Source organism: Equus caballus, chromosome 22 (assembly GCF_041296265.1).
Source record: "Equus caballus isolate H_3958 breed thoroughbred chromosome 22, TB-T2T, whole genome shotgun sequence".
Taxonomy (NCBI): Eukaryota; Metazoa; Chordata; class Mammalia; order Perissodactyla; family Equidae; genus Equus; species Equus caballus.
The window spans coordinates 1,823,215-2,111,572 of NC_091705.1; the positions used below are offsets into that span (position 1 = coordinate 1,823,215).

General features: G+C 46.3%; 1 protein-coding gene and 2 long non-coding RNA genes across 16 annotated transcripts; 1 reads left to right on the forward strand and 2 right to left on the reverse strand.

Moving 5' to 3' along the window:
- Positions 1-6,807: 6,807 nt before the first annotated feature.
- On the reverse strand, positions 6,808-31,659 carry LOC111769940 (uncharacterized). The gene is made up of 4 exons (XR_002802767.2): positions 27,801-31,659; positions 25,070-25,354; positions 23,247-23,369; positions 6,808-8,127 (listed from the first exon to the last, which is right to left on the reverse strand). It is a non-coding gene; the product is annotated as an uncharacterized lncRNA (long non-coding RNA).
- A 72-nt stretch (positions 31,660-31,731) lies between these two features.
- LOC138920235 (uncharacterized) lies at positions 31,732-38,258 on the forward strand. 2 transcript variants are annotated; one of them, XR_011431074.1, is made up of 6 exons: positions 31,732-32,167; positions 32,311-32,363; positions 34,059-34,164; positions 34,282-34,377; positions 34,568-35,572; positions 36,663-38,258. It is a non-coding gene; the product is annotated as an uncharacterized lncRNA (long non-coding RNA). The 2 variants fall into 2 exon arrangements; XR_011431075.1 differs by having other exon boundaries at positions 31,743-32,167; positions 34,279-34,377.
- On the reverse strand, positions 33,624-237,525 carry SYNDIG1 (synapse differentiation inducing 1). 13 transcript variants are annotated; one of them, XM_070247867.1, is made up of 5 exons: positions 237,303-237,475; positions 162,069-162,628; positions 125,369-125,506; positions 104,989-105,099; positions 50,102-51,280 (listed from the first exon to the last, which is right to left on the reverse strand). In XM_070247867.1, exons 2-5 carry the CDS (start codon positions 162,546-162,548, stop codon positions 51,122-51,124), a joined length of 888 nt encoding a protein of 295 aa, XP_070103968.1. In that variant the 5' UTR covers positions 162,549-162,628; positions 237,303-237,475; the 3' UTR covers positions 50,102-51,121. The 13 variants fall into 13 exon arrangements, with proteins under 13 accessions (XP_070103973.1, XP_070103975.1, XP_070103976.1 ...); XM_070247864.1 differs by lacking the exon at positions 50,102-51,280 and adding an exon at positions 103,020-103,329; XM_070247865.1 differs by lacking the exons at positions 50,102-51,280; positions 237,303-237,475 and adding exons at positions 103,020-103,329; positions 237,149-237,232.
- Between the last annotated feature and the right edge of the window lie 50,833 nt (positions 237,526-288,358).

The window sequence follows — 288,358 nt, forward strand, 5'->3', positions numbered from 1 at the left end:
AGGCACTGCCTCTTACTCAAAAACTGCCCTGTCCTTACCACCCACAATCTTCTAGAAAGGTTGAAAGAATCAATGGCATCCTCAAATTGAAGTTAGCAAAACTTTCAGAAGTCTGTGAGCCCCCTTGACCATAGGTAATCCCACCAGCCCTTGGGGCCATACGGTCCACCCCCTCAGGGACAAATCTGTTATCCCTTATGGATTGATAACTGGCAGTCCCATGCCCTTGGGAAGTTTCCCTCTGCAGATATGGCGACGTACTGCCAGACCCTCACCCTGCACCCAGTCCTAACCCTGTGGGTGAGGCCACCTTCCCACGACACCTTCCTAGACAGCCTCTGCCTGCTCTTCACCCAGGAGGTTTTATCTACTGAAAGAGATGTCAGGGAGGAACTGTTCTCTAACCACATTGGAAGAAACCTTCTCAGGTACCCTCGACGATAAATACAGCAGCGAAACTCCAGGGAGTCCCTCCTTGGCTGAATCCAAGCTTCGCAACTGAAGAAGCAAGTGATCAATTATATCTCAATAAAACTGGAACTAAAGGAAGCAATTGAAAATTCCACACAGCTGGAAGACTATTCCAATAGGAGACCTCAAACGAGGTTCTGAGAGATCATGCAGAAGCGGTTGATTTTTGGAAGCAGGCAGCTCACCTATGACCTTTGGAATCAGCTGATGATCTCAGATAGTGGACAGCTTCTGTCCATTGGTCTGTCAGACCAAAACCTCTAATTCCTGGTTTGTTTTTTATCTTCTTGCTTATAATCATTCTCATTTTCTATAGTTTCCTGGTTGTCATCCAGGATACCCTAATGACCCTATTTCTCCTTTCTTCCCTCCTTGTTATAATTGTTAGTCAGGACATACTTATTCATTATAATACCATTCTTAGGTTATCCCAAACAGTAGCAACAACCTCCATCTCACCTACTGCTGGATATGCCATCCACCACCAGAATCCACGATAAAAACCTTTGGCAATTCTAACCACATTAAATGACTATATAGGGAATTATAGCCAATGGCATTTCTTGCACCTATCTGGACAAGTGACCTTAACCAAAGAAACCTGTGACTTTTCTAGCATCCCTCTCTCCCAGAAAAAGAAATAGTTATTACAATGGATTGATCAGACCCTGGGTGATCCTAACTTTGAATTCGACAACTTTCACAGGGTGATGCACAAATACTTCCCACCTAGAAGAGAAATCCAGATGTGCAACCAGCTGTCATGAACAGTGTGCCCTCCTGGGTACTAAAGGGTGAATGGTACTGCTGCCTTTGTGGCCAGGATGTCTGGGCCTGTCTGCCTCAGACTAACACCTCAGATACCTTAGGAACGGGATTCTGAGCCTTGTCTGTACACAGAGACTTTCATTCTATAAATCACCAAGCCTGGAAATTCCAACTCACATGTGAGCTGTAAGATGGGGCCACCTTGATAATTCAGGCACTCTACTCATTGCTTATGCAAAAAATCAGAGCAGGGCTCCCTACAGTGGGAATTATAGAAATAGGAAAGTCCATATCACTAACTGGCAGAAGATACAGATGATACCACCTCTGCCCTAGGTGGAATACAGGTCAGTCTCAACTTGTTGGACTGTGGGACTCAACTCACACAGTGGTAGCCATCACAATCACATTGTTCTTGATTTCTGGTTGGCTGGTTCTGATGGTGATTGCTATTGCTAATGCTTCTTGCCGTACTTGAAGCAATGATACAGGCATGGTAGAACACACTTTGCACTGCTTTAAGGAAGAGGCTACTTGTCTCTGTAAGGTTGAACCTCATGGCTTATGGGATTTGTTCCACTGGCCTGAGTTGGTAACTGGGGCTCCTGGGGTACTGACCACCTTTCTCTCTTCCGTAAATTTGGTGCTTTCACATCTGCCCAATGTGCATATGCTGGACATGCCTTGTTCTGGACAACCCGATGCTGTGCCTGAGTCACCTTGCCTTGGCCCCCTGGCCCCCTCAAGGGCCCCCCACCTCTGGAGGCATTCTCCTGGGGGTGTACTTTTAAATATAAGCCAACCAACCCAGAGTCTGCACTCCCCTTTCTAATAATCAATAAAGGTCATTTCTCCTCCCCTGTGCTTCCCACGGAAACCACAATAAAGGCTTGGTTGGGCCCACGGTTCCTCTCGCTCTTGCCCTCTGGCTCCACAACCTCACCCTGTGTGATTCCTTGCGTGGGCTCTCGTGGTGTGACACGGACTCCTTCGCCTGGGAGCTATGAGTATAATGAACTATCTTTTCAACTATTCTTTCAGTTGTCTCCTGATCTGTTGGCCTTACCATACCTGACTAGTAATAGAATATATCGAAACACCTGGTTCTCAAGCATCTTAGAGGGACCACTAATTGTTCTATTTTTTGTTATAGTAGTCGCAAAGCTTATCGATTGCGTCATGTCTTGAGTATTCACTGCTTCTGCACAGTCACCCTCTCATGGGATGATGGCCGTGATGACACAGCAACCAGAAGGTCACAAAAGTCTGGAAATTTGACTACCTATGGCGACAACTCAGCACCCCTGAGCCGTGCAGCTCTGGATCTCAAGACTTCCCTGAACTGGCCAACCACCTGCCAGCGAGAGATGACCCGAAGGGGTCAAATGGACAATGGTCAGACCGTTAGTGACAACAGAGTGCGGACTCACGTTCTTAGCCTCCATCCCAGGAAGCCAGGCCAGAGCCTCTGCCATCAGCCGCCCAGGAAGTCAGAACGTGGTGCATGACTGCCAGCGTCCCTGCCTCTCGTCTCTGCTTTCAATGCAGGACTAGCAGAGAAGGCTGAAAAGGCCACACAAGATGCTCCACTTCTAGGTGGCCAGCTCTCCTAAATGCCAAAACTTCCAATCCATCCATATCTGAAATTGCCCGCTTTTTCTTTTTTTACGTTTTTTTTTTTTCCCCATAAAGCTTCCCTTCTCTCCTGTCTGCCTTTGAGTCTCTGCCAAATGCAAGTGGTCAAACTCCTAGCTGTGGAGAGGAGAGATTTTATCCAAAATGATTATTTCCAGGGGAGGACGGTGTGGGACTCCTGCCGCTGTGATAGGGGGACTATGCTAACTATGGGGTCTGCCAGCGTCTGAAAGGTCAGGTGAAAAAGGTTTTCCTTTAATGGGGAGGAGTCAACAAGGCTAGAAAGAACCCAGCTGGGGAGAGTGGGGTGAAGGGGCAGAGGTGGCATGATGTGACCAGATGGCAGAAGGTTTTACCTGAAGTCCGTCCACCTCGTCTCAGGAGGGCCCAGCGAGGAGGGGCTGTGTGCCGGCTCGCGTCACGGGCGGGCCAGTGCTCCTGGCCTTGGGAAGAGGAGACGCTTCACCTAAGTTTGGTTAACCAGAATTTTGCTCTGATTGCTTCGTAGGTACCAAACAGTTCATCGAATCATTGGTGAGGCAAAGCCGGGAATCCGGATGGTCTGTGTAGGGCCTTGTTGTAGGTAACCAGGGGGCACGCGTGAGTCTTCTCCAAGTCGTACGGGGAGGATGGTCCTTTGTAGTAAGCCCTTTCCCGATCATAAAGGATGGGGGAGAATTTCTTAACCTTTGCTCTTTTCCAGGAGCACAGGGCTCAGGCAGAGTTCAGTGTCGTCAGCGCTATCCAGCCAGCTCCGCGTAAAGAGCCTCTGTCGCTTGCTTCCATGGTTAGACGAGCTCAGGACCCAGGACAGGCCTCGTCTGCTGGCCTTCCCTCGCTTCCACGTGTGTTGTGTGTTCCCTGCCTCTCAGTTCTTCCTCTTTCTTGCTTTACGCCCTCATTTTCCTGGAGGTTACGCTGCGGTAACTTAGGCCATCTAGGAAGCTAGTGTTCTGAGCCTTTGCGTGTCACCTATGTTTTCAGTCTTCTTTGATAACGTTTTAGTCATTTCTGTGAGGCGGAATTCTAGATTAGATATAATTTTCCCTGTGGTTTCCCAAGTCCTTGCTTTTTGCTCTCTGGCCTTCTGGAGGGGCTGCTGACATTCTAATGACATTTAAATGGCTGATCTTCTGTGCGGACTGGGGTTTCTTTTCTTCTTTGAAACTTTTAAGATCTCTTTTTATACTTAAGTTATGAAATATAATGACCTTTCATGCAGCTCATTTTAAATACTTGAAAGTTATTATTTATTCATCTAATTATTAGTCTCTGAATTCACGTTGGTGGCTTTCCTCAGACAGCTGGTGACTCTTGGCTCTCCTTTCTCCTTCCTGAGGCGAAGCTCTGAAGAACAGTGCGGCTTGCGTGTGGCCTCCTGAGGCGGGCGAGCGGGGCTGTCTCCTGGGGCCCCAGCCTCTATGTCTGCAGATTGCTTTCTTCAGCCAGTTTCTCCACATTTCTCCTGTAGCGCTGAGATTATATATATTTGATTCTCTTTATATCACTTACTGGACCTTGGGGAAGGAGCAGAGATAAACTATGTATTCAGATCATCATTTTTAATTGGATGACTAATCAGCAATTTTAAAACCGATTTTAAAAACCGTCCTGGGGCCGACCCCGTGGCTGAGTGGTTAAGTTTGCGAACTCTGCCGCGGAGGCCCAGGGTTTCGCAGGTTTGGATCCTGGGTGCGGACATGGCACTGCTCATCAGGCCACGTTGAGGTGGCATCGCACATGTCACAACTAGAAGGACCCACAACTAAAAATACACAACTATGTACTGGGGGCTTTGGGAGAAAAAGGAAAAACAAAATCTTTAAAAAAATAAAACCCTTCCCATATTAGTGTGAGAAAATCTTGAGATGATCCTTGCAGACAGACTCTTGTCTTCAGATTCCTTTAGGCACCTCTGTTTTCTGCCTTGGGGCCCTCCAAGACAAAGGCTGTGTCGGAGCCTGACCCGCATGCTTTAAACTCCACATTCCCTGGGCCTGAGGTGGAGACAGGACTCTGCGTTTAAGGGCGCCCAGTATGTGGAGGCAGGGGGAGCACTCCTTCCCACCCCTGGATGCAGGGAGCAGGGCAAGCACTGCCTTCTTTGAGATGAGCCTCAGATCTGAGCAATGGCCTGAGAGGTGGGTTTCATTTATTTATTTTTTTGCTGAGGAAGATTAGCCCTGAGCTAACATCTGTGCCAGTCTTCCTCCACTTTCTATGCGGGTTGCCACCACAGCATGGCTGCCAAGTGGGGTAGGTCCATGTAGGTCATGGCTTCATCTGAAGCTGGGCCCCCACAGCCTCGCATGATTGAGGTCAGTATCCCTGGTGACCAGACTGGTCCGGGATGGTTAGCTGTCTGTGTGGCCATCCTAGTGCACATTTTCAGTCTTTTCCCAGCATCAGCATGCTACGGACAGCCTGCTGGTATCCCCTCAGCGCCCTCTGGAAGTGACCTCTGTGCTGTTGTTCTGGAAGCCAACAGCTCCTGGGCCTGTCTGCCTGAAGATGCTCTCTCACCCTGGTGTGCGCAGGCAGGCCCAGAACCAACGGGAGTGAAGGCCCTGGTGCCTTGGGGTGCAAGTTCCGATGTCAGCCTCCCAGTCTCTCGCGGCTCCCAGCGGCGGAGCCCCACTGGCCGCGGCTGCAATCACGCAGCGGTGTGAGAGTGCCCCCTGGCTCCCCTTCCTTGCTTTCCAGAGGCTCCACGGGGTTGCCTCCCGAAGAACTTGTCTCAGGCACTGCTTTTGGGGAAACCCAAGCTGAGACCCCCTTAACCCCTTCTGGCCTCAGTTTCCTCACCTTCCCTCGGGAAGATGGGATGCGATCGGGTGCGCACCACTCAGCCCTGCCTGGCATGGGGAAGGCTCACCAAATGTCCTCATGGATCGGCACAACCACTGTGCTTTGTCACTGCTCTGCCATCACCTGTGTTACAAACTGAATAGCACGGACATGATCCTGCCTGCTCCATGCCTCTGGTCTCTACCCACGCCGCCATCTCCCCCTGAGGATTTTCCCCGTCTTCTCCACTCTAATTTTGTTTATATCACAATCCTCAGCTTGAAAACTCCCTCCCTCGTGGAGTCTGCCCTGGACCCTCTGTGGAGCCACCCAGCTTCCCCTTGCCTGTCTGCTGGCAACAGTGCCTGACATTTCTTTTGGAGTCGCCCCTCCCCTGCGCTCAGCCCTCGGCCAGGGTGACAGATCCTGGAACTTTTGCTGGAACTGCTGGGAAAGAGGCTTTCTCTTTGACTTGCTTTCTACTTCCTAGCTGAATTATCTTGGGCAATTGCTGAACTTCTCTGTGCCTTAGTTTTCTCACCTGTTAAATGAGTGATAATTATAGTATCTACCCTTCCAGGCTATTGAATAATTAAGCAAGTCAATACATATGAAACTCTTAAATTGCTGCCTAACACATAGTGAGTGCTCAATAAATGTTAGCTGCATTAGCATCATTGCCATTGTTGTTATTACTGGAGTAGCTAAGCTGGCAAGAGGTTAAACTTGGCCATTTTACCATACATGGGGAAGGCCTCGCTGAGAAAGATGCCATTACATGAGGAATCATAACTCTTTCCCCCTAAAAAAAGAAAAGACAAAAAGGACTCCCTGATGACACTGGGTTCCTGGATGCAGCCATGTCTGATATCCACTTCTGGAGTTTTCAATGCTATGTGTCAATAATGCCTTTTTTTTCTTTCTTTTTGTTTAAACTGACTTCAATTGGGGTTGCCTTGCTTGCAGTCAAAAGAGTTCTAACATCTTCAAGCAGGGGCAACCTCACCTTCATTTCAGTTCCCACATTGTGTATCATTTATCACCTCAAGAGCCATATTTTCTAAGTCTGAAATCCTGATTAAGGTCTTGACAGAGTTTCTTTTCCTGACCTGAAAATTTCATTACAAAAATAGTCTTAGCAAGTTATAGATTTTAAAAAAATCATACTTAGTAGTTTATTAAAGGGTCTTTATCAAAAAGCGCCACATGCCCTCTGAATCTGGAGCAGCTCAGCCCTCATCACCCCTCGCTTCCTGCCACAGGGACCTGCCAACAGGCCTTCTTTCGCCTTCCTGGCTGTGGGCATAAAGTCAGGCCTGCACCTGACCCGTTTCCCAGTCCCCACAGGGGCTAGCGTGTAGCCATGGGGATACCGATGAGGTAGGTCTTCAGTAAGTGCGGACAGACAAGCGTAAATTTCCTTATCTGCCTTTCCAGACCCTACAAACACAGCAATCTTAATCGAATGAGTGCAGCTCGTGCTTCCCCAGCTGGCGGGAGCAGAGCATACAGCTTGAGCATCTGATTCAGAGCCAAAAATGTTAACCTCTAATTAACTTATATCCTCCTGACACCTATAATGTTAGGATTATGCTAACACACGAGGTTATTAATCATATCTAATTATTCAATTAAGGAATAGCAAACACCCGTGCAGACGGGAGTCTGTGAGCGATTTGCTAGAAAAGTTCAGCTTAGGCTTGGAGCCTGCTGCTGGTGGTAAGAGGGTTTCCAGGGCACTGACCTGTGGGCAGCTTTCCGGGAGGAGGGGGATGTCACCTGGTCTCCCCAGGGGGACCTGCGGCCTGGAGACCAGAGGTTCTGTTTGTGGGCTCAGAGCTTGTCTTGCCAGCTAGGGCACGTCTCCCTTTCTTCCCAAGGGCTGAGGCGACTTCGGCCCCAAGCCCAGACCTCTGCCCACGGCCGTGTGGGGCTTCTTAGCAAGTGCAACCTGTTTGACACATATCAACTCAGCGCAGAGTTCTTGAATGTTGGCTGGGTCCTGTGTAGGTGTTGGGACAGTCACTGCCCGGAGGGAAACGTGGACTCAACGTTAATTTGGAAACAAGCCAGAGATGTGATTTTCCCCTGGGCACCTAAGCCCTGGGGCACAGAAAATTCCCAGGGGTCCTGGGCAACATAGGGTAGGTTTCCAGACCCTCACGCCTGCCTCCCAGGTCAGATCAGGAGACATGCAGGTTCCCTGTCTCATTTCCCATTAACGGTGCCTACATGCCGCTCATCCTCCCTGTGCCGGCTGCAGGACGCTGGAGGACTGCAGGTGGATGTGGGGACCTCACGCCCTGGAGGGCTTCTCCCTGCCTTAAACCTTCGCTGTTGGGGCGAAGTTTCGGATGATCGGAATCCAGAAATGTCATAGAGTGGAGCCAAGGGGTCGGTGAACTCCTCCTTTCATGACGGTGCCTCAGACTCCAGCCAGAGACGGCAGCGCTCCCGGTGGGAGTCCTGTGGGAGCAAAGCAGAGAACGTCACTAAGAAACACGGAAGTCAGTTTTTCCCACGAATTTGATGGTAACAGATTTCTCGCTGATCTTGGGTGATCTTGTCATCTGGTGTGTCATTTGGCCAGAAAGAAAAAGGTATTTCTGAACAGCCAGAGCAGTATTTCTTATAGCTTAATAAAGATTATGGTTTAAATGTAATCTGAATTTTGGGAGGGATCAACATTTTTTTCAAGACATACAAGCTAAAATTTGCTGTTTAAAATTTCGTGTGCCTTATTCCAAAGGAAGTTAAAATCCATTTTATCAAATCATGAAGTGAAATATTTATTCAAATTATAGTCAATCTTCATCTTTGTCAAAGCAAATATTTATGACTTTCTTATTTTCATTAACAAAAAATAAAATTATATGCAACCACCATACCCTTAGTTTTTTAGCACTTTTACCATCTTTTTTCTTAAATATAAATAGAAACTTTGATCATTATGTCTCACAAAGTCGATGAGGCTATTTATGATTTTAATAGATGATTCTTAATTATTGTCATGGCTTTTATCATATATTTTATTATATAAATACTAATTTTTCCTACATAAGATATTGCCTTATAGCAAATTCAATGAGAAACAGCATTTAGACTTATCTTGTTTTTACAGTCTCTTATAATATATGACTTAATTTTATTCGTTTTTCAACATTCTTTGTTTTTTAATACACTTTTAAAATATACATTATAATTTTTAAAAATATGGATTAGTTTTTTATTGTGGTAAAATATACGTAACATAAAATTTACTACCTTTTAAACACTTTTGAGAAAATAGTTCCGTGACATTAAGCACATTCACATTGTCGTGGGCTCTCAGCACCATCCATCTCCAAAACTGTTGCATATTATAAAACTGAACCTCTATATCTATTAAACAGTAACGCCCCATTCCTCCCAGCTCCTGGCCACTATCATTCTACTTTCTGTCTCTATGAATTCCACTGCTCTAAGTACCTTATCTAAGAGGAATCATACAGTATTTGTCTTTTTATGACTATCTATTTCACTTACTATAACGTCCCTGAGTTTCATCCATGTTGTAACATATTGCAGAGTTTCCTTCCTTTTGATGGCTGAATAATACTCCGTTGTGTGCATAGACCACATTTTGCTTATCAATTCCTCTGTCAGTGGACACTTGCTTTGCTTCTGTGGTTTTAGCTATTGTGAATGACGCTGCTGGAAGCATGGGTGTACAGCTATTTCCTAAAGACTCTGCTTCAGTTCTTCTGGGCATATATCCAGAAGTGGAATTGCTGGATCATATGGTAATTCTACTTTTAAATTTTTGAGGAAACTCTATACTGTTTTCTACAGTGGCTGTCCATTTTGCATTCCGACCAAAACTGGAACTGTTGGTTCCAGTTTCTCCACATCCTCACCAACACTTACTGTTTTCTGTTTTTTGATAGCAGCCATCCTAGGACGCCTGAGGTGGTATCTCATCGCAGTTTTGATTTTACCTGATTTCCTGATGATTAGTGATGTTGAGCATCTTTTCATGTGCTTATTGGGCTTTGTATATCTCTTTTGGAGAAATGTCTGTTCAGGTCCTTTGCCCATTTTTGAATTGGGTTTCTTTGTTGTTGCTGAGTTTTAGGAGTTCTCCGTATATTTTGGGCATTAATCTCTTATTAGATATTATCATTTTAATCTTGACTATTTTTAGTAATTTTTCTTATAAGATGCATTTCACAATTTATTTCTCAGAGATTTTATACTGTTTCTTGAAACATTTATTCACACGTTTGTTTGCGTTAAGAAATGGCGTATGCATCCACCTGGTGGGAAGTCCCATCTGGCAATTGGCTTGAGCCCACTGCCACTGTAATGCCTGGCTTTCTAAGCATACCATCGGTGGCATCTCCATCATTTGGGATGGCTAAGCCTCAGCCTCAGGCTCTTAACAAAACTGTACCTAAAACATACGATAAAATACGATCCAACTTTTTCTCTTTCAAGCGCCTCTGAATGAGCGTGGGACTGGCCAATCTGATGGTCCTCTGTGAGTTGTGAACGGGCCTTTGGGTAGATTCCCAGAGACTGAGCAATGACGATTTCAACGACTGGGTAACAAATCCCCTTCTAAGGTGAGTGGTTTCCAATTCCTTGCTTTCAAAAAAATCAGAGAGAGATCTAATCGCTATAATTCAGAAAGAGTCCTAAGAACTGAATGATGTTGGTGTAACAAAATCCTTGCTTACTCTCAGATGTGAATAAAATTTCTCAGTGTTTAGAAGCATAAAACAAAAACACGAAAAACAAAAGGTAGGAACAAACTTGGTGTGCAATCTGTCCTGCTCAAGTCTAGAGACAAGTGATGTCCATTCATGGTGAGGCCCCAGCTGAAAAGACATCTTATAGGACCCCCAGTAAGTGGATTTGTATTGATGTGAAACACAGAGAGAGGGACTCAAATGCCCTCTGGACGGCTGGACCAGTCATGCTGCCCCTTCTGTACCCTTCCTGATCAAGGGGACAGATATGGGGATGGCTCCTCAGGAAGCAGAGCAACAACTCCAAGATCATCTCCTTAAGTGAAGCACTCCCCAATACAGCTCACTTTTTATATATAATAATTTACCAGAATTTCTACTCTATTATCTTGAATCGATCAATTATGTATCAATAGTAATTTTAATGATCACTCAACCCAGAAAAAAATTTGAAACACCTAGAGCCTTTTGGTCATATGAAGCAAGACAACCTCAGTTTGTAAGCTTGTGTCTGCTGAAGACTTTTTATGGGGATGAGAATAAAGGATGTTCAACGTAGAATTCTATGACATTGGGATAAACTTCAGTGATGGGAGTGGCATGGAACTGTGTTCAAAGAGAGGAAAGAAGTGGTCAGATTTCTGACTGTTAAAGTGCTCTTGTTATTTTGTTGTTGTTCGTGTATTTTTTTTAATGGATAATGGTGGATTTTAAACTGCTGTGGTATTTACCTTCTATTGCATAAAATCTAAAGAGATCTAAGGGTTTTATTTTAAAATGCCAGTATTTATAATACAGAAGAAATTATATATTTGTGTGAAAAAGTTAAATGTAACCTTAAAAATATGTGAGGAGATTTTCATACTTTGGTTAAAGTTCTGTTAAGGAGTTCGTGCAATGGCGGAAGAACTTCTGAGACAGAGAGGCTAGTCAGGCGCCGCTGTCTGGGGGAAACTGCAGTAAAGTCTGTCTATCTAGATACGGTGGCACGTCTGCCTGCGGAGAAGGGAGAAGCAGTGAGCCCAGAGGTGGGAATGTGTTTAGTCACAAAGGCCTTGGGAGAGAAGCCAAGGATTCTGGAGTTTCAGGGGTATATTTAAGTGTCAGGCTAGTGATGGTGAAGGCCATTTTAGAAAGTTTATTTGGTGCTGTGACAACACATTATTTGGCACATGGAGAGGGCAGAGGGACGGGAAGAAAGGATGTGAGAAGTTAGGATCTGAGAAACAAGAAAGGCAGAAATTAGGCAGGGGAAGGAAGGTGGGAGGATATATATTCGGCAAGTAGAATTGACAGATGTTTGTGACTCACAGGAGTGGGGTGAAGATGAAGGAAGGTGGTGGAATCCAGTCTCAGGTTTCTGACTGATTCTCTGGGCACAAATGTTGCGGGGGGATATTAGAAGCAACCTGAGGTCACTAGATGATATCTCAAACTATTTTGGGCTTAAAGAAAAATGAAGTCTCATCACTATTACCATTATTTTACCCAATGTGGAAAAGATGCACTTTTTAGTCTCTCAACTCTACTCTGTTATGGAACCACTAGGAGAAGTCTGGACTCAGGCTTCCCCTGGACAGGGTGCACTGTGTCATTTGCATGTTGGCTGTCAAAAGAATAGTAAAAGTCTGTCTTATTTCACAGACGAGGAAGCTGAGACCTAGTGAGAATGTGAGGAACAAGGTTACATGACAATTGTTTGGAAGTTTTCTGTAAGATGATTTGTCAAGGAGTGAAATGGGTAATAGCTCATGCTCTATGGGCGTAAGGTAAAATAAGTGCTCTACTCTTGTTATCTCCAATGGAGAAGGCATATTTGTGAATGGATCAACTTTCCAATTAAAAGGCGAAGAATGGAATAATGGATAAGAAACATGATCTAACGATATGATGACTAAAACAGACACACTTGAGATTCAAAGACACAAATAAATTGAAAGTAAAGGTATGGAAAAAGGTATTCCATGCAAACAATAACCTAAAGAGAGCTGGAGTGGCTGTACTAATACCAGACAAAACAGACTCTAAGACAACAATTGTTACTAGAGACAAATAAGGACATTTTATAATGATAAAATAGAAAATCTATCGAAAGATATATCAATTATAATTATAACAACAGAGTTCCAAAATACACAAAGCAAAACTGACAGAACTAAAGAGAAAAATAGACAATTCAAAATAGTAGTTGGAGACTTCAATATCCAGTGTCAGTAACAGATAGAACAGCTAGATAGAAGGTCAGCAAAGAGTAGAAAACTTCCAACACCATACAACAATGATGCCTAACATCCACCTGCAGAACGTTCCACCCAATGACAGCAGATACACATGGACAAGTATCCAGTATAGACCATATATTAGGCAACAAAACAAGTCTTAATAAATTTAAAAGGATTGGAATTGTACAAAGTATGTTCTTACCACAAAAGAACAAAATTAGGAATCAATACTGGAAGGAAATTTGAAAAATTCACAAATATGTGGAAACTAAACAACACACTCCTAAATGACCAATAGGTCAAAAAGAAATCACAAGAAATTGGAAAATACTTTGAGATAAATGAAAACGAAAACACAACATATAAGAATTTATGGGTTACAGACAAAGCAGTGCTCAGAGGGAAATACAGAGTTGTAAATACCTACGTTAAAAAACAAGAAATATCTGAAATCAATAACCTAACCATCTACCTTAAGAAGAAAAACAAGAGCACCACGATCAAAGCAGCATCGGGAAGTAAACAATAAAGATAGAGTGGAAGTAAATGAAATAGAAGAACAACAGAGAAGATGTACAAAACCAAACACCGGTTCTTTGAAAAGATGAACGAAATTGACAAACCTGTAGCTAGATGATCAAGAAAGAACGAGAGATCACCAAATTACCAAATCAGGATTGACAAAAGGGACATTAATATGGATCATATAGAAATAAACATGATGATAAGGGAATACTATGAACAATTTTGCACCAACATATTAGATAAGCTGTATGAAACGGACAAATTCCTAGAAAGACACAAACTACCAAAACTGACTCAAGAAGAAATAGTAAATTGGAATAGATATGTAACAAGTAAAGAGATTGAATTAGTAATAAAAAAGCTTCAGAGAAGAACCCAGAACTAGATGGCTTCACTATTGAATTCTACCAAAACTTTAAAGCAGAATTAACACCAATTCTTCAAACACTCTTCCAAAAAAATAGAAGAGGAGGAAAGACTTCCTAACTCATTCCATGAGGCCAATATTACCCTGATACCAAAACCGAATTCATCACAAGAAATGAGAAGTACATATCAATATCTTTAATGAATATGGATACAAAATCTCTCAACAAAATAATAGCAAATCAAATCTAGCAGCTTATAAAAAGGATCATTCACTATATGAGATTTATCCCAGGAATGCCTGATTGGTTTAACATATGAAAAATCAATCAATGTAATGCTCCATATTAATAGAATAAAGGATGAAAACAACAAGATCATCTCAGTAGACACAGACAAACACTTGACAAAATCCAAAACCCTTTCATGATGAAAAACACTAAACAAACTAGGAATGGAAGGGAACTTCCTCACCCTGATAAAAGGCAATTTGAAAACCCACAGCTAACATCATACTTAATGGCAAAAGACTGAAAGCTTTCCCCTAAGATCAGAGACAGACAAAGGCGTCTTCTCTCACCACTTCTATTCAAGCTTGTCCTGGAGGTTCTACCCAGACCAGTTGGGTCAGATAAAGCAAAAAAAGTCAAGCAGATTGCAAAGGAAGAAATAAAACTATTTATATTTGCAGATGACATGATCTTATATATAGAATATCCTAAAGAATGTACAAATAAGCTATTAGAGTTAATGAGTGACTTCAGCAAAGTTGCAGGATACAAGATCAATATAAAAATCAGTTGTATTTGTATACATTAACAATAAACAATCTGAAAATTAAATTAAGAAAACAATTCCATTTACAGTAGCATAAAAAAGAATAAAATATTTATGAATAAATTTAACCGAAGAAATATAAGACTCATATGCTGAAAACTACAAAACATTGTTGAAAGAAATTAAAGAACACCTAAGTAAATGAAAAGACATCCCTACTCATGGATTGGAAGCATTTGTTAAGATGGCAGTACATTCCAGTTTGATTTAAAGATTTAACGCTCCCCCTATTCAAATTTTGATTCTTTTTCATAAATGGACAAACTTGTCTAAAACATTTATGGAAATGGGACAATGGGACCCAAAATAGCCTAACCATCTTGAAAAAGAACAACAAAGTTAGAAGACTCACACTTTCTTATTTCAAAACTTACTACAAACCTACAGGAATGAAGACAATGTGGTCCTAGTATAAGGATAAAATATAGATCAATAGAATAGAATTGAGAGTCCAGAAATAAACCTATGCCTCTATGGCCGATTATTTTCAACAAAGGTGCCAAGACCATTGAAGGGTGAAAGAATAATCTTTTCAACAAATGGTGCTGGAACAATTGGATTTAGGCAAAAGATAAAGTTGGACCCCACTTCAAAAAATATAGAAAAACTAACTCAAAATGGATCAAAGATCTTAAAGTAAAAACTAAATCTATAAAATTGGTGGAAGAGAACATAGATGTAAATCTTTGTGACGTTGGATTAGTCAACAGCATCTTAGATACACCACAAAAAGCACAAGAAACCAAAGAAAAATATAGATAAACTGGACTTCATCAAAATTCAGAACTTATGTGCATCAAAGGATACAATCGAGAATGTGAAAAGACAACCCACAAATGGGAGAAAATACTTGCAAATCACACATCCGATAAGGATCCAGTATTCAGAATATGAAAAGAACTCTCACAGCTCTACAGTAAAAAGAACACAATTTAAAAAATGAGCAAAGGAATAGCCATTTCTCTAAAGAAGATATACGAAAGGCCAAGAAACAAATGAAAAGATTCTCACTGTCATTAATCATCAAGGAAATGCGAATCAAAACCACAATAAGATATCACTTCAGAGCCACTAGGATGGCTAAATTAGAAAGATGGACAATAACAAACGTTGCTAAAGATGTGTAGAAATCTGAACCCTTATACATTGCTGGTGGGAATGTAAAATGGCACAAGTGCTGTGAAAAACAGCTTGGAAGTTCCTCAAATAATTATACACAGAGTTACTTAAGACCCAGTGATTCCATTTGCAGGTATATATCCCAGAAAATTGAAACCATATATTCACACATACACACACAAACCTTGTGAACAGCATCATTTACAGTATCAAAAAGATGGAAACAACCCAAAAGACGATCAACTGGTAATGGATAAACAAAATGTAGTATATCCATACAATGAAAATTATGCAGCTATGAAAAGGAATGAAGTACTAATATATGCTACAGCATGCATGAGTCTTGAAAACATTAAGCTAAGTGAAAGCCACTATTATATTCCCATGCCATTATATAAAACCCATTATACCCATGGCATTTCTATAAAATGTCCACAAGCAGGCAAATTCCTAGAGATGGAAAGTAGATTAGTGGTTTCCAGTGACTAGGGGTAGGGGAGAATGAGAAGTGACTGCTAACGGGTGTAGGGTTTCTTCTCGGGATGATGGAAATATTCTGGAATTGGATAGTGGTGACAGTTGCATAATCTTGTGAATATACTAAAATCGCCTGGATAAGAGTAAATTTTATGTTGTATGAAATTTTTTATGAAGTATATCTCCCCCAAAAATCTCTACATGTTGTGATGATGCCAAATTACTTATCCCGAGTTGCTTTTCCCAGTAAGGGGTTTGGCTCATCTAGGCTTCAGAAAGATGTGTAATAGACAAATCTACAAGTACTTTTTTCTTTGAATATATGTCATTTTCTTCTCCAAGAGCTCTAAGCCCAGTGCTGGGAAGTCATCCTAAGCCTCCTTGAGTAAAAAACCTTGTGAAGGGCCTGAGAGAATGTTCTTTACTCTGAACAAGAAGGCTGTGGCCACCTCTATTTCTCCTTTAAGCAGAACCCAGTATGATATTTGGCACAGAGTGTGTGCTTAATCGCAGGTAACTTACCAGATGTCTTCACAGCATTCATTCATTTATTCATTTGCTCCATTCCTCCCTCAATCGTACATTTCATGTCTTTAACGTGCATTATGTGCCAACCACTGCCATTTTAATTCAATCCAGCAAAAATTTATTAAAGCACCAGTTGTGTTCCAGATGTCATGTGGGGAGGTCAGGGAGGCACAATGAAAGCTGAAATGAGACCCATGTTCTCCAGTGGCTCATTGTTCAAGGAGGGGAGACAGTTACAGACCCAAGGTATCTTATGCCAAGGCTAAGGTGAGTAAAGACCTTGGTGGACATATAAACCAAGTACAACAGGACTGGGGAAAGTCTAGCTCTGGTGCATTGAGCCAATATGAAGAAGAAGGGATTGCAGAAGAATCTGTGGGCCTCTGCCATTGGAGTACACAAACCAACAGTCACCATGGATTACTGAGGATTCAGACCCCTGAGTTCAATGCTCTATTGACTATGACCCCCTTGTAGGGCCTTTGTCTGCTCTGTGTGGAGGTGAAGTTTCACATTCAGTCTTGAGCACATCAGCAGGGGTGGGAATGGTGGCCTTTTCTAACCTGGGGTAAAAACGGAACACATACAAGATTACTTCTCCCCACAACATCCTACGAGGAAGATACCATTACTCACCCTCACTCTACAAGTGAGGGTGGGGAGACTCAGGGTGCCTTCCAGACCTTCACAGGGCCACGAGCCACAGGTGGGAGTCCCGGTGCAGCAAGCAGCACTGAGTAGTGCTGGTGCCAAAAAGAGGAAGGGACACAAACTGCAGCTCATTGATGTCACTTTCCCTAGCACCTGGCCTCATCTTTCTCCCAAATGCGTAAAATACCACTACTGAGCGCCCTCCTAGTCAGCAATGGGGGACCCTCTTGGGTGATGTCTGGAGTGTTCATTCGAAGACTGAAGCATGATATCCACATCTTAAGTAATCATCGATAGTGTTGAACTTTGAAAATTATCAATTATACCCGACCTGCTTGCAGACAGGATTTCAAGTGGCATATAAAGAGACTTCAGGTAAACATCTACGTCATGAAAGAAATCTAAAGAAGCATATGGGAGAGTGAACATAAAAACTAGAGTTACTAAAATTGACCCTTATATTTTGTTTTGAGCTTCCTAAGAGCCAAGGCAGCAAAAAGGAAACATATTGAGTTACAGAAGTACGTCAGTCTTTTTTTGCACTAAATTTCAAAGTATTTAATTAAAATAGACCTTGAACAACTATGGTGGATAACAGTTTCAATACCAGTTTTCTGGATTCTAGCTGAAAATAGCAATGTAAAGTTATTTATACTCTGTTACATACCAACCAAAAGTAGCCAAAAGGAATGAAAAATGGAAAAGAAAGCTCCACATTCAACTAAACTAGAAAAGAAAAAGCCACTACCTCAAACCACACACTGTGAAGAATGGCTGGAAAATAAAGCATAATTTGGAACAAACAGAAAGAAAAAAGTACAAAGTCATGATGACCCCGCAGGTGTCCCATACAGAGTTCTCTGAAAAGAGCACAGCCATGAATGCTGTGATCCAATGATCCAATTAGCACCTGCCATTGCAATATCCGGGGCATGGAAGGACCACGGAGCAGCCCCCAAGCCCTTTCACACTGTGTGGAAGCAGATAAGGGGGCGGGGCACAGGAAAAGTCACACAGAAAAGCTGTTTTTGCAGGAGGCAGATGGAGGGTAAAGTGGGAGCATACACAGCCATTAATTCATCGGATTAGCTAAAGTGACCACAAAACGAAACAACATGCCTACAGTGGATGTTTCACCACCCAGTTCGTGTCCTGTCCTTCCCCTCCCCTGATACCCATCTTTCCTTTTGTGAATAATACTCAGAAAGGAATCGGGACTAATGCAGAGATACTACCCTGAAAGGAAGAAAGAACTTAATAAACAAGGCTGATGAAGGGTACACATCCAGACACTGGAGCTATAAAGTAGGAAAGAATTTTAGACCAACACTTCAGAAGTATATTGGGCTCTAAACTGTCTCCTGTGGGCTGTAAGTGCAGCCTTCTACTCTCTGCTCTGTGGTGCTGGACTCTGCAGCCACGTTTCTGATCTGTCTGCTGCTCCATGTTGGGCTCTGCCAAGAAGAGGGGTTTGAGGGAAGCTTCAAGGCTGTAGGAGGGACAAGGGACCTACTCCTTCCCTCCTGAGCACTTCTTGTCCCTGTCTGCATCACCCCAGCAACCCTTCTTCACTCTGGCAGTGGCAATTTCTTCCTATAGCAGCAGCCAAATCCTATTTACGGCTTTGTCACTTTCACAGAACCAGTGATGTCCTGCCATTCGGAGGCAGAAGCAGCACTCAGCTCCTGCTGTACCAGGACCGGTCAGGCATTGCCTCTTCTCACACCCGTGGTCTCAGCTCCTTGGGCCTTTTCCTCTGAGGTCAGAGACACCAGCACCAGACAAGCAGTGCCCCCTTCTTGGAGGTCTTGGCTCCAGTCCCTCCTCTCAGTTCCTGATGTACTACACTGGCCAAGCAGTCCCATCCCCACATATCTGGGTCATGGGCCCTTGGGACCCCTCCTCAGAGCTGGGAGACACCACATGAACCAAGCAGCAACGCCTACTCAGAAGTCCAGTTTCCAGCTTTAGGATGTCCCTTTGCCCAAGCTGCATACTCTAATATTCCTACCTTCTCATTTCTCAGGCCGAGGAGTGGTGGTGGCTTCCAGCAGCTGTTCTATTCATGTTACCTCAATGTTTCCCTTTTCCCATTTCAGCTCACTGTACTTGGTTGACAATAGTTTATATTAAATTCTTCCTGTTAAGATCCCTGATGTAGTTTATTTTTCCTTACTGGACAGAGGCACAATAAGTTGTAAGGAAAAATGGCACAAAGAAAGTATACTAGAGATAAGAGAAGAGGTAAGACACGAGAAGGAGATAATATTGGTCCGAGTGAGTTAAAGAAAGAAATGAAAGTAAAAACATGAAACTATGATAAAGATAAACGTCCAATCAGCAGCACAGGGTGAAAAAAGGACAAGATTAAAATTATAGGCAGCAGTATGGATAACACACTTGGAAAAGAACAGAGAGAAAGGATTAGAGAAAAAAATATTAATTAAAGAGGTCCAACCATATATACATATAAATGGTGGTCAAGAACAAGAAAATTTAAGAAGTGGAAGAGAAAAAATATTTTAAAATATAATAAAAGAAAATACTCCCAGAACAAAGCAACCTGAGTGAACAGAATGAGAAGGAATGCCACAATTTAGGAAAAGACACAGACACAGAATGAAGTATCTTGGTGAAGATCCAAGAATTTGATGATAAAGAAACACTCCGACAAGGTCTCACATAGAAAGGGGACAGCAGTTTGGTCCTAGGCTCCCTACAGCCACAGTGAATGCAAGTTGACAATGGAACAAAATCTTTGCATTTATCAGAGGAAAAAACCTTCCAAGAATTAAATTTCTGGAAAGTTATTCTGATATAAAAGCAAACAAAGATATTTTTCAAACCTGCCAGAACTTGAGAAACAGCATCCATACATCGATCCTTCCTGAAAAGGTGACTTCCAACTAAAAGTAGAAGCTTCATAAAAATAATTAAGCTTATAATAAGACAAAACAACCCGAATCAAATACGAAATAATAGCATCTACAAAAGACAATAGGAATGGACTCATAGGGGATCCAGATATTGAAGTTATAAGATGCGGACTTCAAAATACATTTGCTTCCTATGTTAAGAAAATAAGAGAACAGACTGAGACTTTTAGCCAAAAATCAGAAGCTATAAAAAGAATCAAACTTAAATTTTATTACTAGAAAATAAAATAACTAAAATAAGAACTCAGTGAATGAGTTTAATGACAGATTAGATACGGTTAAAGAGAGAGTTAGTAAATTGAAAGATAAATTTGAAGGAAAGACCTAGATTGATGCAAGAAAAGCACTAAAAAAGGGAAAAGGTTTTAGGAGATTAAGACATATGGAAGAGATTTAACATACATGTAATTGGAGCCTGGAAAGGAGAACAAAAAATAGGGCAGAAATAATATTTGAAGAGAGAATTGCTGAAAAATTCACAGAACTGTTTAGAGATATCAACCCACAGATCTAAGAAATTTAAACTCTAAGTAAGATATATACAAAGAAAAGCACATCTAGGCACAACATAGTAAAACTACTGAAAAACAAAAACTAGGACAAAATCTTTGAGTTATCCAGAGAAAAAAGATACTCTTCAATCTGACTTCTCAACAGACTCAGTGGAAGTCAGCACACAGTGCAACAATACAACGCAAGGTGCTGAAGGAAAATATCTTCACTATGGAATTCTAAGCCCAGTGAAAATATCATTTAAAAATGAATGTGAAGTAAAGATACATTCAGAAACACACACACACAAATGAGAGCATAAATAAAGTACAGATCTACAATAAAATAAATACTAAAGGGAAAAGGAAAATAATCCCTGGTGAAGATTTATAAATCTGATGGGGCATGAGCACAAAAATAGGTAAATATATGGAAATTTAAATAGATATTGATTGTATAAGAATGTCTTGTGGAGTTTAAAATATACAGTGAACTAATATGCATGGCAAATATAATTATAAGTCAGGGTAAATAGAATTAAAACGTCCAAGTTCCTAGCATTTTCAGGGAGGAAGTAGAAGTACTATAAATATGAGACTTTGATAATGACGTATGCTCTAATCTTTATGGTAATCACTAAACAATCCAAGTAAAAGAATGTGCAGTTACCAACCTAATAAAAATAGGATAGTGGAATAGTAAACATAATCCTAAAAAGGCAAGAAATGAACATATAACAGATAAAAAAATACAGAAACTAGAAATGTGTTCATTAAATCCAAATATATAATTATTTCATTAAATATAAATGGAAAAATTCTCTAACTAAAAGACAAGGAATGTTAGGTTGCACAAGGAAAATAAAGGACATGTTGCTTATAATGGACCCACTTTAAAGAGAAAGAAAATTTGAAAGCAAAAGGATAGAAAGAATATAAATGCAATCCTAACCAGAAGAAATCTTATATAGTTATATTAATATCAGACAATGTATACTTTAAGGCACAAAACATTTAAAAAGAGAAACATCTAATAATAATCATAGACGATAATAATAAAGGAATATATAATTATTCTAAATGGGTATGTAGTTGACAATATAACATCAAAATATAGGGCAAAATTGGTAGAAATAAAAGGAAAAATATGCAAACCCACAATTTAATGGGAGACTAACATGTTTCTCTCAATTATTGATAAAATAAGTAGACAAAGGCAGTAGGGAAATAGAAGTTTTGAACAACAAGGTCAAGAAACTTAACCTGATTGGTATGTCTAGACATTGAATTATTTGAAGTGCACAGAGAGCAGTAAAATGCTTTGTTGCTGAGACACATGCATGTCTCCTAAATGTCAAAGGACCGAGATCATTCAGAGTATGTTCTATGACAACAGCTGAATTAAGAAAACTAGAAACTAGAAAATCCCCATATAGATAGAATTTAATCAACCTCTAAAATAATCCATAGGAACAGAAGAAATCACAACACAAATTAGGAAATAATTTGCAATTTAAAATTTATAATGTATTACAACTTGTGGAGTAAAGTTAAAACTGTGATTAGAGGGAAATTTATAGTCTTAAGTGGATATATTAGGAAAGAAGAAAGGCTGACATTTATTGCATAAGTATCCATCTCAAGAAATTATAAAAATAGCAAATTAAATCCAAAATAAATGAAAGGGTCAAATAATTACGATAGCAACAATTAATGAAACAGAAAACACAGAAAATAGAAATAATCAACAAAATGAAAGGTTGCTTCCATGAGAGATTAATAAAACTGCTACACCCCTATGAGGCTGATGAAAAAGAAGAGTGTGAGTAATCAATATCAGGTACTGCAAAGCATGAAACGACAGGGTTTAGAAACTTTATATGCTGAAAACAGAGAAGACCATTATTTTCAACTATTTGTGCAGCATTTATTTATTTATTTATTTTAAAGATTTTATTTTTCCCTTTTTCTCACGAAAGCCCTGTGGTATATAGTTGTGCATTTTTAGTTGTGGGTCCTTCTAGTTGTGGCATGTGGGACGCCACCTCAGCATGGCCTGATCAGCAGTGCCATGTCTGTGCCCAGGATCTGAACTGGCGAAACCCTGGGCTCCCAAAGCGGAGCACGTGAACTTAACCACTCAGCCACGGAGCTGGCCCCTTGTGCAGCATTTATAAAAATTGTGTGTTAAATTATTAGGAAAAGCACTGTAAAATCAAACGCTTCTGCTTTTTCTCCTTTTTAAAAATCAAATACCATTCTCTGGCTAGATGACTATCTAGAAGATAGTAAAAATGATGTCATGTAGCTGAAGCTATGCTCAGGTAAAATTTTTTAGCCTTCAAGAGTGGAAAATAAATAAATAAAATAAGCATTCAATTTGAGCAAAGAGAAAAAATAACAGAGTTAACCTTAAAAAAGACAAGAAATTAAATACCATGAAAGCAGAAATTGGTCAATTTAAAAACAGAAAATGAGAAGTAGAAATCTCAAGAGCTGATTTGCAGATACACTTATGTGTGCACGCTCAACAAACTCCTATGTGCACATATGCTATGCATGGACACAATAAATTCAGCAGCTTGTAAAAAGGACAATTCAAAAAGAGAAGTTGGATGAAATCACAGATACAGAAGAAAATTTCAAATTCGAATTTGAAGGAATATTTTGCTTAATATTATGTAAATAAATTGCAAAACTCACATGGACTGGATGATTCATTCCAGAAGACCTGGGAAACCTCAACAGATCAACGGCCATGTCTAAAGCTGAGAAATTTTCAGACTTTCCTCAGGAAGCATCAACTTCGAGAGAGGCAACCATTACCTGCAAGAGGCAGTTGTTTGTGTTAATATGGAAAGACTTCCAAGGTGCTCTGCCAGGCTGAAGGAACGAGGGCGCACAGGTGCGCATCCACATTTAGGGTGTGCTGCCACGGTTGTAAAATCGTGCACACAAGGGTATGGCTGTTGTATGTGCCCCCGATTGTTTCCTGGGCACCTGAGAACTTGGACTCTGGAATACTGAGGTTTGACACTCAGGAATGTAGGGTGGGAAGAAGCTAATTTTTCATTGCACATTCTTTTTGATCGCTTTGATCATTTTTTGCCATGCTGTTGTCATTTTTTAATGAAAAAAGTGAAGACAAAAAGGGTTTTTTGGAAAATGCCAAAGAGATCTCCCCATGCCTGTTTCTAGTAAACAGCTCTAGAAACAAGCCGCAGGAGAGCTTTGAAATGTGAGCTGATGATGTGGAGTGTCGCTGACCTGTGCTGTAGCTGCTGGTCTCCTGTAATGACCTCTGAGTGTCTACTGGGCAAGTCCCCTGTTGGTTATAATAATCACCCTAGCTTTGAGGCCCCAATTCCCTTTTTGCCAGTGGCAATGCTAACCCATTCTTTCACTACAAAATAATAAAATTCGGTTGGGAGAACGGTCTCCGAAATGAGAGCAGTGATTAATACCCACAGCTGTCAGTGTTTAGCAGAAATTTATCATATTAACAAAGAATTATATTCATCCAGCATTAAAAAATATGACTGAAAGAATTAATTTTCAATGTGATAACTTAAGCAAGCAAATCTTGCATGACAATGAGAGTTTCTGAACTTCTAATGAGCTGTTTAAAATATTCGAGTGAAGCTGAATTCACAAACCAGTTCTCTGATAATAATTGCTAAGATCCAGGACTCCCCTAAATGAACAGTTTGGTGAGATAATTTCCAAGAGAATTGATTTGAGATAAGGACTGATGAAAAAGACTAATGAATAAGGGAATCAGAGGTCAGAAACAATGACAGACTGTTGTATCTGTGGCCCCACGAACCAAGCTGGTGACCTGCCCTTGTGTGGCCCGCTCCCTGTTCACTCTGTGCTTGGCCATATGACGTTTTAGGATGGACTCTTAGCAAGCGTGATGCAAGCAGAGGCTTGACATGCTTTCACATTGGGGTTTGTCTTCCCAGAATGCTTCCTCGTGGAAGCCAGCTGCCATGTAAGAGGTCCAACTGGCCTGAGGCCACCATGCTGTCAGGAAGCCCAAGCTAGCAAGGGGTGAGGCCACATGAAAAGAGAGCTTTGTCTGATCACCTCCTAGCTATTCTAGCTCTCTGAGTTGAAACACGAGATATAGGTTGCATGCCACAACCTAGCATACACAACCAGAACTGAAGAACTGCCCAGCTGAGACCCCGTTCAAATTCATTTTTGTTGTTGAAGCTGCTAAGTTTTGAAGAATTTTGTTGTACGGCAATAAATGCCTGAAACATAGGGCTATGGGACCTGAGACACACCTTGAAGAAAAGGTAGCAGGCACCAGAAATAAACACATGAAGAGGGATAGTACTTCCATCACTAACAGGGTCGGAGCATCGGCTACCTACTTCACAAGGATTCTGTGGGTGACAATGTAGTACCGATCCTTGACTCAGGTGTGGTCCCCACACCAGCAGCATCAACATGCCCTGGGGACTTGTTAATTTCTAAAACTCTCAGGCCCTGCCCAGACCTGCCGCAGCGGAACCCACCTCTTCACAAGATGTCCAGGGGTTTCCTGGGCTCCAGTGTGAGAGGTGCTGGTCAGGATAAAAGAGTAGAGGTCTGGGCCCGTATTCTGGGTTCGTAAGACCCTGGGGATGCGTTGCTCTGAGCAGCGAGTAGGTGGAGGACCCCTGCACACACACGTGTTTGAGACGTCTGTCTCCCTGGGAGTGGTTCACAACTGAAGGTGTCACCACTACCCACACAGCAAGCAGTCAGCCATCTGTGTTCCAGACTTCCCATCGCAAGTCACCAGGCCACTGCGGCCGTCCCTGGAAAAAATCAGTAAACGGGCTCTTTGTTAACTGTCAAAGCAGAAGCACTGTGTTGACCAGGACAGGGAAGTGGAGGGGACAGTGAACTTCCCTGGTGGGGGGGGCCTTAAAGAGGGAAGTGAAGGACAATGACCAAGGGTCCCCCAGGTCTCCGAGTCCCTGGACTCCAGGTGCCTGAAAGGCTGGTCCAGCGGCTCTCAATGTGAATGTGCATAAAACTCATCACCATCAACATCACGATCAAAACTCAGAGGCCCAGGCCTCCCCTGGAGATTCTGCGCCTGAGAATCTGCATGTTAACAAGGCACCATTGTGAACATAGTCAATGGAGGTGATTCCAGGACCACCCTTTCTAATTTAATTTGAGAAATAAAGAAATTTGACAGTACCAAGCAGTGGTGTGCTAGTAAACCAGAAATCTGAAAGGAGAAAACCCACAAATCCCCTGACTTGTAGCGTCTCCTGACTTCTGTGGTGTAAACACTCTGACTATCTCAGACTTCAAGCCACCAGTAGGACAGCAACCGGCTCCCAACCTGCTGCCTCTGTCCCAGCGGAATCTCTCGAGCTTGTGTGAGCCAAATAAATTGCATGTGAGAAGCAGTGTTTCTTGCTGCAACACTAATGCTGTTGGTAATGCTGATGCTACAGCTAAGAGTATGATGCGCACTTACTGTGCCCTGGGCCCCTACATCACCCCACCCCCACCTACCAACAGCCTCCAGGGGGCAAACCTCAGAGCCAGGGTCTCTGTCTGGAGCTCCACCGCCACCTGGTGGCGGGGCCGAGTGTCCTGGTGCTGGGCCGGGGAGCAGATACTGTTCCTGGCTCTTAGTTAATATCAGCCCTGATGTTGGTTCCCGTACAGTGAACCCAGCACATGTGGGTTAAAACCAAAAGCACACATTCTCAGGTTCCTGGTGCTTTAGTTACACTCGTATGTAAATGTTTGTTTCTTTAACCTCTGACCCCCTGAGCTGTAGAGCCAAACAGAAGTTACACATTGTTAAGGCTCAGATGGCCTCACGCCAGGCTCCCACTAAAGTCATGCTAATCCCAGGACCTTGAAGTCCTTTTACAGAGAAACTAATGTCCAGGGAATATCAGGAAACCGAAGCTTCCCAGGCCCGACTCCTCGGCTTCCTGACGTCAGAGTCTCCCTCCCACCGTGGAGACACACAGCCAAGGACACTCATCTGAGCAGTCCTTTGCCTCCTCCACTGGAAGCAGCCCCAGACACAGGCCAAGGGGAAAACACTGACCAAGAAGGCCACGGTCCCCCTCCCCTACCTAAAACCCTAAATAAAAACCCTTCCTTTTAGCTTTTCAGGGAGTTTGGGATTTCAGCGTTAGCTGCCATTTCTCCTTGCTCAGCAATGTGAAATAATAAAATTCCTACTTCCACTAAGCCCCATGTCAGAGATTGGCTTGCTGCGCAATGGGTGAGCGAACTCACTTCACATTCGATATCAATGCTTCTTGGGGTGTGGTCCCCTTGTAGCCACCCAGGGTGGCCAGGCAGTCCCAGCTAGACATGTGAGACAGTTGCTGTGTTATGGGATGGAAGCCGGTGATGATTGCTTGAAGCCATGCAGGAAGCCATGAACCCTTCCAAGACAGCAGATCACACAGCCTCCCTGGAGAAATCCTGGAGGACCTACGCCCCATGGCCAGCACAGAAATGCAGCCCCTTGGTCTGGCCTCAGACCTTCCCCGCCTCACTGTCTTTCCCTTTCACTCCTGCTCCCTGCGGGTTGTATTTCCCAGGGGGATGTTGGCAGGGATGCATCTGTCCCAGGCTCTGCCTTATCAGGGGCTGAAATTGAGACCAATCCCAGTTCAAACTCAGGATGGCGTTACCGGGGGCAGGAGCCTGTGCCCTCCAGCTGTCCTCCTCTCCCTGCAGACTTCAGAGAGTTCTGCGTCCCTGCCCTGGCTGGGTGCCCTGGGCCTGGAGCGTTTGAGCATCTCGTCTGGGGTCAGCCTCAGGCAGGACTGAGCTTCCAGAGCCAGTACAAGAACAGTCCTGCCTGCTCCCAACGGTCCCAGAGGTGAGAAACTGACTGAAGCAGGGAAGTTTCACCTTCTACAAGACTTTCTAATATCTTTTCTAAATACAGCTTTCCAAATACATGTTTGTTTGTTTATATATTATATATAATCATATATTATTTACAATATTATATTATATTTACTATATGACGTAATACATAATATATAATCCCAGCTTCCCAAATGTATATATAAATGATAATACATATAATGTGATATTAGATTAATATATTTTATGCTATGTATATTATTATTTATACATACATTTGGGAAGTGGGGATTTGGAAAAGATATTAAAAAGCTTTTAGAAAGAGAGACTTCCCTGCTTAGGAATAAAGTTCCTCATCATAAGAAGAAAGATCTCTGCAATTTTCCCTGGAGAGAGTCGCACCAGCGCTTTGGTGTGTCCTCCGCTGCAGCTGTTCTCCTCCAGTAACTCAAGCAGGCTGCATCGCAGAAAGTGGCAGGATGTCTGCGGCATCAGCTGTCCTGAACTGCTGGTCCCCACCGCTCTCCGGAGGGGCCGCGCCCGCACACCTGGCGGTGTCCGACAGCAGGACGGTGTGCTGAGATCCGCTCAGAGCGCTGATTCAGTCTCTGTTGGGGGACCTCTGGAGTCCCGTTTCTCACTCTCACCTACGACGCTGCTTCCGAGCAAACACATCCCAAATTCAGCTCTCAGGCGCAGGCTGGCTCCTGGGGTCTCCCAGCCAGGCTGGCATTTCTGTTCCCTCGAGGGCAAACCCCTCCCTGAGGAGATTTGAGGGGACAGCGCCTTGTGCAAGATTGCTCTCATTATTTGCTACAAGCCAGGAACATGCTGTCTGCATTTCTTGCTTAGTTTTGCACATTTGCTGTCTTGCTCTTATTGACTAATGAGGACTCTAAGGTGACCCAGAGAAAAAGGCCCCGTAGCATTTGGATTAAAGATGTGAAATAGCAAGGACCAACAGAGGCACCTGGGAGGAACGGGCTGCCGCCTCTTCCACTGCTCTAATCCACTGCAATCGTGATGCTCCCCACCCAGAGCTTCCCCGGAGGCTGCGAGCCCAAGCAAAGCTGTCCTTGGAGACACACACAGCCCAGACCTCAGCAGCTTTAAACAACCATACTGGTCGACCTCATGGGTCTTGGGGCAGGAACGTGGACGAGCACAGTGCGACAGCTTGTCTCTGCTCCTGGATGTCTGGGCCTCCAGCTGGAGGGCTCGGCCAGCTGGGCTCGGCGGGTGCCCAGAGCTCGATGTGCTCTCTCCACGGCCACACTTGGCACACAGCCTCCAGCATGGCAGCATGGTGGCCCAGGGCTCCAAGAGGCACATGCGCCAGGAAAGAGAAGAAGCTTAGCCTGGAAGTCAGCATCACATCGTGAGGAGAGCGCAGGGGACAGACAGACCTCAGTGCAGCCACCTTTAGACATTCGTCGTCCAGGCAGTGGTCTTACAGAGGTGACCTCAGTGCTACCACAAGCTCGATGTGCAGGGACATATGTTGCTGGGCCAGAGAGTGGGCTGGGAGTGAACAGATTAGAGCTGGGGACAGTCTCAGGGAGGACAGTTCCCCAAGTAGCAGGCTAGCGCACCACACAGGGTGTCCTGGAGGGTCCTTGGGCCACCCAGGCCCTGTTGATACCCAGGGACGCAGTGGGACTGCTGTGGGTTCCAGGCAGGCAATGAAGTGGATTTTGGCAACAGAGGCACCATGTTGCTGGAGATTCATCAGTTCATTCAGATCAAGAGCCCAGCCAGCCTCAAGGGGACAAAGAAATGAGGGAGGGGCTGGCCACACCAGTTTCCTAGCCAAGGGTCCAGGTGTCAGGTTTGATTGCGCAGCTGGATCCAGGCAAGAGGGAAGCTTTCCCTCCACCCCATCCCTTAACCAAGGGGACTGCCCTACCCAGGGGCCTTACAGCAGCGAATCTGAGTCCAGGTCTGCTTCACGGGACGATGGGCCTGCTGGTCTTTCTGCCTGGTAAGGACGGGTAGGGGCCTAGAAGCTCTGCTGGGTGTGGCCTGGGAGGGCCTTGACCTGTGCCCTCTTCCAGTGTTTCCCCGGAGCTGGTCACCTCTCGGCCTCTCGGAAACAGAATGGAAGGCGGAGCAATGCCATCAGGAAATGGACGGGCACGTGGCTGGGGTAGTTTCATCCCAGGACAACCGGTGCGGTGCATGGCTTGGCGGCTCCGTGACCCCAGGGTGTGGAGGGAGCTTCTGTGGCTTAGACCCCGAGCAAATGAGCACTTGTGCGGAGAGTGAGCGGTAGCCTGGGGCCCGAGGAAGGGCTGCGGCGGCACTGTCACCTGGTCTGGGCGCCCTCACCTCCCGGTGCCGCTACTTAGGGGGTGCTGTCCTCTGCACCCACTGCCCACACAAAGAACTGCCCCCTGGGCCCACGGCGTGAACTGGGGTTAGGGCTGACCCATGGCAGACGCAGAGGTATTGGAGCTCCCACCCGCGAGTCCCCAGGCTCCTCCGGGGCCCCTGCTCGCCCCAGCTCACTGCAGGGGGCTGTGATGGCTTTGTTGGCTTGGCTTTTGTTCCGACTACTAGGATGTCACATGTCCTCATGTGACTAGAAGAGACTCTGCGTCTTCACACAATTTTGGCTCAAACAAAATAAGTACTCTTGTTCATGATGCAAAGTAGGGAAGGTGGCACCAGTATGAGCCCATGGACGACAGTTTTGAGAGTGAAGCGGACAATGGTGTGGGTAAAGGATGCCATGGCTCCTGAGGGGACGTGGGGGTGAAGGGAGGGAGGGTGGGAAGAGCATGCTGCTGCAAGACTGTCTGAGGACTCCCCGGGCCCAGCAGCCTTGCCCAGTGCTGAGCCCACGAGGCTGGAAAGAGGTGAGTGTAAGCCATGTCTCTGCCTGGACGAGGGGAGGTTTGGACTTGAGTAATTCAAATCTTCCTTCGTCATCCTCAGATGGAGCTCCTGAGGAAGGTTGTCACAGCCACAGGGCTCTGGTGAGCTAGGAGCCCTTTCTATTTTCACGTCAGTCCCTCAACACCCACCGTGAGCTCGGGCAGCTCATGCTCTGAGCACCAGGCACCCACGGAAGTTACCCGGCACCTTTCCCTCCACGACCTCCCGGGAATGCCCGTGGTGCTCCCTGGCTAGGATTCTGTGGCACGGGCCGCACAGTGCCTTTGTAGTTGGTTTCCGTGTCTCAGGTGTGCCCATGGTGGCATCACAGCACCACCTCCAGAGGACGGGGGACACAAGCTCTTCCTCCACTGGGCAGAAGAGAAAACAGAGGTCCACAGAGGCCCAGTGACTCACACAGGCTCAGTTGTGACTTGTCCAGGCCTGGCGAGGATGTGACGATACTGGGCAGGTCTACAGCATCAGCTGCTGAGCTGGGACATACGTTGTCCCACCCAGGGTCCCAGCAACATGTGAAATGAGTGCAGATATCATCCCCACTTTTCAGGAGAGGAGGGAGGCTCAGAGATGGTGAGTAACTTGCCTCAGGTCACACAGCAAGCGAGTGGCTGAGCCGGCATTGCAGGGCTGCCAGTGCTCGTGCTTGGGAGCAGAGGTGGTACCAGGGTTTGCTGCATCTCCCGCCTCTGTCCTGGTATTAAGAAGTGGTCATAGCAGGGACACTTAGCCACCTCCAGCCTCCCACCCATCCCCGCAGTGTGTCGCTGCAGGCCGTGGCCCTGGAGCGGGAAGGCAGGGAAACATGGGGATTACACTGTACTCCATGCGCAGGTGCAGCCAGGTTCCAGCACAACGTGGAGCATGTTGCAGCCAGTTAAACACCCCAGTCACCACTGTCCTGGTTCAGAAGCAAATCCTGTCCAGGCAGCTGCAGCATCTCCTTCTAAAGGCTGTGGAGTCCTTCTGGCCTGTCCCAGCCCACGGGGACTGCACGGGATCCAGGCCAGGTGTGTGACGAGCCTGTGCCAGGTGCAGATGTGGCGAGGGCATGCGGGAGCGGTGAGCTCCTGATGCTGTCAGGAGTGGCACTGACAGCTGGGCCCACCCGTAATTAATGACGCTTGCCCTGCTGCTCCCGGCCCCCCAGTCAGAGCGAGACGCGACCTCTGCGCCCCGCAGCTTTCTCAGGCTAAGTAGGGCCACTAGACCCAATCGTATTAGATGATTACAGGTTACCTGGGGGCAGACGTTTACTCTGGGAAGTCAGGCCTTCAGAGCATGAAACTGTCGCTTCACCTCCAGCGTCTGTGCTCCGGGCCGACCCTGCGAGTTCTCAGGAAGGGCCATGAGCTGAGCCAAGAGCGGGGGGCGGGGCTGCTTCTCTTGCCCGGGCATGAGCTTGTCCTGCCTCTGAGCAGGTCCCAGGAACACAGCCCTTTCTTCGCTGCTGAGTCCTCTTGTTTTGCTCACACAGACAGAGCTCCCCGTGGACGCTCTCATGGTGAGAAGTCCTGCAGGTGACCTGGGCTGGGGTGTGCAGCTGCCAGAGCAAAGTGACCCCCAGACGCCCGAAGTCTCAAATACAGAGGCTTTTTGCTTGTTGACGAGTCCAGACTGTGGCTTCCTGGGTGGCAGGTAAGTCTCTTCCAGGGACCTGGCCTCCGTGTCCTCCATCCCCTAGGGCCTCATGGTCCACACCTGGAGCCAGACTGCAGAAGGACGGAGCGTGGAGAAGGCACAGCCGCTGCTGGAAGCCTGGACTAGACGCTGGCTAGTCTCTCCCGCCCACGTGCTGTTGGCCACACTTCCCCGCAAGGGAGGCGGCGTGCAGTCTGCTGGGTGCTCAGGAGGGAGAGAGGCTACATGGACAGGTGAGTGGCGAGTGGGCCTCAGGAGCACCTCACAGCACTGGGTGAGAGACGAAGAGAGGGAGGGCGGAAGGGCAGGCCAGAGGCGAGGCGACAGGCTGCTCTCAGCTCTGGGACTGTCATCTCCTTTCTTCACGACCCACCAGGGAGGGACTCCTGATGCCACTTTGTCCACGGGGGAGCAGGAGCCACCCAGCTGGTGAGCAGCAGAGCAGCACTTGAATGCAGACCCGGGTATAAATTGTCCTCTTTCCAGAACATGGCAGCCTCTGGCGGCCGGGAGCCTGTCCACATAGGGGGACAGGACAGTCCACGTGTTCAGCCTCCAGCCCTTGTAAGACCAAAAGTCCGTTCAGACGCTGAGCTGGCTCTCACTCTCGCTCTCGCTCATGGGGAATGATCCTTCCGCCTGCCTCTCAGCGTGTCCTCCCTCCGCCACGGACTCCTGCTCCTGAAGCACTGCCCCATCTCGCCATCGCTCGCATTACACAGCCCACGGCCCTTCACCTTCTTGGGGTCCAACTCTGAGTCCTGGGTTGGCACTCCAGGCCTTCTAACCTCTGCCTCCCCCGAAGTCCCATTTTGTTCCTGGGCTTATTGATGCTTCTCTCTTCCTGGCAAGTCCTTACCCACCCGCTCTTCCACCAGCAGCCATTTCTGACTCCTTCTTCTCCCCTTCTCCGTGAAGCCTGCCTCATACTCCCCCAAGGAGGGTCTCCTGGTCCCCTCTAAGCCCTGAGCACTCATCTGCCCCTTCTCGTGGGCCTTGTCACTTCCCTTGGCTGAGTGGATCAGGCCCACCTTCTCCCATGACGGATTTGACTGTGTGTGCCCCAGCCCTGCCACATAGCCCACACTGCATGTTCAGCAAATGCAAGGACCACAGCATCCAATGTGCAGAATCCAATTAGTGAGTTCCATTGAAGCAGAGCTGCAGGACAGTGGGAGAGGAGGAGTGAGTGGCTCAGGCTGAACTTGAAGGGCGGCTGGTGCCCAGCGATGCGCTGTTTCCAGCCTCTGGCCTCTGACCACTCCAAACTCGCCCCACCATCCTGTCTGGGTGCCCGTGGAGACCTGCTGTGGTTGGTAGGCCTGTGTTTGCCTTGGGGACTGCTCAGAGCCCTTTGGGAATGCTCCCCACTCCCACAAAACTCCCCCCTGCATCTCTCTTAGGGCAATTACCTCTTTTTTCCTGGATAGCCATCCATGTTTGTTTCACCATATATGTGTTATATAATCATGCCACACACAGACACACTCACACATACACACACTCATACTCACTCACTCACATTCATACTCACTCACTCACATTCACACTCATGCACACAGGACTGTCCATTCATCCTCTTTTCCTCTCGGGTGGAATCCACCTAGCACAGTGCCTGGGACATGCAGCTGCTCAACAATGTTTGTTGAATGAATCAATACCAGAGTGAATGAATGCGCTTGCCAAGAATCCATGTGTTTTTAAGTCTATTTTAATGTCCAACTGAGACTCTGCAATCACAGAATATTTAACCTGTCATTTGCTATTTGTGCTATAAATTTTCTTCTGCTTGGCTCCAGGGAAAATATGGTTTTGGCCATTGAGTTGGCATCTGGATTAAATTCTGTGACAGCCAGCAGAGCACACATCTGAGAGCATTCACTATCAGTTCTGTGGCATGTAGTGAGCCCAGCACTGGTTCAGGCTGGATCAAACTGGTCGTGCAGGGACTTTTTATGGAAACCAAAAAGAGTAGAAACAAAAGGGAAAAGGTAAGAAATGCAGTGAGGCGAGAGACAGGAAGGCCTCGAGCGAGTCTGGTGGGCCGGGTGCCGCCGAGGATGGGCAGAGGGGGACGGAAGACACTGCTGGGGACAATGTGGATTTACAGCCGTCTCTCCACAGGGAGCCGGCTGGGGACCAAAAAGAAAATTATCTTCCAAAATGCTTCGTTCCTCTAAATCAACAGCAGTGGCGGCCTGGGCTGTGAGCGGCTGGCCAGCGTCGGCAGGTGGGAGTGGGCGGGCTTCCGAGGCGCACCTGGGATGGGGCTGTCGCGTCTCTCAGGACCCCGTCTTTGGGTGGAGTGGAGCCCCACGGCCGTGGGACTTGGTGGTCTTCTCAGCAGGCAGTTTCCAAACCCGGCTGCTCACTGGAATCGTCTCGGGACTTTAGAATGCGGCTTCCTGGGCCCCGGCCCCAGCCATGCTGATTCGTGGTCCAGGTAGGACCTGGCAGCTGCAGGTCTGGCCTCCCGGCCCCAACGCCCGGGGCCACAGGCTCCCCCTCAGGCCCGTGGGGGCAGTGTAAAGTCCCGGGGTGGGGCAGGAATCCCAGCCACCCCTGTGTCCACTCACTGCTCCCAGGGCCCTGACAGGGTCTGGCTGCAGCTACTGTTGGACCTTCTTTTCCAGGGCAGGTGGCGGTCTGGCTCCTGCTCCTGCAGGATCAGCACTCAGGGAAGGCTTCTCCTCCCCATCTCCCCGCCGGGCCCCTCCCCTTGCTCAGGGTGACACGGCCTTGCTGGTGGCTCGCCATTCACCTGGTGCTACTCATCACCCTCTGCGTCCTGACTGACCTCGGGCCACCCTCGACGCCCCTGGATACTAAGTCAGTTCTGGCCGGTTGTTTCTCGTGCTGAAGGAGACGCTGTGGGGATGGGAGCGCTTCCTCTGCGTCCTGAGTCCCTTTCCTCCAGCCGGCTCCGTGGGCAGGTGTCAGGCGGCCTGCCCTTCAGTCAGAGTCCTCAGGACCGGAACCCAAGTGACTTGGGGAAGCAGGTCACCTGGACCCACCTTGCTAGCAGTTGTCCACACGAAGGAGGGGCCACCAAGGTCCTGGGTGGAGACGGACGATGACGTTGCCGCCATGGTCAGCAGGTTCTTGTCCTAGCTCGTGTCCCCGCAGGGGAGCGGAGGCTGGGCTCTGACAGGATTTGTGGGCTCCTGGGCCCCAGTGAGCCCAGCCTCACAGAGACGCCCCCTCACCTGACTCCCACCACACCCACTGCCACTTGCCATTAAAGGCAGACCTGACAAGGACTCACAGGTGGTCCCAGGGAGCACAGTGAGGGGGCGGGGAGGTGGGGCCAGGTGAGCCCTGAAGCCAGTGGGAAGGTGTGGGGAACCCCACTCCCGGGTGTTCACCTGAATGAAACGGAAGCTTGTGGTCCCACACGAACCTGTGCCCGGCAGCTCTGTTCATCATGCCCAAAATGAGACAGCCAGACGTCCTCCGCTGGTGAGTGGATGGACAGACTGCACTGCCTCCGCCCCACAGCGCGCTGCCCAGCAGGAACCAGGGAGGACCAGTGATGAGCGACAGCCTTGGTGACCTCCCAGCCAGACTTGAGGGCGACACGGTCTGTGACTCCGTCCCTGTAGCCCTCGGCAAAGGCAAAGGGACAGCGTGGAGGGCAGGTAGGGGGTTGCCATGGGGGCCGGGCGGTGGGGTCCACCACAAAGGGCACGTGGGGACTCTGGGCAGGTGACAAACTGCCGTTTCTTGACTGTGATGGTGGTCATGTGCCAGTGTGTGTTTGTCAAAATTCACAAAAAACAGTGCAGTGCAGACTCACAGTAAATCAGCAAAGACGGGATTTATGCCCCTTGTGTACATGAGGACGTTGAGCTGGGACGTTTGTTAGAGGCAGAAGCGGGACGGGAGCCCCGGCGACTTGAACAGGGTCTCTGCGCCCCCGAGGCTAGGTTTGTGGTCCTGGGACTTCGTGTGTATGAGGCCACAGTGGCAACTCAGCGGCAGCACACCCACTGCCCCTAAGGAGAGCTGGCAAGCCTGGAAGAGGTCAGATCTCAGTGGGCCGAGGGACAGAAGTGGAACCAAGACGGCCTTGGCTCATCCAGAAGCATTTCACACTGGAGAGTGAGGGCCGGAAGGCTGGGGCCTCAGGCTGCCCTCCCCCGGCAGAGCACACATGGACACCGGGGCCAGAGTTACATTTGGGAGGTGGTCCAGGCAGCAGGGTAGGGGCAGGGAAGTGAGATGGGACAGGGAAGAAGGCAGCCGGAGGGTGTATTAAAGACTAGGTGACAGCTGTGGAGGACGCATCAGCCCACTGGGGCCCCTGGGAGACTGAATAACACCTCAGCATTGTCCCCCAGCCGAGGGAAGCTGGGTGTTTATCCACCAATTTGTCTCCATGGTCTTTGGCTGAGGCAGCCCCGGGTCATGAACTCCCTGGCCCTGTAGCCGGCCTGCCCATCGCCCTTCACAGAGGCAAAGAGGAGACCCTCAGGCAGAGTCGAGGGCAGGATGTCAGCATTGGAGGAAACATGTCTGAGAGAATGTGGGCGGGTGCCATCAAGGTCCATTACAGTTGGCGTCAGCAAAATCAGCCTGCTTCTGGAGAAGTCGTTATCAGGAGATGAAAATTGCTTCACGTATTGTTTAGTTTTCTTGTTTCATCTCATCAACATCCACACAAAAGAGAGAGCAGAAGACGCCATTTCTTGTCCCCCCCATCATCCTCATGATCAAACTTGTTCTCAGGCACAGAGTGGTCGGGCCCTTTGATGAAGCCCACACAGCAGGTGAATGCCCTTCAGGACCCAGACTCGAGGACTTCCGTCTGGCCGCGGGCCCGTGTCCTTGGTGCACAAGGTCAAGCGCAGGACTTCCGTCTGGGACAGACGTTGTGGAGACGTCCGCTCACTGCTGCCTCAGTTGTGGCGAGCATACTTCTGTTCTCAAGGATTAAAGGAAAAAGTTGTTATACCAATGTCACACAGCAAAGCACCTACAAGGAGACTTTTCTTTTGAATTTTTAAGCAAACTATTTTCCAAGCGAAGCTGGTACCTCCAGTTCCCTTTTAGGATGATGCCGACAGGTCAGCTCTCACTGTGCTGGGCTTCCTTCCCCGAACCCGTCCTTTGAACCCGTTTCTTAAGTTTGTGCTTGAATTCTCAAAGACAAAGCCCATTCCTTGCAGCCCTAGAATGCAGACTAAGTTCACTTCATTTGTCATCAGGGGCTTGGAAGGATCAGGGATCAAGCTCAGAGAAAACAGAGCTGAAGGAAGGATCCTAAGGTGACCCCAGAACATAGGGTGCTCCCAAGCCACCCCCAAGATCCTGACTGTGGGATGCTGGCCCAGGCGGCCCACTGTCATCACAGGGATGATGGAAGGGATCACTGAGACACTCAGCCCCTGTGACTGACGGTCCAGTGACACTTCATTCGATCTTGTCATTACCCAGACCCGTGACCTTCCTTCCGCAACTCCCAGCTCTGACTCACTTTACGATGGGCCTCTCACTTCAATTTGGACAGATCCAGCACATTACTCGCCGGGAGGGGACGGGCTATGCATAACATCGCAAATGCAATTTAATTAAATCCACAAACATTTAAGGAAGGCCTTCCTTCCACATCATTCTAGACCTCACGGCAGAGTTCCATCGTAAAAACATTTAATTGACCTGCCCCTGATGAAAACAAAGAAACTGAGAGCTCTGGAGGCTGGTGAGAGGGAGGGACACTATTTAATCAGATGCCTTAATCGATGAGCTTTCACCCAGAGGCAACAAATACAATCAAGCCTGAAAAGAATCAGTGCATTTTAAGCAGACTCATGGGAGAAAGGCTAGGTGATTTTCAGGTTCTCCTGCCACTGACTAGGCACTGGAGGTGCTGCTGAGGGGGTGGGCAGAGTGTGCGAGGTGATGGCTCCTGCAGTATTCTCAAGGAAAAACCAAAGAAGCGACTGATGGCCCAATAAAAAGACTGGCTGAGGGACAGTTAGAAGACCTGACGAACGGTCTCCAGAGGGGGAAGAGTAAAGATCAAAAGAGAAGCCGGAGGGCTGGAATCTTTGCGTACCTGCTGCTCTGCCGCCAGCAGCAGACATGGTGATGACTGCCTTGTCGATCAGGCCCCTTTGTGCACCGGTCTGAGCTGGGCCTTGCTGTGCCTGCAGTGCTGGAGTGCGTCACTGTACCAGCTGGGAACCTCAACTCACGCACATGGGGATTTGATATCAATGAAAAGAATGTAATCCCTTTACATTGCGTTCTTATTTTATAACATTGTTACATTTTACATTACAAAACTTCAAGGGCAATTTTGATTACACAAGGTTAACATTTTATGCTCTTTTAGAAATTATTTCAAGATGCATCTCTGGAGTATCTCTTGCGATCGTGTAACACTTGAATGTAATCATCTTCGGTATCAATTAACATCATCAGAGCTGGTGTTCGTCACCACCCTGGTGTGACAACCTGAATTCAGCCCTCGTCCTGGCCATCCTAAATTCTTACGAATTTCTTCTCACAAGACTTTCACATCCTTTGCTGATGGATACAGAAAGAGGGACACGGGCAGCGAGTTCTGTCTGTGAGTTTGTTAGGAAGGGAGGGGAAGGGAAGGGGAGGACGCCAGCCTGGGGCCTAGACCGTGAGCGTCGCAGAGAACCAAACTTGAGCTGGACTCAGGCTCATCTGCGTGACATTCCCATCACTGATGACACAGATCTAAGCATGGGAGCTGCCAGGGTCTAAGCCTCTCACTATTTCAGGACTTTTGTGTCAATGGCTGAGTTGGCTTCAGGGCATCTCAATGTCACCCCCTTGGATTGACCTTCTCTAGTCATCCCTGCTTGGTCATCCCTCCATGCCCATTTTCTCACGTGTCTGTTTTTCTTCATGACTTCCCCACGTTCTGTGGTTACTTTATCGGCTATTGGTGTTCCGATCATTGTCTGTCTGCCGCAAAGCCTGGGCCTTTCTCTTAGGGATCGCCACAACCTCTGAGTTGAGAGTAGCACTGAGCACTGTGAAGGTTTGCAATAAAAATGTGTTGCATGAGTGTGTGCATAGTTGGTCACGCACAGCAATCAGGTGGGAATGAGATGCAGTGGGAGGCCAGTGTTAAATGCTCGGGAGCTCAGGTGGGGCAGGGGTTCCTGTGCGCTGGGGCAGCGCTCAAACAAATCTTTCTGGGGAAGGAAGGCTTTGGCCTCCAAAGATGGGAGAGTATGCCCCATGGCATCAGATGGGCCAAGAAGTCTTTCTAGCTGTGTCAGTGGGCAGGATTCCTTGACCACCATCAAACACCTCCCGGCTGAGGCCCACCTCGGGGTGGGGAAGCTGTTGGCAGGATTCTGGTTTGACCTTTGACATTCCAGAGAGTGGTGCCCAGGGTGCTGCTCAGGCTGGTGCAAACCTTACTTAGCCTTATCAAACGTGAGCTGGAGTGCAAGATCGGTACTGGAAGTTTGTGTCTGGAAGACCCTAAATGGATGCTAAAGAATTGGTTGCTAAGAAAGCATCGACTTGTGGGTCTGTTTTGGGCAGAGACCTTGGGTTGTTGGATGAAGGTGCAAAAATTGCTGTTAGGCTGCTGAGGAGGCGTGAGAACTGGAGCCCAGGGCTGTCCCCCTGCTCACAGCTTCTCTGCTGTTTCATACTCCCCACGGTCTGTCTCCAGGAGCTGCGGCACGTCTGTGGGTGGCGATTTGGCCCGCTTCACTTTCCAAGGAATCAAATTTGCTTTTCTAACTTTTAAACTGAAAAAATGTAGTTATTTTTCTCTTTGGCACACAATTTAGAAGTGACGAGAGTTTTCCCATCATAACCCAGCTCTGCTCCCAGGACAACTGAGCTGAGTTTTAGTCCAGAAGGGATCTCTTTCCCCCGTGATAAGCAAGTGAAATCCAGAAAGTTTAATTGCCCAGAGAGACAAAGAATGACAAGCAGCATAAACTGTCACGGCTCTACGCAAATCGTGGCTCTGCAAACATTTGCACTAAACATGAACTACACGCTTTGCACAGCAGTTGCGCTAATAGGAGCCTTCTGCACATGAGCACAAGCCTGTTCTCTTTTGTAGAGAGAGAGAGAAGTTTGCACTGTGCTGTGAGTTCCGAATAGATCTGCTAAGCCTGTCAAACTCATCTCCGTCAACGTGAGTCCCTGTGGGCTGAACACTGCAGCTGCCAGCCAGCAGCGTGCACCTTTGCTTGCAGCCCTAACAGGTTCCTTCCAGAGCAGGAGCCACATGGGTTGGGCAGTGAGGAAAGGAATAGATGGATAATGTAGGAAAAGATGAGGGTCTGGGAGCCAGTAGCCCAAGGATAGGCAGGGCACCAGCAGCCGTGGGGCCCTCCCTCCTGGAGCTGGTCACTGCAGGGGCCTGAGCCTGCTCCGTGCGAGGAGAGGGGGCTGTGTCTGTGGGGACAGAGTGAGGCGTGTGTGGCGCTTCACAGCCGCGGTGAGGATTGTTGGCGCCACGGGGGGAGGGAGGCACATGGTTAGTCTCTAGCTGCTCACGAACTCTGGGCATATCTCTTTACATCTTTGAGTTTCAACTTCCTAAAATCTGTGACCTCATTTCCCAGACCTCAACAGCGGGGATTGTTATGGCCTGGGTTCTCAAGGAAGCACTTCTCAGGTGGAGGGTGAAAAGGTTTATTGGGGAGTAACAGATGTGACCTAGAAATGGAGGAATCTGGACAGGGCAGGAGGAGCCGTCAGAACATGGGTTACATTGGCAGCCGTCGGGCACAAGTTCCTGAGCAAAGACTGCCGGTGGGGGAGACCTGCGCTTGTGCTGGGTGGAAATGGCCAGGCCCTTTGTCACTGCCCAGCTCAGCCATTGGCTATAGCTGTCCTGGGAAGAGTGTGGCCATAGCTTCATGCCGCGGGCTGTCAGCTGGCCACACCCTTCACAGCCAGGCAGCCGGGGTCTGGGAAGGGCCTCTGGGTGTTGGACACAGGGCCACGCAACAGCAGCCACAGGGATCTTGGCTCCTACCCTCAGGCAGATTCGGGGGGACTTCTTCATCTTTAAACTTCGTCTGCTGAGGATTTCTAGGAATTCCTCAGGGGCACCTCCGTGTGCTTAGGAGCATGATTCAGCCCACACCTGCACCAGCCTTTTCACCTCTCCTCTCTGCCCCATGTGGGGTTCGCCCCGTGTCCACACATCTCCCATCTGTGTCCTGGCAGGCCCCACCACTCCAGCCTGACCCAAAGTGTACCAGTCCCCAAGGGACTCCCCACTGAGGCAAGAAGAGCCCAGGGCCGAGCTCTCTGAGTTTTGCTGGGAGCCCCTCTGTCTGTCAGGCCCTGCTGTAGCTAGCCACGGCCTCAGGAGCCTTGGAGCTGTGTCATGCGTCAAGCCTGGCTCCTTCTCCATCTCTGATGCTGGTGTGTCCTCTGCCTGTAGGACTGGGGAGCCTGGCTCAGCAGATACAGCTTCATCAGGATGTCACGCAGGTGCCAGCAGGGTTCCCAGAATGGGAGAGTGGGATCTGGGATCCTGGACCACCCACTGCCCACATGTGGGCTGCTTGAGCCCTTTGTCCATCAAACACAGTTTTGGTTTGGAGCCCACGGGCACAGGCGGGCAGATGGACAGATGTGGCTGGGGCCAAGGGCAGGGGTGGCAGGGAGGGGTGGTGAGGGGATCAGGGTGACTATGGGCAGTGTATGTGGACAAGAGGCTGGCAGTCACAGGGATGGAAGACGCAAGAGCTTGGGTGCTGCTATGGGCTGAGTTCTGTCCCCCAAAGTCATATGTCAAAGCCCTAAACCCCGGTAACTCGGAATGTGACTGCATTTGGAGACGGGACTTTAAGGAGGTGATTTAGTCAGAATGAGGCCACTAGGGTGGACCCTGATCCAATCTGACTGGTGTCCTTATTAGAAGAGGAGATGAGGACACAGCCACACACAGGGAAGGCCACGTGAGGACACAGGGAGAAAGTGTTCACCTGCAGTCCAGGAGCAAGGCCTTGGAAGCAACAGCCCTGCTGCAGCCCTGATCTTGGACTTCTGGCCTCCAGAACTGTGAGGAATAAATGTCCACTGCCCCAGCTGCCCAGTCTGCCATACTTCTCCCTGTGGTCCCACGGGCTGGGACTCCTCCTGGGAACATGTTCACTCTCCCAGACACAGGGTGTCAGCCTGGCACGTATGTTTCCAGTGGTGTCTTGTTCCTCTGTGTGTCCTTGCCTTCCGTGTGTCCTGACGTCCACCCCTGGCATGGGCAGGACCCCTGAGAGGTGCCTAAGGCTTCTTCTGTAACTGATGCACAAGCGGCGATGCCAGCGGGGAGAGAGCAGGACATCGCCTGAGAGCCACACAGATCTGAACTCTGGCTCTGGCCTGTTGTGGACCAGCTCCGTCACCCAGGCAAGGTCCTGGTCCTCAGTTTCCCCAACTGTAAGATGAGAATGACAAAACTGGGCCCACCTTGAAGGCTTGGGCTGAGACGTCAGACGGAGGGGGCATGCAGTGGTGTCTACCACACCACAGACAAGCGCTGGCCCTGATGATACAGCCCTCCTCCAATCCCAGGGCCACCCACCATCACCCCAGAGATGTGCGGACACGGGTTTGATTTTCCCAGGCTCAAAATAAAATCTGATCAAACCCACCCACGGAAGGGGAAGGAAGGAGGAATCTCAGTTGAGGGCAGTGGAGGGTGCAGGCAAGGCCTCCTGGGTCCCAGGACTGCACAGCTGACACTTGACACAGTCTGAAAGCTAGAAAGGTCACCGCTCTATTTCCTCTGAGCACTAGCAGCAAATGAACTGAATAAGCCATGAGGTGCGTGTTGAGGCGGGTAAGACCGTGAGCCCTGGATTCAGACGGAACTGAAGCACAGCTCAGATTTTGTTGCTGTGTGACCTGGAGCAAGTTCCTTCCCTCCCTAAGTCTTGGTCTTCCTGCTGGGGCACGAGGATCACAGTGGTATGTCCCAGCTAGCCCCCGGACAGGTGGAGATGACATACCCAGAGCTGGGTGACTGGCAGATGCCCCGCCTTCCCTAACCCCTGCGATCCTCGTTGCCACAGAGACCTCATCCTTAATCTTAGATGATGCATCACTGTGACTCAAAAGGGAGGACACTCAACTGATTCTTCCACCACCAGCTTATTACTGTGAAGGTGGCCTTGTTGGCCCTTTGGAAACCGGGCCTCACCCTGCCTCGCCTGGCTCGGGCAGGCGCTCGTGGTGACTGTCTCATGAGCGGGTGAGAATACTGTCGTGGCTTGCCCAACACCTTTGGGAGGGGAGACCATCATCCGGGTTCGGTTAGACGTGGAGAGTGTCTCCATCTTTTCCCTGAAGCTGGCTGGGCGAGAGCAGGCGGGAAGTTCACCTCCTGCACTGACACACTGCACCGCAGGCTGCATTTGTGAGCAACGTCAGCAGAAAGCTGAGGAACCGAACAAGCCACCAGGAGTGCAAGAGGAGAAGGCGAGTCTTCTTTAAGGTTTCCGCTCCAGCCTGAACAGATGCCCCCCACACACCCAGCTCTTGGACTCGCATGGTCTATGGCCCTGGCATCCCCGTCTCTGTCTGGGCACCTCTGAGGGCCCCGGTACCCTTATTCTTGGCTTCTACTCCTTCGCTGTCTCCGTGCGTTTTCCCAGGTCCGATCTCTCCCTGCCTTTGTCTGCCGAGGGCCCATCGCAGCCCTGTACACAGTAGGTGCTCAGCAAACGCTTGTTGAACTGCCCTGAGGAGGAACAGACTGCCCCCCAGCATCACACCTCTGGTTCTGTTCCAAAGTGATGTCAAAGGACTCGAAGTGGGTTGACCCTGTGGGTAACTGAAGTAAAGCCCGCAGCTCCTCAGGGCCCCTGCTGAGGCTCCGCGGATCACGGTTTTCAAACTCAGTCCCCTCCTCCACACCAGGAGGCGGCGTGGATGAAGTGGCACCCTTGCTGTGACGGCTCTGGCGTGTGGATCTGATTTCCCCCCAACGAGCAGCTGGGGAAGGAAGACCTGAGTCCCTTTCTCCATGAACTGGCTGTGCCGACTTGAGGAAGTTGCCCGTGTGGAGCCCTGGCCCTGTCACCCATGAACAGGCCCAGTGCCCCTTCCGAACCAGAGGACATCTGCAGGACTCAGTGACTGAGTGGATGTGAAAGCTTTCCTTATCAAGGCCCACGTCTTACCAAACGTGAGAGGTGTATCATCACTCTCACTGTTTTCCTGGAACTGCCCCTTGTGCTGGTGGAGGGGGGCAGGGCGTGGCCCTGAGCTGCCGCGGGGCTTGACTCAATGGGCTTCCTCCTGGCGCTCCCTCCCTCTCGCTCCCTCCCCCTTCCCTTTCTCTCTCGGTTAAACTATGGTAAGGGTTTCCAAGGAGCTGTGGTCGGCCTATGAGTGGATCTTAAGCCTCCTTGTTGTTTGGCGAGCCACCTGGCGATGCCTAATTCAGAGTCAGTTCCCAGAGCCCGCGCCGTGGGCGACCACGATGCAGAATGCAGCACAGCTTCTCAGGCTGCTGGCAATGGGGGCTGGCTGAGTCTCTGTTATGAGCCCGTCCTGTGCATTGTATGATGTTGAGCAGCGAGCGTCCCTGGCCTCTACCCACTGGATGGGCAGTTGTGGCAGTCAAAAATACCTCCAGATATTGACAGATGTCCCTGGATTGAGGGGAGAGGAACTGTCACCGACTTGTTCATTCATTTGCTGTCAGACCTCGATTATCTCTGTGCCTGTGGTGGGTCGTCCAGGGCTCTGTCTTCACTCTCTCCAGGCGTTATGCCTTCAGCCTCACCCACTGCTATCCCCACTTCCCTGTGAGCTGGGCTTTGACAGCCCAGGGGTGGGGGGCGGGCGAAGTTCCCTCTCCTGTCCAAGAGGTGCACCTGCTCTGGGGCAGCAGCACAGGCTTTCCAATGCTGGAGGAAGGCCGGCTCTCCCAGCTTCCCTGCTGCCACCCATCTTCCCTTGGCTTTATCAGATGCCCCCGCCAGGTGCCCTCCTTGCCCAGGCTTCAGCGAGACTTGAGCAGAGCCCCCCAGTCTCCCAGTCATGTTGGGAGGGCACTGGCCTCAGTGCCACTTTGCTGAGCCCAAGGCCCAGTTTGGATGCTTCCTTGTCTGTGGACTTGGGGAAAGCAGCCTCCCTGAGCTCGAGTCCTCATCTGCAACTGAGGCTGTGACAGGCCTGGGACAGGACTGCTGCAACTGTGAAGCTGGATCTGTTTGCAATGTACCCTTCAAATTTAAGGTATGTGTTATTTCAGAAAGACCTAATTGTTTGAGGGTTCACAAAATGCCAGATGGAGAATTGGTTTGGGATGTTCGAACAGCTGGATTTCTCCTTGGGAATGATACTGAGGGAAGCGTTGTCTGTGAGGGTCTCCGCATTTCTCCATTATGGACTAAGATGAGGAGTGACGGATGCTGAAGTGGCTTGATTTCTGTTTCTAAATTAGACACTGTCTCCGGCAGTGACCGTCTCTCCATTTATACAAGTCTTCTCGAGAGCTTAACTGAAGACCAGCCTCGTGGTGCTGAGAGGGACACTGTCCAGCTCTTTATCAGCCTTCACCTAATTCAGCCCCTTAGCAACAGCTGATCTTAGCAGACTCTTTCTACTTATCAGGAATACTTCCTAAACCATGTCAAATGGAAAATACATATTTTTTAAAATGTGCTGGGACCATGTCCAGGGAATGAAGGCATGAGGTGAGTTGGAAGAATGCTAACTAATTCCCCTTCTTGTCCCATCTACAAATCCTGCTTGGTTTAATAAAATGGCTTGAATCCAAATATGCGTTCTCTGGTCTAGACAGACAACAGACCCAAGTCAGGGTTTATTTTCAGCTGAGTCATGAGCTGGACTCAGGTGACATGACGTGTCACAGTCAAAGGCCTGAGGGAACGGGGAGCCTTAGCACAGAGCTGCATGTGGCGCTGGCACCATGCTGGCACGTTCTCTGATGGATCTGTGGATATTTGATCTAGCTAGCCATCTATTTATCTAAGTTATCATTATTATCATCCATCTATCACCTATCTATCTATCTATCTATCTATTTATCTATCTTCTATGTATCATCTTCCTACCTATCATCTTCAATTGGCCCCAAATGACCTGATTTCAGTAAAAAACCCAGCACAGTCCCTTGGAGGCCTCAGGGGTACAGTGAATCACTTCCGGTCACTTAACTGGCCCCTCACAGAGCGCCTTGAATTCCATCATCATTTGCTGGTCAGTTGAACGCATGGTCAGATGCAGAATTCAGACAGATGAACTTGACTGTCTGGGCAAGTGTAGTCTTGAGCTCACTGTGGGCTAGAGTAAAGGGCTCTAGGGTGAGAGAGGAGACTGACGGTGGTGTCCCGATAAAGGGACAGTCATCTTGCTGTCCAGAGCCTGGATCTGCCACAGTGGTGCCTGCATGACAGGGAATGGTGCAGCAACAATAAGGAACTATAGTCCAAAGGTCCGAGCAGCTATGACACTGTCGTTGAACTCGGTGGAGGCTGAAAATCTGAGACAACGTTTCAGACCACATGTTGCTCCTCAGCATTGTCTGGGTTTGGAAAGCCCAGCCCAGTGCTTCTCTCTGGAGGCACCCACATTCTGCTCTGTCACCCCAATTACCTCTCCTGATCATGCCATGTTGTCTTTTCCACCTGGGGGATCTGGGCAAATTTTTAAAGCCCCCAAGGTCTTCCCCTGCCCTGGGGCTCACTCAAGATGTGCTCTCTGCTACAGAGGCCTGCAGGGAGCTTCACTCCCAGTGGTCCCCGTGCCCTGCTGAGCGGGGTAGCTGTGATTGCTCTGATCACGGTCCCTGGAGCCTGTTCTGAGGCTACAGCACGCCACGCTGCATCCCTCATTCCTGCAGCTCAGAATCCTGCTGTGCCTTAAACGCTGGTTGGCACCTCCCGCCCCTTCCCTCTTCACCCATGAGGAGCCCTGACACCTTCCTGTGGGGCCCAGTGAAACAACAAATTCATTACTCGATCTACAAGCTTGTCTGGCAGGGAGCCAGCAGTCTGCAAGCCTGAAGCACCTGTGGGTCTGATGTCCACCATTGCTTTGCTAAGATGAGCAGAATTTTCAAATGAGAACCTCAGGGGAGTGAGGCCCCCCACCCCTTGGGCACTCCGCTCATCCTGAACACCAGGAGGGGTTGTTGGGAGGTCATCGGAGTGGGGACATCACAGACACATTCTCATACTACTTCTGGCTCCATCTGACACTCCCAGTGTCATCAACTGCAGAGAACAGATGCAAGCCTGACTTCTAGACAGGAGACGGGACAGTTGCATTTTCCAAGAGGTCAGTCTTAGCTCAGGGTTTAAATTTATACTTAATGGTTTATTGGCAATTTGGGTCAACAGATGCCCACTCTCATGGCAACAAATGCAGGTGGACTTTGACGGGAAACACAAAACTGTCCTCTTAGGGCTGGCGTTTAAGCCTGTCCACTGGGGGCCTTTAAGAGACCCTAAAAACCTCAGGGGCAAGGTCCTGAGACTCAGGCCAGAGGCCCTGAAAAGGCAGCTCTGGCTGTGGCTGCAGCCACAGGGACCATTGGGCATTTGTATGTGGGGAGCGGTAGCGGTTGCTGGCAAGCAGGAAGGCTGCTCCCCCTGACGTGTTTTAAAGCCAGAGGCTGCTCCGAATGAGAGACGGCCTCTAGCGTCTTGAGAGGCGGGATGACTGGCTGAGTGTGAGGAATGTCCTGCCCCGAGTTTTGGAGAAGCTGATCCTGTTGCCAGTGGAGCAGTGTTACTGGTTAGCTGTGTGGTCCAACTGTGGCATCTCGGGCAGCCACGGACTGCATAGTGACCGATGGATGAGGCCTCCCCCTCCAGGTTCCCCTCAGGACCCACTGTGGCTCCCTGGGGGGAATTGGAATATCCGGGCAAGCGGGGACACCTGGTGAGGTGGAGACACCTGGTGAGGCAGACATGCTTGGTGAAGGGGGACACCTGATGAAACCAGGGATGCCCAGTGACACAGGGACAGAGAGAAGCCTTGAGGCAGCTGGAGATAGGTAGGCCACAGGCATCTCTGAGGATTTGGGGGAAGAGCGTTGTGTAGAGGAACGAGATGTGCCCTAATCACCTTTGCCACCATGACATTGTCCATGAAGTTGCCTCCTGCCTTTCATCTTCTCTCCACATCGCTCCCACGGCCCGTCGGCAAACACCTTTGGAAAAACAGAAACAAAAGTACCCCCCGAGTCCCTGAGAGTCTCGACCCATGAACAGTGTGATCGGGGCCCAGATGCAACTTTTGTCACTGTAAAGCCACAGCTGAGAAGCACAGTTTAAGAGTAAGCCGGTGGGGCTTAGGGTCTGACGGGCTGCGTTACAGCTTGACTTGGCCATTTCCCAGGAGCACGACTTTGGGGGAAATTACTTACATGCTCTGGGCCTCTGTCAATAAAACGGTTGTAGTATAGAGTTTTTACAAGATTGAAATGAGCTGGTGCAGAACGGACGGCTGTGCCCATGGTGAAGGCGAGGAAATGCTTCGTTGCCCAGTAGGGGCACCAGCCAGGGGCTTCCAGTCTCGCTCTCAGCCATCACTCACGTGGTGCTGGGCAAGTTACCTTCTCTGAACCTCAGTTCTATCACCCACCTGCCGGGGCTCTCAGGACTATATGAGACAACATGGGCCCAGTGCCTAGTGCAAGCTGTGCAAGATGGTGCCTTATCTGCGGCGGCTGCAATGGCAACTAGGATAATGTAGATCTGGAGAGTGTGCGGCAGCCCTGCACTTAGAAGATTGCTGTGCTGAGCAGCGACCGAGAGTGACCTCCCCTGCCACCAAGGCCAAGCCGGTTGTTGGCCTGGGCCACGCTGTGTCTACCTATCAAGTGAGCTGCAGGGCCCCATGTGCTTCATTCACTTGTCCTCTGGCAGGTGGGGCCCCGACCCTCGCACACACACGACTGTCCAATCACACGATGTTGCCTCTGGTCTTGGTGCTGGTCCTTGGGAAAGACCTGGCAGAGCCTGAGAAAGCACAGGGAGGGCTGAGCTGTTTTAAACTGAGGCTTTCCATCTGGAGAGACAGGGACTGAGAGAAGATGGGAGGTGTGCTAGCAGGAGACAGGGTGTCCGGGCACGGAGGGGCTGGTGTGGAGCAACCAAGATGGTGCCAGTGGAGACGGTGGGGCAGGACAGACAGGATTGATCCCACTTCTTAACCAAATCCAAAGATATGCAACTGTGGATACCTCTTGAACTTAAAACAGACCATTTTAGGACAAATACAAAAGGGCCATTTTACACAATGTTTCATGATGAATAAACCCTGAGAGATTGGGGTGGAAACATGAGAGGATACAAACAAGCCATGGGATGGACCATCCAGGACACTGGGAGTAACGGCGGCACCCCATCTCCTGTACACCCAGCCGTGCCAAGCGCTGGACCCTGTGCCCACGCATTTCCCAGCAGGTCTAGGAAGTGGGCATCATCTATCATCCTCTCCTAGAGATGAGGTTCAGAGAAGGGCACCCATCTGCCCAGGATCACACAGCTAGAAAGCAGTGCGACTGGATTCAAATGCGTGCTCTCTACCACCGAGTGACTCTGATTCCCACAGGGCTGTTCGGGCTTCTATCTATTCTTCTTACAGGACATTTTTGGAGCATCCAATAGAGACAAATGCTAGACGGATCTTGGATTTTACCCAGGAAGACAGTATTAATAATTTCCACAATATTCAGTGTTTAAGTTCAAGGAGGAGAGTGCCGGTTATGGGAGATCACCCCTGTGTCCTTGTGCCAGGGCAGTGGTTCTGCACTTTTGCTGCACATTGGAATCAGCAGGCTGCATCCTTGATCAGTCAAATCGGGATTTCTGGGGCTGGGACTCAGGCAGCAGGAATTTTTTAAGTGCTGTGGGTGGGACCACTGTCCTAGAGAGTTGGCCTCTGTGTCTGCTGAGGGTGTTAGGATAATAATGCTTATGAACAGTGCTCAGGCGTTCAGGTAGAAGCTTAAGCAGCCAGGAACACTGTGATTCTCATGTTAGAGACCCCACGACTGTCTCAGCAGCTGAGTCCTGGGGGGCTCTGCAGTTATTTAAACACAGGAAAACTATAAATGAAACCCAAGAATTGATATTAACCAGAAAGGAAAGGCTTAAGCAAAAAAGCTAAAAGATAATTTTTGTTAAATAATGAACACTCATAAAACAGCAGTGAAATGGTATTAAAATGTCTGTGATTACTTATTTCTCAGCATTCATCTGATAACTTAAGCAGCATGAAGCAATAGTTGCACTTAAAAAAAATGACAAGAAAATAGCTATTCATTTAGTCGACAGAGAAGGTTCATCTCCTTTTTAAGATCGCTAGTATCATTGGGGCGCCCCCGGGTGAGTGTCCACACAGGCCTCTTTATGCGGAGCTGGCGGGCAGAGCTGCTGTGCTCAGAGTTCCTGGAAGTGGAAGGAGTCTGGGAGGGCACTGTGCCCTGCTCCCCACTGGACCAACGAGGTCCGAGGCTGCATACTGCTGCGTGGTGGCTGCGAGTTTGGGCACTTTCCGAAGGAGGACCCATGTTCCTAGGCTGGGGACAGTGTGGAGAGAATGAAACACTAGCTGGGGACAGGTCCCATGCTCTTCTGGCTTTGCATTCTCAGGGCTGGACCCATCTGAAGACAGGCTGGGGGTCCTGCCAGAAGCTGTTTCGTCTCTCCTCCTGCTCAGCCCCATTTTCTTCCTGCAGGGAAGGCACGGGGACTGGGTTATGCCAGAGGAGTCAAGCAGGGCCACAGACAGAAGAGAGATGTGTCTCCTGCCCTCTGCCTATTGCACCGTATTCCATAAAGAATGAACACATTTTGTACTGTTTGTATATTGCTAATACTATGGCGTTCCAGGCACTGGCAGGCTGCAGAGAGGGCGGTGCTGTCATCTGTCCGCCAGAATCCACCCAGAGACGGCCTCGCGGGTCAGGATCTCGGAGCTTCCATTCAGAAGGGTTAGCAGTACCCACCTGCCACGTGCTCTACACAGTGCTGTGAAAAGGAAACTAAAGGGCAAAAACGAAAGAAATCCACAGGTACAAAATTCCAGGGCTTTATGGAGTCACTTGGCAATAATGTATACTGTATAGCATCACACAGTTGTGTCTCCCTGTGTGTCCATCCCTTGCCAACTCTGCTTTCTCTGATCCACACACAACGGGCCCCAGGTTCTTCCCCTATGTGCCTGGCGGAAGCTCATAGGTGGTTGTTCTTGGAGAGGTAGGCGATGAGGGCAACAGCCACACCCACGTAGATGCCAGTTCCGATTGTGATGGAGAGCACAGCCAGGAAGAGGGCCCTCCTGGAGCTGGTGCTGGCCTGGTGGAAGTCCCCCTTGGCCACGGCTTTGTTGGTCTGCAGAGTTGGAGAGGAAGGAGGGAGAGGAGAAAGGAAGTCAAGACGAGCATGTCGGAACAAATGAAGTGGGTGTGGGACTCCTCTCTGGCTCCCTTCTAACCTTGGGTTTAACCGACTCCGGAGAGAGAAGCCTTACCCAGGGGTGCTCCCAGTGATGGCAGCAGTTCTCTGACTGGCAAGGAAGGAATGGGAGGCCTTATTGCTGCTCCTCCACACGGCAAGGCAAAGCTTAAACAAAAGGGAAAAAAAAGCCCCAGGGAATACCCATGGCCAGCAGTAACCCAGCTGCATACCACCAATGTGGTCCTGGGTTTTGGGCACCGGTATGGGAGGGATAGGATAGATATTACACCTCTGGTGCCTTCCTTTCTACCCAAGAATGACATTTTATTTCATTTGAATAACACGATTTTCTTTTTCCTTTTTTGTGAGGAAGATTGGCCCTGAGCTAACATCTGTTTCCAATATATTTTTTTTTTTTTGCTTGAGGAAGATTGTTGCTGGGCTAATATCTGTGCCAGTCTTCCTCTATTTCACATTGGATGCCACCACAGCATGGCTTGATGTGTGCCAGGTCCGCACCTGGGATCTGAACCTGTGAACTCTGGGCTGCTGAACTTAACCACTATGTCACCAGGCTGGCCCCCACAATTTTCTAAAGTATGTTTGCACTTCCCTCATTTAGTCTTTACAACATAGCAGGGGTGTGGGGAAGGGAATTGTAGTTTGCATTGCCTGTGAGGAGACTGTGCCATAAGATCATTAAGTCAACTGCAGGATACTTGAGACTTTACCCTTGAGCTGGTGGCCGTGGAATCATGCATTCCTTGACCATCTCCCTCCCTTGCCATAGCTGGGAGATTCATCCACCAATAAAATAGTTTTATGTTAAGACCAATACCTCCACTTCTGGTCACTTAACTACGTAATGAGGTGTTGGTTTGATAAGATTCACATTTCATGAGGTCGATAGGAAAATGGGGCTTTTGCATGTTCTATCTGATTTGGTATTTTGTGGCAGACCCCATAGACCCATCCCCAGCCCCTTCCTTAGCTGTCCTACTCCACAAGCAAGAGTAGAAACTCAACACCAGGAGTCTGGGGACCCTTACGTGACTCAGCTGTAACCATCACGGAGGAACCACTTGAGTAAAACGGCTCATCTGGCAAATGAGGGTGGAGGCTACCACGGCATGGAGGCCCCCGGAGTGTCATGTGACACCGAGGAGGGCTATCCTCCAGCCAGCGGGGGATTCTTCATGGTCAGGGCAAAGGCAGAGGCCACTGCCCTGTAGTATGTCCTAACTCAGTCTCATGATCCACCTCTGGAAACCAGATCCTCGCCGGATCCTGCCTCCATGGTCATCAGTGCTATTCGCGCATTTTGTAGGAAGGTATGGCAGCTGGCATATTGTTTACTCAGATTAAAAAACACCAATGCCTTCGCAATGGACCACAAGGGTCAGGCTCAGAGACAACTCGTGAAATGAACTGCCATCCTCTGCAGTCCTGACCTTGACCTGATGAACTCTGGAACTCTGTGTTGGGTTGAGATCTGCCGTGTGGCCCCCCTCTCTTTTCCCTAACTTCCGGCTCTTGAAGGCCAGTTTTTATGTCTTCCTCCCCCATTTTTTTGGCTTGGAAGTGAGCTTGGGCGCTCACTGTGTACAATTTTTGATGAAGCAGAGCTAAGGGAATGCAAAATAGGAAGCCTCCTAGGACAACAGTAATTAATGAAGTCTTAATTAGCTGTGTTTCATTTTATGTAGCAGCACTCCCAAACACTCCCATGTCCTACGACACAATTCACGGTAATGGTCCTTCCTCGGCCAGGGAGCTATCCTCCGTTAGGATGGGGCCTTGCTACTCTCTCTGCCAATATCACCACCCTCCTCCAGTCTGCCCTGGGCTCTGCTGCAGGAGAGGATGCAGGGATACAGAGAGGCAGGCAGGCGCTCACACTCCCTCACGTGATCCCAGCCCCCTGCAGGGGCTCCTGTGTCCAGACTGACCTCTCTCCCCAGAGCTCATGCATCTCAGTCACGACGTCTGGACATAGCCTTCCCCGCTCAGCTTTAAGCTCCAGAGGCAAGCCCACATCCCCTTTGTCCACGGGGTCTCCGGGAGCCTGGGCCCATGCCGGTGCCCTGGGGGGATGGTAGGAACTCACCAAACATTTGAGGAAGGACCAGGTGAGTGGCCTCTGCGAGATGAGCTCCTTTCAAATGCTCCCAGTGGCATTGGCCCCGGGAGCACACGCCTGGCTTTTCTGGTGGCCTTTGTGAAGGAGGCATGGCACTGGGCGGCCTTGACCTAAGCTGTGGCCAAACTCCACACCCTCCCCTCCTGCGGGTTCTGAGCAGACCCAGCACCAGTGCTCTCATCCCCCGGAGCCCCATGTGTCTCCCTGGGAATCACGCTTGCTCATCTGCTCTCATTATTCATAATTCAAGCTGGGGGACCTTGGCGTGTGTTTTGTTTGGTTCTAGGATGACTGTTCCAACAAGACGCCCAGGAAGTGTGTTGTGTTCGAGACATTATCAGTTGAGATGTGTCAGAAACAGCAAACAGATACAGCCGCGTTCACAGGCAGGCAGCTTGTCTGCAACGCTGCTCAGAGTCCGCATCTCGTAGAAGCCACCATGAAGCAGCGATGCCATTTACATTCCACAGACTGGACACCCCAAAGGTGACCCCTGACTTCCACTCTTTGTTACAGAAAATGGATCACTGTGGCTACAAAACAGCGGGCTCATTCCTTTGAGAGGAAATGTTTCCACCCTGACAACTTCTGGACTAAAGCTCCACGCTCTTTGATGTGTTTTCTTGCTATGCCTGAGGGCAGAGGTTCTTGCCCTGGGTCCGTGGGTCTATGAACCCCTGATGCTGAAGGCAAGCCTGTGTGTGCACGTGCGTTTTTATGAGAAGAGGGTCAGCCATGTTCACTGGATTCTCAAAGCAGCCATGTTCCCGGCTGCCCCACCTGCTGCCTTGGGGGAGGGAAGGAGGAGAGGAGGAACAAGGGGACAGAGCCAACCCAGCACCTCCTGGTAGGGGCAGGGGGACATTGCAGGTGCTTCCTGGCTGGGGTGAGCAGATGCTGTCTGCTTGCCCTCATGGCAAATCTAGTCTCATCTACGCTTGGTCTGTGCATGCAGCTCGTGGGGTGTAAGTGAGCACTCAGTAGCTATGCCGAGGAGCCCGAGCCAGGGCGGCCTGTGGTCTGATCCCCACCGCCTGCGTCACGCCAGATGCTGTGTAGCAGAAGTTCTCAGACCTAGTGCACATTTGAGCTTTGAAGACTCCTGAGGCCCAAGCCACAGCCCGGGCTGGGACAGTCGAAGTTCTGGGCTGCAACTCGGGCTTCCTGGCCCATCAAGCTCCCAGGTGACTCCAGTGTGCAGGCAGGGTTGACACCAGGGTTGCCAACTGTCTTGGTTTGCCCAGGACCCAGGGGATTCTTGGGACTCAGGACTATCAGTGCTAAAATTCGGACAGTTCAGGCAAATCAGGTGTAGACCTGTGACTTGCCAGGGAGGAAGCCCTAGCACTGGTCTCATGGAGAGGGTCTGTGACTCGGGTCTTCCCGACAGCCAGGATCACCCTTCACGTCAGCAGGCCTGAGGAGAGGGGAAGAAGCTGGGAGAGCTGGAGGTCAGGGAGGTGGACGCAGCTTCCTGGGGGGTGTGTCCACCAATGTGCGTGCTGTGTTTCCTGATGGCCTGCCCCATGGGTGTGCAAAGCACTGCTCTGACCCCTGCAGGTGGATGTGCACTTCACACAGGAAGTCACAGACAGCAGGAAGGGGAGCCTCCCAGACCCTGGGCTCGCATGGTTTTGCTTTTAGCCTGTGGGGTGTAATTTCCATTTCCCTCGTGACTGCTGAATGGCCCCCAGGAGTTTATAATGTGCTGGCACTTTACCTCCTGGTGGCCTCCTTTCCAGCAGAGCATCGGCTAACTCCTGCTGGTATGTGGTCAGGTTCCCTGCAGGTGGGGCCAGCCTTGAGCTTAGTCTGGCCTCCTGGGAAAATGTCTCCAGCTCTGGGCGGTGAGCCAGCCACAGGAAACGGAAGCCCTAATCCCACTCTTGCACTTTGTTCTGAGACATGCAAATCACCTGTTTACAGCGTCCTGGGCTTGTGGAGAGGCCCCTGCCTCCTGCCTTGCCCACACCTCTCCCACTGGCTCTAAATGCGGCCCTAGCCGGTCCTTCTGCAGGCAGACCTCTCACAGCGCCCCTGCAGGGCCTGCCACGGTTCCCTTCTGACCCAGAGTCCTGCACCTGTCCTGCCTTGGCTCCTCCCACAGCCTGTGTCAGGCCACCAAACCCTTCCCTCTGAGGGGTCAAAGGTGTGCCGAGCCCCGGCTTCACTGGGGACTGTGTGAGATGACTTCAGATCAAACGCGCCACTGGCTTCAGAAGGTGAAGAGGGAGTCTGAGGCTCAGTGTACCCTCTGTGCAGGGGGCCCCACGAGTGGCTGTGAGGCGAATGAGGCCCATGGGAAGCCTCAGCACGACCTGGCACAAGGCAGGTGTGGCCAGTGGGCCCCGGACCGCCTGCTGCCCGGTGCCTCCGGACCCACGCCCGCCCTCGTCTGCCAGCCTGGGCAGCCCCGTGGGACCCGGGGGAGGGGGCCGGCGCCCACCTGTGAGCGCGCGCCCAGCCGTGGCGGGGCAGCTCTGATGCTCCCTCGTGCCCCCTCCAGCTGGGTAAGTAACCCCTCCTCAGAGGAGCCAGGGGGCTGAGCCGGCCGGCCCAAGTGGCTCCCGCACATTGTACACACTTGCCTGGGCTGTGGACGGCTGCCGCCTGGACCAGCCCCAAGGACGACCCTCTGCAGCTCAGCTGCAGACTCCTGGTCACCAGTGAGAGGCTGGCTGGCGTCCGGGGCACCCAACCCAGGCAGCCTGCTCGCTCCTGGTGGGTGTGTTCATCATCCGTTGCTGAGAAACCAGCATCCCCAACTTTGTGGCTTAAAACAAGAGTAAGCACTTCTATCCCTCCCAGTTTCCAAGGGTCAGGAATCTGGGAGCTGCTCAGTGGGGTGGCTCTGACTTGACCTCAGAGGAGCTTGGGCTGCAGTCATCTCCACATCCTCACCGCATCGTAGCTGAGGGCAGCCCTGGCCAGGGGGCGGGGTAGGTGTGGGATGGGTCCCACCTGCTCACAGCACCCACTGCTGGAAGCTCCCAGCTCCTTCCTCATGGCCCTGATGGCCTCCGCTCGGCCCAGAGAGTCCCCTGGGAGACAGGTGGCCTGTTTGTGCGGGATCCCCTTCAGGAAAGCGCAGCTGTGGCTCAGGCCGGTGCCCACGGGGCCTGCTCCTACTTGCACAGTGAATGTAGATCCTATGAAAACATAGATGCTCGCCCGGGACGGCGCAGTCCAGGCTCCTCCTGCTGGAGCAGAATTAAATCAGAGGCCTCCCTTAGGGAAGTGACAAGTTTGGGTTGCAGGGACTAGGCTAAGAGGCTGTGCGGCTCCTGCTCTGGATGCAGGTTGCCCACAGGCAACTTTCTCTCAGTGCTGCCTCTGTCATCCTTTAAGGCAGAACCGTGAGGACCACTGTGCTGGATGAAAGGGAGGGTGACAGTGTGTGGCACGAGCCAGCCCCTTTGACCCAGCCAGCAAACAGCCGCTCCCATTCTTGCCACTGAGGCTTAAGGGCCAGTCGCCTGCTCCCCCTCGGCTGGAAACCTTCTCCCTTGCGGCTGATTTCTCCTTCCCTGCCTTTTGCCTTCAGGTCATAAGTGAAGTTTTGTACTTTCTTTTTTGGATTATTTTACTCAGAAAACAGAGTGCAGGTGGCTGGCTGGCTAGGGCCTGAGCAGCAGCCAGCTGCACCTTCTGTGTGCCAGTGGGGGCTCAGTGGGACCTGGAGATCCCTGATTTCCACCCTGGAGGAGGCTGCCTGGAGGAAGTCGCAGGGGAGGGAGAGAAGCTTCAAACACCTGGGCGGTAAGCAGCCAGGGGACTGAAGGGCAGAAGCCGCTGCGGCTCCAGAAGGTACACTGGGCACAGGGCTCGGACACAGCCCCAGCTGGGACCTGTCCTTGAGACCCCAACCACGGAGCGCCTGAGCTCCCGCGCAGCCCAGTGAAACATCAAATGTGCACACTGGTTCTTCAGTTAAATAACTACTCTCACTTACCTGCTGTAAAGATACACAGCAGACCTAACGTTTACAATGGAAGAGCAAAAGCATAACATCCTACTGAGGCTCGTGAAAACACCTGCCTTCCTCTCCCTTGAGCCAAGTGCTCCTTACACTGAGGAAATAAAATCCTATAAACAGAGAATGTGCAACCAGCACAAACGTGCTTTGGATAAAATCACCACCACCAGAAGTGTGATCCACAGGACAAAAGCATGCGGTCAGTTACCATGTCACTGCCGGTCATGTCTCTTGAGGCTGGGACAGCTACTCCGTCATGCCACCATGCCAGGGGAACATGCAATCAAAAGGCAGAAAGCTTCTGATACATATTTCAAGCTTATTTTGCTCAGCTTTCAGGAAGAGGAATGATCAGTTTGCAGAGGAATGAAGTCAAGTTTACGTTCTTCAGGTGTGATATTTTAATGCTTTCACTGCATTTACCCTCCAACAATTCTCTCTGTTGGTGGTGACAGAACCCACCGACTGGTACCGTTTAGGGGGACGATTTCATCTGCAGGGACTTGCTCCTTCCCGTGGTCTCTGACCAGATTCTAGGCTTTCTTCTGGTGCTCCCCAGAGCGTCCAGGGCCTGCCTGCGGGGGTCGACCCACTTTCCACTGTGTCACCCTTCTGGCTGCCTGCCCACGGCCCCAGGTTTATCTAGGAGATGCACCTGGCCCTCGCTGGCATGCTGAAGCCCATGTCCTTATTGTTCACTTGTTTCCTTCCTTCCTTCTTTTGCTCACTCACAACAGCCAGAAGTTCCACGCTAGGCCCCATCACAAGAGACACGGCACAGGAGGATGATGACACGGCTGCGCAACAGTGTTTGTCAATTTTCAATACGAAAGAGCAGAAACGTATTATACATCTGAAGCCCTGTGCCCCATGGAGGGGCCCAAGGGCCTAGTGTTTGGAGGGCTGCAAGGCACGTGGGGCCACTCCAGCAGGGGTGGTAGGTGTTTACCTCTCACTTTAGGCCCAGTGAGAGCAGCTTCGATGGGACACTGGGGGTCTGTATGTGTGTCCTCTGCACAGAGGGCAGAAGGCAGATGACCAGTTCCTGCCTGGAGAATCTAAAAGGTGGAGGGGGGCTGGCCAGCAGCTCCAGGGGCAGAGCCAAGAGGAGTACTGCTCTGCAGGGCAGGCCAGGCACCCCCATGGGTCAGGGAAAGGAGACATGGATGTTTCCCGGGACCACACTTGGGCTGCCTGGGGACAGTCTTAGGTCCTGCCCAATGAAGCCCAGCTGAAGGGCAAGCAGACCTCCACAGAAAATGCTGATGGAAGACGCGGGGCAAACTGTAGTGGATGATGCAGAACAAGTCGGGGGTCTGCAGAGAACCCATCAACACGCCCCGATGAGAAAGAGAGCTGCACACACTCCCCAGGCCCAGAGAGCATGTGGCCTTGTGCGACAATCTCAGTTCAGCAAGACTTTTCTGTCTCCTGCGTGTCCGTGCTCACCACGCCTCACTCCCAAGTGGCAGACACCAAGGTTGGCAAACTGAGGGGAGGGGAGCAGGAGAGAGGAGACCACCCCGCCTCTGCAGGCAGCAGGCTACGTCCTCAAGGAGCGGTGCTGCAGACTAGCCCCACAATGGCTCAGATGGAAGACGCAGTACCGTGTTGTGGGGACCCGGGAGAACCAAATTCCCGCCCAGTCCTGGTGGGAATATGAGTTCCTGTCACTGCCTGGGGACTCTCAGTACTTCTTACAGCTGAACGGGAAGATACGTGAACACCAGCTCCATTCCTCGTAAATACTCAACAGAAAAGATTCCTGTGTTCAGCAAAGGACATCTACAAGAACGTTTACAGCAATATTAAACATCAAAACCCCAAAATGAAGCCTACCCAAATGTCCAACAACAATAAAAAGTATAAATAATAATGGTACCCAATAATGGTAATGAAATAAATCTCAGAAATATGATGTTGAACAAGAGAACCTGGACACAAGATTCTATTTACATAAAGCGCAAAACAGACCAAAGTCATCTATGCTGTTGGCAGAGGAGTCGGGTCAGAAAATACCTTTAGGAAGGGTCAGTCACTGGAGGAAAGTATAATTGAGAAAAATCTACTCTTACACCCGAAGATAATTCTAGAAATGATTCTACCAAAAATTAACTGCACAGATAAGAACTATCCATAAAGGACAGAGAAACTCATTTTATGAAACTAGTAAAGTCTTGATATCAACATCAGAGAAGGAAAGTAGGAGAAAAGGAAATGAGATGCTAATTTCACCTGTAAACATAGATGCGAATGAGCTTCCTCAAGCAAAGGTGCCCTGCTTTCCTGCCACACTGCTCTCTGCCTTTGTATCAGCAGCAGCCTTTTCATCCTCAGGCATCCCCATTTTAACCCCTAATCTTCCAGGGAGACTGACATGCCCCCTACTGCTGGAAAGGCCGTTGGGGGCCCTTGAGGGCTCCATCCCAGGGCTGACTACCCTCTGCGCACCTGGACCTGCCTCTCTCCCTCCACGTGGGCGCATCACCCAGCAGGGGCTGCGTGGCTCAGCGCCGGGACATTCTCTAAAGGAATCATGGCAGAGCAGAGTGCAATGGCCGTCAGCCTTTTCTCCCACATTGCCGAGCGCAACATGCTTTGGTCAGAAACATTTCCACTGTGTGCAGGAACCCCTTGAAGGCATCTCCTTGGCTGATAGCTACTGGTCTTACACAGAGTCTGCAAGCTGATAAGGACAATATAAATCAGGCGTGTCCAAAAAGGACGAGTTTATACCCTTGGCTCCTTGCTCTGGAAGGTGCAGCCTTTGTGCCTCTGCTCAACGCCCGGCAGGGCTTGGTGATCCAAGTCTGGGCGTGATGCAATGCTCTGAATGACAGAGGGACAGCGATTTGCTGCTCCTCAGGGAATCCAGGAGACGAGGGGAGAAAGGAGCCAGGAAAATGGCCAGAAGCTGGAAGAGGGACTGTCTGGGGGGTGCTGTGCAGCAGAGCTTTCTGCAATGATGGAGGCGTTTTATGTCTGTGCTGTCTGTCCAGCATGGTGGCCTAATGGCTGCTGAGCACTTGGAATGTGGCTAGTGTCACTGTGGAACTGAATTTTAATATTATCTAATTTTAATTAATTTAAATGTAAATAGCCAAACACGGCTGGGGGCCACTATCTTGGCAGCACAGATCCAGGAGAAAACATGGCAGAAGATCCTACAGGGAGGAGGAGTGAGGGAGAACCCCCCCTGTGGTGGGGTGAACCAAAACAAGGCAAAGTGCCTAACAGGCAAGTTCCAGGTGTCTGCCAGGCGGCCCACTGCAGGGCGTTCCCTGGGCCCCTAACTTGCAGGGATTCATCTGTGAATTTATTTCACCTCCCAACCTCCCCACCCCACCAGTTTGGCTTAATGTCAGGTGGAGATGGGAACACAGCTGCCACATGAAGGAAACCGGGGTGCCTCCGGGAGAAGGGAAAGCCCCTGAAGTCTTCAGATAACTCGGGGGGGCCTTTCACTTCCATGGCGCGTAGCACGAGCACACCTACCTGGACCTTGGGCCCACAGGCCGCCCTCACGTTTGGAATCTCCCATGGGGAGATGCACTGGCCCTAATTCTCAGTGATGCTGTGGCTCGGGCCTCTATGCTGAGCCCCATGCCCCGCTAGGTGACTACCGGCCCCTTCTTGAGACTACCGGGAGACGTTCCGAAGGACACACACTCTGGTCGTCTCAGACGGCCATGAAACTTGGCCAGCCTTTCTCTTAGCTCTGGATTGAGTTTTCTGCAGCTTTTGCCAAAATCTTTATTTCCTCTGGTTGGAAAATACCCACTTTTGTTTGAGGTTCTGGAACAATGATGATTTTCTCTGCGAGATAGCCCTGCTGCTCTGTTTTTCTTACAATCGCTGATTTTTGGGGTTAGAGCCAGTGAGGGCAGACATTTCCACATTCCACACACCCACAGACACACGCACTGCTCCACTCTTGTGTAGGAGCCGGGTCCAGGCCAGCTGCGGGGCCGCAGCAGAAAATGCCAGTGCTGGACGCCAGCCTCCAAGATTGTGACTGGCTCCTGAAGACACTTGCTGCCTCCAGAACCATCCCTCCGGAAATGTAAAGCCCTTTGGGTACTTTATGGCTCATTTTTCCTCCAGTACCAATACCTGTCTGGCTGGATTACATTTCTTTGCATTATTGCAAAAGTTATTTCCATTTATTACTGTCTGTCGTTCGCTATGCACTGACAAGGTACTCAGAGCTGTCCTTGAAAAAGAGGCAGACGCAGCGTAGCATTCGGAGCGGGACGGCAGGCGGCGGGGCACAAGGGGGAAGCTCTTGGAGGCAGGTGGTCTCACAGCCACACATGCACACGCACCGTCGCTGCCTCACACGCAGTTAGTTCCAGGTGCACTTTTATGACCCCTCCCCCTCCTTTAAGCAACTCTTCTATTCTAAGCCGTTTAAAAAAAATAAATCTTCTGTTAGTTAGGTCTGAAGGGCGGAAAGGAGGCCAATTATGAAACAAACGTACCAACTCTGGGTCAAACCTGACTCAAACTCCGGGTCACTGCCACATGGCCATGTGGGTGCTGGCCCAAGGCTGGCCCCTTGCAGAGGCCCTCCCACCTGTCCTGGGTCTGGATCGCTGCCCTCAGGGCAGGGCACTTCCTCCGCAGAGGCCTGAGCGTGGCTCGCATCAAGGGCGCATCTTCTGGGGGCCTCTTTCATGGTGAACACAACTGTAACAACACAAATGTTAAGGGAAGGCAAGGCCAATGTGCCGGGCCCGCGAGGGACACGAGCGCTACTGTTCTCTCTCCATTCTCCACGGGAGGAGCCCCCACACCCTCGAGGCCAGTCAGCTGGTGAGAGGCTTTCCCAGGGGGTCTTCCTCCCTGCTGCCTGGCCTCGAGCGTTTCACGCCCTTTAGGGCCCCTGGCCGCAGCCAGAGAGAGGCCTGCCTTGGTTTCCCCACACACTCGGGTTGTTTGCCGTGAGAGGAAGGCTGGGAGCCCGGGACGCCTCTGGCGAGGGCATACGGAACCACAGAGGAATCCAAAGAAAGATGGGAGCCCCTGGGGAAGGGTGAAGAGGTGTCTTCCACTCAGCCTGCTCCTGCTGCCCTCCGACGCCACCCCTACTCCTACCCCTACCCAGGCCAGTGGCTCAGGCTCCAGCAATGCCCACCCCCAGCCAGCAGTTGGAACGCCCAGAGCCTGCCCCCAGCCAGTAGTCCCTACACCCCTAGCCCACCCCCTGCTCTTTCCCGGGTGCCGCCCCACACCCGCTCCTCTTCTCTTCTAGGTGTCACGGGCGCTCAAAATGCAGGCTTTTACAGAATAATAATGATCATAAGATCTTAAGAAATTCTAGTATTAAATTGGAATTAGAGACAAAATCAGAAGGATTGAAAATTGCCGGCTTCTCCAATTCCAATGTGAGGAGCTGTAAACGGCCATACATTTGTGTATTGGCTTTCCTTGTATCTTTCCTTCTTTTTAAAAATTTGCTTATATGTACGCACATATGTGTGTGTGTATATATGTGTGTGTGTATATATATAAACCAAGTATAACATTCATAGAGAAAATGCACAATTCATAAATTCATAACTGCACAGCTTGGTGAATTTTCACATGCACACACCAAGTAACCAGCATTAGGAGCAAGAACAGAACTGTCTCACCACCTGGAAAGCTTCTCTGCCCCCTTGCTGTCACCCTCCCCCAGCAAGGACCACTGTCCTGATTGGCAGCAGCCTGGATCAGCTTTGCTGGCTTTGGAACTTCCCATAACAGGCCCTATGGCACAGACACTCGTGGGTCTGGCCTCCTTCGCTCTCCCTGAGAGGCACCCCTGTGGCCTGTAGTTATGGATCACTTAGTCCCCAGCGTCCTCCTGTGTGAACATACTGTGATTCATTTGTCCATTCTCCTGTGCAAAAGCACTTGGGAAGTTTCCACTTTGGGGCTATTAGGAATCGGGCTGCCGTGAACACCCTATTTTTTTCTTTTTTATGAGCATATATAATTATTTCTGTTGGGTGTACAGCTAGGAGTAGAATTGTTGATAATAGGGAATGCACATGTTCAGTTTGTAAAATAGTTTTTATAATATGAACACAGCATTTTATAAAATACATGGTTTAAAAGGTTTATAAAATAAAACATCAGCAGTGATGTCACCAGGACTTCTCTACCTCTGAGGCCTTTCCCAGAGATGCGTTTTGATTTTTTTACTGGATCTATCTGGTATTTACTAATTTCTTAAAAGGTCATAATTTTTTGGTTTCTTAATCAGCTTGTCAGTTATTTATCACTGGCCAACTACTGTGGTAGATGAAAAGTTGCTTTTTCACACATCCTCTGTCCCTGTCCACCCTGCCCCCGCCCGCAATGTCATCTCTTCCCTTCCCCCATCCTCCTAATGTGGTCATCACAGCATTTCATGAACTCATTGTCTGACGATGTACATTCTCTCCCCTGCTAAGCCAAGTGCACTGGTCTTGTTCCTTTTCTCCTGGCCTCAATTACTATAGCTTCTCATCTGCTGCATGGACTTACTTTTTCTTTACCACACTCACCAATAGCCTTTCAATACCATTTTTCACCATAGGACAAAACATATCAGCTAACCTATCAATTCCTTCCTATTTTCCTGGAGCCCACACTCCTGGGGTCCTCTGTCCTCTCCTCCGATTGATTGCTCCTTGATGCCACCCTTTTGACCTCATCTTGGGAATTCTTTCAGCTTCTCTTCTGTGTTGCAGTTTTTGTTTCTTGGATCTCAGGTCTTTTCTCAGGAAGACTTATTCCAGCAGCACCTGCTCCTCAACCCCCTGGGAACTACAGTGCCTGGGTGGTCTGCTTTCGAGACCTTGTGCGTCTGTAAATGACCATATTCTACCCCAACACTTGACTGATAGTTTGGCTAGGTGTAGAATTCCGTATTGGAAATCATTTTTCCTTGGATTTCTGAAGACATTGCCCCATCCTCCTCCTACTTCCAATTCTGTGAATATGTCTAGCATCATCCTTATACCTTGTTCACTGCTGTAACCTGTTTCTTCTTTCTAGAAGCTTTTAGGGAATCTTTTTTTTTTTATTTATTTGTTTATTTTCGGATGTACATCACAATATATTTCAAATTCTGTGTAGATTACATCATGTTCACCACCTGAAAACTGATTATAGTGCATCCCCTCACATGTGAGCCTAATCACCCCTTTTGCCCTCCCCCCTCCCCCCTTGCCCCATGGTAACCACCAATCCAATCTCCAATGCTATGTGTTGTTTTTTTTTTTGTCGTTTTTATCTTCTACTTACAAGTGAGATCACATGGTATTTGACTTTCTCCCTCTGACTTATTTCACTCAGCATAACACCCTCAAGGTCCATCCATGTTGTCACAAATGGCCGGATTTCGTCATTTCTTATGGCTGAGTAGTATTCCATCGTGTGTAAATACCACATCTTCCTTATCCATTCGTAGGGAACCTTCTTTATCCCCGGTGTTCTGAAACATCAAATTTGTCTTGAGGCTCAGTCTCTGAATTAATCCTTCAATTGTCTCCTCCGTTTTGTGTACTACTCTCCACCTCTTGCCCTTCGTTACACTTTACGGGAGATTTCTTCAACTGTCTTCAAGCCTTCCATGGCATTTTATTTGGTTATTATATTATTTCATTTCCAAGAGTTCTTTTTCTTTCCTCACTGATGCTTTTTCACAACTTTCTGTTTTTGTTTCAGAAAATTAATTTAATTCCTTGTCTCTTTGGAAATATTGCATAGATTTTTTTGAAATATATTTTTCTTCTTCCTGCATTGTCTCCTCTCCAAGTCCCTCCTCCAGCCCTCACTCACATGTGCAGGTCTTACTTCTTTAGATAGGAGGCCTTCTCAAGGGTCAGGCAATCACTGGCTGCGATTTAACATTTAAGAGCACCAAAAGGCCAATTAGATGCTATGCATGCATATAGGGAGCTGATTGACTAATGAAATTTCCTACAGTGTTGATCAGTCAGCAAGATGGCTTTTTTATGCTTCTGCAAAACAGCATCTGTCAGTGTTTTCTTTGGGAACTATTATAGGTCGAACTGTGTCCACATCCCCTAATTCATATGTTGATGTCCTAACCCCTACTTAGTACCTCAGAATGTGACTGTATTTAGAGATAGTGTCTTTAAAGAAGTAAATAAGTTTAAACAGGGTCCTTAGGCTAGGACCTAATCCAGTGTGACTGGTGTCGTTATAAGATGACACAGACACACACAGAGGGAAGACCATGTGAGGACACAGGAGAAGGTGGTCATCTACAAGCCAAGGGGCGAGGCCTCAAGAGAAACTGGCCCTGCTGGCACTGACCTTGGCCTTCTGGCCTCCAGAGCTGTGAGGGATAAATGTCTGTCTTTCGAGACCCCAGTCTTGCATCATTGCAGCCCTAGCAGACTAACACAGGACATTCAGTTTCTCCTAGGACAAAACGTCTAACCTCCTGCTTGGTGGGTAAGGCGCTCTAGGCACTGGGTGGTGGAAGGGGAGCGGGGTCTCACTGTTCACTATCTTGTGGTTTTTAAGCTGGTGTCTCACTCCTACCCATTTTTGAACCTCGTGTTGTCAAGGCTGGAGAATCCTGATGAATTTCATTGAAGAACGCACATTTGGTCTCCCCTGGGACGAGGAAATGCCTGTGCTAAGCTGTGGAGGGAGAGACAGGACTGCGCACTTCAACTACTGCTTATAACAGCTCCACAAAAAGTCTCACTGTTGTCAGGTTTATGCCTTCTTCACATCGTGCCTGGTACCTGGAACTTCCAATTCCTGCGTATTCCTGGTAACTATAGAGTGAGCTGACTGCATTCACTCTCTTGTGAATCCAGTTCCCAGATTCCTGTTGGCGTTTTCATTGAAGGCACTGAGATCCGGCTTCCTCCACATTTCACAATTGCCACAGCTCCGTCTACGGTGTGAGCTCCTCCACTGGGCTGTTTCCCCTTGTCTCCTCCTTGTTCTGACCCTGCCCATCACCATGGTAACCTACCGTTCCAAAGGGACATCAGAAGAGGTTTCTGATTAACTCTGATCCTGAGGCCTGGTCCAGCCCTCAGCTGGTTCCTGGTTGGCTGGAACTCCATCTTCCAAAATGGTCTGGCACTTTTGTTTCCTGTTGCTCCATGTCCAGTCTCTTTTCCTTCATGGTTTTACAATTTTTGTTTTTTTTTAGGAAGATTAGCCCTGAGCTAACATCTGCCGCCAATCCTCCTCTTTTTGCTGAGGAAGACTGGCCCTGAGCTAACATCTGCCACCAATCCTCCTCTTTTTGCTGAGGAAGACTGGCCCTGAGCTAACATCTGCCACCAATCCTCCTCTTTTTGCTGAGGAAGACTGGCCCTGAGCTAACATCCATGCCCATCTTCCTCTTCTTTATATGTGGGATGCCTGCCACAGCATGGCCTGACAAGTGGTGCCATGTCCGCACCTGGGATCCGAACCGGCAAATCCCGGGCCACCGAAGCAGAATGAGTGCACTTAATCGCTGTACCACCGGGCCGGCCCCTATTCCTTTGTTCTTAATGTCGTTTCCTGTTAGGCTGGATTTTCCAGAAGCTGACCCTGAGACAAGGGCAAACGGGCAAGCTGTTTATTTGGAGGTGATCCCAGGAAGTGCCAGTGGGAGAGTATAGAAGTGAGACAGAGAAGCACAGACGTCAGTGCAGACAGTTAACGAGCGGGCGGCTGCTGTGGGAAACGGGCTCGCTCCTGCCACAGACACCCTGAGGAGGGTTCAGAGAGGCACGGATTTGGGATTCCCAAAGAAACTGCTGAACTTACTGGAATTAGAGCCAACCGGGAACTGGCAGAGGACTGGACCAGGTCCCAGGACCAGATTCAGTCAGAAACCTCTTCTGATGCCTCTTTCGACTGGCAGGTTACTGTGGAGATGGGAGGGGTCAGAACGAGGAGCAGACACGGGGAAACAGCCCAGTGAAGGAGCTCACACAAGTTTTGTGAACATTTCTCAGTAATGCCGCCTAGGACACGAGGTGGACCCTGGTAACTGAAAACTAAATGTAAGAGAGTTCCCAGCAGGAGAATTTAACTTTGAGCAGAGGCTAGGGATCAGGTCTCTTTGATCTCACCACTCACTTACCTGAGGGGAGGAGCCCCAAGTCCTTCATTCTTTCCGCTTCCCAGAATCTGCCTGTTCCCCCATCTCTCACCTGCTTCCTGGCTGCAGCCTGAGGACTGGGTTACTCTGTCCATGCTTCATTCTTCACTGAGGACTTCTCTGTAGGGGGTGGTGACTCTTCTAATTATTTATTGCTGTGTATAAACTACCCCCAAACTTAGCGATTTGGACAACAAACATTTTATTACATCTCGTGATTTTTGTGGCTCAGGAATTCAGATCAGACCAGTTGGGTGATTCTTCTAGTCTACATGGCATTACCTGGGATCACTTGGTGGAGGGTCCGATGAGGCTTCAGTCACACCTGGCATCTTGGTGGACGGCTCATGACAGGCCTCTTCAGCATGGCGGTCACCAGGTAGTTGGTGTTCTTTCGTGGCAGCTCAGGGCTCTGGGTGAATATTCCAAGACACCCAGGAGGAAGCTACAAGTTTCCTATTACCAGCTACAGAAGACCCAGAATATCCCTTTTGCTGTGCTCTGCTGGTAACAAGTGAGTCACTGGGGTCAGCCCCTATTCAAGGGGAGGGGAAGTGGCTGGGAGGCACATCAAAGGATGTGTGGCCACCTATAACCTACTGAAATGACAACCGCTCTCCCCCAGCGACTCTCTGACTCTCCCCTTTCACCTGGCTGCCCCAGAAGTACAGGCTTTGCCTATGAAGAAGTGTCCCTATTTCCCTATTTATTGGACTTGCAATTTGCGCTGCAGAGTAAATTTCCTTTGCTTTAAATGCATGTCAGGATAACTCCACCACATGCCTTTTCTGATTTTGTCATGAGCTTTGTTCATGGGTGCTCCTTTTGCATCCTTTGCCACTCCTGTAGCAGGGTTGCCTGCTTGCAACCTTAAGAAATTTAGATGGGCTCTTTGTGGGGCAAGTTTACACTGATTAACTCATAGTCTCTTGCTCCATCAGGCTCTCTTTTATCCCAAGAGATTTATCTGTGACATTTTTGTGGCTTTTACCTACAACTAGTGCAGCCTGTGGCCATGGTCCCAAGATGATATTTGGGGCATGGCCCTGGTGGGTGTCGATGCTTACAGTTGGCCTCTCTGCAGGGAAGCAAGACAGGTAAATTCAAGAGCATTGGCCTTTGGAGTAAACATATGTGAACAAATACAAAGAAGCTGAAGCGATTAGGAAACATTAATAAAAAATAAAAACATGAATAAAAGGACAAGAAATGGAGCATCACTGCATGGTGCAACGGCAAGTCAGGCAGCCCACTGGCCTTGGTGGCTGGAGGAGATTTAAGGGGACAAGATGTACTGCAGCTTTAGGGAACACATATTTGTTTTCATATGAAATAGGCAACTTAAATATATACCACAAAACAACTGCAGTTGACAACAGCACCCCAGAAGGACTCTAATCCCAGCTGGGTAGGTTGGCATTTTGAATTCTGAGATTCAGTGCTTACTGTGAATAGCAGGACTCTTTCCTCACCTGGAGAATTTGTACAACATACAGGGGTGAATCTTGTATATTTCAAATACAAGGGAAAAGGATGGAAATGATGCTTCCCCAAGATATTTGTTTCATTTGGCTCCGTGGCACTGTCCATGGACCTAACAGAGCCAGTGATGATGCCATGTCGCATCGGATGACACCCAAATGCAGGAGACTATATTGGAGACACACAATTAGACACTGCCTTTTGTGGACTGAGGATGGACAGTCAAGTATGGCCAGAGGACACAGCACAAATTGGATACACTGTTTATTTCTAGTGCAGCTGGCAAACTTGCATCTTTCTGTTTATGAATGTGTTATCTCCTGGAAGGAAGGGCAGCATTCTGCTTGTACGCATGCTACTTTCTGGCTGGTTCACTGTTCATAAGATCACTTTCACAACAACCTTGGGGACTGGTAAGGATGACATGTCATAGATGAGAAATGGGGGCTGAGAAAGATGCACGGGCACAGCCAGTAAAGGTTCCGGAGTGGAACTTGCTTCTCTCAATCACACCCAGCGCCCCTTCTCTTCTGCATGCTACCGTCTTCTGGTTTAGTGGCAACTCTGACCATGAGGCCCCACTGACATGACAGAGGTGCATTTGGTGGCCCTTCCACGCCCACAAGATCCCCAACTACTGTCTATCTGTTGTCACAGAACACGTCAAAGGTGACTGTATACCACAGGGAGGGATGATGACCTATTTTTGAATTGTGGTCATGTTTGCATTATCTATTCTAATTGTTTCCTGTTTCAAAGAAAGTCTTCTGCCTTTGCTATTGTCATGGTGTTTATCCATGAAAGGCAGTGTGTCCTGCATTCCAGCAAGATGGCAAACTGCTGACGTGGGCGATCCCTCTTGGGAAGAGCCAGAGTCATGCAGCCCAAGGGTAATTCACTTTAGGAGCCAGGTCTGGGGCTGTGGCCGGCTTCTAGTGCCTCTGAGGGGAGAGAGGACATGGCGTTTGGCCAGGGGAGGACCTGTGCACAAAATCCATAGCCTCAAAGAGTGTCCTGCCTATGAAAGGGGCTAGAGGCTTCTCCCCTGGGCTTGAGAAACCAGCGGCTAAGCTTTGTGTCTATTCTGGACCTGAGCACACAGTCGAAACCTCAGGGCCAGGCTGATCATAGGTGTGGGCCCTGAATTTACATGTACGCACAGTGGGAAAAGTCTCCTGCTAGGAAATTGAAATATAAATGGATTCAGGGCTTAAGCCACAGGAAATACGAAGATGCTCTTTATGGAAAATGACAGTTTCACAAGCTAGAGCTCATGGGTTTAGAGCACAAAAATAACGCAATTAATCCTAGCTCTGGATGTAACTGCAATAGAAAATTATAAACTGCATGACGGGGACAAACAGACACGAGAGGGTGGTCGACAGATAGATCACTCAAAACAGAACTATTACTTCCAGAATTAAATTATTTCTAAATAATTCATTTTTAATCTCTTTAAGATCATTGTAGAACTTTACAATAATCTCAAAGAGATTTAGATAATTGAAATAATTAAAGTGATTAAGAAAGAACAGAAATCCACAGTGAAAGAACTAGAGACCATATTACAAAAATTTAAAAATCCAAACTTGGAAAATCCACAGCTAGAACTTTTAGAACGGAAAAGTATAGACTACCTGTCATTAAAAAAAAAGAATTATGGGTCAGAGAGCAGACTGACTAGATGCAGCTGGAGAGAGAATCTGAGTGCTGGAAGGTGGATCCATGGAATCAAGTGGGTAAGCACAGGAAGCTACAGAGACAGAGAGACACTCAGCACGCAGAAAGCAAGGTCGAACACGCAGCCACTGGGAATTCCAGAGGAGAGAATGAGGAGAGAATGGGGTACTGGCAATAGTCAAAGTGGTGATGGCTAGGAATTGTTCAAGCTGAAAACAGAGATGTGTTTTCAGATGGAAGTAGTTCACTGAGTTCTGGGCAGAATAACTAAAACTGAATACACATGAAGACACATCGTGGTGGAACTGCAGAGCAGGGACTGGGAAAATCAACAAAAGGCTTAGGTCTAGCCCTCCACGTCCCCATTTTACTGTTCACCCTTGGCCATCTCATTAATATCCATAGCTTCCATTACCACTGATACATAACTCCCCACTAGACGCACATATACAACTTGGTATCTTTACCTCCATTTATCAAAGGTAACTTCAACTCAGTGCCCAACCTTGTCATCATCCTGCTGCCACTGCTCCCCTCAACCACCAGTGTCACCAGGCCCAGTCTTTCTCATTACCCACTTACCTAGTCATCATCTCTCAGGATTCTAAGTTTTGGCTAAAAGCCCTGAATCTACATTTCCCTTTGTTTCCTGCTATCCACTTTGTGTAAGCCACAGTCTTCTATTCCCTGTCCTTTACTCTGGCAAGTTGGGAAGAGGAATGGAGAACATCTTAAAAATACACATCTCAGGCTTTCCCACCCACATTCCCTTCCCTCTTCTTAAAACAGCCCCTCAGAAGCTTCCCATCCTTAAAGGGTCCTAAGTCCTGCAGGGTCTGGTCCTTTCTGCCTCTCTGTCCTGTTCTCTCCTGTCCAGCCTCACTGGTCACTTTTCCCTGTGCTCCACCCTCAGCCTGCAGGACCCCTGCCCCAATCCGCAAGAGGACATCACCTGATGGTGCTCAAGTCCCGAGTCCCCAGGGAAAGCTTCCCTGACCCTGGTTGGTCACGCTCCTCTGCACCATGCTTTCACGGAACCGTGACCCTTCAATTCAGGCACTTATGGCATCAATGTTCAGCTCCCCACTAGACTATATGCCTCGAGGGGACAGAGGCTGCCGTCTTGCCCACCTTTTTATCTTTAGCACTTAACACAGCACCTTGCATTCGGATGACACGAAACAACATTCATTTAACAAAGGAAGGATTTTCACAGGTTCTTATTTTGCAGTTATAGCCAAAACACGAGTGAATCGGTGCCTTTTCCAACAGGAATCCAAACACCATACTGACTTGTGAACACAGCGACGATGTGTCCCACAGACACCGGCCTCCACCAGCTGTTAGCATCATAATGTTTTCTGTTGGAATGGAGTCTGGCTCTGGTGGCGTGGCCTCTCTGTTGCTGCCCTCAGCTTGCACACTTCTCTCTAACATTCTGCTCTCGCTCTTTTGATGGCTTGTCTCGCAAAGAGCTGGATCTGAACTTTCTAAAATTGTTATGCATCTGCTGCCAACGAGTAGCCTGTGCAGGTCCTTGTTTGGGGCTCACTCCTGGACGTTTGGCCTCTTCCTGGGGGAACTCGTGGCCTTCTGGGTGGCTGCAGAGTCTGCTGGCTGGGGGTGTACACCCCCTATTCTACTTCCTTCCTTGGAAACAGTCGTTTCCCATGGTTTATATCCCGAATGAAAAAGAGCATTTCCCTTTAGAAACTGGGTTCCAGCTGGATCTGCTGTCACAGCTGGGATTATGTTCTGAAATGTGTCCAGGCGTCTGCCGCTCGCAGAGTCCTCAAGAGCAGCCATTTGACGAGCGTCCTGGTATTTCAACTCGAACTAAAAAGTGCCTCTTCTTTCCCACAAATGGCTGCTGGGCCACAGCCCCTGTGCCACCCTTTGAGGCACACACCATGACCCTTCCCAAGGGCAGCGTTTGCCTCGAAGAGGATGTTTCTAGAATATTGCTTTTCCTTCCCTATCTAGAGAAAGCCTGACACTGAGGCCTGATTGGCTGCCATATATTTGCACAACGGAGATTCCCCTTTATTCTGATGCAGGGGTTGCCCCATTGCCACTCAGATGAATGGATTTCAAACTACGGAGACGGCACTACCGTTCACTCTGCCTGCGCGTGCACAAACTCCTCCACTTTGGCCCCTGGGCCTCTGATTGGGAGCAGAGTGCAAAATCACAAGTAGGCCTATGTCGACTTCTTTATTACACCTTCTAACAAAATGCCAACTGTCAGGTGCAAGCTAATGAGAAGCTGCTTGTTTGGAATGAATTCAAAAGCAAAGGCAGGAAATGTCCTTTTACTGAATTCAAAAGAATAAGAGAAATTAAAAGGTCCCCCACTCCCTACAGCAGTGATGTGAAACCCCCCGTGCACACAGGCAGGGCTGCTGTCGTGTTCTGGAGTGTGCACATGGTTCCTGGTCTGTCCGTGGGCCCTCCCAGCATTGGAGGGGCCGTATAGCTTCCTCAGAATTGCATTTGGACATGCCTTGGGGCTTCAAAATGAGATGCCGGACTTGACAGGGCAGATGTGTATTCTGACATCAAATTTGCCTGGAGAAGATCTCAGATGTGGACGTGTGAGATTCCTGGAGGCCAAGGTGGATGGAAGCAGCCTTGTGAGTGACAAGGTTACCTTCTAGGACTGATCCCCAGGTAAGCCATGAGCTTGGCTTCTATCCAGGGGGCCTCGATTCCTGCAAGCCACTGTCGGAGGAAAAAGCCTGTTCCCTGCAGCTGGTCAGTACCAGGAGCTCACTACAGCCTACCGGGTCGGGGAGGGCAGAACCAGGCTCTGAATAATATTTCGGTTCCCAGGACTGTTGAGATGGTATCACATGAAGACTTGCCGAGCACTTTGAGCCCTATGAATATAAGACAAATTCAGTGGTAGCCATACGTACTGGTGGGATGAGGTCTCCCTCGCCCAGCCGCCGTATCTCTCAGTCCGAGTGCAGGCCTGCATCTTGTGGGTCGAACGAGCAGCAAGACCATCTACCAGTCCAGCGAGGGGATCCGCTAGAGCCTGCTCAAGGCCGAGAGCTCACCTCTCTCCCTCTCACTTTCTTCCCTCCTCTCTCATCTCCCCCTCCATCTCTCTGGAGCCCTGTGCTGGTATTCCTTGCTGAGCTGTTTCAGTGGCAGCCACGGCCGCAGGAACAGACAGCTCTGATTTAGCCATGCACACCTTAACTGGCAGCTTGGGAAAGCTGGCTAATGGTTGGAAAGCCAGCCCTTTGGTCTGCTCATGTTGTGTTTTGGGTAAATGGGCTGACATCCTATTCAGATACTCTACATCCAACAGGCTGCAGATGCTTTCAAGTGAAATACTAATCACAACTGTAATGAACAAGCGTGTCAGAGGCAGGGGGCTTCCTCATTCTAACGGGAGGCTCCGTCCACCAACCAGGAGAAAGCAGCCGACACAGCATTATCTGTCTGGCTACAGTCGGACCCCAGGCAACACAATCCTACCTTTAATTTCTCTAATGTTTCCTTCTCAAAGTGCCTCCCAAGCATTTTCTGGAGGCAGCCTGGCCAAGTGTAAGAGCATTTCTCTAGAGTCAGACTAACAGGCTTTACATCCACTGCTCTAACAGTACTGTGACTTTCAGCAAATTTCTTTCCCTCTCTGGCTTCACTTTCCTCACCTGGAAGTGAAGATGATGAAAGCCACCACGTGATGAGGCCTTTGAGTGTTCAGAGTTAACACATGCGCGTCTTTAGACCAGGCCCTGGGCAGAACAGTGAGGGTTCTTCTGACCCACTGCTCCGTGCCTAAGTACCTGAGAGGCCTCAGACAATAACCACGGATGTTCATGGATTCTGGGGGCAGGAATCCAGGCGGGGCTCAGTTGGAGGATTCTTTGCTCCTCAGTGGTACTAAGCTGGAGGACAGGCTGGTCTGGAAGCCCAGTTTGGCTTCTCTCAGATATCTGGTGCCTGGGCTGGGATGACTCGGAGACTAAGACCATGGACTGGAGCAGCTACAAGTGACCTCTCTGTGTGGTCTGGGCTTCCTCACAGTATGGAGGTCTCAGGAAGAGGGACTTCTTACCCAGTAGCTCAGGATGCCAAGAATGAGTATCCTAGTGAACAAGGCAGAAGTGGCATGGTGACCCAGCCTTGGAAGTCACACAACACCCTTTCTGCTGCATTCTACTGGTGACAAGCAAGGCACTAAGTGCAGCCCAGAGTCAAGAGAAGGAGAATTAAATTCTACCCCTCCATAGAGGAAGGGCAAGGCCACAAGGTAGAAGAGCATGTGTGACCAGAAATATTTTTGTGGCCATTTTTGGAAAGTGCAATTTACCACAGTGAGGAAAATATTTTAGCTGTCATTTAAATTTACCTCTGTCTTATCATCTTTGTGAGCACAGAGGGTTGGCGACTAACAATGGCCTTGCTGAATGGATGAGCACATGGAGGTTCAGAGAGCAGATTAATTTTCCCATCATCATGCCCCTAAATCAAAGTATGATCAAAATCTAAGTATCCTGAATCTTGAACCATCCATTGATTTCCCTTCTAAGTTGCCTGGGAATAATGCGTGGGTGTCTGTGTGCAGATAGACTACGTGATTCTCCTTTCTTCTTTGGGATAGAAAGTCTACTTTTTGCATTTTAAAATATACGAAGCTGCAAGAGATGATCACCACTGAGACTCAATCTTCTCCTCTCGATGACTTGTCTGTTTTCCTATTGGGCAACTTGGGGAGGAGTTGTGAAACAAGGGGGAGAAGCTCAGCATCATGTGACTGGTTGACAACCACACTTCCTGAGGCTCTTTCCACAAAGTTGTATTGCTTCTTGTTGAAAGTCAGGATATATGTGAAGCTATCCTATAAGATATTGTCATGGTGGATACATGGCACTAGACATTTGTCAAAACACATGGAACTTTATAGCACAAAGAGTGAATCTTAACATATACTAATAAAAAAATCTATTAGGAGGTCAAGGAATGCCAGAACGGAATGCAGATTGTGACAAAAGAATCTAACTGACTTACAAAGTTATGAAACCGCCTCACTGAGGGGTGGAGGGAAAGGTGTCGGCCTAGGGACCTTCAGGGAGGAGGGGGACCGCAAGACTGAGGGGAAATGAACTGCACATAAGCACTGTGCTCTCATTGATAAAGCTGCTTCCCACGTGAATCTAGGTCAACAATCTGAAACTACTATAAATTTCTACTGGGATTAAGCAAATAAACGGACGGTGGATGGTTGGAGCCAGGTTTCTCACTGTTGGCTCGGGAGGTGACAGAGAAGCGAGAAAGCTTAAATGATCTGTGTGATAATGGTTTACAGTTGGAGACTACTCAGTATGAACTCAGGTTTAGCTTAATACAGATACAGAGGGATACATGTAAACATAATTATACACAGAGAAATATTTACATATATATAAATATGTAGAAATATATGCATTTCTACATATAGAACTAATAACATGCGTGAGTACACACATATATATTTCCTACTTCCTAGCTCTGTGGCTGAGAAAGCCCAGAATTAATGACACCCCAGTAGCAACAAGCACACTCAGTGCCCAGATCTGGGTTAGTAACACCTTTTCCAATAAAAGGGATCAAGGCTCTGTGGGGAAATGACTGATTCTAGGACTTGGCAGAAATATACAAGATGAGCCTGGAGCAGTATCTTGTAGTGCAAAAAAGAAAAACTGCTCCCCAAACCAAATGACGGGGCCACGTCAGGGGGCACAGGACGCAGCCTGGAAGAGCTCCTGATGCCCAAAGTGACAAATAAATAATTTATTTGTAAGTCAAATAAAATAAATATCCAAGGATCCATACTGATATAAATAAATGATTGGATAATGAATTCACTAGAGAGAAAAGACAAATCTCCCATATAGATGAATTCCAAATAATTTATGTAGGTGCTCCACCCTCAGGGAAGTAAAGTGCAAGTCCCACTCCTTAAGTGTGGCTGTGCAGTGACTTCCTATGACAGAGGACGGTATGGAAAGGGTGGAAGAAGTGTGACTGCAGTGGAGAAGCCTGACAAACACCACCCCAGCAAGGCGATCAAGGTCAACTTCCATTGTGCTAAGTCATGTTGATAGGAGGTACCCTTAGCAAGAGCACTTTATCTCTGTGGTCCTCCTCCCCCAAATCCATAATCCTAGTCTAATCATGAGAAAAACATTAGACCAGTCCCCACAGAGGGGCATCCTACAATATATTTGACCAGTGCCCCTCAAAACTGTCAAAGTCATCAAAATAAATAAACTCTAGGAAATTATCACAGACGAAAAGAGTCTAAGGGGACAGGAGGACTAAATGTAACGTGATATCTTGGATGAGATGCTACGGCAGAAAAAGAACATTAGGTAAATACTAAGGCAATCTGAATAAAGTATGGATTTTAGTTTATGGCAACGTATTAACACTGGCTCATTAACTGTGACAAACGTACCACATCTAAGGTGTTAACCAAAGGGGAAACTTGGTAAGGGGTATAGGGTGTCTGCCTGGGCTGCCTTTGTGAATCTAAAACTACTCGAGAATAAAAGCTTTATTTAAAAAAGTTAGGGTGTGGCATGGGACAGAGTGAGACAAGAGCTGCGACTTTACTGATGTGGGTCCACATGCCAGCGCTCGGTCCTTGAGTGCCTGGAGGGGACGAGGGCACAGATTTGGGAAAGGCACACCTGGCTCAAATCCAGAGCTGACGTGAACTAGTTCAGCCTTTGAACTAGTTCCTCACCCTTCGAACTCTTTACTATCTTTTCTGAGTATCTGATTTTATTTTCCTCCCTAAAACAGAGTTATATATCTATCTAGTTGGCTGCTGTGACAAACATCAGCAACAGTAACACACTGAGTTACTGCTTTATGTCAGACACCTTGCTCACACTGTACTTGCCTCATCTCATTTCCCCCTTTGCTAAACACCATGAAGTATGTACCATCATTCATACTGTTTTCCCCAACAATAGATGACGAAAATTTTCAAAATACAGAAAAGTTAAAAGAACTTATAGTAAACATCTATATATCCACCACCTCGATTTACCACTAGCATTTTGCTATATTTGTTATTAGGTATCTGTTCTTCTGTCAAACTCTCTATCCATCCATCAATCCATCTTTGCTTTTAAAAAGCATTTCAGTGTAAGCTGCAGACACTCGCTGCTAAACATGTGTGCATGTGAATCCATTAATGTGAATTAAGGAATGAGAAATGAGGAATTAAGGTTTAGGGAGGGGAACTTATCCAAGATTACACAGCTGGTGAGTGACAGAACTTCTGATTCCTGGACCATAACAGGTGCTTACGAGTGGAAACTACTGCCATCATTCTTATTCTCTAGGCAAAAGTCTCGTTTTGTTTCTGGAAACAAATGGGGAGAAGATTAAAGATTTTTAGAGCCAGCAGAGGAAAATTAGATCTTTCTTTTTAAATACCCCTTGGGGACAAAGACAAATTCTTAGGAACAACAATGAATGCTTGAACACCTCAGAGCGATCAGCCATGTGTGGGTCAGGCTGGCTGGCCTCTACCCCTGCATGTGGGCACTCCGCCGAGTGTGCGGTACCTTCCTGACACGTGGGAAGCGGCTGTTTTGTGCCAGTGGAAACCTATCAAGGTGCTAGTTTGGTGCCCCTACAGCATTTGGGGGTGCACCCCATGTTATCTGCAGGAGAGCCTGCAGAACCGAGTTTGCTCTCCTGCACACAAGCTTTCCCACGTCTGCTCTATCATGGATGACGCGCTAGTGCTTTCGTCCTCCTTCCATCCCTTTCACAGAAAGCCAATTACATAATAAACAAAACACCCCTTGTTGTAGAGTCTTCCCACAACAGGGCCACTAGATAACCATGAATTATATTGCTTTAGTGATCTAAGAACGTGGTGTCTTAAGAAGCAATAGTAAAGGCTGCCAAAGGTTTAAGTAAAAAACGCGAGAAATGCAGCGTTATTTATAAGACTGGAAAGTTGGGGGAAATCTAACTGCTTACAAATGCAAATAACTAAACGATCGTATTATATCCATACGGTAAGACATTAGGTGACAAGTATGCTTAGGAGGTATTGTGCATTACAGGAAAAATGCTCACGATAACGGCTAGAAAAAGGCAGATTTTAAAACCTAATCTTACCGATATAGAGAACAATGCATAGAAAAAAGCACGGAAGGAGCAGACTAAACTCTATGCAACTGCTTCTGCAATTTCCCCTGTTTTTGCATAGTTCAGTGCACTGGACAAAACTGCAAGGCGGTAAACAGAAAAAACCCGTTGATCCCGCAGGGGCCGTTTTTCCCTGGACGACATCAGCCCGACGACTCAATCTCTCTCTCGCAGTGTGTGCAGCCTGAGCGCAGCGCCGGTCGCCGGGGTGAGGAAGCACCGGAGCAGGGCCACCAAACCGTCCCGCACCCCACAGACGCTCCACGCCGCGCAGGGCCTGCGTGAGCGCTCCCTGGGGGCCCACAGCCCGCCCTGGCTCTGAGCCGCAGGCTGCCGGCCGTCAGCGCCACCCGCCCGAGCCTGGAGCGGGGCTGCGCCGGCCTGCTCTGCCTCCGCTGCGGATGCGTCCACCCGACAGCCCTCTCCTGACCTGCCTACCTGCCCCGCCCGCGCGCCTCCGGGACGCGCCTTCCTGCTGCTCTGCGCGTCTCCTCCGTCACTGCAGACCGCGCCTTGCGGGGGCTGTCATCACGTGCGCCCGCAGGCAGTCTGGGCGGGGCTCAGACCTCCTTCACCTTTACTACCCCCCCTCACCTCGAGGCCTGTAAGCCTGGCCTTTGACCTTCGACATTTCTGGGTTGGCCGTGGGCACACTGCATAAAGAACACAGTGTGCGCACGCGGTGGCCTTGGAAAAGGCAAGGAGCACATCTCGGCGCTGGGAGGGGAGCTCCGGTCCCACACTGAACCTGCCATGTCTCCCTGCAACCGCCTTCCTTTGTTCTGTTGGTTGGTTGGTTGGTTTTGGGTAGTAATCACATCCACAGATATTCATCCAGTGGCACATTTAAAAAAATATACCAGTTCTATTTTTACCTTCCACCATATTGCTGTTCTTAGTATGTTTGTCGCCCGTTGTTGTCCCTTCTGTTAAAACATCCAGTTTCACACCCACAGCAGAAAGATGAGGGCTGCTGCATTGGGCTCCTGTACTCTTGGAGTGATCTCCTCGCTTGTGAGGCAGGAGCTGTTCTGTAGCTTCCAGAACTTTCCTCACCCCGTTGGGTATCTATTTGTTCCCTTTCAGATCCTGCTTTTCCCAAGGTGGATAGGGAGGGTGTGTCTCTCAAATACAGTGTCGTCATGGTAATACAAGACTTTTGACAAACCCTTGGCAATTGGCACCCATTTCTGTGTCATGTGAGGTGAAGTGAGGCCAGGTTTTGCCTTCCAAGGCTCAGAAAGTCCCTGCCCTGGGAGCCCCACTCCTCCTGGTGAGCAGCCGTGAGCTGGGTGCCAGCGCAGGCCTCCACGAGTTCAGTGCCCAGCTCTTTGTCCAAGCCTTTCACTGGGTGGGCCGTGACCACTGTCCACCAACTTCACCAGCCCTTCCCGTCCACCACGCAGCAGGGCATAGCGCCCAGATTCCCCCTTTCCAAGGGAGCTGCTTGCTTGTCCCAGCTGCATCTGGGTTCTGTCACTGTCTGTCCCTCTCAGCCTGCACAGTCCCTGAGGTGCTCAGCTTTGGCCAAGGTGGTGGTGCTGGGTGTGCTGGGTGGTGCTGGTGGCGTGTCTTCTGCAAGCCAGGGGTGAGCAGTCCTGCTTTGCTTCGGGGACCTGCTCCCTTCCCCTTTTATGACCATGTGAGGTTAGGGAATGCGATGTCTGGAGGGAGCACTCTCTCTGACACACTGGATGACCAGGTGTTAGTCCCAGCTTGACCATTAACCAGCTGTGGCCTCAAAACAGTTAACCCTACAAGGTCTTGGCGGTTTCCAAGATATTTCCACGATGGTCCTGGGTTGTATCCAGGGAGGCCTGAGTACAGAGTGCCTGCAGGGAGTTGAGAGGTTTTCTGGGGGTGGGGAGAGCCTCACAGGGAGCCGAGGTGGTCTCCACCCAGCCAGTGTGGCTGGAGTTCCTGTGCCCACTCCTCCTGGTGAGCCCTGCCCCTCTCGGGCCAGGTCTCTGGACCGTGCCTGCTGTGGGAGCATCTGGTCTGCTTTTTGCTTTTCTGTTTTGTTTCTGGAAATCTGCCTTCTCTTTTCTTTGATTTTATGTTTAGGACTTTAAAGACTTGATATGTCATGAAGGGCTACCAGCATTCCAGAAAGCTCTCCCCCACGGCAGGAGGCGAGGGGAGCCCATACTTTGCTGGATTTTTCTAGGTAAGCAAGAGGTTTCATGAAGAGGATCTGACAGCCAGTGGAACCTGTGAGGACACACCTTTCTGAATTGGGGTATTATCTTTGCAGGCTCACTTTCCCCATCTCTCCAGCATCATTGCTTTTCACAGGGGAGAGTAGTCAGAGTGAAGGGAAGCGGTCAGGGGAGGGACCTGAGGAAAATGCTGCTCTGGGTAGAAGCAATTTTAAGTTACCATATGGCTGGTACCATATGAGACAGACACATGGAGTGCGTTTTGGGGCTTGCTCTTCATTCACTGGTCTGTCACCTCCACGGTGGGTGGTGGATCCAGCGGGTGCCCTGCGCAGACCTCTCTTCAAGGCCCCTCTGCTGCGTGTGGTGGATCCAGCGAGTGCCCTGCGCAGACCCCTCTTCAAGGCCGTGCCCTCCCCCAGCCACAGGGATGCTGAGCTGCCTGTGGCTTGCAGTGCACCCCTCCCAGGGCGCTGCCTCAGCCTTGCCCAGGGCTCCCCTCCAGGGGAAGGTCTGACCAGCAACTGGTGACGCAGAGAGGGACATTCTCAACTGAGGCCTCAGTGGCAACTTAAGATGTCCTGCATTCCAGGGCACGGTCCAGGGTTAGTTGTATGATCAAGATGGGTTTCCCCTATAAGGCTAGAGCGAAATTGCTTTCAAAGTGTGTAGGATGAAAAGGAGTCAGTCTTTTCTCCCACTGCTGAAAGTCTCCTATTTGCAGTGTGGCCTCATATACTGGTGGACGTGAGTATAAACTTTCACCAAAAACAACATTTGATTGAACTGTTGTTCATGGTTCCCCACAAAACTCGGCCAGCGTGAAGGCACAGTGACGGGAGGACAGCTAAGGAAATTATAATGATCTCCGTGTGGATTAGTTCATGGATGTTAAAAACAGCAATTTCAGGAGCATTGGGAAGTATTGTCAGTGAAAATATCGAGATGCAGAACCTGTGTCTAATTGTATCCAAGGTAAACTAAAATAATGATGGAACCCCCACACAGGGAGGTGTGCTTGGTGCACGAGGGCAGAGGTGCGTGTGTATTTATAAATGGCTGAAGATGGAGGAACCCTGAAGGTGATTCAGATGGCTAACATAGGTGCCTGGTGAGGGCACTAACGTAGGGTAAGCAGGACCCAAGCACAACTCAGAGAAGAGAAAAAGACTGCACTAAAAATAAGAAGCATGTGTGAATAATTGCATTTGTGTAGTCATATAAAATTACATATGTTGTATGAATGTGTAAAGAAATAAAATAAAGTTTATGAAAAGGTATTCCTTTGGCTTCCTCTTCAAGATGTTTCCAATTTAAAAACTCAAGTCTTTGACAGGAAAAAGGAGAACTCGGGTAAAGACCTGTGCAGCATCCAAGGTATCCAGAAGATACCTTGTTATCTCTGGGATAATGGGGAATGTCCACTGGTGGCTCCAACTGGCCTTTATCACATCCATCGCTTCCATTCTTCAGCGTCCCAGGGCGGGTATTATAAGAGACTATTATGGAATGAAGAGGCCACTCAGAAAAGCAGGAAATTATAAAATCTGTGAATGATAAAGTAAAGCTGCCCTATAGGAGGCTCTGGGAAGCATATGCAGGACGTGGATGTAGAAATAAACTCTCATGGGGTTTCATGTCAGGATGATGGGGCTCTTCCCTATACAGCTTTCTCCTTTTCTACCCTCATCTCATGGCAGGAAGAAAGTGCACCTGAGTCCATGTGCGTTCACAAATCACAGATGTGAAGCCAGCACCTGGCCCCAAAGTCCAACAATAAACCAGTGGCAGTCCTGACTGCTTTTCTCCATGAGCCCTGGAAGGCTTCCTGCAGGCAGGAAGGGGCAGTCCATGAGAGGAACTGGAGGCCACAGATGCAGCCAGGCTGCTCTTGGGGCTGCTCTGTGGGAGCTGCTCACTCAGATGGGGTCTGCGAAGACACAGCGCAGCCTTCTGCTTTCTGCTAAGTTGCCGTGAGACACTGAACAATCAGGCCCCACCAGCTCTAAGGAACCAGACATCGAGCTCTGTAAGTGTCCTTCCAACAACCACAGAGATGCCAGGACTCTCTATGGCCAACGCACCAATGACAAACCATTCCGCCAGGAGAAAATTTTTGTGACAAAGCGATTGAACAACAGTCTAATAGGTATAACGTAAAAAGAGTGCCTACAAATTAATAAAATGTAAAAAGCCCAATAAAAATAGGTAAAGGTATGAACGAGCAATTTATAGAGGAAAAGTAAAAAAATCTAACATACGCAGAGATGTTTAACATCATAGTAATGGATGAAATGCAAATTGCAAAGCAATAAGATCTCTATTTTTATCTATCAGATGAATGCAAATTGAACACTGACCCAGGTGGGGAAGAGAGGCACTCACATTTCGTTAGTGGGAATGAAAATTGGTACAGACTTCTGGAGGACAATTTAGAGTATCTACTAAATTTACAGGTGTATAATCTTTGATTCAGTGGAGTTTCACTTGTGGATGTGCTTGCAAAAGGAGAAACTGAAACAATTTATATGTCCACTTTTAGGGAAATGATTAATTAGTGCACATTCATATATCAGAACACTACAAAATTGTTAAACATATTGATGCTGATCACTATGTACTGACACCAAAATTATTTATATTATGTGAAAAAGTTGCAATGCATGTTGATCGTCTTTTATCTATAAATCAACGCTGCCTGCATGCCTGCACAGATTTATAAATGCATGCTAAGCGGTGGGCTCCTTAGAGAGAGGCTTTGAAGAAGAGGCATGGAGATGGAGATTCAGTTTTTATCCTTTCTTTCTCCATTCTCCTTCTCCTCCTCCTTCCTATGGGAGTGTGTTACTTACGTAAGTTAAAAAGACAATGAAAGAGTGAACAGAGATGTGTGTCTAAGTGGTCCACTCATAATTAAAGGAGTACGAGGCAGAGTGTGCGGGATGTTGGTGGGGATGCTGGTGAACTAAAAGTGGTGAGATCTAAAAAGGACCAGGTGACCATGCGATGATGCGAGTCCTCACCGACACAGGACGGGCATCTGGTGCAGGGCATCGTGCACTCTGGCTCCTGCCCCTCACTCATCCTGAACCACATCCTCCCATGGGCACGGGGTTCATAAGAAAGACCCTGGTTCATCAGCAAAAGACTGACTTAGTTAAGTGTACTTGAGCAAGCATCAGCATCCCCTGCAGGGCTTGTTAACACACAGCACTCTGGGCCCCACCCCTGGAGTTTCTGTCTCCGTAGGCCTGGGGTGGGGCCTGGGAATCTGCGTTTCTAAGAAGTTCCCTCATGTTGCTGCTGATGCCGATGGTTCTGGGAAACCCGCATGAGGACAACCCTTGTAGTTACTAAAAGGGAATGTCATACTGAATTTTGTAATTTCATCTAGCATGATAAAATAGAATTAAAGGCGGGCCAACTTAAAAGGGCTCAACAGTTATCTGGAAACACCATTTCTGTGGAAGTTCATTTATTTCTGTGCTTCCCTCTGGGCCCCTCCCGCGCTGGGTGCTGGGGATTCTGCCAGGCACTGATTAACTCGTGGGGCACACATGGTCCTCACTCCATCTGGTGTTCACACTGCCCAGTTCAGAGCCCAGCTCTGCCCCTTTGGGGCCTCCTTTTCCTTATCTGCAAAATGCAAAAAACAGAGGAACTTTGTCCTCCTTAAAGCCTCGTAGACAACCCAAGCGTTGATTTTTACTTTTGTTATAACACACTGTTTTATTTAGACTTTTAGGCAATCTGTCCAACCAGAAAGGAAAAAATAATACCACTTTTTTTCCCATATAACTAATAAAATTGCCAGTCAGAACTCATCTCTCCATCCCTCAACCCAGTATTTACTGAATTCCAGCCACGTACCAGCCACGTGAGACAATGGCAGGACACTTGAACAGGTGGGAGCCCGTCCCATCTCAGACAACTACAGGCAAAGCAGAGAGCCACACCCTATGTGGGGGGCCGTGGTAAGGGTCCCCAGCAGCAGATGGTAGGGATACCTGCTGCAGATAGGGTAGGGGGAGGTTGGAAGGCTTCCTGCAGGAGGTGCTGTCTGAGCCAAGTCCCAGCATTCTCAGAAGGACCAGCCAGATGACAGCGAGAGAAGGCATTCCAGAAGAGGGGCGTAGCACGGACGGCTGGAGGCCAGGGAAGGGCTGGTTGAGACACTGTAGGGTTGGGTGCAAGGGGAATGCCGAGGGGTGATGTCGGGGAGGAAGGCAGGCACTGGCGAGGTAGGGGGGCTGCAAGTTGGGTGGCAGAGCTTGGGGTGGGCAGTCACTGGTGGACCCATAGACAGTGGAGGGCTGCGATCACCCATTTGCGTTTAGGACTGTAACATCTGCCCAAATCGGCAGGTCTGGAGGTGAACTCTGACCAGGGGAGACAATTTCCCGGCCCACCTGCATCCTCATGGAACATTTTAACAGCAGTTAGCTCACTACAGGCTGCCAAACCATATCCTGTTCACATTAAACACAATCCACCCATCGCTTCTGATTTTCCTGGGGGCACAAGGACCAGAAGAGAACACGAAGCAGCCCTGGAAATGATTACTCTGTGGAAAGATTACTCTGTGCTGTGGAAGTTGATGGCAACTTTATTGGCCAAAAAGAAAATAAGAAACTTCATGGAATCCATGGCAGTATCCTCCAGGGTCTTCCAAAATACCAGTTTTTTCAAGTCCTGTTTCAGCTGCTCACAAATTTATTCCAGAAGAGAGGAAACAGTTCGTGAGCCCTGTCTCTAGAAGGCTGCGTGGGTCTTCCACCCACGGCCCCTCTCAGCCCGAGGAGACATTTTTCTCCTAAAGGAACAACTGTTTACTGCCCTCTTTCGCCAAAACACTCATGAGAAATCTGAATGAAAAGGCAGCTTCCTGATCCTTCAGAACCAGTCTCGCCTTGCATCCATCGCTCAGCCAGCAACACTCACTCCACCTCGTCACCTGGACTCCCCACAAAGGAGAGGAGGAGGTGCCAGCGTCCCTGGGAAGGTTTTGATAAAATCTCTGATAGTGAAGTGGTGCAGTTAGGAGTCTTCTGCATATTTTCACTGGGGCTGTAATGCTGTAATTAAATTAGGTGCTAAGCGCAAGCAGCAGAAATTCCACATGGCTGGAAAGGTTTGAAATGAGCTCATTTCCAGACTCCTCACCACCCACATGGCCCACAGCCAGCAGCCCCTCCAACAGCACATTTGGAAAATGAAGAACTATTCTGATATGGTCTGAGGGCAGAGGCTAAGACCACAGGCACACGTTAGGTGGACAGTGGTGACCGGTTGCCCACAATTTTCCAGAGTCCTGGTTGGCATAACTACCAGAAATCTAAGCTCTTATCAAGATGTTGGGTTCTTGGTTTCATAACCATCAACACTGCAAGTCCACTAGTAAAAAAAATGGCTGGTGGGTCGGAGAGTAGAAACAGCCAAAGAGGTTTATTTTATTATGCCTCTTTAAAGGGTCACTGAAAATAGGACTGACTTCACAGGCTACGGTTTTGCAAATTATTCACCAGGAATGGTAACAGAGGCAAGGGGAATCACCAGGCCTCTGTCTGCAATTTTTACAACTTGTCTGTTTCCAGGTGAGACCCCTTAATGTCCAGCCGCCTCAGCAGATCTTACAGGGCGAAGTTACACTCTGAAGTCCTTTCCAATATACTCCTAATAAACTAATAACGTTCCTCTCGTCTGCAAGGTAAAAATAGCCCCTTTCTTTGAAGATAAAAGTTTTGGGAAATTCATTCAGGAATGAGGAACATTGAATTCCAGGCTGACAGTCGTGGGGACACTACGGCCTCTTCCTCGATTTCCAAAGCTTTTCTTGTGTTTCACAGGCAGAGGCTCACCAGTGGGACTTGCAGGGGCAGTATTTAATTGTCAGCATCACCCTAGATAACAGTAACGCCCTGTGGAGGATACAGTGATCTGTGAATGCCTCCCTTAAAACCTCCCTTATTCCTATCAGTAGCCAAACTAGATAATCTTCCGCACCTTATTCATTGCTTGGCCTCCTGTTGCCTTATCTTTATAGAGTGTCCTTCTTTATCCCTCTTTATGACTTTTTCATTAAATTCTATTTGTCTAGTATTAATGTCCCTGCAGCTGGTTGCTTCAGAACCACCTACCTTCTTAGATAGGAAATTCCATTACTCAGAGATTCTTCTAGAAAAGCAGTGGAGGAGATAGAACTCACAGCATGGGTGGCCGAAAGAGGGGACGATCAAGGTGCCAACGGGAGAAGGTGAGATTAATTAGTGAAGGACCAGGTGCACGGGCTCCAGCAGCCACCGTCTCAGGAGCATGGGCGCTGTTGCTGCCACACACAGGGCCCCGCCGTCTGTGAAATGGAGAGGTGCTGGCTGCTACAGCCAAGTTGGCCTGTCTGGTGAGCCATTTTTTGTTTAGAGGATCCTTTAGATCAACTCTCTGGCTGTTTCTCAGCCCTCCTGGGTTATTTCCAATTTGGGCCTATGATGAATGAACACGCTATGAACAATTTTGTATGGGTCTTTCTGTGGGCACGTGGGTTCATTTCTCTTGGGCAAGTATCTAGGCATCTAGGGAGATGGATGTTTAAATTGATAAGAAAATGTAAGAGCATTTTCCACAGTGGGTGTAGCATTTTACACTCCCTCCAGCAGCGGGTGAGGGTCCCAGTGCCCCATGTTCTCACAGTGGGTGTGCAGTGGCATCTCAGGTGGTTTTCATTTGCACCCCCTGATGATAAATGAGTATGATCACCTTCTCTTGTGCTTCCTGGTCCCTCATGCATCTTCCTTTGTGAATGGACTATAAAGCTCTTTCTCTTTTTTTTATTGGGTTGTTGCCATTCTTTATATAGCCTCCATATCACTGTTTTTATATACGTATCATTACCACCAGTAGCATCTCCCATTTTGTACATGAGTAAAACGAGGCATGAAGAGGTGAAGCATTCAAGCAGCTCGTCCATGTAGTGCTGGGCTTGGGATCCAGCTTCTGACTCTGGGCGATTGTGCACAGCCCGAAGTGTGGACATCCTGACTGCACAGCAGAGTACCTGGTGCAGAGTGGGCAGGGGGACACGGCAACTCGCCTGCGTCCCTGGGCTATTCCACTGTCTACCTTGGCTGCTGACATTATTCCAGCTCCCGGAAGCTGCCTGTACTCCTCACCCTCATCTACCTCCCCAGAAATGGTGCTTCAAAGTGATTTTGGAAAACCTGCATTGTATTCATTTCTCTTTGCTGGCATTATGCTGGGCTTTGCAAATCATCTTCAGTTTTGATGCCTCAGTGCTTTGTAAATACACAGAAGGACCCTGGATAGTGTATGTTCCTATGGCACAGCATGGCAAAGACAGTGGCGAGCTTCCGTTCTGTGTCATATTCATATGATGTGGACTCTACAAAGCTCTGAACACCGGAAGAACAAGGGTGCATGTCAGTGCCTTTTCCCTGTGGTCTTCATTTTTCCTCCTCCCTGTTTCTTCCTCCTTCCCTCCCTCGCTCCCTCCTTTCCTCTTCTTCCTGTCTCTGTTTCTGTCTCTTTCTCTTTGGTATATTGTTATTTTAAAATCGCCATCACTCTTTGGAAGGCCTGACGACGGCAAAGACATCATTTTTGACTCTGTTGCTTAAGAACTTCTGCGTAAGACCTGTCTCCATCCCAGGACACTGCCCAGGAGGTCTTGCCAAGGGAAGTAGCAAGTGCCATCCACGGAATTCCAGAGGAAAACTTACTGTGCTCTGGGGAGGTCTCTGTGGCTTTTTCGGGGAGCACATGTATACACACGTGTATGTGACAAAGCATGTCCTCTCCCCAACTGCCTTCAGAGCAGCCCACGGGTAGCAGCTTGGAACTGCTCCTTCTTGCCCACCTGTTCTGTGCGCAGCGTGCTGCCACCACAGCTCAAACACTGCTGTCCCTCTGTTGGGATGAGGCCCTCTCCGTGATGTTCAGTACGGACAGATCCAGAGCAGGGTGGTGGGCACAGCTCTCCGCCCCACCCTGGGTCCTGCTAAGTCTCTCAGTTCCATAGGTGTTTTCTGAGGCTGGCAGAGGTTTCCTTATCAACTTGATAGGAGCTCTACTTCTAAAGAGAAGATTCCGGTCTCCCTCCTGTGCGTGTGCTTGTTCCATTTCAGGCAGGAAGTCAGTCTGTACATACTATGTCAGTCCGGCTCGTGCCCATGGACCTGTCCCCACAGACCTGTCCCCATATCTCTCTGGGAATGAGCAGTGGAAGTAGAGCAGAGGCTGCATCAGAGCCTCCCTGGTCATGTGGCCCTGGGCAGTCCCTAATGTCACCTGCTGGGCTCTCCATCCATCCGACGGGGTGTGAGCCCCACTGGGGGCCCCTCCAGCTAGCTGTGTGAGCGCTCCATGCCTCGGGGAACACCCTGACGTGCAGAGCAGCACCAGCTTTCTCACGATGACCACTGCACCCTCGAGACAATCATCCCCTGCCTTTCAGGGTCCAGAGCTCACAGTCTATCCTGGGACTTTGAAGAGTGTACAGTCATGGGCTCAACCTCCCTCACACACAGGCTCTAGGTGCATGAAGCCTGGAAAGCTGGGGCTGGTTTTCAGTTTCGGCTCCAGGATGATCCATGAAAGGCTGGGGATTCAGCTTCAGATAAATGTGACAGAGCCACAGAGAGGTGCGTCAGGCAGAAGGAAAGAGGATGAGGCAGGGGGTGCGCCCTTCATGAGGACGGTGAGCCTGGCTGTGGTCATCTTCCCCTTTCTGACGGTTTCCGCTGCCTGCTGCACTCACACCTGTGTTCTCGTTTGGTTTAGAGTAGAAAACATAAAAGCTCTGGAATCTCAAGCTCTGGAACATCAGCACTTAGAGAAAGTATTATGCATTTATAAGGCCTTTCCTTACATCTACAGAATGGAAATTCTACTCAGGGTCCACACTGCTCCATGCCTCTCCTTCCTCCACTAATAATAACCTTTCTTCGCTTGGAAATCTTTTCATTCCCTCTGCTATAAAGCAAAGGGCCTGGAGCGAGGCCATCCCAGCGGATGGTCCCACACTAACACACAGTCATCAGGGAGGAAGATGCAGAGCAGCACAGAGCTCCATAATGGAAGACGCCTCACCCTACACTTCCAAGTTCATGGGAGCTCCCCTGAATTCGCTTCAGAAGAGGTTCACTGAATGACAGTGGCTCTGGCAGTCTCAGAAAGCTTTCCACGTGCCTCTGGCAGCCAGTGCTAATTCCTCTCCTTTTTCCTCCCAAAGAATTTTTACATAAGGAAGCAGGAGCTGAGCAGTTAGGGACAGCTAGACTGGGAGTGCGAATACGGCGAGATGTGCTGACAACATGCCAGCTTCCTCTGTCCTCTGGTCAGTTTCCCCGTTCCCAGCTGGGGACAGCTCCACTCTCATCTAAGTGTCGAAAGGACAAATGATCAAAAATGATTTCGCATCCACGTTGTACACCAGCAACATGAATAAAAGATCTCAAGGTCCTGCCACAGCCCAGAGCACTGACTCCTCCAGTTTTCATCACCACCTTTGCTCTCCAGGCCCCAGAGGGCTCTGTGCCAAGTCTGTGAGCACTTTATTCTGCAACGCCATGCTTACACACGTGTGCAGGAGGAGGCCCTACTCACAGGGCAGATCCCCAGGTCCTGAAGAGGTGCCCCTGCTTTAGGGGCCCTTCACCCCAAGCTCAGTGCGGTGGTGAGACTGTCCAGTCAAACACAGGCTCACGAAGGGTGTTTTTGCAGTTTGGTAGCAAAGCATTTTGTTGTGGATAATTGATGGTCTGCCATTTCTAACACTGGGGATAAAAACCAGAGTCAGCTCCAGTCACTGGAATTGGAGAGACTTTGTGCTTTTAGTAATAAACAATCCACTAGAAGAAAGGCTTCTTAAGAGTAGGGAAACACCATTTTGCTCAAAGGACATCAGGATGTGGACACTAGGCAGAAGCATGATCAATTTGGCAGTGCAGCAGAATCACTCAGGGAGTTCTAACATCTGCGTCCTGAGGCCCCAGCCCAGCCCCCACTCCAACAGCCTGAAGACCATGAGGAGTGGGACTCAGGCATCGATAGCTTTCAAAGCTTCCCAGGTGATTCCAATGTGCAGCCAAGACTGAGAACCATCATTTTCATAGATATTAGGCAACTCAGGTTATCTACTGCTCCTTGAGTGAATTTTGGCAGTTTGTTTTCAAGGAATTGGTTCATTTTACCTAAGTTATTGAATATATGGGTATAGAGTTGGTCACTCTATGTGAATTCTCTTATTCTCCTTTTAACATCCAGGACATCAGTCGATGACTCTCTTTCATTCCTGATACAGGTAATTTGTGCTGTCTCTTATTTTTTTCTGGGTTAGCCTGGCTAGAGGTTTATTAACTTTATTGATCCTTTCAAATTTTATTGATTTTTCTTTTCAAATCTTTGAAAAGAACTGACTTTTGATTTTGTTGATTTTCTCTACTGTTTTCCTATTTTCAGTGTTGATTTCTTCTCTAATTTTAATTATTTCCTTCATTCCATTTGTTTTAATTTATTCTTGGTCCTCTAGTTTCTTAAGGTGGGAGTGTAGCTTATGGATTTTAGATCTTTCTTCTTTTCTAATATGTGCATTTAATGCTATAAATTTCCCTGTAAGTGCTACTTTAAATACATCCCGCAAATTTTGATGTTTTACTTTCATTTTCATTTAGTTCAGAATATTTTTTAAATTCCCTTGAGACTTCTTCTTTGACCCATGGGTTATTGAGAAGCGTATTTTTTTTAAGTTCCAAATATTTGGAAAACCCCTAGCTATCTTTCAGTTGTTGGTTTCTATTTTAATTCCTGTGTGGTCTAGAAAGTACTTTGCATGTTTTTCTAATTTTGAAAAAACTTTAAGGATTGTTTTGTGGCCCAGAATATGGTCTATCTTGGTGAAGGCCCACGAGCATTTCAGAAGAATGTGCATTCTACTGTTGTTGGCTTGAGTGTTCTTTTAACATCAGTTAGGTCAGTTGACTAAGTATGTTGCCCAGGTCGTTTATATCTTTCCTGATTTTCTGTCTGCCTGATCTATGAAGTTCTGACAGAGGGGTGTTGAAGTCTTCAGCTATATTTGCGTCTATTTCTCCTTTCAGTTCCATCAGTTTTTTCCTTATATTTCTTCTTTCTTTTTCTATTCTTTTGCTGAGGAAGATTCACCTGAGCTAACATCTGTTGCCAATTTTCCTCTATTTTTTTGTATGTGATCCACGTTCACAGCATGGCAACTGACAAACAAATGGTGTATTTCTGCATCCAGGATTGAATCTGGGTTGCCAAAGTGGAGTGTGCTGAACTTAACCACTAGGCCACCGGGGCTGGCCCATTTTCCTCATATCTTGACTTTCTGTGGTTGGGTGCACACACGTTAGGATTGTTATTTCTTCGTAGAGAACTGACCCCTTTATTATTATGCAATGCACCTCTTCATCCCTGATAATCTTCCTTATTCTGAAGTTGGCTTTGATGAGTGGTGCTAGGTCTGCACCCAGGATCCAAACTGATGAAACCCTGGGCCACTGAAGTGGAGCAGGTGAACTTAACCACTACAGCACAGGGCTGTCCCCTGAAAAAAGTCTTTGTTGGTAGACTTGACACAGCTGAGGAAAGAATCAGTGAACTTAAAGATAGGTCAAAAGAAGTTACCCAAAGTGAAACACAAAGAGAAAAAAGAATGAAAAAAAAAGCAGAAGAGAATATCCAAGAACTGTGGACCATTGGACCATAAGTAATGGCATAACTTGTGTAACTGGAATACCAGAAAGAAAAAGAAATATTTGAAGAAATAATGGCCAAGAGTTTTCTAATATTAGCGACAGACACTGAAATCACTATTCTGAGAAGGAAAGAGATCACTGAGCAGAATTAAACAAAAAACAAAAACAAACAAACAACAACAAGGAAAACCTAGATATGTCATATTTAAACTGTAGAAAATTGAAAACAAAGAGAAAATCTTGAATATCCCCAAAGGGGGAAAAACACCTTACCTACAGAGAAACAATGATAAAAATTGCAGCAGACTTCTCATCAGAATTGATACAACTAAGAATGCAGCTGAACACAGTCTTTAAAGTATTGAAAAAAAATAAACCAACAAAAACCTGCCAACCCCGAATTGTATATCCAGAAGTTATAACTTCAGAAGACAAGGATAAATAAAAACTGCCTCAAATGAACAACTGAGGGAATTTATTACCAGCAGACCTGAGTCTATAAAACCATTAAAGAAGTTATTAAGGCAACAGGAAAATAATACAGGTCAGAAAACTGGATCTACATTAACAAAGAAGAGCAGTAAAGAAGGAATAAATAAAAGTGAAATGTAATCTGAGGTGGCGTCCCACATAGCAGAGCCACAAGATTGCAACTAGAATATAAAACTATGTATTGGGGGGGCTTTGGGGAGAAGAAGAAAAGAAGATTGGCAATAGATGTTAGCTCAGGTGCCAATCTTTAAGAAAAAAAAATTCCTCATTTCTGTTGCTGTTTTTTACTACCATTTCTTTCTACTGTTTTTCTCTCTCTGCTGACATCACCCATCTGTTCATGCATGTTTTCTACCTTTTCCATTAGAGCCTTTAACATATTGGTCAGTCTTAAATTCTCTGTCTAATTCCAACATGTGAGTCATAATCAAGTTTGGTTCTGATGACTGTTTTGCCTCTTCAGGCTTTTCTTGACTTTTGGCATGCCCTGCAATGTTTTGTTGAGAGACATCTTGTATGGGGCACTAGATATTGAGGTAAACAGGCCTTTAGTGTGAGAATTTATGTTAATTGGGCCAGGAGTGGAGCACACTTGATGTTTGTTATAGCTTTAGGTACCAAAAGCTTTAAAGTCCTCTAATGTCCTTATTTTCATCTTCTCTCTTGGCTTTGGGGCTTCCCTATGTACTGCTCCTCAAACCGAGGATATGTCTTTCATCTTTCCCAGCTCAAATCTGTGGTTGTTATACTGTAGGCTTATTCACATGGCAGTAGGGTGTGGGGGAGGGGGGCGTTCTGTGATCTTCTGATTAAGTCTCATCCTTTGGAGTGCACAGCGGGCCTGGGGTGCACTCCACAAAGAACTATGAACTTCACAGTCTTTCTGTCCTTCCTCTACAGTAGAGCTTTTCCCCCTAACAAAAGCATACCAGAGACCATCTTGCATCAGATATGAATACAGAGGAAGTAATGCGATATCAGCAGACACGTCAACAAAGGGGCTTAGGACCAAATGGCAAAAGACTTATTTCAAATTATGAATAAGCAGGATGCTGACATAGAAATACATCATTTCAGCAAATCTGAGATGATGCGTTTTGCAAATGTACACTTAAAAAGAGACTGTGCCAAATTGGTGTTAACCATGTGCTAAGCCAAGCTCAAACCTTTGAAGTGCAATGCACTTACGTGCAATAAATTATTTACATAAGCGGCAAAAGTAAATATGATAAGCTTTCCCAGCACTTTGCTTTTAGAATAACAAATGAGATGCATATTTAAGATTAAAACATGCTTTAAGGTGGCTCTCTCTTGTTGAGAGTTTCTGTTCCTCTTCTGCATGGACTCATAGTGTAAGGCTGTAGATATTTGAGGGGATAAGTTAACTTAGCTTATTTTTAAAATATTTAATGCTATCATTTAGCCTTAACCAACATAATGCTGTTTGCCTCACTGACTGAAAATGCACAAGATTCTCAGCTCTTCTATCTTCATTAGGCAACGTAATTATCATCAGTTTTATGCATGCAAATGTTCATTGGATAAGTATAATAGCTGTTGAGTAAAAATGCCATTTACTTTTTACTGTAATAATGCCATGACCTCATAAACTAGAAGGCATTTTAGGTCTTAGAGGTTTTGTTAATTTGATATATTCTTTCTGAGTATAATATTTAGAAAAAAAAGCTTTGTCATTATTCATTTTCCTATGAACCTAGTACTATAAATATGTTGTGTGTAAAATTTTCTTTCATCCCTAGAAATACAGCTGTGACAGATGATATTTTCCCCCAAATGGCTGCTACAATGTTTCCCATCCCTCATCCTCTTCTAGAGCCTTGACCTCCACGCCCCCTCCTATGAGTCTGGAAGGCCTTGGTCCCGAGAGTCTGGCATAAGTGATGCTCCGTGGCTTTGGAGGCTGGATCATAACAAGGTCTCATGATCTGCCTTGGTACCTTGGGATGCTTGCTCTGGGAACCCAGCCACCATACCATGAGGAAGCTCAGATTAGCACCCACGGAGAGACCACATGGAAAGGCCATGTAACGGGTACTCCTGTGGATGGTCCACTTAAAGTCCCAGCCAACAGCCAGCATCAAGACATGGATGTGAAGTCACTACAGATGCTTCCAGCCTCAGCTGTCAATCACTCCAGTCTTGAGTCTTCCCAGACATTTACGAGCAGAGACAAACTGTCCCCCTGCTGCCTCCTGGATTCCCAACCCACAGAAACCATGAGCATAATGACAAGGCCGTTTTATGCCACGAGCTATAGAGTGGTTTGTTTTGCAGAAATAACCGGATCAGCATCCTAAATAAAACAAGGTTTACCAGAAACTGGGAGCAGGTGTCGCATGTAAAACATTTCCATTGCAAAACCAAGAAGAATGTCCAAGATTGTGGGAGTTTGCAGGAAATTATAGGAGGCTGCCTGAGGAGGAGGGATTCACCCTCCTGCAGAAGCCCTGGGCACTGCTCTGCAGAGGGCAGGCTGCAGACCACGCATTAGCCGGTGCACTTTGAGTCCACGTTTAAACGTCAGGGCTTGAGCTTCCTCACACGCAGATCCCGACAAAGCACCTCGGCTTGTGCAGGGTCTAAGCCCGGAAACCTTAGTTTCACCCCTTCTCCTCTCCCTCCACGCTGCTCTCGACTGGAAAACACCAAACTCTGAGAGTTTAGACCAGAAAGTTAAGCTGGCTCATATGCATGGGTCTGGGATAAGGCACGTTCCTGTCACTGTCTAGGAGATGAGCTCCCTTTTATGCCCGGAGCTTTGCAGCCTGATGAGCCCATGCAAAGTTTGTAGCCAGTAAAGGCTCTACTATTATATAGTGACAACACTACATTTATCAGACTTATAAACATTAAAAATGCCTACAATGTGTAGGTAAGTTATGTGTGTGTGTCCACACACGTGCAAACACATGTCCTGTTTATGCCACATAAATAACGACTCCCATGAGAATCATCTACGAACAGGAACACATGGAGGGCAGATGGAGAAGGGAATTTGAGAGGTGTCTTGGGCCCACACACCTTCTCTCTGCTCTTCGTTTGTCGGTGTGGCTGCCCCTTTTGGAAGCCTCAATATTCATGCCACTCTCTTTTCCTTTGTAAGAAACAAGTATAATCCCCAGAAGAAAAGTGCCTTTCTGGCTGGGGAATTAGCAGCAACAGAATTCTCTGAACCTTGCTCTTCCCTACTTCCCACCTGTTCCAGACAATGCCTTTTGGTGAGTCCCACCTTTGTCAGGTATAAACAGGCTGACCTCTGCCTTGTTTCCCTTATCACCTCCAAAATGCAGACGAATGAAGGGAGACTTGATGAATGCCATGTGAGTGACTTGCTGCCTCCAGTTCCCTTGACAACAGAAACGTTAAAAGAACAGACTTGTCTTTCTCTGCCTGACTAATTTCACTTAACATCATACCCTCAGGTCCATCCATGTTGTTGCATACGGGACGATGTTGTCTTTTTTATGGTTGAGTAGTATTCCATCGTGTGCGTGCGTGAGTGTGTGTGTGTGTGTGTGTGTGTACACACACATCTTATTTATCCATTCACTCATTTGTGGAAGATAAAAAACACATGGATAAAGAGAACAGATTAGTAGTCATCAGAGGGGAAGGGGGTTGAGGGGTGGGCAAAAGGGGTAAAGGGGCGCATATGTATAGCGGTGGACAAAAATTAGACCACTGGTGGTAAGCACGATGAAGTCTATTCAGAAATTGATAAATAATAATCTACACTTGAGATTACACAATATTATAAAGCATTATGATCTCAATAAAATTACTGGGGGGAAAAAAAAGCAAACAGCCAAAGTACAAGAATGAAAGTATTGTAGAAGTACGTTAGCAGCTAAGTAACAAGATATATTTTTATTTCTGTATCGTGTGATGTTTATGGCATTTACCAACTTTTACAGTGTAATTTGCTATTATTTTCTTTTTCATGCCCAGTAAACATTAACTTTCATAGCAAAAAAAAAGAACAGACTTGTCTACGGAAGTGACAGTTGAGCACAGAGTGGCCCAGAGGTGCCTGCTCTTCAGAGGAGGTGCAGGACAGGCTGCTGCCCCACAGGCCTTGCACGGACACGCTGCCCTGCCCAGGCCAGGCCTTCCCCACCCACCCTGATCAAGGATCCCCGGGACCCAGTAATGGTCAGGTTCAGCTGAGGGTTCCAATAAGTCAGACGTCTAGGCCTAGCACAGACTTTCACACTTTTCCAGCATTCAGAGTGATATGGTGTACACTTTAAATATATACAATTTTACTTGTCAATTTCACGTCAATAAAGCTGGAGGAAAAAAATAAAAAGATAAGGGGTGGGCCCCGTGGCCCAGTGGTTAAGTTCACACATTCCGCTTTGGCGGCTCGGGGTTCACCGGTTCAGATCCCGGGTGTGGACCTATGCACCGCTTGGCAAGCCATGCTGTGGCGGGTGTCCCACATGTAGGGTGGCGGAAGATGGGCATGGATGTTAGCTCAGGGTCAATCTTCCTCAGCAAAAAGAGGAGGAGGATTGGAGTTAGATGTTAGCTCAGGGCTAATCTTCCTCAAAAATAAATAAATAAATACATAAAAAGATAAACCTAAGACCACAACCTCCTCCAGACCCTTTGGCAGTCCTAAATTACAGGAGGCTTCAAACAAAAGCCCCCCATCAGAGTGTGAACTGCCTTCCCAGCTACCCCCCAAGGTCTGAGTCTTCTCATGTAAGAGTCTGAGGTTTTGCAGAGGCCATAGGGCATCTGTTTCCCTCCACATCATTTTATGATTTTCTTTGTTGTTGTTGCTTCAGTTGAGGAAACACTGATCCTGGAAGATGCCCTGGTCACTTGGCTATAGGGCACTGATACCTGAAATGCAAAGAAAAAAAAAAGCAAAGGTGTGGGGGAAGGAGTGAGAGAGAAAAAATGAGACTTCCAGAAGGAAGAAAAGGTCACTGTGGCTATTTCCAGTGTGTAAAATATTCCATTAACCATATTATGTGGAAGACATTAGCATTATGCACAGCGGGAAGGAACATTTTAATACAGAACATCTTCTTTCCAGCTTCAAAGGATGAGACTAAAACAGCAAGGCCGTGAAGCTGCCCCTGGGCTGATGTCGTCTTCTCCTTGGGGCTTTGCAGGTTGGCAGAGTAACAGGCTAGTAGGAGCATCATTTGCTGGGTCAGAAATGACCCCGGCAAGAGGAGGGACAGGCCGAGCTCTCAGTGCCAGGGCGGCCTGGCGCTCTGACGGCAGAGGTGCTGCAGGACCGCCCCTCTGCGGCTCCTCTGGGCCCTTCCTCGGTGCCACTCAGCCAGCAGAGGACACAGAGAGCTGCGGGTTAGCCGCGTGGCCAGGAGGGCAAGGTGAACCAAATGGCTCTCCTGGAAGGCCAGGGGCCTCGACTTCCTGGGGTTCCCTTGAGGTCAGTGGTTGTCCCTGGGCCTGTGAGCCTTTCAGGGGAAGGAATCAGTTATTACAGAACCAGTCCTACCAACTCCAGGCACTGTTTCTAAGCTCGTTCAATACTGAGTCTTGCAGACGCCTGTGCTGCCCTCCTTCCAAAGAAGGCAGACACGGCAGCGATGGAGCCACACGGGCTCCGTTAGTGCATTCACTACAGTTGTCTTTGTTTGTTCTCTCAGCTACCTGTGACTGGAGGTAAAAGGAGGTGCCACTCAAAAAGGCGGGGTGCCGGTGGGAGGGGCAGCCTGGCCTTCATCTGGTCGTGGGACTGTGTCTTCGGCCTTTAGGCATAGATTCTTCAGGGCTCCAGGAAGGTGAACACTGTTGAGGAAGGTCCCACCTTCCCCGAGTCTAACTAAGCTGAGTGAGGAGGCGGGACGGTGGAGGCAGTGGGGACAGGAGGCAGTGGAAAGGAGGGAGGCGGGCGTCTGATGCCAACAGCAGTTTGGTGAGTGAGGCTGGGAGACGAGGGGGAGGAAGGACTGAGATGGGCCAGGAGGAGCCCGAGGTTCTGGTGGGCACAGCTCAGGACGAGAGGCCCGTTCCCAAGACAGCGCAGGGAGGATGCGGGCCAGGCTCCCTCGGCTCCTGCCACTCGCTGCTGGTTGGCTGTACTTTAGGAGGATATTCTCTAAACCCCAAGCAAGTGGTCTGAGCAGGAGCTAGATATTGGGAAACTGATGTCTGGAGCTGTGAAAGTGAATGAGGCTGCCCAATGGTGAGGGGAACAAAGGCCCGGTGGGATCTGAGCAGATGTAGGAGGATGGGGAGAGGCCTGACAGGGGCAGGGAAACCTGAGAGGGAAGATGGAAGGAGGGCAACTACCTCCAGAAATGCCTTCTCAGCCAAGACCCTTAGGGAACAGGGCTCCACTTCGGGGCACATAATTTAAATTCCCACAAGTGCAGGGCCCACATCTGTTCTCTGCCGTGTCCCCAACACCTGGCATCGTGTCTGGTATGCAGTCGGTGCTCAGTTAAGAGTTCTGAAGTGCACGACTTACAGAGAAAAAGCAAACAGAGAAGCCATAGGATGGTCTTCTCTCCTCAAAGCCCATGGGTATTGCTATGGGAGTTTGAAGGCTGTGAGGCCCGAGCCTCCCAGCTGCCCTGTGACCATCCTGTAAGTTGCTATTTTCAGCTTCACTTTGCAGTGAGGCCTCGTCACTCCTTCTCCCCAGAGATGTCACTGGGCCCCACAAGTCGCCTTCAATATTTTCTCCTTCTGCTGAACCCTGACAGCTGTGGTCATCGGGACTGCAAAGGACCGAGAGTCAGAGGGCAGGCCCCTCGCTGCAGGGAAGGGAGGCAAGAGTGGTGAGTAGGGTGGCCTGTGACCTTACACTGTGAACTGAGCCCCATCCGAAATGGGAAACTTCTGGTTCCTCTTTTTGCAAGTCTCCAGGGCAGAGCTGGGAGGATGCAGGTAGAAGAGGAGAGGTCCAGGAAAGGCCTTACTGAAAACAAAGAGATGGTAGGACTGTGTGGGAAAGAGGCTCCAGCCAGGTGGACGAGCATGTTGGAACACCCACCAGGGTCCTTACATTTTTGGTGCCACGGACCCCTTTAGGACCTGGTGAAACCAACGGACACTTTCTCAGAATAGAGGTTTTAAATTCATAAAATAAAATACAAAGGGTTATAACAGGAACCAAATATATTGAAATAGAGCTGAGAAAATACTAAAAAGTCATAATTGTAACTATATTAGCACTTGTATCACTTTATTAAGGCACTAGATAATAACTAGTATGGGTAGACCTCAGAGATATTGTGGGTTCACTTTCAGACCACCGCAATAAAATGAACACCACAATAAAGCACATCACAAGAATTTTTTGGTTTCCCAGTGCATATAAAACTTATGTTTACCCTATACTGTAGTCTATTAAGCGTGCAATAGCATTATGTCTAAAAACCCAGCATTAACACATCTTAATTAAAAAATACTTCGTTGCTAAATAAAGCTAACCATCACGTGAGCCTTCAGCGAGTCGTAATCTGGCGGAGGGTCTCGCCTCAATGTTGATGGCTGCTGACTGATCAGAGTGGCGGAGGCTGAAGTTAGAGTGACTGTGGTAATTTCTTAAAATAAGACAACAGTGAAGTTTGCCACATGGATTGACTCTTCCTTTCATGAATGATTTCTCTGTAGCATGTGATGCTGTTTGGTAGCATTTCACCCCCAGAAGAACTTCTTCAAAATTGCAGTCAATATTCTTAAACTCTGCTGCTGCTTTATCAACTGTTTATGTCGTATTCTAAATCCTTTGTTGTCATTTCAACAATCTTCACAGCGTTTCCGCCAGGAGTAGACTCCATCTCAACAAACCACTTTCTTTGCTCATCCATAAGTAGCAGCTCCCCATCTGTTCAAGTTTGATCATGAGGTCGCCGCAACTCAGTGACATCTTCAGGCTCCACTTCCAGTTCTGGTTCTCTTGCTGTTTCCACCACATCTGCACTTACTTCCCCTATTAATGTCTTCAGTCCCTCAAAGTCTTCCATGAGGGTCGGAATCAACTTCTCCCAAACTCCTGTTAATGCTAATATTTTGACCTCTTCCCATGAATCACAAATGTTCTTAATGGTGAATCCTTTCCAGAAGGCTTTCAATTTACTTTAACCAGATCCATCAGAGGCATCATTATCTATGGCAGCTATAACCTTACAAAATGTATTTTTTAAATAACACAGCTTGAAAGTCAAAATTACTGCTTGATCCTTGGGCTGCAGAATGGATGTTGTGTTAGCAGGCATGAAAACAACATTAATCTCATTGAGCATCTCCATCAGAGCTCTTGGGGGACCAGGTGCATTATCAATGAGCAGTAATATTTGGAAAGAAATATTTTTTCTGAGTAGTAGGTCTCAACAGTGGGCTTAAAATACTCAGGAAGGGGCTGGCCCAGTGGTGCAGCGGTTAAGCACACACGTTCTGCTTCAGTGGCCCGGCGTTTGCTGGTTCGGATCCTGGGTGTGGACACGGCACTGCTTGACAAGCCATGCTGTGGTAGGCATCCCACATATAAAGTAGAGGAAGATGGGCACGAATGTTAGCTCAGGGCCAGCCTTCCTCAGCAAAACAAAAAGAGAAGGATTGGCGGCAGTTAGCCCAGGGCTAATCTTCCTCAAAAAAACCCCCAAAACCCTCAGGAAACCATGTTGTAAACAGATGTGGTCTCATCTAGGCTTTGTTGTTCCATATACAGAGCATAGGAACAGTAGATTTCACATAATTCTTAAGGGCCCTAGGATTTCCAGAATGGTAAGTGAGCACTGGCTTCAACAGAAAGTCACCAGCTGCATTAGCCCCTAACAGGTCTGTTTGTCCTTTAAAGCCAGGCACTGACTTCTCCTCTCTAGCTATGAAAGTCCTAAATGGCCTCTCTTCCAAGATAAGGCTGTCTCATCTGCACGGAGAATCTGTTGTTCAGGCTGGCCCCTGCATTAATGATCTCAGCCGGATCTTCTGGAGAACTTGCCGCAGCTTCTACATTAGCACTTGCTGCCTCACCTGCACTTTTGTTATGGAGACGGCTCCTTTCCTCAAACCTCATGAACCGACCTCTGCTGGCTTCAGACTTTTCTTCTGCAGCTGCCTCACCCCTCTCAGCCTTCACAGAATTGAAGAGAGTCAGGGCCTGGCTCTGGATCGGGCCTTGGCATAAGAGCGTGTTGTGACTGGTTTGATCTCCTCTCCAGACCACTGAAACTTCCTCCATATCAGCAATAGGGCTGTTTCACTTTCTTATCATTGGTGTGTTCCCTGGAGTAGCACTTTTAATTTGCTTCAAGAACTTCTCCTTTGCCTTCACAACTTGGCTGACTGTTGGGCACAAAAGGCCTAGCTTTCAGCTTATCCCAGCTTTCGACACGACTTCCTCACTCAGCTTAATCATTTCTAGCTTTTGATTTAAAATGAGAGATGTGCAACTCTTCTTTTCACTTCAAGACTTAGAGGTCATCATAGGTTATTAATTGGCCTAATTTCGATATTGTTGTATCTCAGAGAACAGGGAGACTCAAGGAGAAGGAGAGAGATGGGGAACGGCTAGTAGGTGGAGCAGTCGGAACACACACCGCATTTGTCGACTGAGTTTGCTGTTTTATGTGGGCGTGGTTTGTGGCATCCCACAACAATGACAAGAGTAACATCAAAGATCACTGATCACAGATCACCATAACAAATATAATAATAATGAAAAAGTTTGAGCAATTGTGAGAATTACCAAAATGTGACACAGAGACACAAAGTGAGCAAACGCTGTTGGAAAAATGGGTCAATGCCAGATTGCCACAAACTTTCAATTCATAAAAAACACAATATCTGGGAGCCAGTCCTGATGGCCTAGTGGTTAAAGTTCAGCACTTTCACCACTTTGGCGGCCCGGGTTCACTTCCCAGTGGAGGAACCACACCACCCGTCTGTCAGTTGCCATGCTGTGGCGGCAGCTCACATAGAAGAACTTACAACTAGGATATGTAACCATGCACTGGGGTTTTGAGGAGAAAAAAAAAAGAAGACTGGCAACAGATGTTAGCTCAGGGTGAATCTTTCCCTGCAAAAGAACAAACAAACAAATAAAACACAAAATATCTGCAAAGAGCAATAAGGCGAAGTGTAATGAAATGAGGTATGTCTGCACTTGGGTTTGTGTTTTCAAAGTAGTGATGAACATAAGCAATATTCTGAGATATCTTCAACAACTGTCACCTGAAGTGAAGACATCTGTGGTTTCTGCTGGTGATGAAGTCACAACAATGTGGTTTGTTGCCTACCTTCATAACTGGAGGAAATGCCAAATTTTGGTTAGAGGTTGGTGAAAATCATGATGCAACTCATTTCCCATCCTAGTTCATGGATGTTCCAAATGACCTCCCTCGACCTCTTAGGGCTCCAGGGAAGAGAGAGGAAGCGAAGAGAAGAGCCGGAGGGAAGAGACAGGAAGCGAAGAGAAGAGCCGGAGGGAAGAGACAATCCCATGTGCTCTGAGCTGAAAGAAGGACCTTGGGGTCTCTGGGGAGCAGCATGTTGAGTGGAAGAGGTGAAAGACGAAAGGCCCCACTGACCTTTTGTTGGGTGCCTATTTCAAGGACAGCAGTGTGGGAGCAAACTGAGGACCTGTGTCCTCTCTGCAAAGGTGCCTGTGAGGAGACGCTGCCTGGAGAGGAAGTGGGGGGGTGGTTCTGGACAGGTGAAGCCTGCTTAGCCCCCAGTCCATGAGGAGGATGGAGCCGGCACAGCGGGGGCTCCTGGTGCTCCCAGACCCCCCACAAGCACCACTGTCTCCACAGAGATGTCAAATAATTCAGAAGTGGCCTCACACATCAGGGTAGGAACCTGATTTGGGAAGGAAAATATTGGCTGCAGAGAGGAACCTAGAGAAGGCGGAACCTGGGTTCAGAAAACCTGGGGTGAATCGCCAGCTAGGGAATTTCAGGTGGTGTGTGTTGCCTTTGGCTCTCAGAACCCAAATCTTGCCACCTGGGAGTAATGCCCCCTCAGGCTTATTTCAGATGGGTTTTAGGGTATCAGGAGCTTTAAAGGACCATCACACAGGAGGAGCGGGCTATTAGGATGGACAGAAAGCTGTGTGGACCAATTAAATGGATGTTAAAATACTAGCAAGGAAGCTGCCTTATCTAGTTAAGATACTGATGTCTTTAAGAATTTGATAAACATCTACAAATTGTTAATTTTGACTATTAGCTTTCATTTATTAAAGTAGGCCACTGAAAGAACTCCTTTGAAATATAAAGTAGTTAACTACTAGGTCACAGAAGTCCTTGAATGCAATAACATTGCATTAAAAATACTTGACCATTCATATTTTTCAAGACTTTTCCCCACACACGGTCCAAACTCTAAGGTATTGTTATGTTTTGTTCATTTCTTTCTCCAACATGCCCGTGTTGAAAGGGAGGGCTCAGGCCTTTGGGTTATATTAGTTTATGCATAATAAGCATTCTAAATATATTCTGAGCATTTAAATAGGTGAAGCAGGACTTCTCCTTGACAACAATTTGTCAATTAGTACTTTAATCCTATTTATGTCTTATTTATACCCTGACAACCTCCAAGAAGGCTCTGAGCAGAGGGCTAGCTTCTTTCCCACATAGAAGTGGCTCTTTCTCATCGCATTTTCCTTGACCTAATCTCTAAGGTCTAATTGCATATATTGCCCTGATCACTGCAGAATCTTAAATTAGGGATTTACCTTCATTCCCCTCAGGTTGTCTTTTTCCACCAGTGAGAGCAGGAGGTTTTGGGAGAAGTGCTCTTGTACGCCAGGCTCCTTTCCTCTTGGATGTTGCCCTCCTGTGTTAATCTTTTCACCAACCAACCAATCAAACAAACAAGGGTGAATTTATTACACTCCTTTCCCAGGCCACATATCACGCGAATACTACACACTCGCACAATGCGTGCTAAGGTTGTAAGTGATGCACAATCCCCTGGATCACCAGTGCCTTCTTTATGAACTTTCACCAGCACCCAGGAGGCAGCATGCCCTCGCCATCCAAGCCCATTCTCTCCTGTCTTCAGATGCTAAGAATTCAGACTCCAAATCTTATTTACATTCTGGTCATTGGGGGAGGTCATGATTCAGACTGGAAACATCCCCTGAAGTCCCTTCATTGTAACTGGAGAAGAGCTGACTATCCAGGGCTTACAGGGGCATGACAGGCAGTGGGACTCAGCCGTCCAGAGGGGCTTTGGAAAGAGGTTACCAAGACTGTGTGGTAACAGGAGGGTGGGTGTGAAGGGAGAGCCACTGGGCAGAGGCTCTGAGGTGAGGTGGGGGTGGGGCAGGGAGTTTGGGAGCTGCAACCGGTGGACGCACAAGGTGCAGGTGTGGCAAGACACCATGGGAGGCTGCAGGCAGGTCTTCGCCTTGGCAGGTTAAAGCATTTATGGGCTATCCTGGTGGCCCTGGTATCCCTATGGGCAGGTCTGTGTCACAGGAAACCAACCATGGGCCAGCAAGAAGATAGCACTGGGCGTGGGGGATGCAACTCTGTTCAAGGAGGCAGATGAGGACGAGGACAGGCAGTCCAGGTCAGGATGGTGCCATTCCTCTGACTTTGCAGAGTGTGTCCACCTGCGCTCATACAGGGTACACAGCAGCTCTGTGGTGCCAGATGCCATCATTAGCCTTACCTCATCTTGTCTTATCTTGGAGGATCAGGAAGGGTAACTTGCTCAGAGTCACACATCTGGGAGTGAATGTCACCAAGATGGTCTCCAAAATCCCACCCCCAACACTCAGACCCCTTATCTGAATGACATGGAGATACAGGACGTTCTGGTTTGTTTTGGAGGGAGGCAGTTTAGCCAAGGGTTAAAGTGTCTGCTCCGAGGCAGGTCTCCAGCCCGGGTCTGCATCCTGCACTCTTGCCCTAGGGCTGGGGCCTTGGACCAGTTACCTGATCTCTCTGAGACGCAGTTTCCTTATTTCATCTTAGAACCGTGGAGGGACATGTACGATAAAGCTCACAAAATGTCCTGCATGGGTCCTGGCACATGTAAGTGCTCAGGTGATGATGGCGACCATCACTGCCACTGTTAATAGGGTGGACTGGGGGAGGTGTCCTGTCCCTAGGGTGGATTGGGGGAGGTGACCCGTCCCCAGGGTGGTCTGGGGGAGGTGTCCTGTCCCTAGGGTGGATTGGGGGAGGTGACCCGTCCCCAGGGTGGACTGGGGGAGGCATCCTGTCCCTAGGGTAGACAGCAGGTGACACGTCCTGTCCCTGAGTGGCTGACAGCGATGTGCCTAGATCAGGGACTCCCCGCAACCCTGAGTTCTTGACTCTTATACCCATCTGTTCATAGACCACCACGAACTGAAACCCTTAATTCATTCTTTTTGATGGTGGCAAACGATTATTATAATTCTACGCTGGGAGGTGAGGGGAAATAATTCTGAGTTCAGATATATAGAAACATCTAAGAGTGACTCTGCTTTAAGCCTTTTCCCCTAGCTTTTGAATTCTGTAAGTTACTGGGAAATAAAAGTCATCATTTTGCAGGTTAATGAAAGGTTGTGTCAAGATCGCTTTTAAGTCTGCTGCCAAAGCCAATCTTTAGTTTTATGGCTCATGACGTTCCACGCCATGCATGATGCACACACACTTCTTTCCTCTCCCACTTTAAGACAAGGACATTGGAGGTTTATGTCAGAGGGCCAGTCACAATATTCCTAATTAGACGGGGCTGGGGACAGTGTTTGGGGCATGCCTGATTTCTGTCCTGGCACCAAAGGGTTAAGCCCTCTGTCCTAAATCAAAGACACCACCTCCCCAAACCCTTCAAGCAGAGTCAGACTGTTCCTATCTAATGAAAAAGCAGAACCACTGGGGAAGAGATCACTCTGGTGAAATATGTCAAGTCACTTTGAGGCCTGCCTGCTCCTGAAGTGGTGACGAGGAGTAAGAGAGAATTTCAGAAAGAATTGGCCTTCCTCATGAAAGGCTCTTATGACAAGAATGGAGGCAAGCATAATTTGTCTGCATTTAACCAATCATATGCTTACAGAATTTGATAGATAAATTAATGCAATATTCCACGGGGTAATATTTTCTTGCTATTGCCATTAAACGGTCATGTACCTGTCAGTACAGTTATGCAATGGACTCGGATAAAGCAAGAGCACCCTCACGAAGATGTGCCATTACAGGACAGCAGTGGGGCCTCATGGGCCCCTGTATTTTGTTTTAGAACTCCTGAATCACAGGTTCACCCCCTCCTGGGGATCACGTCTGACACTGACAGGAAGATGGGCCTGGCCCGATTCCCTGTGAGTCTTGAGCCAAGAGATAGTTCCCACCCGTGTCTCAGATGGGTGCCACGGAACAGAAAGAGAACCAGAAAGGACCAGAGCATCTCCTTTGAGCAGCTGCACTGCGTGAGCATCTGGGTCACAGAGGAAGGGCATGGATTTCTGTGGACCACGTGGAAGCCTGCAGGGTGGGAGGGCCAAGAAAGGATTCCTGGGGAGGCGGCATGGGGGCCAGGGCAGTGGGTGTGGGAGTGTGGGCCATGTCCTGGCCCCAGCGAACAGGTCGTAGGGCCGTGGGAAGATGGGCTGTTGGAAGCAGAGACCTGAACCCAGTCGTGAGGGCCCTGGGCCTCCAGGAAGAGGGGCTCTTGTCTCTTCTGCAGAGCAGTGGGAGCTACTGAGGCCTGCATGCTGGAGCCCAGCATGGCCTATCTGCCTCAGGAATATTAACTGGGAGAACAAGGAGAAGCTGGAAACAGGGTCAAGAGCTGGAACATGTTCAATGGCTCAGAAAGGAGGTCATGAGGACCTAGGGCAGGGCAGAGGGACTGAGAGAGGAACAACGATGACAAGAGCTTGGTAGAGAGAGGACCTGAGGACTCACAGTCCAGAGAATGTGGTGGGCAGAGGGGAGGGAGGCCCGGGCATCTGCACAGTGGTTTGGAGGCTTGGATGTGGACAAATGCTGGTTCCATTAACAGAAAGAAAGAAAACCCTCTCAGGCAGCACGCAGGATCTCCTGAGCATCTCCAGGTTCATGCGTGGGAGAGATTCCAGACAATCCTCCAGGAACTGTGCCTGAGAGAGCCCACCTAGGACAGGAAACGTCCCTCTGACTAGAGAGCTGAGATGCCAGCTCGTCCCACTTGCTGTAATTGCAGCAAGGCAGCAGGGCCCGCAGGCAAGAGACAAGCCTTTCCTAGAAGGCAAAGCTGCCCAGAGCGGCTCCCCTTTATCCCTGCGCACATCGCCTCCTCCCTGGGAAGCAACAAGCACAACTTTGGCAAAGAACACCCACGTGCACCTGAGCAGACACATGGTGCCCAGCTGCAGGGGGCTGCCAGGCGGCTGCACTGGGGCTCCAGCTTCCTTCAGGCTCGAGCAAGGTAGCTGAACTTTGGGCAACTCCCTTTCTCATGATTCAACATTCACGCATAATAAATCGGGCCACACTGTGAGTGTGCCTTGCTGGATACCTCACCAATTACCCGAAAACCAGCTTCAGGGTCAGAGCAATCAGGTGCTGCACAAACCTGAGCTTCTTTTGTGGGCGGCGTGCGCGACTCAGCCACCCTGCTACGGAATCAGAGATGCGGCTGTGACCCGAGATCTGGCTGATTGGCATGGGGCTCCCTTGTGTGCAATGCTAGATACATACACATGCTCCCAAGTGTCCTTGACAGGTGATCCTCAACCATTTCATGGACACAGATAACTCTGGAAGGAAGATGTGTCACTTACAAAATCTGTTTTGGTTTTCAAACTCTGCATGTCATTTCCAAAGTAACACAAGGTACTTTATACGCCTATTAGGACCAGGCAAAATTATTCAACATCATCTCAGGAATGCAGAAAATAATTTTGAAACTGAGTTCTGGGGATAGGGTCTCAAGATGCCCTCTCTCTCCGCCTACTTAGCACGTCTCCACTGTGTTTATAAGAATTCCTGGGGTGATTCCAACGTACTGCCAGTCTGTTCTCGGTGCTTTCTGTGCCTGTAAACTGTATCAGGACAGCCCGGAGGCTCCTATGGCTCTCTGGGTGCCCAAGAAGAGTCTACCAGAGACTCCATCCGGTGATGGTGGGCAGTGTGGGCCTGGGATGAAGACAGGTGGCCTTGGAGGGTAGCAATGTAGCAAGAGGCTGAGGGTGCTGGGAGAATGGGGATAGTGGGGAAGCCTTGGGGTTCAGGCTTGCTTTGAAAATCCCCAGTCAGTTTGGATGGAGTGGGCAGTGCCAGGGGGCTCCTGAGGGGTGATACTGTCTACGTGGAGGTTGTGCCTTGCAGGGGAGGCTGATATGAATGCTAAGTGGTCCCAAACCATGGAGCTTTCTGGAGAACCACAGCTGTGCCTTGATGGGAGAAGAGAAGGGTCCAGGCCATGGCCAAAAGAGGGGATTGGCCCCGGGAGCAGCTGACTCATCCTCATAAATTCACCACTTGCATTTTACTATACCCCAGTGCAGGGCCAGTTCCATAAAACCCCTCTCTCTGCCTACAGATCTTGCTGTTTCCAATTCCTCTAAGCAATCTGCAGTCACGTTCACTCAAGAACTCGTTGCTTCATCATTTATCTTTGAATTATTTTTGAGGCAACCAGCCCCACAGCTCTCACCTACACACTCACAAGCTGAGTATGTGGGCTCACCAGGCCCCTTGTCCTTGAGTGCGCTTGCACACTGCTGCAGCGTAAAGCTCAGGTGGACGCAGAAGCAGACCAACGTAAACACATGCTGCGGTGTGCTTCAAAGATTCCTCACTATTTTACACATAATCCAGACAGGTTAAGAACAGAGTGCCCTATCCAAAAGGAGAGAAGAAAAATTAAAGTGAGGAGTACCCCACACCTGCCCTGGCGGTCACAGTAGACACACTGTGCTCAGGGTAACTTTTTCAGCTCTAAATTTGGCATCTGCTAAGCTCTATGCCTAGGATTCATAGAACTCTTGAAGTGCCAGAAAATGCTAATGCTCATCAAGGAAGCAAGAAAAGAGGGGCACGGCCAAGAGAAGCTACTTCCAGGGTCATAAGCCAAGGCTCCTGTCCTCTTGATGGGTCATTTTTATGGTGGATGTGCAGATGGTAATTTTATAAGCACCTTTAAGAAGCCCACTTGCAGCTGGCCTGATGGGCGAGGTAGCTCAGTGAGGGGGTCTCTGTTAGCGACAGAGACTGAATTCCATCAACGTCAAAATCAAAATGTCAGAGATGTATCAAAAATGGCTCTACATTTCCACGAAAATCTGTCACGTGCTCATCACTCAATGACTCATTATGACCCTTCTTTTTTTTTTAAGGAGTTCAAAAGAACAATTTATTTTGGTAAAGGACCTTAGCATTTATAGACATTTTAACATTTATCCTATCTTTTGACCTGCTCAATGGGTCATTGAGATTTGTGGAGTAGTCTTTTATTTTTTTTATTGTGGTCATAATAGCTTATAATGTAGTGAAATTTCAGCTGTACATTATTATTTGTCATATACCATATAATTGCAACCCTTCCCCCTGTGCCCACCCCGACCCCTGCCACTGGTGACCACTAACCTGTTCTTTTTGTTTTGTTTTTTTCCTATTTTTTTTTTTATTGAGTTATTGATAGGTTACAATCTTGTGAAATTTCAATTGTACATTAACGTTTGTCAGTCATGTTGTAGGTGCACCACTTCACCCTTTGTGCCCACCCCCCACCCCACCTTTCCCCTGGCATCCACTAAACTGTTCTTGGTCCATAGTTTTAAATTCCTCATATGAGTGGAGTCATACACAGATTATCTTTCTCTTGCTGGCTTATTTCACTTAACATAATTCTCTCAAGGTCCATCCATGTTATTGCAAAAGGAATGATTTTGTTCTGTTTTGCAGCTGAGTAGTATTCCATTCTGACCTGTTCTTTTTGTCCGTAAATCACAACCTTTCTTGAACTTGACTGTTCCGCTTGCACAAATATACATGCGAGTTGAAGCACATGAAATTGCTGTCCTCCATGCAAGGTGGCACTTCATGTGATGACGGGCAAGATGAACCAGGAGCCCTGCCTGTCCCCAGTTCAGGAAGCAGGGGTGTCCCACTGGCAACAATATCACAGTCACATCCCTGACACACATGGAGCCCTGAGACTATACTCAAGGCCATCTGAGGCCGGTAGGGACTGTTTATTGGCTGCGGCCAGAGACACTTGTAGTGACCCTTTGGTGGCTCTGTCATCAATCAGGGCATGCCTGGCTGAGTGTGTGTCCCAGGATCTGGCCAGGCTGGACTCAGCATTCATAGCCATGGCTACTGCACAAAAGCAAAAGCTCCTGGCACTGCACCTTCTGTTTTGTTCTCAGGATGTCAGAGGACCCATGCAGAGGGCCAGACTCTTAAAAGAGTTGGAAAAGAAACGTGAGCAATTCTGCTTTTAGAGGCACGTTGTATCCTCAAAGCTTCAGATACATCGTCTAAAAACAAGAAGATCATGCATTTGGAAGTGGAATTTGAGGTGAGCCATAAGGCAGATGGAGGAATGTACAATTTAATACATTGTACTTTTAACCTTAGATTCTGAACATGCAGGCATTGCATGCGCTCTGCCCTTGGACAGTCAGCATGAGGGTTTCTCTGCTACAGACAGTCACAAAATCAAGATGCTAATTTCTGAGACAATGCATCACCTATAACAGAAAAAAGTCCATCCAACATGCCCCAGGGAGCAAAACAGACACGATGTACCCACTCATCTGCACACCACAAAAAGTTAGAAATCAGCAATGAACTCCAGCACAGATTCCAGGGGAAAAATAGATCAGAAATCTGATTTGTCTTGGCTGTACCAGATCATTAATATTTATATGGAAGTGTTTAAACCCAGAAGTTGAAAAACAGCTCTCAGAACCTACAATCAGCATATTAGACATACATATGGAGACAGAGACAGCAGAGGGGCAGGAGAGAGAGAGGAAGGGATGAGGCAGAGAGAGAAGGAGATAACTTGCTGGTCATTGAGCTGCCATTGCACATTTTCTCAATGCAAGTTAATGTATATCCATCTGATATATCAGGCCCATCCCTCTAGCAATGTTTTTTAATCTATTTGTCTGCAAATCCAACACTATTCCTGTGCCTGGCTGGGCTCTTGCAGCCCCACCACTTCCCTCACCATAATTCACATATCAGTCACCTTGGGAGGCTGAGGTGGGCCTGTCCCTGGTCCTTCCCAGCCATTCTGTCCCTTGGTAGCATTTTCCTTCCCATGTGGTCCCATACTCCTGCTTCTTCACACCTCCTGGGGCTGGGCCATGCTTTGCCATGTCTTTCTCCCCGACTCCAGCACAGACTGTATGGTGTTAGTAGTTACCCTGCTTAACCAGCTAACCCCTATCTGCCTATTACCTTCGATGATCTGTGACTCTCAAGGAAAAAGCTGGATCTTGTGCTAATTCTGAATCTGTTAGTGCCTACAGATGCATTCAGTGGGTGGAATTCAATTTACTATAAATTAGGGGACATATGAGAATAATGAACTTGAGGACAAAAGAGGGACATGGGGAAGTACATAAAACATCAACTCCAAGACTCGGTGATGATCACGAACAAGACCATTCAGTGAGTGGAATACGCAGGGTCCAGTTGCATGTAATGCACCTGTTCTGAGCACACAGCTTCGAAAAAAAAGAATAATGAACATTTCCAAATTCTATTTTTGTGACAAGCTTTAGATATGAGAACAAGAAAATGCTGGATTGTTTCCATGAGACAAATGGTTAGAAAGATGGACAAGTGACAGCTTCTGTAAACATCTACAGCATTTTGCTTCAAATGTTTGAAAAAGTCCCCATTCAATTATCATGCCAGTCAAAGGTTTGCTGTGACTATGCTTCTGGCTGTTGGGAGGCTGGAGGGACACGAACTGTCCCGTGTCTTCCTCCATCTATCTCTGGTGACCCCAAGGGTGTACAGCAGATATCCACAGAGACCCCATGGTGCCTGACAAATGTCTCTGTTCATTTCCTTGTGAAAAGATTTTCCGGTCTAAGGACGAGTCTATTTTAGAACATATTGTTTCCATCCTCTGCTTTCTGACTATTCTTTATGGTGGTCTACTTCCAACCTATACTCTCGGACTTACAATGCTCTGTTAATAGACAGACTCTAGTTTGCACTCAAGGCTCTCTGGCCCCACCCTGCCTTCCCAGTCCTACATTAACCTACTTCCTTCTGCAGCATCCAGTTTACGTCAGCGTGATTAACTCTGTCTCTGAGGCAATGCCCCACTCAGGTCACCTCTGTGTGTTTCCTCTATTGTTTCCACTTAGGATGCAGAAACAATCCAGAAGGGCCAGAGAATTAACACTCCTTTGGAGAAGCCCTCAACCTATGACTGACAGCACCCTCTCCTTGGGGGAGCAGCTTGGAAGAGTGAGATGGGCACTGTCTGCCAGGGGTCCCAGTGGGGTTAGTGTCAGTTGCCCACAGCCCTGAATAGGGCCCGTGCCCAGAGTATTTGGCAGCTTGATTGGATCTCAGTCATGGCCAACTCCTCCCAACTCTGTCTGGACACCCATTGATAAGCACATGGTTCATCTGTACGAAACGGCCAAGCAGAAAATGGGTGTGCAGACACATGCACGAGACACAAATACCCCCAGGACTTCGTGAGTACCTACAAAGTGCCAGACCCCGTGTTTTCTGATTTACATGGGGGTGAGTTTCAGTGACGGGCTTTGTCCCATTTTCTCACATGCCTTATCAACCTCAGTGGCACTGCATAGTCACACACACAGAGCAAAGAGCCAGTTCAAGTTTTTGTCAGCACCAGAAAGAATGGGAATTCAAGCAACAGATAATCTAAATTCCTCAACTAAGCCTCCAATTTTCTAATGAAAGAAATATTCCTGTTGTGAGAAGAATGCATTCTCTGTATAAACAATTAAGGAAAGAGAGAAATGCAGAGTTCTGCTTCTGATAATGTCACTAGTAACCGTTCTGCAGAAAACAGCTAAAAATCTTTGAGGAAATGTTAAAAAATATTTTAAAAAGCATGAAAGAAATAAGTGCATGAGGAACTACTAGGCTGAGACCAGGAAGAGGACAAGAATCTGCAGGGAGACAGAAACATGGCAACCCCTGTGCCTGGTGAGACCTGCTGACCCATAAGAGGTGCCTGAAGGGTGAGTTTCCGTTTCCTTTGGGGGTTCAGAGCCCACCAAAGAGGGCAATCTTGGCACACTGGCCCCTGCCAGAGGATGGAGCACCAAAGAGTTAAAGCATAGGAGAAAGAGCGAAGCAGAAATAGACCGGCATTCTCATGAATTACAGCCTTGCTTTGCATCAACTCAAAGCACGAGCTTGCACTGAGGAGACGCTGAGTTCTTTGTGCCCATGTCCTTGCAAAAGCAAAGAAATAGTCTGTCTGTAGGAAGGCGGCGTCACCCTAATCCTCAAAATATTTCTGTGAATACTTTTTTCAAAAACAATGACCAACATGCATCAAAAATATCTAAGAAAATAGACCATGAGTGAGAACAAGGAGAAAAAAACCCACAGCCTCACAGGGGCCCCAGATGTTGTAATCATCAGGCATATAAACAACCACCAAGTACCTCTGCTTACTATTCAAGGAAACCAAAGTTTGAAAATCTTGGTAGGTAATTGGAAACTAGAAAAACAGTTCTAGCAATATGGAGAAAGAAGAAACACAGAAATTCTAGAATTGATAAAAAGAAAATATATTATAACTCAGTGAATGGGTTTATCAGAAGTTTCAACACACTGAAGAGGGAACTGTCAATTAGAATTCCATACTTAGTAAAAACATCAGCAAGGAGAAGGCAATAAAAAGACATTTCCAATGATACAAAACAGAAAGAACGTACCACCAGCAAATCCACACCACAGGAAAATCTGAAGGATGTTCTTTAGACAAAAGGGAAATTATTCAAGCTGGAATGTCAAAGATTCAGGGAGAAATAAGGAACAAAGTAAGTAGAATATGTGGGTATATGTAAATAAATACTGACAAGATCAAACAATAACAACATTGTCTTTTGGGAGCTATGTCTGTCTGTCTGTCTGTCTATCTATCCATCCTTCTATTTATATCCAAAAAAGGAAACAGAGAAGGTCCAAATTCATACTTTGAAAAGATTAATAAAATTGATAATTTAGATGAAATTGACAAAATTCTAGAAAAATACAACTTGCCAAAATGCAACCTCATTAGACATTAATATTAAATAAATGAAATCAGTAATTAAAAACCTTCCTACTAAGAAAGATTCAGGCCAAAATAGCTCTAACAGTGAGTGCTACCAAAGATTCAACAAATGAATAATTTTAGTTTTATAAAAACTTTCAGAGAACACTAAAAAGGGCAAAATTTCACAACTAGCATAATATTGCTACCAAAATTTAATGAAGAAATTACCAGAAAGGACAATATAGACCAATCTCTCTCATGAACACAGATGCAAACATCCAAGCAAAACAGAAGCACACAACTTCAACAACATATAAAAATTTGACCAATTAAGGTTTACTTTATGAATGTGAGGTTGGTTTAACATTTTCAAATCAGTCAGTGCAATTTACCAGATTGTAGATTGTATGAGTGAAAACACTCATAATTTTTTCAGTTATATAAAAAGCTTTCGATAAATTCAACATCTGTTCATGACTAAAAAACAAGATATCTGAAAAGTCTTACTTAACAGTGAAAGTGGGAAATTTTCCCTTAGGGATCCGAGACAAGATAAGGATGTCACTGATATTCACACTGCTTTCCAAAGCGTGGTCAGGAAAGATAAAGAAATGCAGGCTCAGAGATGCAACCTTAGGGGGTAAGTTTGCACTTATACTGCCTCCTCTGCTCCAGGCCTCAGCTCCGCCACCATTCCAGGCAGGCCTGTCACTCCACCTGTGGGGTGGTGGCAGCTGGACAAACACTGCCCCTACAGCTCCCCCTCTGCCGTTTTGGTCAAGCCTGTCCACTGCGGTGAGCAGCCAGCTGGCCCCGCGGAAGTAGTGGCCCGCGTGGTGAGGCACCACCCGTGTGCCTTTCCCTCCCTCCATGCCCCATCTCCACTTTCCCTTGCTTTCACTGGCTGGGATTGTACCTCCAAATAAAGCATTAGTGCCCCACCTCGCTGCAGGTTCCGTGTCCCAGGGAGCCGGGGCGAGTCCAGAGGCTGGCAGGCCTTTCTGCTCCATGCTCGCCAGCTGTGGCGCTGTGGTGTGAAGAATCTCTCAGGGCCCCACAGGAGAGGCAGTGGCCTGCGATCCAGCTCACTCCAGCTCTCACGGGCCAAGGGCTCCCTCAGTCACTTGCAGGAACAGCACCCCTGCCCCAGCCTCCGCACCTCCCGGAGAGCAATGCCCTAGTCGGCCTCCAGAAGGGACTCTGCACTCTGTAACAACTGGAGCTCTCTGAGACTCAGACAGAGATGGGACGAGGCAGTCCCTGGGGAGGCAAACTCCGGCCCAAAATACTAGAACAGGAACAAGGAGAAGCACACACAGCTCTTCCTGTAACTCAAAGCCAGGGGATCTTCTGCACACACCTGCTTCCCTCCCTAGCTGCTCTTTTGCTTGCAGACACGGCACAGTGGACTCCCATCGTCTGTTGCCTGGGGAATGCTGCTGGCCGGCCCCTCCAATACATTCTGGGAGAAGACCGTGAGAAGGCCTTGGGTGATGGGCTGGGGGAAGGAAGGAAGGAGAAGGAAATTCAGGGGCACCTCTTCCCTGACCCCCACGGAGGGACGATCCCATGGCCGTCAGCACACCCCAGATGCTGCATGGCTCCCTCTGCGGCGCCCTAAAGCTCGCTGCACCCCGGTAACAAGGGCTGGTGTTCCTTTGCCTCCTACACAGGCCACAACACTTGTGGGCAGTGAGTGACACCCCGTGGTCGGCACAGAGACTAACCATGTAAACAGGAAGATGGCCATTGAATCCATCTGGAGGGGCTGGCAGGTAGGGCGAGGACTCAGCAGTCACATGTCCAGGCCATGGCTGCTGAAGCAGTCTGAAGGAAGGGGTGCGGGGGCGCATAGAGCGAAGGCCCAGAAGCCACAGGCAGGTAAGACGCATGCGTGGGGAGTGGCGAGAAGCAGAGGCCATGAAGATTGGGATTGGGAGGCTCCATGCTCAACCGCCTCTCAAGGAAGCTCTTGGTAAAATAAATACACCGACAAACAAACATAAAACGTCAAGTTATTCCAGCTGCAGGAAGTCATTAGTCTAGGCAACCAGCAGAAGTCCCCAACAGTCTCCTGCTCCCTATTTTCAAATCATCTTCCAACCTCACATTTTTCCAAGGGCAAATCAGCTTGTTCTTTTGATATTACGCAATTGGAAGATGGGGCAAGTCATCAAGTCCCGCTGGCCCTCCTGGTTCGTTCTTTTATAACACCAAGAACATGGCGGCTCAAGAACACCACTACGAAAACGAAACCCAGCTGGTAGTCTGTGGGGGAACCACGCCCTCGCTCTCTTGGAGAGGCCCCAGATCTGGACAGTGTTTATAGAAAAGTTTGGGTTTGTTCTGGGAAATTGGCTGAAATCACTGACAAGAATCCAACCAACTGGCCATAAGCAATTAGCATTAACATCCAGGGTAAAGATTCAGGAGGGAAAGACTTAATTTCCTTTGGAACAGCAATGGTTCTCCCAGGGCTTATCTGAGTGACAGGTTTTCACAGGCCAAATCCCATAATCGTTTCCCTTCACCTTCGCAGAATCCGCACTTATTTAGAGGGGAGGAGGGACAGCCTGCAATGTACTTGACATATTTCTACTCTGCTGGAGAAAGTCAAATTCAGGAGAAATAAGAAACACCTTTAGTATACATCTTACTCAGGATGGCCTAGTTCTTTCCATGATTTAATATTATCCAGTCCTAATGGAGTCAGGTGGGCGAAGGATAGACCCAGCCCTGGGAGCTGTAATCAGGGCTGTTATTTCACTGAGAAAACAGTAGGAAAGGACCCGACAACACACTTCTTCCCTGTGTGGGGATTCATAAGGTCTAAACCAAGATCCATGGTTTCTTCTTCCCATTTTTCCGGGTGCAATCAGTCACCAAGCACATTATACTGAGCCCCAACCCAGAGGTGGACATTGATGCTGGGTAGGAGGAGAAGACCCAGGCTCTGCCCCTGAAAGTGTGACCTGGGATCGGCTGTTTGACTTCTCTGGGCCTATTTCTTCGCCTGAAAATGTGGACAGGAGCACCCTCCTCAGAGGCTGCAGGATATGAGTGAGGGGAAGTATGTGGGAACCCAGCACAGTGCCGAGCACAGTGCACGTGCAGTGCAGGGAGCTTACCACTGGCCCGCACTGCCCTCACATGCTCCTTCCCTTCTCATGGCACTCAGATGCCATGGCCCGTCGTCACAGTCTTCACTGCTCCTTTCTCTCTGTCCCCGAGTTCCCGCATCTCTTGCTTTGTGGTCTTCCCCAGGCAGGTCGGCATGCCTGCTCCACCTATGCCACAGCTGAGCGTCCACTGAAGAATGGGGCCGGAGGAGCCCTGGAGCCCTGCAGACCTCACGCTGCCAAGGCACACTCACCTCCACCAGGTGCCACAAGCCTGCTCCCTGGGCCCTGGCACTACCTGGTCGCTCCTTCCTCCTCCTCAAACTTCAACACCTGCGCCCTCAGCCAAGCTTCCTGTGCAGCTCAGGAATCGGGTGGGAACTCTCAGGTGGGGGCTCTCCAGCGCCCACCCACCTCCCGCTGCTCCTCATGAGCTCCTAAGGAGGGTCGCCCCTTTGGCTCCTTGCTTTGCCCACCGCTTAAAAAAAATAGACTCTTGACATCACCTCTCCTATTAGTTACCGCCCATTTCTCTTTCTGTTTTCAACAAAATTCTTCCAAAAAAAAAAAACAACTCGCTGCACCATATCCAATTTCCCTCTTCCCATAATCCTTTTTTCAACTTTTTAAGTGAAGTATAACATACTTACAGAAAGTGCACAAATCACTCAGTGACACTCAGCAGTGACTAAGTGGTCACTCATTGAGATGTACATTTATGGCTATGCTGGCAAGTGTACAGCCAGCACCCACATCAAGACACAGCATCTTCGCAGCACTGCCAGGCCCTCTTGTGCCCCCTGCATGGTGCCCACTGCTCCAGTTCCTGCAGCACAGCTGGGTGTGTCACCGAGATCCCTCACTCCTGTTCTCTCTCAAGCCCACACCCATGGGCTGTCACTTCCAGCACCCTCAGAACTCCTCTTGTCAAGGCCGCCACCAGCCTCCTCATTGCTGAAAGGTTGACGCCCAGATTTCATCTTACACTCTTGTCCTCAGCCCAGACCTCTCCCTGGAGCCCAGACTTGCACACCCAGCTGTCTGCTTGGTGCCTCCACTTGGGTACCACTAGGCAGTGCGAACATGCCAGAGCCAATGCCCGGCTCCACCTGCTCCTTTGCCATGTGGTACCTCCCCAGCCAGTGGAAACTCCATCTTCCAGTGGGTCCTTCCTGACTCTTCTCCTCTCCTATCAGCAGTTGAAATCTGTTGGCCATTCTTCCCAAAGCCATCCCCATCCCCCTACTTCTCACTAACTTCCCAACTGTGACTGCAGTCCCGACCCCCACTGCCTGCCTGGATTCCACCAGCCTCCGGCATGGTGGCCCTGCTTCTACCCCTGTCCTCCGCACACCCTCCTGATCAGGGGTAGACTCATGGTGTCTCTTCTCTGCTCAAACACTCCCACGGCTTCTCACCCCAAAGAAAAAGCCCAAGTCATTGTCACAGCCTAAGAGGGCCTGTGGGGTCTGCCACACCTGCCTGTCTTGTTACCTCTCTCCCTCATTTCCTACTTCCACACCCAAAGGGCTCCTGCTTCAGCCATACTGGCCTCCACACTGTTCCTCATACACACCAGTCAGGCTCCCACCTCAGGCCCTTTGCGCTGGCTGTCCCGTTACCTGAAAAGCTCCTTCTCAAGAGATTCTCCTGGGTTGGCCTGTAGTTTCACGACATGAAATGGTATCCTCTTGGAAAGCCCTACCATGTCCACCCTATTTAAAATGGTATGCCCCATACCTATTTCTAGCTTTATTTTTCTCTTGTAATTTATCATTATTGGGCACATATACGTTTACTTCTGTTTGTTTCTGGCCTCTCATTGTTAGGTCACTAGGATGAAAGCTCTGTGAAGGTGGGGTCCTGTCTGCTTTGTTCACTGCTGTACCTCTGCCCCCAGAGCAGGTCCTGACACAGTGCAGGAGCTCAGGAAACCCTGCATGAATGAACAGAATTCAAGGACACTGCTATTGGCTTGGCTGGATCTTCCTTCTTTTACGTTTTAGTACCATAAAAAGATTCCCTTTTCTTTCCCCTAATTCGTCCAATTCCTTTTGCTAGTGCTATTCATAAAATTCATAATCTGATCCTTAATACCCTTTCCTCATTTAATTATTGCTATAATGTTGCAGTTAGTAAAGGAAAGAAACATTTATGAAATGAAACGAAATGAAATTGAGACACAATAAATGCGCAGGGCAGAAGGTGCCTGCAGCAGACACAGCCCCGTCGCCTCGGCCCGCCCCGCAGTCCTGCCTGGAGGGGTTTCTCTTCCTCAGCGGGAGGCACAGTAGATTGAGAAGCAAGTACTGTGATTCTATTTTTGTTTGTAAACAGATAAAAGTCAAAGTTACATTGCGGAAAATTTGATTTTAAGGGTTAAAAATATCAATACTTGCCTCATGTACCTATACTTGCTACCTCTCTGATTTCTGCAAGTTTTTTAATCCCTTGTAACTTCAGTTTTTTTCATCCATAAAATAGGAGTAAGAATTGTCCACCTTTCAGACACATTGCAAAAATTAAGCGAGATAAAGTGTGTGTATTAACTAGCTCACAGCAGTCGCCCAGTAAATTATGGATTCATTTCTATCCTCAACATCATTAGAAACCTCAGTTCCTAGACGGATGCATCACACAACACTTTCCTCTCTATAAACTGGTTTACAAAACATGCTTGCACTGGGAGCTGGCTCAAACGATTAATGCTGTTGGAGGAAAATGTAGCTGTGGACAAAAGCTACACTCACCCTCCCCCTGCCTCCACGTTGAATCCCTCATCAGGGTTCAAGCCCAAGCAGGTGCCTCCCCCGGAGATGGCTCTGAGCCAGGTAGTCCTGGTAGTCCCAGCCCACTGACAGCCCGCTCTGGCCTCGGGGCAACCATCTGAGTTCACGGAACCCTGACTTCATGGCCCACAAAGTGATGTGATGGCAGTGCCATGTCACAGACTTCCTACGAGATCATGTATGGGCAACCGCACTACTCAAACTTGAGCGACGTCAGACGCAGTGGGAGGGCTTGTTCAAATGCAGGTGCCTAGGCCCTACTCCCAAAGGCTCCAACTGGGCAGGTCTGGATGGGGCCGGACAACGTGCATTTCTAACAGTGTCGGGGATCGACACTGCTGGTCAGGACCATGCTCTGAAAAGCCAGGTGCTCAGTATGGAACACAGGACCTGGCCCCTGATAGATGCTCACATGTTACCACCTCACCGGTACTGTTATCACTACTCTTACTACTACTTAATTCACACCTTTTTTGAATTATAAAACCTGTTGGAGAAAAGATTCTGTCTCCTTCCAGGCTTTCCTTCCCCGGGGACCGCACCTGTGTGCTGACAATGCCATTCCCAGCAGATCACGCTGGGCACCTGCCGCTTTCCAGGACCCTCATGGGGATTCTCCCTCTTTCTTCATCCCCCTAAGCCTCATCAGCTATGGGCCATGGTTGATTTCATGGTCTCATGGATCAGGAAACCTAGGCATCTGAAATTGCCTGCTGGCCTGGACCCAGCCAGAAGAGGACAGGACAAAAAATACCCTGGGTTGTAAGTCCAGGGGTCCTATGACGCTCACCGCTGCCCGAGGTAATCCCACCACAGAGACTTGTTTGGTTTTGTCCTCCCAGAATGCCCTCACATGTTCCCCTGACTTCACTGAGCGGGTGTTTTGACAATGTGCAGACATCGTCTAATTGGCAGTGACTACACTGAGACATGATCGGTGGTAAAAGAAGAAACCCCGAAGTCATACTCAGATGTCAAAGATTTCCTTGTGAGCAGCATCTGGGACTTTGGGGATTGTGGCTTAATTACTATGCTGTTTGCTGACTCTGAGGTCACCGGCCCAGCCCCCAGCACTCAGGGCAGCAGGAGGGATGGGCGGCCACCTGACAACAGCCCTGCAGAGATGGGCTCTGGGCTCCCCTCTCTCCAGTGCTGGGGGTAGAGCTCCCGGTGGCCGCGCCCAGGAAAGCACTGATTCAGTTTAGTGTAACGATTCTCAGAGCATCTGTTCTGGGGCGTGCTGCGCATCCTCCCCTCAGCAGCTGCCTGCTCCCCTCAGTTCCTGCTACAGGTTTAGCGTCTGATGTCGGGCTGAAGAGGCACAAACAGAAGCAGCCTCACGGCTGGGCTGAGGCCTGTGTGCCAAGGGCTGTATCTCCCGGGTGTGCAGCAAAGCCCAGAAGGGCCACAGCAGTGGACTGTGAAGGCAGGAGCTGGGTGGCCGTGGTCTCAGCCTGGGTGTTCCCAGGGAGAAGGATTTGGAGGCAAGCCCCGTGAAGGACACTCACCTCCAGAGATTTCTTTATGAAAATGTGGCATCTCTTCCCTGCTGGGGCTTCACTGAAGGGGACTCCATGCTCACAGCACCACGAAAAGAGGAGCTGAGAGCCCCAGAGTGAAGGCAACCCCTACACTCCTCAAGATGTTTGCTCTTTACCTCCAGGAAACGCGACCGGGGGTCCCCGAAGGGCAGCTCACACAGGCTGGTGAACAGACCATTAGGGTACTCTCCACCACGGGGGCCAAGGCCAAGTGGCTCTCAAGGTGTGGAGAACAGAAGTACTTTCTGAGAAAGGGCATCTAAACGCCAGTCTCTGCTTTGTGGGCTTGCTTTTTATTATAATTAAAATTTTATTATAAATACAATGAATTATGTTAATTATTATAATTACAATCTTTCAGACAAAGATGCCGTGCACAGCTTGCTCTGCTCCAGACGGGAAGCCTCGGCTAGGGTGTGTGGAGCAGCCAAGCAAGGGGCAGCCTTTCCTTCCTGGCCACGTGGGCAGCCTTTCCACATACCCCTCCTCGTTGATCCAGAGCGTGCTCTGCCCGGCACCCTGCCTGCACGGCATATTGATGTCCACCTGCATCTCTTTGAACAGTTAACACCTGTACCAGAGGATCTAATATAGAAATATCACTCATTCTCAAATTTGGCAATCAAAATCCAGCTCTGACATTGATGGGACTCCCTGCGGGAGGAAAGGCTGCTCTTAGCAGGCTGGGCCAGGAGGTGGGAACTCTGCCCGCCTTCACCCCTCAGGCGCTGTGGCAGGCCGGGGATGCCATGGAGCGGGTGAGGTCGCTCGGTCAGCTCCTGGGAAAAGCCTGAATTACCCATGATATGCAAGAAGCTGGTTCCCATCGCTCCATCCACTTGACCGCCCTCCTGGTGAAGCCACCTGGCCCGTCTGCAGCGCTCTAGCCCGGGCTCAGGGTGCAGCTGCCACAGGAACGGGCAGATGCTCGGCCTCTGGGGTCCTCCTCAGAGCATGCTCTATACCCAGAGGGTGTCTGTCCAGTCCCGCTGTGTGTCCCAATTCTCAGTGTGCAACGCCCACGCCCTCCCCTTGGGGTCTGGGAACACACGGCCCTTGCCTCAGCCCCTAGCTGCCCAGGCCCCTGCCAGGCCCAGGCCTCTTGTCCGCCAGCCGGTGCTGGTGCCCTCGGAGAAGGGGGTGTTTGGCATTTGTGGGACAAACTCACAAAAGAGAAGCTCAGAAAGATCCTCCAGGCCAAAGGTGGACATGGAAAGGTGCTCAGCCTGACCCAGCAGTGCAGGACTTTCTCCACTCCCTCCCCATCCACTATCCTCCAGCATGGGACCCCAGAGCAGTGCTGAGCAGGGGCCCACCTTGATGCTGCCTGGAAGGGCCTCGGGTGACCCTCAGGTGTTCCTGCTGAGAAGCACCTGCCCCCAGGAGCACCACCGCCAGTGGGTCCACCGCTATCCCCGGCTCCTCCCTGGTGCCAGGAAAGGGGAAGCAGGGGAAAAAGAAAAGTGCATAAAGGGACTGTCCTCTCCTCTCACAGTCAGATGAGAAGGAATCAATGCAGAAACCAGCAAGAAGCAGTGAGAGGCCTCTTCTGGGCTCGGCTGGGGATCGGTTTTCAAGCCAAGAGAAATCTATGTTTTACACACAAGACTGCCAGAGCCAGCTGTTTGCAGCCTCAGTCCCAGAACCCTAGAAGCTGGAGAGGGAAACCCCTGAGCACTGAGGGCTGGTCACTGTGCCCTGAGGTCACCCATAAGCCCAGGGCCCCAGGCTCACCCTGGGTGGGATGATGGTGGGGGGCTGAAACCTCATCTGTAATTGGCAAGTATAAATGTCTTCCTTTGATTAATAAATATGCGAATATAGATTATTTCTGAATGAATACTCTTCATTTGCTAGAAAAAATCTTTCAAAACTTGGGTTCCACAAAGGAACAAGGAGGATGCTTTGCAGGGAAACAGAGCTGGGAAGCGATGCCTTTAGAAGCCTCCCACTGGCCGAGGAGGCCACCATACCTGCCAGGTTGCGCCATTTCCTCTAGCAGGACATTAATTTGGGATGAGGACACACAGGCTGCTGTGGAACTGGAATCTATTTTATACGAATGAGCCTCTCACAGAGAAAACAACCCCCTTTGCCTCCTTTCACAGTATAAGTGCGATGTCAGTGTCCTCGCCCTGGGCACAGTGCCCCAGCACCGCGTCAGTCCTGCTAGTGCCATCCAAGCGTCTCCTTGGAGCCAGGCTTCCCTGTATTTGCTTTCTACCAGGGGCGCCAGCTTCCTTCATGCAACCCCCTTCCTGAAGGTTGCCTGCCTTGCCCTGGGAGCCATGGGGCAATCCCACCTCTGCGAGGACAGAGCAGCCACGAGGCTGAGCGAGGCGCCTGGCCTCCCTGGGGCCTGCTCCCCAACCAGAACCTCTGGTGCATGAGCTGAACGGGCTTCGCGGGCTCTCCTCCTCTCAGCCTGGGTGTGCTATGGGTGTGTGACCTACTGAGAGAGGCCTTACCTCGTGGGACAAGTAGAAGGCCGCGATGCCCAGAGGCCAGAAGCAGCAGAGCATGGAGAAGACGCTGAGGCCCAGGTGGTCCCTTGGGGGCATCATAAGGAAGTTGTCTTCACTCTCCGTGTCACTCGAATAGTCACTCTGCAAGAGAGAAACGGGCAGGGACGGGACAAGAGAAGACAGGATTAATAGAGGACTCCCTGGATGATGCCCCCAGACATGGGTGTCATCCTGGCACAAAGCAAGCCCTCCCAGAAGGTCGCTGTTGTTGTTGCCCGCAAGTCAGCTTCTCCCCAAAAAGACAGCCCCAGCCTAGGGAACTCTCAAAGAGAACAGACAGAGAAAAATCCCCACTACAGGGCTCCTGGGCCGTTCCATAGAAGACAAAACCCTACAGAAGCCAGTTATTCCACAGATCTCTGGGACCGAGTGACAGACAAAGGGGGTGAGGGTGTAACTTTTCGAGGCCGAAACTGGGCACTCTCAGAAGGCACTCGTCTGGTACATGGACGCCACTCTTTTGTTTAAGATTGGCACCTGCGCTAACATCTGTTGCCAATCTTCCTCTATTTTGCTTGAGGAAGATCAGCCCTGAGCATCTGTGCTGCGCTTTATATGTGGGTCACCACCACAGCATGGCTGACAGGTGGTGTAGGTCCATGCCCAGGATCCAAACCCACAAACCCAGGCTGCTGAAGCAGAGTGCATGAACTTAACCACCATGCTGTGGGGCCGGCCCCCCAGTAATGGATTTTTAAAAAACAGCTTGGACGATTCCAACACTGACGAAGCAATGGGAAGCCCTGACCAAACCCCTCGCAGATGCCCACCAGGATGCTCAGGGCTGCGGTCCCCCAGCGCTTCGACCTTCATGCGCTTTTGTCCTCATTGGTTCCTCCAATGCTGGGCCCCCACTGCGAATCTTCTCTCCTCATCAGCACATGGCACACTCATGCTGACTCATCCAAAGCCAGGGCCACTCTATCTAGGTGCTTATTTTATACAAGACCAAGTCATACTTTACTCCAGATTATGTTTCTTAAAAAGGAAACTAAGTATTTCTTCCTGGAAAATGGTCATCAGCTTCCTACCTCCCCCTGCCAGCCACGGAGGGTGTCAAGCACGTGGCCTCCTGATGCAGGCTAGAGACATTCGGGAACACCGCTGTGCACGGGTGCCACCTCCTCATGCGGCCTCAGAGGGAGGCAGCGACCTGAGCACCAGACAAACGCTCAGGTGGGACACCCAGGTGAGAGGATCAGCTGCCTGGATGCCTTCGCCGCCAGGAACCCCCGCAGCACCTCGCATGCCCCCCAACATTCCTACCCACAGACAGATACCGAAGAAGCCCATGGGTGACAACAACGTCTCTTCTTACTTTGGTTAATTAAACACACATAAAACTGGCCAAACTGGCTGTCGGAGCCTCCAGTCAGTGTGCAGACAGCTGGGGTGCTGCAGCGACACAGCGATGGAGGCCTCCTGTCTGGACACTGTTCTCGTCCAGGCAACTGAGAGCAGACACGCGCTTTCTGAAGGGGCCCCTCCAGTCAAAGGAGGGCCCTTTTCCGAGGGCCCAGGAGGGGAGTGTGAGCCACGCTGTCCCCATGCACCTGTCCACTGCACACACACATCCCTGCAGGCCAGGGGCTCTGAGGTGCCACCTCTCAGAGAGGGCAGCTCCTTCCTGCCAGGTGGGTGCCATCTGTTCTCTGCCCAGGTGAGTCCTGGCCACTGGGGCAGCATCTCCCCCATGAGTCTGGGCTGGCACAGCATCCCCTCCATAGAGCTGTGTCTGTGAAATTTGAATTCTTTTTCCTCTGCAGCAACACCTCCCATATAGTCTCTCAACCAATAAAGGGAAATAAAAGTTACCGTCCTCGTGTCTGTCAGAGAAGGGAAGTAAGCAGCCCTGGGGATGCACGACTCGTGGGTGAGACTGGTGGACTGAGGGCTGCCCAGGTGGACAGACGCAGTGAAATCTTTGATCTGAACGAAGGATGTGCAATGTTGCCGTTTGGAGCCCAAATGCCTTGCCGGCTGTGCCCCTCCACAGACAGGCAGCCCTGTCCACTCCACGGTCTCCAGACCCTCAATCCAGAAACAAGCAACTGGTGGTGCCAGGGCTAGCTGGAACAGTCAGGCTGCACTTGAAAGGCCATCTGCGCCAGGTGCCAGCAAGATCTGGGAAGGACGGGACTTCAGTGACAACCCGAGGGCAGGCCGTGAGCAGAGAGCCCTGAGAGAAGGGAGGACCAGGACTGAAAGGACATCCACTTCTAGCCCTCAGCTCAGACCTGAGCCAACGAGCTTCACGCCGATGGGTCCTGATGCTGCGGGTGGACGTTCTTGCACATGAGCACCAACTCTGTCTACGGATAGTTATTTTTTTTGTTTCTTGGGTTTTAGTTTACCAAGAGTTTGATATACTTGAGCTGGTTGGATTCTCACAGTGGCTCTGGAAATAGGTGTTGTTACTAATTTTATTGTCATTTCTATTTTACAAAGGACACAGCTGGGCTCTGACGGTTAAAATCTTGCTGAATCACAGTGCTGCCCTGTCAATGGCCGCTTACCCTGGAGCCCTGCACTAGGCGCTGTGTTTGGACACCGGGGGTCTGGCTACAAACAAACCCCATTTTGCCTCAGTTGCTTCTTGTCCAGAGATGAGGGGTCTCCTCTCCCCATCCCAGGGGTTCTGATGGCTTTGCTTCTTGACTGGTCTGTTTTGTGGTGGCCTCAGGGAGGCAAGAGGTAGTAGTGGTCAGCTGAGAGTTTTCCCAACCAAACAGCCAGTGCTGTGCCAGGTGCTGCCGCAGCCCACACAGGCATGCTGGCAGCATCGACTTCCATCTTTGGGAACTGCTTAGAATTACACCATTGTCCCCATTAAACAAAGAATTAGATTTCAGGGCACTGCCCCAAAATCTTCACAGATTTTTATTTAGAAGCATAAGGGAACTTCACTGTAAATTGCAAAGCTGTGGCTACATGGCACCAAAATAATTAGTTAATTTTGATTAAAACAGATTTTAATAATTCAGATAAAGCACAGGGCAGACAAAACAGCCCAGCTCTTTTTATACAACTTCTTCCATCAGCAGGTGCTCTCTGGGTATATGTGGCTGTGGGCACCGTGCCACCTACAGGGAGGGGAGGCAAGGAGGCCGGCCTGGGCGAGGCCACGTAGATCCCAATAACCAAGTAAAGAAAACACAGGACCACTAACACCCAGAAATGCATCCCTCCCAGCAGCTGTCTTCCAGGAATCCTCCCCGTGGGCTGTTGCATTGGAATGTCTGCAGCGCAGAGGGAAAGCATTCCAAAGCAGCTGACAGTCATGCAGAGGGCCTGAGTGCTCTTATGCTAAACCTTTTGTGGAAGCGAACGCTGCAAGAGGGCAGAGAGGCAGAGCTGCTGCATCCCTCTGCAGGGGTCCTGCTGGCCCACCTGCTCCCCGCAATCCACCCCTTCTCTGTCCAGGTTTCATTACCTCCACTTAGGTGGCTCTAAGTGGGGTTTCCTACCTTGGGGTATTTTCATAAAATAATCATGACTCCAGGCATAATGCAGGCTTGACATCCAGAGTCTTGCACGTCACGACATCTCATGTCCACTCAGCACCCTGGGCAAGGGCTGTGACGGTGCTGTTTTAGGGGTGCAAGGCTGGGCTCAGCTGTGTCACCTGGTCTCATTCAAGGCCTCACACGTCCCCCCACTGGCTGTCCCTGGGCCTCACGCTGCCCTCCTTATTGCCCCAGCCTTCTCTCCTTGCTAATTCTAGAGAGTGTCTTGTGTGGCCCCACGGGAGACAGCAGAGGCCCAGAGACTCTGCTGACACGGGAGCAGCCCCTCAGCAGCTCAGGATCCACGCTTTCCTCCAGAGGCTCATCTCTCAGGAGCACAGTCTGAGAGACACATGGACAAGCATGTAGGAGCGTTCCTTCTGGAGTATCCCTGAGACTGTTTAAAAGCAGCAAAATTACAAAAGAATTCCACGTACAATTCTATACTGTCATGGAAAATGATGGCAGGGATGTTTATTTATTGCCCTGGAAAGATGTTTATAATAACTGAGGTGAAAAACCAGGGTAGAAAATGGGATAAATCGTATTTCCTCCAGAATGTCAGGAATTAGATACTTCTGGATGTTGGGCATATTGGTGATGTTTTTCTTTCTTTTTGCATTTCTGGGTTTTTAGTTTTTTCCTCCAATAAGCAAAGTTTATTTGGCATGAAAATTATAAAGGTGCAGACGTGCTGTTGGGTGCGGGGGCTTCCACCATTCCTCCGTCCTCACATAGAACCCGTGGAATATGGTTTCCCTGAGACTCTGCAGGGATGTGGACATCCAAGACGACACATGTCATCTACTGCCACATGAATAGGCACAAAGAATAAATACACGTCGTGTCTTCAAACAGAGAATTGGGCAAAGCTTTCTAAGGCTCGACATAAAATAACAGTACATGAATCAGGTGAAACTGATATGGGCTTAGCCAGCAATCAATGTATGTTGATAATTATATTATTTTTTCACTCTCATATGTTTTTGGTTTCACAGTGTGGCTATAATTGAGTTGTACACCGGACTTTGGATTTTGTGAAAAAATTAAGATTCCCATCTGGAGGCCACTTGCTCAGTAAAAGACTTGTGAGCAGGGGGAGCAGTGTGTGCAAAGGCCCTGGGTCAGGAGGGAGCACTGTACACACACAAGGCTGTGGAGAGTGAAAGAGAAAGCAGAGAGGTGCCCACAGACAGACCGTGCAGTGTGCTGCCAATTGTCACTGCTTGAGAAAACCAGGGCTTACTCCACATCAACCAGGCGACCAGGAAATACACAGGGATAGAGTCTTTTATGACTAACCCAGGGGAGCTAGTGTCACAACTGAAAACCAGCCCTAGAATGTCAAGTTATCATTAACTGTTGATCCAGTTTCTAAATGTGTATCACTGCTCAAAATCTGCTTTATCTGCACCTGTGATTTTCTGCACGTATATTATTGCATAAGGTGATGATTGTCCCTTTTAGGTCTTCTTGCTTCCAGTTTATGTAACATTTGTGTGAGGAAATCAATGCATAATCCACCAAGTTCCTACTGTTTTCAGAGAGTTAAAGAAGTTTTAGCAACATGGATTTGGATTGGTTTGAGGGAATTCCTCAACGTTGTGGCCTGGTTGCTCTGCTTGCTGCACCCTAGTCCAAGTGGAAATGATGCTCAACTTCACTTAAATTTAGAGAAAGGAAAATGAAAACTACACTAAGATACCATTTCTCACCTATCAAGTTGCCCACAATTAAAAAGCACAACTAAGCAGACTATTAGGCTGTGGGGAAACAGGTTGATAGGAATGCAAATTGGTGCAACTGTAGGAAGCAAATTTGTTCATTTATAACACAATCAAGTACAAGTTTACTTTTTGGTCCAGTAATCTCACCTCTAGGAAGTAATCCTGAAGATTCACCTCTAAGAATATATAAAATATATGGGCACAAGGTTATTCATTAGAGCATATATGTAATTGAAAAATCACCTAAATGCTCACTCAAAGGAGATTGGTTAGATTAACTGTGATACATCCACACAGTGGAATATGATGCAGTTTATAAAAGAATAAAGGAGGTGACGTCAGCATCATGGCAGAGTGAGCTCTTCCCTCAGACTCTCCCCACTAAGATACAATGAAAAGGACATTCATACACCAACAGAGGATGTTTACACAACACAAAACATGTCTGACAGACCCACGCAGACAAAACATGTCTGAAGATGGAGGTGCTGGAGCCACCAGAGGATGTAGAAGGAGGTAGGGGGATCTCTTCTGCCTCCCACAATGGCAGCGACCCTGGGCTCCAGACTGCACAGCTCTGAAAGGAGAAGGGGGAGGGGCAGCCGTCTGCAGGAACGCCTTTGCTCTCCAAGTTCCCTCATAGCCCTGGGAAAGCCCTATACAGAGGTGACTAAGCTGTTGTGGGGGTGTCTTCAACAAGCCAGCACATCAGGAGAGTAGATAGCGAGGGCAGAGCAAGAACACCCCAGGGATCACGCAGCTGAAAGAAAGCCCCCTCCTCCTGCCCAGCACTCCAGCTTAGTGGGTCGGCCAGAGTGCCTGCACAGATAGTAAAGCATTCGCTGTGAGTGAGTGAGCTGTGAATCATGGTGGGCTCAGAATATACAGCTATTGACACCCACCAAGTGGCGGCAGGTGGAAGCTGTGAGTAGATACTATCACTATGTGGAGGCACAAATCAACACTGTCAAACAGTACAAAAAAATATATTAAATCTCAGACCAGAGGGAAAAATAACAAGAACCCAGAAATCAATCCTGAAGGCACAGAAACTTATAATCCAAATGACAGAGAATTCAAAATAGCTATCATAAAAAAATTCAATGAATTATAAGAAAATACAGATAGACAGTTCAATGAAATCAGGAACTTCTGCACAAAAGAGATTGAAACAATAAAGAAGAACCAATCAGAAAAGTTAGAGATGAAAAACACAATGGATGAGTTAAAGAAAAATCTGGACTGCCTGAATAATAGAGCTGATATTATGGAGGAGCAAATCAGGTCTGGAGGACAGAAATATAGAAATGTTTCAGATGGAGGAGGAGAGAGAACTAAGACCAAAAAGAAATGAAGAAATTCTGTGATAAATATCCAACTCAATTATGAAATACAACACAAGGATTACAGGCATTCCAGAAGAAGAAAAGGAGAATGGAGCAGAAAGCTTGTTCAAAGAAATGATAGCTGAGAACTCCCCAAACCTGGGGAAGGGGCTGGAAATACAAGTAAACAAAGCCAAAGGATCTCCTAACTATATCAATGTAAAAAGGCCTTCTCCAAGGCATTTAGTAGTAAAACTGGCAAAAGTCAATGACAAAGAGAAAACATCAAGGGCAGCAAGGCAGAAGAAAATAACCTACAAAGGAACCCCTATCAGGCTTTCAGTGGATTTCTTAGCAGAAATCTTACAGGCCAGGAGACAGTGGAATGATACATTCAAAATTCTGAAAGACAAAAACTTTCAGCCAAGAATACTCTATGCAGCAAAAATATCATTCAGATATGATGGAGAAATAAAAATTTCACAGATAAACAAAAGCTGAAGGAGTTCATCACCACAAGACCCCCCACCCCACCGCCGAAATGCTCAAAAAGGCCCTCATACCTGAAAAATAAGAAGGAGGTTACAAAGCCTTGAGCAAGGAGACAAATAGGTAGACAAAATCAAATTGTAGTTCTCTATCAGAACAGGTTAGCAAACAATTATAACATTAAAGATAAAGGGAAGGAAAACACCAAAAATAAATATAACCTTGTGATTTTAACCATAAACTCACAACACAAGATAGAATAGGTTGTGACAATAATAACTTAGAAGGGTAAGAGGAAAGGGATGGAATCGCCTTAGTCTAAGGAAATAAGAGGCTATCAGAAAATGGAATATCTCATCTATGAGATTTTTAAATACAAACTCATGGTCACCACTAAGCAGATAATCAGAACAGAGACACAAATGATAAATAAAGAGAAAACTAAGAAAATCACCATAGAAAACTACCTAACTGAATTGGTAGTCCAAAATACATGGGACAAGAAACAAAGGAAATGCAGAAGAACTGGAAAACAAGCAACAAAATGGCAGCATTAAGCCCTCATATATCAATATTCACTCTAAATGTAAATGGGTTGAATTCTCCAATCAAAAGACACAGAGTGGCTGATGGATTAAAAAATAAGACCCAACAATATGCTGCCTCCAGGAAACACATCTCAGCTCCAAAGACAAACACAGGCTCAGAATGAAGGGATGGAAGATGATACTACAAGCTAAAGGCAAATAAAAGAAAGCAGATGCTGCCAAACTTATGTCAGACAAAGTAGACTTCAAGATAAAACAGACAATGAGAGACAAAGAGGGGCAATATATAATGATAAAAGGGACACTCCACCAAGAAGATATCACACTTCTAAATATCTTAAATAAATATAACACTTACAAATAGCACCCAACACAGGAGCACCAAAGTACCTAAAGCAACTATTAGCAAACTTAAAAGGAGATATTAACAACAATACAATAATAGTAGGGGACCTCAACACCCCACTTACATCAATGTATAGATCATCCAGACAGAAAGTCAACAAGGAAATAGTGGATTTAAATGAAAAACTACACCAGATGGACTTTATAGATATATATAGAACACTCTGTATATATCTATAAAAACAGCAGAATACACATTCTTCTCAAGTGCCCATGGAACATTCTCAAAGATAGACCATATGTTGGGAAACAAGGCAAGCCTCAATAAATTTAAGAAGATTGAAATCATATCAAGAATCTTTTCTGACCATAATGCTATGAAATTAGAAATCAACTACAGGCAAAAAGCTGGGAAAGTGACAAATATGTGGAGACTAAACAACACGCTACTGAACAACCAAAGGATCATTGGAGAAATTAAAGGAGAAACCAAAAAACATCTGGAGACAAATGAAAATGAAAATGCACTATACCATTCTATTTGGGATGCAGCAAAAGTGGTCCTAAGAGGGAAATTGACCAATAGGTACAAGAAAAGATGCTCAACATCACTAATCATCAGGGAAATACAAATCAAAACCACACTAAGATACTGCCTTACACCTGTTAGAATGGGTATTATCATCAAGACAAAAAATAGCAAATGTTGGCGAGGATGTGGAGAAAATGGGACCCTCATACACTGCTGGTGGGAATGCAAACTGGTTTAGCCACTATGGAAAACAGTGTTGGGATTTCTCAAAAAATTAAAAATAGAAATACCATATGATCCAGCTATCCCACTACTGGGTATCTACCCAAACAACATGAAATCAACAATTCAGAGAGACTTATGCACCCCTATGTTCATTGCAGCATTATTCACAATAACCAAGACCTGGAAGCAACCCAAGTGCCCATCGACTGATGACTGGATAAAGATGATGTGCTGTATATATAGAATGGAATACTACTCAGCTATAAACAGACAAAAAAATCGTCCCTTTAGCAACAATATGGATGGACCTTGCGGGTATTATGTAAAGTGAAATAAGCCAGACAGGGAAAGACAAACACGGTATGATTTCACTCATATGTGGAAGATAAGTAAATACATGGACAAAGAGAACAGATTAGTGGTTACCGGGGGAAGGGGACTGGGGGGTGGGCACAAGGGGGAAGGCGCGCATTTATATGGCCACCGACAATAATGTGCAACTGAAATTTCACAATGTTATAAACTACTATGACCTCAGTTAAAAAAAGAATTAAGGATATCAATGTGAACTAATTGGGTCGGAATTGAGAGCATCAGTTTTTTGAGCGTATTGAGGGTATCTACAGATAGATAAAAGTATACATGCTCTATGTATACACGCACATTGTTATATAGATATGTTTCTGCACATATATGCTTATATATATTTCCCAGCACAGTCTGTTGAGTGGGCCTAGAAACAATGACACTCCCCCATCTCAGCAGCAATGAGCAGACCTAGCTCCCAGATGTTGGTTTCTAAATACCATTCTCCAACAAAAGGAGACAGGGCTCTTTGGAGAAATGGCAGATTTCAGGGCTAGGGCTGCCAACCTACAAGAAACATCTGGAACAGATTGTTGTACTAGGAATGATAATAAGCAATGATTAAAGGACGATGAACTACATCAAAAGGGTTCAGAAGCCAACCCTTCATCCCGCCCCCCGTCAAATCTGTAACGAAGGCAGCATCACAATAAATATACAATAAATACTGTAAAGACGGGATAGTAACTCACTGAATAAAATAAGAATCAATGGTCCAGCCTGAAATAAAGTAATAACTGGATAAAACAATAAACATAGGGGAAGGGAAAACTCTTCTTCACAGCTGAATGCCAACTAATAAAGATAGAAGGAGCAAAGGAGCTAGAAATTTGTCAAAGAATGCTAAAACCAGTAGGTGAGTGCCTAATGGAACACAGGATGCTCCCAGAGTCTCTTAGTACCTCCCTGCAAGATACTTAACTGCAAAGAAACACCGTCACTTGGCCAGTGAGAAACTTGGCAGGCACGGTCTCCCACAAATGAACAGTTACCACCACCAGTAATGGGGCACACTGACACCATGGGCCTCCTGACACACCGCACCAGGAAGGGCACGGCATCACTTTGGGGTGCTCCTGCTAAAAACGCAGTCATCCGATTGACAGGAATCATCAGATAAAACTGAGTGGAGGGTTGCTAGTAAAAAACTGACTTGTACTCCACAAAAACATCAAGGTCATGAAAGACAAAGACAGAGAGAATGTTCCAGATTATAGAAGACTAAAGAGGCATGGGGAAAAAACGCAATATAGGATCCTGAATTGGACCGGGGACTCAATTTATTTTCACTTTTGCTATAAAGGAAAATATTGAAAGAAATGGAAAAGTTTGAATAAGCTCTTTAGATGACGGTATTGTAACAGTTTTAATTTCCTGACTTTTATAATTGAATTTGTTTTTAGAAAATACACAAGGTTCCTTTAGGAGTAAAGGAACATCATGTCTCTAACTTACGTGCAAATCAGAAAAACATATGTATGTTGATAGAATGATAAAGCAAGTACGATAAACTATTAAGGATGGGGCCGGCCCGGTGGCACAGTGGTCAAGTTTGCATGCTCCGCTTAGCGGTCTGGGGTTCGCTGGTTCGGATCCTGGGTAGGGACATGGCACCACTCATCAAGCCATGCTGTGGCAGGTGTCCCACATATAAACTGGAGGAAGATGGGCACGGATGTTAGCTCAGGGCCAGTCTTTCTCAGCAAAAAGAGGAGGATTGGCAGCAGATGTTAGCTCAGGACTAATCTTCCTCAAAAAAAAAAAAAACTGAAGGAAACTGGATGACAGATATACAGAAATTCTTTGTACTGTTTTTGCAAATTTTTGTAACAAATTATTTCAAAAATAAAACATCAAAAAAACTCTCACACGTGCCATTTTAGAAGGAAAAAAATTATACTTTATTGATTTTTTTTTCCTTTGGGGATTAAGCATTCGCATATTTTTTCAATTGTGCTTTAATGGAAACACTGTGAGCATTACGGGAAAAAAATATTGAATTCACTTTTTTCATGACACATGAATAATTCATTTTACGTTGCAATTTCGTATTTCACCAAGTTTGTCCTTTTCATGTTTCCACAGAGAAGCTACTTAGTGGTATTTTGGTATCACACACCTGCCCACAGGAGCACAGGACGTCGAATACCCCAAAGAGATGTGCCTGAGCCAAACAAACCAAAAGTGGCTTCCAGAATAAAGCATGGGCACCATGCACAGTCAGAGGCACCTTCTCAAAGGACAGGGCCACCATGTGCCCACTGCCAGGGCCCCACATAGCAAAGAGCTCCTGGAGGAACCTGGCAAAGGACATTAGTGCCCAGAGTGACGCTACCCACAGGATGTCCACCCTCAGGGGCTCAGAGCAGAACAATGGGTAAAACTTCAGACTGATGAAGGTGAGGAGGGGCGGGCTGGAAGTCTGGCAGAATGTGAACCCTCCCAGGAACAAAGGCAAACTTGGGGGGTCGTGATATCCATCCATCCACAACTATCCATCTACGCAACAAATAGTCTCTGAGTCCCTAGGATGTGCCAGGAATTATTCTGGAAGCCGAGTGAGGAGTGCAGGTAGCCACCACAGTGAGACCTTCCTTTAAGAGACCAGTGTCCATCTCTATTCCCCTATCCTGCCCAACCCTGTCCTCCATCCCAGGGGACCAGAAACCTCTTTGGCTTGAGTGAGAGCCATGTCTATAAAGATATCCAGGGTGGGTAGAATGCGCATCTCCCACCTGACTTGTTCCAAGTCTCCTCTGTCCTCTCAAAGTTTCAGGCACTGGCCAAAGCCACCAGCTCCTCTGCAGTGAGACTCTTCCATCTCGACAAGCAAAGTCAACTGCCTGAAACGTGGGAGTTAGGAGAATCTTGTGTTCAGCTGATTCCACAAAGCACCTGCCCAGTCTCTCTTAGCCCCGCACTGCTGGCCCATGGACGACAGCCTCACACATCTGGAACCACCCGTGGCCCAGGGGTGTCCCCTAGTTTATAAGACTTAGCGTATTTTCCAAACCAAAGGTTGCCTCTGTACAAAATACAATTACAGCAAGCCTTAGGTTACATATCGAGGTCTGGGCTGGGGTGGTCTAGGTAATTGAGTATCAGCCATTTTTTAAAAATCACTAATTTCCCAATTTTCTTTACTGTTCTGAAACATTCTGCTGTATTGAAAGGAAAGCATGTATGTAAGTTGTATTTTTCGTTAGTTTGAAGACGATCGAGATAATCCTACAATTCATTAAAGAAGACCTTATCCAATATGCATATGTGTACAGATGTGCATATGTATAAACTACCGCAGTGTGCGTAGCCGCTACAACGACCAGGACCCAGGAAGGTTCCACCACCTCCAGAAACGCCCTCCCGCTTCTGCCTCTTTAGTCACTCACCTGCCCGACCTCAACCCCTGGCAAACACTGAGCTGCTGTCTGGTTTACACCAGTGTCTTTTCGAGGTTACAGGAATGGAATCAGATAGTTTGTGACCTTAGAAATGGCGTTTACCACTCAGCACAAGACCCTCGAGCTTCCTGGTGTATCACCAGTTCATCACTTTTTATTCCTGAGTAATACGCAGTGATAAGGAAGTACCACCATGTGTCCATCCCTTCATCCACCGCAGGGCATTCGTTTCCGGGTTTTGGTTATTACAAATAAATGCTGTGACATACACATACAGGTTTCTGTGTAAACGTGAGCTGTCATTTCTTTAGCGTGTGCACCCAGGAGTGGGAATGTTGGGTCATATGGTGTTTGTTTAACTTTACAAGAAAATGACGAACTTCCAGAGTGGCTGTGCTGTTTTGCACAACCACTAGCAATGAAGGAGACTTCTGGCTGCTCTGCATCCTCACCAGCCCTTGGCGGGCCCAGTTTTTCAGATTTCAGCTATTCGAAGAGCTGAGCCTGGTATCTGACCAGGGTTTCAGTCTGGATTCCCCTGATGGCTGATGATATTAATCATCCTTTTGTGTGCTTATTTCCCGTTTGTAGATCCTATCTGGTGAAGCGTCTGTCCAAATCTTGTTCTTTTTAAAGTTAGATTGTTTGACTTCTTACTTTTGAGTTTAGAGAGTTTTTTTTTTTTTTTAACATATTCTGGAGACAAATTCTTTGACAGACATGTGATTTGCAAATATTTTTTCCCAGTCTGCAGCTTGTCTTTTCATTATCTTAACAGAGTCTTTCGCAGAGTAAAAGTTTTTAATTTTGATGAAGTCAAATTTACGTATCCTTTCTTTTGTGGATTGTGCTTCTGATGTCACATCTAAAAACTCTTCACTTCACTCTAGATTACAGAGATTTTCTATGTTTTCTTTTAAACGTTTTATAGTGATATACTTTACATTTAAATGTAAATGTGACGGCCCATTTCTTTTTCAAAGCAATGTTGCTAAACATTTGTTCAGTAAATTAACTCAACTACAAAAATGCATTTGCCTGTCAATATAAACTCTAGAATGGGAAACACAACACTGAAACTGGTGGATGATAGTTTTCAAACAGTAGGTTAAAAACAGATTAGTGAAGGAATGGTGCAGCGACAACATCATTCTTATTCCTTGCACCAATGTGCATTCAAATAGATAAAGCACACATAACAGTTAAAAGAATTACACAGCAAATGCTCATGTATCCATCATTTAGATTCTACTATTAGCATCTTTACTGTACTGACTTTATCATATATTTACCAATTTGTTCATCCTTCTATCCATCTGTCACTTCATTTTTTTTTGTTTTGATGTATTTCAAAGTAAACTCCTCCTAAACACTTCAGCATGCATGTCATCAACTGAGGTTCAATATTTGTTTGCACTTTTTTTCTGGAGTAAAATTACGAAAATTGATTTTTAATAGAAGACTGGGGTTTCTGGTTCTGATTTAGATAATTTGCATCAACATGACCTTAAGATACAGGTCAGTCAATATAGTAGAATAGAAAAAGCACAGGATTTGGAGTTAAAGTTTGGTCTGTCCCTTCCTAGCTGTGTGACCTTGGGCAACACACCAATGTGCTGGGGTTTGGCTGTCCTTGGGGGCTCACTTAGGGGCTTCAAGATTCCTGATGCCCAGAGCACCAGAGATTTTATAAGTATTTTATATGTGATTATAAGTTTCATACGTGATTCTAATATGCAGCCAAGATGGACAACCACTGTCTGGAAGCTCAAATTCATGATCTGTAAGACAGCGATGCCAATATCTTCCTGACTGAACTGGAAAAAGCACTAGCTAGGGAAGCACACAGGACACGAGTCACTCTTCCTGTCACACGTGACCTGATCGTCAAAGAGCTTCTTCTTGCCTTTTCTACCCCATACAGAAATTCTCCTTATGGGTCCAATCATATTTAAGGGTAAGGAGAGCGGATAACTCAGTTTACAGAAATTCCAGCACCTCTTAAGTAATAATAATTTATCTAACTTATATTTCTGATTCCAACAGGTACCCATTTCACTCTCAACAGGTTGGCTCTTGCAGGACACGTATACTTTCTGTCTCCTGACATGGGTGAGACATTTCCCCCTGTAGGTTCTCCGATGAGCTAGTAGACATTGATTCTCACCATGCGCCCTGGCCCCAGTTTCCTGGGTCTTTAGAATAAATATTAGACTTACACTATCTCAGAGATCTCCAGTTTATCAAGTAGTGGATTTCGTGACCCCTGAAGGAGAAGTGTGAGGTCCAGGACCACCATCTGTTCAAGTGAACGAATTGAAGCTGCAGCGAATCTTCCGAAAGAGGACTGGGAGAAAATGGCACCTGCTTCTCCCTCACCCAGCACGGAGACCAGCCCTGACCCATACACCAAATCCTATGACTGCCTTCACCTTCTGATAGCATGTTTTGAGTGTTTATGGAAATACAGGAATTCCTTGTCACATTTTGAAAATCTCTGCTGCTTCTAGATCCATGGAGATGACCATGACAACACGCGCCTCTCTTTTGTCTGTCAGCTGGCTCTTTCAAAACTCTCCTCAAAGTCCCTATCGTCTTTATCTTTGGTCTTGATTTGCCAAATACTGACGTCCTGCCAGCCAGGGGTGATTCCAGGCGTCATGAGAAGGGAATCAAAATGGGCAGATCAGCAGTTGGCCTGGAAAGAGACAGCCCCTCAAGGGCCCCTAACCCTAGGAGTCTGATATTCTCACACCTCTCCCCAAGCCCAGGCTAACAACTGACAGATGGGGATGTTACAAGGGGACTGTTCCACCTGGAATGATGTGGCCCAATCTGCTCACAAAGGAAAGAGAGCTGTGTGAGTCCCTTTTAGGACTTACACAATGTAAGTTTATTTCCTCTAGGTCCGAGGAAGCAGAGAAAAGCTTGAGCCCCCAGCAGGCACAGCACAAGGATCTCACTTACTTTCTTCCATAAACCTGGACCAGTGGCTGCATTTTTAGAAGCACATCGATATGGTATGGAGGATCCAATCCCCATTACACCACACATCTGAGCCCCGAGGCTGAGCGTGGAGCAGGGGGAGGGGCCCCACGCCCACTGTGGGAAGAGCTGCAGCAGGAGGTGGGAGAGAGGCAGTGAGGGGGGCAGATCGGCCCAGATGGGCACAAAGCCGTGGCAGAGCTGACAGGCCACAAAGAAGAGAGGGCTTCTAAGGTTGTGATCTGCAGTGGGAAGCATCTGGAAAGGAGACGCGGGGGACGCCAGTCTGCTCCACACACATCAGATCACTTCTGGACTGTCCACTTCTCAGCTCATTTCAGAGGGATCCAGAGTGACAAGATGGCGAGAAGAGTAGAATACTCTTGTACCAGGAAGAGTGGAGACATCGGGAGTGTCCTGCCCAGGGCCTGGCACCCTGGGGTGGAGAAGGGGCGGAGTGTGAGAGTTGTCTTAGGGTGTGAAGGCCCATCCTTACAAGGCTGGCATGGATCTTCAGCTTCCAAAAGGGGTATAAAGGACAGCCCTGTCTCCAGACAGGGACGATGTTTCCAGTGAAGGTTGGTCTTACACCATCTCTGTCCCGGAAGTGGATTAGAAAAAGCCATCTGGACCCTGCAGGGAACGCCCCTGCCCCTGCTGCTCAGAGGGTGGTCAAGGGCAGCAGCATCAGCATTGGCTGGAAGCTGTGAGAAATGCAGACTCTTTTGAGCCAGCCCTGATGGCCTAGTGGTTAAAGTTCAGTGCACTCCGCTTTGGCGGCCCAGTTTCAGTTCTCGGGTGCGGAACCACACCACTGCTCTGTCAGTAGCCATGCTGTGGCAACAGCTCACCTAGAAGGACTAGAAGGAATTACAACGAGACTATACAACCATGCACTGGGGCTTTGGGGAGGACAAAAAAGAAGATTGGGAGGCCTCTCTGCCCAGTGTATCAGGAGTGTCCCCTAATCAGGAGTGTCCCCTAGCTGGGACACTCCCCAGCTTTCTGCCTGAGCTACTTATGTTTTTGCCAAATGTCCACTTCACCAAACAGAAAGCAACGATGATGACAAACTAACTGCTACTCCCCTTGTTCTCCACTCTTAGTTCAGACTCCACCCTTCCTCCAGATTCCTCAGGCTCCATGAGCTTCTTCATCTTGTTCTAAGATGGACAGTCTTCTCCTGGTGACAGTGGCCTTCTGGGGCTTGTCCACACTGTAAGCGCTGACTTCATTCCTGCCACGCGATGCAATGCAGGTTCTCCTCAGAGGGACTGTCACAGCTGTCACTAGGCACTTTCCTCCCACTCAACCCACCTGGGGCAGCCCCAACCAGGTGGTGAACAGCCAGGCCAGTGTGTGCTATGACACACTGGTTCAGGAAGTCAAAATAAACAGTGTTTTGAAAACCAAAAGGCTCGGGGTCAAATGAATCAGGAATCACTGAGTTAAAGTCAAATTCCTTATTTGGAGTTTGTTTTTGTGGTTTGTGAAAAACACAATCTGCTCTTGTGTTTCAACAAGGTGCCAAATGTTGTTTGGGAGCAATTTAACACGTGCCATGCCCAGCAGTCCCCCAGACAGGAAGATGCTCAGGTGCTACTGCAGAGCCCCTGGGGAGCGGACTGTGTGCCAGCAGGCCCAAGTTCCATTGCTGCTTCTTGCATTTGACACAGGTGACTTTTTAAAGCACTTTATTAAACAAAGTCAAGGTCACATAAGATTCTTACTGAGAAGACTTTCAAGGAGCTTGGGTGCTCATACAGTTTGGCTTCGTTTCTACTAAAAAAAATATGAAATGGCCCTTGGAGTTCTCCTCCCTCTGACTGACTCATTTATTCATTAATAAATTAATGAATACAAATATTAATCATGTGCCGACTTAAGGAGCTCTGGGCTAAGCACTGGAGATAACATGCAAGAGTTGATGCCTTTGCTCCTCACCCGACAGGCTGTAAAGCACTCACCTACAGCGCCTGTGGGAGAAGCGGTCCTCAGGCCATAGGGCCATAACTCACACTCCAGGTCTCTCAGGGCCAGTTTGGGGCTCCCCTCTGTGGCACTCTGCCTGAAACTCTCTCCTTCCTCAACTCCTCTCCTTATCTTGCTTCTTCTGCTGGCTGACTAGTCTTCCCTGGGAGCATTTTTTCAGTAAATCACTTGCTCATGAATCCTCACATTGCTGTCTCCTTCTGGGAAACTCAACCTAAAAGGACTGTGTCAAACAAAACAGAAAATAAATGAAAACAAACCAAACTCATAAACAATGATATTGATTGTAATGTGGATGCTGACAAGAAGCCAGCCAAGGGAAGGGCAAGGGAAAGAGCATTCCAGGTTTTCAGGCATCGGGAATGGCTGCAGAGGCCCATATGGTGGTTAGGAGGCTCCTGAGACTGGGGCTGGGGGCAGAGGCACGGAAGCAGTGGAGGGCCCTGCCCATGGCACTCCCTGAACTCACGCACAGGGAGTCTGCATTTTATTCACTCTGGGTGATCTGCTACCAGCCATCATTTTAAAGAGATATAAGTGAAAGTACTAGAAGAGAAGACTCAATTGATTACTCTATCCACAGGTTTGAGTTTTCCTAATTTTCTTGAAGAAACGTTCGAGTAAGATCCCATATGATCTACCATATTGGAACTCATCCAGATTTCACCCAGCTTAGGCCAACAGAGCACTGGTTAGTTTGCTGGAAAGATGCCTGTCTTCTGGGCTTTGACCTCAAGCTATGGATGGCCCCCTCCACCAGCAAGCCTCCCGGAAACACGACTGTTATTTCTGCTAAATCATTCCTAAATCTACGTTTCACAGTTTAGACCTCTAGGGGAACGTCTTAAGTAGGGTTAGGAGAGTCCAACAATGTGTCCTGCTTCTAAACATACTTCTTTCAACTCTGAGGAATGTTCCCCGACTCCACATATTCTATTTGTTTTATGATAACACAGACTTCCACCCTATCCTCTGGTACTTCTCACCTTTCCAAACACGAGATCTCTAATTATTTGTCCTCTAAGATATGGCAGCACTGTAGCTTGGCTTACTTTCTGCTTACAGATACGTCTGAGGCACAGTGCGAAAACTTGCTGAAGCCTCAGATGAACCGTACAAAGGGGATATTTTTCACTCAACACACTGCACAACGGCGTGTACTTCTTGTTTTGTAGATTCATTATTTAAACTGGGCAGAGGCTGTTTTTCCCAACACGGTCTAGCATTTCTCTGGTGACAAGCTCATGGTACACAATGCAATTTTCATTATCTAGGAGGAAAACATCTTTTCTTCTGGGACCTTCAGCGGCTCCAACTTCCAGGACAGCCAAGGTAGCACTATTCTGCTTCTCTCCACTTGTGAGTGAGAACGCAACCCTCATTCAAGACGAGTGTGCTGAGAGTGACCCTGCACTCTTTCCACAGTGAAGGGCTCGTTCTCAGCTCCTTCCATTCCTGTCTCCTCCAAATGGATAACAGCACAGGCCATGTTCACCACTGCATCAGGTTCCACTAAAGGTGGATGTGCTTGTTTTTCACCCTAAGGACAGAGCCTCTCTCGCCCTTCTAATGATTTGAATAAGCACAGCCCCTCGAACGGACAAGCCGCCTCTTTTACGGAAAATCTAACTCGACACTCCCAGAGCACTGAGGCTCAGCATATCTACACCTTCACTCACGTACGACGGGTTCCTTCCACACGCAAGAGTTGATCGTGCACCCCAGGCTATGTTTCAGTTGTGTGACTTTTTTCTTCTGTTTTTAAGAAACACCGTGAAATGGTTTGTTAGAGAAAAAAATGAAAGATATTGGTTAAAATAAATGTTGGGCTCATCCTGGATTTTAATGATGTGTTCTGTCATTGTTTCCAGTAGGCTGATTCACAGATACCTGAACTGTACTGTGACATGAGGACCATGCTTCTCATCACCCCTGTAAAACAGCACGTCTTCATCACCAATACTTTCAATTCAAAGGATGCGCCTCTTTAACAAATGTTAAGTTTAATGCTTACATTACTTTCTTTTTCTTAGAATATTATGACATGTTAAGTAGGAGACGACGTTTTTATCAACACTGGTCAAGGTTAAATGGTATTCCCAAAATCTCAAGGCTAATCCTGAGGAGGGCTGTTCCGTACACACATCCGAGAGCGCGAAGTGCTGGAGTCAGCAGCAGGCCCGCGAGGGGCCACGTTTTCACAAACCACTAAGCGAATCTACAACACAGGGGCTCCAAAAGATCCTCTCTGTACTGGAGTTCGTTCAAATGAGTATTTATTGAAATAAGTGGACCTTAGCTAAGCTTGGGGAAACGTTATTAAACTACAATTTGGTTTAGAATCAAAATTTTACTGGTACTTGATGAAAACTGAGTATGGAAGAGATTCATCAAGGTTACAGGCCTTCTCTTCATTGTTTTTCAAACTACATTTACTTATGTTAGAAAGCGTTTAGCTCACAGCTACATGGAAACATACAAAAGCTGATTTCATTACATTAATTACAGTCTTATAGTGACAAAAGATCCTAATTCTCTGACAATGATTCTCTTTATTAAGGCAGCTCCAGATAGAAAAGGTGGCTCCTCACCCACAATTTCGACTAGTGGCTGGGAAGCGACAATCAAGAGATCTGATCAGTACAAATTTGACAAACTAAAAAGGCTTTTATTTCTTTAGCATACAAGTTTGGTTTGATGCCCCCATCCTTTTACTTTTCAAAAAGTATTTCAGAAGGATATGAAGAGTGATCCGCTTGTGTTATTATGACAGAGGATTTATTATCTCGGAGATTATCTCCCTATCAAATGGCTATAATTACACACACCAATGCCTTTTGTTGACATATATAAGATGAGAACATGTTAGATGAGAATATAAAGATATTGATTTTTTTTTTTAAGAAACATGCCTTGAGTTCCACATTTAAATGAGAGCTACCCTTGATATGGAAAATTAAAATGATAAATGGCATACTACCATTCCAATCACATATATTTCACAAAATACTTGTGAATTTTTCCTTGGAAATTTTAAGTATTTAGAATGCCTTTAATAGCGGCAAATATTTATTTTGTGAAAGTAAATTTAATTTCTAGATGAGCCAAAGTTATTCCCGCGGTGCCTCTTCACAGAGTAAGGTGGTTGCAACGCCAGACAATACGCGATTGTAAGGAGATAAAGCAGATCCCCTTGAGTGACTGATCCACACACAGATGCAAAGAGACTGGAGCATCCACACATATTTCTTTTATTTACAGACTATCCCAAGGGAGGAAAATGAATAATTTAATTTTATAATGCTAAAAGCAAATATATGTCATATTATTTAAAGATAATTAATTTGCTTAAAATTCTTAACCTAACCACAAGCCATCTGTGGGCATTTGAACATGTTCTTTGTCTGTATCTAGTGCATGCTGGAAAACGTACGTCTAACACTTCAGATAATATCCTGGCCAGACTTCTGTTACGGCAGACTCAGGAGGTAGGCAAATCCTGACCCCAAGAATAAACTGGGCAAAACTGTCGCAACAGCCTTAGCAAGGTTCTCAATATATTGAGAGGTGTGTACTCGCCAACCACTGCTGATTCTGAGCAAGGATGGTGTTGGGGGTCTGTGGCCTTCTTACCCTGGGCTGCCCTTAGCCCACCACCAGCTTGGGCCATGAACTAGTTCTGCTGGGGTGGGACGAGCCATGAAAATCAGTAGCTTCATTGCTGAAAGGGGCTGAACTGATTGTCAGCAGAGGGTGGAAAATCCACTCCCAGCTACAAATGGGAGAAGTTTGCAGCCCTCCCAACCTACGGCTATAGTCCTGGTTGGGTGGAGTGGCAGACTAGGGGACAATCCAGAACTAAACAGGGAGCTCATGGAAATGAGAGAACCACAGAGGGGCATAGTAAGCTCTCCTCATGGCCCTGGCTGACATGGTGGCTATGCAAATGCATATTCAACACAAAAATGGCAGTAAGAAGAAAAAGAGAACAACAACAAAATGAAGAAACACGTAGAAAACAAAAACCAAAGTGACAGAAATAAATTCAACCATATAAAATATTACACTTAAGGTGGATGGACCAAATATGCCATCAAAAGATAGAGATTGTAAGACAGTTAAATAAGCAGGATCCAGCTATCTGCTATGCTATCTTTTTTTTTTTTTTTTTGGTGAGGAAAACTGGCCCTGAGCTAAAATCTGTGCCAATCTTCCTTTGTTTTGTATGTGGGTTGCTGTCACAGCATGGCTGATGAATAGTGTAGGTCCGTGCCTGGGATCCGAACCTGTGAACCTGGATCGCCGAAGTGGAGTGAGTCGAACTTAACCACTACACCACTGGGCTAGCCCCATCTGCTTTCTATAACAGACACACTTTAAATTCCAAGAGAACAACAAATTCTAAGCAAAAAGATGGAAAAATATCTATCTGCAAACAGTAATGATAAGAAAGCTGGAGTGGCTATTAACAGCCTTAATAGGCCACACAAAACAAACTTGAACACAGGAAATATTCTTAGACACACAGAGGCACATTATATAATAATAAAATGCTCATATATCAGCAAGATATACTAATTATAAATGTGCATGCACCTCCCAATGGAGTCCCAAAATACGTGAAGCAAAAACTGACAAACTGATGGAACAACAAGGCAGGCAAAGAGCAAGGACAGAAGACATGAACAGCACATCAACGAACTTGACTTGACAGACACTTAGAGACCACGTCACACGGTGACAAAACACATATCTTTCACAAGCGTGCACGGCACATTTCCCGGAACCCAGTATCCACTAGGCCACACATCAAATCTCAACAGATTTAAAAGAGAAATTATACAAACTATGTTTTTTGACCACATGAAATTAAATTAGGAGTAAATGATAGGAAAAATGTGAGCGATCTCTGAATATTTGGAAATTAAACATTTTTATAAATAACCCATTAGTGAAATAAGAAATCACAATAGATATTAGAAAATATTTTGAACTAAATAAAATATGAAAGAAAAACATATCAAAATCTGTAAGATGCAGTTAAGACAGTGTTTGAGAGAAAGTTTTAGCTTTAAACACATATATTATGACAGGAAAAGATATTTCAAATCACTAACTAAGCTCCCATCTAAAGAAACTAGATAAAGAAGAGTAAATTTAACCCAAAGGAAACAGAGGGAAGGATATCGTAAATATCTGAGTGAAAATCAGCAAAATGGCAAGAGAAAAATCAATGGACCCAGAAGTCAGTTATTTGAAAAGATAACAAAATTTATAAACCTGTGGCTAGACTGACCAAGGAAGAAATAGAAAACCCCAAATTACCAAAATTAGGCATGAAAGAGGAGACATTATCAACTGTATAGAAGTAAGAAGATTTAAGTGGAGTAACGTGAACTTTATGCAAAAAAATTAGATAATTTAGATAAAATGGACAAATTCCTAAAACAACACAAATTACTAAAACTGAGTCAAGAAGACAGGAAAGTCTGAAGATTTTCTTTAAAACAATACACTTAAAACAATAAATAAATCAGATTGGATCAGTAATCAAAATCTTCCACAAAGAAGAGCTCAGGCCCAGATGGCTTCACTGGGACAGTATTACCCTAATACCAAAGCACAAGAAAAGAAAACTACAAACCAACACCCCTCATGGATATAGACATAAACGTTTTTAACAAATTGTTAGCAAATGAAATCCAACAATATTTAAAGAGGAGTAAAGGGGGATTCATTCCTAAATGTAATAATAGTTTAATATCTGGAAATCAGTTACTGTAATGGATCATATTAACAGAATAAAAGACAAAACCTAACCCACACATGATAATCTAAACAGACACAGAAAAAGCATTTGACAAAATTAAACATTCATTTTTTATTTAAAAAAAACAAACTGTAACAAAGTCCTGATACAAGGGAACTTCCTACAGCTGGTCAAGGGCATCACAGCGCTACGTTCACCATGAAGTCAAATGCTTCCCTGAGACCAGGGGCAAGGCAAGAACATCCGCTCTCCCCATGCCACTTCAACATGTGCCCGAGGCTCTAGACTGTGCAACGAGGCCAACACACCGAAGCAAACCAAAACTCTCCTCCCAGAATCAGCCCCTGAAATGTCCCAAGGTATACCAGAATAACTTTTCAATCACTATTATTTTCTGAATCAGTTCCGTTTCCTCTGGGTCAACTGTTCTATTTTTGTTGTTGCTCCATCTCATTCACGCTTCTGGGTTTTCTTAGATGTTCGCTGAGTCCTCCCCCTTTGCTCATACTTGTGACTGAGCCATATGTAAGGGCTACACTGCAGCTGTGAAATCCTGTCTCTCCCAACAAGGTTAAGTTTTCAACCAGAGGGCAGACTCAAAGGTCTTGGAGAGCCCTAGCCAAGGGGTCACAGAAGTGAGGAGGTGGGCTGTCACTGCCCTGGCTCTGTCTCCTCGGGCTTTATCTGTGAAACAGCAGCCCACTGTAACACACTCCTTTTCCCCTAACCCTGGAAGAACAGCATCGCCATTAGGAGACAAGAGGCTGAAGTCAGCATGGTTCAGACCCCAGAGCTGCCAGCAAAGCCAACTGTGTGCCCTTGGACCTCTCCCAAGCTCCAGTGTCCTCATGTGCAGAGTGAGGCAGTGCTAGCACCTGTCGCTCAGTGTTGCTGCCAGGAGCAGAGGGCAGAGTGCGCGCCAGCGGCCTGGCACAGAGAGATGCTCCATAAATACCCATTTTCCTTCCCCTTCTTCCTTCACTGAAGAAAAGGCTCCAGCCTCTCAGGCACTGTTTCTAAGTGATGACATTCCACACACTCTAGGATTCTGAAGGCTCTGCATTGTCACAAATACAGGGCGCTAACTGCCCTTTCAACGTTCGAGAAGCCTCTTCAACAGCAGGAGGCTCCCGGGCCTCTCCAGCTGCGAACCTCACCTTCTTTACTTCATAGCTTTACACTCACATTTCCTATTTCCTCGAACTGCTTCATTCCTCGTGCCTGAAATCTCACTGAGTTTATCTGTGGGGAAAGGAGAAGTGCTTCCTGTCCTTGGTGTTCCTGTAAGCCGCAGTGTCAGCTGTGGCCTGGGAACTGGATGACACAGGGAGGAGGCACTGGGGCTGTGGGGTCCAATTATCACACACCCAGAGTGTCCCAAGGGCACCGCGGAGGGAGCCTATCTGGTCCCACTGAGTGCAGCCCCTTGTGCCTCCCCACTCCCTGAGGCCCCCGAGATCTCCCAGTCTGACAGTCACAACCAGCACTTTACCATGGCCAGCAGCTCATTCTTCTAGAGTAGAGCAGGGCAAATCATAATTTATGAGGACTTCCGTAAAGATTCTTGAAATTAACTACAGAAGCCATTCAAGTTAATACCACAACCTCAAAGGCAAACCAAAAACTCCACATGCTCTTACAAAAACATGTGCCAGGTGAGCAAAGCTCCCTGGATCAAGGCTGTCTCCCCTATAAATGCCAGGGATGAACCTCTCCAGGTGCAGTGATAAGGGGACAGGTAAGAGGCAGGCTGTCCAGTAAACAAGAACTCCAGCAAGGAGGGTCCCTGCTCTTAACCAGGGCAATGGCTTTCTGAAAACTGTGATTTTCAGAAAACAGTGCTGATTTGCTATAGACCAAGAGAAGATAGAGAATTCCTGAGGAAGTTAAAATCACTTTTGTTTTTCTGCATGAAGTAGAAGTGTCTTCTGGGAAGAGCTGCCGATCAATATATACTGTGTTTTTTGTTTCAGTGACAATATAATCATGACTGTAGTCACTGTTCAATTAGATGATCTTAAAAAACAATATGCCATTAATTAATCTAGACCAAGATGGTGGAGTGAGAGGTCTTCTTTGTCTCTCCCCTGTCGAATCTACAACTAATTGGACATTCACCGATTAACAAAGGATATCCAGATAGCATCTCAAGACGCCTAAAAGTCTCATGCTACTACACATCGGAATGCGGACAGACTTCCCCCCGGGAGGAGGTGGAAATAGGTGAAAACTCTCCGACCCCCGGACAGCCTAGTTCCTGCACTCACTAGTGGAGCGATGGTGGAAACAGGTGACAACACTGCTACCCAAGCCCCCCACGATCACACCTAAGCCCAGGGGGAAATCCCCAGGGCCCCGCACCCACTGGCAGGGAAGGCCTCCACTCACCATTAGCAGGGAGGCCCTTCCCAGAAGCCAGAACAAACAGAAGCTCCTGGCGGACACAGCACGGCACGAGACCGCAAGCTGCCACTGAGCTCATGGTCTCCGGCGCATGACTCAGTACAGGGGCACCCTGACTTCCTTTAGACGTGCTTGGGGACAGATTTGGACCTCCAGCGCCTGGCTCTGTGGCACGGGGGAAGGCTTCAGGGTCTCGCAGCTCCCTGGCAGGGAAAGCCTCTGCTCGCCATTAGCAGGGAGGCTACGCCCAGAATCCAGGAAAAAGGGAGGTTCCCGGTGGGTGGATCCCCTGGGGCGGCTCCAGACTGCAAGGGGCTGTCACTGGGCTCACGGTCCCCGGTGCAGGGCTTGGTGCAGGGGGTGCCCGGACTTCTCGTAGATGTGCTTGGGGACACGGTTGGAGCTCCAGCACCTGGTTCTGCGGCATGGGGGAAGGCTCCAGGGTCCCACAGCTCCCCGGTAGGGAAAGCCTCTGCTTGCCATTAGCAGGGAGGCCACGCCCAGAATCCAGGAAAAAGGAAAGCTCCCAGTGGGCGGATCCCCCGGGGCAGCTCCAGGCCACAAGCTCCTGCTGGGCTCACGGTCTCCTGGGCACGGGTCAGTGCAGGGTGTGCCTGGACTTCCCGTGGATGCACCTGGGGACTGGGTGGAGCTCCAACACCCGGCTCTGCGGCCCGGGGGGTTGCCCCAGGGTCCCATACCCTCCCAGCAGGGAGGGTCTCTGCTCGCCATTGGCAGGGAGGCCCCACACAGCATTCGGAACACCAGGAAGCTCCCTAGAGCAGAATTCTCCACAAGGCAGCAGCTTACAAGCCACCGCCAGGCCTACGGACTCTGGCCATGTCCCAGACGAGGCAGGGGCTCCCAGAGATCCCATGAGAGTAAAGTGGGGCATAGTAGAGCTCCAGTGAAATGACTATGTAGCCCAGGGGGGAACTCCAGGTTCTTACAGCAGCCTCAGCGAAAGCCTCTGCACAGCACTAGTGGAGAGGTCCCGACTGGCAATCGCAAGGCAGGAAGGCCCTGGGGCAAAAGTAGCACAGCTAGGTGAGCTAATGACAGACTGCAGAAGATACCCATAGCTCTGCTGGGCCCTATAGTGGACAAGTGTGATCTTGTGGGCTCTGTCAGGGACAAAGCTGTGATTATAGGTGATCCTGCTCCTGGGTGATGGGAAAGTCCACAACACCGCTGCAGACCACAAGGAGGGAGCGCGTCTAGGTGGGCTGCAGAAGTAGGCACCAGCAGCCTGAGGCCCCCTTGCGATTGCCCCCACAACCGACGAGGGATCCCATAGGACCACTGTGACTATGAGGAGGGGTCCAGACCCAGTCAGTAAAGCTGACAGGGTTCCTGGTTGGGGCAGTCTAAACAGCTGCAGCCACCCCCCCCCCCAACACACACACCAGTTGCAACAAGTGGAAGCAGCGACTAAACTCTATCTCTATGCGGAGGCACAAACCCACGCCATCAAGCAGTACGAAAAAATATATTAAATCTCCAGAACAGAAGGAAAATGATAAGCATCCAGAAAACAATCCCAAAGACAATGAAATCTACAATCTAAATGACGATGATTTCAAAACTGCCATTATGAAAAAACTCAATGACCTAAAAGAGAATTCAGATAGACAACTCAATGACTTCAGGAGCTATGTCACAAAAGAGCTTGACACCATAAAGAAGAACCAATTAGAAATACTGGAGATGAAGAACACAATGGAGGAGATTAAGAAAAATCTGGACTCTCTGAACAGTAGGGTCGATAATATGGAGGAAAGAATTAGCAATTTGGAGGATAGGAATATAGAAATGCTGCAGGCAGAGGAGGAGAGAGAATTAAGGCTAAAAAGAAATGAAGAAACTCTCCGAGAATTATCCGACTCAATTAGGAGATGCAACATAAGGAATATAGGTATACCAGAGGGAGAAGAGAAGGAGAAGGGGACAGAAGGCCTGTTCAAAGAAATAATGGCTGAGAACTTTCCAAACTTGGGAAGAGAGATGGAACTTCATGTCACAGAAGCCAATAGATCTCCAAACTTTATTAACGCAAGAAGACCAACCCCAAGACATATAGTAGTGAAACTAGCAAAAGTCAACGACAAAGAGAAAATACTAAGGGCAGCCAGGCAGAAGAAAATAACTTACAAAGGAAACCCCATAAGGCTATCAGCAGATTTCTCAGGAGAGACCTTACAGGCTAGAAGAGATTGGAATGAAATATTCAAAACTCTGAAGGACAAAAACCTGCAGCCAAGAATACTCTACCCAGCAAAAATATCCTTCAAATATGATGGAGAAATAAAAACTTTCCCAGATAAACAAAAGTTAAGGGAGTTCATCACCACAAAACCTCCTCTTCAAGAATTGCTCAGGAAGAAACTCATTCCTGAAAAATCAAAAAAAGGAAAGGGGTTACAAAATCCAGAACAAAGGAGATAAGCAGAAGGACAATAACACAAAGTAACAGCTCTCCATCAGGACAAAATGCAAAGGAACCAGAAAGCAAGTGATAAAATTGCAACAGTAGGCCCCCACATTTCAATAATCACACTAAACGTGAATGGATTGAACTCTTCAATCAAAAGGCACAGAGTGACAGGATGGATCAAACAAGATCCAACAATATGCTGCCTCCAGGAACACACCTCAGCCCCAAAGACAAACACAGACTCAGAGTGAAGGGGTGGAAGACAATACTCCAAGCCAATAATGAACAAAAGAAAGCAGGTGTTGCCATACTTATATCAGACAAAGTAGACTTCAAAGCAAAACAGATAAAGACAGACAAAGAGGGGCAGTATATAATGATAAAAGGGACACTCCACCAAGATGACATAACGGTCATAAATATACACACACCTAACACAGGAGCACCAAAATTCATGAAGAAACTGTTAACAAAACTAAAAGGAGACATCAACAGTAATACAATAATAGTAGGGGACCTCAACACCCCATTAACAACAATGGACAGATCATCCAGACAGAAAATCAACAAGGAAATTATAGAATTAAATGAAAAATTAGATCAGATGGACCTAATAGATATATATAGGACACTTCATCCAAAAACAGCAGGTTACACATTCTTCTCAAGCGTGCATGGAACATTCTCAAGGATAGACCATATCTTGGGAAACAAAGCAAGCATCAATAAGTTCAAGAGGTTGAAATAATATCAAGCATCTTTTCTGATCACAATGCTATGAAACTAGAAATCAACTACAAGAATAAAGCTGGGAAAGGGCCAAAAATGTGGAGACTAAACAACATGCTACTGAACAAACAATGGATTATTGAAGAAATTAAAGAAGACGTCAAATATTATCAGGAGACAAATGAAAATGAAAACACACCATACCAAATTATTTGGGACACAGCAAAGGCAGTCCTAAGAGGAAAGTTCATTGCATACAGGCTCACCTCAATAAACAAGAAAAATCTTACATAAACAACCTCAAACGACACCTAACAGAATTAGAAAAAGAAGAATAAACAAAGCCCAAAGTCAGTAGAAGGAGGGAAATAATCAGAATTAGAGCAGAAATAAATGATATTGAAACAAAAAAGACAGTAGAAAGGATCAATGAAACAAAGAGTTGGTTCTTCGAAAAAATTAACAAAATCGACAAACCCTTAGCCAGACTCACTAAAAAAAAAGAGAGAAGTCTCAAATAAATAAAATTAGAAATGAGAGAGGAGAAATCACAACAGATACCAAAGAAATACAAAGGATCATAAGAGAATACTATGAAAAACTATATGCCAACAAATTAAACAACCTAGAAGAAATGGATAAATTCCTAGACTCATACAACCTACCCAAACTGAATCAGGAAGAAATAGAGAATCTGAATAGACCAAGCACAAGTAAAGAAATAGAAACAGTAATCAAAAACCTCCCCAAAAATAAGAGTCCAGGACCAGAAGGCTTCTCTGGCGAATTCTATCAAACAGTCAAAGAAGATTTAATACCTATACTTCTCAAACTGTTCCAGAAAATAGGGGATGATGGAGCACTCCCTAATACATTCTATGAAGCCAACATCACCCTGATCCCCAAACCTGACAAGGATAACACAAAGAAGGAAAACTACAGGCCAATATCACTGATGAATATAGATGCAAAAATCCTCAACAAAATTTTGGCAAACTGAATACAGCAATATATCAAAAAGATTATACACCATGATCAAGTGGGATTTATACCAGGGATACAGGGATGGTTCAACATCTGCAAGTCAATCAACGTGATTCAGTACATTAACAAAATGAGAAACAAAAACCACATGATCATCTCAATAGATGCAGAGAAAGCATTCGACAAGATCCAACATCCATTTATGATAAAAACCCTCAATAAAATAGGTATAGAAGGAAAGTACCTCAACATAATAAAGGCCATATATGATAAACCCACAGCCAACATCATACTCAACGGACAAAAGCTGAAACCCATCCCTCTCAGAACAGGAACAAGACAAGGGTGCCCACTTTCACCACTCTTATTCAACATAATACTGTAGGTGTTGGCCAGAGCTATTTGGCAGGAAAAAGAAATAAAAGGAATCCAAATAGGCAACGAAGAAGTAAAACTCTCGCTGTTTGCAGATGACATGATCTTATATATAGAAAACCCCAAAGAATCCATACAAAAACTATTAGAAACAATCAACAACTACAGCAAAGTTGCAGGGTATAAAATCAACATACATAAATCAGTAGCATTTCTATATGCTAACAACGAACTAATAGAAAAAGATCTCAAGAACTCAATCCCATTCACGATCACAACAAAAAGAATAAAATACCTTGGGATAAATTTAACCAAGGAAGTGAAAGATCTATACAACGAAAACTACAAGACCTTCTTGAAAGAAATCGACAACGACATAAAGAGATGGAAAGACATTCCATGCACATGGATTGGAAGAATAAACATAGTTAAAATGTTCATACTACCTAAAGCAATCTACAGATTCAACGCTATCCCAATCAGAATTCCAATGTCATTCTTTACAGAAATCGAACAAAGAATCCAAAAATTCATATGGGGCAACAAAAGACCCTGAATTGCTAAAGCAATCCTGAGAAAGAAGAACAAAGCTGGAGGCATCACAATCCCTGACTTCAAAACATACTAGAAAGCCACAGTAATCAAAACAGCATGGTACTGGTACAAAAACAGATGCACAGGTCAATGGAACAGAATTGAAAGCCCACAAATAAAACCACACATCTATGGACAGCTAATCTTTGACAAAGGCACTGAGGGCCTACAATGGAGGAAAGAAAGTCTCTTCAACAAATGGTGCTGGGAAAACTGGACAGCCACATGTAAAAGAATGAAAATCAACCATTCTTTTTCACCATTTACTAAAATAAACTCAAAATGGATCAAAGACCTAAAGATTAGGCCTGAAATAATAAGTCTTCTAGAAGAGAATATCGGCAGCACACTCTTTGACATCAGCTTCAAAAGAATCTTTTCAGACACCATAACCCCTCACATGAGGGAAACAATAGAAAGAATAAACACATGGGACTTCATCAGGCTAAAGAGCTTCTTCAAGGCAAGGGAAAACAGGATTGACACAAAAAAACAGCCCACTAAGTGGGAAAAAATATTCACAAGTTATTTATCCAACAAAGGGTTAATCTCCATAATATACAAAGAACTCACACAACTCAACAATAAAACATCAAATAACCCAATTACAAAATGGGCAGGGGACATGAACAGACATTTCTCCAAAGAAGATATACGGATGGCCAATAGGCACATGAAAAGATGCTCATCATCACTAATCATCAGGGAAATGCAAATCAAAACTACACTAAGATATCACCTTACACCTGTTAGAATGGCAAAAATATCCAAAACCAAGAGTGACAAATGTTGGAGAGGCTGTGGAGAAAAGGGAACCCTCATATACTGTTGGTGGAAATGCAAACTGGTGCAGCCACTATGGAAAACAGTATGGAGATTCCTCAAAAAGTTAAGAGTAGTAATACCTTATGACCCAGCCATCCCACTACTGGGTATATATCCTAAGAACCTGAAATCAGCAATTTCAGAAGCTCCATGCACCCCTATCTTCATCGCAGCATTATTCACAATAGCCAAGTCATGGAACCAACCTAAGTGCCCAGCAACCGATGATTGGATAAAGAAGTTGTGGTATATATATACAATGGAATACTACTCAGCCATAAAAAAGGACAAAGTTGTCCCATTCACAACAACATGGATAGACCTTGAGAGTATTATGTTGAGTGAAATAAGCCAGACAGAGAAAGATGAACTCTGTATGACTCCACTCATAGGTGGTAGTTAACATATGGACAAAGAGAACTGATCGGTGGTTGCCAGGGGAAAGGGGGGTTGGGGGGAGGGCACTAGGGGTGAAGTGGTGCACCGACAACATGACTAATAATGACGTACAACTGTAATTTCACAAGGATGTTAACTTTTATAACCTTAATAAAAACAAACAAACAAAAAACAATATGCCAAATAGTCCAAACTTTTGCTCTGTGATAGACTGCTACAGGATTGGCACCCAATTTGTTGGCATTTCCCTACATTGTCACACTAAATAGTGCCCCCCACACTGACTTTGGGCTTGGCCATGTGAATCACTTTGGCCAATAAGACAATAATGTGTAACATAAGCAAAGACTTGAAAAATCTTTGCACACTGGGACTCATCCTCTCTTGCTGCTGTTAAAATCCCAACCATGACTGCCATGGGATGAAGTGCCCTGCTGGAGGATAAGAGACACGTGGTCTAGTCATCACTGTCCCCCCAGCCAATGGCCAGCCAATATTCTCAAGTATGGCTGCCTAGATGAGTGGCAGCCAACAACACACCCATGAGGGAACCCAGGTGAGACCAGCAGAGCAACAGCCATCCAGCTGAAACTAACTCAAATTGCTGACCCTGAGAATCATGAGCTAAGTAAATAGATGTTGTTTTAAGCCACTAACTTTTAGGGTGATTTTTTATGCAGCAAATGCTAACTGATACATGCTCCTTCGTTGTTTCATGGAATGGAAAAAAGAGTAAACTTTAGAAGAGTTACTGAATGTGTGATGATACTTCTAATCAGTCATTAGTACAGAATAAAGAGTGTCATAGCAATATAAGAATGTTGCTGAAAAAATATCTTTGTTTTTACAGAATTCCTAAAGGACCAAATCAACCACTTTGGGTGACTTCCTGAAATCCTCTATGGGTGTAATAAACAGCATTGAAGGGGCGAAAGCAGCCACAACCATGCCTTCATTTCTTTACGCCATAGCCTATGGGAGGAGCCCTTTCTTGGTTTGGGTTTTCCCCTTGGACGTCAACCAGAAAGTCTCACTAAATGCCTAAGAAGCAGCCCAACTTTCAAACAACTTGTTCCACTGATGTCATTGGCTGTACCCTTCCTGGCTAAGGTAAAAACGCCAACACGCTCCATCTTGCTACCAGTCAGTAGTCTCTATAAAAATATTAATACACAGTAGGTATATTATTATGATTAAAGATTCCAGTTGCTGTATCATTAAAAGAATTGTTTCTGACAGGCTAACCCTACTGTTGCCAGAACAGAGAAACACAACTGGGTGGCAGAGTAGAGCTCAATTCTCCAGGAGCCTGTACTACCTGTCAAGGTCTTAGACTGACCAGGTGGAAAAGCCTGTTGCCCCAGCCACTCACCTCCTAGCATTTAATTTAAAAGATTGTCTCTGAGTGGGTTTTGGACCTTTGCCCAGTTCCAAAAACCACATTTACTGGCTGAGGTTACTGTGTGAAAATTGTTGCAATAAAATGGCTTCAGTAATTGATTGCCAAAAATTGATTGCCAAAAATACTATGAAAACAATTGCATGTGAATATTGGTTGTATTTATTTGCAAACTTAATTAGAAGCGCATGCAAGTCTTGAATAAAATTCTTTTGAGTTTAGTTAATTATAAAGCCACAGGAATTTAACTGAGGACTAAGAAGATACGCCAATCACCTGTTCATCTCCACTGACCTCGGCATAGTGCAGTTATTCAGACACGGATATAAAGTGCATGGACATAATGAGAGGGAGGGGAGGAAAAAAGCCCAACAAGTGACAAAGGAATGATGGAGACTTTCAGGAATTTCTCTTGCATTTTCAATTTGGTAACTATCTCAAATTTTTTATGGCTGGTGGATATTATATATTGGAGCCGATTTTCCAAAAATTCATAAGAAAGCTGAAAATCCTCTGCTGGCCAACTTGGGCACTTAGGAGCTTGGGAACATCTTTGCACAGGAGAGGCCTGACTCCTTCCCATCATCTCCAAACAACGGCAAATTTCACTTCTAAGTATTTCTTCACTTCTAAGCTGTTCTGATTCTCTCTCACCATCTCTTACAGGAGGCCCCCAACGGGATCTGTGCAGCCAGTTTGGTCCTAGCCCCACGCCCCCTCTCCTCTCACTTCCATATCCCCTACACCCTTGTCCCACTCTGCAGTCAAAGCAGCTTCCAAAACTGCAGGTCTGAGCATGGCCTCCTGCCTGAAACCCCTCAGTGGTTCTCCACACCCACAACAGCTGCCTGTCCTGTGGCATAGCCACACCCCGAAGCTGAGGAAGGCTGAAGCTGTGGATGGGCCTGGGCTCTCCAGTCTCAGGTCCCTTCCCTCTGTAGGGCTCCTTCTTGACCGTATTACTAGTCCTTCCTGTCTTGTAGACATCTGGGTTTGTGACTTCACCTAAAATCCAATCTCCCGTAGATGGCTGGTGTGGTCCTCAGTGATGGGACCCCACTTCCTCTTGGTCTTGTCTCCCCAGTCTCACCATGATCCATAGGGCTCAGCAATTCTAACCAGTTATTGTTCCCTGGAGATCTAGGTTGGATGCCTCTGTGCTTTATCTGCTCACGACGCCCCCTTGGACTGGAATTGTCCCACCACCTCCCCATGAGCCTTCTTATCAACAGTCTGGTTCTCCCCCTCAAGATGCAATGCAGGGAATGCCCCTTTGCATCGACTCCTGATCCCCCACACTGAGCTCAAAGCCCCATGCCCTCCTTCGGATGTTCTCAGAGCAGACTGGGTATTCTATCATCATAACTCCTATGTTATGCTGAAATCGCAATTTTGTGTAAGTGCTTCCTAAAACTTCATGCAGGTCAGCAGCATTTTTACTTTTGCTTTCAGCAAAAACAGACTTTCGAATACAGTGGACACTTAGACAGAGGCTTTTGAACGGAAGCTAAAGAACTCGCCCAACTTTCTCAAAACCTAGCACAGCCAGAGCTCACACTTTCTCTCCCCTTAATAGGTGTCATCAGAAGGCTTGAAGGTCTCCTTGGATGGCCTCTCCCACTCCGGCAACTTCTCTTGACTCCCAGTCAGTTGGTTTCATGGGTTCCAGTCATAGCAATTGCTACAACATCACATTTTATTTTTCCATTTCTGAATTTCCCTTCTGACTAAAACTCTCTCTCCCCAGCAGCTTCTGTTTTCATTGTACCTCCAGTCCCGATGCTTCTGGTCTCCTTGGCCCATCAATTCCTTATGATTTCACTGGCTTTCTCCCCAGTCTTGGGCCCCACGGGTGTGGATCTGGTTCTACTCCAAACCTCCTCCCTCTCGCTTTCTTCTGCCTCCTCCATCTTGCAGGCAGGAAGCCCAGAGTTTGCTCTGCTGGGAGCCTCACCTGCTGAACTCTAGCCACAAGTCGCTGGAGAAAGTCACGGAGACCTGGGCCTGACCAAGTCTTCACACAGACCCCCACTGCAGCTTGGCAGTTTCTTCAACAGTCTCTTCCAGAATGGGCACTTCTCCAAGTCATCGCTCTGAGTGTCTCCGAACTCCTCATGTCCCCAGCCTCCCCTGGCTCCAGCGACCCTCGGCCAACGACGGCCCTTCATTTCTTCTTCCATCCAGAGCACTCTCCACCCTTCTCTTCTCTCTCAGATAAGCAGTATGCTGACTTTGTGAAAGGCCAGAACTTCTGCGGACATGCTTCCACACACATCTTCTGCTTCCCCAGGATGGCTCCCTAGCCCTGATCCTGCATTCTCTGTCCTGAACGTTTCCCCTCCGCCTACAAATGTTCTAGCCTCCCTTAGTTGAAAACAAACTTCCTCTCCCTTTGACCACATGTTTCCTCCTGAAGGTCCTTCCTCTCTAAACTGACTGAAAATATGGACGTTCTTTCCCTGCCACTCACATGCTGGAGGAACACCCATTACCCTCACGGCAACTGAATTACTTCCTTAAGCTTGGGCACTGGCCTCCCAAGTTTGACAAACATACAGCTTTTGTTCAGACCCGTGCAGTGTCGCTCGCCCTCCCACTGGGGGCTGCATCAAAGAAGGGATTAGCTGCACAAGCGGCAGCTGCTGTGCCATGTTCGTGTTATAGTGTGTCCAACTGCGCATTTCTAAGCATGTAATCCACATATCCTCACCTGCCCTCCAGTCTACTGAAGAAGTGATTTCTGTAATAATTCAACTCATCTTCCCTTTAGGTGATCAATTACTATTTCTTCCAGCAGGTTTTAGCTAGCCAATGATACCTTAGTAGAAACTTTGGAATGCCAAATTGAGGAAACCATATGTGGCAGCAAAAACACTTCCCACAGTGTTCCGACACACACATTTCCAGCCTCCTGTGTCCTAGAACCATGTGCCCCTCTCTCACCTTGCTCACTGGCCAATGACCTCTCTCTCCTGTGGGTGGGGTGTTAGCAGGGATCCCCAACTGACCTGCTAGTGCTGGCCACCATTAAATCCATCTGTAGCCCCATCCTTGGGTTATCTCTGACCAGAATCCCTGCTGAAGCCCCCACTGGGTCTTGGTCATCTAGTCTTTCTTTACTCTTTCCATCTGCCACAAATATTCAAGAGTTAAGGGGCACCAAGAATGCTGCAGTTTCTTTGCATTTTCACACTCAAGTTTCATTCCCTAACTCTTGCCAGGTGCTCAAGGGTCCCCACCAATTCCTTCCACCTCATTCCCAAAGGCCTATGACAAGTACATCCTCTGACCTCCAGCTCCTGGAATTCCTCTTCTTCCTCCACGTCATAGGAGAGGGTGTGGATTTTGATGTCATCGGCAGAGAGGTCGATGAACTTCCCTTCGGGGTACTCCAGGCTCTCTTTGGTAGGTGACCGGTCCTCAATGAAGGTGGTCTCACAGCAGTCGGCAGCCACGCCATCCCCCCAGGAGCGCAGCACGCCCTCCGAGTAGAGGATGATGTTGGGCCGGTAGCGGGACTCTACCGACTGCTGCAGAGTGTTGGGGTCCAGCAGCTGCTGGACTGGCTCATTCCTGCTGCCGTCCAGGGTGGCCGGTGCTGCACTGCCCCCCACCCGGCAGCTCTGGTACTGGGGTGCTGGGTAAACAGACACCAGGCCGTCTCTGCTCTCGGCCATGAAGTTTCTGGTGTTAATTAAGCCATTCCTTTTGCTGGCATCGCTGATTTTACTGTGCACCAGCATGCTCTTCTGTTCAATCAAGCCATCCATAGTGCTTTCCCTGCCCGACTGGGCGTCAGGCTGGTGGGCTGGACTCCAGGGTCACACTTGCCTCAGGGGACCCATATCTCCTGGAGGAGGAAGAAACAGAGATGAGACATGGAAATCATACCTGAAAAAGAGCTAATCACTCAGCCCCTTCTCTCAGAGGCACTAGTCAGCTGATATGCACAGTAGCTGGGAATATCAGACGATATTCCAGTCCTGCCTATGCCCGCAATTTATAAAAGGCTCTCTATCAGGGCAGCCAGCCAGCGCAAGCCAGAAATGGATTACTTGAATCTCTATAAAGGCTCTGCTTCCAAATGAAGGAGACTCTGCAGGAACTGCAGCTCTAGAGAAACCTAGGATTGCCAGCAGACATCCAGAAACCCACAGGTAAATCCATTCCATTAGCATCAGACCAGCCCACAGGGAAGATAAGGCCGTAAACCTGCAATGCGGAAGATCCATGGATACTCATGAGTAGAAAACACACACTCAAGGAAGAAAGGGTCTAAAATAATGTCCCACACAGATTTAAAAGATAAATGACAGGAAGACCCACACCATTAGTACTGCATATGGACAAAATTCCCCAACTGAGGCAACACTCACATGTACATTCTAGCACATTCTAAAGTACCTATTAGAACTATCTCAACACTCACGCATGCCTACTGGCCTTCCAGCACAGTCCCAGAAGTCAGACTAGAAACTTCCTGCCTTAATGGGGCTCTACTTGGAGAAACATCCTCAAATTTGGGATGTAGTTAAGGAGTCCTCTAAATTGTTTCTCCCTGGATCATGTTCCTTTTCAGGGTTTCAAATGTTAAAAAAAAAAAGAAAAGAAGGTAACCAAGCTTATGATTTTTGGAGATAAAGAATGAATTTCCTCTTTGCAAGTTAATAATTATTATGTAAGGAAACCTCATCTTGGGGACTTCAGGTGCTCTGGCTTTCTCTGAGGTTTAAGAATTTTCTTATATTGTAATGGCTTTATTTGGTGGTAGTTGCAGGAATCTAAAATTCCAGACTTACCAGAGGAGGAGAGATAGAGAGGACACCTTTGTGACTCATTGGAAAATAACAGTTTTAACAGAGTTGACAAATGACTACTCAAACTACAGTATGTAAATGCACTGAGAGATGGCGGGTATTATCAACGTACTCTGTGTCAGATTTAAGAGAGGTCCAAAAACACACTGCTACTCTGCTTACGTGGCACGAAGAAGTATTCCACTCTGGAGGCACATTCACAATCTGCAATTTAAAACCATTAATTAAACTATTTGAACAAGATCTTTTGAGCACCGGCAACATGCAAGGCACATGTGTTCGGGCATCATATCTGTGCTCAACCATCTTCCAGGCTGGTACAACATGCTTGTTGAGGTATTTCTGGTCCAACTACTCAACTTCTCTAATCTTCCTCCTTCCACAGAGACGGCACTGGGGTGATCCCACAATTGGGCCCCCCATGTGGTTTGTGATCTCTGGATGTACGACCAAGACTAGAACAACCTTCTTGATATTCAGTTTGGTTTCTCAGTCTTAGCTCTTCTACCTAGATCCATTGTAGGTATCTTATAAAAGACATTTGGTTGCGTTTGTCCAAATTCCACCTCTCCAATGGAATCACTTGCTCTCTCCTAGCCAGAGAAACCTCTTCCTTTTCTGGTGTATTCTCAGAAGCTGTATAGTTCCTGTTGCCTCCTTCTCTGCCAGCTTGACAGCTACTAACGCAAACACCCTCTCCCAGCCCCTGCCCCTGCCCCTGTCCAGGAGCTCCCTGAGACCAAAGAGCCAGGGTTACCCTTTCCCTTGCTAGCACCTGGTATGCAGCAGGTACTCAACGAACATGTGTTGAAACAAACAGTCTCAAGTGTTACGTGATTAGAATTATCCCTACTGAGTGACCTCCTTGAGCTGCACAGCCCCAGACGTGAATTTGATGTTATGGCATCTTGAGGAAGACCAGCGTAGGTCTCTTAGATGCTTTCTAGAGTTTGCCACCCAAAGTCCCAGCTGAGAACTGGGAGTTTGTTAGGAAGGCAGCCGCTTGAGCGCCCCCTGGAACTACTGACTCAGACTCTGCATTTGCACGTGATCACAGTGACTGTTGTGCACCTTAGAGTTGAAGGACGCTGTTCTATATTGTATACTGCACGTTTTGGCCTGTGGTACAAGTTGGCTCGATTTTACAACTGATTAATTACTATCTTTTGTTAAGTATTCAAGTAAATATATCAAACAATTTGCACTCTTTTCTTTTCTTTTTTTTTCAGGAAGACTAGCCCTGAGCTAACTACTGCCAGTCCTCCTCTTTTTGCTGAGGAAGCCCGGCCCTGAGCTAACATCCGTGCCCATCTTCCTCTACTTTGTATGTGGGACGCCTACCACAGCATGGCGCGCCAAGCAGTGCCATGTCTGCACCCGGGATCCGAACCGGCGAACCCCAGGCTGCTGAGAAGCAGAATGTGCAAACTTAACCGCTGTGCCACCGGGCTGGCTCCAACAATTTGCATTCTTAAAGACCATTTTTTCTTCTTGAAGTGAACTTTTCCTACTTTGAGTGTCATAGATTATGATTACATCTGAGTGAAAGGGGCTGAAATTAGTGGAATTTTATTTTTGTCACTGCATTGTCCTTCAATATTTCTTTTAACACAGACAGGCTTGTCATATATATTGTCTTTAACTTCACAAGTCCCATTAGCTCATTTCCTTTGTGTTCTCTTCTACCCACTCCTGCTGACAGCCTTTGCTCAAGCCTGAGTTTAGCAGCTTAGAGAGAACACGGGGAAAGAACGCCTCCAGGGCTGCTACCAGCTCAGCAATCCCGCAGGCTCCTCGCCAGGGCTGTCTGGAGTCTTACCCAGGCACTGTGCTCTTCCTCCAAGGCTCTCCATAACAGGTACCTAATTATATAACTGGCTACCTTATATAACAAATCATACTTTGCTTATTCTGTATCTTTTCCTCAGTCCACCACACTCAGAACCAGTGGCTGCAAAGAGGAAAGCTTCTCACTTGATCCTTTATTTCTGCTTGAATGGCCTCTGCTATGTCTAGGATGCTGCCTTCTGTTGACAAACTCTTTCTGGGCTGCAAACTCAGCTGGGCTCCCAATTTCAACCTGTGGTGAAATTGGCCTTGAAATCTGTTTTTGTTAGTCTTTAGGGGCAGCTGGTTGAGGTACAATGCTGGCCCCAGGCTACACCTGCTGCCTTCCTGAGCTGGCAGTGGGGGCAGTGAAGAAGGGCTCCTTGTCCCTGAGTGTGACCCCCTCACTCCTCCTGCCATGGGTCTCGCTCTCTGTACTACTGCTGGAAGAACCCTCCTGCCCACAAGTGTGGGTAAATATCAGGTGGATAAGAAAATTGATAGGGACTGTACAAGAAAAAGACAGAAGTAGGTGAGAAACACCTGCACCAATATTCTATTGCTGAGGAACACATTTCTCTTTACTTTGAGACTGCCGTGATACAAAGAGCACTACAATAAGAATCAAGACGCCAGGGACGCAGCCTCAGATTTGCTACTAAATGTCTGTATGATCTTGGGCTAGTTCCTTCTGAAAGTGGAATTATTGATAAAGCAGTTGAGCAAGAGAAGCTGAAAGGTCCCTTTCAGCTCTATGATTCGTACCTCTTGGCCCTCAAGTCTTGGAGTTTTATGGGATGAGGTATTTCCACAAGGTGAGAAAAATCTCACATTGATCACAATAGGCTAGGTTTCAGTTCAATAAAATATGTCTTTATCAGGGCCAGCTCAGTGGCGTAGTGGGTAAGTTTGCATGCTCCTCATCGATAGCCCACAGTTTGTGGGTTAGGATCCCAGGCACAGAACTATGCACCATTCATCAAGCCATGCTGTGGTGGTGACCCAGCATGATACAAAATAGAGGAAGATTGGCACAGATGTTAGCTCAGGCAACAGATGTTAACTCAGGGCCAATCTTCCTCACTAAAAAAAATATATATATATGTATGTATGTTTATATATATGTATTTATCAATTGCTTATTATTTCAATGCACTGTGTCAGGTGCTGCTAGAGATAGAAAGATGAGTTCCTAACATTAAAAGTTGATGGGCCAGCCTGGAGGTGCAGCAGTTAAGTTTGCACGTTTTGCTTTGGCGGCCCGAGGTTCGCTGGTTCAGATCCGGGGTGCAGACACGGCACCACTTGGCAAGCCATGCTGTGGTAGGCATCCCACATATAAAGTGGAGGAAGATAGGCATGGATGTTAGCTCAGAGCCAGTCTTCCTCAGCAAAAAAGAGGAGGACTGGCAGCAGATGTTAGCTCAGGGCTAATCTTCCTAAAAAAAAAAAAGTTGAATCAATGAAAAAGAAAGCAATGACAAAAACCACTGCAATAGTAGTTAGGCTGAACATACCAGAAAGCCATGCCAACATGAAACTGAAGTCTAATATTTTAAAATGAGCTAAAAGGGATTGCAAAAATAATAGAAATTGTGAGAGAACAACATAAATCAGAATTGGGGGAAAAATCAGAAGCAATGTAATTTGAGAACAGAAAGAGATGTGAACAGAACTCAGGAAAGAATTAGAAATGCAAGCAAAAATAATTTCAGAAATCAAGGCTAAACCAGAAGGGACACAGGAGTGAATAAATGCAGTGGATCTTACCTTAAAAGAAACAGAACGTGGAAAATAGAAAAATGTTTTAAATAAAAAAAAAACCATGACTACTTCAATTTATACGAAATTTTTCTAGAGTAGACAAAAGTGTTGTATTATGGAAACAACCAAAACACTGTTGGAGGGGCTGGCCTGGTCGCATAGTGGTTAAGTTCACATGCCCCACTTCCGTGGCCCAGGGCTCACTGTTTCGGATCCTGGGTGTGGACCTACACACTGCTTGTCAAGCCATGCTGAGGCGGCATCCCACAGAGAAGAACTAGAAGTACGTACAACTAGGATATACAACTATGTACCGGGGCTTTGGGGAGAAGAAAAAAAAAAGAGGAAGATTGGCAACACATGTTAACTCAGGGCCAATCTTCCTCACCAAAAAACCATACCCTAAAACAAAAACCAAAAAACACTGTTTGACTCAGGGTGGGGAGGACTCTTTTGTGGAAAGGGCACGAGGGAATCTTCTGAGGTGATGCAAATGCTCCGTATCTTGGGAAAGCAGAGGTTATGTAGATGTATGCGTTTGCCAAAACTAATCAAACTGTAGCACTGAAGACGTGTATTTCATTGTGTGCATTTAAAGCGCTAAAAATATTTTGAAAGAAAGTGATAAATATACAATAAAGGCAAAGAAAGTACAATGTGCATATAAAAGGAGACTGGAGAAGAGAATAAACAATGGATGACAGCAAATACTAAAACTACGATTGAAGAAAACTCCTGAAACACATGTTGAAAGGTGACAATAAGCATCTGGGAAAACAGACCCATTATGACCGGCCCCAATATAAATTGTAGCAAATCTACTAAACCTTAAAGAAAAAGAAACAAACATAAACACACCTTTGGCTATTCAGGGAAAAAACCTGAGTCACTAAAAAGGGTAAGAAACTCAGATTGTCATCAGACTTGTGAGCAAAAATGCTTTATAACAGAAGCCAATGCAGAGAAGACTGAACATACTCAAGGCAACCAAACGTCAGTCAAAGATTTTATATGTAGTCAAATTGACCTTCAAGTTTAAGGCTGAAGGTAAGGTGACATGAAAGCACTGGAGGCATTTGTTCACATGAGATCTTCCTGGGGAAACTAACTGAATATAAGCTATGACGAAAATTAGCAGAGAGATGTTATGTAAGTGCTGGTAGCTGTCAATGGCTACTAGCATGACAAAAATAAAGACAACGGACATTACATGCCTTCTGTGGAAATACATGCCATCACCTATGAAGTCTTCTTGCCAACAAAACACAACAAAAAACAATCTTATTTTAATAAATCTCTATATCTAACTACCAATTATAAGAAATTTAGAGGACAGAACATGCCCGATGACATCATGGGTATATGCAATCAGCGAAATCCAGAATGTGGTAAACTCTACAGGGAAAATAACCCAGAAATTGTAAGGATTAAGAAGCAGAGAGAGAGATAGAGATAGAGAAAGATTCTATAGATTAAAAAGACAGAAGACATAGCAACTAATTATATATATTAATCTTATTTGGATCTAATTCAAGCAAATAAATTGAGATTTTTTATATGCATATGTGTATGTACATGTATATATACACACATACACATGTGTACACACATATGTACCCATAAATGTCTGATTTATACATATATGCATATGGGTTTGCATATTAAGACCTTGGAGAAGTGAGAGCACTGGCTGGATAGTTGATACTATGGAGTTCCCGTAATTTATTTAGGTATTGTTAATTTTTTGAAAGTACACGATGAGGATTAAAAAAGAGATAGCTACTTTTAGAGACTCACACTAAAGTATTTACAGATGAAATAAATGATATAATGTCTGGGATTTGTTAAAACCTCATCCGGATAGGGAGGAGCAGTGGGTAGGGCACAGAGAAAACAAGCCTGGCCATGGGTTGGTAATCAATGAACTTGGTTGATGGGTCCCGACCAATTCTCTCTACTTTCATGTATGTTTGAAATTTTCTATAACAAAGAGTTTTTTTAAAAATCAACAGGCGAGGATGTGTAAGAAAGATGTTTCAGGCAGAGGGAACAGCATGAAACAAAGGCGAAGAGAAGGGACGTGTACAGGTAGATTTTGGTGAAATTCTAACAGAAAGGGGTGCAACCGAAGGAGGGGAGGGGCCTTATTTGGAAGGTCTTGAATGCCAACGCACAGATAAAACATTCACTTTGATCAAGAATGTTTGATCAACAGGTGAAGAAAGGCTTTGTGTGGAGTGTGCTCAACACAGAGGCAGCCTAGGTAGATGGATTTGTGCTTGGTGTGGGGAATGGGCCCAGAGGAAGCATAGGAGACACGGGCCATCTGGCTTTGATGCCCCGGGCAGTGAATGAAGCTGGCTTCTGGGCAGTGAGAAGGGCCTGAGGCCCTGTGGGAACCCACAGGGTGGCAGGAACCAAGGGAGCACTGATTCCAGATTCCTGTGCTTTGTGTATCTCATCTCTTGGACAAGTGGATTGTAAGGAGGCACTGTGAGCAGCCATGGCAGTGGGGAGGATTCCACAACCAGCAGCTCCTGTGCTGCCGTCACTCCAGCCAACAGAGGTCTTCCCGAGGGACACAGGTCCTGGAGACCCTGCTGGAAACGCGGGCTTCACACAGCGAATTCTTCCCTTCTAACTGATGGGGTCCTGTGTGGGGCAGGGGTGGCAGGAGGTGCCGAACGCAGGCACGCTGTGTGTCCGTCTCACTCGCTCCTCTCAAGTACAAGCATTCTTCCAGGCTGTGTGTGGTTTGCCACTTTCCAGAAGACTGTGTTCAGCTAGGATCACCTGGGTGAGGATGTTTGTGAATGACACACTGGGCTTCTAACACTGAAGTGGCTATGTGGCCTGTGGCTGTCTCCCAAAAGCCCAGGGAGAACTCCTGGCCAGGTGCTTGGAGCTCACTGCACAACCCCCAGGACCTGGCCCCTGGGATTAGTAAGGGCACCTGCGGCCTTGCTCGCCTGGGGGTCTCTGAGTACCACACGCTGAGTGGTAACTACAGCTTGTTCACAGAGAGCCTGGGCTCCCCCATCTGGAGGCAGAGCGCGGCTCATCCAGGAGGAGTCTAGGAACAAGAGCTGGCCCCAAACCCTATTACTACTCGGGTCAGAGATGAGAAATTACCTGAAATCGTTTCTGAATAATTTGTGGAAAAATAGTTATGAATAGCCTCCAAGACAGAGGAGCCATCCAGGAAGAGAAAACAGGCAAAACAGGAAATAATGGAGGCAGGAGAATTGAGAGCAGGGCTGAGGGTAGCATTTTTGGGTCCCCCGCCCATTTTTTTGGTTGATTTTTTGGTTGGTTTGGCATTTGATTCTCGGTGCTTCTGTTGCCATTAAATCTAGTCTGAAAATCACTCTCGCATCACTCATTCCTTCAATTTCCAAGTTCAAAGCCAAGCTTAACTCTTTTTTCCACCACCTCCACACCATCCAGTCACCAATTTTGTTGCTTTTCCTCAGAGATGCCCTTCAGATTCAGGCCACCCAGAAAGGGTCTGACACCTGCCCGCAGTGGCCCAGGGCACACTGCCACCAGCCTGGAGGGGTAGCTGCTGGCTCCTGACTCCTGCTGCCAGTCCCCATGCTGGAATGCCTTTCCACATTGCCACTTCTAACTTTTCAAAAGACACTGAAAGCAGAGATGTTTATGAATAATTTCCCAAATTTATTCATGGTGGTTCATTTTCGTACAAAAATTATGGACAGTCCTATTTGAGTCCACAAACTTTCTTGTTTGCCAAATCCCTCCCCAGGCCCACGAGTGCAGGGGCTGCACTTCTGATTATGTCTCTCCTGGAAAGGCTCAGGTGGGCCCACTATCCACACTCCAGGCCTCAGCCTGGGCTACAAGGTCTGGGTCTGTTCCTGATGCCCCATTCCAGCCTCACCTTCCATCACACTGGACCCCACACCAGACTCGGGATGCCCAGCTTCTCACTTTTGCAGAGACAAATGTCTGCTGGAACTGGCCTCTGTGTGTGCTGAGACCACCTGAGTCTGTCGCACTCTCCTGCCTTTGTCCTCTCCCCTCAGCTGCCCACTAACTCCACAGAGGCTTTGCTCAGGTATCACCCCCATCGTGGAGCAGCGTCCAGGTCAGGCCTCTGTGACAACACTTGCCATGCTCCCTGTGATTCACCTTGGACAGGGCTTGGCCTCAACTGGTCTGTGAGCTCCTCCAGGTCAGAGACCCACTCAACCACCCGTGCAAGTCTGATGACAAGTCCTAGATTATTCATTGGGTCCACAAGTGCGTGATGAATAACTAATGATGTTTTGCCAATATAGGCCACAACTGGGCCCAGAAATACATGCGACAAGAACTTCACTGATGAAAACAAAACATTCTTCTTTATCAATCAAGAGAAACCACTCGTTTAGTCACCAGCCCAGAAAGATGGGTAATTTAAAAGCTCACCTATCTTAGAATGTTACTGGCTTTTCTTGATTTATAAATAAACTTTTCACTTATGAAGAAACTATTCCAGACAGAAATTCCAAATTGTATAGGAGAAAAGCACATTTCTACACCCTCGATGATGAGGGTTAGACTTTCCTCAAGCAATTTCCTAGAACTTCCTTTGGACAAAGAGCTACCACTCTGTCCTCTTCTCACCTAGGACGTGTTTGCACATAAGCCATGAGTGAATGTCAGCAGACTCCTATGCTCCTGCCTAAAAGCAGATAATGATTCCCATCTCATCCTTGTTTTGATTAAAGGTAACAGCCTATTTTAATTAATGAGAATAATATCTAAAGAGAATAGGAGCAGCTTTTCCTATGAGTCTGGATGTGGGAGCCTTTCTCAACCTGGGCCAGCAAACACCCCCACCCGCAAGGGACAATCATCTCTCATACAAGCAAAAACTGCCCTTCAGTTGGAAAGTCAGGCTCCGGGGGCACAAAAGCCAGCTCTCCAGAGTGGACCATGGCCTGAGCAAAGGTGTCCTCAACCCCCAATGCAATGTCACCTATAAAACTTTCAAAACGAGGAATTCGAACTCTCTCCCCAAAACCAGAGAAGGAAGGAAGTCTGCATGTATCCAGCTCCTAGCACACAGCAGGCACGTATGGGGCACTTCCATGCATCCACCTGACATGCATTTAGTGGGCACGATTGTGAATGGGAAGTGTGCTGAGCATGGTGGCGGAGTTGAGGGACCAGAAGGCCATCTGGTCAGGATGCTGCTCACAGCCCAGGAGAAAGGCCATCTTTGCACACATACTAAATTATGCCCAGTGCTCTAGACAAGGAGAGGCCCACCTTGTGAGATTAGATGATAACTGGGCACAATAACCCAGCCTAGGGCTTTAGAAAGAGCTTCCCGTGGAGACGCCACTAAAGGTAAGACTTGAAGGGTGGGGAGGAGTAGGGGTCAAAACCAAAAGGCAAGGTGTTCCAGACTGAGGGAACAGCATGTCAAATGCTTTCTTTGGAGCTCTAAGGCATGGAACAAGAAGGACAGAGGCCAGTGGAGCTGGATGGAGCACAGGGTTGGGAGAGATGGGAGGGTGAGAATGGTGACAGGAGCACTGAAGCCTGTCCTGACAACCTTAGGAGTCTAGCAACGAGCGGGATGGAGAGGAGAGGCCCTTAGATGTGCATCTGAGAAGGCTGGAAGCAGGAATCCAGGCGAAGGTGCTGGTGGCTGGACCACAGGAAGAGGTGTGGATGGAAAGATGTGTGCAGTCCAGAAGGCATGTAGGAGGCAAGAATCAACAGGTCTGGGTGCTTTCTTGAATATGCATAATGGGATAGAGGTAGAGGAAGTGAAGATAAGGCACCCCTGCTTCTGGCCCAGGCCCTGGGTGGACTGAGGTGCTATTTATCAAGGTAGGAACCAATGGGTGAGAGACGGGTTTGGGAAAGTTGGGGGATGATGATGAATTCACATATATCAGGTGAGTTGAACCCATGGGTGACGCACTCCGTGCCCTGGCTTCCACCATTCCAGGGACTGCTGGTGCCATCTTGGCTCACACAGGCCAGGTCAGAGGGCTTAAGGCTTCTGCTGCAGCTTCGGCCATGACAGATGGGGAGTTGATGGATAAATGCCCAGCATCTTTGTCCCTTGGGTGGGACAGTCTGAGGTGGGTGTCATGCACACTCTCCCACAGGCCCAGGAGGCCTGAGCGCCAGGTGTCCAGAGGTTACCTTGCTGCATAATGCATCCTTTGTCTGCCTCTTCCTTTCCTGTCTCACTTCCCTGCTCCTCTACTGGTGCTCCTAGATTCTCATCTTGGGGCCTCCTTCTTGGAGAAGGAAGCCAGGGCATCAGACTCTTGTCCAACAAGCCTGTGAGGCACCACCACCACTTCTGGATAGAGAAGAGAACCAAGCCAGCCACCTGCACATCTGTGAGCACACAAATCTATGACATTATCGAATGACTGCAACTTGTTTCTCTTGTCAGAACTTGGAGAAGAGGGCACATGTTTGCCTTCACACACCCAAACAGAAGCCACCATAAAGAGATGGAAGGCCTCCTAGGCCAGAGAGATCGAAGGGTCTCGTGCTGGCTTGGGTGAACACATTTTAAATCAAAAATCAAAAACAGGCCCAAGAGACAGTTAATTCTCTCTGAAAATTCATAAGCTGCCTTATTACAGGGAGAGGGTGTATAGGGTCACACAGGCTTTATGTCCTCAGTCCCCCAGAGCATAATTCCTCACTGCTAATCAATAAATCGGCAATCTGATTCTGTAGAGCAGTCTCAGGCGGTGGGATGATTTAAGCCTGCCCTCTAAAACATGGATTCTCACCAGTTGAGAAAGAATTAGGTTTTCTGGCCTCTAGGGCACAGGATAAGACCCTGACTCACCAACTCTTCACCAAGAAAACGAATGCCCCCAGAAACCTCAGGGATTCAGCCTGGCGTCATGTCTCTGCTGGTGTCTTTCAAATTCCACAAGGTCCTAAATCATAACAGCAGATAACCTAAATGCAAGCAGAAAAAATCCTCCAACAAGGAAGTAGAAATGGTGGGATTTGACCCCAGGTATCCCTGACTCCAAGGTTTACAGTCTCCTCACTCAAGTTGGAGGAACACAAAAGCTGGGGAAGCACGTCCGCCTGCGGGCCCGCACCACCAGCTCTCACGTCTGAAGGCAGGTGGCATGTCAGGAAGATCCTGATTCTGCTGCTCTCTTTTGCTTTAATCAGTAAGTTCATTCATGTTTTAAAATAATCGCATTATTGAGATATAATTCACATACCATAAAACCCACTTAACGTGTAAGTGTACAATTTTGTGGTTGTAGTATATTCACTGAGTTGTGCAATCTCCACCACTATATAATTCCAGAATAGGTCCATCACTTCATACCCATTAGCAACCACTCCCCATCCTCCCTTCCCCAGCTCCTGGCAACCACTAATCTACTTTCTGTCTCTATACATGTTATTCTGGCCATTTCATATAAATAGAATCATACAACATGTGGTCTTTGTGACTGGCTTCTTTCACTCATCCATGTTATGGTATGTCTTAGCACTTCATTCCTTTTAATGGCTGAATAATAAGCCATTACATGGATAGGCTGCATTTTTTTTATTGCTTTTATTGGAGGAGTGGTTGTTATCTTTGAGCTCCTATGTAACACTAGACCAATAATCGTGACTGCATTTCTCTAGCTGAGTGGTTGATAAAATAGTGCATTATTTTTCTGGAAAACACATAGTGAAAACGAAATTGTCTTAAAACAAACAAAGCAAAACAAACCCTCAGTCTGCACCGTGGAGTGAGGGAAAGGCATTTCACGTACAGCCTGGAACATAGTGACAGACACCATCCATGTTCACGAAGCAGAGGCGGGGTTTCTAAACATCAGCTGGACCAGAGAAACTCCACTGGCAGCCAGGTCGTGTGGCCAGCTGAAGGAAGGGGATACTGGAGGCTGAGCCTGCGTCCTTGCTGTGAAGCGGAGCTCAGACGCCCAAGTGCAGCAGCTGCCCAGTGGGTCTGAGTTCCACATCAGAAACGGTAGCCCATGCTGTAGCCAAAGGCCCCGCCTTCCTCGCCAAAGATAGGAGCTGAGCACTCTTCTCTTCCGTCTGCTTCCTGCCCCAACAACACACACCCTTTTTAAAGAACCCCGGCATGCTCCCCAGCAACTGTATATGATGATCACAGCAGAATTATACATGGACCTATCCTTATAGAAACTGGGATTGTACGTTATAGGTTGCATTTTTCTGAAACTTGTCTGTAATGTTTAATAGATGCTTTGCTCTGAGGAAATAACTAGGAAAAAATCAAATGAAAGCTCTGGGGACCAGTGTTGTAAGTGTAATTATTTCCAAACAAAGGCACGAACAAAGAAGTAAAGACAAACGGAAGCACTACAGCTCTCTCACATTAGTTCCCCTTTTTACTGAGCCTGTGAACACTTCTGGATTTTAAAATCTCTGTGTCTCTCCCCCCACCCCTACTGTGACCCCTACACCCCTCCCACAGGGAGACTCAGAGACCTGCACTGCTGGGCTCAGGATCTGTTTATGGGTGGGGTGGGAGGAATTTTATAAAGTAGTATCTGATGCTGGTACCTCTATGGCTGATGAAGAACCTTATGTGCCAAAGACTTGGTGCAGGAACAGTCACATTTAACACAAAAGCAACCCTTCGAGCAGCGTCTCCAAGTAGAAACAGGATAGAGCAAACTCTACGCAACTGATTAGGAGCAAGTTAGTTTAGCCAGGATGCTGGGATGTGTGACAGGCAGGAAGTGCTCCTGACACTCTAATCCCTCCGCATGCAGCTCAATTAAGCCAAGCATTAGGAGGACACCTGTGCTGGGTCTTTCCTAAGCCCCAACACTGTTCGCAGCCTCTGTGTAAACAGCATTCTTCCCTTTGCTATGCAAATAATGTATGTCTTTCCGCCAAAGCCCAAGTGTTGAGAGAAAAGAGCTGCTTGCAAATCCTCATTAAAGCAATTAAAATTTGTCTTTAACACAAACACATAGAAAAGCCTATGATTTGGCAGTGGAGACAGTTAATGAAGCATTCAGAACAAGATCAGTTATTGTTACTTAACATTTAAATGACACATTACAACTGCAAAATGTTGTATCATCGACCTTATCATTTTTGGTGGCCTGGGACTTCCTGCTCACAGAGCCAATCCAAACTTCTGCTGGCAAGCAAGGGTTTTTCATAGAACCTCCGGGAAAGAGTCCACGGGAATTCTAAATCTGATTCACTAATGGTCAGAGATGTGCAGAAGAAGTTTTGTGATACTGGAAACGAGAAAACCTACGTATTATGGCCATTGCTGCCCATAAAAGTTGTGCCAACTTCCTTTAGCTTTGTGAGTCTCCGTCTCAGTTTTAAGGAAAATGTTGTGGGAGGATGCTTCTTCACCAATAGCATCTCCATAATGACCTTTACCAACTCTACCATTTTTATCATCTTTACCACCATCACCATCCCACCATCATCACCACCACCATCACTATCCCCACATTGCCACCACCTTCATCACCACTACCATCATCTCCATCACAACCATGACCACCACTAACTTCACCACCATCACCGCCATGACCATCACCACCATCATCCCCACCACTAACACCTCCACTAGGAATTGGCAAACTACAGCCCATAGAACAAACTAGCCTAATACCTGCACTTGTACAGCCCACAAGCCAAGAATGATTTTGATATTTTTAAGTGGTTAAGGAAAAGAAGTATATTCCATGACACATGAAAACTATAAGAGAGTCAAATGTCTGTGTCCATAAGTACAGTTTTATTGAACCGCATCCACAGCCATTCATTCTCATGTGCCCATGGCTGTTCTGCACTACAAAAGCAGTGCTAAGTAATTGTGACAGAGGCCATATGGCCTACAAAGCCTAAAATATTTATTATCTGGTTCTTAGACAAAGTTGACTGATTCATTACCACAACCTCTCCCATACCACCACCCACAATTCCACCATCACCACCACCACCACTACTAACAACACCACCACCATCAGCACAAGTAATTCCACCGCTACCATTGCCATCAACAGCCATGACACCCCCACTCCCAATCCACACACCACTCTATGGTTTAGAGATGTGGAGGCTGCCCACGTGGTCAAAGAATTCAATGAGAAGACTGTGAACACAGACACAGACTCAAGCAAGAAGACCTCCTCTTCACCAGTGACTGAGAGGGAGAGAAAGCCTTGAAAGTGCTCTAGTCTCTAAAACTCTTGTGGGTAATCTGTTGTTTTTGCAGGGTGCTGGGGTAACTTCATTTTAGAGAATTTCTAGCCACAAGCTTGAACTCACACACACTCTGAGATTTCACATTCTCAGTATGACCTGAAAAACGCAGCGGAACACTTAGTTTGGAATGTTTTGGGCTGGGAATCCCCTTGCCCTGATTCTTGGCAGAAGCAAATGCAAATCCCTTCTAGAAGAATGTGTTAAACACAGGCCTCAGAAAACGTCCACAGATAATATTACACAGGGCTTGAGTTTGGGATCAAACACATGAGGAAATAAGCTACAATTAGAAAGGGTGAGCAAAAACACCACCAATTTAGATCACGATGACTGCAGATTTGACACTATCAGATAAAGGCTATTAAAAAAAGTGTTTAATACATTTAAAAAATGAAGGACTTAGAATTTTAGAAATAAAAAAATACATTTGTGAAATTAAACCCTCAATGGACAGACTGTCACTTCTGGCATTTAAGTTGACTAGAGGCTCTGAGGGGTTCTCTTACTACAAAATAAGACCTTAGATCAGAATATACTCTGAGATGTTGCTGGTTGTGAAGGAGAGTCCCCAAAGATTACCGTTGCCCCATAACTAATTACTGGAGGGGCAAGAGTTGCATTGATTTAGAATGGAACAGTGATGATGACAGTATGTTATGCAGCCTGGATAGAAAAATGAGATGAAGAAGTTGAGACTGAATCCCCATTCTCAGCTAAGATTCTTTATGGAAGTGGTCTCAAATTTAAGCATGCATTAGAATAATCCAGAGGGCTTGTTAAAACATAGGCTTTTGGCTCCACCAGCGGAGTTTCCTATTCAGCGTGGAGTGGGATCTGAAAATTTTCATTTCAAGGAAGTTCACAGGTGATGCTGCTACTGCTGATCCAAGGAGCACACTTTGAGAGTCACTGTTTTGTAGGTTCTGACAGTGTCAAGTAAGCGATGACCTCCGGCTACAAGCAGAAATAGAACCAAACCTCTGTGGTGAAAATCCGTCAAATTTAACCACATAGTAAGATCAAGTGATGAGCTGACAATCAAACACCACCATGCACAAAAAGCTGCATGTCACTGTGCGTGAGAATCAGAAAAAAAAAGCTTTGGACAATCAAAGACTTCAGATATCGGAATAGTAAGAATATAGAATAATTATTTACATAATACTTATGGAAATATTTGTAGAAATATAAAAATAGTTGTAGAATTATAGAAATAACTTATAAAATATGTATAGAAATAAATAGGAATGTTTAAAGATAAGCAAGTAACAAGAGACTATCAAAAATAAATAGAAAAAATGAAAAGTTTACATTTAAAAAAATAAAGAAAATTTACTTGAAGGAAAAACACAACAGAAGAATTAAAATTTAAACAGCAAAATAAACACAGTTGAAGAAAAAAATGGAAACTAGAAGATAGATTTGAGAAAAACACCCAGAATGCATCATTAACAGAAAAAATGATAGAAAATATAAAGGGGTAAAGTATGGAGTATAGACCGAGAAGTTTCAATTACTTGTAGCAGAGACGAGGGAGAAGAGAAAGAATAAAGAATATTGTGAAGAAGTAATACTTGAAGGGATGTTCCCTGTGAAATTTTCAGAACTGCTGAGAAACATAAATTCACTGATAAACATCAGGAATCACAAGATTGACAGGCTGTGGTTAAACTGATCAACGTGAAGTTCAAAGGAGATCTTAAAAGCAGTCAGAGGAAAAGGACAGATAATATACATAGCAACAAAAATTAGAAGGGGAACAGACATCAAGCAGTAACAGAAGCCAGAAGACAATGGACTAATATCTTTAACATATTGAGAGAAATCAGCTGTCAACTTTGAACTGTACACAATAATATTATCCTTCAAGGACACAGTTAAATAAGACATTTACAGATAGACTTAAAAAAAAACAAACAAAGAGACTTTAACCAAAAGGAATTCTAAAGGATGCACTTCAGAGAGAAGACAAATAATACCAGCTAATGGTTTGAAACACAAGAAAGGATTGATGAGCAGACAAGTCAACAACATGTTTGTAAATCCAAACAAATGATGAGTAGACGCAAACCACCTTCCTAAATTGTGAGGTTTATTTTTAAAAATTCAAATTTTCATTGGAAAACAATAGTATGTAAATCGGGAGGTGGGTGATTCTAAGATCTTTTAAATGTTTCAGAAGTGTGTTAAAATATTCAGTTTCAGACTCAAGTTACATATGCATGGGTAAATTTCAAGTAAAATGATCAAATGAATAGAAACAGTTATATACACTCCAAACCAGCAGAGAGAAAAAAATTAATGACTAAAAAAAAAAGAAAAGAAAAGCAAGACAATAATAAAAATAAAAAATTGAGATAATAACAGTTAAAATATATCACAATAGGCGTAAATTAACTAAAATTGCCAGTTAAAATAAATTTTTAGTTTGGATTTAAAATTGTACCCAGACATGTATTATTAATAAGATACACCTAAAGCATAAGGACATGGAAGCATTAAAAGCAAAAGAATGGAAAGCATATATATAAGGAAAATCCTAAGCGAAATATAAGAAATTTGGCACAGTTTAATAATCTAAAAGAAAGCAGACATTAAGGAATAGAAAATGCTACTACATAGTAACAAAGTTACTACATAATAACAGGTTCAATTCACCAGGTTCAGTTCCCACCTTCTATGGACATAATCAATTTGTATCATACTATATGAAGCAAAACGGGTAGATTACAGGGATAGTGTGATCTCTTCACCACCAGAACAAGATGCTTCAAAAAACTCTCAATTATGTTAAGAAATAAGGAGAATATTATATATACTCTAAAAACAACAATAACAATTTTAAGCAAATAAGCACTTGTAAAACTCTGCCTCCAACAATTAGAGAACAGAGATTCCTCTAGGCACATGTTTTCTCTCTTTTTCTCTCTGTTTCTCTTTATATTTCCTTCCTCCCCTCCCTCCCTTCCTTCCAAAACTGATCAAGTACTAGACCAAGAAGTATCAACAAATTTCAAATAATTAGTATCTTATAGACCCACTTTCTTTAACCACAACACAGTTGATATAAAAATGAATACATTTAATAAAAACGACATTCATATGGAAATGAAGAAAATAACAGGAATGCTTTCTCAACAACCGCTGTACCAAAGAAGAATCATAAACGAACGTAAAATTATTTAGAACTGAATCATATTGCAAAAACTAGATATCAAAATAAACCACATATGAAAACCTAAGAGTGCAGGTAAAGCAACACTTAGAGGGAAACATACAGCCTTAAATACATACATTAGGGTAATAAAGACTAAAAAGTCACGAGTCAACATCCAAATTAATAAATTAGCTAAAAGAATAATAATACAGGGGAAGAATATATGTGACAGGTGGTAATAAAGATAAGAGCAGAAAGTCGTGAAATAGAGAGCAAAGATACAAGCAGAATCAATGAAGCCAAAAGTTTGTTCTTTGAAAAACAATCCTCTGATGAAACTGATTAGAGAGACAGAGAAAGTATCCATGCTGGAGCCGCGCTTCTGATTCAGGATGGAGGACTGAGCACACATCATCTTTCTTATCTCTCTTGAAGACCCCATTAAAATGTTAGTAAGGGAACAAAAAAGATCCTAATAGAAGGGAAAATAGTAGCAAATACTTAACAAAATAAAGAAATGTAAGATCCATAGTAGATGAGAAGTTTAACAAAGTTCAACAAAGAAGGAGAGTAAGTGGCAGCCCAATGAGACAGCTGCAGCCTGTAATCCATGAGAGGTGTGGATGGGCGATGAGACGACGGGGCGCACAGGTGGAGTTCTGACGTCGCAGAGAACAAGACGTGCTAGAGAGACAGCAGGGCGATGTCTTCCAAGTTGGGAGAAAACAACTTTTAAATTATGCACCAAACCAAGCAATCATTCAAGCGTGAGCAAAAACAAAAAAAGAAACAATAGAGCAACAATGATAACTATTTTAGCACTCAGAAAATTTATCTCACATATTCCCTCACAAAATAAGTAACTTTCAGACTTACTTCAGAAAAAAGCGATAGTGGAAACCGAGGAAGTGGGTAATTAAGGAGAAAAGAAATGGGGACTAACTCCAGAAATGAAGAAAAAGAAATCCCTATAGAGCAGCCGTCCAGCACCCATGTGTCCAATGGGTAACACACATCTGCGGCATCACAAAGGCCATCTTCCTGAGCAGGAGACGGGACAAACACAAAGCCAGAAGCCACCAGTGATGCTGGGAAGAAGGTGCAAGTTTCTTCCCTCAATGTTAAAGAATGTCATTTAGAAACTCCAGAAAAACACACAACCAGAAACCTGCACAAGAATTCCATAGGTCCAATTCCACTGGACAAAAGCAAAGAAAGTTTTGCATTGCATTATTCTGAGCAGTTACAGAATGTAAAAAGATAGATTTCATTTGACCTAGACCCTAAGAATATTTTCCTTCTTCTGTACAGGGGGTCAAGCTACTGAAAAGTAGTACTGTACAAGTATTATTTTATCACTACAAGCTGGGTTTACAGTCAGTAATGTTTATAGAATCATAACGATGACTTTAATAATTTAACATTTGGAATTTACATAATTAAAAGAACAGATTTTAAAGATTACCAGTCCCAACAGTCATCAGCATCACCATCATCAGCAGCAGCAGCATTTTGGCCAAGAAGTATTGAGCATTTCCTAAGTGCCACGCACTGTGGTCAAATCTTCATAAGGATTATCCTGTTTAATTTTCAAAATAACCCCTGAGGTAGATATTGCTGTTATTTTCATTTCACTGATGTGGAAACTGAAATACCAAGAAGCTAAGTAACTTTCCTGATGTCTTTCACCTGTAAACAGCAGAGCCACAGTCACACCCAGGAAGTCTGATTTTAGGGTCTGACTCACAGCCACTGAGCTGGACGCACTCATTCTAATGTAAAAGTGAGGACGCAGCCAACCTCAACCAGAAAGGAAATGGGAATGAAGGAAGAGGAGTGGGCAAGCATGCCACCCTGAGCTTCATCCTGCCTGGTAGGAAGACAGGGGATGGAGGGTTGATGACGTTCACTTACAGATACCGTAGTGACCAATGGGAGAACTCAAAAGAAAGAAAACTTGGGAAGAGGGGGAAAGAAACAGGCAGCAGCTAGTGAACTACATTCTATCCTTAAGCGAGCTAAATTCTACCGTTTGAAAGCAGGGAGTCCGTTAGACGGAACGTAGAGTCAAGAGGTCAAGGAACAACTGGATGAATACAGTAGTCAAAGTGTGACGGTAACTGTCAAAAGAGAAAGGCTAACAGGAGTTGCCTCTGGGAAGCAGGTAGGAATATGGAATGATAAGTTAGGAGTTCGAGGTGAGAGGTTTGGAATTTTCATTACTATTTTTGTGTACTAATGAATATTTTACTATGCTTTTGTTATCCTAGCCAAAACAACCACAAAAATCTGTATATTTTTTAAGTCACTTCATCATTGCTGGTGGAAACGTAAAATGGCACGGCCTCTGCAGAAAAACAGTTTGGTGGTTTCTCAAAAATTAAACATAGAATTATCATGTGATCCAGCAATTCCATTTCTGGGTATATACCCCAAACGATTGAAAGCAGGGTCTCAAAGAGATATTAGTAGACTCCCGTTCCTAACAGCATTACTCACAGTAGCCACAAGGTGGAAGCAACCTAGCCGCCCATCAACAGACAAAGGGATGAATAAAATGTGATATAGACACGCAAGGGAATATTACTCAGTCTTAAAAAGGAAGGAAATTCTGACACATGCTACAACACGGATGATACTTGAAAACCTTATCTCAAGTGAAATAAGCTAGACACAAAAGGACAAATACTGTATGCTTCCACTTATATGCAGTGCCCATAGTTGTCACATTCATAAGACAGCAAGTAGAATAGTGGTTTCTCAGGGCTGGGGCAGGGGAGGAGAGGACATTATCATTTAATGGGTACACGGATTCAGTTTGGGATGATGAAAACGCTCCGGAGATGGATGGTGGTGATGGTTGTACACCAATGTGAATGTACTTAATTGAACTGTACACTTAAAAATGGCTAAAACGGTAAATTTTATGCTATGCGTATTTTACTACAATAAAGAAAAGTCACTTTCTTCCAACAAAGAAGGAATGACTTGAGCATCCAAGCAAATAAGACATGGTACCTTTGAATTTATTTGAGTTTAATACACATTCATTCTTTTACCACTTTCTGAAAAATACAAGAACCATAGAATATGTTAGTTCTGATTACAATCTCCCAGTTTAATACTACTGTTGTCCTTATTTTAAACTATATATATAAAATATACACATTAGATTATTTTTAAATGTATTTATTTAAACCCTTTAATACTTTGTTATTATTGTTTTATGCAGTCAACATTCATTTAGATTTACCACATACATAAATATATGCTCAGGGAAAAACCTTGTCATATTTCATCAGCAATCATTGATTGTAAGATGCACCCCTTTTTCAGAATTTCAGAAATGTTAAAATGTGAAAAGAATGTGCATGTTACAGTTAGAGAAATCACTATTAAAAGGAAAATAAACTAAAAGACTGAGATAACCTCAGACTGTAAAATTTACACAGAAAATCCTTTAGCATGGGCTAGTTACTAAACAGGCTTCATCTACAGTAAGTACATCCTGTGATCGTGTGGTGGTGGTGGTGGTGGTGGTGGTGGTGGTGGTGGTGTGTGTGTGTAGGGGAGAGAGAAATCCACCATGCACTATGGGTTGCCAGTAGAGCAGAGTTTCATGAGGAATAGGAATTATCAAAGGATCAAAGGAGCGGCATAGCTGCCTCCCCGTATCAACAGTAAAGACACAGAGCACAGAACTGGGGGATGCACCAGCTGTTGCCAGGATCCATTTCATGGAAAAGGGTAAAAACAAAACTGCAAGAATAATATGCTTCTTACCTTCCCAAGTTCACAGAAATGAATCCCAAAGTGAGAACATAGCCAGCTCATCATTCACATCATAAATCATCTACTAAAAGACACTCAGGGTGCAATGTGAGATCTCAAGAACCCACAGAAACAAGACGGCACAGTGATTTGCTTTTTCTCATGCCATGAGGCTTTACTCCGATTTGCTAAAATAAACTAAAGGCAGAAAAACTAAAAATGATACTCCCTCACATTTTTTCCATAACTAAGTGCTTCTTCAATATAGAAACACAGTTTCTTTATTACAAAGATTCAGAAATGAATGCACAATCTTATGGATCACATCCATGGCTCACTTTCTAATTAATCAACATAATAAACTCTCAGGCTGCTTCCTGGACCTTCATGTGAGAAACAGAGGGCCAGCTCAGCCTGAGAAACACATAAAATATTCAGTAGCTGAAATTAATTCTTCAGAGTTATGACTTAGAGAAAATGAATCACTTTTCAACGCAGCATTCCTATGCTAAGATCTCAGGTTTATTCACGCAGCCATTTACTCCTCAGTTATTCTCTGCCAGTCAGTGATGGCTTCACAGACCCAGCAAAGGGCAAGGAACACAAATTGGAGTAAGGCGCAGACTCCAGGGAACCCACTGGGCCAGCCTCGGTTCACTCTGGGGTGTGTTTGGACCACTGACCAAGGGTAAAGGGTTTAGGAGGATGGGGTGGGGATGGTCCTCATCACAGGTCACCTGGCTGCTTCATTAGTTTCATTACATTTCCAACAGAGGAGAACTGGCTTTTTCTATGGTGAATTCCTTAATGTTCCGTGTACTGTGCTTTACAGAGTGAAAATACAGAGTGAAGAGCTGTGCTCAAGCAGGGAATATGGTGAGTCACACACATGGCAGCTTTACGGGCCTTATGAATCAGAACTCAGCAGGAACCCAGAGGCTGGGACATGGGCAGGGCCAGGCAGGCAGCTACTCCTTCTGTAGGAGGTTCAGAAGACCTGAATTTTCTTTCGGAAAAGGGGCTTACTTTTTGACAAACCCATTTCACTGAAAGGTTAGTTAAGGCCCAAAAAATGAGAAAAGAGAAACTCAGCCCTGCTGGTGATACAGTGTTTCCAACAGAACAGTAGAATTCCCACAAACCCAGTTACTGCACAAGAAACCTGGAGCTGTGGAAATGCCTTCAATCTCTGCTTCTGAGTGAGTTCCCTTTCTCACCAATGGCAGTCCCAGCCCTGCTGGTTCCTCACCTCCTGAACACAGATTACTGAGATACCAGTTGAAGTGTTTATGCTTCTCCATCGTATCATGACCATAGCTGCTCCCTCCCCTAAATTTCTCCTGTGAATCATTTAGCACAAGCTCCCACCCTTTAAGAACCTTCCCCTCCCTGCTGAAGATGCTCCCATGATTCTATGTAGTCCATTTGACTTGCTGCTGCAGCTAAATACTAGAACCAATTTCATTTGACCCTGGGTGTGCTCCTGCTGGTCTTTAGCTGGTGGGCTTCAACAGAAGTGAGCCTCAAAGTTAGAAAAACTTGGCACCATATAATGCTGGATCATAAATGCCAACATAGGGATGAGATGATATTACAAGTGATAAGTTAGAGACTGAACACAGAGCACAATGCCCCCCACCCAAGTTTCTAGCCTATTTCAATCCTGCTGAAACACAGACCTGGTGTTGCCAGATCTTCACATTTCTCAGGAGAAATCTGCTTTCACCAATGAGGCTGACCATACAATGTGAAAGCCTCCTGCAATGAAGCATCTAAGCATGATGTGTAACATGGCAAAGATCCCTTTAAAGGCATAGCTGAGCTCACAAGAAAGAAAGGGAAATATTCAGGGGCGAAATTAAAGAAAGAAGTGAAATATGGAGGCTGAAACCCAAGTTGATGCTGCTGCATCCTTGGGAAGAGAGATAAGTCTTGGCAAACAAGGCTCAGGATTTAGTGGTCACATAAAGAGAGAGGACAAGGCCTCAGGTCTCCTTAAGGAGGGAGTATAAACTGAGACCCCCCCCCCCCCCCACATAAAGAAGAGAACCTCAAAGGATGACATGCCCAGTGAAAACACTGTCTAGAGCCAGGCTTCCCCTCAGTGCAGTGAGGGAGAAAACGGGGGTGACCCTGGCCTGGGACTGGGGAAAGTTCTCTGCTGGAAATAACATCATGTGGAACTCAGGTTTGAAATTTTAGTATATGCATGGTCAGGAAACCCGTAAGTGGAGGAACTAACATGAAAAAGTGGTCTCAAGTCAGGGATCCTCAGGAGTGCTTATCAGACACACCTTCCCCTCATGAAATCCTCAACGAGGATTTTCAGTTAGAGTCTCAGTGGGAAGGGCCACAATTTAAAAATTTAAAATTTACCAGGGAACAATCCACCATGAGCCTGAGTCAGCAGATAGAGCAGCCTCCCAAGACTTCAGATAACAGAACAGTAAGGCAGAGGTGATAAAATACATCTCTTCTAAGATATCTGAGGCATATGGGAAGGAACTAAATCCACATAGGAAAATACATTATCAAAAGAGACGAGGCAAATTGGAATTTCCTGAAGTAAAAATATATATTGAATTTTAAACATAACAGATGAATTAACGAGCAAACTGGAAGTATCTGATGAGGGGATTAACGAACTGGAATATGGAAGTGAGGATCCTACCTAGAATTCAGCATAAGATGGGAAATATGAAAGACAGATTAAAATGGAGAAAGATAAAAATGAGGATCTCCCTCAATCAACAACTACAAATCCTGGAAGAACAAACTGTGGATTCCAGAATAAGAGAGCATTCCAGAATGAAGGATATTGAAAATGGGGAAGAGGCAATGTCTAAAAAGATTTTAGAATTTATCAGAACTATGAAAGACGTGAGTTTGCAGATTCAAAAACACATCATGCAAGGTAAATGAAAGTGATTCCACATCTATACATTTTATAGTAAAACTATACAAAAACATGATATTGATCAGAGGAAAAAATATAGATTCCCTACAGGAAAAAAGCAAACTTCTCAACAATAGCCAGAGAAACCAGAAAAACATCAAAACAAAGTTCCCAAGACAGAAAACACTTTCAACCTCAAATTCTATACCTACTTAAACTACTATTCACAAATGAGAACAAAATACATTTGGCCAAAGACTGAGAGAATGAACCACCAACAGACCTTCATGAAAAGGACCACTGAGGCATGTCCTCCAGACTGAAGGAGACTGATCACAGAAAGTAGAGATGAGACACAAGATGTAAGGTAAGTGAGGAAAGGAGGAATCTTTAATAAGAAATGACCATGGAAAATAATAGCAACAAAAATGGTGAAACAATATAAAAGTGAGAAGGAACTGAACTAGTGAACAATAATGTAAGACAGGAAGAGGATGCTAAGACGTCTACATTATTAAGGGGAAAGATGGTGATAGCATTAACTCTAGAATCTGTACAAGAAGGAATGCATTTTAAAGTTTTAAGAGTAGAGAGGGTGTCAAGATGGTGGAGTAGGCGGACTCTGAACTCTCCTCCTCCCATAAGCACAATCAAGTTACAACTATTATTGGAAGAACTAGCCCTGAGAGGGAAGTGAAAACTGGATAAAAAGAACCCCCTCAAGAAGGGACAGTCCTGACTGAGGCAGCAGAGGCAGAAATTCCTTCTGGAGAGAAAAAAGCCACCTTTGCAAGCTGTGAGGCTTCACGGCCAGCAGAGAGCAATCCTAAGGTATGCAGCCCTCCCTAGAGGAGTGGGGACCTGAGTGGAGGCATGTCACCACTATAAGCATCCTTTGGACTCAGCACAACTGAGACAAGTCTCATAATATCTGGCTTTGCTGGCCATTAACCACAATGGGGAACAACCCCTAGAAAAGCTATCAGACATAAGTGGAAAAAAACCAGCTCTTAAAGGGTCCATGCCCAAATTCACCCATTTCAGGAAGCAACCTAAAATCACCAGAAAGAAAGGTGCACAGTCCTTTGGTGAAAAGAGACTCAGCTGGTAGGCTCTGGGTGCATCTCAGTCAGAGGTGAGACCTCTCCAGGGACTGAGATATCGGCGGCAGCCATTATTGTGACCTAGCACAGGTGTGCTGACACAGACACTGGCAGATGCTATTGGAGTTTTTCCCCTGGCCTGTTAGCCCAGGGTCTGCCCCACCCACTAGAGCACCAGTTTAATCCAGCTCAGCAAGGGCAGGCCAGACACCCTAGGGACTGGCACCACTGAACAGCAAGCCCTTGGGCAACTTTTTGGCCTACATAGACTGCGTGCTTGGATCCTCTGCAGGCATGTGTGTGGGTCTGCTTCTGTGGGGCAGAGGGTGTGTGAGGAGAGGGCAGAGAGTGTGGGGTGTTGGTGGAGTGTGTGAGGGTCTCTGCAATGGGGTGACTGGGTCCACTTAAGGGGGGTGGGAAGTGTGCATGGGCCAGGACTGTGTTGACAGTGGGGACCTGTGGGTGGTGAGGCTTATTGGTGGCAGAAGACCTGAACTTCACAAACAGCTACATAGGGGATCAACTCAACTATCCAGAGCCTGAAACAACTGGGTCGTCCTGTGCCTGGGGCTGGCTCCGCTCAGCTGCAATCCTGAGAGAGCTGACAACAGCCTTGTAGGTCAGAGGCCTACAGTAATTGTAAACCCCTGAGTCTAGCAATCAGCCATGTTGGGGGCCTACCCACTTAATAGAAAAATTTCACCAGGAATGTGCTAGTAGGCTTTGTACCCAAAGGTGCTCTGGCTCCCAAAACACAATAAACTGACTGAAGGGTCCATAGCAGCCACATACAACTGAGAATTACAACAAGCCAGCATGGGGACAGCCTAGGCTCCCTGGGCACCTGCAGCAAGAGCAACCCTGCTGCAACAGGACACACGTAGCCCACACAGGGGTCACTGTTGGAACATTTGGAACTGGTGATGAGAGGGAAGCACACTGCTGGCCCTCAAAAGGTGTCTCCTACATAAGGCCAAGATCAGGAGACATAGGTGATCTGTCTAATAAATAGATAATAAGCACAGAGAAAGAGGCAAAATGAGGAGGCAAAGGAATATGTTCCAAGCAAGGGAACAGGACAAAATCCCAGAAAAAGAACTGAAGGAAACAGAAATAATCTACTTGACAAGGAGTTCAAGCAAAAAGTCATAAGCATGCTCATTGATCTTGGGAGAAGAATGGATGAACACAGTGATAACATCAAGAAAGAATTGGAAAAATATAAAAAATAAGCAATCAGAAATGAAGAATACAATACCAGAAATTAAAATTTCACTGGAGGGACTCAACAGCAGAGTAGATAATACAGAAGAATGGATCAGCAAGCTGGACAAATACTAGAGGAAATCACCCAAGCTAAACAGATAAAAGAAAAAAGAATTAAAAAGAATGAGAACAGCCTAAGGGAACTCTGGGGCAACATCAAGTGTACCAACATTTGTATTATAGGCATCCACAGGGCAAGAGAGAGACAAAGGGACAGAGAATCTATTTAAAGAAATAATACCTGAAAACTTTCCTAACCTAAGGAAGGAAACAGACATCCAAGTGCAGGGAGCACAGAGAGGACCAAACAAGATAAAGCCAAAGAGGCCCACACCAAGATACATTATAATTAAAATGTCCAAAATTAAAGATAAAAAGAGAATCCTAAAAGCAGCAAGAGAAAGGCAACAAGTGACATACAAAGGAAAACCCATAGGGCTATTAGCTAACTTCTCAGCAGAAACCTTACGGGATAGAAGGGAGTGGCAAATATATCTAAAGTGCTGAAAGAAAAACCCTACAGCCAAGAATACTCTATCCAGCAAGGTTATCATTCAGAATGGAAGGACAGATAAAGAGTTTTCCTAATAAGCAAAAATTAAAGAAGTTTATCACCAAGAAATCAGTTCTACAAGAAATGCCAAAGAGACTTTTTTAAGTGGGAATGAGAAGACCACAAAGAGGAATAAGAAAATTACCCCCCCCCAAAAAGGTAATAAAATCACTGGTAAACGCAAAAATACAGTATAGTTAGCAGATCACCTGTGAAGATAATATGAACGTCAAAAGACAAAAGGACTAAAATTACCTATTTCAATGATAAGAGGGTAATGGACACACACACAAAACAAGAGGATAGATATGATATCAAAAACAAAAAATGTGGGAGGAGAGGAGTAAAAGAGTAGAGCTTTTAAAAGGAGGTCAAACTAAAGAGATCATCAACTAAGTATAGATTGCTATACATGTAGATTATTATGTATGAACCTCATGGTAATCACAAACTAGAAATCTATAATAAATAAACAAATAAGTAAGAGAAAAGAAATCAAACATATTACTAAAGAAAGTCATCAAACCACAAAGGAAGAGAGAAAGAGAAAAAGGAAGGAACAGAGAAGAACTAATAAAACCCTCAGAAAAAAAGTAACAAAATGGGAACAAATACATATTTATCAATAGCTACTTTAAATGTCAATGGACTAAATGCTCCAATCGAAAGGCACAGGGTTGCCGATTGGATAAAAAAAAAAGGCCATATATATGCTGGATACAAGAGATACACTTCAGACCTAAAGACACTCACAAACTGAAAGTGAAGGGATGGAAAAAGATACTCCATACAAATGGCAAAGAAAAGAAAGCAGGGGTAGCAATACTTATATCAGAGAGAATAGACTTTAAAACAAAAATTATAACAAGAGACAAAGAAGGGCACTACACAATGTAAAGCAGACGATCCATTAAGAGGATATAACACTTGTAAATATCTATGCACCCAACATAGGAACACCTAAATATATAAAGAAATTATTGACAGACATAAAAGGAGAAATAAACAGTAAGACAATAATAGGAGAGGACTTTAACACTCCACTTACACCAATGGATAGATCATCCAAACAGAAAATCAGTAAGGAAACATTGGCCTTAAATGACACATTAGACCAAATGGGTTTAGTAGATATATACAGAACATTCCATCCCCAAACTGTAGAATGCACATTCTTTTCAAATGCACATGGAACATGCTCCAGGATTGATCACATATTAGGCCACAAAACAAGTCTGAACAAATTTAAGAAGACTGAAATAATACCAAGCATATTTTCTGACCACAAAGGTATGAAACTAGAAATCAACTACAGGAAGAGAATCAGAAAAGCACAAATACGTGGAGATTAAACAAAATGCTACTGAACAACAATGGGTCAATGAATAAATCAAAGGAGAAATAAAAAAATACTGGAGACAAATGAAAATGAAAATATGACATACCAAAATGTATGGGAGACAGCAAAAGCAGTTCTAAGAGGGAAGTTTATAGCAATACAAGCCTACTTCAACAAACAAGAAAAGTCCCAAAGAAACAATCTAACAATGCACCTAAAAGAACTGGAAAAAGAAGAACATTCAAAGCCCAAAATCAGTAGAAGGAAGGAAATAATAAAAATAAGAGCAGAAATAAATGAAATAGAGACAAAAAAAAAGAAAAAATCAATGAAAGCAAAAGCTGGTTCGCTGAAAAGATAAACAAAATTAACAAACCTTTAGCTAGACTTACCAAGAAAAAAAGTGAGAAGGCTCAAATAAATAAAATCAGAAATGAAAGAGTACAAATTACAACAGACACCTCAAAATACAAAAGATTATAAAAGAATACTACAAAAAGCTATATGCCAACAAATTGGATAAACTAGAAGAAATGTGTAAATTCTTAGAATCATAGAACCTTCCAAAACTGAATTAAGAAGAAATAGAGAATTTGAATAGACCAATCACTAGTAAGGAGATGGAAACAGTCATCAAAAACCTCCCAAAAAATAAAACTCCAGGTCCAGGGCCTGGCCTGGTGGCACAGCAGTTAACCTTGCACACTCCACTTCAGTGGCCCAGGGTTCACTGGTTCGGATCCTGGGGGAGACCTATGTACTGCTTATCAAGCCATGCTGTGGCAGGCATCCCAGATATAAAGTAGAGGAAGATGGGCACAGATATTAGCTCAGGGCCAATCTTCCTTAGCAAAAAGAGGGGGATTTACAGAAGATATTAGTGCAGGGCTAATTTTCCTCAAAAAAAATAAACAAAAGTCCAGGACCAGATGGCTTCCCTGGTGAATTCTACCAAACCTTCCAAGAAGACTTAATACCTATGCTTTGCAAACTCTTCCAAAATATTTAAGAGGAGGGGAAGCTTCCTAACTCATTCTACGAAGTCAACATTACCTTTATAGCAAACCAGACAAAGACAACACAAAACAAAAAAATTACAGGCCAATATCACTGATGAACATCCATGCAAAAATCCTCAACAAAATACAGCAAATCAAATACAACAATACATTAAAAGATCATACACCAGGATCGAGTGGGATTTATTCCAGGGATGCAGGGATCACTTGACATCCTCAAATCAATCAATGTGATACACCACATTAACAAAATGAAGAGTAAAAATGACATGATCATCTCAATAGATGCAGAGAAAGCATTTGACATTCACTTATGATGGCATCCCTTTATGATAAAAACTCTGAATAAAATGGGTATAGAAGGAAAGTACCTCAACACAATAAAGGCCATATATGACAAACACACAGCTAATATCATTCTCAATGGAGAAAAACTAAAAGCTATCCCTCTAAGAAGAAGAACCAAAAAGGATGCCCACTTTCACCACTACTATTTAACATAGTATTGGAAATCTTAGCCAGAGCAATCAGGCAAGAAAAAGAAATAAAAGGGATCCAAATTGTAAAGGAAGAAGTGAAACTGTCACTATTTGCAGATGACATGATTTTATATATAGAAAATCCTAAAGAATCCACTAAAAAACTTTTAGAAATAATATATGAATACAGCAAAGTTACAGGATACAAAATCAACATACAAAAATCAGTTGTGTTTCTACATACTAACAATGAAGCAGCAGAAAGAGAAATTAGGAACACAATCTCATTTACAACTGCAAGAAAAAGAATAAAATACCTAGGAATAAATTTAACCAAAGAGGTAAAAGATCTGTACCCTGAAATCTATAAAACATTGTTGAAAGAAATTGAAGAAGACACAAAGAAAAGGAAAGATATTCCATGCTCTTGGATTGCAAGAATTAACATAATGTCCATACTTCCAATAGCAATCTACAGATTCAATGCAATCTCTATCAAACCTCCAAAATTTTTTACAGAAAGAGAACAACGAATCCTAAAATTTATATAGAACAACAAAAGACCCCAAATAGCCAAAGGAATCCTGAGAAAAAAGAACAAAGCTGGAGGTATCACATTCCCTGATTTCAAAATATACTACAAAGCTATAGGAACCAAAATGGCATGGTACTGGCACAAAAAACAGAGACACAGATCAATGGAACAGAACTGAGAGCCCAGAAGTAAACTCATGCATCTAGGGACAGCTAATTTTCGATAAGGGAGTCAAAAACTTACAATGGAGAAAGGAAAGTCTCTTCAACATATGGTGTTGGGAAAACTAGACAGCACCATGCAAAAAACGAAAGTAGACCACTATCTTACACAATGTACAAAAATCAACTCCAAATGGATTAAAGACTTGAATGTAAGACCTGGAATCATTACACTTCTAGAAGAAAACATAGGCTGTACACTCTTCAACATCTGTCTCAGCAGCATATTTTCAAGTACCATGTCTGATTGGGTAAGGGAAACAATAGAAAAAATAAACAAATGGGACTACATCAAACTAAAAAGCTTCTGCACAGCAAAGGAAACCATCAATAAAACGAAAAGACAACCTAACAACTGGGAGAAGATATTTGCAAACCATGTATCAGATAATGGGGTTAATATCCAAAATATAAAAAGAAACCATACATCACAACAACAAAAAACTAACAACCCAATTATAAAATGGGCAAAAGACATGATTATACATTTTTCCAAAGAAGATATACAGATGGCCAACAGGCACATGAAAATATGTTCAACATCACTATCAGGGAAATGCAAATCAAAACTACAGTGAGGTATCACCTCACTCCCATCAGAATAGCTACAATTAACAAGACAGGAAACAATAAGTGTTAGAGAGGATGTGGAGAGGAGGGAACTCTCATACACTGCTGGTGGGAGTGCAAATTGGTGCAGCCACTATGGAAAACAGTATGGAGATTCCTCAAAAAATTAAGAATAGAACTACCATATGATCCAGCTATTCCACTGTTGGGTATTTATCCAAAGACCATGAAAACACGAATGCATAAAGATATATGCACCCTTACATTCATTGCAGCATTATTCACAATAATCGAGACTTGGAAGCAAGCTAGGTGCCCATCAAGGGACGAATGGACAAAGAAGATGTGGCATATATACACAATGAAATACTACTCAGCCATAAGAAATGATGAAATCCGGCAATTTGTGACAACATGGACGGACCTTGAGGGTATTATGCTAAGTGAAATAAGTCAGAGGGAGAAAATCAAATACCATATTACCTCACTCATAAGTACAAGATTAAAACAAGGACAAACATACACATAGAGACAGATTGGATTGGTTGTTACCAGAGGTGAATCGGGGAGGGAAGAAGGTGAAAGGGGTGACTGGGCACCTGTGTACAGTGATGGATGGTAATTAGTCTTTGGGTGGTGAACATGCTGTAATCTACACAGAAATCTAAATATTTAATGATGTACACTTGAAATTTATCTAATGTTATAAACCACTGTTACCACAATAAAAAAAAAGAATAAAACAAAGAAATTGAAAAAAACAAAATTGAAAAAAAATTAAGAGTAATATCTAATGATATAAATAGAAAATTATACCTTTTAAAGAAGTTGAAGGAGAAAAAAGAATAAACAGTTCAAGAGAAACTAGAAATCCAGATTTATTTTAAAATGGCAAACGATTGGAATACCTGTGTGTGCACGTGCACACTGCATCCCTTGCACCCCTCCGGGCACTTCACAGAACATGCCTACAGCCCATCAGGCTATAAACTCTGAGTGACACGTCTTTGTACCGGGATTTCTGTAAAAATTACAGGGACCCAGGGACATCACGCAGGAAAGCGATAGTCCAGAGAGATTTACAACTCAGGCCTGTGGAATCCTTCATATATTTTATTTATGGTCTTTTTTATACCACGTTATTTTCTTAAATCACTATGAATGCTTTCTGTTGTCAGGCCAGGCTTCTAGGCAATTGTGTTTTTATGTCTTATTGACCTAACAGCAACGTTCTTTATTTAATCTTCAGGCTCCTTACTTCTGTCTCTATTTACTTCCTCTCTGCATGGGTTCTCATGATCACTCCAGTGTGCACCTGTGCGGGAGGTGGGCTGGGTGCTGGAGCAATCATACCTTTTTATCATTCTGAAGAAATGTGTTTATTGAGTTTCCAGTTCCTAGTCTTGTTTTAACATGTGCTTATTCATTTGGTTTTTGTCTTGTTTTTATTTTAAAATACAATCTTTCACTTCTAGGCTTTTCTCTTAATTTTGTTGGTTGTGTTTTTTGTTTGTTTAACATTCATTTTAAATCTCTTTCATTTCATCCTCCTTTTTCTTCATTGGAGCTTTTAAATTCTCTGATGCTCAAACATTACCCCCTTCATTTCACCCTTCGCCTTCCATCCTCACCACCATGTTAATCTCTGAAACTTCCTGCCGCCTGTCTGTCTGTCTCACCCCCTGCTCTCCTCAGGCAGTTTTCTTTCACTTTCTACCGGCTCTGTACGCCCACCATGTGCCCTGGGGGGATCCAGACCCTGCTCTCTAGTTAGGCCCATGTGCCCCCTCTTGCCCAAGCTCTTCTGAGGGACCCCCGCTGCCCACTGACCACCGATTTCCCTGCTTAGGGATTCCTGGATTTGCCCGCACGGTGTGCCTCCTGGCTTTCTCCCTGGCCCTTCTTGACTCTGAGCTCCTTGGGTGGGAACCAGGAGTTCTGGGCAAACTATGCCGGCAGTGTGTGCTGGACAACGAGGAGACTGATGGCGCAGGAGGCCAGTGCTTCCCTCCTGGTCGGATGGTGAAGGCTTGCCCAGCAACAGACGTTCTCCTCACATCAGCTGGTGGCTCACTCCAGCATGGAAGTCCTCAGAAGCCACAGGAGGAAACTGCAGCCTCGCTGACACCAGCCGTGTGCGCCAAGTAGGTGCAGAGAGGTGTGTCTTTGCAGGCCCTGCGGTTCCCTTCCTTCCGGCTCCCATGCTCACAGCAGTGGACTGTGGCAAGGTTTGGGTTCCTGCTGGTGCAGAGGGCTGGGCTATGAACAAGGCATCCTACAAAGGAGGTGCCTAAGTAGTGAGCTCCAAACAGCACCTCACAGAAAAGCCGGGGCTCTCACCAGCCCGGCGTAAGCTGATACTATTATTTGCTCCTCCCTCAGGAACCACTCGGGAGTAAGGATGAGGCATTGGAGAAGGTTCCTCATTCCTGGGGTTGCAGATGCTGACCGTGTGGCCTGTTTACCCTCGGCACTCATCACTGCAGCATGCGTGGACGGCATCCTACCACAAGCAGGGTGCTGCATGGGTCCCCATGCTTGGTGGCCTGAGAAGGAGTCAGGGCCCCAAGGAGCAGCCTGGGCCACCCCGGGGGAGGTGAGGATGACTCCAACCAGCCCCTGGCCTGCAGGTTCTGTAAGAGGTCCTACTTCCTCCCTGATAACTCCTCCAGCAAGACTGACTCGGGGGCTGTGGCAGTGGTGATTCTTGATAAGGAGCCATTAATTGGCTGCCCTCCCTTCCTTGCCACCTTCCCCACTCCCCCCTGAATCACTTCCCAATGAAGCCACATGCACCCAAACCCTAGTCATAGGTCCCCTAACCCAATCTCCCCTTCATTCTAATACCACTCCCCTCCAAGTGAATGAGGAATCAGGCTGCCTCGCCCACCGCCCAACTTCTCTCCATGTCTGGCTGACTTGAATCTGCCTGTAGCATAAGCCCTGACAGTGGGTTTTCTCTTGTTTGTAATGTAGGTGCCTAACTTAAGCTTTGCTTGCCAAGGCATCCATTTCAAAGATGGCTATCTCAAATAAACACATTGCCAGCCACAGGACTAGACACAGAGCCAGTCCATCCCCCCCCAACCCCTCCCCAATCATTGGGGCTCCTTGGTTTTAGAGATCTGGGTTAATTTCAATAACTGATCCTTTGGGCGGCTTGTTTTCCTCTTCTCACAATCTCTTCCTCTCTCAGGACTAGCCCAGGGCCTAGGTCTAAAGTTTGCACGCTCTGCGTTGGTGGCCTACAGTTTCACCGATTTGGATCCTGGGCACAAACCTAGCACTGCTCATCGGCCATGCTAGGTGGTGTCCCACGTAGCAGAGCTAGAAGGTCCTATAACTAGAATATACAACTATGTACCAGGGAGCTTTAGGGAGAAGAAGAAGAAGAAAAAAAAGATTGGTAACAGATGTTAGCTCAGGGCCAATCTTCAAATTCCCGCTCATATGTTCACCAACAAAGAGTGAGCCCCTGAAATCCTATGCCCCCACCTTTGACCCTAATAAAAGGAGAACCCCAGGCCCATGTGCTCTCTCTCTGTACCTGCAACCTGGCTGTGTTACGGGTGTACTGTGCAATTTCTAGGACCTGTAAGTAAAAAAACCTTTATTTTTCAGTTTCTTGATGGTTATTTTTCAAGGGTGTCTTGCAATCATCATAGCCAGAAGGGCTGGTCCTACTAATTGGCTATTGATAGGCTGAGACTGGCACAAAACACAGCCCCTCACATGTGAGCTGGGTCCACAAGTCGCAAACTTGTGTCAATGCCAGGAGCTAGTGTGGCCTGCCATGGAGCACGCTGACTTGGCAGATCAAGGAAGAGCCACTGCCCTGGAAGGTGCAGCGTCGCAGACTTTAAACCAGCCAGAGGGAAACCAACAGGCACATTTATTTTAGGTGAGGACAATCACTGGATTGCACCCACAGGGGCCACATTTCTTCTCCAGCAACGAGGCCAGTCTGGGGCTTCCAGAAAAGGACCTTTTCTAGTGGGCGTTAATGTTATATGACTTCAAGAGACTTGAATTTTGGAAAGTTTATAGTTTGAGGTCTTATTTCTCTAGGTTTAAAGGAAAAAAAGAGACAATATACCAGAACATTGGCACCCCTGACTCTGATGGCATCAGGGAGGATTATTGTCATGTTCTCCATCTCACCGGGGGGTATTTCTTTCTCATAAACCTGGCCTGGTGTCCTGACATCCTGGGTGTTTGTCTCACTTGCATTTTCCCTTTCTAGGTATGTGGGGTGCTTCTGCCTGGCATGTTTTTGGATAAAGGTTAACTTTACCTTATTCCATGTGCCCTTGGTCTGAAACCTTGCTAAAGACAGGGATGCTTGGATTGACAGACCCCCAGCTGGAAGCACTGGGCAAGAGGCATGCTCCTAGCCACCGCTGCATTGACCTAGATGGAAAATTCTTCCCTGGGGTGATTTATGAATGGAACCTGGTGGTGCCAAATTGAGCAGCTGGGATAAACTTGGACCAGGACTTGACAGTGGGGGGCTAAGTCACACCCCAAGGCTCAGGGCAGCGTTGAGATGATCTCACGGCCCTTTCACTTCTGCCATCAGGACATTTATCCTGGACTAGTTAAAAGAAACCATCTCCCTTTAGCAATGCTGATCTGAAGCTGACCTCTGGTTGGTTACCACTGGGCTACAACATTTGGCAGGACAGAGAGTGAGACAACTGAGAAACACTGGGACTTTTAATGACACATCACTGTCTGCAGACTGTTAAAACTTGCTCCAAGTACCCCAGGCAGAGCTCCAGCCTCCCACCTCCTGTACTGGGATATCCAATCTCCTCATGAAGCCCTAGCCCCACTATGATCTGATGTCCAAGATGTGGACACCTAAGGAGAAGGCCGAGTTCTGCCGGGCCTCAGGGACACCTAACCTTGTAAGTGAAGCAAACTGTGACACAGCAAATACGGGCGGAGGCTACCTCAGATCCTCTTAAACTCAAATGGTATTAAAGATGCTGCAGTGTCACTAAAAAACAAGTCTCAAGGTACAAGAAATGAATGCGGATGGCTAAAATCCACCCAAAGTTAGCTTCGAGGTTGCGTGAGGAGAAAAAGCTGGAGCAGGGGTGTGTAGGAACCACTCTGGCTCCCTGCCCCGATGCCACTGAAAGAATGCACGGCTTAAAGGTCAGTGAGCCAAGAGGATGCTTTCACACTTCACAATCCTCCACCTCTTAGAAACCTGGAAACACGTGAACCATGGTAATTTCCTTCTCCTTGAGGGAATTTCCCCCATGCTTCCCTGACTGCACTTTCTCCTGCTCTTCCTGCCTCCTCTCCAGGTCTTCCTACCCACTCTTGGCCAGGTCATCCCCCTCTGTCCAGCTTGTAAGTGTTAGGTTTAACTCCTTTCTCAAAATCTCCCTGTCGCACATGGTGCCAACTACAACCCACGTGCCAGTGACCACGGGACCCACTAGAATCTCCACTAGGACCCCTCAAAAGCATCAGACTCAACACCCACCAAACCCTCTGCTGGTTCCTCACCCCACCCTGTGTCTGTGAGCTCCCTACGACCTGTCCAGGTCCCAGCCTGGGAGTCTTTTTTTACCACCACCTCCTCCTCCCCTTCAAAATCGAGTCACTGACAAGTCCTGATGATTCATCCAGCTGTCTCCCTTGTAACCCTACACAAGATACTATCATCTCTCACCCAGGCCACTTTGACCACCTCCTAGCTCCTCCCCGACATCCACTCCTGGCCAGTGGACTAGCCATAGAGGTCGTTCAGACACACAGCTGATCTTGTGTAAATTCCTTCAGCGACACTGTTCCTGGGGTGCAGACCAAAGACCTTAGCGTAGCTTACAAGGCCCAGCATAAGCCAACCCATGTCCAATTCTCGACTTCAACTCCTGACCCCATCCCACCCTCAACTTTCTGTCCCCCAGCCTCACTGAACTTCTTTTACTACTTTGAAGTAAAAACTATTCTTTATGAATTACAGATTTCAAGTTTGAAACTTGATCTACTCTGAAGAAAACTGAAAACTAAGAACCTCCATGCTTCACAACAAGGAAAATAAAACCCCAGGACAGAGCCCCACAAACAGTCTCGTGGCCATGGATGGAGACCCAGAGCCAAGGTTGGGCCTGGTCAGCCCACAGGCAGCCAAGGGTGCCCCAGGCCAGCCTGCATGGGTTTCTTTGCTTTGTCTCAATCCCCATCATTCCCTAATTTATCTCAATGGGCTTCTTTAAAGATTTTTGTTATTTATGTGGTCCCTTTATATATGTGCATCTTTATTTGATCCTTGGACTAGGTATGCCACAACCTACATTGCAATGAAACAAGCGATCAGAGACCCACACACCAAGAGTGTCTGCAGAGCATGAAACTGCTCTCATCAAATCCCACAGATTTACCTTGTAAGGAACAGACCCAAAGAAATGACGTTTCTTCATCCAATCATTCACTGAATAAGCAGTGACCACCCACCCTGTATCAGACACTGTTCTTGGTGCTAGGGGTAAATCAGGGAACCAGCCAGAAGAAGCCTCCGCCCTTGTGAAGCTTATGCTCAACCCAAGGATGGGAGGCAGACCATGAATGTAATAAGTGAGCTGTGTAGACAAGAGGCGTGGAAAAGCTAGAGCAGGAGAAGGGAGACAGGAGAGCAGGGCTGGGGGAGGCACTCCCAGTGACTTGGGCGATGCTCTCATTGCAGAGCACTGTTGCTTCAACAAGAACTTTGCATCTCATCTCAGGAACAGAAATAGCTGAATTTCTCATGAGCCCCAGTCTATTTTTACCGCTTGGACACTGTGAGTCATGCTGCTGATTGTGTCTCCCTCTTTGCATTACTGCTGATGAGCTTACAGCCAGTTCTGGACATCAAAATACATATTTGCGTACTGACCTGTCTCCCTTTGTCTTATTTTTTAATAATGTTTTGTCTTCTTTTTTCCCTCAGCTTTTCCCTTCACCTGGTTAGCACTGCCTATGTACTGAGTTAGTTGGTTAGTCAATCTTGTTATATTGCCACATGTCCTTGTTATGCCCTGGTGATAAATACCATGTGTGAGCAACCCATTCCCCAGGGACATTTGTATTCATCAGCAGCAGTTCTTCTGGCCAGAGAAGCCAGCCTTCCTCCACAGTCCTCAGGAAGGAGCAGCTGAGAAGAAACAAAGAGGGCCCGGTCACTCAGCAGTCTCACTTGAAGACCACAGAGCTTCTGAGACCCTGAAAATGAATCTGGAGCAAAGGACCATTCACATATTCAGGATAAAGGACCCTTGAAATTTGGAAAACAAGTGTGATATGCTTAATGCGTCACTTCTGAATGAGCAGTGAGCATAATTTTGCCAACGTTCACACTAAAGATCTTAACTAGTCAGAGTTTAAGTAGTATAAATATAAAGACAGATAAAACTCTCCTGAAGGCGCTTTCTGGACACATCAGAAGCATCTATCTGATGACACTCGATAATTCAGTTGCTGACACTCTTATCTTACTTCAGCGACTTTGTATTTTATTACCTTTAATGGCAAAGGACAGCCCCACAGACCTTCACACCTTCCTGACCAGAAGCCAAAAGGCAATGCACTCTGGTGGATCTGCATTTGATCTGGAAAAGCAAATTAACATATTCTTAAGAAATTCTGGGTGAGACATCCATGGAAAGATGCTTGTTCTTAAAAATCATTAAAATAGCAGCCGAGGTCAAATGAATGATTGTTTCAAAGTCAGTTTTTCCCATAAGACTCTATAAGAGAAGACCCATTGTGAGGATTCAGAGAGACTCTGTCTCCCTGAGATTCACTCTCATCTATGCCTGGGATGTGATTCATTCTGAAGAGATTCGCAGAGCATCAACACCGATGCATATGTAAAGCCACTTCCCAAGTGACACTGCCTTCCAGTGTGACACATCAGTCCCTGCTCTCTGCTGGTCCTGGGAGAGAATTCACTTAGTGAGTAGGAGAGAAACACACCATGTGGAACGGTCCTACCAGTTTAATAAGGCTACGATTCCTATGTCTGTGTTAATGCCAAAGACTTCCCTTGAGCAGGCCCTGAAACAAGGACTGGAGTGTAGGTAAACAGTTTATTTGGGAGGCGGTTCCAGAAAGCACTGGACAGGTCATGGTGAGTAAGGTGGGGTACAGAGAGAAGCCAAGAAAGTATGTGCTATTAAGCCAATTTCTGCTGGAGGCAGCTGGGGTTCAATCTTGCTGGGGGACTCTGGGAGACCATGTAGAACACTCACATATGCCAACTCCCTGTCCATTATTGGTCAAGGGTTGCTCCTGGGGCATTCACTCTCTGGCCCTTGCAGCTTGCCCTGGGATGAGCTGAGCAGTCTTCCACCACTGGAAAAAGAGCCCCCAGGTGGAAAGTCGCAGGTGTTACCTGTAAGACACTTTTCGCTTACAGAAGTAAATGTGCAGAAGGTATACTTGTGCATAGAACTCATGGATGACACACTATGAGTGGAATTCATCTTTAACTCCATAAGGTACAGCCTATAGCATGATGGATGGATAATATTAGAGGCAACATGGACCAAACACCTCACCATTCAGTACGTCACAACCATCCTATAAAGTGGACATTGTTATCACTGCATTTTCAGGAAAGGGAACTGAGTACAGAGAGGTAAGTAAAGTCAATTGCTGATGGTCAGACAGCTAATAAGTGGCAAAGCTGGAATTTGAACGCAGTCAGTCTTGCCTCAGATCCCTTGTCCCCAACTCCACTCCATACAGTTTCCCATCAGAAATGTAGTTGGCCACACAAATGGACACAGCCTAGATGCACAGAGCCTAGCTTAGGGCTGGAAATAAATCTGAAGGCTGATAAATGGAATCCATTTGAAAAGTGGTGGGAAAAGTCTTCATTAGCTGCTGCTGCTCAGCAGGGTCATGTGCACAATATTGTAGCCATTGCCCAGGGCCGGTGCATTACTGGCGATGCAGTCAGCCCGGTCTCCATCAAAGTACCACAGACTGGGTGTTTCAAACGACAGACATGTATTTCCTCAGAGATCTGGAGGCTGGAAAGTCCAAGATCAAGGTTCCAGCTGACGTGGCTCCTGGTGAGGGCCCGCTTCCTGGCTTGCAGAAGGCCTCTTTCTCCTGTCTTCACACGGCCTGTCCTGGTGCGTGCACATGCACAGACAGCGAGATCTCTCTCTCATCCTCTTTTATAAGGCCACTAATCCCATCAGAAGGCCCCATCCTCATGACCTTTTCTCACACACATCACCTCCCGAAGGCCTGTCTCCAATATCATCACACTGCAGGTCAGGGCTTGAACATGTGAACTTTGGGGACACAAACGCTCAGCCCCTACATAGCACAATGAAATGACATTCAAGGGTTTAAGTATATTATCTATAGAAGTACAGTATTCAGGCAAAGGACATACTACTCTACACTGTACAAAATAAAATTTATCATATAACTAAATATATGAAATATGCAAATATACTATTTTCTCAGATTGGTAGATAAATAAATATATTTCTTTTCCTAAAAACTTTAAATTATTTCAGATGTTTGCTAGCTTGAAGAAATCTCATTTTTTTCACTTTTCTAATGTTTACATGGTAGAGTTGGTAAGCCACCTGCTTCTATTTTCAATTTGTCCTCACTAATTAGAAAACCCTTCCCCGGGTTCCCTGGGGTCCTGAGCACAGGTCCTGGCTGTCGGCCTCAGACCAAGAGCACAATTTATTTTGCTTTATGGCAAATGGATCTTCACAGCACAGACTTCCAAGTAGAAATCCCACATTCTTCGTCTTGTGCTCCTCCCAGGGCAACACCAATGTTCTGACAAACAGGTCTGATATGACAAGCATTGTAAAAGCTGTGCTTTAACTAAGCATGTCGTGGAGCCAAACGTGGGAGTCGTGTCTAAAGCCTGGAGCCATGAGTGCTGGATGTGGACAGTGCCTCGGAGTTTAGATTCCATAAACAACAGGAATGGTGCACATCGCTTGAATCAAGACAGAGGCAAAAAGAAGAAAAGTGTCTCCTTTGGTCTGTCGACTAGAAACATCAGATTCTCTAAGTTGATACAGAAATGCCCAAATAGCCCAACATTCTGTGGAAACTGACAGAAAATGGGTTAAAAACAGAACTTGAAAGAAAGGAAGGTGTTCGATCCTTTCTTTTCTTGCATAAAGGTGTTCCTATTTTTTCTGGCATTTTCTTCCAACTGTTTTTATTCCAGTTGTATTAACATCTTCTGATTGTATTTATTTCTTTTTAAAAAAACATTAGAGTCACCATTTGGCATCTTTTAAAACGTTGTTTTTGAGATACAAATGGGCAAACTACAACATTACCCAGAGAAGCGGGAGACAGCGCTCCTCCAGTGCTCCTGTCTGCGCAGAGGAACAGACGCTGCCTCCTGCGTCTGGGGGCAAGGCCACAGCCAGTGAGTGGAGAACGTGCTGGTCTTGTTTGGTGGTCCTCTCCTGATAGCTTCTGGCCATTTTACTTCCCACCTAACCTCGGTAGAGGAGTGGACATACAGTGAGTGAGTATGACACTTCTAAATGCAGCTATTTGTGTTAGAAACATGCTTTGCTCAAAATCATTAAAATTAATGGCACGACTTACAAGGCATCTATTACCCTTTCTCCCTTGGCTGATAAACAGGAATCAGCTTTATAAAGATTTATAAAGATTTTCATCTTGTTCTACAGAATATTTTAAGTAACAAGACAGTGGTAATTCCTTGAATTATCAAGAAAGCTTCTTTTCCTTTCTTCTCCTACCAGTGAGTAACCGCTGCCTGCAGAAGCCATGAAGAATTGCTATCTACACAGTTAAGATTCTCTGCAAAGCTGGTAAATCTAGACTGGTACCAACCCACCCTTTACCTGCTACTTCTAATTGTTAACACTAAGTAATAGAAATGTTTATGCCACGACAGGTCAGCAGTGAAGTTTTCATTTTACATTGGCAGTTCTTGTGTGCTCGTAAGCAAACATCATAACGGCCACTGACTGCAGCCTTGCCTGGAGCAGCAGGGGTGGGCACTGGTGGATGTGAACCCATTACCCTTTGCCCCTGCCTGAAATGAACCATGCGCCATTGGGTGTGAGAATGAGAGCATGTGACACCTCACTCTCCTGTTCCTCTTCTGACCACTCATGCCTGTGAATTGGATCAAGAAAGACTTCCGTCTCTCCTTAACAGGGTAAGGCGTATGCCCATCAGGATCCTTCTTCAAGTTCTAGGCTGTGATGTCACCACATGGGGAAACCACCTGGAAATGAGGGCTGTAAGAGCTTTGAGTGTTTATTTAAATAATTTTCAGTGCATCAGACTGATGACAAACCCCACCCCACATGAAAACATGGATTGTTTCCCGTGTTAAATCATAGATCTCGACAGTTTGGGAAAGCCGTTACTGTTCGTATTGAGCCACCATTTTCCATCTGCTCTAGCAGAGGCGAACCCGTGCGTCACGTATGAAATCAGAGTGGTGCATGACCCTCAAACTCTCCCTGAGGTGGTCAGCTACTCTCAGCGTTCCAGCCCCTGTTGCTGATCTTCTTGACCAGCTCATGGTTTTCCTTTTTAACAACAATGGTACCAAGTGTTGTTTAAAATCCCCAGTAGTTATTTAATTTTGGGAGGAGAAACAAAGTTCCTGAAAAAGTTCTGCTTTTACAATTTCATCAAAATGAACGCTGGCAGGGCACACACCTCGCCGTGACGTGTGCAGTACGACACACACAGGAAGATGGGCATGTCCTTTCAAGGCCAGGTAGTCAGTCTCTTGCTGTCCTTCTGAAATCTGAGTCCACATGTGACAAAAAAACACGAAATTACAAGAAGGGGAATAAACATGTCTGATTTACAGGGCCTGGGCATCAGCCACCACAGGAACTTCATCAAATTCTTAAACATGAGAAAATATATCTAAATAGGAACAGAAGAATGAAATTCTGATGAAATTCCATGCTTCTAAGAGAATATGAGCTAGCAACGATATTAAATGAAGTAAATTGTGTTAACACTACTCTGAGGAGATAAAATTCCTTAATAAGCCCACAAAAATATAGGATATAGGTCAAAGAAACTCAAAGGGATTTTTTTGGGGGGGATTGAGAATTAGAACTAGATAAAAATTACAACACTGAAGAGAAAAGAAGAGTAAAAAAATATTTTTAAGTATCTAAGGTACAAAAGTAGACAGATGTTTCCCCCTCAACTCTGTTGGGGCTATTTTAATATAGCATGAGGACAAGATGCCATATGTGGGAAAAAACCAGAGTTCCTACTGCAGATTTAGTAAAGGAAGGAATAAAACTGGTATACACCTGCACTGCGTGGTCTATCTTCACATACATTACTCCGGCTGATCATCCTGCCAACGCTAGCCAGAAGGAATTTGAGGCCCTCTTTATGGATGAGAAAAATAGAAGCTCGGAGAAGCCAGTCTCTTGCCCAAGGTGACAAACCTGGTCAGTAACAGAGCTAGAAATTCACACCCAGGTTTGTGAGATGCCCACACTCATTCTGTTACATAAAATGCTACGGTTTTAAATTCAAGAAGAATGAAATATTTAGGAATACATTTAGGAACACATTTAACAAAATACGTGTAAAATTTGGACTCCAAAAACTATAAGATATCATTGAAAGAAATTACTAAAGAATCATTCAGAAGAACTAAATAAGCGGAAAGGCATTCCGTGTTCAAGAATTGGAAAACTTAACATTAAGATGTCAATACTCCTCACATTGATCTATAGATTCAAGGCAATCTCTACCAACATTCCAGTTTTCATTTTGGCAGAAATTGACAAGCTTACCCTAACATTCACATAGAAATGGAAGAGACAGGGTTCCTCTCTTGCTGCTCCTACAACATGCAGTCACTGTAACAGTTTCTGAATATAAAAATAGTAAAAATCCCCATTCATCAGACAGTTACTGTTAGCTTCGGGGTTTAACATACTCTACCAACGTGTCTTGTTTGAATCTCCCATAACTCTATATTACTTTCATTTTATATATGAAGAAAGTGAGGTTCAAGTCCTGAGCTTTGATCCTAGTTCTGTCCAGATAAATTCCTACTGGCATTGTTATAAAGGAATGCTCTCTATCGTGTTTACTCCAACCATGACCCACACCGTCTAAGGCTGGATCGTCAATCGGGTGTGTCTCAGGGGAAAGCAGTGTATCAAGGCTGCCCTCCTTGTCCTTCCCACACATTCCCAGCTTCGCTGCCATTGCCCTACCGGGAATCAGTCAGCTTGGGGAACGGAAAGATGTGGGCTCGGGTTGTAAACTGGGGTTGTGCCAAGATATAAGTGGGAGTAGGGGGCTGGTGTGTCAATACGGGTTAAATGTTTTGTGTACCCCCCTAAAAGGCAGTGATGGAGAGGGGACTCTCTAGACGTGGTCAAGTGGCTGACCTTCAGCAAGCTGGGGACAGGGACAGCATGGAGGGCTGCTCTGAAGTAAGTTTACCGGGTACTGAGGGTAGACCTGTGGTCTGAGATATATGACAAGGAACCCACCCTCCTCTCCATGTCTCTGAGAATGTTGTAAAGTCCAGGTCACAAAATTTAACCAGAAAATCTCATCCTACTAGGGGAGCAAGTATATACATATATATATATATGACCTTGGCCCCAGGTCATATCCTTGTCTTAGTTTAAATTTATATAGTGGAAAGCATAAAAAATATACTGTTAATGGCCACAATCATAGTAGATATTATTACTAGTGATTATTATTGTGATTATTGGTGATTATTCTAATTAGTTAATTATTAGTTATTGTTCTTATAACTAGAAACTCTTTTTTTAACTAACTAGTGCAAGTATTACATAACAAATGAGAACTGGTACTTCTGGGACCTTGAATTAAACAGTGTAAACTGTTCTTAACACGGGGTCCTATACAGACAGAGAAACTTGGAGTGCTGAGTGGGACCTCCAGGGGGTGACCTCACATCCTGCCAGTGGGATAAAGGGCATCTGTGGAGCAGCCTTAGAGGGGGAAGGAGAGGCTACCGAGTGCCTCACTCAGGGACACCATGAAAGCCAGACCACATGGTGCCTGCCACACCCAGGACCCCTCAGCCAGTACAGCAGGGGCTCCTCCAGTGCCGTCACTTCAGCCTCCTGCAGGCAAAGGAGCAGGGGTGACCAGACGGGTTCCCAGGTCCTCCCCTGCCACCAGTCCCAACGGTCTCTTCCCTGCTCACTGCTCTCCTGCCACTTGCAGCCTCTCAGAGTTGGGCCTTTCCTCCTCCATCCTGAGCCGACCCATCCTTCAGGGACACCTGCAATGTGAACTTCTCACAAATGGATGATGTCAGCCCACAGCCCACTGTCTCTTCACCCTCTACCACGACGTCACTGTTTCGTAACTTCAACGTCCACCCAACTCCCTGGCTTCTGAAGGCCTTCACGTCCCCTGTAATAATCTTTCCCTCCATTCCTCCTCAGACATCCATCCACATGGCCACGTTCTTGGCCTCAGCAGCTCCCCTAACTGTGCCAGTTCTGAAGCCTCTGTTCCCAGCATCCCTCTCTGTGATATCTCTAGCTCGCCTGCCCTGCCATCCAGCCTCCAACACCTGTTCCTGCCACTGAAACTCCAATGCACTGACCGCAGGCCTCTCACCGTCCAGTCAGCCCTGCACCTCGATCCTGCAGAAGCTTCCTCTCAGGCCTCTCACCATCCCCTCAGCCCCGCGCCTTGATCCCACGGAAGCTTCCTCTCAGGCCTCTCACCGTCCAGTCAGCCCTGCGCTCGATCCCACGGAAGCTTCCTCTCAGGCCTCTCACAGTCTAGTCAGCCCCACGCCTCGATCCCATGGAAGCTTCCTTTCTGTCTCCCCCAACCTGCTCTTTGTCCCATCAGTAGCATCACATACTCACACAGGCACATAGTTCCCCTGCCCTCTTTCTTACTCTTGTGCTTCCTTGGCAAAGCCCCTGTTGTGTTTACACTCAACCCCCTGTCTCCCTCACACCCTGACTTCCCCACAGCGCCCCCACAGCCTCCCCGACAGCCCCCTGCCTCCCATAGAGTCCCCCCCGGGCCCCACACTCCAGTGAGTGGAGTGAACAGCTGAGACACCCAGCTGGGCTCCCACAGGGCAGGTGTCCAAAGGGCCGGAGCCTGCAGTGTCTGCTGCTGTTCATTCCCAGTGGGCCGCTTCTTCTCGTCCAGAGCTGCACATGGCCAGATGAGTCCAGGATCCCTGCCTCACCTGTCCTTTCTTCCCTCTCAACCTGCATAGGCTCAGCCAGTCCCGGGGCTTGGTGCCCTCCAGATGCTGAAGGCCACACCAGCAACCGCCACACCTGCCCTCTGAGCATGCGGCTGACCTGGCAGTCCCGCAGGGACAAAGCCCTCACTCTCAGAGCACGAAGGCAGAAGTCTACCCCTCCTCCACCACTCCCCATTCTCACCCAACTCCACATAAGCTAGGTGCCAGGGGCCATCCCAGGCCCTGGAGGCAGAGCAGTGAGCAAACCAGACAGAAATCCCAGCCCTCGTGGAGCTCAAGTAACTCAGTCACTCAATCCCAAACCACAGAGTCATCCTCCTTTCCTCTCTTTCTGTCATGATCCCCAGCAGCCAGATCCTACCTTAGGCATCCCCAGCGCCCCCATACCCCGCTGTCCCCACAGCCTCACCCGCCGCACTAGTGCAGTCGCCTGCCTGCCTCCCTGCTTGCTCTCGTGCCTCCCACATTCGGTTCTCCACAGCAAGGCAAGATCACTTTAGAAATGGTACTCAGATCCTCTCCTTCCTGTGCCTACAACCTGCAAGGTCTCCCAGCGTACTTAGAATCAAGTCCAACCTGTCGGCCTGGCTTGCACTCCCTGCACAATCTGGCCTCCGCCTGCAGCCTGGCTGTGCCCTCCTCCACCTGGAGATTCTCCAGCGGCAGCATCTGCGCAGCTGGCCTCTCCCCACCTGCTCTGCAGACATCACCTCGCTTTCTGCTGGGGTCCCACTCCAAGGCCTTTGTATTTGTGCCTGGACCCTTTGCACATCTTGGCATGGCTGTATCCTTCTTGTCTTCAGGATCTTAGCTCCAAAATCATTTCCTTAAAGATGCTGTCCCTGGTTACCACATATATTGTTTCCATATCCCCCAGTCAACCAGTCACATGAACCTATTTTCTTCAAAGCACTTACCACAATCTGAAACTATTTGTTTCCAAACCTGCCCTGAGGGAATGTACTCTGTGACAGCTGAAACCTTGTCTGACCCGTTGTTCCTGTATCCCATGCACCCAGGACAGAGCTTGGCACATAAAAACTCTCCACCGTTGGTCGGATGAAAAAACTGTCTTTCTGGAAGGCTCCGGCCCACATTTTTCTAGATGCTTCTTTCTCTTACACATGTACTTTACACCCATGCATTTGACTGAATCTGGCATGTTCATGATTTATCATCCAGACCAGCCACTTCCGGGCATGTCAAGGGGCACTGGTCAGAGCAATGCCAGGATAGCAGGCACACCAGCTCATGTGCTCACCTGCACAGGCCTGTTCTTAACAGGTCTAGTTACTGGTGCTGAGAGTTAACCGTGCCTGCGATGGCAGGGTCCCTGGCTCTTCCTTGTTTCCCCCCAGACTCAGTGTGTCACCAGACTCTACTCCCTCAGCAGTAGTGGCGCCAAGAAAATCACAGAGCAATCACGCAGCCCGTGTGTAAGACTTTTAGGAAAGATGGTCTGAAAATCTCCAGGAATTTATGTTAACATGAGAAGTTATTGTTTGCAAAGGGTATTTGATATTGGGGGAAAATCCAGCTAACATAAATCCACTTAAACCACGAAGCGAACTTCACAATAGCAAGTGTGTGCACATGTGGGCTTCATGCCAAAAAAAGAAACCCAAAACTGCAAAAGCGAATTCATTTAATCTTTAACAAGATTTAAAGTACAAATGGTGCTAATCCTCAGAGCAAAGAATGATCAAGTGTTGTTTAGGTTTGCTGGTGTAATTAATTCCTCCAACAAAATTGACTGTGACAGCAACTGGAAAGAGAATGACCTTTGCAAAAGTATTCAAGGCTTCGGTAACATTCGAGAGGACATCTCAATACTTCGATAGCCTTGTACCACAAGTGGTCTGAGCTGTCTGAAGCTCCCAGATCTTCTCTCCCATTGTTAACGGGTTAGCATGCTGGGACGACCACGATCGCTGTTTCCATCCCACATGAAGCCATCCCGACACCGCCTGCATCAGCACCTCAAGTCCCTTCCACTGTGAAGACGCGTGGCCTCCCTCTGCTCAGAGGGTCTGGCTGGCAGCTGGAAGTCCCCACTGGATGGCAGGGAAGGGTGCTAACGGAAAGCGAAGGGCTGCTCGAGGGGGCTTCTAGGTGGCGAGCTGGTCAGTGAGCCCGGTGACAGGGGGTCCTCACACTCCAGGCAGGAGGAGAGGGCCGATATTCACCATCCTGCCTGACACTGTTTTGACAGTCTCCAGCTCAGTGGTGTGTAACAGGGGACTGTGGCAAACCAGACTCAGCCCATTCTCTGCACAAAACAGAAGGCACTCCTGTCCTTTCTCCTGCAAGAGGGGTGACTGTGAGGTTTAGTTGTTTGTTTTTCTTTGGAACTTGGAGGATTACCAAAAATGCACATGTCCCCTGTGGTGGCAGCAGCAGATCTCAGACCAGACAGCAGAGAGGCGTTGGGGCCAAAGCTGCAGCTCCGCTAAGCCCATACTTCCTCTCACTCCCCGCCCTGCCCTCCTCTCTCTGTCAGTGAACACCCACCTCTGCCCTCACCCAAGTCAGAGCTGTGGGGGCTGCTTCCTGGCTTCAGTGTTCCTACCTGGCAGAGCCCCAACCCTGACAGGAAGCCATAATGCCTCCCAGGAACCAGTGACAAGGAGTGGGCCCATTCTGAGGGGCCTGGGCCGAGAAGGTTCTCCTCAGTGTCCACAGGGGCACCCAGAGGTCCCCCATAGGCACAACGGGCAGAAAAGCACAGTGGTCAACAGCACAATTCTCTGGTCAGATAGAGCTGGGCTGGGTCCTGGCGGAGTCCCCTGTCACCTGGGGGTCCTGGCAGACCTGTGCCCACAGAGCGTCAGGCACTCGCTCGGTTAAACAGGAGTGCTGGATCTCCGACCACATTCGCAGTGCAGTGCCTCACTCAGAAAGCCCTGTCTTTATTCCCTTCACCAATCCTCCGCATCTCTTATTCTTCTTGTATTTTTATACTCTTTTGTTTTTGATTTTGTTTGTGGTTCCAAAAAGGACTTGCATCAAAGGAAACTACCAGCGTCCTGAGGGAAGGGACGGCATCTGCTTTTGATCGTGCTCCCAGAGAGGACACAACACGGTGTGTGCCCAGCGACTCGTGGCTCAGTGTCAACAAGCTGAGCTGTCTGCAATCACAACCATACTTCTAACTCCCTCAGAATACTCCAAAGTGCTGTCAAGTTGATGTCATTTGCCAACATTATGATTACTTTCCTACTTGATCATTCGACCTTAGAGGAAATGTTACCGTGGGGTACCCCCCTGGGAGATGCTCCTCAGATGTATCCCCACAGGTGTCTGCACCATGTGCAACTTCTGGAGCCCTTGATGGACTTTTCTGGGGTCTGCCAGGGGAACAAGGCCAAAAGTGCCTCCCTTGTGCAGCAGTCCCACCGCCGGCCCTACACGAACCATTTCCAAAGCCAGCCTGTGACGACTGCGCTCTGTCACAATGAGCTGCTGGTAATGTCCAAGTGCGAGCATGTGAGCCTGGGCCCTTTAATCCACTGTGCCTGTCAACCTGTCACCCTGTTGGGAGTGTGCACTGTTTTGACATGACTTGTTCTGCACAGAGACTCCACGAGCATCCTGCTCTCTCCAGGCTGGGTGCAAACGGTATCTTCCCAGCCTGTACGGATCTCGAATCCACATGGGCACCTTCACTTTGTTTTATTTAGTATTCCACTAGCCACCACTTGTATGTTTGAAGAATTCACAAAATTACAAGTGGCCTCACATTCACTGCAGCCAACTGGTTGGCGTCTAGAGGACCAAATCCGCGGGGCTTATTGACTGCCGCACATGCAGCTACTGAAACATCACTTTCTGTGAGTTTTACCATCTCAGCCCCATTAACGGCTCCAGCTGCCCTCTCCTGGCACTGGTCCTCAATGGCCAGCCCTCAGCCGCCACCACAATCAGACCCATGACGGAGTCCAGGGCCATGCCTCTGTGGCACCTCACCACCCCGGCTCAGCCCTCTCTGCTGGGCTTGGGAAGGTTGGTCCAGGCCAGCTCCTCTGGGATTTGCTTCCTCTCTGGCTCTGCCTCCACCCAGAAGATCCAAGTTTACAGAATGTCAGGCATGGCACACTGACTTGGTACCTGCCCCTCCCTCCTCTATGCCCACCTGAGACCTGGCCTCCTAGGTTCCTAGCATCTCCTTGCCACCAGAACGAAGGATTCTGACAAGCCTCCTCCCCCGGGGCCGGCCTCGGGTAAGGCCCCATATAAGGAAAGGCTAGCAACAGTTTTTGGGTGCTGGCCCTTAATTTGGCTGACAGTGTTGAGCGCTGCATATCTCTCATCTCATGTAATCGTCACGACAACGCCATGGAAGGGCAACTGGTGCCTCCTCTTCATTCATAGGGAAACCAAGGAACAGAGGGGTTGAATAATTTCCAAAAGAGTAAGGGGTAAGCCAGGACTTAAACCCAGGCAGACTGCCTGCCAAACCCCCAGGTACAGCCCGTTTACCCTGATCCCTTCCCACCACGCCCCCCCACCCAAGCTGACCCCTTCCCCAAGCTACTGTGACTTGGTTTCCCCTCCTCTCAGCCTGTTTCCATTTCCCAAAAGCCACAGCAGATCTCATCCTTGTGGGCTCATAGGCAAAGCATACTGTTATTTTAGGTGAAATAACTCTCCGTAAATAAAAACAAGAAGCTGCACAGACAAGCTTTACATAAAGTACTCTGGGAATTGTGAGTTCTGTGCTTTTCATCCATGCATGGAAACAGACCACTCCCCCAAGAGAAGCAACATGGCAGAAGAGACCCCTTTGCCTCCCACCCTACCCCTCCAGTCATCACCTGGAGCAGAACGGAAAGACTCCACCGAAACAAAAGCCTAGGGCCCTAAACTCACCTCACGTCCTCGCCTGACAGCATGTCCCCTCAGGCTCCTGGCTGCCCTCCCCTGCTCCTGGCTGCTCATCTGCTGTTATCTGTTGGCACATGTGCAGTGGACCCCAATCTGGGGGTCACATTCAGACCCTGCCACCTAGATGAACCAGACGCACTGGAGGGAGACTGCTCAGTGAAGACACAAAATGTCCCATAAGGCTTCTTAACGCAGTCCGGGGGCTGTGGCCAGAGAGCCTCCTCCTTGACTCAGTGCACACGGCTGGCTGCAGCCCCAGGTGCTGACCTCTGGCTCACTGCCCACCGGGCTCCCCAGGAGCAGCTCCACACATCAGTGATGTTCACAGCGGCAGTATTTATTCTGCAGGGTGGGTGTGTGTCTGCGTGTTTTTCTGTGTGTCAGTTTATGTGTGTGTCCATGTGACTATGTGTATATGTATGTGTCCATGTGAATGTGCCTGTGTGCATCAGACTCTGTGTGTGTCCATGTGAGTGTTAGCATGTATGTGTGAGCAGATACACCCATGTGTGTGTGTTGGTGTGTATCTCCATGTGAATACGTCTGTGTGTGTGTGTGTGTGTGTGTAAAGGATGGGGATGGGAAGGGGACCTCCATATGTCTAGAATATTATCTTCTAAAGAAGCTGCATGCCCAGTTCTAGATGAGGGCACCTGCAGGAATCTTGGCCTCCACAGGCTGCTTAGACCTGCCGAGACCATGAATAGGGCAGAGTCACTGAAGGAGAAGTGATGACTAACATGGAAAAGCCTTCCCACGTATTATGTGGGGAAAACCCTGACCCAAGGATCAAGACCCCATTCTAGGACAGCAGAGCAATGCCTGACCCTTTCATCCCAGAGCCTGCTAGCGCCCTGGCCTAGGCCTGCTGTTAAGGACAGCGGCAGGTCCGGGAACGGTGTTTCTGGCTGTGAATCCAGGTGGAGAGTCTTCTTCCATATTTAACTCCTATTCCACAAAACACTCACACCTTGGTCCCACTTAGCTCATGGATAAGACACCCTGGGCCCTCACGAGGAATACAGAGTTCTCAGCAAAGATCGAATAAATGGGGATTCATCTTTCCTAAGCAGGAACCAGTGTGATGTACAGGGGAGGGCTCCTCGCACTCACACCACAGGTCCCAGGACAGACGCAGCCTGCCCCCTCCAGCTTGTTGCGGGAGGCCTGGAAATGGTCTGGAGCCTGGAGAAGAGCGTGAGGTGACTGATTATCACCACTGCACTCTAGTGCTTTTCCATCTGGTCTACCCGGTTCTCAACACACCACCAGGCAGCGTGAGCCACAGTTAGGTCACAAGTGGACATCAAGAGCTGATGAAAGGGGACTGTTTTAAGCACTATGTGTGCATGAAGAATGAGAAGTGTCTGATTGGCTCTCCAGGTCTGGTTCAGTGTGAACGCAGCATCTCACATGGTGCTATCTCCTACAGGGGCTCAAGGATCCTGGAGAAGTCACTTCCCATGTTTCCTGTCTGCAAGGGCAGTGAATGACCTGCTGAACTCCAATCTGACATTTGCTCAAGGGCTGTATTATTAAACTGAGTATAAATATATATTTTTATGCAGAAATATTTCCAGTCCATTTTTTTTTTAGCCAAATGTATCAGTTATTACTTGCTGTGTAACAAGCCAACTCAAATGTTAGTGGGTTAAAACGGCATCTATTTTATTTGCTCACAGTTCTCTGGGTTAGCAGGTGGGGCTGAGCTGGGCTGCTTTGTTCTCGGCTGGTCTCTCCCAGGGTCACACATGATGTCACTGGGGGGCTCCAGTGGGGCACAGCCTCACTGACATGTCTGGTGGTTACTGGTAGCTGTTGGCTGGACCACGTGCTATCCTGGGCTCCTTCACAAGCTGGTGATCCAAAAGAGCGAGGTCAAGTGCACAAAGCTTCGTGAAGAAGCCTGTGCGCCGAGCTGGCACACTGCCACTCCCACTTCATTGTATTGGTCAAAGGCAGTCATGCAGCCAGTCCAAAGTCAAGGGCAAGAAACGGACTCCTCTTCTTGACAGGAGGTGTGGGAAGGTCACAATGCAGAGGTGAGTGTGCAGGAAAATGAGAGGAACCCTTGCAGCCCATGTTTGCAAACAATCTACCACACCTCACATGGCGTAGGATATTACAAAAGGAAGCAGATGGGGCAGAAAGTTTAGCATGCATATATTCATGCATGTACACATAGATGCACATGTACACATGTACATTGTGTGTGCATCCATGCATTTATACACGTAGATATGCATTGATTTATCTATTCAGCCCCACTGCATGCCAAGAAGTGTGGTAGACCCCTTTCAAAACATTACCTCACACTCTCTGAGATAACAGCACTCATCTCCAATTTAGAAGTGGAGAAACCAGAGCACAGAGATTAAATAACCTAGGATGGCCCAAACTGGTCCCTTCTGAGCCTGGGCTCTAACCACATCTCCTTGCAACACTCACCCCAATAGATCCACAGGCATAGCAATTGCCAACTCTAGTATTTGTTTTTTACCTTGAAGTGTTTAAGTAAAAGGGATGCTAAGAACTTATTTGTTTTTTATATATATTACATAAGACAAACTTCAAGCATATTATATTTCTTGACCCCAAATCCAGGTTGTGTAAATTTTACAAGGCAAATAAAACCACATGTAAAAGTAAGTTGTCAGCAAGCCTGTACTGTTGGCATCTCCAGCTGAACAGCTGCTCCCCTCCCTTGGCTCAGACAATCCCTTGGGGCAACGGCTGTAGTCCTCCTCTTCTGTGACTCTGAACTCCCCACCTCCTCCCCAAACCCTCTCCCACCACCTTAGCTGACTAGCTGGCTACTCAGAGTGTGGCCCAGGGACCAGCAGCACTGTCATCACTTGGCACTTGTTAGACAGGCAGACTCTCAGGCTCCAAACCAGACCTACTGAGCCAGAACCTGCATGTTTGCAAATCCCCAGGTGTTTTGTGCGTGCATTAGAGTTGGATGAGCGCGACTTTAACAGATGTTTCAGTAAGCAAAACTGATTCACCTGCTCCTTTCATGTTACTGACTCAACTCAATTTATATTCTTCACATTATTTGTGTGTAAACCAATTTTTCAATATCTCCAGGTGAATTTACAGTGCAGCCAAGTTTGAGAACCACCTGGACCTGAGCTCCTCAGAGGAAGCAACAGAACAGCATCAGCTGGGGGCATGATGGAGCAGCAGGATCTCCCGCCCTGATCCACTGCATGAGAATCTGAATTTTAGCAGCCCCCCGGAGACGCGTGTGCTCACTCAAGCTGAGCAGCTCTGCTCAGCCTGAGTCCAGGTCCTCTGCCCTGCCGCCCAGCTCAAGCCTAAGGCTTGCCATCTCTCTTGTGCCCACCTGCCTGCCATCCCTCCTACACGCACCATACACAATTTCAGAGCCACCAGCAAACCACTGACTGTTCTTTTGTGTTCACAAATACATGCAGGTCTTCTCATCCCATAACTATCCCATAATGTGCCTTGGCACTCCTCTCATTCAAAGGTGGGTGACAGTCACTGGTTGAGTAGAGAACCTACCATAGCATATCACCTTTGCCACCTTCACCTGGAGGCCAGAAAAGTTAAATCCTCATCTTCACCGCAGGCTTGCTTATAACCAAGACACAGCTCTGGCCAAAGAGAGCTGTGGGCAAATGTCCTCTGGGGCGGCTCCATCATCCACCACTCCCACTTCTTGCCTTGAGTTCAGATGTAATGTCTGGGGCTGTAGCTGCCATCTGGGAACCGGGAGGATGGTAGAGATGCAGCCCTGACTCCACTGAGCTGCTGAGTCAGCACTTCCCACCTCCAGGCTTGTACCACATCAGAAAAATAAACTCCAGAGTTCAGCTCTCATGTCCCTGGTCTGCAGTCACTTGTTGCTGTTTCATTTCTAACCTATGTACGCACACAGTTGCTTAGACAGGGCTTTCTATTTTGCACATAAATAAAGAAAAAGAGGAAGAAGGGAAAAAAATCTAGATCCAAATCAGCTTTGCCACTGACTTCTGTATAAATCTGAAGACATTAGACATGCAAAGGCATGAAACTCCCAATTTTTTTCTCACCTTTCCCTTCTATCTCTTCAGTGAAAACACTGGAGAATGATGGAATTGAACAAAATTCCTAAGGCCTAGAATTCACTTATGTAATAACTAACGCACCCATATAAGGTGCAAAATTGGTGCTATTAATCTATGCCCCAGTTTCTGAGGCGTCACACTCTAGAATACATATACTTTGAGAAATAATTTGACAGACTCAGAATTTATATTGACATTGGAAAATAAGTAAGGAACTGTGGAAGAATTCATACACTAACAAGGTGGGTCTAGATCATTTTCTGATGAGAAAGGGCTCCACTTTTCATTTATTTGTGATCTAAAGACCTACCACGTATAAGGCACATGATTTGAGTATTTATTTTTCAGTATTTGTGTCAGATTATATTTTCCAAAGGTGGACACAACAATATTTCCCATCCCACAGCCGTTCCACAACGTGGCCTTGGCACTCCTCTCATTGAGAGGTGGGGTCCCTATGCCCTCTCCTGAATCTAGGGGGACTTGAGACTTACATGTCATCAATGGAACATGGCAGGGAGTGCTTGTACGTGACCCCTGAGGCTATGTCAGAAGAACCCATGCAACATGTGCCTTTTGCTAGAAGACTCATATTGGAGCACTGAGCCGCCATTTAGGAAGTCCAATGACTGAAAGCCACCAGGCTATGAGGAAGCCCAAGGTAGGCCAGGTAGAGAGACGACATGGAAGCATTCCCACGGCTTCCCAGAGCTGCCCAGCCAGCCCCCAGCTGCCCAAATCTCCTGATCTTCCAGACCCAGATACCCTCTGACTTCACCTGAACAACAGACCAGAGCTGGAAGCACCCAGCTGGCCCCTGCCAAATTCCCAGCCCTCAGGAACTGTGAGCATTTCATGCTAGTAAGTTTTGGGGCAACATGTATGCAGCAATAGGGAGCCACTGTGGTCTGTGAATTATTCTGTCTACAGTTTCTCATCTGGTGCCCTCAACCCAAGTAAACACCATTGGTACAGGTTGGATTCTGAAGCCACACCAAAATGCCACATCCTACTACCTCCAGGGCTGTCTGACCTCTGGCCCTTATCCTGCATCTTCTTCCTGGAAGATCCTTTCTTTCTACTTCCTCTCTAGTCCAACTCTTCCATATTTTGGGTCTTTGCTGAGTCTTGCCAGAGCATCCCCACCCCTCACTCTGGTTGAGGCCTCCTCGCCATGGCCCCATGCCCACCTACATCATCAGACTTGCACCCATGTAGAGCAAAAAGAAGCCTATCCCACCAGATATGGCCCTTGAGGACAGGGAGGGTCCCCAGCCTTGTCATCTCTTATGCCTCAGTTCTAACAAGAGATGGAGCAAATGGTAGGTACTCAAGACATGGTGAATGAATTACTTCTAAAGTGTATCCACTGTTGTAGGCTTTAGAGCCGGGACTGCCAGCCAGGGAACAGAGAGCATGGGCAAGCTCAGAAGAGAGGGTGGGAACCTACTCAAACCGGGAGCGCTCAGTGGGAGCACAGAAAGGCTCTTTCAAGAGGAGGGCAGGTGGACAAGTGGAAGTCAAGGAATGGCAAGTATTGTCTAAGTACTTCCCACACAGTAAGCTCTAGGCAAAGACGTGGGAATACAAAATAAAACGAAATAACGTCTTTTCTAATTTTTCAGTTTTTTTCTATTCCAAACTGATCAAGTAGAAAATTAGAAAAGTACATGAAGAAGGAAATAAAATCTACATATGAGGTTGGGACATCTTTTCCAGTCATTCCCCACACTTGAGTGTATTTGTAACTACCATAGACCAATTCGTACTGGCTCTGTTGTATCCTATTGTATCAATAACGATGTATCAACAGTTGTTTTGTAGGGGCAACAAGAAAAAATGTAAGTCATGTAGCTGGAGCAAGCTCAGAAGATGGAAATCTTGTCCTCAGATGACCTCAAGTCACCTAGGAACCAAAAGTTTCCTAACTGCAAAACTCAATGTGAAGGGAAGGTGGAAAGGGAACCTAATAAGAAGTGAGGGGATCCTGGATTTGTAGCACATAGGACTTATAAGACTGTTACACTCCCACCCTCCAATCAGATTCTGCTAAATCACATTTTGTATAACCACGCCCACTCCCAGCTGCTTAAAAGTCTGTCCCTGCTTCAGCTCAAGGAGACAGCTTTGAGCCTCGCCTTCTGTCTCCTTGCTGATCAGCCATGCAATAAAGCTCTTTCTTCTCTCAAAGGCCGGTGCTGTAGTACTGGCTTCTATGCACATCGGGCAGCAGGCCCTTGCTTGGTAACACGTTTTTCTCCCTGTGGTTGTAAGTACGTATGGCATTGAATCCTGCTTCCTCACACTGTAACCTGAGTGTGCACTGCATGCTTTGCACCAACACCCGTTACTCAACTTCTAGGAGGCTCCAAGTTTCCCATGTCCCCAAAAGTGTGTATAAACATGGAGCCAAAAAACTTTATCCAGACCTCTGATCATTTCCATAGGATAGATTTTTGTTTAAATTGTTTTAATTGCAAAAGCAACATGTTTATTTTTATAAATTCAAACCATACCAATGCATATAAAGTAAAAAAGATGAAAGCGCCTATTTCTATTCTACTCATAGCTATGTACCATTAACCAATTTGGAGAATAGCCTGCCAGAATTTCTAGAATAAATATATAAATTACATCCCCCCCCCCCACTGAATAACACATTCACACAAATTTTTAACATATTTTTCTCTAGTTTCCTATCCTGATTAGTTTATCATGAACATTTATCCACATACATACACACCAGGGTTGGCCCTGGTCAACAGAGCAGGTATTGAGTCCACCTTACTGTTGTAAGAACTTCATTCCATCATATTTAACCATCCCCTCACGACAGGCTTTCTTCTGATATTTCATTACTTCAAGTCTAGAGGCACATACTTTTCAGGTGTCTTAGAATTGCTTCTAAATGGGGCCAAGGAGGTGACAGAAGGACCCGAATGAACATTTCACAATAGCTTTGGAGACAAGGGCCAACTCAGCCCTTCCCCACAGAGAAGGGGGGAGCTCGTGTCTGCCTCGGTCCTTACGCATCTGAGCAGCACCATCTTTGAATCTATGCAATCGTTTCGGAAGGAAGATGACTCTTCCCTAACTTAATTTTGTATCTTCATGATTACAAGTGAAGATAAACATTTTTACATATGTTTATATATTACTCATTTCCATTTCTTCTCCCAAACTTTTTCTCCATGGCTTGTGCTCAGTTTTCAACAGGGTTGTTTGTTTTCTTATTGCTTGCTCTATAAAGATTAAGCATTTGTTAAATTTGTTGCAAAAGTTTATTTCCACTTTATGCTTTTTAATTTTGCTTACAGGGTTTTTTACACAAAATGTGTGACATATATTTACTTAATCTTTATTAATATTCTTCTCATTTGGAAATACTGGTAAGTTATTCAACTGCAGGCTGAAATTACTTATGCTTTTCATTTTATTTATTAATGCTTCTTTTTATATTCATTCAGAAATTTTTATGATGCAGGGAGATGTAATGCAACTTTATGTACACAAACAGCCAACTTCCTAAATGCTAGTTGTTGACTAATGACTCTGGTTACCACACTGCCTTCTCCACACAAAGCTCTTGGGGTTGGAATCTATTTCAGAGCTCTCCATCTTGCCTATCATGGCAGATTGAACATGGATGCAAATTCTTTACCATGCCTCCCCTCGGGAGGCTGGGTCTCATTCGCCTCTCCTTGAATCTGGGCTGGCTTACGGACTTGCCCACAACCATCAGAATCGGGGAGGCTGAACACGCCTGCACCCTCTGCTCATTCATATCACTCTTGGGACCCCAGCCAGGGCACATGAAGTCTGACTCCCCTGAGGCCCCTATGCTGTGAAGAAGCCCCAGAAAGAGGCCAGGTGTAGGCGCCCCAGGTGACAGTCCCAGCTGGGTCCAAGCTTCCAGTGAGCCCAGCCCAGTCTATACTTGGAGTGAAGAAGCCCCCAGTGACTCCATCCCCAGCCAAGGGAGTCGTCACAGCTGAGGTTCCCCATGTCCTGGAGCAGAGAAAAGCCATCCCCACTGTGTCCTGTCTGAATTTCTGACCCACAAATGTGTGAGCACAAAGGTTTTGGGACAGTTTATTACAGGATAACCAGAATAGTCTGTCAATTGTTTGCTAGTAATCAGAACCTTAGAGCTCCAATTAACGTAGAGGGATTTTTTTATTGTGGTACAAACACACAACATAAAATTTACCATCTTAACTATGTTCAAGTGCTCAGTAGTGTTAAGTGTATTCACATTGTGGTGAAACAGATCTCCGGAACTTTTGTTTCTTTTTTTTCTTTTTTAGCACTGAACCTCCCCACTTACCCCCACCCAACTTCTCTCTCTGCTCCATCTTTTATTTGCATTTTCACAACAACTCCAAGAAGGAGGCTGCTAGGTGTTATCTCCATTTTACAGCTGAGAAAGCACCAGAGTCAAGCAGCCTCATTCATGGCCCCTAGGCTCAGTGGCAGGCTGCAGGATAATTTGGTACCCACCCCAGAGCTCTGGCCCAGAGATGGGGTGCTTGTGAACATGAGAAGCTGCCAAGCAAACTATCCTACCATTTTGGTCATTTTTTATTGAGATAAAATTGACATAGAACATTACATTAGTTTCAGGTGTACAAAATAATGACCCAATATTTGTATATATTGTGAAATGATCACCACAATAAGTCTAGTTAACATTCATTACCAAGTATAGTTACAAACCTTTCTTGTGGTGAGATCTTCTAAGTTCTACTCTCTTAGCAGCTTTGAAATATAAAACACAGCCTTATTAACTCTAGTCTCCATGCTGTACATTACATCCCCAGGACTTGTTCATTTCATAACTGGAAGTTTGTACCTTTTGATGACCTTCACCCATTTTGCCCACCCCCTACCACCTGCCTCTGGCAACCACCAATCTGTTCTCTGTATCAATGAGTTCAGTGTTTGTTTGTTCTTAGATTGCAAATATAATTGAGATTATGCCATATGTGCCTTTCTCCCTTTCTCTGTGTGACTTATTTCACTTAGCATAATGCCCTCAAGGTCCATTCATGTCAAAGCCCATGGCAGGATTTCTTTCTTTTTTAAAATGGCTGATAATATTCCATTGTGTGTGTGTGTGTGTTTGCATATTCACTTTTTTTTTGGGGGGGGGGGGTGCGGGGCGAGGAAGATTGGCCCTGTGCCAACATCTGTTGCCAATCTTCCTTTTTTGCTTAAGGAAGGTCATCCCTAAGCTAACACATGCACCAATCTTCTTCTATTTTGTATGTGGGATGCCACCACAGCATGGCTTCATGAGCAGGGTGTAGGTAACATACTCAAAATCCAAATCCATGAACCCGGAGCAGCCAAAGCAGAGTGTGCAAGCTTAACCGCTATGCCACTGGGCCAGCCCCTATATTCAGGTTTTCTTTATCCATTCATCCATCGATGGACATTTATGCTGCTTCCATGTCTTGGTGATTGTAAATAATGCTGCAATGAACATGGGGGCTGCATGTATCTTTTTGAGTTAGTGTTTTCATTTTCTTTGGATAAATATCCAGAAGTGGAATTGCTTGAGCAAACAATAGATCTATTTTTAATTTTTTGAGGAACCCATAATATTTTCCATAGCGGTTTCACTAATTTACTACCAACAATGCAGAAGGGTAAGTCTTGTCTACACATCCTCACCAACACTTGCTTGCTATTTCTTGTCTTTTTTATAATAGCCATTTTAATAGGTGTGAGGTGATATCTCACTGTGGTTTTGATTTGCATTTCTCTGATGATTAGTGATGTTGAACACCTTTTCATGTACCTCTTGGCTATCTGTACCTTGTCTCCGGCAAAATGTCTACTCAGATTCTCTGCCTACATTTTTTTTTTTGCTTTTGAGGAAGATCAGCCCTGAGCTAACATCTGCTGCCAATCCTCCTCTTTTTGCTGAGGAAGATTGGCCCTGAGCTAACATGTGTGCTCATCTTCCTCTACTTTATATGTGGGACGCCTGCCAAAGCGTGGCTTGACAAGCAATGTGTAGGTCTGTGCCTGAGGTCCGAACCGATGAATCCCAGGCCGCTGAAGTGGGAACGTGCAAACTCAACCACTGTGCCACTGGGCCAGCCCCTCTCTGCCCATTTTTTAATCAGATTGTTTTTTTTTCGGTTATCAAGCTGCAGAGTCCTTTATATATTCTGGGTATTAACCCCTTATCAGATACATGATTTGTAAATATTTTCTCCCATTTGGTATGTTTCTTTTTCCTTTTGCCGAGGGTTTCCTTTGCTATGTAGAAGCTTTTAAATTTGATGTAGCCTCACTTGTTTATTTTTGCTTTTGTTGCCTTTGTTTTGGTGTCAAATCCAAAAAATCATCCCCAACACCAATGTTAAGGAGGTTACCAGCTATGTTTTCTTCTAGGAATGTTATGGCTTGCAGGTGTCACTTTCAAATCTTTGATGCATTTGAGTTATTTTTGTGTGTGGCATAAGAGAGTGGTCCAGTTTCATTCTTTTGCATATGGCTGTCCAGTTTTCTCAACATTATTTATTGAAAAGACTGTCCTTTTCCCACTATATCTTCTTGGCTCCTCTGTCATAAATCACTTGCCCATATATGTGTGGGTTTATTTCTAGGCTATTCTGTTCCATTGATGGATGTGTCTGTTTTTATGCCAGTATCATGCTATTTTGGTTACTAGAGCTTTGTGTTGTAGCTTGAAATCAGGGGGTGTGATACCTCCAGCTTTGCTCTTCTTTCAAGATCGCTTTGGCTGTTCAGGGTCCTTTGTGGTTCCACAGACATCTGATGATTGTTATGTTTCTGTGGAAAATGCCATTGGAATTTTGATAGGAATTGCACTGAATCTGTAGATTGCTTTGGGTACTATGGACATTTTAACAATATTAATTCTTCCAATTCATGAGCATGGAATATTTCCCCACTTATCTGTGCCTTCTTCAATTTCTTTCATCAATGTCTTAGAGTTTTCAGTTCACAGCTCTTTCAGCTCCTTAGTTATATTCATTCCTAGTTATTTTATCCTTTATAATGCTATTGTAAATGGCACTGTTTTCTTAATTTCTCTTTCTGATAGTTTGCTATTAGTGTACAGAAAAGCAACGGTTTTTGCATATTGATTTTTCTATCCTGCAACTTTACCGAATTCACTTATTCTCACAGTTTTTCGGTAGCGTCTTTAGGGTTTTCTATATACAATATCATGTCATCTGCAAGTAGTAACAGTTTTACTTCTTTTCTGATTTGGATGCTGTTTCTTTCTTTTTCTTGCTTCATTGTCCTGGCTGGGACTTTCAATACTATGTTGAATAAAAGTGACGAGAATGGGCATCTTTGTCTTGTTCCTGATCTTAGAGAAAAGCTTTCAGCTTTTCACCACTGAGTATAATGTTAGCTATGAGCTTGTCATAAACAGCCTTTATTATGTTGAGGTATGTTCCCTCTATACCCACTTTGTTGAGCATTTTTATTATAAATGTATGTTTAATTTTTTCAAATGCTTTTTCTGCATCTATTGAGATGATCATGCGATTTTTATCCTTCATTTTTTTAATATGGTGTATCACATTGATTTGTGGATATTGAACCCTCCTTGCATCCCTGGAAATATTCTACTTGATCATGGTGCATGATCCTCTTAATGTATTGTTGAATTCAGTTTGCTAATATTTTGCTGATGATTTCTGTATCTATGTTCATCAGGCATATTGGTCTGTAATTTTCTTTTCTTGTGGCATATTTCCCTGGTTTTGGTATCAGGGTAACACTGGCCTTGTAAAATGAGCTTGACAGTGTTTCCCCTGCTTCTATTTTTTAGAAGAGTTTGGGAAGGATTGGTATTAATTCTTCTTTAAATGTCTGGTAGAAGTCATCAGTGAAGTCATATGGTCCTGGACTTTTGTTTGTTGGGAGGTTCCAGAACATTTCATTTTGCAAATCTGAATGTCTGTACTCATTAAACAATTCCCCTTTTCCTCTTCCCCTCAGCCTCTAGTAACCACCCTTCTGTTTTCTGTTTCTATAAATGTTGCCACTCAATGAACCTCATATAACTGAAATCATATAGTATTTGTCTTTTTGTGACTGACATTTCACTTAGCATAATGTCCTCAAGGTTCATTCATGTTGTATATGTGTAAGAATTTCCTTCCTTTTTAAGGCTAAATAATATTCTGTTGTATGTATGCACCACATTTTGTTTATCCATTCATCCACCAATGGACATCTGGATTGCTTCCACTCTTGTATATTGTGAATAATGGTGCTATTAACATGGGTGTACAAATCTCTCTTCAAGACTCTGCTTTCTGTTCTTTTGGATATATACCAGAAATGGGATTGCTGGATCATACAGTAATTCCATGCTTAATTTTTGAGGAAGCCATACTGTTTTCCATAACAGTTGCACCATTTTACAATCCCACTAACAGTGCACAAGAGTTCCAATTTCTCCACACGTTCACTAACATTTATTTTGTTTTTGTTTTTGCTTTTCCTAGTAGCTATCCTAATGGGTATGAGGTCAATTAATGTAGTTTGAACGCTTGGTTTTATTATCTGGTAGTTCAAATCCTCTTTCCTTCCTGTTAAAAAAATGTTAGCATCATAACCCAATGGTTCTTTCGTGAACTTTTGAATAATTCTGTCAAGTCCGAAAGGCAATATAACATCGGGATTCTGACTGAAATACTATTAAACTTATAAATTAACTTGGTAAAAATAATGATATCTTGTTACTATTGAGTGTTCCCACCCAGAAGCATGGTATTTCTATTTATTCAAGTGTCTCTTATTCCATGATTACATCTCTATAGTTTACTTTGTAAGGATCCTACACATTTCTTGCTAAATTATTTCTAGATATCTCATACTTTGGTTGTTCTGCTAATGCACAACAGGATGGGGGGTGGGCCCAGATACCAAGGACATCCAGAGGTGGGGACACTAAGCTTTGAGAGAAGGACACACAGAAGAAGTGATGGCCAAGCTGGGCCTTGAAGGAGATTAGCAAGTGTCAGGTAACCAAAGCTGAGGGAAGTGTGACAGCATGTGACACACATGTGTGTGTGCAGGGGCAGCAGTGGCTCAGTGTTCTGGGAATCTAGAGAGGTGGGGATGAGGCTGGAGGATGGAAAAGATTGTCACGGCCAGCCTGGTATCCTCCCCAGGAAGCCTGTCCTATGTCACTGGAGATGAGAAGGCAGTGGAAGGCTTCAAGGAGAGGGCTACTGAGGCAGATGTGCATTTTAGAAAGCTTGCTCTTCCAACAATCCCAGAGGCTGGAGGTGAGAAGCACATGGAAGCAGGTAAGAATACCTTGCAGGAAGCTACTCAGAGAACCTGGCAAGAGATGAGTGTCTAGACAGGGCTAATGGTGGAAGAGACCCAAGATAGAGGTGAGAAATATTTAGAGGAAAATAAATCTGGGGATGAGGAAGAGCTAAGAGCCTAAGAGGTAAGCAGTTTTCTGGTGTGGATATCTGTGTGTCATCACCAGAGGAAGGGGCATGGGAGGAGGAGCACGAGGGCTTGGGGAGGTAGGCAGAGCATGAATTTCTGTGAGGCTGATGCCCTAGGGGACACCTAATGGAGAAGTCGGGGCATGTGGCTAGAAGCGACAGAGCCTCGGGCAGTGTTTAGGGACAGGAAAAGAAATCTGGGAGCCAGCTGCATATAAAGCACAACCAAAACTGAGAGTTCAGTTAGTGAGAGTATGAGAAGCATGAAAAACAGTGGCTTCCTGCTGGGGCTCACCCCATTCTGGCAGAGAAGACCTGGTTAGCAGAATCCAAGGAGGGTCAGTGACGGAGGAGAAGAATTCAGAAGGCAGCGAAGTCCACGGTCAGAACTTCAGTCCAGGTCGAAGCCAGAGTCTGGTGGAGACAGAGTCCCTTTGATTTGTGCCCCCAAGAAACAACTGGGTTCATCCTTGTTTTACTAAGAAAGGCACCGACTTAGTCTGAAGGAGAGATGCAGGCAACAGGCAGAGTCCAACTCACTGAAATACATTTCTAAAATATATAAAGCTCCAAATACAAATTCCAGGAAGACCAGCATTTCTGGGCAGTGTCTAAGGAGAAAGGACAATCCCATCTTCTGGGAAAAGCCTTGTGCTGAGAGCACAAAGGGAGCACAGTGCCCACGAGTTCTCACGGGTCGACCTGCTGTCCGAGTTGATTTTGATGTTCTATATGAATGTCTGGGGCCCGTGGCATTTAGAGGGAATGAGTTCCCCCTGCTGTATGTTCTGCAGGAATTTCTGTTCTCCTGGACTTTTCTAGGCGTCCCTGGCCTTGTCTACAAGCCCGAGTTCCCCTCGCCCATACCTATGGGTCACAGTTTGCTGACTTGCTGTGGGTATTCTCCTCTCAGAAAACCACCAAAAAGCACAGATGGGGAAATGACCTCATTACATTTTGTCCTACTTGGGCTTTACTGCAAAATGGAATTATCTGCATCTGTTTGTCTGTCCAACTATTGCACACGATGTGCAATTTCCCTAAGCCTTTTGGAAGCTGCTGGCAATGCCAAGAAAACTGAGTGTGGTGGGTGAGAAAACATGAACTTCAGAGACGAACAGAAAACCACACAAACTTTAAAGACGAGTTTGGCGCTGAGGCTCTTCCTCTGGCAACTTGAGGCTGCAGAGCAGGTTGGGTAAGCTCTCTGGGTCTTGTCCCACCAAGTGTAAACTAGGGCATCTCAAGAAGTTGCTGATGGAATCACATGGAACAACGCACACATATCAAATATTCACCCCTCCCTTTTCTGGCTGTTCCTTTCCCCTTCTTGCCTGGGAGAGAGACACCAATAACACAATAAGGCAGAAACAGTAGAAGCTTCTGTTGGTTTCCCTGAATAATACTCTTGACAAGATACTACAAGCTATGAAAGCTTTAATCTGACCCTTCAGACTCGGGTTCACTCTACTTTTCCAAACTCATCAACTCACCTCCATTCCACCCAGAAACCAGAAGGCCGGTGGTGCGCCTTTCAATGCAGTCAAGCGCTCTGTTGTGAGGCACCAGGCTTCAGTGGGCACAACAGCTCCACCCGAGAGGAGGGAAAGTGGCAGTCCACCCCTCGTGAAGTGGCATCCACGTCCAGCCCCGAGAGCCAAACCCCAAGGGCGGGAGGGCTGGAAGACAGCGCCAGTGTCCTAGGCCGGGACAGCCCAGAGCCCTGGCATCTGGAGGCTGTGCAGCCGCGCAGAGGTGCCGTCACCCCTCCTCCACTGTGCTCAGCTCGCTTGGGAGCCCCTGCATCGCTGTCCCTCACTGCCGCACATGCTGTTTTCGCCCAAGTGCTGACGCCTCCAGAGCCCACGGAGTCCCTCCCCACGTCCCTGGTGCCCAGGACACAGTTGGCCGAAGGAGCAGGCTCCCCGGCTCACCAGGCTCCCCTGGTTGCACTCTCTCTGCCCTGGGCTGCGGGTGCACGCCCCAGGGCGACATCCCGAATAGGGCCCTTGGGTTGGGTTCTGCAGGCAAGCAGAGGCGCGCTAGGCCGTGGGCCTGGCAGGAGGCAGGAGCGGTGCTGCTGGACGGCCCTAGGGGCGCTGAATGATCGTGGTGGTTCCTCTCCAAGGTTCATCTGGGCCGCCGGGGCGACACCCAGGGCCCTGACAGCAGCAGTTAAGGAAGAAGCTGTGTGCCCTGTCCTCCTCTGGGTCCCACTGCGGGAGAACAGGAGAGCTGATGGAAGAGCAGACCAGGGGCCCTCCCACCAGGCAACGTTTCTGCAGCTGTGGGAGAAGCAAGCCTCAGACTGGGTGTCACTTGCAGTTCTAAATCCGAGTAGGCAGTTTACCATCTGAAGGTCACCAGAAACCTGTGCAGGTAGCAAGAGGCATTGGAATAGCTGGAGGACAAGATGTGTGGAGGTAGGACAGTTCTAGAGTGGTTACACCTCAGCAAAGCATCCCTCATCAAGGGTCACCCGACTGTCAGTGGGATGCAGGGGAAGGCGAAAACGTGAACAAAGGCAGGAGGAAGCTTCTGGGTGTGGCATTCCAAAGCTTCAACTTTCCAAAATGGAACCCTGGTGTCATGGAGTACTTGAACATTGGAAAATGTCCCTGCTCTGGCAAAGAAAACGGGTGCTTGAGGCTGAGCCATGGTCAAACACCAAGGGAGGGAGGGCGCCAGCATGGCTGGTCTGGTCACACCTTGCACTAGAGCCTGTTGCTTAGCTGACCTTTGCTATGTGGCCTTGTTGGCCTGTGATGCATAATACACAGAGCAGTTACTGGAATCTGGGATGGAAATATATGTTTGTGACCCAAGAAGCTGAAGTACATGTTTTTCCTGGAAGGGTATTTGGCAAATCAGCTACTCAAAGTCTAGCAACAGAAAAAGAAACTGCATTTTTCTGCACATTTTGAGTCAACAAATACATTTTTCCTCTATGGTTTTAGAATAGACTGTGAAGTCCCCAAATATATTCAACACTCCTGTTCACAGCTAATACACCTACACCAAGAACAGTCAGATTAGCAATCATGCCAATGAATACTATGCAAGAGGACTCCAACAAGTGGGGTCAAAGGGATGACAGAAGGACTGAGAGGCAATTGGATAAGTGACCCTCCTTGTCCTGAGTCCCTCGAGTGGGACACTGTGCCGCAGACGCCTGGCACTTACCTAATCCAGAGGCAGTTAGGAGAGGATTCCAACAAGAGCCTTGCCAGTCTAGTTTCTGAACAGAGTGAGAACAACACAGTGGTTTCCCCATGTGGAAAGGTGGGACCCTTATGTCCACAGCTTTAAAAAAATTACAGTAAGAATGAAAGGCAGAGAAAGAATTTAGAAATGACAAACAGGTTATTTCCCTTTACTTAAAATTGGCTTTTAACAGAAATCTCTCTTTGTGAGTGAGTTTAGAGCAGTGAACTATATAAAGTACTGATGCAAATTACTGTGTTTCTGGGTTTAGTACACAAAAGGAAAACTGTAAAATAATATGCATATTAATTAATCAGCTCATAGTTCTTTGTTGCAGAACGGCTTGTACCAAAGGGGAGTATGGGAAAAGAAAGGAACTGGGAGAGAAAAGTGAAGACAGGGTCGTTTCCAGCAAGAGACCCTGGAAAGTATTTCCAGGCTGGGCTGGGAGGGCACACAAGGTGGAGCAGAGGAGCGGTTCTTAAGACAAATCTGTGAATGTCTGAGCTCCTAGCACAGGCCAGACCCCGTGGTTAGACGGCACCCAGGCCCAGTGCACACTGGGTGTCACATGCAAATTATATGTCCTACAGGGCCTGACTGCCCTACAGGACGCAGCACCATTATCCCAACTAGTAAGGATGGGGGCCCTCCTAAGGGACACATATGGGGTAAGGGGCCAAGGCCTGGATTTCAGATATTAAGGTTGGCTATAGAAACACGTATACTTTATTGAAAGGCTATTTTAGACACTACAAATAACAGGAGACTTGGTGGCAGCCTTTGGCCGGATGAGTAAGGCATCCTCAGAGCCCCCTCTAATGCTAAATGCAGCCTAAGCCCACCCCTGAGCAGAGCTGATCGGCTCCTGTCCCGGCCCCAGGACTCAATCCTATTAGGACTCTCAAAAACAGACCTTCTTATTTCAAACACCTGCACTAGCCTACGCCACCAGGGTGTGAGGACCAAGATCATAATAAGTTAAAAACTGCACACTGTACGCATGGCAGAAAGGTAAGTTGACATAACATTTTTGTTTCTTTGCTTCCCCGAGTGGAGGTGAAGCCCCAACAGATTTGAGGTATGATGTTTTTCTCTTTCAGAAGCATCTTAAAGCTGAGGCAGTGGAGTAGACCTTGTGTGGTTCCAATTGTGTGAAGTGTTTGCTTACTTTTTGGTTTGGTTTTGGGCCCTGACTTTGCCAACAGAGAAAAAGGTTAAGGAAGGAACATGGGAGGCATCTTTGAAGGCGGGTGGCAACCCAGTGAGGTCAAGTGTTTGAAAAGTAATAAGTTTTTAAAATATGAATTTAAACTAAGTGGGCCCTTCATGACAGACTTAACTTGCAATCAGTAAATACCTACGTCTTCTCTCCCTCAGATGCACATGCCCTAAATGCCACTACAGCATTATCAAGACCTAAGTTTAAAAATGACTATGATCAACACAAGAATCGACTGGGAACTAAAAACTCAAAATGTTTCACACTGAACATGGATTTGAACCCCAAGTGCAAAACCTCCATCTCTCTGGAATAACGTTAACTGAATTCCTAGATAAACTCTTTTTGTGCAAGTAAATATGCAAAGTTACCTGGGTTGATCTGAAATAAGCTTTCAGAAGCAGCTTTTATTTTTACTATTTTCTATACATATATTATTTCCTGGTTGTGTTATTCTTAGCTCTAATAGTTATCTTGGGCCTGCATGCTTATTTGCTGTTGTTGCTTGCTGCTGTTGTATTTTATTTTATGTAATTTAACAGGTTATTTATCATAAAATGGTTTAAAATGATTTGGACTTTTGATCTAAACAAAGTTTGTAACTTAATCACCATGTGTTATAAATGGTGCTTTGTGGTTTGTTGATAATCTACTTTAAAATGTTTTATCCTAGATAACATGAATCATACAACTTTTATGTGATGAGTCTAAATTTAGTTGTGTTAAAGATATATTTCATAAGCTGTTGTTCATAAGCCTTTTCTATACATTCCCTCTAAACCCCACCCGACAGGAATGTCTGCACCACTCAGGCACATTCTTACATGAGAATGCACACCCAGGTGGACGGGCACTGTCTGTTCTTATTCTGACTCTTCCCAACAAGAAGCTGTAGGATGCAGGTGCAGTGAAGGGCCTGGGCTCATCCTGCGTTCTCAGAGAGCCTCGGGCATGCAGACTTCACCCAAAGAGACATTCAATCAAGACACAAACATGTTCCCAATCCAGAGCCTTCCTCACTTAAAATATTGTAACAACCATAGCCATTTTGCTTTCAAAATCCTGGAAAGAACATGGATGTAAAGAAACAGAACCTCACAAAAGTTCAGTGATCTACGGTGATGCAACAAGCAGACAGCAGAGCCCAGAGTTTGAAACCTAAGCCCTCTCACAGGCACTCCAGAAAGTGCTGTGGGGCGGAGCAGCCACACACAGGGGAAAATGCAAATGTCTCCCTGACTCCTCCCCTCCACTCACAGCTGAAATCTAGTACACTGCTTGACCAAAAGAAAGCAACAGCCAGGGCATGGAGTCGCAGCCCGGTGCCTGAAACAGTTACTGCAGCTCCTTTTTAAAACACATGTTTATAGACTCTCCGGAATAATTTGGATGTCTAAGCATCTTGCACAGAGAATGCTGAAAAGTCACATTTGTTAAAAGTACCTACTACCACCTTCATTATTCCAATTCTGGTGACATGGGCCAGAACCTGGTCAGCCTATCTTCAACGTTTTGAATATTTAATGTTTGACTATCTTTAATGTTTTGCTTTTTTGACATATTGGTACAATGTCTCCAGTGTATTGATGCTGGGTCCAAAGCTCCAATATCGCCTCATATCAGCACGTTTCTGCCAGACGATCCCATGTGACTTCCCACTAAAAGAACAGACTTTTGCTACTCATTTAGCCCCACTGCTTTGCTGATGCTAATAAATGAATACCCCATCCTTCAATCCTTGCCACCTTCGCCCACTCATTCAAAGAATTTTGCTGATAACATGAAGTCTGTTCAAACTATAGGTCGCAGTATTGCAATCAGTCTGTGTTGGCCATGAAAATCTCGAAAATGCATGGGGGCCCTGCAGGGGCTAAAGGGAGGGGCTCAGGGTTATGCTGGTGTCATGGAAAAACAAGGTCTGATTTGGGGGGAGAGGACTTATAAAACTACTTACAGGATGGTTATTCATATTACAAGAGGTTAGCTAAGGAATCCTTTAAATAGCGCACCTTATAAAGGAATTCAGAAGTCTCACTGAATCCTCCCAGAACGTCACTGACAATTTTTAGAAACAGCTTTTATATAAAGGAAGGCGCAGAGATGTGTAGGGTGGGAGGGGACTTGTGGGCGTGTGTGGGGGGATCACCCTCCCACTGTCTCTGGAGGCCTTCTCCATGCTGTTCCTCTCCAGCCAACAGACGCTACGCCCGGAATCAAACCTGAGTGAGCAGAGCCTCTCTCCAGAGGGTGGATCAGATGTGACCAGTGCGATGGCCAAACGGTCCCTAATCGAGAGACGGAATATTCAGCACTCGTCATGAGCCTCGGAATAGCACCAACTAGTGTCTCAGATAGAAAACTTACATAAGAAAATATCCTTTTATTCTCTTATAATAGTAATAACTCCCTAGAAAACATGAGTTAGAGTTAATGGGAAAGATGAGTCAAGTCTAGCGGAGCACTTTTAATTTATGTCATGCTGAATGTGGAAGAAATTGATTGCTTATGATTTATGAATTGAGAAAGTTTTTACCAAAAAGAAGTTATTTTGCCTACCATGGTTCAGCTGGAATCTTGTTTATCCCCTGCACGTCCAAGTCAAATCTAATTGTTCCAAATGTCTCTTTTCCTCAGGATCTGGATTTCTCTTTCTTCCTTCAGTTCCCTACTTCATGCCTCAAAGAACATTAGCAGGTTTTCTTTTTCTACCCCCAAATGGAAGAGGGGGGATGCTTTCATTTTTATTTTAACATCACCCATGTTCTACTGGAATCCTCTGAAGCAGTCGTTTCTGATGCTGGTTAGGTGGGAATGCAGGGGAACCTCCTCAGCTGGAGACAGGTGGGGATGCGCTTAGAGATGAGGGGAGCTCGGAATGGGTTTTACATCCTTCATCAAACATGGCCGCCAAAACTCTGAGGAGGTGGGTAAACAAGCGGGAAAGGCAAAAGGCTACGAGTCTGGGAACTGGATGAGGGGGACATTGGAGGTTCAGGGTTTTATTCTCTTCACTTTTGTGTACCACTGGACTTTTTCATCATAAAAAACTTGAAACATAGATTTCCCCATTTTTTCCTTTATCTAACAAGGCCCTCTTGATTATGACGATTCCATTTTCATGCAGTAGGTGGGGCGGGTGCAAGAGGGCACCAGACCAGCTACAAACCTACCCAAGGGACTGGGCTGTGGGAGAGAAAGAGGCGGAGAGCTGTTCCTCATGGCTCACAGGCTGTGCACCTGTGTTCTGATCGCCAAAAGGACATTCCACACAACCACCAGGCACAAAGCAGGCAATAATTCATCCGAAAATTCAACTCCAGCTACTTCTTGTCCCAGCCAGAACCAACATCAGACTGCCCGGGCCGCCTCGGTAGCTGCCGCGGGGGTTTCGGGGGTCGGATCCCTCTTGAGGGAGGAAATCTCAGCGCCAATGCAGACGGCCCTGACAATCGCACCTTGGCAAGGAAAAGTTGGCTAGCTCTGGCGTTTGTTACCAGGCTGCTCACCCCACAGGCTGCAGGTCTGCGCAGCACGCCTCTCCCTTTGGGTTCTGACCAAACATGCTGGCCAGTAGGAGGGCGGCGGACAGATACACAGACGCGCACACGCCTCACAGCCTGAGCCTGATTCTAACCAGAAAACGGAATCACCCACCTCCTAAACCCCAAATCGGCCAAGCCCTCGGCCATTGTCTGCTGCACTGAACATGGGGACGTAGCCAGAGAAGGCGCATACATCGAGTCCCGGCCAGCAGCCCGGCGGCGCCAGCGCATCTGACGCCACACAACCGATGCGCGCAACAGAAGTCTGGGTACCAGGCGCCCAAGCCTTGCGTGCAAGGGGACCCCAAGGAAATCAAGACGACCAGACGACCCTTTCAGAAAAGTCCTTCAGAAAAGACAAGCGACCTTACTGGCAGCCTCCCTAAAGCAAGGCTACCAGTGCCCACTCTACTGGAGTCTTGCAGAAAACGCACAGCGATCAAAGCCCCTCCCTCAGGGAAGTGCCCAACTCTGCCTGTAGTCCATTCCTCTCTTTCCGCTTCTCAGAGAGCGCAAACGAAAAGGCAGAGCTCAAACCCAGGGAAACTGAGACTAGAACTTGGACCCCAAAGGCGCATCCACTCCCTCCCCTCTCCGCGCCTGGGCTGGCGGCTCCCAGGGCTTCTGACTGTCGGGCTGCCAAGGACCAGACAGCTCATAGATGCCTGTCCTGCCCTCGCCGGCAGCAAGGGGCTCCGGAAGTCCCTATGTCAGTCCAGGTCGCCGGTTGAGAGTCCCCTTCCCCAGGGCGTTCGCACCCTCGCCTTCCTTTTTCCCTCCGCTCGGCGAATGGAAGCCCGCTTCCCTCCCGGACACAGATGGACCTCGGTCCCCAGCTTCGCGGCTGCCCCGCTCACCAGCCGCGTTCGGGGTCCTTTGGGCCGCTCCAGGGGGTCGCCAGAACCCTCAGAGCTGATGCCCGCCGCGCGCGGTCACGGCCCGGGCAGCCCGGCTCCGCCGCGCACCCAGGTCTGGGTCTCACTAGCTCCGGCTGACTTTGCACAGCAGCCCCTCCGCGTCGCCCGGGCGCCTGTGGTGGCGAGGCGCCAAGCTGCAGCCCCGGCCGACAGCACCCACCCCTTCCTCCGCATCTTCCTCGCCTCTCCGCTCTCCCCTAGCTCCTGGAGACCCCACGCCTCCCGTGTCCCGCCGCCTCGACCACCGGGACTCACCGCTGGCGCCGCGCCGCCGCCGGTGCTGCGCGCTCCGAGGCGGAGCTGGGACGCCCTCCCGCGCGAGGGCAGCCTCCAGCGCCCACCCGCCGCCCCCGCCCCGCTCCCGCCGGCCCCTCCGCCCGCCCGCGCTGCCCCGGCTTTAGGGACTTACCTCTGGGACAAGGTGACCCGGCTAGTGCGCCCAGGCGGCCACCAGCGCGTCTCCCGAGCGAGCAAGCGTGCGGGCGCGGGGCCGTGCGGCGCCCGCCTCTGCTCCTCAGCTCCCCGGCTCTCTCCTCCTCTGCCCTCTCCTCCCCTCCCCTCGGCTCCTCTCCGCGCTGCTCCTCTCCCCACGCTGCTCGCCGCCCGCGCCCCCGGCTGCCCCCGCGCGTCCTGGAGAGCCTGGCGTGGGGCAGCGGGGGCAGCCCCGGCGGCTGGGAGCTCGGGAGCTGTGGGAATGGGGCGGAGCCCGGCCCTCTGACCCCCGGGAAAGGAAGGGGTGCGAGAAGACTCCCGCGGCGCGCTCCCAGCCGGCTGGTCGGGCGAGGGGGCTCCCGGGAGCGCCTCTCGGCTTGCCGAGCCTGGCGACGCGCTTGCTGGAGGCGGCGGCCACCGGCTCTGGGGGAGGATGGAAGCTAGGAGGAGGAGGAAGGAATGGCCCCGCGCGAAGGCGGCGGCCAACTTTGCCCCACGCCGACCGGGCCCCGCGGGTGATCGCGTCTGGCGGGTGGCAAGGGGCCGTGTCTGAGAATGTGAGGGCGACAGAGGTTGGGGGAAGGGGTAGCCGCTGGGGACACGAGGACAGGGATTTGCCTGGCTCCTAGAAGAGATGGCTCCCCTCGGTCCTAAAGGCCTTCCCAGGCTCCAGTTCGGTTTTGAGGTTCATAAGGACCCATTTTATAGGTCTGGCATTTGCTCAAGTCCTGACCAGCCAAGCATCCAGGCGAAACCAGGCGCCGGACCAGACTGTGAGAGCCCCGGCCAGCCCCAAACCGATCTGTTGTCCACCCACGGCTGGCCCTTGGTAGTTGGAATTGAAAGGAAACTAGAGCAGTGGCGTGGCCGAGGTGCGGTGTGGGCATAATCATGAGGAAGAGAGTGAGGATAGGGGAGCCCAGCTGAGGGAAGGCCTCCTCCCGGAATAGTCTGCATCTCAGTCATTGAGGGAAAGGGGGCAAAGTAGTGTTTTCAGTTGGGATTTCATAAAAGAACAACTGTGAAAGAAAGATGTACCAGAAAGAGGGTGATTCAGGAAAAAAATCTGTGAGCCCATTTCTACCCCAAGCACAGACGTGCCACTTGTCCCAGCCTTGCCAGCCCATTCTCCAGCCCTGATGGTCAGGGCCAGCGATGCCCCATGAAACCATCCTCAGTGCAGAGCCCTCTCTTTTGCCTGGTAACCAATGCTTTGCCTGAGAAGGCTCTGAGTCCTCTGCTGGGTCTCCCCCAGTGGAGTTTCCAAAGGGCAGGAGTTGGAGATGGTGCCAGAACTGCAGGTCCCTCCACATTTTCCCTTTCCTTGAGGTGGTGGAGAGAGGGCCTTGGCTCCTGCGGAACTTGAGCGGCCCAAAGAGAATGCTCAAGTCAGACTGCCTCCCTAAGGAGGCATTTGGGTGGAGCAGTAGGCCAATGGAACCAGCACCACCTGTGGTTTGTCTTTATCCACCTGGATTACACGTGTCTTCATCTCTGCAGCACGGCGAAACACAACTGGGGTTTCTTTCTCTAGATCCCCAGCTGCAAGGCTGTGGTCTGGAACACTCAGAAAAGGCCATTGTACGTCTCCCGTCTAGAAGAACTTCTCAAACGGAGGGAAATGCCACCTTTCTCTAGTGAAGTTGCTCACTTTTCCTGGGTCCTTTCGTGGGCAGAACATTCTCTCATCCGAACCACTGGGCTGAGCAGCTATTCTCGTTTGAGGTGGAGAATCATCATTCCTGTTTATCAGATTGAGAAGCTGAGGTTCGGAAAGGTTAACTGAGATTTCTGTAGCCACTCAGTATGCAGAAGGAGCATGGATTCAGGCTCCTGCCTGTCGGAGCTCTAGCACCTACCTGGCTTTGAGGCCAACTTTGTTTTTTCAAGAGAACACCAGCCTGGGTTACAGCCCTGACTTGCCTTTGACTCGAGAGTACTGGCGAATTTTAAATGGACTTTTCCCAATTCAGCAGGCAGGCACCTCCTTGAGTGTAGCAGGGAACATGATTTCTGGCCACCACTGGTTGACTTCAGAATGCTCCCTCCAAAAGTGAGGGCTGCATAAGTTAAGGGAAGACAGCGCCTTTGCAGTCACTCTGGACTGAGTTCTGCAGCCGAGTTCCGTGTCCTCGGAACTTTGCAACTTTTCAGGCTCGTGCTTTGGAGCCGTGCCCCCAGCTCTTCCAGGTGGTGTGTTGAGCAGATACATTTTGGGCAGCAGGGCGGGCTTGCATTTCCTAAAATTTTCTAAGGCTTAGTTTTCACAACATGCCTCACTCAATTTAGCCTTAAACATTTGCATTTTCTTTTATTGTGGGATGAATGTGTAATTTCTGTCTCCGCGTCATATGGGTGGGCTCCCTTAGGTCACTGCTGTATTGTCTTTGCGTAGGCACGTCCCAGGTATTGAACAAAACTCAGCAAATGACAGTTGTCAGAGAAACCACATTGGATTGTGGGGTCAAAAAACAGATGTCTCTGAAGAAAGAGGGCAGTTTGAAAGAAAGGGGGAAAGTTTATGATGTGATAGGCTTTATTATTATTTATTATTGTTGTTGTTATTTATTTCTCCCATGCCACTCCCGTGGCTTCAAGGTCCTCAGATGTATGTTGTCTTTTCTTGACCCCGCCGCCCCAACACATATATGCACATTTTAGTGTTTTTGCAATCTGAATGGGCCTTCCCAGTCATTGCAAAAGAAACTTGCCAGGGCCAGGAATCTTGAATGAAGAGAGAGATGTCACCTGCTCCCAGCAGACGAGGAAGCTCAGGGAAGGGATCTGCGGCTCCTGGTGGGCCCTTCAGTTGAGCTGGAATGGTAGCTGCACACAGAGGGTGGTTTCTCTTAAGTGTGTGTGTTGCTTGGAATATTATCCTCACTATTATGCTGTGATGTAGCATTGAAACAAGAAAGTAAATAAGGGGCTGTCACATAATGGGTATTGGGACACAGAAATTGCCAAATCTCCTGGAAATTGCATAATCTTTTCAACAATGCTTATTTCTGAGAAGAGATTACAGAACTTTCAGAGATAAGAGAGGTCAGTGGGGCCAGTTCATGTGTTGTGAAGAACTGTCACTCAAACACTGAGCCAGCTGTCAGGCTTCTGGATGACTTCAGGAGAAGCTGTTACATCCCAGAGATAGGTGACTTGATTAGAGGAAACACAGATTGGAATTTTTCAAGTAGGAAATATTCCTTAATACGTCTTGAATTAAAGGCTTTACACCATGGGCAAAGGCTACAAAATACCCGTGTGGCGCCATGGGTAGTGTCCAGAGTTGGACAGCACTCATTCAGAAACCATCTTTAGATGGATATGTAAAATGCTCAAACTCAAATTGTTGTAATACTAAAGATGAAGAATGGTGTACCCAATTTTAAAGCAATGTAATTAATATAGTTTTTTCTTTTCTTCTCCAAAATCTGTTGTTAAATTGTTTGTCTTAAATTGATGACATCCAGGAATTGAAAACCTGTGATGTCTTATTAAACTGGAATCTTCTTGACAGAAAGACAGAAAGATGACCATTCAGATATTCGATGAAGACACGATAGGCAAGGCTCTAAGAAAAACTGAATTGCTGTCAGAAATCAAGGGAGAAAGATCCAAAACCTAGACAAATGTCTGAGGCCACGTTGATGTGAGAGTTTAGAACAGGAACAAAGATGCAACACAACGTCAGAGCATTAGAGTTGGAGGGGTCCTTGGCGATCGCCTGGTCGCAGTCTCTGATCCTACAGTTGAGGAAACAGTTCCAGGGGGCTGAGTTCAGGGCAGGCCAGCCCAGGTCTGGCTCGCTGATTTCCAAATCGTCAGTCTTGCCTCTGCATCCATTACCTCACTTTGGAAAGAAGTAAGGAAGAGAGAAAGTGAATGCGTTTTAAGCAACCTCTATAGGACCAGGATATCAGTTATCTATTGCTGCATAACAAACTACCCCAAAACTCCACAGCTTAAAATGACAGCCATATATTTGTTCATAATTCTGAGGGCTGGCATCATGGGCTGAGCCCACTGGGATGGGTTGCCTCTGCTTCACATGGTGCTACCTGGGCTCACTCAGGCATCTGTGGTCAGCTGGCAGTCAAAAGCCTTTCTCACATGTCTGGGGGTTCGTTGTGGACTGGGGTGATGGGCCAACTGGACCATAAGCCTCTCCTCCTCCAGAAGCCTGGCCCAGGATTCTTCACAAAGTGGTGGCTGCAGAGTGCCCAACAGCAGCAGGCCTTAATGCACATGGCTTTTCAAGCTGACATCACATTAGGTAATGTCTCATTGACCAAAGCAGGTCATGTGCACCAGCCCAGACTCAGGAGATGGGGAAATAGCTCCACCTTTTGAGGGGTGGAGCCATAAAGTCACATTGGAAATGGGCATGTGATGAGGGATGGGAGGAATTTGGGGCCATTTTTGCTATCTACCACACCCGGGAGTGAGATAGGCTCTTTATACACATAATCTCACTGAATCTTGATCTGAGCTCCATGGGGCTGGTAGGAGCAATCCCAGGAGCTGAAGAAGCTGAGTGTTGAGGACTGAGTCGCTTGTCTGTCACCACATAGCTAGTGAGTGTTCAGGAGTGGGGCTTGGATCCAGCCTGCCTTCAACCTCCCTAGTAGCCAACGTTAACAGAGGGTGTCTGACAGGAGTTGGCTGAATGCTTACCATCAAGGTTAGGAGTCCACACATCGGAGCCAGGCAAACCTGAGCTTGAAGTAAGCATCTGCCACATCCTGTCACTCTCTGTCCTCACTTACAGAGCCTGGGTTTCTGCATGTCTAAAATGAGCATAATTCCTGTATAATATCTGCTGCCTGGCATTGTAGAGGCAAGAATGTGTTCAACGCACTCAGCGTGTTTTCCTGAGCAAAGTAGGCTGGTTATTGTTCTTAAAGACAGTTGGCAAGACAGGACTTGCTGGGTACTTTTTCCAAGGAAGTTGAGGGGAATGGCAAATTCTAGATTTTTGGCACAAAACCAATGCTGGTGCTTGGAAGGCATCAGAATGCTATGTAATAGGGGTTATTGACATTATCTTTTTCATCCAAGTGCTTCTTGTTTCAAGGGGGCAGAGGCTGAGTATGGCTGACACAGTTATGTCCCCTCAGATCCCCCCAGATCCCCTTGGCTGACCATCTTCCCACTCTCCGGCTTCTGTGGACCTGGCTGCTGCTGACTCCCACCTGCCTATTTCTTCAGTATTACTCTCTTTCCTGGGACTGCCTAAATTTATCCTATAAGAACATGAAAACATGGGCTTCCTCCTCCATTCAGCTCCAGGCCTTCAAAGCTAGAGCCTGGAGAAAACCTGAGCATGTCTGGGAGCGTGGGACACACTGTGGTGTCGTGGAAAGCGGGCAGGTCAGACTCAGGCAGGTAAGGCTAAATCCAGCTCATGGGTTTTTACCTAGTTGATGTTCAGCCAGCACCTCACCTCTTGAAATATCAGTTTCTCCATCTACAAAATGGGCATGATGACATTTGCCATGGGGAGCTAGTCCAGGGCACCTATAGGAGTGGGCATGCCAAAGACGAGCTGCGGTTATTGTGGGCGTGGTCAGACATACTGGTGGGGAATGCTCCAGAATTCTCTCTTCTTCCCTCAAGACCAACTGAAGCTGAAATAGCAGGTTTTGTTATCTTTTCTCTTGGTGTCCTTATGCGCGTCCTCTGTTGGCATAGTTTTCCTCAGTGGTGCTCACAATTTCGCACACCTGAATTGAATAAGCTCGGTTGTGCCTCAGTAAAGCACAGGTGCTCAATATCCAGAAAGAACGTGTCTTGGCCTGAGTAGTCTCCTTTCCCGAAATCAGAGCCTGAGGATATAATCAGGCAGTTTATTTGGGAACTAACCCCAGGGACAAGGAGTGAAGACCACCTGGATGATCAATGAGGAGGGAGTGGGGAGCAGTCCAAGGAGGCATCCATGAGGGGGTCCGCACTGTGGGTAACAACGTAACAACTAGTTCTTGATCTCCTAGGACCACCTGATGAATAAAAAGTGTGTCTCAGAATCACTCAGGTGAGGGATAAAGAGGAAATGCCTGTCCAACAGACTCCGTCCACGATGGGCCCAGCACCCCACGTTCCTGGACGGTGTCTGAGCATGTGTCAAACAGGTTCCCTCTGGCACAAGAGAGAATCCTGGGAAATTCTGCTGTGTGATTTACTGTGTGGAATTCCTATATCATCCACATCTACATTAAAGATCTACATTAGGTATCAAATTGCTCTTTGTTTGAATGTGACCCTGTGTTGAGACTGGGCCACAAGGCTGCTCATTTTCCTGGGTTACATCAGATAAACACAAAGGTAGGTTTGGTTGTGCTGTCCAGTTGGGAAAGATCCTGTACGTTTCCAAGTGAACAGCCCACACACCATGCAGTCAGAGATCAATCAGGAAAGAGAGATCAAGTCCGAGTGCCCCGCTGTGCCCCATGCATATGTTGTTGATCCTGTCTGCTGTCGTTCTGCTTATCTCCCACCCTGCATCTGTTCCCTCTCCTGACTTTGACAATTCATTTCTTCTTCCTAGACTGTCACTTGAAATGAACGCAGATTTGACCTCACATTTTCTTGGACATTTCCAGGGATGGTCAGGTAACAATCCAGCTTGTTTACGCCAGAGCCTCCAGCTCCAAGCTCTGTGTGTTCCCAATGTGGCTGGTCCTCCATAGCCCCCGACACCTGCCTCGCCCCTGTCCTGCCTTGGCAGATGGCTTCTACTTGCATTTTATCTAGTTACTAATTTCTATGATCCACAACACAGTATCTATTATTATGACAGAGTGCAGTCTCAGAATAGTCATTATCTTTCAGAAAATATATCTACCAAAAGTTGGAAAATATGATTGTTTCCAGGACTGTTGGAGACGAAAAAAAATAGAGAAAGTTTAGCTCTACAAAACTTTGCTATCAGGATGGACCGTGAGGCCAGAATTTGCAGCATGTGCTCAAAAATGCTAGCCTCAAAAAATGGATTCAGAGGTCCACCTCCATGCATGCGCTGAAGTGGATAAAGCAATGTCCCTCCCTCACTGAAATGAGAGATCCTGGGCTTCCCTTGCTATACAAAAGAATGACATGTATTAGTGTAGCTCTAACATAATGAGAAACTAGGAGGTTGAGATCATTGAAAACATTGCTGGTGCAGAACTAAGCATTTAAACGTGTCATTAATTACTACTGTGATTTCTGGCATTTTCTAAAGGGCCTGCAAACTCATTTTTGGCTCAAGAAAATATATTTTTTCCTGCAATGTGTTTTTTCCCTGCAAAATAAAAGAGTTCTGTTGCAAAAATAAACACTTCTCTAAATTTGCAGGATGTGAAACTGGAGGAAAAAACACAAAGGTAAGCAATTTCATTTTTGTGATTTTCAGTTTATCACTCATATTTCAAGAAAAGAATGCCTCTTAAACGAAGGAACTCACTCAGGCAAGTGCCAGAACCCAAGCACACTGTAGCTTTGTTCACTGGGTGATTGCCATGCGCATGAGCAGGGCCGGAGAACGAGGGCTTGGCATGGCCACAGCTACCCTGGTGACTAGTCCTTCCCAGAGTCCCTGAAACATGGTTTGCCTGATATCAAGGCACTGGGGTGCCGTAAGGGTCTCCTCCCACAGCGGGGGCTGAACATGGCCATGTAGAATCTATCCACTTGCAGTGTAAAACACATACGCCCTGGCTGGCAGCACAAAAGAAAGAGTACCCTCTGGTCCAAGGACCGCCTGACAATCCAGGCTGTACCAAAGCGGGATTCACCGGCTAAGGGATAGATTGTCGAGTGTACTTACGTCTTGTCCCCACAGTTGTGGAAGGAGGAGCAAAATAAAATGATTTAACAAACAATGGAAAACAGCAGTGTCTGCGATGGTAGACTGCTTTGGAAGGCCAAGTGACTGGATGCCTTCTTCCTGGCCTGTGCCTCTGCCATTGGTTCAGCATGTTTGCTGGTGTCCACTACTGGGCATGTCTGAACAGTGATGGTGGGACCGTGATGGGGAAGGCAGGTAAACAGGCAGTGGTCTGCAAACTGATGATTGCTCTTATGGGGAAACGCAGGGTCCCAGTGGAGCAGAGAGGGAGGGTAGCCCATGGAAGCTGGAGTAATCAAGACAGCTGAGCCTTGAGTGCAGAGCAGGAGTTATGGACCTGTGTCTGGTGCTTGTACACATGGGGGCTGGGGAAGGGGGTTCTCCTGGGCCCCAGCTGCTCTTACAGGTTTTTAGGTCAGAAGAAGCACGGAGCACCAGAGTGTAAGTTGTGTGAAGTCGGGAAGTCAGGCTGGGGAGGTTGGCAGTGGTCTGATTATTCAAGGCCTCATACCATTTGAAATCATCGCATATCATGAGCCACACTGATTTCCTTGTAATTTTGCCAAGTTCTCTTACAAAAATGTCTGAAGGTGAGTGCTGTGACTCCCTGTTCAGGCAACACCTGGACTTCCCATTACTTTTTCTGTACTCTTGGCCAGGTGTGCTTCTCCAGCCCACCCCCTCGTCTGCCTCACAGCTGGCTGCACAGCCATCCTACCCACAGGCAGGCTTGTCTCCAACATCCCCACTTCCAGAACACAAAATCAGGGTCTTGCCCTTCTTTCAAGAAAGGAATCACCCTCCCTATGTCCCTGTTGGCTGGACAGCTTCCTACCTGGAGCAGTGTTCCTTATGCACCTTGCTTATCACACTCACTGGACAGAAAGCTCTTTGCAGGTAAGGACTGCATGTATGTATTCGCACGTGTGTGGGCGTGCCCGTGGGCGCACCCGTGTGCAGGTATGCATATGCTTGTGTGCATATGCACATGTGAAGTTTGGCCCCCAGGGGAGTTAGTAGGGACTTCCGTGCTGTGCATCTTCACACCCCCAGCAGCAGCCACTGTGACTGCTCTTCATGGTGAGAGCTGAAAAGGGTTCACGAATTGAGTGCATACCATTTAAACTCTGGGGGACAATATCGTTGCAAACAAAATTACTTCTTCCCTAGAATTTATATATTATGTGACCTTTTTTCCTTCTTACACAAATATATTTGATAATTAAAAACTTGGGTTACCTGTAACAATATATATATTTTTAATTTCAGCAAGGTTTTTATTGCTGTGGGTTTTCGCCTGGGTCTCCCACTGCCTGGGTACCAAACAGCTGGAGGCTGGAGAGGCAGTGCTGAACGGGTTGCAGGCCGGCTGGAGTCTGAGCCTGCCACCTCCCACTCCCAGGAACGGGCTGCCTCACCCACAGTCATGTATTCTGTCTTTTCACGAAACCGCGTTAGGCTTGACCAAAAAAGTCAACAGGTAGAAAAATACATTTTATTGCCCTCACTAAAGACACTGAAAACACTTTTCAACAGAAACATGTCCTTTTCCTCCAAACCACTTAACTGTCCCCTAATGACCGTGGGTGCAGCTAGGGTGCGGCCCCGGTGGGGGGCAGGGCTTGTGTCAGCCTGCGCCCGGCTGCCCTCTCCTGTGAGCCTGTTCTCTCAGGACAGTGTGGGCTGGGGGCGACATGCAGGGTGAGGTGACAGGTTGGTACGTGACAGTCTCAAGGCACAGAAGCCACAGCACAGTACTGGGCAGCGGAAGCCAGGGCTGTCCGCACAGAGAAACAGCTGCAGGTCCCCGCTCTCCACAAGGAGCAGCTGTGTGCACTCAGACGGTGCACTCTGATCGCGCGCGGCCCTTTCTGGAGACTCCTCGCCCATTTCTGCTTTGGTGTCTTCTTGCTCCAGCCTCTCCAGATCACCTCACCTCAGCCTATCTCCCTGCTGAGGAGTTCCAGGGGATGTAAAAGGAAAAAGTCAAGATTGCCAAGTAGCCTCAAATGTTTCAAGATGACAAAGTAGGCTGAACCTCCAAGCTGAGCGGATGGGAAGTGTAAAGGAGCAATACGAACAATGCTTTTCTCCTGAGAAGAACAGGATATTTGTGTCTTTCCTTTATTCCAGCCCATCATGGTCTTTAGACCCATGAGCTCTCACTGTCATATAAATAGCCTGCTATCCAAAACCAAAATAGTAACAGGAGAGTTAGCCAATTTCTTCAGATGCAAATGCCAACGCTCATTTCCCCCGTACAGTACAGCCCTGTGTCACTTAACAGCGGGGACACGTTCTGAGAAATGCATAGCTGGGCCATGTCCTCGTTGTGTGAACATCACAGAGTGCACTTACACAGACCTGGATGGCCCAGTCGACCACGCACCTGGGCTCTACGGTACAGCCCGTTGCTCCTAGGCTGCAAACCTGTACAGCATGTTCTTGTACTAAATACAGTAGGCAATTATAACACGATGCAAGTATTTATGTATTTGTACACATATCTAAAGGTATATATGTGACAGATAAAGATTTCCAAAGATAGAAAATGTATAGTAAAAATATGGTATGAAAGACAAATACGGTAACACCTTTGTAGGGCATTTTCCGTGAATGGAGCCTGCAGGACTGGAAGTCGCTCTGGGTGAGTCAGCGGGTGAGTGGTGAGTGAAGGTAGGGGCCTGGGACGTTACTGTACACTGCTGTATTCTTGACAAACACTGTACACTTAGGATACACTAAATTTATAAAAAAAATATTTTTCTTCTTCAATAAGATATAATCTTAGTTTACTGTAACTTTTTTACTTTATAAACTTTTTAACTATTTTTAACTTTTTGGCTTCTTTATAACACTTAGCTTAAAACACACGTACAGATGTACAAAAATATTTTATTTCTTTATATCCTTAGTCTATAATCTTTTTTCTATTTTTAAAATTTTTTATTTTTTTAAATTTTAAAACTTTTCTGTTAAAAACTAAGACACAAACACACACGTTAGCCTAGGCCTCCACAGGGGCAGGATCGTCAATCTCACTGTCTTCGCCTCCACATCTTGTCCCACTGGAAGGTCTTCAGGGGCAATAACACGCGTGGATCTGTCACCTCGTAAGATAACAATTTCTTCTTCTGGAACGTCTCCTGAAGGACCTGCCTGAGGCTCTCCCTGAGGAGGGGTCAATCTCTTCAGAAAATGTCCATGGTGATTTGCTTGGTTTGTTTCTTTTTTTTGGTCACAGATTTGCTTGAAAGCAGATAACGCACCATGAATATTCCTCTCTATTAATGAAAGCCTTTCAGTGCTGAGGTCCACATTTTCAAACTGTTTAAGGAGCTTGTTGAGGTCTGCAAAGGCTTCTGCTAAACCCTTCACTGCAAATTGTCTTGGGGGTTCTTCTTCTTTTTCTTCTTCTGCAGTTTCCTTTTCTCTTGCCTCTTCTTCAGCTATGCAATGTTAGGATGGCTTTGCCATCACTACTAATAAAGATTTTTCAGCTTTATTATAATTATATGGGACCCCCATTGTATATGGGTTTGTCGTTGACCAGAACGTCATTATGCGATGCATGACTCTAATTTAAATGACAAGCTCTGATGGACATCCCCTGGCGGCTTTGTGCTCTTCTCCTTGCAGGGGGCAGGACGGACCCTTGAAGAAGGCGGGCAGCCTGGTGGCCAGGAGTGGTGCAGGGCTGGCCTGCCGGCTCGTTCTGTGCCTCCTGCAGAGCATCCTTGGGCCAGTGAGTTCCTTCCCTTCCCAGTTCTGCATTTTGGTGAAGAGTAAGTGAGTCAACACGTTTACTAGAAACCTGGAACAGTGCAGAGCACACAGTTGAGAACACCGGCTGTCTACTGTGAGTGAGAAGGTGTCGGGGTGACTGTGTGATGCAGTGGGAGCCTCTGGAGTCGCCAAGCACCTGGCACTCGTGGAACCTCCCTGTCTGTGCAGTGCTTAGCAGAGGCCCTTCCATGTCTGTTCTCTCCCCTGCACAGGGGCCGCCCTTCCAGGGGGATTATTAGTCCTGTTTGCAGAGCAGGCCCCCAGGCTCCTTGGAGCTGGTCACAGTGTGTGAGGGACCCCCTAGCTCACACTCACAAAAAGGGGCTTCGCTCTGAACCACGCTCTGAAACCCGTTTTTGCCCCTGCTTCCATTTGGCTTTTTGCTTTGCTGGCTACTGATCTAGCTGCTCACTTCCACTTCCCTCTGTCTTTGGACTCAATGTCACTTTCCTGTTTCAGACCTCAGCTTCTCCCAGCCGCATTTCTGGTGCTGGACCTCAAGTGTCCTGCCTTGGCAAACCCCCTGTTGTTTTGGAACAGGCCCCCATTCTGTGTGAGCAGAGGAGAGGGCAGTGCTTGGAGCTCATGCCGCGCCTTCAGGACACAGAGTTGGGGGTGCCCAAAGTTGCATTTGGAAAGTGGCAGAAATGATACGTGCATCCAGGCCTCCTGACTCTGGGTTTTCTCCTGTCTACGGCTGCAGTCCAGCCTGAGCCTGGACTCATTGACTTTGGAGGGCTCCATCTGCAGGCTTTGCATAAAATTGAAAAGATGGAAATTCCCTGGCGGTGATCCCTCTGCTTGTGCCGGTGGGCAGATTCAATGGATGATAATGCACCTGTCCTTCTGTGCACTATGCACTGTTGCTGCTCCTCTGCTGCTCATGGGGCAGTGCCTGGAGGTATCAATCAGGGCGCGGGGTCAGATTCTGTGCGCGAGAGCCCAGTCCTGTCCCAGATTCCCATACTTCTTCCATGCGCTCATTTGTCACTCCTTTCAAACAAAGATCCATTCATTTTTACAAATAAAAGGAAGGAAGAAAATAAATATCAGAGCAGGAAGAGACCTGAGTGCCCCAAAGGCTTGGCTCATGCAATGGGGACTCGGGGTGGTGAGGGAGGAAACCTGCTTTTGCTCAGACTCCAGAAGTGGTGACTTGATCCGTTCCTCAGTTTCTGTATCTGCAAAATGGAGCTGCTCATTTCCAGATTTTACTCACACCCGAGGGTGTTGGGAGGATGAATGAGCTTACATTTCCTCATAGCGCTGGTATGATGGAAGGTGCTGGGTCAATAGCTGGAAGAAATATAAATAGTATGAGCTGGATATTCAGGATGTTTTGGGTGTCCCTTGATGATGCTGTGTTGACTCAAAATAAATTCTGCTCGAACAGATGAGTGTGTTAGAGCCCTGCAGGCAACAGTGAACCCCACCTTGCCAGCAGGCAGGACATGGGTTCACATTTAAAGAGGCAACCTAGTTGATCCTTCCTTACTTGTTCCCACCTCTGAGTTTGTCCGTGCTGATGAGGCTATTGCTCACAGAAGGGAGGGAGCTGAGGCCCAGAGAAGTTAAGTAATACCCTGAAGTCACTTAGCTGGAAGGAGCCATAACCTGGAGCTTCCTGATGCCCAGCCCTTGCTTGGGAGTGTGAACCACTACCGATCCCCTCACGTAGGGCCGAGGGGAGAGTGGAAGATTGCCTCATCCAGAGTTTGCCTCATCCTCATCTTCATGTGCTTCTGCTCCCAAATTCATCTACCTCAGAGATGCTCTGGAAGTGTTCTTTGTGTCATGCTTTATATGTTCACGCAAATCACTCCAGGAGGGCCCCTGTGTACCCCTGTGCAGCGGGTCCCAGGCATGCTGAGCGCCCCGCTCCTCAGTGCCTTCTGAGGGCCGCTGTCCTTGGTCAGACTCCTCTTTCTTATGTCTAACACCAGCCTCTTTTTCTGTACTTAAGTCATAGTTCTGTATTCTTTAATCAGCTGTCTGTCTCTGCACCAAGTCTCTATTTACTTGCACAGTTACTGGATCACTATTTAGTTTTCTCTTGAGGCTAAATATTCTAATTCTGTTAACCTTTCTTTTAAAATCTGTTTTCCAGGGGCCGGCTCCGTGGCCGAGTGGTTAAGTTCGCACGCTCCGCCGCGGCGGCCCAGGGTTCGGATCCTGGGCGTGGACATAGCACGGCTCGTCAGGCCACGTTGAGGTGGCATCTCACATCCCACAACTAGAAGGACCTGCAACTAAGATATACAACTGTGTACAGAGGGGGTTAGGGGAGAAAAAGCAGAAAAAAAAAAATGATTGGCAACAGTTGTTAGCCCAGATGCCAATCTTTAAAAACAAAAAAAAAGATTTAAAATCTATTTTCCAGTCTTCTTTGTCAACTGCACTGTGTACTTTCGGACATCCTCCCCCTTCCCCCTGCTCCTTGATGAGGTCGTGGGGCTGCGTAGTAACGAGGTCCAGTTCTGGCTCTGGGTGGAGCATCATGCTAATAATAGGGGCCCAGTGCCATGACTCCTGGTGGTCTCCATCCAGATGTCCTCTGACTCCTTTATCTGAACTGCACTCACTCCAAGCTTCTGTCTGTTTTCTCCTAACTCTAGCACATGCACTTTCTTCAGAGGACTTGAGCTTACTCTTCAAACTCAGAGCTGGGAGTGCCTGTGGGTTGATGTCCTCCCTGCTTGCCAGTAATCTGTGACAGATAGACAGGATTAGGAACATCTGGCTCCCTGGCTTCAAGGCAGGACAAACTCAGAGGTGCACCTACCCTCCAGAGGCCTCTGTGGGGTCAGGCTGAAGCTCCCCTCTACAGCACGTGCCTGAGACTCTTCTTTGCTTGGCTCGCTCCGTAACCATCCTCCTCTCCTGCTCCCTGACTGCCTCCCCTGGGACTTCTTCCAAATTAGTCACTTGCCCATAGTTCCTCATCTCAGGGTTTGATTCTGGGAGAAGCTGCTTAAGACTCTCGAGTTTCAAGACTTGCACAAGGTCCCAAAGGCTCTCTGGATGGCCTCATCCATGGGACTTTGGGCACGTTCACATGCTCCTGTGCTTGGATTTCTCATGTGAACTAGAGTCTGCCAGTTGTAACTTCCGACAGCTCCGCAACTGAGATCCATGAAAGGAGGCTGCTTTAAGGAGGCATCCTAACATCCTGCACAGGAGGTAGCTCTGTGGGCCCAAAGGCTGCTCTGCTCCTTATTAACTCTATGTGTGCCTCTGTGCGCATGTGTGCATGTGTGTGTGTGTGTGTGTGTGTGTGTGTGTGTGTCTATGAGAGAGAGAGAGAGAGAGAGACTGACCCTGGGCAAGCTACTTAATCTCTCTAGGCCTCAGGTCTAAACTGTAAAATGGGGACGATAATGGCATCTCTTCATCCTGTTAGGGGGATTAGATGGTGTCATCCATGCAATGTGCTTGGTACGGAGCCTTGTGCTAGCATTCAACATGTTTTAAGCCCTCTGTCCTTTACACCTTCCCCATCCAAGTCACAGCCCTGAAGGCATCTGGGAATGTTTCTAGGAGAATTCTCTTCTGATTGTGGATTTTTTTTGCCTGGGGCTGGGAGTAGGTAGAGAGACTCACATGTCAAGAGGATACTCTCCTTGACATTCTTCAAAGGGACACCAGAAGCTGGGAGATGCACAGTTCATTCCTGAGGCACAGGAGGCAGACACCCCAACTCATAGGATGTGGGTGAGCACAAGCATTGGCACCTGCCTTTGCAAAGGGTCAGAAGAGGATGGCTTTGGCTCCGCAGGGGAAGAGAAGACATTCATCTCTGGAGTCAATGGTAAAAACAAAAGTAAAGTAATTTACTCTTTCCTTTGGCTCGCACAGCAAGCAGTGCTTTATAATTAGAGGGTTTTGCCAGGGAAGGAATGTCAGAAATTTATGGCACCAGTGCCTGCTTATTGGATGCCCGCATATAAGAGAAAAAAGGACAATACACTTAAGGAAATTAGAAGCCATTTAGGAAATAAACCCTCCCGGGGAATCTGTTGAATTTCAATCAGCCTAGGACAACTGCTATTTTTCTACCCCATTTTCCTGTCTCCTTTCCTCGCCCAGGTCAGGCCATAGTGCTGAAGGGATGGCTGAGTCCTGGGCTGTTGATCCACAGGAACTCCTGAGCAGTCAGGAAACGGTGCCTAGAGAAGGTGGATTCTGAATCCACAGGGCACATCCCACCTTCAGATCAGTAGGCAGGCAAGAGACGCAGTTCACTCAAACGTTTAACAAGTGCAAGATGTCTTCTTAGATGCTACAGATTGAAACACAGCTTCAGTCGGGCAAGGGTTTATACTCTAGGAGTCAGGAGGAGATGAAACCAAGACCTTCAAAACGAATAGAGGGGAATTGCAAAACGAAAGTACCAGTGGTCAAAGAAAGGAGATTACTCCTGCAGCTCAGGACCTGGCTGTGCAGCCGCTGGCCCAGCTGGCTGGGGCCACACTGCTCATCTCCCCACAAGAACTTTTTTATTACATGTTTCGTCTAAAATACTTTAAAACTACGCGTACTTACAGACATTGTGTTTTATTTTATTTTCATTTAGCTTTGTGACCAATTTAAATCTTTTCATGATATAAAAGCTGTTCCCAGAAAGAAGAGCCTATTTTAATACATCATGAGCCTATTCAATTACATCACGAATATAGAAAGTAAGGACGTGAATCAAGGTGACTTGATTTGGTGTCCAGACTCAATGAGACGGGTAGTTAGCTGTCATTGTAACTGGTTTTGGAGAAAACGTTTACCAGAATATTCCCAATCAGCCTCTGAGCCGTGACATCAAATGTGGATCTTTCTGGATGCAGCGCAAGTAGCTGGTGACGCCCCCTTCTCAGGTTGTTCTCTGCTACATTCCCCCTTGGCGCAGCACCAAACATCTTCCTGCGTATTCTGCTAGGCCCACCACCTTCTACGTATTTAACAAAATCCATATATTTTATGATTGTCTTTCATCAGTTTCCTGATTTTAGTTTCTAATTGGATGCAGCATCATTATATTGCATTACTTAGAACAAATCATTTGATTCACTGCCACATTTGTATTCTTAATATATCTCACTCATTGCAAAAATATTAGATTGATTCATTAAACTGTGTTTATTAGACTGAGTTATATTAGTAACCATGCGATGGTTTAATATTGAAATAAAAATTACTAGCTAACTCAGAGGGGCAAGACAGCTTTCAGCCTCTGCTTCCTCTGTGATGGGGAGGCTGCTGCATTGCTTTTTCCTCATGAACTTATGGGTTTTCATTTATACTTTTCTGAATAAACTTCTTTTTGCATAGATTCAGACTTGCCTTCTTTCTGATTAATACTGAGAACTGAAACCAAGAAGATTTCCTGTCCCTGTGTTAAATAGTGCTGGGACCAAGCAAACAGACAAGCAGACAGAATGACAAGATAAGACCCAACAGAAACTTTGCTCATCAGAACTCACTTCCAGGCCCTCCCTCCACTGCATCCACCACTCCAAGGCTGTCGTGTCCTAAACTGCCCAGTTCCAACAAATTCCTCACTTTTCAAGACTGGCCTAACAATTGCTGAGCTCAGGCCCAAAACAAATGAGCACTGTCCCCCAACCTCTCCAGGTGGATCTCCCTTACTGCGGTGGGTCCTTTCGAGGAGTCGGGGTTGACAGTATCAGGACCAGAGCTGAGACCTGCATTCCAGGTGATTCTCAGCCCCAGATGCACATTTGGTTTACGTTTGTAGTTTAACTCCTGATGCCTGGGCCCTTCTCCAGAACAATTTAATCAGCATCTCCAGATACAGGGGCCTGGTATTCATTTTTTTTTTTTTTTACTTTTTTTTATTGAGTCCTTAATAGTTTATATTATTGTGAAATTTCAGTTGTACATTATTTCTTGTCTGTCACCACATAAGTGCTCCCCTTCACCCCCTGTGCCCACTCCCACCCTCCTTCCCCTGGTAACCACTGTTTTCTTTGTCCATGTGTTTGTTTATATTCCACATATGAGTGAAATGATACGGTGTTTGCCTTTCTCAGTCTGGCCTATTTTGCTTAGCATAATACCCTCCAAGTCCATCTACGTTGTTGCAAATGGGATGATGTTGTCTTTTTTTTTCTGGCTGAGTAGTATTCCATTGTATATATCTACCACATCTTTTTTATCCAATCATCAGTCGATGGGCGCTTGAATTGTTTCCATGTCTGGACTATTGTGAATAGAGCTGCAATGGACATAGGGGTGCATGTGTTACTTTGGATTGCTGATTTCAAGTTGTTTGCGTTGATACCCAGTAGTGGGATAGCTGGGTGTATGGTAGTTCTATTTTTAGTTTTTTGAGGGATCTCCATACTATTTTCCGTAGTAGCTGCACCAGTTTGCATTCCCACCAGCAGTGTATGAGGGTTCCCTTTTCTCCACATTCTCTCCAACATTTGTTACTTTTAGTCTTAATGATTATAGCCATTTTAACAGGCGAAAGGTAGTATCTTAGTGTAGTTTTGGTTTGCATTTCCCTGATGAGTAGTGGCGTTGAACCTCTTTTGATGTGTTTACTGGCCATCTGTATGTCTTCTTTGGAAAAATGTCTGTTCATATCCTCTGACTACTTTTTGATCAGGCTGTTTGTTTTCTTGTTGTTCAGTGTCTAAGTTCTTTATGTCATGGAAATTAGCCCCCTGTTGGATATATGATTTGCAAATATTCTCTCCCAATTAGTGGGTTGTCGTTTTGTTTTGATCCTACTTTCTTTTGCTTTGTAGAAGCTCTTTAGTCTGATGAAGTTCCACTTGTTTATTTTTTCTTTTGTTTCCCTTGTCTGAGAAGACATAGAATTCGAAAAGATCCTTTTAAGACCGATGCCAAAGAGTGTACTACCTATATTATCTTCTAGGATTTTTATGGTTTCAGGACTTATCTGCAAGTCTTTGATCCATTTGGAGTTTATTTTTGTGTTAGCGTAAGATAATGATACTTTCATTCTTTTGAAATTGGTTGTTCAGATTTCCCAACACCATTTATTGAAGAGACTGTCTTTTCTCCATTGTATGTTCTTGGCACCCTTGTTGAAGATTAGCTGTCTGTAGATGTGTGGTTTTATTTTTGGGCTTTCAATTCTATTCCATTGATGTGTGTGCCTGTTTTTGTACCAGAACCATGCCGTTTTGATCACCATGGCTTTGTAGCACATTTTGAAGACAGGGATTGTGATGCCTCCAGCTGTGTTCTTTTTTCTCAGGATTGCTTTAGCAATTCAGGGTCTTTGGTTGCCCCATATGGATTTTAGGATTCTTTGTTCTATATCTGTGAAGAATGTCCTTGGAGTTCTGATTAGGATTGCGTTGAATCTGTAGATTGATTTGGGTAGTATGGACATTTTAACTATGTTTGTTCTTCCAATCCACGTGCATGGAATCTCTTTCTGCCTCTTTAGGTCATCATCTTTTCTTTCAGTAACGTCTTATAGTTTTCCTTGTATAAGTCCTTCACCTCTTCGGTTAAATTTATTCCTAGGTACTTTATTCTTTTAGTTGTGATTGCAAATGGAATTGTATTCTTGAGTTGTCTTTCTGTAAGTTCATTATTGGAGTATAGAAAAGCAACTGATTTTTGTAAGTTCATTCTGTACCCTGCAACTTTACTGTAGTTGTTAATTATTTCTATTAGTTTCCCGATGGATTTTTTTTGAGTTTTCTATATATAAGATTATGTCTGCAAACAGCGAGAGTTTCACTTCTTCACTCCCTATTTGGATTCCTTTTATTCCTTTCTCTTGCCTAATTGCTCTGGTCAAAATCTCCAGTACTATGTTGAATAAGAGTGGTGAACGTGGGCAGCCTTGTCTTGTTCCTGTTCTCAGAGGGATGGCGTTCAGTTTTTCCCCATTGAGTATGATTTGGCTGTGGGGTTGTCATATATGGTCTTTATCATGTTGAGGTACTTTCCTTCTATCCCCATTTTATTGAGAATTTTTAATCATAAATGGCTGTTGGATCTTGTCAATTGCTTTCTCGACATCTATTGAGATGATCATGTGGTTTTTATTCCTCATTTTGTTAACGTGGTATATCACATTGATTGATTTGTGGATGTTGAATCATCCCTGTGTCCCTGGTAAAAACCCCACTTGATCATAATGTGTGATCTTTTTGATGTATTGCTGTATTCAGTTTGCCAATATTTTGTTGAAGGTTTTTGCATCTGTGTTCATCAGCGATGTTGGCCTAGTTCTCCTTTTTCATGTTATCCTTGTCTGGCTTTGGTATCAGGGTGATGTTGGCCTCGTAGAATGTATTAGGAAGTGCTCCATCTTTCCTAATTTTTTGGAATAGCTTGAGAAGGATAGGTATTAAAGCCTCTCTAAAAGTTTGGTAGAATTCTCCGTGTAGGCCATCTGGTACTGGGCTTTTGTTTTTGGGATGCTTTGATTACTGTTTCAATCTCTTTTTACTTGTGATTGGTCTATTCAGATTACCTATTTCTTCTGGATTCAGCTTTGGGAGGTTGTAAGAGTCTAAGAATTTATCCATTTCTTCTAGTTTGTCCATTTTGTTGGCTTAGAGCTTTTTGAGTTTTCTCTTAGAATCCTTTATATTTCTGTGGTATCCGTTGTTATTTCTCCTCTTTCATTTCTAATTTTATTTATCTGAACTTTCTCTGTTTTTTTCTTTGTAAGTCTGGCTAAAGGTTTGTCAATTTTGTTTATCTTCTCAAAGAACCAGCTCTTTGTTTCATTCATCCTTTCTACTGCCTTTTTTGTTTCAATTGCATTTATGTCTTCTCTGGTTTTTATTATTTCTCTCCTTCTGCTGACGTTGGGCTTTGTTTGTTCTTCCTTTTCTAATTCAGTCAGGTTTAGCTTGAGATTGCTTATTTATGATTTTTCTTGTTTATTCAGGTGAGCCTGTATTGCAATGAATTTCCCTCTTAGTACATCTTTTGCTGCATTTCATATGAGTTGGTGTGGTATGTTTTCATTTTCATTTTTCTCCAGATATTTTTTGATTTCTCTTTTAATTTCTTCAGTGTTCAATAGGATGTTGTTTAGTCTCCACATCTTTGTCCCTTTCTTAGCTTTTTTCTTGTAATCCATGTCTGGCTTCATAGCATTGTGATTGGAAAAGATGCTCATTATTATTTCAATCTTCTTAAATTTATTGAGGCTTGCCTTGTTTCCCAACATATGGTCTATCCTTGAGAATGTTCTGTGTGCATTTGAAAAGAATGTGTATTCTGCTGTTTTTGGATGGAATGTTCTATATATGTCTATTAAGTCCAACTGATCTAGCTTTTTATTTAATTCCACTGTTTCCTTGTTGATTTCCTATCTGGATGATCTATCCATTTATGTGAGTGAAGTTTTGAGGTCTCCTACTATTATTGTGTTATTATTAATATCTCCTTTTAGGTTTTCTAATAGTTACTTTATGTACTTTGGTGTTCCTGTGTTGGGTACATAGATATTTATATGTGTTATGTCTTCTTGGTGGAGCGTCCCTTTGATCATTATGTACTGCCCCTCTTTGTCTCTCTTTACCTGTCTTATCTTGAAATCTACTTTCTCCGATACAATTTATGGCAACACCTGCTTTCTTTTGTTTGCCATTAACTTGGAGCATTTTCTGCCATCCTTTCACTCTGAGACTGTTTGTCATTGGAGTTGAGATGTGTTTCATGGAGGCAGCATATTGTTTGGTCTTGTTCTTTAATCCGTCTTGCCATTCTGTGTCTTTTGATTGGAGAATTCAATCCATTTACGTTTAGGGTGATTATCGATATATGAGGGCTTAATGATGCCATTTTATCACTCATTTCCAGTTCTCCTGCATTTCCTTTGTTTCTTGTCCCATGTGTTTCAGTCTACCAATTGAGTTATGTAGTTTTTTATGTTGTGTTTCATTGTTTTCTCCTTATTTATTATTTGCGTCTCTGTTCTGCTTTTTTGTTTAGTGGTTACCATGAGGTTTGTATTCAAAATCTAGTAGATAAGATGGTCCATTTTCTGATGGCCTGTTATTTCCTTAGACCAAACCAATCCAGTCCCTGTCCCCTTCCCCTCCTATGTTGTTTTTCTCACATCTTATTCCATCTTATGTTGTGAGTTTGTGGTTAAAATGACAAGATTGTCTTTGTTTCTGGTGTTTTCCCTCCCTTTAATGTTATACTTGAGTATTTGCTAACCTGTTCTGATGTATAGCTACTATTTTTTGATTTTGTCTACCTATTTATCTCCGTACTCCATGCTTTGTAATCCCTTTCTCCCTTTTTTTTTTTCAGGTATGTGGGCCTTCTTGAGGATTTCTTGTGGAGGGGGTGTCTTTAGCTATTGTTTATATGGGAAAATTTTTATTTCTCCATCATATCTAAAGGATACTTTTGCTGGAGAGAGTATTCTTGGCTGAAAGTTTTTGTCCTTCAATGATTTGGATATGTCCTTCCAGTCTCTCCTAGCTTGTAAGCTTTCTGCAGAGAAATCCTCTGAATGCCTGATAGGGGTTCCTTTGTAGGTTATTTTCTTCTGCCTTGCTGCCCTTAGTATTCTTTCTTTGTCATTCATTTTTTGCTAGTTTTACTAGTATATGGCTTGCAGTAGGTCTTTTTACATTGACACATTTAGGAGATCTGATAGCTTCTTCCACATGGATTTTCACCTCCTTCCCCAGGTTTGGGAAGTTCTCTGCTATTATTTCTTTGAACACTCTTTCTGCTCCATTCTTCTTCTCTTTTCCCTCTTGAATACCTATAATTCTTATGTTGCATTTCCTGATTGAGTTGGATATTTCTCAGAGACTTTTTTCATTTCTTTTTAGTCTTATTTCTCTCTCCTCTTTTATCGGGAGCATTTCAACTTGTCTATCCTTGATTATGCTGATGCACTCCTCTATGGTGTCCACTCAAGTGTTCAGGGAATCCATATTCTGTTCTGTCTCATTCATTGTGTTTTTCATCTCCAATATTTCTGATTGGTTTTTCTTTATAGTTTCAATCTCTTTTGTGAAGTAGCTCCTGAACTAGTTGAATTGTTTCTGTACATTCTCTTTTAACTTGTTGAGTTTTCTGATGATAGCTATGTTGAATTCTCTGTCATTTAGATTACATATTTCTGTCTCTTCGGGACTGGTTTCTGGGTACTTGTTATTTTCTCTCTGGTCTGGAGATATAATGTAACTTTTGATACATCTAGGGGCATGGCTTTGTTCTTTCACATTCTGGTATTATTTGTTTGCAGTTACTGTGTATTGCCACTGGTGGTGGGGGGTGGGGGGGTCAAGAGCTGCGTATTCTGAGCCCTCTGCATTCCACCAAGATCCCAGGCACTGTGGCCAGTGCTGGGTGGGTGCGGGGCAGGGGTGCTTTCTTCTGCGTGCTTTCAGGGTTTTTTCACTCTGCTCTCACTATCTGCTTTCCTGGAGTGTTGGCTTGTTGAGGACACCCCTGTGTTAGCTGTCACCTTGGTAGGGGCTTTCCCCTAGCCTGCAAGGGCCCTCCAGGATCCTTGATGTTCCCTTGAATGAATGTTCCCTCCCCTGTTCCTTCCCTCTTGGAGGCCTCGTGTAGTCCTACATTGCAGTCTTTGGGGAGGAAGCAAAGTTTTCTCTTCCTCCATTCTACCTCCTCCGAGCAGGGCTCCAGCCTCTCTGGCCTCTGACGTGTGGCTGCATGGATCTCTCAGACATGTTTTGTGTTGTATGGATGTCCTCTGTTGGAGTATGAATGTCTTTTTCATTGTATCATGGAGGGTAGAGAGATCACTGGGAGAACTCACTCTGCCATGATGCTGACGTCTGGTGTTCACATTTTTTAAAGCTCATATTTGATTCTTTGCCTCCAGGGTTGAGAAACACTGACACAGAAGCTCAGAATTTGCCATTAAATTATTTAATCATGCATTTAACAAATATTTATTGACTGCCTTATACATGCCAAGTCACTGAAACTAAAATATAAACAAAACTGGCTTGGTCCTTGTACTCAAGGAACTTATATTCCATTGGAGGAGAAAAGAAAGCAATCCCACAATTAAGATAAGTGCTTATGAGGGGCTGACTGGTGGCATAACAGTTAAGGTCATGTGCTCCAATTTGGTGGCCCTGGGTTTGCCAGTTTGGATCTGGGAGTGGACCTAGCACCAGTTATTAAACCATGCTTCGGCAGATGTCTCACATATAAAGTAGAGGAAGATGGGCACAGATGTTAGCTCAGGGTTAATCTTCCTTAGCAAAAAGAGGAGGATTGGGGGCAGATGTTAGCTCAGGTCTAATCTTCCTACAACAAACAAACAAATAAACAAAAAAGATAAGTTCTTACAAAGGCAATAAGCCAGCACCATGTGTGAGGGGACAACCTGAGGAGGGTGTCCCACATCACACTGAATGATTGGAGCAGATCTCTATGAAGAGGTGACCTGAGAGCTCAGACCTCTCAATAGAGGGAACAACCATGTGGACATCTGGGGGTGAACACGTAGGTAGAAGGCAGAGTACATGCTCAGATCCTAAATCAGGCATGAGCTTAGATTATTTTAAGGCAGAAAGCAAAAAACCCTAGCCCTAACCCTAACCCTGACCCTAACCCTAACCCTAACCCAGCTGGAGTGCTTTGGGCCAGGAAGAAAGTGGCCCAAGATGCAGTTGGAAGGTGAGTAGGGCCAGCCCATGCAAACTCGTAGGCCATAGTAAGGAGTTTGCATGTTACTCTAAGTCCAGTGGGGGGCCTTAGCAGAGGTGTGGGGTCAGAGAAGGCTCTCAGCTGGGCAGTCCTCTGATCTGATGACTCTAAGATGACCACATGGGTTGCTGCTCAGACAATGGATTGTAGGGAGCAGGAGAGGAAGCTGGGAAAACAGTCATAAGGCTGCTGCAAAGTCCAGGAGTGTGATAATGGTGACCTTGACCAAGACCAGGTAGAGGAGGTGGAGGGAAGAACTGGACCTGCCCACCATGTGGTAAGGAGGCAGAGCCAAGGGAACTTGCCGATGGGTGAAAGGAGAGCATGAAAGAAAGACATCAATCAAGAGGGACTCCTTGGTTTGTGGCTGCAGCAACTGGATGCTGATGATTGCTGTGACTGTCAGCACTGAGAAGGAGAGAGGAAGTGAGAACTGTGTGAGCCAGCACAAGGTTGAGTCCCAGGTCTCTGCTCCACAGTCAGGTGGGATGTCAGGGAGGCAGGTGCACGTGTGAGAACACAGGTGGAGTTCAGAACCAGGGATTGGAATTGGGAAGGCATGGGAGTCATCATTGGCATTTAGAGCATTGACAACCATGTCACTTGATGACATCACCTCAGTTAAGAAGGAAGGAAAGAACTGAGTGTTGGAACATATGGACATGTCCCTGGATGGACAGTGAAGGAGAGATCCACAAAGGAGGTGGAAGGTAAGTGGCCTTGGGGGAGGGCCAGGGGGTGTGCTGTCCTCACAACCAAGAGGACAGAGGATTCCCACATGTGGAATGTGTTGAATAACCTCTGGCAGCAAGGACACCCCTGGGGTAAGAAGGTGGCAACTGGTCCCCTGTCTTGCCCAGCTCCTCGGGGCACAAATACACCTCACAGTCACACCCCAGAGTGTGATATGTGTGATGCTCTCTGGGTGTGAGCAGCTCTGAGGGCCACGCAAAAGTCGCTATGACCTCTGTGGGGTCAAGGCAGGGGCAGGGCCAGAACATCAGTGGAGTGGGATGAGCAGAGAAAGGCCTCTCCCTGAAATGAGGGCATCTCCTCAGTGCGGCCAGTGCCCTGTCCTACATAAAAGCAATTATTCCCACCTAGATCTGCCCTTGGAAAGTGGGTTATGTGTTGGAGTGAGGCTGGCAGAGGATCGGAGCAGCAGACAGAGCAGAGGCGGCAGAGAGAACGAAGGAGTGAGCACATCAGCAAGGGGCACGGAGTATGTGGAGACAGCGCCAGGGTGAGGTGTAGGAGGGTGTGTGTGAGTGGGTGTGTGCGTGTCAGCGTGTATATGTGCACACGTGTGTGGGCGGCAGCGAGGACCGCCGAGGCTCAGGCTGGGACCCGTCCAGTCCTCCATCTTCCAACAACTGGCCTGAGGCAAACTTTCCCAATTTAGACACAAACGCAAATTCTGGGCACGGAGGGGTGGGAATGCTTTGCTGAGTTTTCCCTACAAATTTGCAGGATTCAAAATGGCCTTGAAAAGCCAGAAGTTGGCCCCAAATTGAGAAGAATAAATTTAACAGGGTAACCCTGGCTGCCCCATTTTGAAAGGGACATTGATAAATGAGACTGTGCAACAGAAAGTAGTAACAAATGGGAAAGATGCATAAATGTGATTCTGGGGAAGGGGAGCTTCACCTGGGGGGGTTAGGCCAAAAAAGGGAGACGACAAGGAGAACAGGACGGCAGAGTTGACGTGTGTACTTGGGTCGCAGGCTAGACCTGTTCCGCCTCTCGCAGAATTAGAAGTGCCGGTGTCTGCAGGGAAGAACCAGCAACAACAGTGACATTGGCTCCTAGGGAAAGGGCTGCTCCAGGTCCTGAACATGCTGGCCAGGCCAGAGAGGGGTCCCCGTGCTGAGCGGTACGACTGAGTGCACTCAGGCCCTTTCCACTCAAATATTTTATTGTTGCCCAAATACAGTGAGAAAGCCAGAATTCTGTAAATGGAAAATGTGAAAATATCCTCATACTGGAGGCAGCAGAAGGCTTGAGTTCAAATCCAGACTGTGTGACTCTGGACAAGTCACTTCACCAGTCTGAACCTCCATTTCCTCATCTGTAGAATGTGGCAAAATAATTCCCAACGCTGACGGAAGCAATTGCAGGAGAAGGTAAAGGGGTGGGAGGATGCTCACTGAAGGAGAGAAGGAAAACCTCCTAAGCATCAGGAACACTTGGCCCAGGCCATGAAAAGCAGAGATGGGGCTCAGCTCCTCGCCAAGCACAACAGCAAGCAAACGCAAGAGGGCAATGAGAGCCTGCGTCACGTTTCTCCTTCTGGAAGGTAAGCCTTCCTCGGTGGTCTTCCAGGCTGCCTGACAACCCTACCTCCTGTTGCTGCTGGGAAGACCAGTGTTGGTGAGGAGAACCCGGTCTTCTGGCTCTTGGACTGTTTGACAAACGCCCAACAGGGGCAAGCAGATAGCAGCATTTCAGTTTGTCGTTGGTAAAAGCTGACCCAGAGAACAAAGCTTGGAGTTGAGGCCAAACAGGGCTTCATACATCTTGTCCACTAAAGGAAACATACATGCCCAATCAGGGAACACCAGCTGGAGTCCTGGTCCTCAGCCACTTGTATCAGAAAGAACTAATGCCCACCTGCTCTTCCGAAATGAAACTTACAGATGATGTAACTTACATGCATTCATCATTTCAAATAATTTCAAAATTCAAGTCAGTTTAATGCCCTCATTACAATATGAAGGAGAGGTAACAGAGAGTAAGTTGTGGTGGTTTCAGTGCCTCAGTTCTTGGGCATGGACGCGCCCAGAGGGAGCTGCAAGACCAGAAATGAGGTGGACACTAGAATGAAAGCCAGCCATTGGGAAAAGTAAGGATAGGCCAGAGTTGTTTGCATTTGATGAGAGAATGAGGGGCCACCTTCATGAAGGTGAGGCTAACGGGCTGTCAGGGTGGAGGGAGGGAGGCGGTATGCACCCCGTGAAGGTGCTGGGCCAGTGCGAAAGTGTAGTGTCAGCAGGATTCCCCATGCATTGGTGGTGTTGACATGAGTCCCTATGATACAACCTGGCATAGGGGTGAGAATGACATGGAGCCAAGAAAACATATTTCCGCAAGCCCAGGCATTCATTCGTTCAGTGTCCAATAATGAAAGACCTTGGGCACCATCTCTTTAGATAGGTGGCAGAAAAAGAAATTTAGGTAAGAACCTAAATTAAATCTAGAATCTCTAAGGAAACAACCATGGCCCCAAAAGAAATACATTTAATACGTTATCCTCACACTCTGGATTTCCTTGCTGTGGTTATGTGCACACACACACACATCCACTTTTTATGGTAATTATATAAAATGTTTTTTAAAATGACTTATTAATAAAATCAAGTGAGAGTCCTGCATTTCATGAGTCTCTGCCAACATGATTGCACTGCTTCTAGGGCTGCATGGAGGGTCTTCAGTCTCCTCTGTACACAGTGGCCACCAAGGCCCTGTAGGTCCCACCTGAATGTCCCAGTCTGTGGGGTCAGGGAAGGAAGGAGAAGAGGAGCGGACTGTGCTCTTATAACAGACATCACTAGCCCTGTTTCTAATAGAAAAACCAATGCATGTTCATTTAAATTTTCTCTAGAAATGTGGAAAATTACAAGAAAATAAACTTCACCCCAAATTCCAATGACCAGATACAGACACATTTGAAATGTTTATAATTTTTTGTCTTTTGAAAATTAAATTGGTTTCTGTAGTTTCGTTTTTTTCACAAACACATCCTGTATCAAATTTGGCCATATTACCACCCCTTCATCCCTTATTCCCAGGCTGCATCATATGGTGTGATCTGATGGTGCTGCATCCTGCCTCGAACACGCCCCCCTCTTTTTGGACACTTACATCAATACAGAGCTTAGTGCTTACAAACAGCGCCTTCACAGGAACTCCCAGGCACATTCATTGAGGAATCTCATCACTTTGGCCACAGCAGGGGCTACGTGGCCTCGTATATCATCTGGAGCACAGGATGACATTTTTCAGCAGCTGACTAGCTGGACTGCCCCATTTTACTGTAAGGAATATAAGCCTCATAACAGTTCAACTAATATTTTGTGTATTTAAATTCCCATTAAAAGCATCACAGACCACAATGAAAATAAATAAAAGGTTTACTTTTTCCGATTAACTTAAAATATACTGAGATCTGGGATATCTCCCAGATAATGTCATAGAGAAATTTTAAAATTTGTTACTAGTAATAATGAGAGACATCCCATTATTGGGAGGGCAAATAAAACCTATAATAACAGGAAAGTTAGAGACTAAGAAACACTAAAAATCATAACTAAACTAGGTGGTTAAGAAATTCCAAAGGCCTAAATGTGCGTGCCACAGAAACAGTCAGTGGGCAGGACTCCATCAAGCCCTTCATCAACAGGTAGAGAAAAGCACTAGATCCCAAGGTTCTAAAAAGCACAGGGGATATGACACCAAAAGTACAGGCAACAAAAGAAAAAATAGGTAAATTGGACTTCATCAAAATTAGATACTTTGTGCATTCGCTATCAACTGAGTGAAAAGGCAACCAATTCACGGAAGGGAGAAAATATTTGCAAACTATATGTCTGATAAGAGGTTACTATCCAGAATATATAACGAGCTCGTACAAATCAACAAGAAAACAAACAACCTGATTTAAAAATAGGCAGAGGAAGACATTTCTTCAAAGAAGATAAACAAATGGTCAATAAACACATGTTCAACATCGCTAATCATTAGGGAAATGCAAATCGAAAGCACAATGAGATACCACTTTACACCCATTAGGATGGCTATTCCAAAAGAAAAGACATCACCCGGAAAATAACAAGTGTGGGCAAGGATATGGAGAAATTGAAATTCCAACCTTTGTATACTGTTGGTGGGAATGTAAAATAGTACAGTTGCTATGGAAAACAGTATGTTAGTTCCTCAAAAATTAAAAATTACTACTTGATCCAGAAATTCCACTTGTGGGTATATACTGGAAAGAATTTCAAGCTGGGACTTGAACAGTTATTTGTACATCATGTTCATAGAATCATTATTCACAATAGCCAAAAGGTGGAAGCAATCCAGGTGTACATTAACAGATGCATGGATAAACAAGACGTGGTGTATACATACAATGGAATATTATTCAGTTATGATAAGGAAAGACATACCGCTGCATACTACGACATGGATGAATCTTGAAGACATTATATAGTGAAACAAGCCAGTCACGAAAGGACAAATGTTGTATGATTCCTTTTATACGAGGTAGTACCCACAGTAGTCAGATTCGTAGAGACGGAAAGTAGAATGGCAGTTCTAGGGGCTGGGAGGAGGGAGATGGAAATTATTGTTTAACGGGGCAGAGCTTCAGTTTGAGACGTTGAAGAAGTTCTGGAGATGGGTGGTGGTGATGGTTGCGCAACAATGTGAATGTACTTGGTACTGTTGAACTGTACACTTAGAAATGGTTAAAATGTTAAATTTTGTGTTCTGAATATTTAACCACAATAAAAAAACTCCCTGGGGGTAGGTGAGTGGTGTAACATCAGGGGCACGGCTGGAGACACAGGTTGGCAGAATGTGGGGGAAGGAGTGTGCGGAGATTGTCCCTGGTAGGGAGTCTCTAAGCTAGATCTTCTGGGGGAGTGGAAGAGTCTGGGGGAAAGAGAGATGTGAATAAGCAAACATGTGACTTGAATGGAAGGGCGGAATGCAGCCGGTTTGGGATAAGAAATGAGAATGAGAGCTGGTGATAAGGCATCAACTTGAACAAGAGAGATAGGAGGCTAGTGTGGGGGCTGCTGGGGCAAGGAGAGGGGCAGCCCAGGATGACAGAGGACAGACAAAGGACAACTCACCTCCGCCCCCAACCTGGCTGAGGTCACCTTGCCCTGTGGGAATCCTGCTAGAAATCTAGGTTTGCCTTGCCATGTCAGAGACTCATCTTTCTCAAGGTCTATACTGACCTTCCACATGGTCATTCCTACCACAGGGTACAATTCTATTGGAAAAGAGATTAATTGCATGATTTAATATGCTTTCTTTTTAATGCTTCCAGATAGAGTAAAATAAAAAATAAAGAAAGTTAATCATTAAATGTAACAGAAATTCTCTTTTGAGATTCACAGTCTATGGAAATCCACATGGAAAATGCATGGCCAAACAGCAGCCATCATTTCGAGAGTTTAGTCATTTTAAGACAATTCTGTTGAATTCCCTACCAGAATATCTTTCTTTCTCATTGCAACTGTAAACAATAACTTGACAATCTGGTGTGACTCCAGTGGCAGTTCATATTTATTTTCAACAAGTGTTTTGACTTCCACCTTGCAATTAGAAGCTTGTTGATGCATGTTCTTCATTGCTGGGTGTAGCAGAGAGGTTGTTAATGGTACTTGAGGGTACATGGCAAGGCATGGCTCTCCAAGTGCCACCTCTGCTTCAAGGGGCTTGAGGTGAGAACTGAGTAATGGATGGGAGATGATTAGTTGTTGGAGGGTGAAATGAGGCAGGGACTCCCCAGCATCTTAGAGCTTCTCTCTTCCTCTCACGCTGTTGTTGGGGCTGGTGGTCCAGAGCTCTTACTTATTGAAGGCCATGAGGACCATGAGGTTCACAAAGTGGTTGCTGTAGCCAAATTTATTATCATAACAGGAAATGATCTTGACAAAGGGGTCATCCAGAGCAATGCTAGCCCCATCACCAAAGTTGGAGGAGTGGGTGTCACTGTTCAAGTCTCAGAAGATGACTTAGTCCTTAGTGAAGCAAGAACACCCTTTAGGGGTCCCTCTGACACTCACTTCACCACCTTCTTTTTTTTGTTTTTTAATTTTTCTTTTTGAAAGTTTGGCCATGAGATAACATCTGTTGCCAAACTCTTTTTTTTTTCCTTCTTCTCCCCAAAGTACCCCAGTACATAGTTGTATACACTAGCTGTAGGTCCTTCTAGTTCTGATATGTGGGAGGCTGCCTCAGCATGGCTTGATGAGCAGTGCTAGGTCTGTGCCCAGTATCTGAACTGGCAAAACCCTGGGCTGCCAGAGTGGAGTGTGTGAACTCAACCACTCAGCCAGGGGACGGGCCCCCACCACATTCTTGATGTTATTGTATTCGACACGTTTCTGCAAATAAGCAGGTCAGTTCAATGGCAGACACACTTGGTGCTGGGGCATGGAAGGTTGTGCCAGCGGGCTTCCCATTCAGTTCAAGAATGGCCTTGCCCACTGCCTTGGCATGTCATTGATGCAGGGATGGTGTTTGGGCAGCTTCATGTCCACCTTGCCACTGTTAGCCAGAGTCTCCTGAGTGGCAGGATGGTGTAGACCAGAGTCATGAAGCTCCCCGCGATACTGAAGTTGCCTGAGAGAAGGGAGGGCAAGCAGTTCATGGTACAGGAGGCATTGCTGGGTCTGGAAGGAGTCTGACTCCCATCGCAAACATGGATCATTGGCAGAAGGGGCAAGATGATGACCCTTTGGCTCCACTGTTCAAGTGAGTCCAGCCTTCTTTAAGGTGGCGATGGCACCAGTGGACCACAGAACATCCATTACCCATTCTGATGTGGGGTCGGCGAGCCGAAGAGTCAAAAGAAAGATTTCTTGGACTCTCAAGGTCTGGCAGTAGTGCTCTTTTATTTAGAGAATAGTGTGGAATAGCACGGGGACAGGACCCATGGGCAGTAAGAGCTACTGCTGCAGGCAAAGGGACAGGACCCATGGGCAGTAAGAGCTGCTGCATGGGGACAGGACCCACGGGCAGGAGGAGTTCTTACTGCCCATGGGTCCTGTCCCCATGAAATTCCACACTATTCTCTAAATAAAAGAGCACTACTGCCAGACCTTGAGAGTCCAAGAAATCTTTCTTTTGACTCTTCAGCTCGCCGACCCTGCGTCAATTCCATGTCAACAGGATCCTGCTCATGGAAGATGGAGATGGGTTTCTTGTTGACCATAAGTTTTGTGCCCTTGGCTTTGAAGATTCTCTTAAAATTTCTGTGGGTAAGATTGTACTGGAGCATGTAGACCACATGGTTGAGGTCAATGCAGGGGTCATTAATAGCAGAACTCTCCACTTTATCAGTGTTGGAAGTGGCCCTGGTTACCTGGTGCCCAACCTGAGCCTTACAAACCGTAGTAATCTTTCCAATCTTGGGGGAAGCTCCAAACTTCCCTCCTGTCTTGTCCCTTTTACACACTCCACTGGCCTAAAAAACAAACAGAAGGGGTGCTTTTTGGCAACTGCTGCCTTAGCTCGGTAACAGAAACCTATCCTCTGGTGCCCACCCCCAGATGAAGAACACAAAGTCTGGCTACCTTCTCGGGGTGGGTAGGGAGAGGGCAGGGGTCATTAGCAATAATAACAAAACAGGAGTTAGTATGTCAATACAATTTTTGGTTGCACTGAGTGCTAATCAAGTCTATGAGCTTCACTCAGCTGCAGGAAGCCCTGCTTGTGGCCCTGTTAGACAGCTAAGTACGGCCTGGCCCCAGAGAGAGTCCCAGACATGGGTCATGGGGTCCACTTTGGATACTGAAATATTGGCTGCCCAGTGAGAATGTGGCCTGCCACAGTTGACACAGTTAGACAGATGGGAAACTTGGCGTCAAACGTCACTGTGCCTCTACAGTCTTCCAGGCCCCCTTTGAACACAGCAAGACCGTGCACCCCCTCAGCACTTTGCACACACCGCCGTTAGCACTTACAGACTCCCAGAGTCCTATGGGTACCAGCCTGTCTCTACCATGGGACAAGGGCTGCTGAGAGTAGGGGCCATCTCTCAGAACCTGGCTCAGTCGATGCTGGTTAAATGAATAAATGCAGTAACAGTTGATGACTCTATGATCCCCCTTTCAATTAACCCACAAATTGTCAGGGTGCAGATGTGCTGTACTGCCATTTCTACAAATAATTGTCCAGCTTATTAATAAGACATAGGAATCAGCTGTCACTCCTTCCTCTTCCGGATGAGGTACTGATGTCTACGTTTCACTTCCTAGACCCCAGGACTTGTCTTGGTTCCTTCGATGGTATCCTTAATCCACGGTAAGCTTCAGGCCCGGGCTGTCCTGGTATGTGGTCCATGGATTCCTCCCAGTAAGACCTCCTCCTTGGTGAATGCTGCCTTTTATTGTCCACCTGGCAAATGCCCTGCATGCACCTGCTGAGTCCAGTCGTTTTCAGATAAGGCCCAGCGGGGAGAAGTGCCCCTTGGTGCTTCCCCCAAGGGCTACACACCAGAGTGCCCTAGGGAGGAGCCCTTAGAAGGCAGCCTCCCCACCCAAGAGAACTCCTCAGAAGCCTCTGGGGCCTAGAACTCTGCATTTGAAAGAGAGCCAGCTGATGTTGATGGAGCAGGCCTTGGGGTAGAGTGCATTGGGAAACTCTAGTCTATGGCAAAGACACACCCTGGAAATTTAAGTGTCATGTGGAGAAATATACGACTTGATGACTTTCAGCCACTTTACAAATATTTGTTGAACCAGTTTTATGTGATGTGGCAGGTAGAATTCTAGGATAACCCAAGGGTCCTATCCCTGTCACATTCCTTCTCTCGGTCACTCAACCAATATGACTCCAGGCAGTGCTGGCGAGGAATTCCCAGGTGTAGTCAAGGGGGACTTTAAGAGGGGGAGATCGTCCTGCAGGCCTGCCCTGACCCAGGAGCCCCTGCAATCCATCTAGAGGTCAGAGATGGGAAGTCAGCAGGAAGAGTTTCTCTGCTGAGGACGGAGGGGCCACGAGGCAGGCACTGAGCGCAGCTTTCCCTGGGACCAGCTGGCAAATGGGGACCTTTGCCCTGTGGCTCCAAGAACCTGAATGAGCCTGGAAGCAGACACCCCTGAGCTTCCAGGCAAGAACTCGGTTGGGCCTGGTGGGCACCTTCATGTCAGCCCTCTGGGATCCTGAGCAGAGAACCCTGCCACGCTGTGCCCGGGTCCCCCACAGACAGAACCATGAGATGATAAATGGGCGACCTTTTAAGCCACTCAGTCCGTGATGATTTGTTATGCAGCAGTAGGAAACTAATCCATGTGCCACTCACAGCGATCTGTCCCACAGGCACAAAGACGAATAAACAACTCCTCCTGCCTGACAGCTGAAACCCTAGGGGAAAAGAAAAGTAACACAGGATCCCATGGTTTTGTGGAAGTTGCTATAACAGAAATGAGGGCCAGGAGCATGAGGAGCTAGTTACTCAGTACTTAGTACTAAGTACTTAGAAAATGGAGTCAAGAGGATGCTGCCCACACAGCCACAGTCACTGGTAGACGTGCGAGATGAGCACGGCACTCGGTCATCGCGGGCAGTGCTGATGTCTTGTCTGGGCTTCTTGGGACTGCAGGTTCCCAGATGTGTCCCTCCTGTGCCAGAACCTTCAGTGTGCAATGCAGGAGACAGATGGGACTGTCCAGGAAGTTCTGTCACACCAGGTCTGACTCTCTAGGAGAACGGCTGTATGCTGAGCAAGTACAGCTTTGCTCCTCTCAGTGGAAAAGGCAGCTCCCCCGCCATGCAGCAGGTAGGGTGGCTCACAACATGAACCGGGATGACAAAACTAAAACAAGCCATTATTGATGCCATGTTTCCATCACACCTATAACCGCAACCAGTTTCTCAAAGCGTCCTTCACATATGTGATCCCATTCACACTTAAAAATCCCCCCAGAGGAAGTTACTATTGAATGCCACATTTCTAGTTGAGGAACTGAGGCTCAGAGAGGTTAAATCACTCACCCGAGTTTGCACAGTAGCTATGATGGAGAAACAGGCTCAACTCTGGGGACTCTGGCGTCACATCCTGATGCTCTCTCCTCTCCAATGAGCAGCCCCTGAGTAGAACTCCTTCTCCAGCAGGGCTGGGTCAACACATGGCTGGGAGCTTCCCTTCACCGCTGTCCAGGCCCTCTGCCCACATAGGACAGACTTTCTTCATTAACGTGACATGAGCATGCAGCGTGTAGGCAGAGAGGGGCTATGGTGCTGCCAGTGCACTCATTGCTTTAGGTCCTAACAGATGGAAAAGGCCCACTCCCTTCCCACGCAGAGCTGAGGCGGGTCCTGATTACGGGCAGGCAGCCACCGTATGTTTCCCTGCCACTGAGGCTCTGTCGGCAGTTGGCTCTGATCACAGCCCTCTCAGAGCCCATTGTGGTGGGGAACAACCGCCAGCTGCTCTCAGCCTGCTCTGGGGCTTGCTCAAGACAGGCATTAGGGAAAGAAAAGATTAGGAAGACACTGCTGTGAATCACAGACGCAACTCTTTGACCTAAGGTACAAAGGTCGGTGGCAAGGTGACGACGACCAACGAGAGGGCATTTGTGATGCCAAAACAACGACAGGAAAGGGCGTTTTAGACCTTAGTTATTTTCCATACAGCCTTCCCTCGTGGACGGTGATGAGGCTTCACATTCCTCGTGATTGCGTGTCGTTGCTACGTAGATGGGGATTTTCAACTATTTATCCTTGCCTTCAAGAGGAATGCTATTTAGCCTGTCTCTAAGCTTTCATAGGAAGCAACTTATAATGACCTCAAGTTGTTAACACTTACGAACTTGCAGGGCAACACCTCTGGCCCAGTGTTCACTCTGCTGGAAGGGAAGTGGTGGGTAGGATAGTCGTTCTTTGAGGTTGAGACCTGTATGTTTCCTGTAAGGGATGCTCTACCACGCTGGGATAGGAACTTCAATGGGCAGGTGAACTTGTATAAGATGCGGGAGATACTGTTGAGGGTTCACGGCTATTCACCTGTGGGGATCCCGCACAGCATGCGTGAAATGGAAGCCTTCTTGCATCTCTCCCCAGGGAAGCGTGGGGAAAAAGAGATGTTTAAAGAATTCTCAGTGAGGAGCACCACACTGGCCAGATGGTCTCCCCAGATCAGCAGCAGGGGGCCGTTCCTGACGGGGAAGCACAGCGTTTTCTTTCTGCTCTTGCTCTTTACGTTCTTCAGCTTGGCTTCTTGGTGTTGTTTAACACCCAGCAGCAGCGAGGTGGAGTGCTGGCGCTCTCTGCATGACCAGTCTTTCCCTGTCTCAGTTCTGACACCCACACGGCAGGGACCCGGCTTCACGGTTGTTACGAGGATAATCAATGTGGCCCCCACAAGCCAGCAACCGCATGCAAATACACAATGTGTGATTCGTGACACTATGTTATAGTAGATGATAAAATAAGAATGTCTGTTTCCAGACTTTATGGCCACACTATACTCCCCCTCCTGCTTAGGTGAGTAGAGGAAAAAAATAACCATTAATTGATCTTAGTTACAGACGACATTGCCTTCAAGGGCTTCGTGACAAGAGGCTCAGCCTCTGCAGATGACTTCTGGGGCCAGGGTCAGGGACCCACCCCCACTACAAGTGGCCTGGCCGTCCTTTGGAGTCTGGGGTCCCAGCTTCTCACCTGGGCTATGTAAATGACTAGGGAAAAGAAGTGTGGAACCTCCCGCTCCCCAACACCTATATGCACCCCAGCATATGGGACAGCTGTCCTTGCTGTCAGAGACAACACTGGCATTTTCTGTCTCCCTTGGCAAGTTTTGCAACCAAGTGTCAGCTCTTCTTGGTCAGCCCCGCTGGCACACCTCCACAGCACAGCCGACGAGCAGCCACAGCTCCACACAACGGGGCTTGGAGGAAACGCTTTTGAGCTGCTGTGGCAGACTGCATTTTCCAAAGACGTTTCCCAAGAACCTATCGCACTCCCCATTCTGCTTACTGCGATGCTCACAGCCCTCCCCATGGGTCTGAACGGGACTGAGACTATGGGCAAGAAATGCTGTGGAATTTGCCACACAAAACCAGCAGAGATGACTTAGGCTCTGCCTGGACACTTGGATACTCGCTCTTAGAGTGGTCACCACGCAGTGAGGAAGCCAGGCAGCCCCACAGAGAGGCTATGTGCTCCAGTCACAGCCTTGCTCCAACCATCAGACAGATGAGGGGCAAGCTGGCAAGTGGTTCCATCTCCTAGCCCTCAAGCTGTCCCAGCTGACAGCAAACTGACCCACCACACCCTGTGCAAATTGCAGATTTGTGAACAACCTGAATAATGTCGTTTTGTTAAATCGCTAAGTTTTGAAGAGGTATTTCCTTCAGCTGGTGTCATTTAAACCACTTTTAGTTGTGACTTCTGTTCCTTGCAGCCAAACATATCCTATTCGATGAGACATGCCTTAACTAGAAGTGCCTTTTTGAGAATATATTGAAAGAGTTTGGATCTTTATTTTAATAAAAGGTACATGAAATTCAGAACATATGGAAATTCATCTTATTATCTTACATATATCTATCTCTATATATCTTATAGAAAAAGATTTAGATGAAGTTAAAAGTATAACACCAGTAGAAATATAAAGAAAGCCTTGTACATAGATATACACTTGTAATTAGTAATAATATATCCTTACATGTGCAATCATTTCATGACACTCATGTGAAAGCAGGCAGTAAAGATGGCAAAAATGTTAGCTAGTGCAGAGACTTTTCCCTTATAGAGCCAGAAATCTCTATGCAAATTCTCAGCTCTGCAGTTGCTGTGTGAAAGCAGCCACAGACAATACATAAACACCTGACTCTGGCTGCGTTCCAGTGAAACTGTATCTACAAAAACAGGTGACAGGTTAGGTTTGGCCCAAAGACTGTATGATGCTGACTCTAGAGAGACTCTAGAAAGAAAAGACAACAGACACTTGTCTAGTATCAAGCACCACTGAAGGTTTTACACGTATTTACCTACTTCAGTCCTCACAGCAGCTCCATAAAATAGACAGCCAATGCTCCAATCAAAAGGCATAGAATGGCCAATTGGATAAAAAAAACAGGACCCATATATATGCTGCATACAAGCGACACACTTCAGACCCAAAGACACTCACAAACTGAAAGTGAAGGGATGGAAAAAGATAATCCATGCAAATGGCAAAGAAAAGAAAGCAGGGGTAGCCACACTTAGACAACATAGATGTTAAAACAAAAACTGTAACAAGAGACAAAGAAGGACACTATATAATGATAAAGGGAACAATCCCACAAGAGCATATAACACTTGTAAATATCTATGCACCCAACATAGGAGCGCATAAATATATAAAGCAATTATTAACAGACATAAAAGGAGAAATAGACAGTAACACAGGAATAGCAGGAGGCTTTAACACTCCACTTACACCAATGGATAGATCATCCAAAAAGAAGATCAATAAGGCAAGATTGGCCTTAAAAAACACATTAGACCAAATGGACTGAGTAGATATATGCAGAACATTCCATCCAAAAGGCACAGGATATATATTCTTTTCAAATGCACATTTAAAATGTTCCAAGATTGGTCACAAAACAAGTCTCAATAAATTTAAGAAGATTGAAATAATACCAAGCATCTTTTCTGAGCACAAAGGTATGAAACTAGAAATCAATTACAGGAAGAAAATCAGAAATGCCACAAACATGTGGAGACTAAACAAAATGCTACTGAACAATGATTGGGTCAATGAAGAAATCAAAGGAGAAATAAAAAATACCTGGAGACAAATGATAATGAAAACACAACATGCTGAAATCTGTGGGATACAGCACAAGTGGTTCTAAGAGGAAAGTTTACAGCAATACAGGCCTATCTCAACAGACAAGAAAAATCCCAAATAAACAATCTAACAGTGCACCTAAAGGAACTGGAAAAAGAAGAAAAAACAAGCCCCAAATCAGTAGAAGGAAGGTAATAATAAAAATGAGAGGAGAAATAAATCAAACAGAGACTGAAAAAAAAACAATAGAAAAAATCAATGAAACCAAGAGCTGGTTCTTTGAAAAGATAAACAAAATTAACAAGCCTTTAGCTAGAGTCACCAAGAAAAAAAGAGAGAAGGCTCAAATAAATGAAATCAGAAATGAAAGAGGTGAAATTACAACAGAGACCTCAGAAATACAAGAGACTACTAAAAGCTATATGCCAACAAATTGGACAATCTAGAAGAAATGGATACATTCTTAAAATCATACAATCTTTCAAAACTGAATCAAGAAGAAATAGAGAATTTGAATAGACCAATCACCAGTAAGGAAATTGAAACAGTAATCACAAACCTCCCAAAAAGTAAAAGTCTAGGATCAGATGGCTTCTTGGGTGAATTCCACCAAACACTCAAAGACTTAATGCCTATCCTTCTCAAACTCTTCCAAAACTTTCAAGAGGGGAAGCTTCCTAACTCATTCTATGAAACAAACTTTACCCTGATACTAAAACGAGACAAGGACAACACAAAAAAGAAAATTAGAGGCCAATATCACTGATGAACATCAATGCAAACATCCTCAACAAAATACTAGCAAATTGAATACGACAATACCTTAGAAAGAGTACACATCATGATCAGGTGGGATTTATTCCCGGGATGCATAGATGGTTCAACATCTGCAAGTCAATTGATGTGATCTACCATATTAACAAAATGAAGAATAAAAATCATATGATCATCTCAATAGATGCAGAGAAAGCATTTGACAAGATACAGCATCCATTTATGATAAAAACTCTGAATAAAATGGGCATAGAAGGAAAATACCTCAACACAATAAAGTCCATATATGACAAGGCCACAGGTAATATCATTCTCAATTGAGAAAAACTGAACTCTATCCCTCTAAGAACAGGAACCAGACAAGGAAGACTGCTTTCACCACTCTTATTTAACATAGAATTGGAATCCTAGCCAGAGCAATCAGGCAAGAAAAAGAAATAAAAGGGATCCAAACTGGAAAGGAAGAAGTGAAACTGTCGCTATTTGCAGATGACATGATTTGATATATAGAAAACCCTAAAGAATCCGTAAAAAACTTTTTGAAATAATAAATGAATACAGTAAAATTGCAGGATACAAAATCAACATAAAATCAATTGTGTTTGTACACACCAACAACGAAGTAGCAGAAAGAGAAATTAAGAATACAATTTACAACTGCAACAAAAAGCATAAAATACGTAGGAATAAACTTAACCAAAGCGGTGAAAGATCTGTACACTGAAAACTATAAAACATTGTTGAAAGAAATAAAAGAAGACGCAAAGAAATGGAAAAATATCCCGTGCTCTTGGATTGCAAGAATTAACATAGTTAAAATGTCCATACTTCCTAAAGCAATCTCCAGGTTCAATGCAATCCCTATCAAAGTTCCAACAATGTTTTTCACAGAAATAGGACAAAGAATTCTACAATTTATATGGTGCAACAAACAACCATGAACAGCCAAAGGAATCCTGAGAAAACAGAACAAAGCTGGAGGTATCACACTCCCTGATTTCAAAATGTACTACAAAGCTGTAGGAACCAAAACAGCATGGTACTGGCGCAAAAACAGACACACAGATGAATGGAACAGAATCAAGAGCCCAGAATTAAACCCACACATCTGGGAACAGCTAATTGTTGACGAGGGATCCAGGAACATACAATGGGGAAAGGAGAGTCTCGTCAATAAATGGTGTTGGGAAAACTGGACAGCCACATGCGAAAGAATGAAAGTAGACCATTATCTTACATCATGCACAGAAAACAACTCAAGTTGGATTAAAGACTTGAATGTACTACCTGAAACCATAAAACTTCTAGAAGAAAACATAGGCAGTACACTCTTTGACATTGGTCTTAGCAGCATATTCAAGTACCAGGCAAGGGAAACAATAGAAAAGATAAACAAATGGGACTACATCAAACTAAAAAGCTTCTGCACAGCAAAGGAAACCACCAACAAAATGAAAAGACAACCTAACAATTGGGAGAAGATATTTGCAAACTATATATCTGATAAGGGGTTAATATCCAAAATATATAAAGTACTCATACATCTCAACAACAAAAAACTAACAACTCAATTAAAATATGGGCAAAAGATCTGATCAGCCATTTCTGCAAAGAAGATATACAGATGGCCAACAGGCACATGGAAGGATGTTCACCATCATTATCAGAAATGCAAATGAAAACGACTATGAGATATCACCTCACTCCCATCAGAATGGCTATAATTACCAAGAAGTGTTGGAGAGGATGTGGAGAGAGGGGAACCCTCATACACTGCGGGTGGGAATGCAAACTAGAGCAGCCACTATGGAAAACAGTATGGAGATGGCTCAAAAAATTAAGAATAGATCTACCATATGATCTAGCTATTCCACTGCTAGCATTTATCCAAAGAACATGAAAACATGAATGTGTAAAGATACATATACCCCTATGTTCACTGCAGCATTATACACAATAGCCAAGACTTGGAAGCAGTTTAGGTGCTCATGAAGGGATGAATAGACAAAGAAGATGTGGTATTTATACACAATGGAATACTACTCAGCCATAAGAAATGATGAACTCTGGCCATTTATGACAACATTGATGGACCCTGAGGGTATTATGCTAAGTGAAATAACTCAGAGGGAGAAAGTCAAAGACCATATTATGTCACTCATAAGTAGAAGATAAAAACAACAAACAAACACATAGAGACAGAGATTGCATTGGTGGTTACCAGAAGCAGGCAGGGAGGGAGGAGGAAAAATAAATAGACAGCCAAGTTTCAGAGAATTAAATAAACCATCCAATGTTACATGCTTAGCAAATGACAAAGCTGCAGTTCAAACCCACATCTCTAAGTATCACACTATGTTTTCTGCCCATTTTGGAGAATTCATGTTCCCCACCCCTGAAGGTAGTATAATATGACTGCTAACATTTTTAGAGCAGATGCCGAGAAACATTTACGCTTCATGATTTATTTTGAGATGGACTCTGATGTCTGACCTTGCCCCACACACTTGCTAAACAATTGCTTTGCTTGAGGAGCAAGGGACACTTGTCCTCAGGTGTGGGGAGCTCGGGGCCTGGCACCTGGCCTAAGCACCGGCAGTTCTGCACGAGTGTGGTTTAAAAGCTGTGATAGAGGCCATCTCCACCAGCCCCTTCATGGCGGCCAAAGGAAGTCTGCACGTGTGCACACACACGCAACAGAGGATCTAGTGGGTGGATAGAGAAATCTTTTGTTTAGTCATAAGCGTATCAATGAACATTTGGTTTATTTCCTGTTTTCTGACTTTTTATAATAAACCGAGCTGCGGTGACATCCTGTGCATCTCTCTTTCTCCTGGGGGAGTAGCTGGGGTCCAATCACCCTCCACAAGGCCGCACTGATTTACACTGCCACAGAGGACTCTGCTTCCCCTCCCTTCTGGGCAGAGGGTTGGGGGAGGCCAGGCTCTCAGGATTGTCTGTGAGTCCTCTTATTAGACTCAGACTCTGTGCCCCTGGGCAGAGAAGCTCACAAGCAATGTCTCAAATTCATAAACTTGAAGTTTTGTTTTCTCCTACCCATAAAGTCCCTTCGATGCCTGGCAGAGAAAGGGAAAAGGGCAAAAGCAAAGTGTTACCATGAGCAGTGGGGGAATTCCCCAGTCAAGAGAATGCCCTGGGCTCTCCCAAGCGTGTGCCCCTCGAGTCCCCGCGGTGAAATGCAGGAGGGCCTCACAAGAATGGAAAGCAGCTCTGACCTCTCAGAAGCCACCCTTGCCTGTCTGTCCAGGTGGGGGGACTCACTCGGCCTTACAGAAACGGCAGGATTCGGCAGTGGCTGTCTGACTTACTGTCCCTGGGATTTGAGCTCCTCCAGCCTCAGCTCAGCTCCTTTGACTGGTGAGTGTGCACATGTGTGAGTGCGTGTGTTCATGCATGTGTTTAATAGAAGGACCAAGAAATTTAGGGTTGACTCAACCACGCTGTAAGCTAGACACAAAAACATTTTATTTTTTATTTCATATATTCATACACCATGGAAGAAAAGAGAAAAATCTTTATGTAATGTTCAATCAGTGAGTGTTATCAATATTTGAAAGGTTTGCCTATCTGATGGGTGAAGTGTCATTATTATTATCATTACTGTTTCCTAGATTTCGTTTTTTTCCATATGTTTACTGGCCATTTAAATAGCTTATTCTGGGAATCACCTGGTCTTGTACTGTGTAATTTCTTTTTCTGTCCAGTTATTATTTTTCTTGAAGTTTGCAGCATCTGTTTTCTCTGATAAAGATACTATCACTTTGTCAATTACATATGTGAGAAATATTCTCCCTCAGGCAATTTTTGTTTTTAGTTTTGTTTTTTTCTTTGTCCTTGAGAACACTTTTATTTGTTGGACGTCAAATTTATTCATCTTGTTTCCTTGCTTGCGGATGTTGTGTGTTGCTTAGTGGGCTTGCTGCCGCTTCAGATGTAGATGCGCATTCCACGAAAGCTGCTTTCACTCCTCCCTCCCACCCCGTCTCATGGATGCATGTGTGTCTATAACCATCCAGCCAAGTGTTTTGTTGTATTTGGCTCACTAACTAATCTGGAATTTTCTCTCTTTTTTATTTTGTATGTAGAATGAGGTAGGAATCTTAGTTTTTTTTTCAAAGTTGCGTTAGTTTTCTATTGCTGTTATAACAAATTACTAAAAGCTTTGTGGCTTAAATCAACACAAAGTAATTATATTACAATTCTGTAGACCCGACGTCCATCACACGTCTCCCTGGACCAAATCAAGGTATTGGCAGGGCTGCATTGCTTCCTGGATGCCCTGGGGTGGGAGGATATGTTTCCTTGCTTTTTCAGCTTCTAGAGGCAGCCTGCTCTCCTTCCGCCTCATGACCCCGTCCTCCATCTTAGGAGCCGGCAGCGTGTCATCTCCCTGATCCCTCTTTGGTGTCTCTATCACTGACTACAGCCAGGAGAGCTCAGCTGTTAAAGGCTCCTGTGGTTAGGCTGGGCCCACCCGGGTAGTCCTGGATGATCTCCCTGTGTTAAGGTCCAAACCTTGGTCCCGTCTGCCAAGAGCCTTCTGCCGTGTGAGGCACAGAATCTAGGGGGAACTGTGGGCGCCTTTGGGGGCTGCTATTCTGCTGACCACAAAATGGGGTGGATTTTCCAAAATATAATGTATCAAATAATCCGTCTTTGCCCCACTGTTTCAAAATATCATGTGTGTATCACATACGGGTCTGTTCCTGAACAATCTGTTCTCTCCCTCTCATCTATTTGTTTAACCCTGTGTCAATACCACACAGATTTAGTTACTGTAACTTATAGTCTGCTTTCATATGTGCTAGGGCAAGTATTTCATTAATATTAAGATTTTTAAAAAATTCTATTCTTTTATATTTTCTTTTCCATATTAACTTTATAGACACCTCGCCAAGGTTCATTAAAAATTGTGACAGTTGGGGCTGGCCCCGTGGCCAAGTGGTTGGGTTCGCACGCTCCGCTGCAGGCGTCCCAGTGTTTTGTTGGTTCGGATCCTGGGCGCGGACATGGCACTGCTCATCGAGCCACGCTGGGGCAGCGTCCCACATGCCACAGCTAGAGGAACCCACAGCGAGAAATATACAACTATGTACTGGGGGGCTTTGGGGAGAAAAAGGAAAAAATAAAATCTTTAAAAAAAAAAAGCTTTAAAAAAAATTGTGACAGTATTATGATAGGGATTGTTCAAGTTTGCTGGTTAATTTAAGACTATCTGTACTCGTATAGTCCTGGGACTTCTCTTATAAGTCTCAGGCTCATCCTGCATCTGATCCTCTTTTCTATGTCATTCTGGAAAAGTACATGTAGACATGTGTAGGTATGAATTTTTTAAAATTCCAGTCTATGCATTTCTTAATTTGTTTATTCTTGGGTATCTTACCATGCTTTTACTCTTTTGAATGAGATTTCCTTTTTTTTCTGATCATTGCCTGTGAACAGAAGAATTGGTTTTTATATGCTGGGTTGTTATCAAGCCACATTCTTCAATTTCCTTGTTAGTTCCAGCACTTGTTCAGTTGATTGTATTGGAGTTTTTATGTAGACAAATATTTGAAGTTAGAATTTCAGAAACACAAATTCATGTTGTTCATCATTTCTTTTCCATTAAGCAGTTTTGCTGTAGGGCTTTTTCACTGTCAGGAAGAAAGGCAGAGTTAGTTAATTCTTTAAAAGAATATATATTCACCCCACTCCCAATTTATTTAGGGGAAAAAACAAGAATGGAAATAAGGAAGGAGGGAGTTTGGGCTCGCCGGCTGGGGCCTCTCCAGGTGAGTCCAGCACAGCAGACACGCCTCCGGTACCGGCCATCCCCAGGGCACTCCAGGAGCACTCCTCGTGGCTGATTCACGCACCTTGTCTCTCAGCCCTCATAGTGCTCTAGTGAGGACCCTGGAATATCCGTCTCAGCTTTAGGCTCCACTCCAGGATCGAGTCCTGAGCTCGTCTTACGCTGGGACCCTCGTTCATTTTCTCTGTACATCTTTGTGCTCGTCTCACACGTCCTGGATATAAGTCACAAAAACACGGACGACATTACCTGACTGTGTATTGGACTGTGATGCCAAGAGGCTCTGTGTTCTGAGTTCCTCGGTGTTTCCATACCTGGCAGCCGCTCAGCACCATGGAAACTGCGACCCTAGTCTGTGGCTTAGGAGCCTGTGGTCAGAACTTTTACTTTTGCTTTCAGCAAATCTGCAAAGAGGAAAAGTCCGCAGAATGGTCTTGAGCGGGAGTGAGGAGCTCCCTCAGGAGCTGGCTGGGTATCAGGCGGGCGCGCTACTCACTCAGACGGAGCCCGCTGCAGACCCCAGAAAATGTGCAATTTCTGCTCCTTTTGCTCTTCTTTCTAGAAGAATGCTTCATGCTTGTGTTGTGTGACTCTGTGTTTAGTATTATCCATTCTGCTCTTTCATACATATGTACGTATTCACGCATATATATAAATTATTAGCGATAATATTTTAAATTTCCCCATCCTGTTTCTTGTACTACGACTGCTTTACTTTTCCTTTCATATCAGCCTGCTCGTTTCACCGTCGCAGGGTCTTTATTATCCTCACTACTGATCACCGATGAGAAGTGCTTTTAGGTTGCTCCTTCATTTAACACAGTTTCAGTGGATCTTTTGATTCAGCTTGATTTCTCTTTTAGCAACTACATCATATGTTTCATAAATTATTTTACATATAGTATACATTACATTTATATATAAGCATATGTGTATATAACTACATGATGTATGCTATTATATATGTGTGTATATATGTATATATAAATATCTAATTTATATTTATAAACATAAATATATAAGTATATTATATTCTTAATATATAAATATAACGTACTTATCTACCATAACCAATTTTACTAATTGCTTACTTTTACTATGAGTACATTTTTTATTTCTCGTTTCTTTCCTAGGCAGCTTCCTTTGAGGTAATCAGATTATTAGTATTTTGTTTTATTTGTGTAGTATAATTTTATTTTTAGTGGTTGTTCTAGGAATTTCAGTATGCATTTTTTATTTGCAACAGTCTGCATATAATTAACATTGTATCACTTCATATGAAATGTTCAAATATTACAACAGAATAATTCCATTTATCCCACATAATTCATACTTACTATCATATATTTTCTTGTAAATACATCATAGCTCCCAGCATCATGTTATTATATTATTTTCAAGCATTCACATATCTTTATAAAAAGAACCAAATGATAACCTTTTATATTTATCCATTTATTTAACATTTCCAATGCTTTTGTTCATTCCTTCCTATGGATTCATTTATTGATCTGGTATCATTCCCTTCAGCCTGAAGAATTCCTTTATCATTTATTATTGTGAAGGTCCATTGATGACAACTTTTCTCAGAGTTTGGTTATCTGCATATGTTTTTACTTCACTCTCATATTTAAGGACATTTTGGCAGATAGATCGTAAGCTGACATATTTTTTTCGGCACCTTAATCATTCCACTGACTTTTGATCTACTGCTTACATTAAAAAGTCATCATTTATATCCCTGCTCCCCCATAGATAATGTGATTTTTTTCTCTGGAAACTTTGAAGATGTACTTAAGCCCGATGGTTTTCCTTGCATTTATTCTGATTGGGATTTGCTGAGATTCCTTCATCTGTAAATTGATGTTTTTATCCACTTTTGAGAAATTTTCAATCATTATTTCTTCACATATTTTCCTACCCTATTTTCATTATTCTTTCCTTCTGGAATTCCAATTACCAAAATGATATTATGCCACAAGTCTTTTATACTCTGTTTATATCTTTTCAAAGTTTTCTTTTCTCTGTTCTTCAGATTTCATAACTTCTATTGACCTGTGATTGAGGTCACTGATCCTTTTCTTCTGCAATCTATAATCTGCTTATATAACCTAAAGGAATTTGTAATTTATATATTGTAATTATCAACTCCAGAATTTCCATTTGGTTTCTCACTCCTTACTCCTTATTCCAATTTCCCTTCTCCATCTGGTCAATCATTATTATTCAACCTTTCCTTCAAATCTTTGATCACATTTATAAGTGCTGCTTAAATGCTTTCATTGATAATTCTTACATCTAGATCAGCTTTGAGTGTGTTTCTATTGACTGCGCTTTTTTCTAGATTATAAATCATAATTTCCTGCTTTTTTGCATGTCTAGTAAATTTTAATTGTATGCTAGGTATTACAAATTTTATATTACAAAGAGTCTGGATTATATACTCTTACTTTGAAAAGTAGTGGGCTTTATTACGAAAAGCCATTAAAATGCTGAGAGGTCCTTGGGTCAAGCTTGGTTTTGTTCTTTTTCAGACCTAATTTTTGTTTCAGTATTTTCCTCCGTCTTAGAGTATGGACCTGCTTCCAGGATATGGTCCTGTTAACACATACGTCTTTCTAGGTTTTCACCTGAATACCGTTTCATCAAAGGCGGAAATTTGGCTGGCTCTAGGTGGCTCTTGGAGGTTACTTTTAATTTGTTATTTTTCTGTATGTTTTGACTATGTGAATATATAGTTTTATAATTTAAAAGCATGAGAAAATTTTATAGTTAATCCTATCTAAGGATTGAACCATTCAAGGTGCCATTTTCTTTTACTTAGCATGGTACATGCACTGTGTGAATTCTTGATGGCTTTCCAGAGAAAATATTTTTCTTTGAAATACCCAGAAATATTTTTTGGGGGGGTTATTTAGCAAAATCTCAAGAAGTTCAGTGCCTGATAAGCCATGAGAAATTAATTAGTATTTTCTATTGAAAAGTCACTGTGTGTGCCTTAAAGTCTTCAAATGAAGCCTGCCACACATTGCCTTATTTGTTTACCTTCTGTTTGTAAAACTGGGCAATCTGTATTTGAAGTGAGATGGACACATTGACATCTACATTTTTAACAAATATTTATTCTATACAGTGTTGTTCTTGAAGCGATCCCTCTGCATGATGACTGTCTGGGGCCTAGAAAGCCCCCCATCTGGAAATCCGGTGTGGTGGGAGAACGCTGGAGCTCAGGGCCAAGATTTGCTTCTGGGCCTGGCTCTGCTGCAATAGACGGACAGACTGCCTACGACTTGGCTTCATGCGAGTGGGCGTATATGTGCATGTGAGTGTTTATGCGTGTGTGTGTGCATGTGTGATCAAATATGAGTGAGATCAAATATGACGGCATATACAGGAAAGTATGTGAAGTTTCAAAACTGATTAAATACAATTTCTTAGTTTATGCCTCAGGATTACCCCCTTAACAAAAACACTTCAGATATGGAGATTTAGGCAACAGCATCCCCTTGGTGGACTTCTGCGTACTTTATGTTCAGGGTGACCTATGTCCTGGTTTGCCTGAGGCATAATTACTAAAAGCACCCCCTTTGCTTTTGGTGTTGCCCTGGTTGTGGCTATTGTGTGATCTCCATCTGCACTGCTAATTGCACTCACAGTGCAGTGACAGGCCCCAGTGCAAAGAACAAAACAGTCTTGGTTCAAAAACGTAAAATTTCTTGAATAATTTTCATAGGTGAAAATTTATCTTTCACTCTTCCTTATACAAGCTCAAAAGACCTGGTTATTTCGCATGTTTATTAACTGAACTCTAGGACAAAAAGAGAACAACAGCCCAGAACATAGCACAAATATGGTGACATTCACCATACACAGGAAGACACATGACGTTGAAAATTAAAGTGACTTGTTTCAGTGACACTGTTATCTGTTCTTTGAAGTCCATTAAACTCTTACACACTATAGAGAAAGACAGCAAAATATTCTCCAAAGAAGGAGTGAAGGGCAGGGGTAATGTGGAGCTTTCTCCGTAAAACACAGGCCAAAGAAGAAGCCCTGCAAGCAAAAAGTAGCCCCAGGCAAACAGTGATGCACGTGGTCTGTTTGTTTATGCTGTAGTGTCGTATCTGGGAACAGTAACAAAAGATGAAGCAACACAAGCAGCAGAATATTGCACCTGTAGATGCCACCAATGTGTTCGAAGGAGCGGTGTCTGATGCCCAAACAGAATCCTCTACTTCATGTCAAAGGAAATCTTGAGGGCTAGAAATATCATGGACTGAAAATGAATCACTCTTCAAGAAAGAATCCCACAGAATATAGTTACTCAATGGCGTAGAATTCATTCTATATATTATAGCCATATCATGAATAAAGAAATTACTTTAATACTCTCTCCATCATCTGATTCCTAGAGAGGCCAACACCACATTTAATGGTGCCTTTGCTGTCATACGTAGACATTGACATTAAAACAAAGACAACTGTTTATCATGGATAGTTTTATCATAGAATTAAAAACTGTTAGATCAGAATAACTTTTAGAAAATCTCTTTACCTGTGCCAAGATGCCAAGTAAATCTAAAAGAAGATGACTAATTGGGAAACAAATAATTTTAGTTTGCAATCAAAGTCTCCAATTTATTCATAGTCCAGCTTTGAGGAAGTCATGTAACAGTTTTGAGCCTCAATTTTCTAAATGTTTAAGGAGAATAATACCCTTAAGATCCAACACATTGCCTGGAATATAGGAGATGCTCAATTAAAGTCTGCTGAGATAAATATTGATTGGGACATAGTCAATGCTGTGTAACCTACACGCGTTTCCTCTGTTGGGACATAAAGGCAGGCTCTCCTTCCCGCCTCCCTCAGTTGGGTTGGGATCACGGGACTGACTTGTGGCTAAGCATGAGCAGAAGCAATGTGAGCCCATAAAAACATATCCAGTGTCATCCTCTCAACACTCTTTCCTTCTGTGTTATCCTTAGAGGCCACATGCTTCTGATCATGTAGCTACAAGATGGAGGTTGACTACCCAACCTGCATCAGACTATGACATGCCTAAACCGTTGAAATATTGGGGTTCATTTATTCCTACAATTAAGCCTCGCTTACCTTGCCTAAAATAACTATCTTTTAAGTTGTTCTGAGAATTAAAAGAGACAATACATTCGAAAGTCATTTGGAAATTTCCAGCATTTAAAATATAAAGTGGTAAAATCAATATATTTATATTAATTTACATTCTCTTGGAGGACGTTGCCTCTGATTTGGAAAGTCTAACCTACCACACAGTACAAGAGATGTCCCATGAGAACTCTTCATCAAAAGCACAATGAATCTATAATGTGGGTTACATTTCAGGCCAGAGATGTCTTGTGGGAGCCCTTGCAAATTCTAACCTCATCTTACTGAAGGCCATCGTGACAGAGGCCAGCAGGTCTTTGGTTTAAAGCTGAAGGGGCTTTTCCCGAGACCCCCGTGGAAACAGCCTGTACTTGGCACGGACCATCTGCTTTGAAACCGGGGAATCCTAAATGAACTATTAATGTCGGTCATTTACATTATTTCAAATTTTGCACATAAAATGAATGATTTCATTAATATTTACCATATTATTCCAGGTTGCATCATTAAAATTTGCAT

Coding starts and splice junctions, on each gene's coding strand:
- SYNDIG1 (XM_070247864.1), bottom strand. CDS start 162,548: ATGGATGGCTTGATTGAACAGAAGAGCATGCTGGTGCACAGTAAAATC. Junction 125,507..162,068: donor AGGAATTCCAGGAGCTGGAG/GTCAGAGGATGT, acceptor TCTCTCTTGCAG/AGTGACTATTCGAGTGACAC. Junction 103,330..104,988: donor ACAACCTGAGGGGAATGAAG/GTAAATCCCTAA, acceptor GTTCTTTTGCAG/GGAAAGATTCACCCTGAGCT.